Below are 204390 nucleotides of genomic sequence, written 5' to 3' on the forward strand. Positions count from 1 at the left end.
AGCAAAAAGTTATCAACCGTCCCTAGGAAGAGTGAGTTTCAAGGAAGTTCAGGTAAGGAGGTTGAATTCATTAAGAAACATCAACGTCTGCAGCAAAAGTGAATTTACAAAGCCATTCAGTATTCAATAACAGTGGATGAAGGTGCTTTGAAAAATTCCAATATTGATCCTGTGCTCAAATAATCACAATGAAACTTACCTTTGCTAAGCCACCAGACTGCTATGTGGCCAGGAAAGTTGAACTACTCAACTCCTATTGCTGACAAAAATTCACAGAATTGGCAACCATGTGAATGAAGGAAATTCACCACTGGGACCACTGGTTCAATAATACACAGCTCTAGTGTCATTGCATAATAAGTTCAAATAGATTCACATCCTTCTGCAAAATAGCTGCTGCTCCCCACATTACCATCACTTGTGTTTTTAGATTCCATTTCATTGTCCTGAATTAGTGTTTTCTCAATGTCTCTGAAAATATTCTCACCTGTAATTGTTCCATGCCAACTATTCAGAGGCTAATTCTTCCATCACTGCAAACTTGCTTGAGCATTTGGGACTGACATGTACACACTGCTATATTTAAAATAGATAATCAACAAGAACCTACTGTATAGCACAGGGAACTCTGTTCAATACTCTGTAATAGCCTACATGGGAAAATAACTTGAAAAAGAATAGCTACATGTATATGTACAACCGAGTTACCTTTCTGTACACCTGAAATTAACACAGCATTGTTAATCAACTGTACTCCAAAACAAAATAAAAGTTTAAAAAAAAAGTTGCTGTTGATGCCTCAAATAATGGTATTATCAGTAATATATGTTGACTCATCAAGAGCCAAAGAAAATGACTCAAAATCATTTGCTTTGGTTTTTAAAAATGTTCTATTGATGTTGCCTCTACACCCTCAATTCTTTGAGCTGTTGTTGTTGTTCAGTTGATCAATCATGTCACTCTTTGTGACCCCATAGACTGTAGCCTGCCAGGCTCTTCCATCCATGGAATTTTCCAGACAAGAATACTGGAGTGGGTTGCTATTTCCTTTCCCAGGGGATCTTCCCACCCCAGGGATCAAACTCACGTATCCTACATTGGCAGGCGGATTCTTTACCACTGCGCCACCAGAGAAGTCCTAATTATTTGAGTAACTTCCTCTAAAAATGAATAATCTTAAATTCATTTTGTCTGGACACATGTCTTCAGCTTAATTCACCATTGGTAAACAGTTTTCCTTGCTTAGATAACAAATGAACTCCTTGGAAACTTAGTTTGATTTATTTTCATTTTTTGTTTTTGGGAAGAAATTCTGCTATAAGGAGATATTCCATTTTAAAATTAAAAAATTTTCTGACCACAGCTTTTCTGTGATGAATGCTTATCTAATTATATCAACATGCATTGTATTCTTTCAGCACAGCCCGTGTCCTTGCATAATACAACCATGCTTTTTAAAAAATGTATTTTATTGAGGTATAGTTATTTACAATGTTGTATTAATCTCTGCTGTACAGCAGTGATTCAGTTATATATTCTTTTTAGTATTCTTTTAGATGATGGTTTATCCCAGGATATTGAATATCATTCCCTGTGGTATACAGTAGGACCTTGTTGTTCATCCATTCTATAATAGTTTGCATTGCTAACTCCAAACTCCCAGTCCCGTCTCTCCTGCAGCCCCTCCCCCTTGGCAACCACAAGTCTGTTCTCCATGTCTGTGAATCTAAAACCATGCTTTGATATCTAATTTGATAGCAAAACTCTATTGTACCTTAAGAATACAATTGTACCTTAAGAATGGCCCTTGAAATGTAGTCAAGGTGTGACTGCAGTTTGCAGCACCCAGTTATAACTGAGCAGCTGTGCAAGGTAACAAGGGTATCATATACGGCCCATTACGACTCCTCCACTCTGCCATGTTGACATGGAAGCAGTCACAGATGGTGGATAAATGAGTGAAAATGGTGGTGTCAGTGCAAAACTTAGGTTGTGGTCAGTGACATTGAATTTCATGTTAATTTTTACATGCCTCAAAATATTCTTTTGAGGGAGACCACAGTGGGGCTTGACCAGGTTTGGGGTCACCATCCCAGCTCCTAGGCTGATCCTCAAGGGATGTAACCAGCAGTCCATCATGGCAAACTCATGTTTGATCCTGTGTATAAATGATGGAAACCCAACTGCAAGTGACTAGGCAAAACTATTTGGCAACTCATGTAAGCACTGAAAAAGTCTTACCAATGTGCCCCAACAGAATAGGACGTCAACCTATAGTTGGAAATACAGGGCAAGAGGTCAACCCTACCAGGAGAAGGAGTTGGCAAGGCCTGTGTGGGTGATCAGGACCCCATACCCATGGGCAGACTCCAGTCCCCAAGGCATTTGAGTAGAAACTCCCCAATGCTATGGATAGGCTGGTGATTCTCATCCATAGCTATGTGGCAAGAAATTAGTTATAGTAAAGTATAAATGCTTGCAAATGAATTCCTTTTAAAAATGTTATTTACAGCAAATTTAAGCTTATCCCTACTGTCACTCCCACACACTTGCATTTCATTAGGTTTCTTGGAAGCAATAGAAGGGTGTAGGCTCACTGTTGGCATGAGGGGTGTGTGCTCTGTACGTGGGTGCCACCATTCCTGCTGGGCAGCGAGATGGCTTCCAAGAGGAGACCTGCTGCGGTAATCCATCCCGTGGGAGACCAGAGCCTACCCTTGCAGAGGCTGTGGTGACGAATATGCAAGAAACCATGGCCCCCACAAAGCCCTGGATCTCATGCTGCCAATGGGTTGCTGATATTGGTCAGGTTTGCTCCAGAACTCGATGGCTCTCAACCAACCAGTTGAAGTTAACCCCTTCTGCCTCTGGGTTACAAAGTATCCTTTTCATTGGGATTTGGAAGGTGTTGTCCAAAGCTCTTCTCCTGCCTGCATTTTCTCCTGGAGTTCTTCAGCAAATGTTCTGCCTGATACATTGCTGCCTGACCCTGAAAAGTGGTCAGAAATGAGGACCCTGAAGCCAGGAGATTGGGATTCACTTTCTGGAAGCTGCCTGTGCTTGTTGCCCTGCTGGGAGAACCTTCCTAGTGCACTGCAGTGAAGGAAAGTGACAAGAGTGGGGGCGATGGTACCAACGGCAGGGGTGACAGAAACAGCCTGGCACCTCTGCCCTCAATCCCTACCTTTTGCTCTGCCTACATGCAGAGGCAGAGGGGAGAGGAGGGCTGTCTCATCAAACAACCTCCTATGCAAAATCATCCCTCCAGCTCCCCAAAGCTAAGTGAATTTTCAGAAGATGAATTATGATGTTATGTAATTGGCTCCATGTAACACCTGGAAAAGAGAGGGAACTATCAATAGTATTGGCGCAGTTTGGTAGGGCGGATTCTGGAAACCTCATTTTCTTCTTTCCCCAAGTGTGTGCGTGCTCAGTCATGTCCGACTCTGTGACCTCACGAATTGTAGCCTGCCAGGCTCCTCTGTTCATGGAATTTTCCAGGCAAGAATATTGGGAGTGGGTTGCTATGACCTCTTCCAGCGGATCTTACTGACTCAGGGATTGAACCCAAGTCTCCTGCATTGGCAGGTGGATTTTTTGCCACTTGAGCCACCTGGGAAAACCTCTTTCCCCAACAGCAGGTCGCAAACACTTCATGATGTCTTTGTGCTGGCAGAGTCCTCCCTTGCGACTGTCACTGACCATAGCTAGAGAGGGTCCTCAGGAGAGGGGGTGTTCCCAGAAGCCTGCAGCCAAAGGGCTGTCCCTAAGGACCCTGTAGGGTGGCTTAATCTCCATTCCTGGTGGCTGGGTGTCCCATCTGGTCCTTGAATCTGTGGTTGTTGGGACAGGAGCCACAGCCTGCACGATGCACCCCTTGACAGGGGAGTAAGAAAGCTGTTTATCCTCCCCTTCACCTGGGAACAAACTGACATTTTCTGTCTCACAGACACAACTCCTAAGGTGAAAACTCTCATTTGAGTTGACTTAATGAAATAAACAGGCAAAAATAAAATCCCCAACAGGATTACAAAAGAACTCTCATGTCCAGGGTCTCTTTTTGCTCTTAGGTACTTACTACATTTTCACCAGTTGGGTCCCAAAACAGTGATCTGGAAATGTTTCTGGTTCTTGTTTTCAAGTTTGGAGGGCCTATATCCCCACTGCCCATGTGCATCCCAAGAGAAACACGGGTGTGGGGGAAGGCACAGAGGCCAGGTGCCCTGGTGGACCAGGCAGACTGCCCTTCTGGGATAACACAATCAATCATGCTAACAGGAGGGAGGGGGTTCTCTTACCTTTGAGTGTATAATGCTGGAACAGTTGCCATGTACATAAATAAGAATAGGGCAAGACATAAATTCGGTGATTTAATGGAAAAAATTCTTACTGGTTGCTCAGTCAGGTCAAAATTGGATGATCTCTTCCGTGGGACTGAGTATAAACATTCAGGTCTTACAGATTGCTTCCATGTCCTAACGCAGCTCAGGGCTTAGTCTCTGAAATTGATCAAGAAAGCTGCAGTCTGTATACTGGAAAGTATTTAGCGTTAAACTGGCCATTCAATATTTATGAAGGCTCAGGTCAGAGCATTCCCACAAATAGTCCCTGACAATTATCCCATCAGTTCTGAAAAATAGAGAATCTTAATTTCAAGTGACTCATTTAACATCCAAGCAGACTATTAAGCTGTCTATTTTGAAATTCCAGTGTATAAAATTTTCAAACAGCTTCTAAATGTATGTTCAGCTCTGTTACGTCATGTGAAGAGCATTATTAAAAAGAAAAAGGTTTTAAATGCATAAAGAATAATGGGCTTATTCTTCCACTCCTGAACTTTTTGAGCAGAATCTGAGGGCCTCTATCCCTTTCTCTGTGTTTTCTGCATAGGGACAGTCATGCCCTAGAACAATTCCAAAGAAATGCTCCTTCCCCATCTTCTATTGGAGATGATGCATGGACAAGGGGGGTCAGAAGCTTTATGGGCTATAGTCCAGTCCTGTCACAGCCAAGCTGTGTGCCTTTGGGCCAGTTATTTGGTTCTCCAAGCCTCTGCCACTACATGGTGAAGAGATTGCCTAATTGTTGGGAGGTGAAGATATTCTTAGGCAAGAATACTGGAGTGGGTTGCCATTTCCTTCCCCAGGGGACCTTCTCGACCCAGAGATAGAACCCACGTCTCCTGTGTCTCCTGCATTGTAGGCAGATTCTTTACCTACTGAGCTATCAGAGTAGCCCATAAAGATACTGAATAATAACTTCTGAACTGAGAAAGAATTTTGAGATGGAAAAAACCAAGCAGGCAACTCCATTAAGCACAGTATGAAGCTTATTATGGGTAACTTACAACAGGCAGGAAGGATGAGGCAGACAGATGATGCAGGCATATTAGCAGCTCACTGGGAACCACCAAAGGGGTACAGAGGAACTTAGAGGGGTCAACGCTGAAAATAGAATCTGACTATCCAGTGAGAAGCACAGCTGGCACTGACCACATCTGGGGTTTCTCTGTCTCCCTGCCCCCCCGCCCCGGGAGTCTTATCATCATTAACCATCTGTGTTAGCAAAAGGTATTCTTCCAGTTTTCATATCAGATGAAGGCAAGGGTAAAAGTAGATAGTGAACTCATCTGACTTGGGCACAATCCTTGTGACCAGACTACAATTTAGTGCTCAGAAAGGGCACAAAGGGGGTAGGACTGGGGTCCTGAGACAGAGCTGACAAAATGGAGTCAGTGTGGTTCAGCCATATACAAGTTCAACGCTGAGTCATGTCTCCCCATCAAGCTGCCATTCTGCTAGCTAGGAGACTTCAGTACTGATGCCGGAGGATCAAACACAACGACGTATAGCATTTCCAAGGTTAGAAAACTTGCAAATGCAGCTCCAAGACTCACTTGAGTTGTTCACATAATTGCTCACTTCCACAGCAATCATGGAAGCCCAACCTCCAGGCAAATGATACTCTTCCTACTGGAGATGAACAAACTGAGGTCAGGTAATTTAAACAAAATGAGTAAGGCTATTTGGAGTCAGCCCTGGTGCTGAAATGGCCTGGTGAAAGAGAAAACAGAAAGGCCAAATGGCAGGGTAGAGGCCTCCAGCCCTTAGAAACCCAGCCTGGCTGCCTCTTGGCTTATCTTATACATTTGTTGTTTAGTCACTAAGTCGCTTCCCACTCTTGGAGATTCCACAGACTGTAGCCCGCCAGGCTCCTCTGTCCATGAAATTTTCCAGGCAAGAATACTGGAGTGGGTTGTCATTCTCTTCTCCAGGGGATTTTCCTGAACCAGGGATGGAACCTGCATCTCCTGCATTGGTAGGCAGATTCTTTACTGCTGAGTCACCTGGGAAGCCCATCTTATACTTAATATCATATATAGAAAAAGACACTAGAAGAAAAGAAGTACTTTAAATATATGCTCATCTCTTAAATTATGGGTTTAAAGATGTTTTATTTATTTTAATCTTCACGGTATTTTGTGTTTTCTAAAAGTTTTTACAATGACTAGGCATGACTTTGGAGAGGAGGAAAAAATGATTGGGATTGCAAAAAAAAAAAACAACCCAAAACAACACGAGTGGAAGGAAATATGGATCGAGAGGCAAGAAAGTGGGAAATGAAAACCGAGACCCAAACCAAATACTAATCTCAGAAAACCAGAGCAGGCCCACTCAGGCTCGCTCCTCCGCAGGTATCCCGGCTTGGGGAGTCTGAAGCTCCTCCTCCGTCGCGCCCCGCACTTCGGCCCCGCCAGAGGGCGCCCTGGGGTCGGGCCGCCGCGTCCTCACCTATCGCTCGGGCGCTCTTTTCTGCTGGGTGAGGCTCGCGGTCCCGCCGCCTCCCCGCAGAGAGTGCAGGGGGAAGCCTCTCCCGGCCTAGGTGCGATCCTCGCAGCTGCGGATGGCCCTCCGTGTAGTTCCTGGCCAGGGCTGCCTTCCACCCTTCTCCGCCGGGCTCCCCGTCGCGGGCGTTCCAGCCTTGCCTAGAGGCCACCCTGGGTCACCTCTGTGCACCAGGGTACACCCAGGGGAGCACATGACAAGATCCCACTTCCCCTAAGAGTGATTGCATTACTTTTCACAATTAAAAAAAAATAGGGAAGTAATATACACATGTTAGTATGTAGTTGTGAAAAATCCAAATAACGTATGTGTATATTTTTAAAAAATCAATCGCCCTTCACCATCATCTTACCAACTCCCCTCTCCATGCTGCTAAGTCGCTTCAGTCGTGTCCGACTCTGTGCGACCCCATAGACGGCAGCCCACCAGGCTCCCCCGTCCCTGGGATGCTCCAGGCAAGAACACTGGAGTGGGTTGCCATTTCCTTCTCCAGTGCATGAAAGTGAAAAGTGAAAGTGAAGCTGCTCAGTCGTGTCTGACTCTTCACGACCCCATGGACTGCAGCCTACAAGGCTCCTCTGTCCATGGGATTTTCTAGGCAAGAGTACTGGAGTGGGTTGCCATTGCCTTCTCCGCCCCTCTCCATAAACAACAGTTATAAGTTCTTAAATGCATTCGTATACGTATAAGCGTATTATTGTGGATATTAGTGTATTTGTCCATCAGACCATCAGTTCATCCATCCACACGTTCATGCATGCATGCCTCCATCCCTAGAAGAATATTCATCAAAATATAAACGGTGGTAATTTTTAGGTGGTAGAATTAAAATGATGCTTATTTCCTGAATGTTTTACCTTGAAAATAAGGGTGCGTGTGAGTTGTTACTATTTTAAAATCCATTTTCTCTCTTAAGGCTGCCTCACCTCTACAATACATAGACTAACTCCCAGTGGCTTCTCTGAGTTTCCCCATCTTACTGAGATGAGGCTCGTCAACACCGCTGGGCTGCACCAGGCAGCGCTTGAGTCTCCTAGCAACACAACTGGAGGTTTATGTCTCAGTGATTTGTGACTCTTATGGACTTGGCTACTGTCTACATTTTTACCAGTTTCAAGAGCAGATTAACCGGAAAATGTTCTCTGCTGGCTTCTGGGAAGTAGCAATAGAATCCCGATAATATTGTTATCTGTGGATTAAGAACTTATACAAAGAGATTTTTTTTTTCTTTATGATTCGTTAAAAATGGTTTTGAAATTTTTCTTTGATTTTTGGAGGCCAGAGAACTCAAGTTCCTATTTAAAAGTTTGTTCTAACCAACCCTGGATCTTTATTGTCTTTGGGAGTTATGTAGCTTAGCCATTACAAGTCTCCTTCTTTCCTTCCCAGGGTTTGAAAAGCAGAGAAGGGTTTGGTGATCTGACCTGAAGACACACCTAACATGCATTTCCAGGATATTCATGAGGGGCAGAGACAAAGCCTGAGAGTGTCCCCTGCGTGTTGCCACATAGAGGTGGTTTTGTATGTGTAACAGAGTTATAAAAAATACATGTATTAAAAAAAAATCACAATTCCAAAAGTAAATTGAAATGTTAAACGTTTTGGTAATAAATGGAAGAAGCAAAAGTCTTGTTTAAGCCTTTGAGTCCCTGTGCATCAATCGATTCCAATAAATTATTATTGAATAAGCACCTGCCTCACCTCTAGCCAATATGATCAGGACAGGGAAAGACAGGATAGGAAACCAGACCCACTCAACCCTCAGGGAACTGACAGAAATCCGTCAATTTCCAAGCTTCTGGGAAATGCATTACTCCAAGGATCCCTAGACTTTTATATTGCACTGACAAAATTTAATTTTTCCAAGTACAGTCATTCAAAAAGAACCTGTCATCTATGGGCACTACTTTTTTTTTGTTTTTCTTTTTAACAAAAGAAAGGACACAGTGACAGCAACAAAAGGACATGATCTCAGAATAGAGGAATGTCTTTTAAAAATTGATTTTTCATAATAAAATATTGTCCCTTATCTTCCTTAACTTTTTATTTTATTTATTTTTTTGCCCATTTTCCTATCTAGTTCCAAGAACACAAGGACTATACTTTAATATTTGTTTGATGGTGGTTATTCTTCCACTGTTTTAGGACCATAGTGATGACTATTAGTGAACAACATACACTGAGGTGAGAAATATTAGACATTTGGCTGAATTTAGACTAATCCCTAATTTATACTAATCATAGGATTCTATACTAATCCCACTCCCAAGCTTTCCAGTTTAGACAAATATACCACCATTAAAAAAAAATTTTAGTTTGCTCTTGTTTCTCTTAAAAGAACAAAAGTTGTTTCAATAAAGTTTGTTTTTTTAGTATTTTCTAGATAATTGAATGTCCTTTTACTTGGATTCTTGTAAGTTGAATTCTCTGCTAGTGACCATCCAAAGAAGTGAGCACTCTGATATCATATTCTTTGGCCTAAAGTATTTTCCAAAGTATAATTGTTGAATTTCAAGAAAACAGTGCTTCAAAGGTGAGTTATAATAGCCAATTCCTTAAAATGAAATGGAGGAGGAGACAGTGGGAGGGAGGGAGATGAAAGTAAAAAGGAAAGGAGGAAAAAAAAAGAGGCAAAGAAAGAAAAAAGGGATGGAGGCAGAGGAGAAGAGGAAGAGCAATGAGGGATTAATTAAGAGGCTTCCCTGGTGGTCCAGTGGTTAAGCCTCTGTGCTTTCCACTGCATGAGTTCCATCCCTGGTCAGAGAACTAAGATCCCACATGGACCAAAAAAAAAAAAATCAATTGAAAGGAGTTCTGTACAAATTTTTAACCATTCTAGAACTGCAGCAGTTCCTGGGACCAACAGTCAGACTCCTATCTCTTGAAAGCAATCACAAAGGCATTTAATCAGCCAGAAGCTGAAACGCAGTTTGTCAGAGAAGGTTCTCTGACATCAGTGCTGACAACACAGAACTCAACCTACTGATATTGTCCAGGCCCAGGGCCTGGCGGAATAATTACAGTGAGGCTCCCTGGATAATGATGGGGTAGGAGGTTTTCTGGGCACAGGCAGAGTAGTAATGGAAACCTTAACTTTCAAAATGACATTTTTTTTTTTTCAAACTTAAAGTATGTCACCCAGGGAAATAAAAAGCCTTTAGCGATTTTAGCTTGTTTTGAAATCCAGAGATTTGCCCTAGGTTCCAAATGCCTGGAAAAAGAATGCATTTGCATCCTTGAATTTCTTGAGCTGCAATTCCCAAAGAACCTTTCATCAGAATGGACTCTACAGAGAATTCATACCACACTGGCACTTCCTCAGGCTTCATCCTTGACTTGGTTCCCCCATTCTTTTCTGGTCAAGCCATCCCAAACTTGTGTTTGCAGCTGTCACTGAGACACACACACTCCAGCCCTGGCTTCTCTCCAGAGCTCTAAACACATATTTTTGTCTGTTTGCTGAACATCTCTCATCCAAAAGGTGCCTTAGACTCAATATATTCCTAATCAAAACATCAAGTGGATCACATTCTCCCCACCACAAGCAGCACCTCCCTCATTTGCTGTACTTTTTTTTTTTTAAGATTTATTTATTTATTTGGCTGCACCAGGTCTTGGTTGCAGCATGCAACTTCTCTGACCAGGGATGGAACCCCAGCCGCCTGCACTGGGAGTGCAAGTCTTAGCCACTGGACCACTAGGGAAGTCCCAATACTCCTTTCTTTACTTTGGTTATCTGCGTTGTCATTTACCAAACTGCTGGAGCCATAAACCCTGGTGTCATCCTAAACCCCATCTTTTCCTTCACTGCCATCTCCCAGTGGTCACCAAGGTCTGTCCTCATCTACCCTACCCTGGCTCTTCCATCCTCTTTCCTCCAGGCTCTCATCCCCTCTCACCCGGACCAGGGCAGCTGCTTTCTAACTGGCTTCTGGGTCACAGTATCACCTCGCCAGAACCCATCCACACATTGAGATCTCTGTAAAAAACACCTCCATTTCCATCTCTCTCCTGCTTAAACCTAGCTGGTAGCCTCGTTGTCAGCAGGATAAAGCCCAAGGTACTAGCTGTGTCACATCAGGCCTTTCCTATCTCACTCCTGTCCATCCTAATGTCCTCCTGGGACATCCTCCACCATGCATCCCATTGGAAAGATGATAGACAACCCTCTGATTTATGTCCTCTCCTTCACCTTGATTAAAGTAACAATTGTTGATTACATTTTCAAGTCTTTTGTGTTAGGTGTGGCCCAGTGACAAGTGGAATGAAAGCAAAAGTATCATGAGAGAATTTTCAAAAACTTTTTCAGGAAGACACTGATGAGCATTCTTTGCCCCATGTCTTTTGTACCCTTCTCCACCCTGCAGCCTGGAACACAGGTGTGATGGATTCCATCCTGGACCGTGAAGACTAGGGGCATACCTCGGGGGAGGAAGAACAGCAAGTTGGACAGTGCCATGGAGCAGAACTGCCAGAGCCCTGACTACCGACCTCTAGAATTTTCTGCCAGAAATAAACTTATAACATGGTTAAGCCATTGTTATTGTCCCTTTCTGCTGAACCTAATCCTAACTGACCTAGAACTTGGTACCTGATAGGGGATGCTGTAGGTAACTCCATGCATGTCTTTTTCTTTCTTTTGCTCCAGAGGGACTCAAGAAGCCAGCCAACTCCCCAGTGTCTAAATTCTTTACTCTTGCCATAAAGGTTTATTGCTGTAGCCACTTGGCCTTCCAACATTTGGGTTTCCATAGATACTTTCTTTTCTCTAAGTGACCACAGAGATAAATTTGGAGGAAAACAAAAGTATCTATGTTCTGCCACTCTAGACTGCAGGCGGTGAGTTTTACAGGTGCATCTGGTTAGCAGAGTCACATCCAGAACCACAGCTTCAAGGCATTCTGGAAATACTGCTTTATTTCCAGTTCACTGGAGCAGGCGGTGCATTGGGAAGGCATGTAGAATGAGAGTCCAGACCATTTCTTCTGCGCATGCTCTTCCCCCCAGCTCCCACGGGACAGCTCTTCTGCAGAAGGCTTGCCAAGACCTTCACGTTATTTTTGCATTTCCTTCTGCCTTGAATCTTGTCTTTTCCTCTCCCTCACTCTTCTGCCTGTGAGTTAATGCTTAGCTCTTAGCCCCTGGCAGAGCAAATCCATCCTGACTGCCGCAGGAGCTGTGCAGGACTTGGAATAATCCACGGTCATCGTCCGTAGTGAAATGTATTCCTGGCTCACCCCTCCTTCTTCTCCGCCAAAAGGTGAGCTTCTCCAGGGCCAAATTAGAAACGACTGTCACATCTGCGCCCTCGTCTGCCTCCTACTTCTGTCTCAGTCTGGCACAGGCACTGAGGAAATGTTTGTTGAACTGGTGAGCATTGACAGTGGCTCCAAGCCAAGCCAGCTCCTCTCTCAGATCATAGGGTTAAGAGTAGAACCACCTGTGTGTGAATCTATCAGGTCCCAGCTGGAGGCATATTATGTAAGGTCTCTGTGCCTTAGTCTCCTTCTCTGTGACGTGAGTCCCAATAAAACCTGCAGCGTGTTGGGAGGATTAAATGACAGCCCCTGTGAACCATGTGGCACCATACCCAGCACACAGATGGAGCTCAGATGCCAGCTAGTATCATTTTGTGGGTGTCCTCTTGCACACTCACTTTCCCTGTTTTTCTCCTCTCTCGTACTTTGCTCATCAATAACACTTTGACTCAACGAGCATTTTCTGAGTGCCAGCACAAGCAGTCACAACCTTGTGGAGCTTGCTGGCTTTTAGGGAGGCAGACACATCCGCTGTGAGCTGCAACAAAGCATGGCACTTGAATGATAGAAGTTGTCACCAGTTTCCAGGGAGGCACAGGGGAGAGAGGCAGTCACCGTGGGCAGAGGTGGGGAGGGCTGGTTAGGGAACAAGATGCAGAAGTGGGGGTGATTCTTTAAATGACTCTTAAAGAGGAGCAGGGGGGAGAGGAGGCTTCTGAAGGCTAGAGAGAACAGTGTGTGTAAAGGCAGGGAAGTGTCCAACACACACGCTGGGGAACTGCTGGTAAAGCTAGAACAATGGTTCTCACACTTGAGGTCATATCAGGATCTCCTAGAAGCCCGGATAAACTGCAGGTTGCTGGTGCCCTCTCTCAGAGTAGGGTAGAGCCTGAGCTCTTGCATGTGTAATACGTTCCCAAGTGGTACTCATGGTGCTGATCCAGGACCACACTCTGAGAGCGCTGGGATAAGGGGGCAGAACAGAATGGGGTGGGTGTTGGGAGCAGGAAGTCATGGAAAAGAGACCTGGGCTTCACAGACTAGCTCAGAAGTTCAGATTTCATAAACAACAATGACAACAATGGGCTTCCCAGGTGGTACGAGTGGTAAAGATCCTGCCTGCTAATGCAGGTAGATATAAGAGATCCAGGTTTGATCCCTGGGTCAAGAAGAACCCCTGGAGAAGGAAATGGCAACCCACTCCAGTATTCTTGCCTGGAGAATCCCACTGACAGAGAAGCCTGGTGGGCTACAGTCCATAGGATCGCAAAGAGTCGGACACAACTGAGGCACTTAACACGCACGCATGCTCACTGAAAACAATACTTAAAGAGAAAAGCCTACAGTCAGCTCTCTGTGGTGTGAGTGGATGTAAAGGTCCCATGACTTCAGAAAGGAAGACATGTAAGAGGATGAAATGTACTTCCCTCTCACAGGTGGAATTTAGGTGGGTGGTCTGTGACCAACTGGGCACAGATCCCCATCCTGTGCTGAGTCCCCAGCCTCTAGCCCAAGCTCTCTTCCTGGGCTGCCCCTTGCTCCTGAACACAGAGAAAGAAGCGTATCTCTTATCTCCAGGGTCAAAACTTCTGCTCTTGCCTTCAGTCCCTTTACCTTCTCCACTGGATGCATCCTCTTCCAATATCTTCAGCCGTTTTCTCTGCACACCTCTTCCTGTTGGGCATAGTTTAAGCCTAACCATCAAGCATGTGGTGCTGCCAGTCACACTACCCAGCTGCTCCTTTTGACTGCTGCTATTAATGTATCTTTTTAAAATAAAAAAAAAACTTCTCAGTGAATGATCATCACCTGCCCCATTTCCTCACACCTGGTACGTGCCCTCTGAGTCTCAGTCTGCACCAGCGTAAGCCATGAGAGAGCACCTAGCTTTTCTTAATTGCTCTAATTGTATCACTCCTATTTCTACCAAAATATCCGAAGAGAACCCTACATGAAGAGCTCCAATAAAAATAGTTAATGTTGAAAATGCCACAATAGACTTTAATTTTTAAGCCCCAAGCAACTTCCACAAAGCAACTTCTGAACACTGGTGGAGGACACCAGGCACCCAGAAAGGCAGCCCATTCTCTTTGGAAAGGAGGTAGGACAAAATATAAAAGACAAAAAGACAAAAGAGTTAGGGACAGAGACCTGTCCTGGGGAGGGAGTCGTGAAGGAGGAGACGTTTCCACACAGTAGGAAACCCTCTCACAGGTGGGTCTGTGGGGAGTTTTGGAAACTCAGAAGGCAACATAATTGGGAGGAAAAAAAAAACAGAAAATATAGGCCTAACTGCAACTGCAGAAAAAGAACTTTCTGGTGAAAGGTTTTAACCTAACAACCAACGCAGCCTGGCCTGATCACAGCACAAACGATTGAGCTAATACCAAGGGGCTGCATACCAGCCCCTCCCTGCCCAGAGGCAGACAGGCAGGCTTGCAACAGCCAGAGCCAGAAGGCAAGGGGCTGCTATAATCTCAGTCCCAGAGATGGCATCTTCCACCAAACTGTGAGCAGGTTCCCAGCTGCTAACCACGTCTTCCTGAGATCCTGGATGGTTGACATACGCCAGGAGGGTTGCGCCTGCGATCAGCTCTCCAGAGGAGACATACGGCACACCTGAGACGGTGCTCTCGCCAAACACCTGGTTGCCTGAGCTGCTCAGACCTGGGAAGGGCACAAAACACATGCCCAACCCACAGAGACTGAGCTAGGACTGTGTCTGAGGGTCCCCTGTGGAGGTACGGGTTAGCAGTGGCCTGCTGCAGGGGCTCAGGGTGTAGCAGACGTGGATATGGCATAAGTCTTCTTGGAGGAGGTCGCTATTAACCCCACCACAGAACCACCAGAACTTACACAGGACTGGGGAAACAGACTCTTTAGGTCATGCACACCAGGACCCAGGAAAAAGGAGCAGTGACCCCACAAGAAACTGACCCATACATGCCCATGAGTGTCCAGGAGTCTTCGGTGGAGGCATGGGTCTGTGGTAGTCTGCTTCAGGGTTGGTGGCACTGAGTGCAGCAGTGTGTGCACAGGACCTTTGAAGGAGGTCGCCATTATCTTCATTACCTCCACCATAGTTTGGCCTCAGGTCAAGCAACAGGAAGAGAACACAGCCCCACCCATCAACAGAAAATTGTATTAAAGATTTACTGAACCTGGCCCCGCCCATTCGAACAAGACCCACTTTCCCCCTCAGTCAGTCTCTACCAGCAGGAAGCTTCCATAAGCATCTTATCCTTATCCATCAGAGGGCAGACAGAATGAAAATCACAATCACAGAAAGCTAACCAAACTAATCACATGGACCACAGCCTTGTCTAGCTCAATGAAACTATGAGCCATGCCAGGTAGGGCCACCCAAGATGGAAGAGTCATGGCAGAGAGTTCTGACAAAACCACTTCAGTATTCTTGCCTTGAGAACCCCATGAACAGTATGAAAAAGCAAAAAGGTATGACACTGAAAGATGAACTCCCCAGGTCGGTTGGTGCCCAATATGCTACTGAAGAAGAGTGGAGAAATAATTCCAGAAAGAATGAAGAGATGGAGCCAAAGCAAAACAACACTCAGTTGTGCATGTGACTGGAGATGGAAGTAAAGTCCAATGCTGTAAAGAGCAATATTGCATAGGAACATGAATCAAGGCAAATTGGAAGTGGTCAAACAGCAGGTGGCAAGAGAGAACATCAACATTTTAGGAATCAGCAAACTAAGATGGACTGAAATGGGTGAATTTGATTCAGATGACCCTTTTATCTACTACTGTGGGCAAGAATCCCTTAGAAGAAATGGAGTAGCCATGATAGTTAACAAAAGAGTCCAAAATGCAGTAGTTGGATGCAATCTCAAAAACAACAGAATGATCTCTGTTCGTTTCCAAGGCAAACCATTCAATATCACGGTAATTCAAGGCTATGCCCCAACCAGTAATGCTGAAGAAGCTGAAGTTGAACAGTTCTATGAAGACCTACAAGACCTTCTAGAACTAATACCCAAAAAATATATCCTCTTCATTATAGGGGACTGGAATACAAAAGTGGGAAATCAAGAGCTACCTGGAGTAACAGGCACATTTGACCTTGGTGTACAGAATGAAGCAAGGCAAAGGCTAACAGAGTTTTGCCAAGAGAACTGGTCATAGCAAACACCCTCTTCCAACAACACAAGGGAATACTATACACATGGACATCACCAGATGGTCAATACCAAAGTCAGACTGATTATATTCTTTGCAGCCAAAGATGAAGAAGCTCTATAGAGTCAGCAAAAACAAGACTGGGAGCTGACTGTGGCTCAGATCATGAACTCCTTATTGTTAAATTCAGATTGAAATTGAAGAAAGTAGGGGAAACCACTAGACCATTCAGGTATGACCTAAATTAAATCCCTTATGATTATACAGTGGAAGTGAGAAATAGATTCAAAGGATTAGATCTGATAGAGAGCCTGAAGAACTATGGACGGAGGATCATGACATTGTACAGGAGGCAGTGATTAAGACCATCCCCAAGAAAAAGAAATGCAAAAAGTCAAAATGGCTGTCTGAGGAGGCCTTACAAATAGCTGAGAAAAGAAGAGAAGCTAAAGGCAAAGGAAAGGAAAGATATACCCATTTGAAAGTAGAGTTCCAAAGAATAGCAAAGAGAGATAAGAAAGCCTTCCTAAGTGATCAGTGCAAAGAAATAGAGGAAAACAATAGAATGGGAAAGACTAGAGATCTCTTCAAGAAAATTAGAGATACCAAGGGAACATTTCATGCAAAGATGAGCACAATAAAGGACAGAAATGGTAGGGACCTAACAGAAGCAGAATATTAAGAAGAGGTGGCAAGAATACACAGAAGAACTATAAAAAAAGATCTTCATGACTCCCCCCTCCCACCAGATAACAATGATGGTGTGATCACTCACCTAGAGCCAGACATTCTGGAATGCAAAGTTAAGTGGTCCTTAGGAAGTATCACTATGAGCAAAGCTAGTGGGGGTGATGGAATTCCAGGTGAGCTATTTAAAATCCTAAAAGATGATGCTGTGAAAGTGCTGCACTTGATATGCCAGAAAATCTGAAAAACTCAGCAATGGCCACAGGACGGGAAAAGGTCAGTTTTCATTCCAATCCCAAAGAAAGGCAATGCCAAAAAATGCTCAAACTACCACACAATTGCACTCATCTCACACACTAGCAAAGTAATGCTCAAAATTCTCCAAGCCAGGTTTCAACAGTACATGAACCATGAACTTCCAGATGTTCAAGCTGGATTTAGAAAAGGCAGAGGAACCAGAGATCAAATTGCCAACATCTACTGGATCATCGAAAAAGCAAGAGAGCGTTCCAGAAAAACATCTATTTCTGCTTTATTGACTATGACAAAGCCTTTGACTGTGTGGATCACAACAAACTGTGGAAAATTCTTAAAGAGATGGGAATATCAGACCACCTGACCTGCCACCTGGGAAATTTGTATGCAGGTCAGGAAGCAACAGTTAGAACTGGACATGGAACAACAGACTGGTTCCAAATAGGGAAAGGAGTACATCAAGGCTGAATATTGTCACCATGCTTATTTAACTTATATGCAGAGTACATCATGAGAAATGCTGGGCTGGATGAAGTACAAGCTGGAATCAAGATTGCCGGGAGAAATATCAATAACCTCAGATATGCAGATGACACCACACTTATGGCAGAAAGTGAAGAAGAACTAAAAAGTCTCTTGATGAAAGTGAAAGAGGAGAGTGAAAAAGTTGGCTTAAAACTCAACATTCAGTGAGATCATGGCATCTGGTCCCATCACTTCATGGCAAATAGATGGGGAAACCATGGAAACAGTGAGAGACTTCATTTTGGGAAGCTTCAAAATCATTGCAGATGGTGACTGCAGGCATGAAATAAAAGATGGTTGCTCTTTGGAAGAAAAGCTATGACAAACCTAGACAATATTTTAAAAAGCAGAGACATTACTTTACCAACAGAAGTCCATCTAGTCAAAGCTATGGTTTTTCCGATAGCCATGTATGGATGTGAGAGTTGGACTATGAAGAAAGGTGAGTACTGAAGAATTGATGCTTTTGAACTGTGGTGTTGGAGAAGACTCTTGAGAGTCCCTTGGACTGCAAGGAGATCCAACTAGTCAATCCTAAAGGAAATCAGTCCTGAATATTCATTGGAAGTACTGATGCTGAAGCTGAAACTCCAATACTTTGGCTACCTGATGCGAAGAACTGACTCATTGGAAAAGACCCTGATGCTGGGAAAGGTTGAAGGCAGGAAGAGAAGGGGATGACAGAGGTTGAGATGGTTGGATGGCATCACTGACACGATGGATATGAGTTTGAGGAGGTTCTGGGAGTTGGTGATGGACAGGGAAGCCTGGCATGCTTCAGTCCATAGGGTTGCAAATAGTTGGGCACAGCTGAGGGACTGAACTGAACTGAACTGAAGCCTTTAACTTTCCTACTTCAAGACAGCTTACAGAAAATCCATGTGATAGGAATATATTGTGATTTTTCCTAAGTTAGGAACAACATAATCCAATTTGTTTATATTAATGGAGTCAAAAAAACATTGAGATTTATGTGAAGTTTAATTCCATAGAGACTTATGTCTTTTGCTCTCCTGGTCTGTCTAGAGCTATGCTCCTTAGAAACAGGATATTTCCCTACCTTTGTACTATTTACTGTAAGAAGTGTCCATGAATTGTCCATCATTTGTTTCTACCTTTTAAAATTTTTAAAGGATTGAGAAAAAAAGGGACCTAATGGGTCCTGGAACAATAAGCAAAGCCTATTCTCAAAGTTTCTTTATTTAAATGTTGTAAACAAACTTGGAACATCCACTGAACTTGGTTCGGATGTAGAAGGGGGGTTGGTTTACTTCCTGAACAGGCAGTTTTCTGAGTATTGCTTAGTGACAGAGAGCTCACACTTCTGTTTGAACTTCTCCCTTTCTCCTGGACCATTTATATATTTGCTGCAAATCCTTAATGTCATATAGTCTTTTCACAGGTACTTTCCAATGGTGAGGGAGTTGAAATAGCTCCAAAATAAATTCCTAACTCAGGCAGGGTGGCTTTTACAATGTCAATAGTCAGAAGAGCTAGGAAATTCTAGAAACAGAGAGGCCCATTTCTTTCTTTCTTTTTTTTTATTTTAATTGGAATTACAATGTCAATAGTCAGAAGAGCTAGGAAATTCTAGAAACAGAGAGGCCCATTTCTTTCTTTCTTTTTTTTTATTTTAATTGGAAGTTAATTACTTTACAATATTGTAGTGATTTTTGCCATACATTGACATGAATCAGCCATGGGTGTACATGTGTTCCCCATCCTGAACCCCTCTCCCATGTCCCTCCCCATCCCATCCCTCAGGGTCATCTCAGTATACCAGCCCTGATCACCTTGTCTCATACATCGAACCTGGACTGGTGATCTATTTTACATATGATAATATACATGTTCAATGCTATTCTTTCAAATCATCCCACCCTCACCTTCTTCCACAGAGTCCAAAAGTCTGTTCCTTACATCTGTGTCTCTTTTGCTGTCTCGCATATAGGGTCATCGTTACCATCTTTCTAAGTTGCATATATATGCATTAATATACTGTATTGGTGTTTTTCTTTCTGACTTACTTCACTCTGTATAATAGACTCCAGTTTCATCCACCTCATTAGAACTGATTCAAATGCATTCTTTTTAATGGCTGAGTAATATTCCATTGTGTATATGTACCACAGCTTTCTTATCCATTCATCTGCCGATGGACATCTAGGTTGCTTCCATGTCCTGGCTATTGTAAACAGTGCTGCGATGAACATTTGGGTACATGTGTCTCTTTCAATTCTGGTTTCCTCGGTGTGTATGTCCAGCAGTGGGATTGCTGGGTAGTATGGCAGTTCTATTTCCAGTTTTCTAAGGAATCTCCACACTGTTCTCCATAGCAGAGGGGCCTATTTCTTATCAGTAAGTTTGCTCTTTTTTAAAAGTTTCTTCTCCTATTTATTCCCACTGTGACTTTCCAAAAAAATCACAGCTTTCTCAACTTTGCTGGGAGCAAAACTTGTACCTTAATTTTTCTTATCAGTGGGAACACCAGCAATTCTTCCATCATTATCAGAATCTTCTGAGGTTAAAGTTTTCTCTCTTTTTAAAGCAAGCAACTTCTTTTAAACATAGTTCCAGGTCCATTTATTTCATTTGATTAGAGGCATAGGGCAGAAAGCCTGGAATATCAGCTCCCATGCTCCCCTTCCCCTGAATCCCCGGAGAGTGGGAGGAGACTCATCCTACGTGTGCAGGTAAAGCCAAACCAGTGTCACATTCCTGAAGGAGCCCAAGACTCCCAGTGAGATGGAGCTGGGGAGGGGCCGGGAAAGGAGAGGGAGAAGGGCAGGAAAGGCGAGGAGGAGGCCTCTCTGTCCAGTTCCAGCCCCAGGGGATGATTTCCCCAAACCACAAGAGAAATTTGGCTATGTTATTTTAGCCTGGAGGTACAACCAGTGAAATTCAGAAAGTTATCTTACCAGTTTTCTTGCTTCCTCAAGTACAAAATCTTTAGATGTCATTCAAAAACAACGAGCATATTTTTTTCCTTCACACTGATTCCTGCCAACTTGAAATTGGCTTACTCAGTTCTCTTTTGTAATCTGGGAGGAACCCTAGCTGGATTTCGGCCTGCAGACAATAAAACCCTGCCCCGTGTCCACACCGGGTCTGTTCTTCCAGTCCAGGTGGGGAGGCTGGCTCAAAGGTGACCACGGGGCATGAGGATGTTCCAAAGAGCAGTTAGGCTGCTGCCTGGGACCTGGTGGTTTTCCTGAAACTTATAGTTTTGCAGAACTGGAGTGGTAGGGAATTGCGGAGGAATCTACGGTGAGTGAAGGTCTATAATGACCTGGAAGTCTTCAGATATGATATCATGGAATTGTTCTCCAGCTCTCTGAGAGTTAGCCCAAGGTTAGCTCATTATAGGCTCTGGCACCGGACAGCTACTGGATAAACATTTATAGGATGAGTGAATAGACACACTGCTAGAATGAACTAAACATAAATACTAGGGATATTCTTTATATTTTCTTCCAAACATTTTGATCTGAAAAATGTCTTAGCTATTTCCCACAATCTTGTCTCCAGATTGTCTCCCCAAACTGAGGAACATGATGGTTACTGGCCCAAAGGCCCTTTCATACCATCAGCAAAGAGGACTGCTATGATTGACATTCAATTTCTCTGCCCCTGTAAAAGTTGAGCACACCAATTGGAAGGCTGGAAATATTTAGACCCCTGAAAATAGGTCAAACACTGTTATATTCTGAGGGCTCTCTACATGTTGCATGTAACAGCCAAGAAAACAATCTGTGAACTGCAGAGGTGGGTGTGAATGCTGCCCAGTGCTTGCTGACCTTCCTCCCAGCTGTCAGATGCAGATGATCAGATGACAAAGGGATTGTCAGAATTTCTAAAGTTTGTCCACCAGAAACGCCAACCAGGAAGACCGAACTGGAAAGTGCAACTGGGCAACTGTAAACAAGACCAAGGAACTCAGTCCTTGCCCAGAGAAGGTTGTAAAGACAGCAGGACTGTGAACACTCATGATCTCCTAGTCTACACTCGGTGGCAGGAGTTGGGGGTTGGGTCCCAGGATGAGAGTTCCCAGGCCCCTTCCCCAGATCAGTACCCTAGGGGGCATGGCACTCAGTATGCACTCTCCTTAATCAATGTCACATTGTTTTAATCAGTGGTTTTCAAACTGTGTTCTACACAGTCTGAGATGTTCTGCTCAGGAACCATGGTGAGGGATGGAGTGTGAGCAAAAAATCAAACACCCCTCTTCTAAATTGAACAGCCCTACTTTTTGTTTTTTAATTGATACTGTATGTTAGGTTTCTACTCTTCTGCATGCTAAGTCATTTCAGTTGTGTCTGACTCTGTGCGATCCTATGGACCATAGCCCACCAGGATCCTCTGTCCATGGAGATTCTCCAGGTAAGATTACTTGAATGGGTTGCCATGCCCTCATCCAAGGGATCTTCCTAACCCAAGGATCTAACCCACATCTCTTATGTCTCATGCATTGACAGGCAGGTTCTTTACCACTAACACTATTGGAAGGTATTCTCCATTCTTCAAATAACAGTGGTACCTCATGAGACCAAAGATTAGGGTTATGGTGGTTCCAACAAGGAACCCTGATTCCTTCCTATAGGCATTTAACACACACTCATTCAATTGAAGAGGCACTGCCTTCTTTAAGCTTCTTTTCCAAATTGAAATGTTCGAGACTGAGTTTCCATTCCTGTGATTCACTGCAGGAACATTGAAAAGAACCTGAAGTCAGCCCATGTCTTCCTGCTGTTGTTCACCCAAATCAGCACCTGCTGTTTATCAAACACCTAGCTCATGGTAAGCACTCTGTACGTGTTGAATGGATAAATGATTAAATGAATGACGCATGGTCCTGCACAAGTTACTTGCCCTTATCTGTAAAATGAGCCTAGATTCACTTTTTTTGCAGTGTATGGTGAAGATATAATGAAAGAAGATGGGTTGTTTATCACATAATAGGATTAACAAATATTCATTTTTATTTTCTTCTCCTTCATTTAAACAGTTGACCTTATTCTCTTTGATCCTCTTTTCCTGTGAGGAAATCACTTAATATGAAATATGACAGAAATAATTGATGGACCAACCACATCTGATTTCCATATACAGGGTAGAAGGCATACCCTGCAGCTTTCTGTCCATAGAGAACATGGCCAGATGTCAATGAAACTAATAACATATTTAAATACAAGTTTGGGCTACTTAAGATCTTTGATTACTTTAATAATGGAAAGTCATTATGTGATACCAGAGCAATAAAGAAATTTAATTACTTTTCTCTATTAAAAAATAGATGATGGAGACTTTACAACATATAGATGAGAATAACAGGCAGGAATCCACAAAGATGTTATACATAGTTACCTAGAATTGGTCCTTCTCACTCAAAGATCTACCTGAGAGACCTTAGATAATATTTAGAAACAATTTGCAGGAAGATTAAATGCAGGTAAAACTAGATTAAGGTTACATATTAATACTTGATCAAGAATTCTCGTAATGGGACATGATGAGGTAAATTAACAGAATTCTGCAGATATGGAGGCTCTTATTATCCCACATTAGAATTCTCTAAAAGATCCCCCAAATACCCATAAGTAAGACAGGGATCAAAGTTTATCTAAAATAAATGTTATAAGCTTCCTGCTAGCTCCAATATGCACTCTATTAAATATGGCTTTTCCTGTACTGATAACACTAGCTGTTAGTTAATTCTAAGGGAAAGAAACCAAGTCAGTGTTTAGGGTATGAACTGAGAGATGGATTAGTGATTCAAGTCCTTCTCCAGTCAGACGTGACGGAGTGACTAAACACACACACAAACACACTTGAAGCAGAATGAAGTCTACGTCAAACTCAGAACAGGGATATTGTATTCAAAACAGGGTTATATGTCCACCACAGTCTGTAAGGCCTTCTCATTTCCATATAAGGGAATGTTTTCGGTCCAAGGCACACTCTTTGGCAGGTGCGAGTGTCAACAAGTGTCGCAAACTGTGCATGACTGCCTTTCGCAACACTGTTTGTCTCTTGCTATTTGTGTTGCTCAAGTTATTAAACTTTGTTGAGTTCAGTTTCCTCATCTATAAAATAGGAGATAATAATGACAATAAGAATACTGACATTGTAGGATTTACAGATTAAATAAGATAATGAACATAAAAAAAAAACAACAAAATAAACCGTTCAGCTTTGTGCCTGGAACATAAGCCCTCAGCAAATATTGTCAAAAAGTCAAGGAACTGAACTTCAGTCTAACATGTTCTTCAGGTGAAAAGGAAGTATAGACAGTCATTTATCCACTCTACAGATATTTATGTATTAATATTAGTGCCTTTTATGTTTTAGACATGGCACTTCCCTGATAGCTCAGTTGGTAAAGAATCCACCTGCAATGCAGGAGACCCCGGTTCGATTCCTGGCTTGGGAAGATCTGCTCGAGAAGGGGTAGGCTACCAATTCCAGTATTCTTGGGCTTCCCTTGTGGCTCAGCTGGTAAAGAAGCTGCCTGCAATGTGGGAGACCTGGGTTCAATTCCTGGGTTGGGAAGAGATCCTAGAGAAGGGACTGGCCACCCACTCCAGTATTCTGGCCTGGAGAATTCCATGGTCTGTATAGTCCATGGGGGGGGTAGCAAAGTCGGACACGACTGAGCAACTTGCACTTCCTAAATACTAGAAATTCAGAGATGAATAAGAAAAATTGTCTCTGCTCTCATGGATTTCACATTTTGATACGAACGATGAAGCAGTAAATAAATAAACATACAATATTAGGGTTGATGAGCTCTTTGAAGAATAACAAAACGATGTAAGAAATTGAGGAAGAATAGTTTAGAGAGGCTGGTGAGGAGAGACTTGGGGAGGTGATAGATGAGCAGAGGCTTGAAACAAGTGATGAAAAAAGCCACGAGAAGCTTGCATAAGAGTGTTCCAGACAGCAAACTCAGATGTTCTGAAGCAAGAACAAGGTTGAGATGTCAAAGACTAGAAAGAAGGCCACTGGAGTTAGCAAGTGAAGATTGAAGTTCAATGACAGGCAGAAGGCAAAGTTCTAGGGCATTAGAGGCTCTGATAAGGACTTTGGATTTAACTTGGAATGGATTATATGATCTGATTTACAATTTTGAAAGATAATTTTGCCTGCTTTAGAGGGAAAAAGAACAAAAGGAGGTATATATGTATATGTTTATTATCTCATCATATATATTATATTGGCTACCTTGGTAGTTCAGTGGTAAAGAATCCACCTGCAAATACAGGAGACATGGGTTCAGTCCCTTCATCCAAAAGATCCCCTGGAGAAGGAAATGGCAACCCACTCCAGGATTCTTGCCTGGGAAATCCCATGGCTGGAGAAGCCTGGCTGGCTATAGTCCATGGGGTCACAAAAAGTTGAACACGAATTAGTAACTAAACAGTGACAACAATAAATACAATCTACATAATCTACTTATATTAAAGTTTTGTAAATAGTAACATAGCATAATAATTATTTATACTGTTGCTATGAATGATCATTATATCTTATTAATATAAATATGATAACAAATAATTATTGAAAGTGTCATTTTTAATAATCCATATCAAAGAGGCTTTTGGTTATTTGGCTATTATTCACTTGCTAGGTAATTTAAATGGGTCTTATTTCCTACCCTATAATTCTGTTAATAATCACCGTGGTAAGATAAACCTTATGAAGATAATCAATGACTCTATGAAATGAATCTGGGCTAAATGAATCTAATCATTCTGCATATGACTCCATTGCTTTGTTTTGCCCCATTCCAATGCTTTCCAGAATGACTCTGCCTGCCTTTAGAATTCTTCAAATTGCTTCCCTTTACGTTCTATTTCCAGGTGCCACTAGTAGTAAAGAACCCGCCTGACAATGCAGGAGACACAAGAGGTGCAGGTTCAATCTCTGGGTTGGGAAGATCCCCTGGAGAAGGACATGCAACCCACCCCAGTATTCATGCCTTGGAAATCCTATGGACAGAGAAGCCTGGTGGGCTACAGTCCATGGGGTCGAAAAGAGTCAGACATGACTGAAGTGACTTCACATGCACGTTCTATTTTAGCTTTTGTTCAGTTCAGTCTCTCAGTCGTGTCCAACTCTTTGCCACCCCACAGACTGCAGCACGCCAGGCCTCCCTGTCCATCACCAACTCCCGGAGTTTACTCAACTCATGTCCATTGAGTCAGTGATGCCATCCAACCATCTCAACCTCTGTCATCCCCTTCTCCTCCCGCCTTCAATCTTTCCCAGCACCAGGGGCTTTTCCAGTGAGTCAGTTCTTTGCATCAGGTGGCCAAAGTATTGGAGATTCAGCTTCAGCGTCAGTCCTTCCAATGTACATTCAGGACTGATTTCCTTTAGGATGGACTGGTTGGATGTCCTTCCATTCCAAGGGACCCTCAAGGGTCTTCTCCAACACCACAATTCAAAAGCATCAATTCTTCGGTGCTCACTTTTCTTTATAGTCCAACTCTCACATCCATACATGACCACTGGAAAAACCATAGCTTTGACTAGATGGACCTTTGTTGACAAACTAATGTCTCTGCTTTTTAATATTCTGTCTAGGTTGGTCATAACTTTTCTTCCAAGGATTAAGCGTCTTTTAATTTTATGGCTGCACTCACCGTCTGCAGTGATTTTGGAGCCCCCCAAAATAAAGTCTGCCACTGTTTCCACTGTTTCTCAGTCTATATGACATGAAGTGATGGGACTAGATGCCGTGATCTTAGTTTTCTGAATGTTGAGTTTTAAGCCAACTTTTTCACTCTCCTCTTTCACTTTCATCAAGAGGCTCTTTAGTCCTTCTTCACTTTCTGCCATAAGGGTGGTGTCATCTGCATATCTGAGGTTATTGATATTTCTCCCGGCAATCTTCATTCCAGCTTGTGCTTCCTCCAGCCCAGCGTTTCTCATGATGTACTCTGCATATAAGTTAAATAAGCAGGGTGACAATATACAGCCTTGATGTACTCTTTTCCCTATTTGAAACCAGTCTGTTGTTCCATGTCCAATTGTAACTGTTCCTTCCTGACCTGCATACAGATTTCTCAAGAGGCAGATCAAGTGGTCTGGTATTCCCATCTCTTTCAGAATTTTCCACAGTTTATTGTGATCTGCACAGTCAAAGGCTTTGGCATAGTCAATAAAGCAGAAATAGATGTTTTTCTGGAACTCTCTTGCTTTTTCAATGATCCAGTGGATGTTGGCAATTTGATCTCTGGTTTCTCTGCCTTTTCTAAATCCAACTTGAACATCTGAAGTTCACAGTTCACATACTGTTGAAGCCTGGCTTGGAGAATTTTGAGCATTACTTTGCTAGCATATGAGATGAGTGCAACTGTGTGGTAGTTCGAGCAATCTTTGGCATTGCCTTTCTTTGGGATTGGAATGAAAACTGACCTTTTCCAGTCCTGTGGCCAATGCTGAGTTTTCCAAATTTGCTGGCATATTGCATGCAGTACTTTCACAGCATCATCTTTTAGGATTTGAAGTAGCTCAACTGGAATTCCATCACCCCCACTAGCTTTGTTCGTAGTGATACTTCTTAAGGCCCACTTGACTTTACATTTCACGATGTCTGGCTCTTGGTGAGTGATCACACCATCGTGATTATCTGGGTCGTGAAGATCTTTTTTGTACAGTTCTTCTGTGTGTTCTTGCCACCTCTTCTTAATATTTTTTGCTTCTGTTAGTTTTGGTTAGATGGCATTTAATGAGGCTTCACTTTTGATTATCAACAGGGCACTAATTTAAAATTTTACTTGATCTGTGATGTGTTGGTCTCTGTTTTTCCACTTAAAATTACAGCGGTGTAGAGTTCTATTTTATTTCTTATTTATTTGCCTTACTTCCAAGATTCTACCAGAGACCTACCAATTAAAATTCACATTGTCCCCCCAAATATAAGACAGGTCTTATTCCTCAAGTGAATTCTAATTCTGAAAGGAAAACATTTTCCCCTGATGAAGAAAGCAAAACTGTGGCTGGGATCACCCAGGCAATAGACATGAGATTGAAGGAATGTAAATTAATGCCATTGCTGTCTAGTTCTTGTTCATGCCAGAAGAGCACATGGAACTTTTTTCTCATGCTGGAAAGGAATATGAAGAGGGAAAAAACAGCTGCAAGTCAGGATAGGATAAATTATTTTATTCTGAATTTTCAAGTAGTAAAAATAAGCTTAAAATTGGTTTTGAAACAAAACCAGTATGATATAACATTAGAAAATATTTTTATTGCCTAGTAAAGGGCAACTTGGCTTCTCTGGTGGCTTGGTGGTGAGAAATATGCCTGCCAGTACAGGAGACGAAGGTTCAATCCCTGGGTCAGGAAGATCCCCTGGAGAAGGAAATGGCAACCACTCCAGTATTCTTGCCTGGGAAATCCCATGGACAGAGGAGACTGGTGGGCTACAGTCCATGGGATCCCAAACGAGTCAGACACACCTTAGCAACTAAACAACAACAAACACCAACCATAAATTATAAGCTGTTTTCTTAAGGTTTGATCTTATAGCAGGTAAATTATTTTCAAGGAGTAAGTCTTCATTCAAAATAAGGTATAACACGCTCAAAGTTTTAAAAACAACCACTTCCCCAACATGTAGGTCAAGGCTGTATATTGTCAACCTGTTTACTTAATTTCTCTGTGGAGTACATCATGCAAAATGTCAGTCTGGATGAATCAAAAGCTGGAATCAAGATTGCTGGGAGAAATGTCAGCAATTCCACATATGCAGATACGTACTCTAACGGCAGAAAGTGAAGACAAACTACAGAGCCTCTTGATGAGGGTGAAAGAGGAGAGTGAAAAGTTGGCTTAAAACTCAACATTCAGAAAACTAAGATCATAGCATCTAGTCCCATCACTTCATGGCAAATATGGGGGAAAAGTGCAAATGGTGACAAGATTTTATTTTCTTGGGCTCTAAAATCACTGCAGATGTTGACTACAGCCATGAAATTAAAAAACGCTTGCTCCTTGCAAGAAAAGCTATGACAAACATAGACAGCATATTAAAAAGCAGAGACATCACTTTGCCAACAAAGGTTTAAATAGTCAAAGCTATGGTTTTTCCAGTAGTCATGTATGGATGTAAGAGTTGGACCATAAAGAAGGCTGAGTACTGAAGAATTGATGCTTTTGAACTGTGGAGAAGACTCTTGAGAGTCTCTTGGGCAGCAAGGAGATAAAACCAGTCTATTCTGAAGGAAATCACCCTGAATATTCATTGGAAGGACTGATGCTGAAGCTCCAATACTTTGGCCACCTAATGGGAAGAGCCGACTCATTAGAAAAGACCTTGATCCTGGGAAGGATCGAAGGCAAAAAGAGAAGGAGGCAACAGAGGATGAGATGGTTAGATGGCATCAATGACTCAATGGACATGAATTTGAGCAAACTCCAGAAGATAGTGGAGGACATGGAAGCCTGGCGTGCTGCAGTCCATGAGGTCGCAGAGAGTCAGACACGACTGAGTAACTAAATAACAGCTCCCACACATACACATAAACTGTGTCAGAGAAATATTTGCAGACCGTCAGAAGAACTTTTGTAAAAGATTTTGTGTCCTATCGTCTTTTTCAAATTTACCATGTTTGCTTCAGGACTCAAAAATTAAAGCCCTGGAAAGCAAGGAGAGAGGCAAAAGCAGTAGTTGCAACAGTAGCTAAAGCAGCAGCAGCTGCAGTGATACCTCAGGCAGCTCAGGAGCAGCAGTAGCCACCCTGACAGCAGCCCCCACAGCCAAGCACACACACCCACCACAGCAGTGGCCAAGCAAGCAGTGAAAACGTATCCTCCGGGGCAGCAAGGTGGGGGAAGCTGAGAGTGCACCTTTGTCCAACAATGATAGGCAGGTGGCATTTGAGGGAAAGACCCTTTAACAGTACCAAGAATTAAAAAGGTGGTTTGTCAAATTTACATTCCTACCAACATAAGGATACAAACTCGTAATGAATAATAAATAAGCCATTGAGATCTAATGCAGAGTATACTGAATATAGATAACAATATTGTACTATTATGATGTAATGTCATAAGTACTGCTTCAATGGCAATCATATTACAATATATATGTATCAAAATAACATGGTCACACCTTCAGTTTATAAAATATAACATGTCAATTGGTTTTAAAAATAAAAGATGGTTTTTCAAGGTTAAGTAGTCCAGTAGCTTTCAAATTTTATTTTTTAAACACTGAAAGAACTTTAAAATATCTACTATTTCTTAACATAATAAAGACATAACAGGGAATATTAGAATCCAATTTTTCTAGTTAAAGTATTTTTCTTCTTTATTATAGAGCCCAATGTACTGGTTGAAGCATGAGAAAAATAGTCAGGCTGAGGCATCAGCAAGGCCAAGGCCAGGGTTGGGGCAGTAGCCACTCACCTGCCCACTCTGCCTCTACATGAGAGTAAGTAGGGGTCCCTTGCTAGTACTGACCCCAAGTGTCCAGGGAGATTTTTAAAGATCACAAGTCTGAGATGCCTCAGCCTGACTTCTTCAGCTAGCCAAATTAACCGCTTCAGAGGGACCAACTCCTGCAAAGCAAATCCTGGAATGACTAAGGCATAATCTACAATATGCACTTTTTCTTTCTGTCTACCTTTCACTAACAGTGAGGATAAGAGAGTGAAGCCCCTAGGGCTACATAATTGGTAAAGACAGAGGCCTGGGAATAGAAGTTGTGGCTTTTGATGCTGTCTAAAATAAAAAGTTCTGAAAGACCAGCATTGATATCAGTGGAATCATAGTGGTGGCCAATTCTGCTAAGGACCGGAATTGTAATCAGAAGGATGCAATAACCTCCTACAAAATGAAATGTTGTTTGTCTGGTCCTGGTTATGGGAACAGATGATTCTGGCTATAGAAACATGTGGAGCATATTGAAGCATGACAGTTTTTTCAGCCACCATTATATTATTGTGTGCAGAGTACTGAAATGCAGTTTTTCTTAGTAAAATTGCCAGCACCACTACCAGCCCTACTGTGGTCACCATCGCCATCACCATCACTACAGTCTATATGACCATTAAAGTAAATTTCTAATATTTAAAAACCAACCACAATATAGGAGAGTCCCGTTCTGTATCTGGAGCTCCAGAGTAGAAATGGCCATTGTAAGGTGCATCAATATAGCTATGAGTTGAAATGTTGAATTGTGTTCCCTTGATATTCAGAGTTTGAAGTCCTAAATCCCAGTACCTCTGAAGGGGACCTTATTTGGAGAGTCCTTATCAGGTTAAAATGAAATCATTAGCCTTGGTTCTAATTCAGTGTGATTGATGTCCTTATAAAATGGGGACATTTGGAGACAGACTGGCACACAGGGGGAACCCCATTAGAATATAAAGATGACCACCTGTAAGCCAAGAAGAGAGGCCAGGAAGAGAGATTTTTCTCACAGCCCCTCAGCAGGAACCATCCTGCCAATACCTTGATTTCAGACTCCTGGCCTCTACAACTATGAGAAAAGTAATTTCTGCTGTTTAAGCCACTTGGTTTGTGGTATTTTGTTTTGGCAGCCTTAACAAATGAATACAGACACCAAGTGAAATATTGTGTGTGTCTCTCCAATATGTGGGCTGCAGCAAAAATTCATAAAGCTGAGATATCCATAGACCATGCAAAGACGGCCTTGCCTTGCTTCTCAGTGCAACCTCTGGTGTGTTGACACAAGGACACTCAGCCTCTGTTGGTCTCCATACCTGGTAGCTGGGAAGTGAACACTTTTTCAGTGGTTGTCCATGCATGCAGACAAAAGCTATGTTTACAGATTGTCAATTTGTTTTCTAAATCTCCTGAACTGGGGAACATTAGGACACATTGCCTCTGAGTTTTTGTATTCAGGATGGACTGTCTCAAATAAAATACAATTTCAAGGGATGAATATGAAGTCCTTTCTCAGTTGAACAAATTGACTGCATGGGTAAAGATAAAGGACATCTGGTTGAAAATGCTTTTTGTCAAACAGACAAAGCAAGGGGTTTTAATTGATTGTGAATTTATTATGAGTCAAGAGGGATACCACTGTCCAGAAAGTTAAGAAATCACTAACACCCAGAAAGCCTTGTCATTCCAGCTCATAGGAGGAAATATTTCTGCTCTATGCAAAACTGGCCAGATTCTGCCTGAACTGGAATATACAGATTACCTTTGTATCACATAGCTAAATCTCATAAAAAAAAAAAACCAAAAACAAACAACTATGGTGGGGTGGTGAAAAAAGATGTTATATGAACAGTTGATGGAACTTGGTTAATTTAATGTAGAAAAGGAAATTTGGAGATGCAGAGGAGGAGGAAATATTGGTTGTTAATCTTCAAATACGTAAAAGGTACCATATGAAAAAAGAATCATAGTTGTTCTGGAGGTTCCCAAGAGAAAGAACAGGGACCAATTAGGGTAATGGTAGACAATTTTCAGCTCAAGATTGAGAAACTATGTGTAATTATGTCCTTAAGATAGGATGGACTGTTTAGGGGACTGATAAGCTTGTTTTACTGGAACATCCAAGCAAAGGCTGAGCACCGCTTCCTATATGAGGGAAGATGGATGCAGTGTGGGACTTTGAGACCTGCTAACCAAAGGTGTGGTCAGAATGGCCTGTGGGTGGAAATTCAGGAAGCCATCTGGCCCAGGCTGCTAACTTTTGAGGTGGCGTCCTAGGCTATGCCACCCTAATGGTGACTGTCTTCTCCATCCCCCTAAAACCACCTACAAACTTGCTAATTTAAATTACCGTTGACCAAAATAGTATTGCTGGTGGTTGATGAAAATGACCCCCAGGATGCTGTGTTTCTACATTTAAACTGATGCATCTTGCTCAAAAGTAGTGAGGGATGGGGCTCCCAGACACCTCACCACCCTGAGCCTTGTTCTTCCCAGTTGTAAGATGGATACTGCACAACATCATTGTCTAGACTGTGGATATTGGAGCTACACTAAGTTCAAATCCTAGCTCCATGCCTTACTAGCCGTATGAATCTATTAGTTAATCTCTGATGCCCCTCTGTCTATAAACTACAAATGACAGTAGTTGAACCTATCTCATAAATTGTTGTGGGAATTAAATAAGCAAAGAGATGTTACATACTTTGAACAGGGTCCACTGCTATCTATTTTATATTTCAATTTTAACCTATCTTCCCCCAGGCTACATCTGTATTAAGATGTTTACTCCAACTAGTCTCCAAAATGATTTCAAAACATGGAAAAGACAACTATATTCAAACCTGAGGTGTCATCTCACCAAACTATAATCGATCCTTGAAAAATAAATCAGATTTTAGATGAAAAACCACCTAAGTGCTCAAGTTCCAATTAAAAGTATCTACTGAAGCAAGCTTCAAGCTAAGCTCTACAGTAGTAGTTCTCAAAGTCTGGTCCCTAGATTAGCTGCATTAGCATCTTCTGGTGCCTAAGTCCATTTGGTGTGCTATCACAAAAATTACATGGACTGGATGGCTTCCATGCATGCTAAGTTGCTTCAGTCATGTCTGACTCTGTGCAACCCTATGGACTATAGCCAACCAGGTTCCTCTGTCCGTGGGATTCTCCAGGCAAGAATATTGGAGTGGGTTGCCATTTCCTTCTCCCTGGATGGCTTAAACAACATTTATTTCTTATGGTTCTGGAGACTGGAAAATCCAAGATCAAGGCACTGACTGATGCAGTCTTGAGGACCCACTTCTTGATTCATAGAGAACTGTCTTCTCATTGTGTCCTCATATGGCAGAAGGAAAATGAGAGAGCTTTCTAGAGTCCTTTCTATAAGGGCACTAATTCCATTCACGAGGGCTCCACGCTCATGACCTAATTGCTTCCCAAAGGTCCTGACATCACATTGTGGGTTAAGATTCAACTTATGACTTTGGAGAGAGATGGAGAAGGAAATGGCAACCCACTCCAGTATTCTTGCCTGGAGAATTCCATGGACAAGGAGCCTGGTGGGCCACAGTCCATGGGGTCACAAAGAGTCAGGCATGACTGAGTGACTAACATACACTTTTGGAAAGACACAAACTTTCAGTTCATTGCACTTGGGAACCTTTTAGAAATGCAAATTTTCTGGCCCCACCTTGGACCTATGTAATCAGAGACTCTAAGTGTGGGTCCAGTAATCTTGTTAAGTCCTACAAGTGATTTGATGCCCACTAAAGTTTGAGTTTCAATTCAGTAGATCTAGGATGAGGCCCAAGAATGTCCATTTCTAACTGGTTCTCAGGTGATGTTAATGCATCAACCACACTTTGGAAACCATTGCTCTCTAAGCTCTGGCTCCCTTTTGGAAGACCTAAGACTGACACACATGAGATAATTAGAGATCACTTATGTCTCCCAAATTGTGTGCTGTTGATTGAGTGGAACAAGAGAAAAGAATGCAAAGATATGTGCAGTCGAAGTGAATGCATGCAATGCAGTGAAGCCAGGAGGCTGAATGGAGAGGGAGTCTTGTAAGCAGAGGCTCAAATGTGGGACAAGTGGTGACCACCTGGCCAGAAAGAAGGGCAGATAAAAGGGAAATATCAGCTAGTCCAGATTAGTAAGATCATGGAGAAATTTGGTAGTTAGGCAGAGACATCTGGACTTGATTCAGGAGTCCATGCTATCTCTTAAGCAGGAAAAGGACAAATGGCTTCAGGGTATTATAAAACAAAGAATGTTGTTCCACATCCAGTTCTACAGTGATTATCTCTAGCCCCTGCAGTTGCTGATCCTAAGAATTAAGAACCAAGACAGACCTCTTCCATAAATAGATATGTATCTCAGGAAGAATTTTGATAGGCCCAGGTTTTTTGCACTTTCCCATACATACATGGAAAAGCCCTGAAATCATTAACTGAGATATCTGTTCCTTGTGACTGGCAGTAATCTTTTACCAAGATGTAAGCTTGACTGTATGTCCCCCCAAGCCAAAAAGTTACATATGTACTAGCTTCGCCCCTAGGCCTTTGGGGCAATTTTCTCAGAGCTATTGATTGTCATCTGGGATATTGTCCTTGGTAAGACTCTGAACAAAACTTAAATTCACATCTCTATGTTCTGCATTTTTCTTTCAATCTACAGTATTAGAAAGGTGAGTCTAGGTGAGTTTAAGGAAGAAAAGCCTGGAATGGAGGTTGCAGCTGGTAAATTTGAAGGTAGAATGATGTGGCTGTTAGAGCTTATTGCAATCAGATGGCCAGACAGCCAGGAACTGAACCCTGGCGTTATTTCTTACAATAAATTGTTTTTTGGGCAAGTCAATCTACACGTCTTAGTTTTATCATCTGTAAAATGGGGCTGAGAATCACCCGTCTTACTTGACCATTACTATGATCTAAGAGTGAGGATTTGAATTAGCTTGGTAACACATAATAGAGAGGAAATGTGAAACAAACAGACAAATGAACTCCTCTCATAGCTTTGAGTCCACAAGAAAGAAAGAACGATTACACAGTACCAAGAATCACAAAGGGACTTCAAGATGAGGAAAATAAATCTGATTTCCTTTCAGAAACAATATTTCAAACTAAGCTTTCCAAATCCATGCAAAATAGACATATATTCATTTATTTTTGTTTCTAATTAGCTAGAGTATTGTCCTTTCTTGAGAGAGCTGGATTGGAGATAATATTTTTGATAATATTTTGTTTCTGGAAAAGGAATTTGCATGATTTTCAATTTTATTGTTATTCAGGGAGTTTGAAATAAATTTAAGTTCATATGCTTACCCCACTCCAGTACTCTTGCCTGGAAAATCCCATGGACGGAGGAGCCTGGAAAATCCTGGACGGAGGAGCCTGGAAAATCCCATGGACGGAGGAGCCTGGTAGGCTGCAGTCCATGGGGTCACTAAGAGTCGGACACGACTGAACGACTTCGCTTTCACTTTTCCCTTTCATGCACTGGAGAAGGAAATGGCAACCCACTCCACTATTCTTGCCTGGAGAATCCCAGGGACAGTGGAGCCTGGTGGGCTGCCGTCTATGGGGTCGCACAGAGTCGGACACGACTGAAGCGACTTAGCAGCAGCAGCAGCTTTAATTAGTGTTTTAATTGTTATTATAAGCTTTGTAGTATTTGACTTTCGTCATAGTCATAAAGAGAATTTGTATCCCTATTGATGTTTAAAAAAGAGAATCCCTAAGACAGAAAATATTTTTCAGAATGTTCTTTTCTTCTTATACTTATAGCATAAGGTACTTATAGCAAAGTAATCTAGACCACAAGGCTGAGGATCTGGTAGAAACTATTGATCCTTACACAGCATGTTTCTGTAGTAAAATGCAGTGCTCTACATGAAGCTCTAACCTCCAAGTTCAGATGATTGGGCCACTGACTTTAAACTTACTTCATTTTTTACTTGCTGTTGTTTAGCCACTAAGCTGCATCTGACTCTTGCAACCCCATGGACAGTAAGTACCCCTACCAGGCTCCTCTGTCCATGGGATTTCCCAGGCAAGGATACTGAAGTGTGTTGCCCTTTCCTTCTCCAGGGGATCTTCCTGACCCAGGAATCAAACCTGAGTCTGAGGGAAGACCCTAGTGGCTCAGTGGTAAATAATCCCTCTGCCAATGCAGGAGATGTGGGTCATTATAATTGCCAAAACCCATAAAACGTATAGCACCAAGAATAAACCCTAATGTAAGTTGGGTGATAATGATGTGTTAATGTAGCTTAGGTTCAGTGATTGTAACAAATGTACCAGTCTGTTATCTCTGGCATAGGATGTTGATATTTGGAGATTGTGCATGTGTAGGGGAAGGAGGTTATGCAGACCTCAGTACTTTCTGCTCAATTTTTCTGCAAACATAAACCTGCTCTAGAAGCGTTATATTCATTAAATGTTTTGGATTTTACTTTTATTTTTTAATATAAAATGAGTACTTTAGAATAAAAACTTTAGAAACAAAAATAATTTAAAAAATTAACAATGGCTTTAATCTACTTTTAAAAATATAGGCTCTTTAGTTCTTCTTCACTTTCTGCCAAGAGCGTGGTGTCATCTGCATATCTGAGGTTATTGATATTTCTCCCAGCAATCTTGATTCCAGCTTGTGCTTCATTCAGCCTGGCATTTCGCATGATGTACTCTGCATATAAGTTAAATTAGCAGGGTGACAATATACAGCCTTGACGGATTCCTTTCCCTATTTGGAACCAGTCTGTTGTTTCATGTCCAGTTCTAACTGTTGCTTCCTGACCTGCATACAGATTTCTCAAGAGACAGGTCAGGTGGTCTGGTATTTCCATCTGTTTAAGAATTTTCCAGAGTTTGTTGTGATCCACACAATCAAAGGCTTTGGCATAGTCAATAAAGCAGAAGTAGATATTTTTCTGGACTCTCTTGCTTTTTCAATGATCCAATGGATGTTGGCAATTTGATATCTGGTTTTTCTGCCTTTTCTAAATCCAGTTTGAACATCTGGAAGTTCACAGTTCACGTTCTGTTGAAGCCTGGATTGGAGAATTTTGAAGAAGAGCTAAAGAACCTCTTGATGAAAGTGAAAGAGGAGAGTGAAAAAGTTGGCTTAAAACTCAACATTCAGGAAACTAAGATAATGGCATCTCTTCCCATCACTTCATGGCAAATAGATGGGGAAACGGTGACAGACTTTATTTTCTTGGGCTCCAAAATCACTGCAGATGGTGACTACAGCCATGAAATTAAAAGATGCCTGCTTCTGGGAAGAAAAGTTATGACCAACCTAGACAATATATTAAAAAGCAGAGACATTACTTTGCCAACAAAGGTCTAATTAGTCAAAGCTACGGTTTTTCCAGTAGCCATGTATGGATGTGAGAGTTGGATTATAAAGAAAGCTGAGCACCGAAGAATTGATGCTTTTGAATTGTGGTGTTGGAGAAGACCCTTGAGGGTCCCTTGGACTGGAAGGAGATCCAACCAGTCCATCCTAAAGGAAATCAGTCCTGAATATTCATTGGATGGACTGATGCTCCAATACTTTGGCCACCTGATGTGAAGAACTGACTCACTGGAAAAGACCCTGATGCTGGGAAAGATTGAAGGTGGGAGGAGAAGGGGACGACAGAGGATGAGATGGTTGGATGGCATCACCGACTCAGTGGACATGAGTTTGAGTAAACTCCAGGAGTTGGTGATGGACAGGGAGGCCTGGTGTGCTGTAGTTCATGGGGTCGCAAAGAGTCGGACACGACTGAGGGACTGAAATGAACTGAACTGAACTGAAAAATATAGGCATGCTTGTTATGTCACTTCAGTTGTGTCCTACTCTTTGTGATCTTATGGATGGCAGCCCACTAGGCTCCTCTGTCCATGGGATTCTCCAGGCAAGAATACTGGAGTGGATTGCCATGACCTCCTCCAGGGGATCTTCCCGACCCAGGGATCAAATCCATGTCTCCTGCATGGGAGGGCAGGTTCTTTACCACTAGCACAACCTCTCTCTACATATATACACATTTGTATGTATATGTGCTAAATCGCTTCAGTTGTGTCTGACTCTGAGACTGTATGCACCGTAGCCCACCAGGCTCCTTTGTTCATGGAATTCTCCAAGAATACTGGAGTGGGTTACCATTTTCCTCCTCCAGGGATATATGTGTGTGTGCGCATATATGTTTATATATGTATATATATTTCATGTGTTCTGAATATGACTTACTACATTTATTTTTGAATCTTTAACATTATTGTTCTCAACAGAACAGAAATTATGTGAAAATCTTGATTATAACAGCATGACTCTGCTGAAATAAAGATAAGATAAATTTAATGGAATAATAAAAAAACAGAAAATCCAAACAAATCATTAGTATCTTTGTAATAATAATTAAGTGCAATTATCTCAACAGTTTCTTGATATTCAGTCATAAAAAGTACAGCTTTACACACACACACACACACACACACACTCATATACATAGATACATTTATTTAGTCACTCTGAAATGTATTTTTCAAGGTAGAGAACAGTTTGTCGACTTGGCTATAATTTTAGAATATTCAGACTTGGAGGAGGGAAAGGTCCAGAATTCAGGTCTGAGGTGGACAGGAAGGTTCAGGCCAGGCCTGGCTTCTGGGGTCTTGTCTTGGAGCTGGATGGAGGCCAGTGACAGGATTTTGCGCTGGCTGTATGTGCGGCAGGGACTGTCATTTCAGCTAGGAGTTGGTATACCATTCTGTGGGCTTAAAAATGCTGCCAGCATCTTCTTTCCCCTCCCTTCAGCTAAGGGCATTTTCACTGCATTTCTTGGCAGGTTTTCCAGAGCTTCTCCCCTGAGAACCTTCTTGGGCTCATGTGGGAGGTGGGATAGCATGGAGCTGAAGCTGATTCCAGGAACCCAACTTATAAAAGTGGGGTGTGGCACTCTGTAACAGGCGTTTGTGCTAGGGGGTGTTTTGCGCTTTATAAACTATTAGGAGTACTTTTAAAAATCTGTGCTGTGTATCAGCTCTGTGAAGTATTCAGAAGAGGTATTAAGTCCATTTAGAGACCTTTCATCACTCTTGGCCAAGAGAGCTTAATGGGCTTGCCCAAAGTCATATGGCTGGCTTGCTATAGAGCTGCATCAGGACCCATCCTTTGAAATAATACTGACATTTAGTTTCATACTTTAGGCCATTTGGAAAAAGTAAGTTGAAGTCAGATTGTTGAAAAACAGCAGATTTAGGACTGTTTGGAAGCAAAATTAGCCACTGGTTCCCCCCACCCCCTTCCTTTAACAGATTTGCCCATTAAAAAAAAAAAAAAAAAAAGAACTGTTGCATCCATTTCATAAACTATAGGAATCTCATGCCTGAGGCGTGAGGCAGGCAAAGTGAACAGGTAAAACGTTAAGTATAGGAAGGAATGGGAAATCATAGAGAACATGTAAAGAGACAATTTGAGCAGATTTTCAAATCCAGTCTGCTTTTCTCCCAGTTGAATACAGGCCCACTGTAGCCAAAGGTTCCATTTCTTAAGAGAAGCTAGAAATCTGGATTTTCTAATATGGCACTTCCCAAAGTTTTAAAATGCAGGCCAAATGAATTGTGTGTGTGTGGGACTCTAGGATGCATCTCCTGTGAAAGCAGATGGTGTGGTTCTATTCCCACCCCTGTTTCTTTATCCGGCTTTTAAATGAGATATGGGCAGAAATGTTAGAAAATCTGCTTAGGCAAAAGACTTTGAGCTTTAAATTTTCCATTTTTTTCTTCCCATCTGCTATTTCAAGAGAGCTATTTCTAGCAACATTAAAACAATGCTCTGGATTTGGGCATTTTTGTTGCACAAGCCACTGAGCTAAACTTCTTTACCCAGAGACCTGACTCTAAAGCACATTTCAGCTCAGCAGTGGAATGGGAGTCAGATTATATGTCAGATCACTGATGTGGTATGACGATAGGCGATTTTCGTTTAGAAATACACAAACTATTTTCCTTACTTGGAGGGTTCACTGTGGAGTCTCATTCTTACAATATTTGAATTGTAATTTTTTCAAGCCAAATAACTGAGAAATTTAGTCATTTCATACTATTCAAAACTGCAGTCAGCCTAACATACAAAGTTAGGGTTTTATATATCTTTACCTCTTAACAACACAAGAGTAAATGAAGTCTCTTGTGATCAGTTTGGGAGCCAGTTTACCACAATTACTGTGGTTAAAAACAAACAAACCAAAACTTCTGTGTGCCCAAATAACCTGAACAAGAGTTCCAGAAAAACATCTATTTCTGCTTTATTGACTAAACCAAAGCCTTTGACTGTGTGGATCACAATAAACTGTGGAAAATTCTGAAAGAGATGGGGATACCAGACCACCTGACCTGCCTCCTGAGAAATCTGTATGCAGGTCAGAAAGCAGCAGTTAGAACTGGACATGGAACAGCAGATTGGTACCAAATTGGGAAAGGAGTCCATCAAGGCTGTATATTGTCACCCTACTTATTTAACTTATATGCAGAACACATCATGAGAAATGCCGGGCTGGATGAAGCTGGAATCAAGATTGCTGGAAGAAATATCAATAACCTCAGATATGCAGATGACACCACCCTTGTGGCAGAAAGCGAAGAAGAACTAAAGAGCCTCTCGATGAAAGTGAAAGAACAGAGTGAAAAAGTTGGCTTAAAACTCAAAACATTCAGAAAACTAAGATCATGGCATCTGGTCCCATCACTTCATGGCAAATAGATGGGGAGACAATGGAAACAGTGGCAGGCTTTATTTTTGGGGGCTCCAAATTCACTACAGATGGTGACTACAGCCATGAAATAAAAAGACACTTACTGCTTGGAAGAAAAGTTATGACCAACCTAGACAACACATTAAAAAGCAGAGACATTACTTTGCCAATAATGGTCTATCTAGTCAAGGCCATGGTTTTTCCAGTAGTCATGTATGGATGTGAGAGTTGATCTATAAAGAAAGCTGAGCACCGAAGAATTGATGCTTTTGAACTGTGGTGTTGGAGAAGACTCTTGAGAGTCCGTTGGACTGCAAGGAGATCCAACTAGTCAATCCTAAAGGAAATCAGTCCTGAATATTCATTGGAAGGACTGATGCTGAAGTTGAAACTCCAATACTTTGGCCACCTGGTGCAAAGAACTGACTCATTGGAAGCGACCCTGATGTTGGGGAAGATTGAAGGTGGGAGGAAAAGGGGACGACAGAGGATGAGATGGTTGGATGGCATCACCGACTCAATGGACATGAGTTTGAGTAAACTCCGGGAGTTGGTGATGGACAGGGAGGCCTGGTGTGCTGCAGTTCATGGGGTTGCAAAGAGTCGGACACGACTGAGCGACTGAACTGAACTGAAATAACGTGTATTCTGATATGGAAGTTGTTAATTTAAGGCATAGGCCCCCTCTCAAAAATTATGGATAACATTAAGCAATGTGTTCTTTAATTTTTCACCAAGCACATCATAAAAATTTGAATATTCTTTGATCTTCTCAGAATGTTAACTCCACAATATTCTATGACAAATGTGTTACTAATAAGAATGCAAAAATATTGTATTACTAATAACAAGAATGCCAAGCATTTACTAACACTACCAAAAGATATTGATATGAACCGTCAGACTGTATCCTCCTAACAACTTTGTGAATTAAATTTTAGTGTTGTTAATTTTGTAGGGAAAAAATGAGATCCTGATCAGTGGAAAATCTATATCGAGAATTCTAGTCTTTTAGTTTTGCCCTCATTTCATTTGGCTTCCTGTTGGAAAATAAAATTTCTAGAAAAAGAAATCAGACTTCATGTGTGTGGATTTCCATTTGTTCCCTTGCCCTGGGGCCTGCAAATGTTAGGGGAGGCTCTGGAAATGTCAGGAGGCCTGTGGAGTTAGAGACCATCTTTCCACCATAAGGAGAAAATCTACCTTATTACTGGAGAAGGAAATGGCAACCCACTCCAGTACTCTTGCCTGGAGAATCTCATGGATAGAGAGGCCTGGTGGGATGCAGTCCATGGTGTCACAAGAGTCAGACACGACTTAGTGACTAACTCACTCCCAGCACTACCTGATAACAGAACAAACTCAGAGAAAAGCAGAGCCAAGAAATGGAGAATGAGATTTAGAACTATTGATATGATTAGCTTCTCTGGTCCTGAAGATCTCCCCAGAAACATCTAGTTCCTTGACATAATAAATTCCTACTTTGTGCTCAGGCCAAGTTTTCTGTCCTTGGTATCAAGTGACATGACTCATATGAAAGCCTTCTTGAATTTGGTTCAGGAAAATGAAATATTTTCACATATAGAGTTAGCAATGACAGTGACTAGATAGCAGTGTAAGGAGAATGGGAAGCAACTGAACTGAGGAGGTTTTGGAAAATGGGCTTGAGTGAACAGTGGCAAGAAACGAAATATTACAAATGCCATTCCAGGAATGTAAATATGAATAATCATTTCTGAGCCTTATACTCGAGAGCAACCTAGTGGTTCACAGATAAACTAAAAAAGGTTCACATAATTTGTATGAATATGTATATACTCTTTTCTGGAGAGAGAGTTCATAGCTATTCACAGATCCTCAAAAACAAGACAGAACTGTGAACTCCCATAATAAGAAATACTCCCATAATAAGTATTTCTTATTAATACCGTCTCCCTACTAAATGGAGACTGCTTCTGAAATAGTGGTGAGATGTAAAATCAAAAAGGTTTACTTTAGACTGTGATATCACTAATCATGGCAGTGACTCTCAAATTATATGCCACAACCTACATTACAATCATGTGGGGCTGTTGTTTCAAAATTCACGTTCATGGCCTCCATACAGACTCAGTGAAGCAGAATTTCTGGGTGCAGAGCCTAGGACACTCCATTTGAAGTGTATGATATGTCAGTATTTTGAAATGTTACATGACTTTTTCACTTGATTGATAATTTGGAAGAATTTTAAGCAGAAATCATATTCCTTCAGAATTTCAAATGCAGTGTTTCACTGTCTTTGAGCTGTGTGTTGCTATTGAGAAATTTGAGGACCTTCTGATTCTTGATACTTTGTGACTTTTCCTCTCTCTGGAAGTTCTTAGGATCTGTACCTTGCCCTTTCCTTCTGAAAACTCCTGTCCTTCATTCTTGGAGTTGATGATTTCTTCACATCTGGACTACTCTTTTAATATTCTTTTTTTTTTTTTTTGAAGAGTATTTTTGTACTTTGCTCAGACATTCTGATTTTTTTCCTAATTTCTGTGATTTTTCTAATTTCCACGAAGTCTACTACCATGTCCCTTTAAAAAAACAAATAGCATCCTGTTGCAGTTTTCATCTTCTCTTACCTTTCTGGGGATATTACTGAGAGGTGTCTTTTTTTTTTTTTTTTTTTTTTAGTATCCTCCGGACAATGCTTGTTTCCTCTATATTCCTTTTTCTGTCATTCGTTTTATACTATTTAATTGTTTTATTTGTTCTCAATGATTAAAAGTAAGAGATAAGAAGTAAAAAGAGAGGGAGCTCTGAGTGGGTGACTAGTATTTTTGACTTTGAATTTCAAAAGGATGATCTCAGGGCGTTTCTAATATCTTCGGTCAAGCACAAAGTTAGTTATATCCCTTTTAGATTAGGCTTAGGGTTAGTGGTACCCAAGCACCTACCAGAGAATTCACCCTCCCAGAGAATTAAACCTCCAAACTTCAGCCTGGGTGGGAGAGGGGCAGTTGCCCAGACATAAGGCTGGAGAAAGGATCTATAGATCTAACTGCTTCTCAAGCGACTCTTACCTAATCCCCTGTATTTTCTGACATCCTGACCTCTATCCCCCCTTCACCTTTAATTTCTGAGGCACCTCTTGCAGTTCCAGTGATAGGGACAGAGTGAAAGGACAAATAGATGATTAAACAGTTAATCCCACTAGGGGATTGTAAGTAGAAAAAATATAGGAGACCCTTATTAAGTTAATGATTACTCAAGAGAGTAGGTTTGCTTAACCACAAAACCAAGCGGGCTTGCTTAGCAACAAAACCATGCAACAGACATATGAGGCACACCCCAAAACAAGAAAACAATGGTGGCATGAGACCTGTGCAGTGAGCTCAGTAAATTAATGATCCCTGCACATGCTCTCTGCACACACACACAAAAATGATAATTTGGGGACTTAGCTTGACTATGTATGGATGAGAAAACTCCCCTGCTCAACCTGGAAGAGGAGCTGATGGAAGCAGGACATCTACTCAGGAAAGACAAAGAAATTCTTTTCCTCCCTACTTTTCCTTTGATTGTATAACTGTAGTCCAGTAAGTTCTTGGGAGTGTAGCACCCCCGTGACCATGCACTTGAAAACATCACAAGCATCTTATTCTAATAAATCACTTCTTATCTATCACTTTACCTCTTGATGAATTCTTTTCTGCACTGAGAATAAAGAACTATGGTACCAGAGCTCTTTGGAGCCCCAGAAACAACACCCAAATTGTTTCCCTGAGAACTTTTGAAGATTCTATGAATTAGGTTGTTTCTCAGGTTTCTGCGCTGTCGGGAGTTGGGGCACTTAGGCCTTATACTTGTGCTTTCAAGCTTCCAAAATGTTGCTGTTATCTCCCTGCCCTTTTGGGTTCAGGTTTTTACTGGAGTTTAAGCATGGAAGGAAGCAAAATTAGAGTCCATATTCAAACCACCATCTTAATTCAACAGATACCCATATCTTCAAAATCTCTGGGCCATTTCCACCAGGTACTACAGTCATCCCTTCCAAGGCACCCTACTGCTCCATTTCGAGGGCTCCCAACAGTTTTAGACTCCACAATTAAGATACATACAACTATGACACAGAGCCAAAGAGAGGCACAAAAATGGTAGGCGATATACACTTGAGCCAATGCTCTGCTGGGCACCAAGGCCCTCGCTGCCTGGGCTCGGTATGTGTTTTGCCAGAGTTTTACGTCTGTGTAAGTTTTGAAGGATTCATTAACAAAAGAAACCACTCATCACACACCATAAACACTTTCAATATTTAATAGAAGAATATTTGATGCAATCTCAACATACAGTCATTAAAAAGAGAAACAGAAAAGTAACAGCACATCCCCTGGGAAATCCCATGGACAGAGAAGCCCGGTGGGCTACAGTCCATGGTGTCCTAAAGAGCCGACAAAACTAGCAACTAAAGCAACAACTAAAACGACAACAGTACATCCATCACCAAATTGGGCTGACCAACTTCCAGATAAACAGTGCTAGGAAATCCCTCATTAACAGCAATCTGGAGGCCCAGTTGGGAAAAGGTCCTGGGCAGTGGGTCCACCCCATGGATGAGACTTAAGATTGTAGTTTTGGGGACTCCCGCTGATAACTCCAGGTCACAAACTCAAATCATTATCAGTTTACACACAAAAAATACAGCTCAAAAAATACAGCTCTGGTTTTACTTTAATGTTTGCAATGCTGGTTGTTTTTTTTTTTTTTCCACCTTTTAAGTCATAAGATTTTCCAGATACCAAGGGGTCTGACGAGGTCTCCAGGGGCTCCGAGAAAATCGAAGATCCACTCCCTCTCTTATCTAAAGCACGGTCGCTTGACTGGCTGATACGAATTCGTGTGTTTGAGACAAACACCTAGCCCAAGCAGAGTCAGAAGGCAGTCAGAAACCTCTCCTGCTTCTAAAGCCTGCCCAGACTACTTCCTTTTTAATTTCCTTCACGAGGCTCTTGTTGTTCAGTCGCTCAGTCGACCCTTTGCGATCCCATGGACTGCAGCACGCCAGGTCTCCCTGCCTCAACATCTCCCGGAGTTTGCCCAAGTTGGTCTGCAAGGCGCCAGGGGGTCGGCAACTTCTGTGCCTCCTTGAGGCAGCCCAGATCCCCAGGGCTTGGAGATCGCAGCCTCCCCACCTGCCCCTGCCCAGACTGGGAGCCCCGCCCCGCCCCGCCTCGCCCCTCCCCTGCATAAAGCAGGCCCCAGCTGGGAATCCAAAGGTACCACTAGCTGCCTGGTGAGCCGCTAGCATGGCCCGGCTGGAGCTAGTGGGGAGCCGGCGCCTCGTTCCCTTGCCCCGCCGGGCGCCGAGACTCGCTCTGCTGCTGCTGCCGCTGCTGCTGGCGCTGCCCGACGGGGCGATGGCGGACTGCCCGTGCCGGGTCCCAGCGCTGTGCCGTCCCATCACCCACCACCCCGACTTCGAGGTCAGTGGCATCCCTCTCTCCTGACCCTCTGGGTCGGGTCCTCACAGGACCCTAAAAGGACTTACAGTAGAAGAACGGAGCCGAAAAAAGAGGTGTTGGGGGTAGGGGGGCGAAACTAACTTTGACTGCTTGCGGAGGACCTTTCTGTTCACGGATTTCCTGGAGGAAATTTGGGCTCAGAGAGGTTGAGTAACTCCTCCCAGGTCTCATTGTTAAGTATTCCAACCCAGGTCTGAATCCAAGTTCAAGCCCCTTGCATTAGCCTGCTGTGTCTCTCCTGAGGTACTGTCTCTCCTGAGGAGGCCTGTAAGGAAATAACTCCCTAAGTAGCAAGACCCATTGGTTTCCAAGAGGATGAGAATGAGTTTGAAAGAATCTCAGCACTGCCGCGGTCCAGTGAAAGACTGAACGTGCTCCTTACTCTGCTTTTCTATACCTGGCACCCAAGAAGGGGGATAAAAATAGATCTTTAATTTCCTAAAATGCATACTTAAAATACGTATATTCTCTTCTTAAAACCCTTTCCCTTGGGATATTTTCTCAAAAGGGCTTCAAGTCCTTTCATGATTTAACCCTGACTACCTCTCTCTGGTTCTTCATTATTGTCTTCTTCCAAATTCTAGGTGTCAGCCCAAACTAACACTGTGCTCTCTGTGCCTCCAGGCGCTTGCCACTATTTCTTCCTAGCTTATCCTCCCCTGCTTTCCAGACCCTGCTAATTTCCTCTGCCACCAATTAATAGGGACCTATATATCTAACTCACTCTTGTACTCTCAGTGTCTACCAGTGCCTGGGATATGATTGATGATTAATTAATGTTTCTTTGGGTGGTCAGAATGGTATTCTTCCTGGTTTAAGTGAGAGTGCTTATTCCTGTTGTTTTGGCAGGTGTTTGTATTTGATGTTGGACATAAAACTTGGAAATATTATGACTGGTCACAGATTACAACTGTGGTACTTTTTTCAAATTATGACCCAGAACTTATGTGCCATGCTCATGCAAAAGGGGCCAGAGTAGTGTTAAAAGGTAAGTTACAATTTTAACCAGATGTGTTTAGCCAACTGGTAAGTTTAGTTGTGTCATCTGCTATCTCGAATTTCCAAAAATTTTCATGTTTATATGTTTAGCATCCTAAAATTAATCTTACTGTTTAATTCATTTTTCAGGTAGAGATATTTTTAAAGCATCAAGTAAACCACCATATGGTTTTGGGCAAAATATTGAGTCCTAATTAGCATGATGACCCTTAGCTAGCCATAGCCCACAGTCTCTGCTTTTAATCTGAGAATATTGCTAATTATTCATAATGGTTATTTAGGAGATCGGTGACATGGTTTTCTGTGATTTTGATGTATTATTTCTTCGTTTGGAAAACTTAAATTTGAGGCTGAGTATTCAAAAATTATGAGATGTTTAAAGACATTTGGATCTCTTTGGAATGGGTTTGTGAAATAGATTTTATTAAACTGTGGAAAGCATGTATGTACAAAAGATCTATATTTCTTCCACAGGAGATGTATCTGTAAAGGATATCATTAATGCTACTTTCAGAGCATCCTGGATAGCTCAACAAGTTAAGCTGGCCAAAACACAATATATGGATGGAATTAATCTAGACATAGAACAAGATGTTGCTCATTCATCACCTGAATATTATGCATTAACTGCTTTAGTCAAAGAAACCACAGACTCTTTCCATCGTGAAATTGAAGGATCACAGGTGAAAATTCATTTGCTATTTTTTGGAAACCGCTTGTTTTTCCTCTCAAAATTCATTAAGGTAGAATCTCAGTTTTACTGAGTAGGAAGAGTTTCAGCACATCCAAAAAATTTTCTGGAACTTTTGAGGTTCTTAACTAGAAGAGTTTTATAAAATTTTAAGGTGCCAAACCTGTTCTTTATTCACATAAGGCTACAACACTGGAACTGCCCCACCTGCTTGCCCTGCAGCATGGTTAGATATAGCAGATAGGAAGAGGAAGGACTCAGTTGGCCAGGCCCTGCTTTCATCAGTTCAGGACAGAAATAGCTTTTGCCTAAGAGTAGAGATAGTTCTGGAGAAGTGTCTCACTTGCTCTATAGACTCTAAATCACTTTGCAAAGCACCCATGGCCCAGTGAGACTCAAAGCCTAATTCTAGGAGCTGTATTTTTATCATTTTTATCAAGAGTGATAGGTGATTCTGGTATTGTTGGTCAACATGAATTTGAGAATCACTAGAAAAATAATAGACAACATAAAAATTGATATCTCTGTGACTGTATGTAAGTAGAGAAGGTTTGTCAGTGTGGTATTCAGTTTTTCAGACAAGTACAATTTAGATCAAGAATACCAAATACCTGGTATGCAGGTCACCATACTCTTACAGATTTTGGCCTCAGAAACTTTTCCTTCATTCTCTAGATTGCTTTGTTCATAGGGTAGAATTAATGCGTGGAAACTTATTTGCTAGTCCTGATTAAACTATAGTGAAAGAACAAAGAGGAAGGGACTGAGCAAAGTCTTTGCAGTATGAGTGTCTATTTCCATGGGCAAGTAGAACAATCTGGGCTACTATGTCAAGTTCATATTAGGTAAGTCAGTGGTAAGTACGGTTGCCAAGCTGAGCCATATTGTCACATTGAACATCCAGGATGTCACACTGAAGAGTATGGATTTGATTCTATATGTAATGGGTAAAGTGTGTAGAAAGTGTCTGGGGAAGATTATTTATGGTAGTATGTAAAATTGTCTGCTGCTGCTAAGTCACTTCAGTCATGTCCGACTCTGTGTGACCCCATAGACGGCAGCCCACCAGGCTCCCCCATCCCTGGGATTCTCCAGGCAAGAACACTGGAGTGGGTTGCCATTTCCTTCTCTAGTGCATGAAAGTGAAAAGTGAAAGTGAAGTCGTTCAGTCATGTCTGACTCTTAGCGACCCCATGGACTGTAGCCTACCAGGCTCCTCCATCCATGGGATTTCCCAGGCAAGAGTACTGGAGTGGGGTGCCATTGCCTTCTCCAGTAAAATTGTCTAGAGGAGACTTATAAGGACTAACCCAGTAATCCAGTAACTTGGAATTTATGGTTTGAATTGGGATGATGGCATAACCCTAACCGGAGAAGGCAATGGCACCCCACTCCAATACTCGTGCCTGGAAAATCCCATGGACGGAGGAGCCTGGTAGGCTGCAGTCCATGGGGTCGCTAAGAGTCGGACACGACTGAGCGACTTCACTTTCACTTTTCCCTTTCATGCACTGGAGAAGGAAATGGCAACCCACTCCAGTGTTCTTGCCTGGAGAATCCCAGGAATGGGGGAGCCTGGTGGGCTTCTGTCTATGGAGTCGCACAGAGTTGGACACGACTGAAGCAACTTAGCAGCAGCAGCAGCATAACCCTAACACTCAGAAAGTGTTCATTGAATTAGTGAATAAATGAAAAGGAAGGGGCAGAACAATTGTGAGAGGCTACCTGAAAGAAAATGTGAGATTAGTTATAGGATGAGAGAAAAAGAGAGTCAGAAAAAGCCCCAAAGTTCTTAAACTGGTGAGCAGGAAAAAAAAAAAAAATGAGCCCCTGGAAGGAGAAATGAATTTTTGGGAAAAGATGATAATTTAGGATTATAGAATTTGTCCTCATAGAATTAAAGAACTAGTAAAAGGGCTCTTGAAGAATTCTTTCTACACTTTCACTGTTACAGTTGGAAAACAGACCACATATTTAAAATGAAATAATCTAGTTATATGAGAGCCAAGATAAGAATCAGTCTTTTGATTTCTTTTCTAATACACTAACACTACCTGCTAAAAAATGAGATTAAGCATGGCAGGAAACCCAGTGAAAATATTCTCACTGCTCAGAAGAGAGGCAAGGACTTGCAAAATGAATTTAAAATTTACCTGCTTAGAGGCAGTCACTTTCTCTATTACCTTATTATACTTCCATTTTGTAAGAGGAGAGAGTGAAAAAATGAAGTCCAATATGTAAAAATTTCACTTTATAACCTATTTTGCTGGAGAGATTTGGGGAAAGCCTGTACTTACAAAGCAGAGCTTTCTTTAGTGTTAATAATGAGAGAGTTATAGAGAGAATTTTGAGAAAGTCCTAAGAAGAGTTAAGTAGAATAAATTGGCCAAAGTGTAAAAATTTAACTAAAATACCTCAACTTTTTGTAATATTAGTCAGTATATTTATTGAGAGCCTAATTAAGAAGGAAACTTTTAATGAAGCTTTAGAACATTTGCAGGCATACACTTTCACTTTTCCCTTTCATGCACTGGAGAAGGAAATGGCAACCCACTCCAGTATTCTTGCCTGGAGAATCCTAGGGACGGCGGAGCCTGGTGGGCTGCCGTCTATGGGGTCGCACAGAGTCGGACACGACTGAAGCAACTTAGCAGCAGCAGCAGCAGCAGTAATACTCAATTAAGGCAATAAATCTTAAGAGGCTCATCCTTACTGAGGACTGGCTCATATTCAAAATGAAAGATAATTTATCACTCAAGTTTTATTTGAATATTTCCATAAAATCAACCTTTTAAGTGACTTGTATTTTGAGTTGATTAATATATACTTGTAGCCATAAAACACCACTACTCTTTAATTATAATATTGGACTAAGCCTACCATGTAGCATAGTTTTAAATCAGGAGCTCAAACTCCCAACACAGTCCAGTCAGCTTGTGCCAAGAGATGATCTATGTAGCTTGCACGATATTTTTAAGGATTTTTTAATTTGAATTCTTTCAGTGTTTTTTTACTCTCTAGTTGCTTTTAGACCCTACCATACCCTACTGTGATTACATGAATTTTCTTTAATCAGTTGAGTTGCCAGCCCGAAGGCATTTGAGTTTAAAACTCCTCTTCTACAGCGTGCCCACTCCTGGTCATTGTATAAGTCCAGATATGTCCAGGTTTAAATATATGTCCATTATCTATCTATATATATGTCCAAAACATTGTCCAAAACACATGTCTGGGTCAGTCTATGCAGGCAAAAAATACATTTCTTAGAATTGTTCTCATTCCATACATGTCAAACTCTATGTTCATACACCTAAGTGGTTCTTTTTGGGGGATAATATGAGGCAAGAGAATATATAATCAACACAACATCTGCTGTAATATGCATATTTGATCATGTTACATAAAATAGTTTTTCTACAGGTAACCTTTGATGTACCTTGGGGTCCAAACTGCGTAGCTGCAAGGTGCTATAACTATACCGGAATTGCAGATGCCTGTGACTTTCTCTTTGTGATGTCTTATGATGAACGAAGTCTGGCCTGGTCACAATGTATTGCAGGGGCCAATTCTCCCTATATTCAGACATTGACTGGTAAGAAATCACAAAGTTATCATTTATCAGTAATAGTAATTCTGTAACCTCAAACATTAAGATATGTTTTAGTATTTCTAAGTCATTTGTATATGTTTTCCATTTGTATCACTTTCTTAAAACATAAAAACCTCTTAATTTGAGAGCTTTAAATTTTACAAAAAGTTTTAACATTTTCAATTGCTTCTTCTAAAAGTCTTGTCAGATAGGTGTAATAAATTAACCCTCCATTATAGATGAGATAAAGGATGTTAAGATCTCATGATTGCAAGGCTATTAGATAGTATATGGTTGGGATTCAAGCAGGTGTTCTAACTTCAAGTCACAACTCTTTTCAGAAAGTTACCCAAAGAAGATATTTGCTTATTTAGAATTTGACAGAATTTTTTTGTTGAAATAACAAATGCTAAATAATTTAATAGCAAAGGTAGCTATAATGTAACTATTGTACATGATTGATAGGGTTGGTTTTACCTTATTTGGCATTTACTTTTAGTACCCATGCTACACTGACAATTACATTCCTATTAAGAGTACTTCTGGTATGTCATTCATATGACATGGACTTTGCATTATCCTTTCCGAAGTTTGTGTTGGTTTGTATACCATCAACCAATTGAATAAAAGATTGCTTGTTAACTTTTGGACTTAAGTGAGATTTTTCTGGCATAGTTGGCACTGATTTAACTATTAAATAATAAATAAAAATTCCTTTATTTTTCATATAGAGGTAAAATCATAGAACCTGATCTCATTTTATCATGTCCTAATTGTCTGGATGGGTTTCCCAGGTGGCTCAGTGGTAAAGAATCCACCTGCCAATACAGGAGACCCTAGTTCAATCCCTGGGTCAGGAAGATCCCTTGGAGAAGGAAATGGCAACCCACTACAGTAGTCTTTCCTGGGAAATCTCATGGACAGAGGAGCCAGGAGGGCTATAGTCAATGGGGTCGCAAAGAGTCAGACATGACTTAGTGACTAAACAACAAATTTGCTGAATAGACTAGTTTGATCATAAGCATATCCTATTTAAAATTTGAAAAAAATGTGTTATAATACAAAATAATGATTTAATCCAGTGTTTTCAAGCTGTGTTTATGAAAGAGATGATAATTATGTGTATCAATAAAAGATTCATTATCAAGTATGTTTGGGAAATGATGCGTGCTCCACCCGTCTCTTGGATGTTGAACAGTAAATGGCAACTTTAAAGCCTCTGAAAAACAGCAAATTACTCAACTTATCCTAGCTAACCTTGCAATATGTCTTTGTGGGAAAACATATTTTGCAGCATGGGCGAGAAAGAAATTGATAGGACCATGGATTTGTTCATTTTTCTCTGTTTCCTATCTATAGATTATCTGCTACTGAGTAAGATAGGGTAGCTGTAATTCCTGTTTATAGTTGAATTCAGTTCAGTCGCTCAGTCGTGTCCGATTCTTTGCGACCCCATGAACCGTAGCACGCCAGGCCTCCCTGTCCATCACTAACTGCCAGAGTCTACCCAAACCCATGTCCATTGAATCAGTGATGCCATCCAACCATCTCATCCTCTGTCGTCCCCTTCTCCTCCTGCCCTCAATCTTTCCCAGCATCAGGGTCTTTTCCAATGAGTCAGCTCTTTGCATCAGGTGGCCAAAGTATTGGAGTTTCAGCTTCAACATCAGTGCTTCCAATGAACACCCAGGACTGATCTCCTTTAGTATACTGATAAAATGTGAAACACTTGTGCATTCAAGAAGCAGTTTTGAGACCCCTGCCAGAAAGTTTGACTTATACAAATTTTTGAAAGCTTTAGAATCTAGGATATCAAATCTGTGCCTTAGTAGTTAATAGACACAATTAGCATGCTTTCCTGAAATGTGCCATTGTTCTTAAAATAAAATTTGTGAATTTTTTGCTTCAATTTGATCTTGATTGTTTCGAATGTTTTCTATTAAATTGCATGCTGCAACTAAAAGAGCTGCATGCTGAAAATAAAAGATTCTGTATGCCACAGCTAATGATCCTGCATACCAGAATGAAGACTCAGTGCAGCCAAATAAATAAATATTTTATAAAACAAATGCCTTAGAAAGTGATACAAAATTTATAGATTTTAAGGGATGACTTTTATAGTATATTAGAGAAACACTGTAGTGTCTTGCATAAATGTACCTGTTTTTTCAAACTTGGATTCTGAGTGGTTACATAGCTTGTATGAACACATTAGTAGATATATGAAGAGAAAAATAATATGCTTTTTCTGTTCCTATTTGATCAGGATATGATGACTTCATCAAGATTGGAATTAACCCTAAGAAACTTGTAATGGGTATTCCCTGGTATGGTTATGATTACACCTGCCAAAATCTATCAGTGGTAAGAACAGATCATTTCTTATGTAATTTTTTTCTATTATATTTTTTAGAGCTTGTTTTGTTTCCTCTATATAAACTTTATTTTATTTAGAGTTTAGAAACTTCTCTGTATAGAATACATATACTTTATGGAGAACTTCTTTAATATAGTTTGAGACTAAATAAATAAATAATTAAATCCCATACAATTGTGTGAATGTTACTATATTTCTATTTAATATTAAAATTTAACTTTAATTTGTATAGTCAGATTATCTATTTATAGTTTATATGTCATGTCTAATAATTTTTTTAATTTTGGATTTGACTCTGAAGATTTGCTTAATTGATAATCTATAACATGAATATTTTTGCGTTTATAGGATCATGTTTGTACCACTGCAAAATACCCTTGTAGTGATGCTGTACATCATCAAGTGGCCTATCAAACAATTATGAAGCAAGTAAATAGCTCTACTTCTGGAAGACTGTGGGATAAAAATCAGCAGTCTCCTTATTATCACTATAAAGTAAGACTATCCACAAGTTACAAATCTTCATTAGTTTTCATAATAACATATTTGATAGTAAGATTTTCTTCTATCAGTTTTCTTATAGGATATAACATACAGACTGCTGTTTACATGAGTAGACTTGTCTTTGAATCTGTGTAATCAGGAACTTGACTTCCCTTGTGAGCAATTCAAGTTATGCTAATAGTGGAACTGCTCTGCATGGGCCACTTGTCATTTTAGATGATATAATAAAAACATGTATATCATGAACAATTTTCTTAGGAGTTGACAATTGTAAATGATCCTGTGGCTTTTGAAAGGACTTTGGACCAAAATAGGTTACTTGCTCTGAAAATCTCCATTTCAAAGTAACCTCACAATCCTTTTTTTTTTTTGACAAGTGAGATGGAAGTTTATTTCATGTCCCCATAGTAGTGTGGATATAATCAATATAATGCTGATTCCTGTAGTCCAATGACCAGAGAAGAATGAGAAAAAAGACATTGGGGTAAACTAGTGGTCTCTGCAATAGTAACTTACTAACCATCTGGCTTGTTGTTATGAGGCTGTTACATTGGGAGGAATGAGACTGAGACTAGGAGATGCAGCATCATGCACTTTACAATGGAAAATTGTATCATTCCAAATTTATCCCACAGTTCAACTGTGATATTAAATAAATTATAAACAATATTAAAAATTAGAGACTGAAAAATATTACAAACAGAAACTTAAAGAAACAGAGTAAATGACTAATAATTCTGTCAGGTAGTTTTTGATAAACAGGAATTGCCATACTGAAGGGATAAAGAAAAGTTATATTATCCATAGTTTACCTTTAGAATAATAAAAACTTTTCACACCTCAAAAATCTTTAAATACAAACCATCTTTGAATTTGCCTTAGATTATGTTAACTACTAAAGGAACCCTAAAATGATATGATGAATGTTAATTCCAGCAAGAATGTATATATATTTTTCTGATAGTCTGATACCCAGTTACAAAAAATGATTACATATACACATATTTAGTAAATTATAACTGATGTACATGTACATGCCTGTATATCATTTATGTAGAAAGTTTTAGTGCAGAGCTTTTTAAACTTTTGGGGAAGGAAATGGCAACCCACTCCAGTACTCTTGCCTGGGAAATCCCATAGATGGAGGAGCCAGTAGGCTACAGTCCATGGGGTCGCAAAGAGTCGGACACGACTGAGCAACTTCACTTCACTTTCACTTTTAAACTTTAGAATCTAGAATCTAAAGTATAAACTTATTAATTAAACTCAGGTATATTGTGATCCTGTCTTTACCAAACAGTATTTATAGAATTTTGTTATGGGAACTGTTAATAATACATAGACACACACACACACATACATACACTTGAGTGGTTACTAGTGGGAAGAGCAGGGAGAGGGCAATATAGGAGGTGGGGAAGTGGGAGGAACAAATTGTTGGGCATAAGATAGGCTCAAGGATGTATTGTACAGCACAAGGAATATAGCCAATATTGGAAAGTAACCTTCAAAATTGTATAATTTTAAATTTTAAAGGTTAAATTAAATTCAAAAGAATTTACTAAGAAAAACCACACACACACACAAATACACACACATGCCGTAGCCAAATATATCTGGTAAACACTACATACTGTAAGTCTCTCTTGAAGATTTATAATGTATAACATAATATTCAAGGATTTGAGATGTATTATAGTACATAAAGTCATTTAATTGTTTAACATAGAGCCCTGTTTCCCAACACTCTTAGAAACTTGCAGGGGAGCATGTTTTTCATGGACATCAGTTTGGTAAATGGCTTATTTCACCAATTATATATAGTTTGGAAATACATATTTTAAAATAAATAATCTACCCTATGATGTACTGTTTTTTGTAATTCCTGACTTATTTTTCTCCTTAATGCATAATAAGACATATTCTTTAAGATTTTAGAACTTAGGAAACATTTTGGTGAGCCTTAAAAACCATTCATTTAATGGCACTTCAGACAACCATCTAGCTATAACCATTTTGTTCTCCTTCATTCTTTGTAAAATTCCATAGCAACCCAAATCAAGTTTCTGTTTTAACTGAAGAGAATCATTGTGCTTTCTAATGCTGTCTCAGCCATAGCAGCTTCATCTTGCAGTCAGTATTCTTGGAGGCATATATTCCTTAACCAGGCATATGTCAAACTTACATATACCTAGTTTTTCATCCTTTGATCCTTCACTATTTGAAGTATTTGAAAATTTTAATATATCAAAAAGACTCAAAGTACTATTGGGTTGGCCAGAAATTTCATTCCGATTTTGTAAGCTGGTATGGAAAAAGCTAAACGAACTTTTTGGCCAACCCAATAGAATGATGGCAAAATTCAAAGGGATGTGTCTTCAGGGCAAAATGTCTTTGCCCCTGCCTCTAAAAAAATAAATCTTTCTATATTTAGGGACAAGTTTTGCAAGTTGCCTTTTAATATTGAACCACAATTGATACTAGAGCATGTATGCCTTTTTCTAGTTCTAAACATTTTAAATAATGGGATATAAGATATAGTATGAGATAAGCTTATATGGAACGAATCTGCTATACTTATATATCCACGGCTTATTCATTTACTGAGTGACTACTATCCTTTAAAGCAGTCATCTTAGGAGATGATTCTAATTCTCATGGTGCTAGCATAAATAAAAATATTACTGATATCCACTGAGAATTGCCTTTAAATAGTTCCCCAGGTGTATATAAAAATCAGTAAATTATTTTAAATCACAGATTGTTCTATTTTTTACTTCCTATCTTTTCCCCTTCCTTTACCCTTTTGCCTAATTCTGCTCCTTTCCTCTTTCTCTTATCCTTTATCCGTAGCTTACATACCTTCTAAAAGAGACTGTGGTTAGTGCTAGATAGAGGCAAGTGGTAGTGGGAAAAAGGACTTTTCAGGGTGGAAAGTAAGCATAAGACCAGTTTCTAGTTTGTGGTTCTTAATCAGGTGTGTACCTAGGTCACCCATGGGGTTCAGACCCACAAGCTCTTAGACTCAATTCTGTAAGACCTAGAAAAGGAGATATTTTCTTCATCCATTGCCATTACCTTTTGATCTGACTGTTTTGTCATAAACAAAGTCACCTGTTGAGCTTCTAACTAGGTACATTCCCAGGAACTGGGAAAAAAAAAAAGTGTATAAGCTGGTTTTAGAGGGCAAAAGCAGTGATCCTTCTTAATCTTGACTACATATCAGAATCACCTAATGGAACATTAAAACATAGCACAAAGAAGCAAATATATGTTACAGCACTAGCCCTGGAAGATGTTGATTCAATAGGTTTCATGTGGTGTGGGTCCTAGGAATCTGGTTTTAAAAGCCCTCACAAGTGATTCAGATGTGAACAGCACATCCTGGTTGATAATCACCAAATCAGCAAGGAAGGAATCTTAGGGCATGAGGAGGATTTTAAATAGGATATATTGGGAGGCTCATTTGTGTAATCTCGGCTGCTGCTGCTAAGTCGCTTTAGTTGTGTCTGACTCTGTGCGACCCCACAGACAGTAGCCCACCAGGCTCCGCCGTTCCTGGGATTCTCCAGGCAAGAACACTGGAGTGGGTTGCCATTTCCTTCTCCAATGCATGAAAGTGAAAAGTGAAAGTGAAGTTGCTCAGTCGTGTCCAACTCTTAACGACCCCATGGACTGCAGCCTACCAGGCTCCTCTGTCCATGGGATTTTCCAGGCAAGAGTACTGGAGTGGGTTGCCATTGCCTTCTCCCTGTGTAATCTCTATTGTTGTAAAAGTGCTACAGGCAATGATATCTAGAAAGTATCACATATAGAACGATGGACTGGATTATGCATGTCCTGAAAGTTTTATTATTTCAGTTATATCCTATTTGAATCATTGGACTTAAGAAACACTTTTTCCTCTTATTGTGCGGACTATTTTCAAGTTACATTTTAATTTATTTGTACAGGATCAGGCTGGCCATTTCCATCAAGTGTGGTATGATGACCCTCAAAGCATTTCTCTAAAAGCATCATATGTACAAAAACATGGCTTACTCGGCATTGGCATGTGGCATGCAAACTGCCTTGACTACTCTGGAGATGCTATAGCAAAACAGCAAACTGAAGAAATGTGGAAAGCCTTAAAACCAAACCTGTGACCAGAGATGAACATCTTTTGTTAAACTATGAAGATTTAGAAAAATGATCTGTTTAAATCTATCTAGTTTCTGGAGGAGATTAAAAAATTTAGACCTTTTTTCATGTTCTTATGTATTTTAGTTATTAGTATTCTCAAAAACAGATAAAGAACAAAGAAATGCTTTGATTGTTTGAAACTTAAAAATACCTACCTATGTATATCTTCTGTGTACAACAACATAAAGGTAAGAAGCAAGTCAACTTACCATGTCAAATACTCCCCTATAAGAAGTTTAATACTATAGTTGGGAACAATTGCTTTCAGAATTTTATTATGCTAAAATTTTAAATGATAATAAATGATATTGAAATATATACTTACAAATCAATGACAATTTTTAAAATATGTATAATTTGAAGTGAAAATTGTTTGCTTAGGGATAGATTTTTTAAAATTTAGTCTGGGAATCTGTTTTATACTTTTTCCAATAAATTTTAAACCTGCAATTTTGTGTCTTTAGGTTCATCAAATTGATGCAAATAATTTTTCTACTTCCTGATTCCTTATAACACTCATGTTCTCTGAGTCACTTGAATGAAACTCACTTAAGTTTCCAAAGGGGAAAAAATGAATATAAAAGATAAAAATACTTAGAAAATACAAGACAGTAACTTAATAGTAATTTTTGAATTAGTAGGTTAGATATATCTAATATTTACCAACTAAATTATTTTTTTGAGGTTATATCTGAAATGTTGACGAAAAACTTGATGTTGAACCCAGTTGTTTTGTCATTTACCCTTCCAAATTATTAATATTCCTTCACTGATGGACATCTATATATCCTGGTTAGTTTTGTTTGGATAGTTAAATTTTTTCAATTTCTATATCTGTGTTTTGATTATCTAAAGACATTAGTTTCTTAACTGTTGTTTTCTTCCTAAAAGAGAAATTTTGTGCAAAGGAATGTACAGGGGTCTGTGTTTCCTTTCTCAAGCCAGTTTAGAAGAATATTGTGTTGCATTTGTATTAATTCCTATAAATTCTTAGATTAAAAATCTGCACTCTTAAACTCTGAATGCCTTCCCTGTGCATTTTGCACTCTTCAAATTAGGATAAATGATGGTTGAGTCTTCTGTTATGAGAATAATTCATTTCCTACTTGCATAATTATTTATGGCAAAGTAAAACCAACCATCTTCCATAGTATTTGCTGATTACTATTGTCTTTGTATTTTTAAAATAAATTTAAAAGATTTAAATTCTCAGGACTAATTTCTGTCATAGCTGTGAACGCAAGTTAGACTCATATTTATTAAAATAAGTAATTTTTCATTTTACAGTCATACTAGGTATTATATTTTAAGACTATTTAAAAATGAAAATGATAAAATATAGTACTATAAAATAAAATGTAATACATTTGAAACCTTAAGCCAAATAACCACCATTTTGCTTTCTTACCCCTATATTTCCTGAAACACTGTATAATAGCCACAAGAAAAGGGAAAAGATGTAAAACTTATAATTTATATGAAACAAGGAGAACAGTGGTTAAACAAATATATTCAAGTAAGTAAAAAAAAATTTTTTTTGGCCACACCGCAATGCATGTGGGATCTAGTTCCTAGACCAGAGATTGAACCTGCACTCCCTGTAATGGAAGTGCGGAGTCTTAATCACTGGATCTTTGACCAATAAAAGTTTTAAATTAACATACCTAATTGAGATTGAAAAGTTGTATTAAGTTTCTTCTGTGCCAGTTCAGCTTTCAATGTGCGTAAATCTGAAATTGCTTGTTTCCTCATCTATAAAAAAAAATTGTCTTTCAAAAATGAACTTCCATCTTTTCTAAAATTATATAATTGTCATATAAATAAGGGTTTTTGAAATAGCTTTCATGTCTTCTCTCATTTGTCTTCAGTGCCTTTGCTTGCACTGGATTACTATGGTAAATGTATAGTTCATAAGTCCCTTTGAGTAAGCATGCTTATCTACTGCTAGGTATGCTACCAAATAATTTCATTTATTAGTATATAAACACGATAAAAATAAATGGTTCTAAAAAACCAGAGAAAGAATTTTATCTTTCATTTATTTCAATATCTTCTCAATGTATAAAGAAAATAGTAAAAGCAAAAAACCTCCGACTCCTAAAGAAATTACAAAAAAACTTAATTTCCTGACCTTAGAAACCGAGCAAGTACTTAAGAAATACAATAGTGTGGTAGGCACTCTTTTAAGTTCATTAACCCCTTAGATTCTTCCAGAAATTTAATTGAAGCAGATACTGTTATTTCTCCTCATTTTATAGCTAAGGAAACTGAAATGCCTAGAAGTTAAGTAACTTGCTAAGGTATAAAACCAGAAAGTGGCACAGCCAGAATTCAAACGTAGACCATCTGCTACCAGAACTTGCCATTCTGAGTATTGTCTGTGGACCAGCAGCATCAGCATCACCTGGGAGTCTGTTAGTGCTGAAGATTTTTCAGGCTTCCCCCAGAGATCTATTGAATCAGATCCTGCTAGTTTTAACAGGATCTCCAGGTGATATAACATTGAACTCTGAGAAGCAGATTGTGCTATATTATTTGAATATGGTTGCAACAGTCAAAATAGGTTTTCTGCTCCTTAGATCTGTATCTTATGTGTAGATACATAAATTCTTATAATGTATCTTATAATGTCTACTATGTGACAGTTAGGCACTATGGTTAATGTAGGATTTTTTTCCCCTGCAGCCTGTAAGCTGAAAACGTGGTTCTCTTTTTTACATGTCTTTCCTGTTTTTTCACTGTAATTCTAATTTGGGTTCAAGCCATTTATATGTAATATTTATAAGGCTAAAATATATAAAAAATGGTAAGAACTAATGTGTATGCTTTCCAGAAGAAAAGGGCATTGAGGAAGTTGTAATTGAAGGCCCTGATGGGTCTTCTACCCATCCAACTATCCTTAAGTGGACAAGTTTTACGCTTGATTTCTCTCCTTTTTCTGAGTACACAGGAGTTTTCATTCACTGAAGGAACTATTTTTTTTTGAGTAGATACTGTATAAAAATGTCAAATAACTCCTTTTTTGTTGTTTAAAATTGTCCTTTACCATTTTCCTTTTCTGTAGTTTTAAGCTTCTCAGTGCTGAGCCAGGGTTTAGTCTGGAGAATGCTGCTAGTGAAAAGAATCTAAAACAGTGCTGTCAAGTAGAGTAGCCACTTGCCACATGTAACTATTTAACCTGAAAGTAACTAAAATTAAATCTAAAATTCAATTCCTCAGTCACACAACAATCTGTATATCAAGTGTTCAACATCCTTATGTGGCTAGTGGCTACCTTATCAGACAGTGCAGGAATTAAACATTTCCACCATCACAGAAAGTTGTATTGGACAATGCTAATTCTTAACAGGGTTCATTATTCTCTGTCATAAAGCTATTTCTGATAAAGAGCTGAATTGAGAGCACTCATATAACATTGTACATATATCTATGAAAATAACCAGAGTAAATGAGATAATTACCCAAGAGAGGAGAAAACATTAAAATTAAATGGGAGCTCAGAGAGCTCAGTGGTTTGTCAGACTTAGGTATGAATGATGTTAATGTATGAAAATAACTTCTTTCAAAATATTTTATGGAGACTCTGTACTGATTCACGGGCTTCCCTGATGGCTCAATAGGTAAAGAATCTGCCTGCAATGTGTCCTGGTTCTGACAGGAGACATGGGTCTGATCCCTGGGTCATGAAGATCCGCTGGAGAAGGAAATGGCAACCCACTCCAGTATCCTTGCCTGGAAAATCCTATGGACAGAGGAGCCTGGCAAGCTACAGTCCATGGGGTCACAAAGAGTCAGACGGGACTGAGCACATGATGGATGGATGGGATACTGATTCTCAAGGTTCTTTTACTTTACTTCTTAGTGAAATTTTATTAAGTTTTGCTTTGGCCTTGTTACGAATCTTTTCACAGGATTTCGTTATTATTCTTGTACTTTTTTCATTCATGCTTTTTTGTTAAGGTAACAATTTTAAGGCAGTCCTTACTGCCTTTGCAGTATTGACAAACAAAGTTAAAACACCAAAGTAGTTTATTTCAGGATAAATGTTATAATCTTATTAGGGGAAATTCAAAGTACCTTAATTTCTATTAGGAGTTTCATTTTGTCAGTATCCAGTTTTCTCTTAAGTTGATCAATAGCATGTTGTACTTCAGTGATCTGGATGATAAGGTAATTCTGTATGGGACATATAAAGATGTCTTTGTTTAGTATAACATCTACCTTTTAAATTTTTAATTCTTTGTCAATATAAACAACAAAAAGATATCAAATATCAAAAGAGAAAATCATGAAAATAACCTATTCCATAAAATAAGCTTATTGCTTTGCAGTAAATTATTGAGTTGTTTAAATTATTGAGTTGTTAATTTCTTATGCTTTAGGGACGACTTTCCTTTATGTTCTACTACCATCTTCATGTATTATAAAAATAAGTAGGTATTTGTAAAACTTACCATTATTAGCACCATAGAATCCAACAACTATTACTATAAGATGAATATACTAGGTTTAAGATACTTAGCAAGACTTCAGAAATTGGCATAATGGTTTATCAGTGGAATCATAATAGAATCACATTAAAATATTTAATAATGAGTACTGTATTTTATAAGAAAATCTGTTTAATATGAGAAAACCTATTTTAAGTAAAGGTTGCTTAAGTAACCTTTTGGTTACTTTTGTTCAGAAAAGTTTATGAGTTGTTATTGTTCATTGTTCAGTTGTTAGTTGTGTCTGATTCTTTATGACCCCATGGGCTGTAGCATGCCAGGCTTCCCTGTCCTTCACCATCTCCTGGAGATTGCTCAAACTCATGTCTGTTAAGTCGGTGATGACACTCAACCATCTTGTCCTCTGTTGTCACCTTCTCCTGCTGTCAATCTTTCCCAACATAAGGGTCTTTTCCAGTGAGTTGGCTCTTCCCATCAGGTGGCCAAAGTATTGGAGCTTCAGCTTCATCATCAGTCCTTCCAGTGAATATTCAGGGTTGATTTCCTTTAGGATGGACTGGTTTGATCCGCTTGCAGTCCAAGGGACTCTCAAGAATCTTCTCCAACATGACAGTTCAGAAGCATCAATTCTTTGGCACTCAGCCTTCTTCATGGTCCAACTCTCACATCCATACATGACTACTGGAAAAACCATGAGATGGTTTAGTCACAAGTCATGTCCAACTCTTGCGACCCCATGGACTGTAGCCTGCCAGGCTCCTCTGTCCATGGGATTCTCCAGGCAAGAATACTGGAATGGGTTGCCATTTCCTTCTGCAGGGGATCTTCCTGACACATGAATAGAACCCAGGTCTCCTGTGTTGCAGGTAGATTCTTTACCAACTGAGCTACGAGGGAAAAACCATAGCTCTGATTATAAGGACCTTTGTTGGCAAAGTAATGTCTCTGCTTTTTAATATGCTCTATAGGTTTGTCATAGCTTTTCTTCCAAGGAGCAAGTGTTTTTTAATTTCATGGCTGCAGTCACAGTCTGCAGTGATTCTGAAGCCCAAGAAAATAAAGGCTGTCACTGTCCACTGTTTCTCCATCTATTGGCCATGAAATGATGGGACTGGATGCCATGATCTTTGTTTTCTGAATGTTGAGTTTTAAGCCAGCTTTTTCACTCTCCTCTTTCACCTTCATCAAAAGGCTCTTTAGTTCCCCTTTGCTTTCTGCCATAAGGGTGTTGTCATCTGCATATCTGAGGTTATTGATATTTCTCCCAGCAACCTTGATTCCAGCTTGTGCTTCATCCAGCTTGGCATTTTGCATGTTATCTGCATATAAGTTAAATAAGCACAGTGACCGTATACAGCCTTGACATACCCCTTTCCCAGTTTGGAACCAGTCCTTTGTTTGGATCTAACTTGCTTCTTGACCTGCATACAGATTTCTCAGGAGGCAGGTAAGGTGGTCTGGTATTCCCTTTTCTTTAAGAATTTTCCACTTTGTTGTGATCCACACAGTCAAAGGCTTTACCATAGTCAATAAAGCAGAAGTAGATGTTTTTCTGGAACTCTCTTGCTTTTCCTCTTATCCAGTGGATGTTGGCAATTTGATCTCTGGTTCCTCAGCCTTTTCTGAATCTAGCTTGAACTGGATTTTCAAACTGGATTTTCTGGAAGTTCTCAGTTCACATACTGTTAAAGCCTAGCTTGGAGAATTTTGAGCATTACTTTGCTAGCGTGTGAGATGAGTGCAATTGTGCAGTAGTTTGAGCATTCTTTGGCATTGCCTTTCTTTGGGATTGGAATGAAAACTGACCTTTTCCAGTCCTGTGGTCACTGCTGAGTTTTCCAAATTTGCTGGCATATTGAGTGCAGCACTTTCACAGCATCATCTTTTAGGATTTGAAATAGCTTAGCTGAAATTCCATCACTTCCTCCACTAGCTTTGCTCGTAGTGATGTTTCCTAAGGCCCAGTTGAATTCTCACTCCAGGATGTCTGGCTCTAGGTGAATGATCACACCATCATGATTATCTGGGTTAAGATCTTTTTTGTATAGTTCTTCTGTGTATTCTTGCCACCTCTTCTTAAATCTTCTACTTCTGTTGGGTCCATACCATTTCTGTCCTTTATCGAGCCCATCTTTGCATGAAATGTTCCCTTGGTATCGCTAATTTTCTTGAAGAGATCCCTAGTCTTTCCCATTCTATTGTTTTCCTCTTATTTCTTTGCACTGATCACTGAGGAAGGCTTTCTTATCTCTCCTTGCTATTCTTTATGAGGTATAACTGTCTGCAAAGAAATAATTTAAGCTGCTCTCATGAAAAGGACATTATCATATATATATTGAACTTGAGAAAACAGTAAGATAAAAAGTTTCAATGATGCTTAAAAAAAGTATCAACTAATATGGAGAAAACTTTATTTAAAACTATTTGGAAAAAAAAAAAAACTATTTGGATTTTATATTAAACTGACCTAAAATGGTAAACTTGTACTCATAGAAACAGAGTAGATTGGTGGTTGGCAAAAGCAGGAGGTGGGAGTTGGGAGAAATGGGTGACAGTGGTCAAAATTACAAACTTGTAGATATAAAATATACAAGTTCTAGGAATGTAATATACAGCACAGGGGCTTTCCTGGTGGCTCAGACAGTATAGAATCTGCCTGCAATGCAGGAGACCTGGGTTTGATCCCTGGGTTGGGAAGACCCCTGGGAGAAGGGAATGGCAACCCATTCCAGTATTCTTGCCTGCAGAATCCCCATGGACAGAGGAACCTGGCAGGCTACAGTCCATAGGGTTGCAAAGAGTCAGGCATGACTGAAGTGACTTAGCACGCACACACAACAGAATGTGAACCTATTTAATAGTACCTTAGAGTCTGTGATGTTTGCAAGATTCTTTGGTCTCATCTTGATCTCCCTGGCTTCAAGTTGCATGAGCAATTTTTTATAGTAAAGTTCCAAATCTTCTCGAAGTTTTGTTAAAACTTCCTCCAATGATGCTGTAACTTTCTTTGTTTCAAAGCACTTTTTTTTCCAAACATCACAGGCTTAAAAAAAAACCAACAACAACAACAAAAAACGCAAATGCTATAGTTTAATTAAACTTTTCAATCTGGAAAGGACCCTGGAGTTAATTCAAACCGTTCTCTCTCATATGCTGAGGAAATTAGAGTTAAGAGCAAAATGTTTATTGAATAAAAGACCTACAAATAAAATACTTTTAAATCCAGGAACCAAAATCAAGTTCTTCAAGCTTGTACTGTTTTTAGAAAATCTTTCTTCAAAATACTACCTATAACAAAATGTGTACATTTTTATTTTGATTACTTTTATCCATAATCTGATTTGAATTCAGTATTTATATAATTAAAAATATAAAACAAAAAGGCAAAATATATATTTTCAGATTTTACTTATTTTTCAGCCCCAAAATGACTTGTTTTGTGAAATCAGTTGATTCTAATTCATCATTTATCAAAAGTATTCCCTATATATCCCCAAACTTCTGTAGAGCAGAATTTCTTAAACATGACTTCTGGATGAGAAAATTAGAAATTAAACTCTTCCAGTTTAAGGAATCAGTTTGACACTAATGAGATTCTAAATATAAACTTAATTGGAACACAAACTGCATGCTAGTATACCAGAATATGCTTATATTTCCTTTTTTAAGATTATCATGAAAACATCTTAAAATTCTATAAGGTGATTTAATTAAAAATAAAAAACTACATGGAACTTTAACTCAAGATTTTAACGATTTATCTCAGCCCTGTATCTAACCCCACAGCAAGTTCTACTGGTACCACTCCCAAAATCTTTTGCACATCTCGCACATTCTCCCTTCTTCAGTGCTGCATTCCTACGCAATCACTATCATCTTTTGAAAGAAGTATTATCTTTCTAATGGCCTCTCTGCTTCCATTCTTGCCCCTTTACAGGCTATTCCATCTTTCTAAAACATTTTTAAAATACTTTAAAAATCATATAAATCCAAAGGTTAAAAATCCTCTGATGTCTTCCATATTACTTGTAACAAAATCCAACTTCTGGAACTGGCCTATCTGTTCCTTGCTGACCTTTTGGTTTTCTCCCTCTACATTCTTTCTTACTGATCACACTCCAGCCACACTGGTCTTGGTTCAAGTCCTTAATTCTGAGAGCTTATTTCTATCTCTATATCTTGACTTTTAGTGTTCCTCCTGTTTGGACTGTTTTTCCCCTATCTTTTTACATGCTTGTTGTTTAGCTGCCAAGTCATGTCCAACTCTTTTTGCGATCCCATGGACTGTAGGCCACTAGGCTCCTCTGTCCAGGGATTTCCTGAGCAAGAATACTGGAGTGGGTGGGGTTGCCATTTCCTTCTCCAGGACATCTTTCCAACCCTAGAATCGAACCTGTGTCTCCTGCATTGGTAGGTGGATTCTTTACCACTGAGCCATCAGGGAAGCTCCTTCACATGTTTGTCATTTTATTAATCAAACCTTAATGATATCTCCTCAGAGAAGCTTTCCTTGAAAAGTCTAGCTAAACCGTCTCTCCTGCCCCACCACTCTTTACTGTACTCTTTTAATTAACTTTTTAGCTCTCATCAGTAGCTGATATTATCTTACTTATTTGTTTATTGTCTGTATCCTCCTATTAGAGGCAACCCCTTGAGGGCAGGGCCATGTTTGCCTTGTTTACTGCTGTATCCTCAGCATTTAAAACAATGCTGAGAACTGAGGTGCATAGTAGGCTCAGTCAAAATATTTGATGGCTGATACATACATCTTATCTTGAAACATTCCTGTTGAAATAGAAAGTAAGTGATAATTCTCATTTTATAAATAGAGTGAAGCACAAAGAGGAGAAATAACTTGTGTAAGTAAAAGATTGTTCTGGTATCAGGTCCTGATCCTGTGATTTCTAATTCATTGCTCAAGTCTGTCTGATAAAATTGCTCTTTTATCACTATAACATGGCCAAATCATTGCCATCTCTTCCGGGGTAACACTTTAATATTATGAGGTAAAACATTCAGAAATACCTCCTGACATTGTCTGTAACCTCCAGTCAAATCTAGTACTAGAGCAATAATTTTTCTGTAAACTGATTCAAGGGATTAGATCTGATATACAAAGCACCTGAAGAACTATGAACAGAGGTTTGTTAACACTGTACAGGAGGCAGTGATCAAAACCATCCCCAAGAAAAAGAAAGGCAAAATGTTTGTCTGAGGAGGTCTTACAAATAGCTGAGAAAAGAAGAGAAGGGAAAGGCAAAGGAGAAAAGGGAAGATATATCCATCTGAATGTAGAGTTCCAAAGACTAGCAAGGGGAGATAAGAAAGCCTTCCTAAGTGATCAATGCAAAGAAATAGAAGAAAACAATAGAATGGGAAAGACTAGAGATCTCTTCAAGAAAATTATAGATACCAAGGGAACATTTCATGCAAAGATGGGCACAATAAAGGACAGAAACAGTATGGACCTAACAGAAGCAGAAGATATTAAGAAGAGGTGCCAAGAGTACACAGAAGAACTATACAAAAAAGATCTTAATGATCCAGATAACCATGATGGTGTGATCACTCACTGAGAGCCATATAGCAAATTCCAGTTGGCTATCTATTTTACATATGGTAATGTAAGTTTCCATTTTACTCTTTCCATACATCTCACCCTCTCTTCCCCTCTCCCCATGTACATAAGTCTATTCACTATTCTCTGTCTGTTTTTCCATTGCTGCCCTGTAAATAAATTCTTCAGAACCATTTTTATAGATTCCGTATATGTGCGTTACAATACAATATTTATCTTTCTCTTTCTGACTCATTTCACTCTGTATAATAGGTTCTAGGTTCATCTACCTCATCAGAACTGACTCAAATGCGTTCCTTTTTATGGCTGAGTAATATTCCACTGTGTATATGTACCACAACTTCTTTATCCATTCATCTGTCGATGGGCATCAAGGTTGCTTTGGTGTTCTAGCTATTCTAAATAGTGCTTCAATGAACAATGGGATACATGTGTCTTTTTCAACCCTGGTTTCCTCAGGGCATATGCCTAGGAGTGGGATTGCTGGGTCATATGGTGGTTTTATTCCTAGTTTTTTAAGGAATCTCCATACCACCTTCCACAGTGGCTGTATCAATCTATATTCCCACCAACAGTGCAAGAGCATTAAAAATTCAATTATTTTTAAAAACTGACATTTATTTATTCATTTTAACAGTTATGTATTAAATAAGTGTTTAAGTGCCTACTGAACTTAGTTACTGTTCTAGGGGCTGAGGAGATAGTAATAAGCCAACATAATCTTGTCCCTGCCCTCAAAGTGTTTATGATCCAGTGGAGGAATGATGATCAAGTTAAGCAGTAGTGATACATCCTGATAACTGCTATGATAAAGGAATTACAGATTCTATGCATGGGAGTACAGATGAAAAACACCTAAATTAAATGGAAGAGATCAAGACAGGCTTCCAGGAAAAGTGGTAGATGTACTCGAATCTGAGCTTCCTTGGTGGCTCAGTCAGTAAAGAATTTGCCGTTTGATCCTTGGGTCAGGAAGATCCCCTGGAGAAGGAAATGGCAACCCACTCCAGTATTCTTGCTGGAACAATCCCATGGATAGCGGAGCCTGCCAGGCTACAGTTTATGAGGTCACGAGTCAGACACGACTTAGCGGCTAAACCACCACCCACCATACTAGAATCTGAAGTGTGCCTCCTCTTGGCTCCAGGCCTTCAGTCTTTTCTCTCTGCCATCTAAATCTTATCTTCTCCTTCTACTCTTTTCTTCAGAGCTCCTGGTTATTTCCTACTAATCATTCAATCTCAGCTTAGATATCACACTCGAAGCCTTCTTTGAGTCCCTTAGTCTCCCCTAGATGCTCAATTTTTTTGGTATGTGTGTCTGTCTGCTTTGCTAAATTGAATGAATGGGTGAATGAATGAGAGAAATGAGGTAAGAAAAATAGTTTCCTTGGAATAATTAGGAACAGTGTTATTAGAACTTGTAGAAGTGAAAAAATGAGAAAGGATGGAGGAAGCAGAGGATAATGATTTGAGAGATGTTAAATAATTCTAGAGGCTTACATTTTGGGTTGTATTAGAAGACAAAAAGGGTAAAAGCTATATATGGAATTAACTGCCTTTCAGTTCAGTTCGGTCACTCAGTCATGTCCGAATGTTTGCCACCCCATGGACTGCAGCATGCCAGGCTTCCCTGTCCATCACCAACTCCTGGAGCTTGCTCAAACTCATGTCCATCGAGTTGGTGATGCCATCCAACCATCTCATACTCTGTCGTCCCCTTCTTCTCCTGCCTTCAATCTTTCCCAGCATCAGGGTCTTTTCTAATGAGTCAGTTCTTCCCATCAGGTGGTCAAAATATTGGAGCTTCAGCTTTAGCATCAGTCCTTCCAATGAATGTTCAGGATTGACTTCCTTTAGCATTCACTGGTTTGATCTCCTTGCAGTCCAAGGGACTCTCAAGAATCTTCTCCAGCACCACAGTTCAAAAACACCAATTCTTTGGCACTCAGCTTTCTTTATGGTCCAACTCTCACATCCATACATGACTACTGGAAAAACCATAGCTTTGACTATATGGACCTTTGTTGGCAAAGTGATGTCTCTGCTTTTTAATATGCTGTCTAGGTTGGACATAGCTTTTCTTCCAAGGAGCAAGCATCTTTTAATTTCATGGTCGCAGTCATCATCTGCAGTAATTTTGGAGCCCCAAAAAATAAAGTCTGTCACTGTTTCCATTGTTTCCCCATGTATTTGCCATGAAGTGATGGGACCGGATGCCATGATCTTAGTTTTCTGAATATTGAGTTTTAAGCCAGTTTTTTCACTCTCCTCTTTCACTTTCATCAAGAGGCTATTTATTCTTCTTTGCTTTCTGCCATAAGGGTTGTGTCATCTTCATATATACTGTTATTGATATTTCTCCCTGCAATCTTGATTCCACCTTGTGCTTCATCCAGCCCAGCATTTTGCATGATACACTCTGCATGTAAGTTAAATAAGCAGGGTGTCAATATACAGCCTTGACATACTCCTTTCCCAATTTGGAACCAGTCCATTGTTCCATGTACAGTTCTAACTGTTGCTTCTTGACCTGCACACAGATTTCTCAGGAGGCAGGTAAGGTGGTCTGGTATTCCCATCTCTTTCAGAATTTTCTACAGTTTGTTGTGATCCACACAGTCAAAGGCTTTGCCACAGTCAATGAACCAGAAGTAGATGTTTTTCTGGAGCTCTCTTACCTTTTCTATGATCCAATGGATGTTGGCAATTTGATCTCTGGTTTCTCTGCCTTTTCTAAATCCAGCTTGAGCATTTGGTAGTTTTTGGTTCACATACTGTTAAAGCTTAGCTTGGAGAATTTTCAGCATTACTTTGCTAGTGTGTGAGATGAGTGCAATTGTGTGGTAGTTTGAACATCTTTTGGCACTGCCTTTCTTTGGGATTGGAATGAAAACTGACCTTTTCCAGTCCTGTGGCCACTGCTGAGTTTTCCAAATTTGCTGGCAATATTGAGTGCAGCACTTTCACAGCATCATCTTTTAGGATTTGAAATAGCTCAGCTGGAATTCTATCACTTCCTCCACTAGCTTTGTTCGGAGTGATACTTTTTAAGGTCCACTTGACTTTGGACTCCAGGATGAGCTCAGGAAACTCAAGTTGGGGCTCTGTATAAACCTACAAGGGTGGGATGGGGAGGGAGATGGGAGGGAGGTTCAAAAGGAAGGTGATATAGGTATACCTGTGGCTGATTCATGTTGAGATTTGACAGAAAACAATGAAGTTCTGTAAAGCAATTATCCTTCAATAAAAACATAAATTAAAATAAAAAATTATTGAATTTTTAATAAAAGCATGTTGCATTTAGTGTATAAAATAGCCAAACAATGTTTTCATCTTTCCTATAGTGAATGTATATCAATAGTGTACCATTTAAACTATAACAGTAAAACAGTAAATATCATCATTTTGTGATTTATTCTGTAAAATAAATCACAGGCACAGAATTTACAGGCATAATTTCTGTAAACCTTGAGTTTCCTTTATAGTGATAAAAGATATGTAATAAATTTTACCATGGTAGCGCTTTAATTTGCCTTGTTCCAAGAGCTTTTCACCTTTTTTTATTAGTTCTTCTCTAATTCTTTCCAGATATCTTCTTTCTTCCTTTACTTGTTTCATTTGTTCAATAATCTTCTCCCCTAATAGATTATAAGCCATATTCATAAATACCTAAAAGCTAAAAGATGGGTCAAGTCCTAAAATATAGAATATAAAACTAAAAATGCTTAAAACAGCAAGTATAAATTTTACCCCAAACTCTGTTTTTCTACATGTAGTATAATGATTTGCCACTGTGTAAAACACTGAGGAGTCATTTCGGTATCTATAGGAGATTTATATATATGTAAACAACACAGTATGTTTCTTTTGCATTTATATACATGTATAGAAACTAGGTAAAGCTCGTGTAGTTATATCTCTTGATTTAATTCTTTAAGTAAATTTATCCTGGGTCCAAAGTTATTGTACTTAAATCTTACATAGAAAAATGTATATTTTAGAATGTATTTTTTAAAAAGTAGAAATAATACTAGTGACACACATACGTAGTAATCAACATAACAATCATATACTTTAAAATAATTTAACTTTTTGTGGTAAAATATACATAATTTACCATTTTAATCGTATTTAAATGTACAGTTTAATGGCACTGTGTGCATTCATAATATTTTGCAAGCATCACCACCCCTTCACCTCCAAAATTTTATCTTTCCAAACTAAAACTCTGTACACATTAAGCAATTAACTCCTCATTAACATTATTTAACTTTACCTCATAGAATCATCTGTACTTACAATATCATCATACTTACTCTCAATCTGTGATAAAGATATATCAGTTATTCCTGGAGAAAGAGCAGGTTGACAAGGAAGTGAAGGAAAATCAATAAGATCTGGTAGGGGGGTGTACTCTGTTTTATCTAGCTGTAAGCAAACATGAAAATCAGTAAGATCTGGTAGGGTGACACATTTTTCACCTATTTGTAAGCATCTGATAATGCCAACAGTAATGCATTTTTTTACTTATATGGTGATGAACTCCAAAATCTGTCTTTGTAACTATAGACCCTCTCTAGTGCTCTATTTTCTCCATTCCACTATTACGTGGACATTATACCACAGGAGCTTCAAACTAAAAATTTACAAAGAAGAAAAAAGAAAAGAATCCATATTCCTTTCTAAGCATGATTTCCTTCCAAGATTTCTGATTTCAATTACTTGTTATGACAACTTTTAAATGTTTCTCAGATGGCTATTGAATTTTTTCTTCTTGAGCCAATTTTGACCATTTATATTTGATTAGAAAATTGGACATCCTAGCACATTTTCAAATTTTAGCATACATTATATTCTCATAAATTTTATCACCTCTGTATTTGTGTTACATTGCCTTCATCTCACCTAATTTTTGTGTTTCTACCCTTTTTTGATAACTACCTCAAGCCTTACCGTTGTTGATGTTTCTGCCACTACCACTTTATAGGTCTTGAACTTTTCAATTCTACTAGGCTCTTTACTTCTGTAACTTATTAGGTTCTACTTTTATCTTCATTAAGAAACCCTTATCCCTACTTTGTTTTATTATTTTTTCTAGTTTATTGTATTTTATTTTATTTGGTTAACTTATAAGGTGAGATTCCCACAGGATAATGGCAATCCCACAGGATTCTAAATTAGAATCTCTCCACACATGCTCTCAACTACTATAAAAAGAACGCAAATATAATCACCCATAATTTATGTCTGCAGTGTAACTAGGACACAAAATCCTCTAATTTACATATACTTTAATTTACATGTAAGTGGAGAAATAAACACCCTAGGCCAGCAGTGTGTACTTAGGAACTCACATCTAAGCAGAGTCAGATGAGGACTATGCATTAGAGAGACAATACACAGATAACACAGTGAACATTAACCACAATTCAGTCTTAAAGGAGAGGGTCCTACATGTGGTGGAGAAATATTGAGAGATAGGATATGAACTGGTAAATCAGAGCTCTTTCTATGAGGAATCTAAAAGAAAGGGGCTTTTAAAATGTAGAGGACCAGAAGTGGTAATTATGGGAAAACATAGTTACTAGGTGAGAGGAAAACGCTTCAGAAGCAAGAGATGTTCTGTTAAGCAAGGTAGTAAGAAAAAGAAAGATGGTCAAGTTAGTTAAGAACTCTGATGAATTAAATCAGTAAGAAAGTATACAAAGAAAAAAGACCATTCCCCTCAAATGCCCCATTTATTTACAAATAAACAACTGCATTTTATTATAACAACAGAAGAGGGCACTCCTAATCTACAAGCTAAACTAAGCCACCAGAACACTACTCCCTGTTTCTCTGTCAGAACACCTGCTACTCATTCAGAAAAATCCAACACAAATAAGCAAAGACAACATCTACAAGATAATCTAACATTCATGCTAAGTTACTTTTTGAAAACCCTCAAAATTGAGAACTAAAACAAAACAAAACCAAGAGGCAGAAAAAATTAACAATATCCCAACATAGATAGTATTAAGTGAATTCAAAGTATTTTAGATATTAATGAACACCATAAATCACAAATTTAGACATTCAGAATAAAAATAGAAAAACAAAAACCCAGGAAGATGTAAAATGGAAATTGACCAAATTGAAGAAAGAAATTAAAGAAAAAAACAAACTGTCTCAGAAATGAACAACAGGTACCCAAACAGGGATATGACGAAAAAAATACAGTAAGCATAATAGAGAACAGAAATAAAAGGAGCAGAGAAAATTAAACATAAAGAAATGGTAAACTTGACCTAGAAGAAATAAAAAGGTGTCAATCAATAATGAATAATGCAATAACTGAGATAAAAAAACACTCTGGAGGGAACCAACAGTAGAATAACTGAGGCAGAAGATAGGATAAGTGAGGTGGAAGATAGAATGGTGGAAATAAGTGAAGCAGAGAGGAAAAAAGAATTAAAAGAAATGAGGACAACCTCAGAGACCTCTGGGACAATGTCAAATGCCCCAACATTTGAATCAAACGAGTCCCGGAAGAAGAAGACAAAAAGAAAGGCCATGAGAAAATACTTGAGGAGACAATAGTTGAAAAATTCCCTAAAATGGGGAAGGAAATAGCCACCCAAGTCCAAGAAACCCAGAGAGTCCCAAACAGGATAAATCCAAGACGAACCAACCCAAGACACATAGTAATCAAATCAAAGAAGATCAAACAAAAGAACAAATATTAAAAGCAGCAAGGGAAAAACAACAAAAAACACACAAGGGGATTCCCATAAGGATAACAGCTGATCTTTCAACAGAAACTCTTCAGGCCAGAAGGGAATGACAGGACATACTTAAAGTGATGAAAGAGAAAAACCTACAACCCTGATTACTGTGCCCAGCAAGGATTTCATTCAAATATGAAGGAGAAATCAAAAGCTTTATAGACAAGCAAAAGCTGAGAGAATTCAGCACCACCAAACTAGCTCTTCAACAAATGCTAAAGGATCTTCTCTAGACAGGAAACACAGAAAAGGTGTATAAACTCGAACCTAAAACAACAAAGTAAATGGCACGGGATCACACTTACCAATAATTACCTTAAATGTAAATGGGTTGAATGTCCCAACCAAAAGACAAAGACTGGCTGAATGGATACAAAAACAAGACCCCTATATATGCTATCTACAAGAGACCCACCTCAAAACAAGGGACACATACAGACTGAAAGTGAAGGGCTGGAAAAAGATATTTCACACAAATGGTGACCAAAAGAAAGCAGGAGTAACAATACTCATATCAGATAAAATAGACTTTGACATAAAGGCCATGAAAAGAGACAAAGAAGGCTAATACATAATGATCAAAGGGTCAATCCAAGAAGAAAATATAGCAATTATTAATATATATGCACCTAACATAGGAGCACCACAATATATAAGGCAAATACTAACAAGTATGAAAGGGGAAATTAACAGTAACACAATAACAGTGGGAGACGTTAATACCCCACTCACAGAGGATGAGATGGTTGGATGGCATCACTGACTCGATGGACATGAGTTTGGGTAAACTCCAGGAGTTGGTGATGGACAGGGAGGCCTGGCATGCTGCAATTCATGGGGTTGCAAAAAGTCAGACATGACTGAGCGATTGAACTGAACTGAACTGAACACATCTATGGACAGATCAACTAAAGAGAAAATTAGCAAGGAAACACAAACTTTAAATGATACAATGGACCAGTTAGACCTAACTGATATCTATAGGACATTTCACCCCAAAACAATGAATTTCACCTTTGTCTCAAGTGCACATGGCACTTTCTCCAGGATATATCACATCCTGGGCCATAAATCTAGCCGTGGTAAATTCAAAAAAATTGAAATCATTCCAAGCATCTTTTCTGATCACAATGAGGTAAAATTAGATGTCAACTACAGGAAAAAAAACTACTAAAAATACAAATATATGGAGGCTAAACAATACGCTTCTGAATACCAAACATATCACAGAAGAAATAAAAAAGAAATAAAAATATGCATAGAAACGAATGAAAATGAAAACACAACAACCCAAAACCTATGGGACTCAGTAAAAGCAGTGCTGAGGGGAAGGTTCATAGCAATACAAGCTTACCTTAAAAATAAGGGAAAAGTCAAATAAATAACCTAACTCTACACCTAAAACAACTAGAAAAGGAAGAAATGAAGAACCCCAGGGTTAGTAGAAGGAAATAAATCATAAAAATTAGGGCAGAAATAAATGAAAAAGAAACAAAGGAGACCATAGCAAAAATCAACAAAGCTAAAAGTTGGTTCTTTGAGAAGATAAATAAAATAGAAAAACCATTAGCCAGACTCATCAAGAAAAAAAGGGAGAAGAATCAAATCAACAAAATTAGAAGTGAAAATGGAGAAGTCACAACAGACAACACAGAAATACAAAGGATCATAAGAGACTACTATCAGCAACTATATGCCAATAAAATGGACAACTTAGAAGAAATGGACAAATTCTTAGAAAAGTACAACTTTCCAAAACTGAACCAAGAAGAAATAGAAAATCTTAACAGATCCATCACCATAATCAGAAATTGAAACCATAATCAGAAATCTTCCAGCAAACCAAAGCCCAGGACCAGAAGGCTTCACAGCTGAATTCTACCAAATATTTAGAGAAGAGCTAACACCTATCCTACTCAAACTCTTCCAGAAAATTCCAGAGGAAGGTAAACTGCCAAACTCATTCTATGAGGCCACCATCACCCTAATACCAAAACCAGACAAAGATGCCACAAAAAAACAAAACTACAGGCCAATATCACTGATGAACATAGATGTAAAAATCCTTAACAAAATTCTAGCAAACAGAATCCAACAACATATTAAAAAGATCATATATCATGACAAAGTGGGCTTTATCCCAGGGATGCAAGGATTGTTTAATATCCACAAATCAATCAATGTGATACACCACATTAACAAATTGAAAGATAAAAACCATATGATTATCTCAATAGATGCAGAGAAAGCCTTTGACAAAATTCAACATCCATTTATGATAAAAACCCTCCAGAAAGCAGGAATAGAAGGATCATACCTCAACATAATAAAAGCCATATATGATAAACCCACAGCAAATATTATCCTCAATGGTGAAAACTTGAAAACATTTCCCCTAAAGTCAGGAACAAGACAAGGGTGCCCATTCTCACCACTACTATTCAACATAGTTTCGGAAGTTTTAGCCACAGCAATCAGAGAAGAAAAAGAAATAAAAGGAATCTAGATTGGAAAAGAAGAAGTAAAACTCTCACTGTTTGCAGATGACATGATCTTCTACATAGAAAACCCTAAAGACACCACCAGAAAATTACTAGAGCTAATCAATGAATATAGTAAAGTTGCAGTATATAAAATTAACACACAGAAATCCCTTGCATTCCTATAGACTAACAATGAGAAAACAGAAAGAGAAATTAAGGAAACAATTCCATTCACCATTGCAGCAAAAAGAATAAAATACTTAGGAATAAATCTACCTAAAGAAACAAAAGACCTATATATAGAAAACTATAAAACATTGATGAAAGAAATCAAAGAGGACACAAATAGATGGAGAAATATGCCATGTTCATGGATCGGAAGAATCAATATAGTGAAAATGAGCATACTACCCAAAGCAATCTATAGATTCAATGCAATCCCTATCAAGCTACCAACAGTATTTTTTAGAGAACTAGAACAAATAACTTCACAATTTGTACGGCAATACAAACAACCTCGAATAGCCAAAGCAATCTTGAGAAAGAAGAATGGAACTGGAGGAATCAACCTGCCTGGCTTCAGACTGTACTACAAAGCTACAGTCATTAATACAGTATGGTACTGGCACAAAGATAGAAATATAGATCAATGGAACAAAATAGAAAGCCCAGAGATAAATCCACACACTTATGGACACCTTATCTTTGACAAACGAGGCGAGAATATACAATAGAGAAAAGACAATCTCTTTAACAAGTGGTGCTGGGAAAACTGGTCAACCACTTGTAAAAGAATGAAACTAGAACACTTTCTAACACCATACACAAAAGTAAACTCAAAATGGATGAAAGATCTAAACATAAGACCAGAAACTATAAAACTCCTAGAGGAAAACATAGGCAAAACACTCTCCGACATAAATCACAGCAGGATCCTCTATGAACCAGCTCCCAGAGTAATGGAAATAAAAGCAAAAATAAACAATGGGACCTAATTAAACTTACAAGCATTTGCACAATGAAGGAAACTATAAGCAAGGTGAAAAGACAGCCTTCAGAATGGGAGAAAATAATAGCAAACGAAGCAAAAAGAATTAATCTCAAAACTATACAAGCAGCTCATGCAGCTCAATTCCAGAAAAATAAACGACCCAATAAAAAAATGGGCCAAAGAACTAAACAGACATTTCTCCAAAGAAGACATACAGATGGCTAACAAACACATGAAAAGATGCTCAACATATGGCACCCCATTCCAGTACTCTTGCCTGGAAAATCCCATGGACGGAGGAGCCTGGTAGGCTACAGTCCATGGGGTCGCTAAGAGTTGGATACGACTGAGCGACTTCACTTTCACTTTTCCATTTCATGCACTGGAGAAGGAAATGGCAATCCACTCCAGTATTCTTGCCTGGAGGATCCCAGGGACAGCGGAGCCTGGTGGGCTGCTGTCTATGGGGTCGCACAGAGTCGGACATGACTGAAGCGACTTAGCAGCAACATCACTTATTATCAGAGAACTGCAAATCAAAACCACAATGAGGTACCATTTCATATCAGTCAGAATGGCTGCTATCAAAAAGTCTACAAACAATAAATGCTGGAGAGGGTGTGGAGAAAAAGGAACCCTCTTACCCTGCTGGTGGGAATGCAAACTAGTACAGCCACTATGGAGAACAGTGTGGAGATTCCTTAAAAAGTTGGAAATAGAACTGCCATATGACTTAGCAATCCCACTGCTGGGCATACACACCGAGGAAACCAGAATTGAAAGAGACACGTCTACCCCAATGTTCATCGCAGCACTGTTTACAATAGCCAGGACATGGAAGCAACCTAGATGTCCATTGGCAGACGAATGGATAAGAAAGTTGTGGTACATGTACACAATGGAATATTACTCACCCATTAAAAAGAATGCATTTGAATCAGTTCTAATGAGGTGGATGAAACTGGAGCCTATTATACAGAGTGAAGTAAGTCAGAAAGAAAAACACCAATATAGTATACTAACGCATATATATGGAATTTAGAAAGATGGTAATGATGACCCTATATGCGAGACAGCAAAAGAGACACAGATGTAAAGAACAGCCTTTTGGACTCTATGGGAGAAGGTGAGGGTGGGATGATTTGAGAGGGTAGCGTTGAAACGTATATATTATCATTTATGAAGTGGATCGCCAGTCCAGGTTCGATGCATGAGACAGGGTGCTCAGGGCTGGTGCACTGGGATGACCCTGACAGATGGGATGGGGATAGAGGTGGGAGGGGGGTTCTGGATGGGGAACACATGTGCGCCCGTGGCTAATTTATGTCAATGTTTGGAAAAAACCACTACGATATTGTAAAGTAGTTAGCCTCCAATTAAAATAAATACATAAATTCAAAAATTTTTTTAAAAAGAAATGGTAAACTTGATCAGAGAGAAAGTAACAGAAATAAAAGGTAAAGAAGAACTAATAAAGACAAATTGAGGTCCCTGAAAAAAAAAACATGGAATGGATCTGCTATTTATATTGTTTTCTAGAACTATAATTTGTTGAAATAAAAGAAGTCTTGATTTTTATACTGAAAGGGCCCACTAGTGAAAGTTGCTTAGTCATGTCTGACTCTTTGCGACCCCATGGACTGAATTCCCCAGTCCATGGAATTCTCCAGACCAGAATACTGGAGTGGGTAGCTGTTCCCTTCTTCAGAGGATCTTCCCAACCCAGGGATCTAATCCAGGTCTCCCGCATTGCAGGCGAATTCTTTACCAGCTGAGCCACCAGGGAAGCCCTAAAAGGACCCACTGGGTACTCATAAAAACCAGACCTAGAACGCTCAACTAAAGTATAGCCTGATAAAACTACTACACATTAAAGGAATACTCTGGCCTTCCAGAAGAAAATACCCAAACCAATTTACAAGGAAAATGAAATCAATTTGGCATCACACTTCTTAATAGTAACAAATAAAATAAAACATCAATAGGGGAACATTTAAATAAACTCAAGGAAAAATTGCATAAGCTGAGGATGTTACAGACAATCAAGCTATCCCACAAGTATCAAGGCTCTAAAGCAGGGATGAGCAAACTTCTCCTGTAAAAGGCCTCAGAATAAATAATTTAGGTTTTTCAGGCCACAAAGGGTATCTGTCATAATTCTTCTTTTTTCAACTTAAAAAAAAAATATTTTTAGGTCCCATGCTTCACTAAACTGGCTTTGAGCCTTGTTGTCTATTCCTGCTCTAGACAGATTTAAATGTGGAAGAAGTAAGGGAATATTGTATGTAGGAGCTTTTATTTAAATACGTGGAGCTTAACCCAGCCAGGAAATGATTGAAAAATCTTGTGCAAAAGAACTGGCAGTAAGTGTTGAACGTATTTAATTATAGATCTGAGACTAAAACAAGGGTGAGGAGAAGACAAGAAGCACAGCTCATAAATGTTCTGTTCTTTGACAAAGGAGAAATGATACAACTAAAAGTATATGAGGGAACAAAAGAGAGAGGGATGACTTTTTAATCACCTTGAATGTAAAGGTAGGAGTCAGAGGATAATTTTAGAGGTAACGAATCAAAAACTTCAAATTTTTGAAGAAGCATAAATTTTAAAAAAGGAAAAAGGAGGGCGAGGAGTACTAACAAAAATTTGTATTAGTATAAAGGTAAACACTAGAATAAGATTCAACCTTCTTACATACAGGGAAGGGGGAAAGTGCAAATAAGCCACATAGTAACTATAGCAAAGTAAAATGACAAATTTGAGGTCAAATATATCAATCCCATCATAACATAAGAGGACATAACTCATCTACTAAATGAAAATGACTTTCAGACTGTTTACAAAATGAAACCCAACTTTATGATGTCTATAAAAACATACCTAAAACAATGCCATCCAGAAAAGTTGGGGGAAAAAGTAGAGGAGAAAGATGGAGTATACCAAATAAATGTAAACAAGCAGAAATGAGAAGTTAGTATCTTGATTTGCAATAAGAGAAAAATACTTCAACTACTTGAAAAGGTATTTCTTCAAAAAAGTTATCAAAATGGAGCCCATAAAATATATTAACAGGATCAAACCAACTGTATGGATAACTTGGGAAATTAAAATTCAGGCCATAGTGAAATAGCATTCAGTACCAACCAGGTGGGAAAAATTTATTTTTAAGCGTGAAGATAGCATGTTTTAGTAATATCTAGCAACAACAATGGAGAAGGCAATGGCACCCCACTCCAGTACTCTTGCCTGGAAAATCCCATGGACGGAGGAGCCTGGTAGGCTGCAGTCCATGGGGTCGCTAAGAGTCAGACATGACTGAGCGACTTCACTTTCACTTTTCACTTTCATGCATTGGAGAAGGAAATGGCAACCCACTCCAGTGTTCTTGCCTGGAGAATCCCAGGGACGGGAGAGCCTGGTGGGCTGCCGTCTATGGGGTCGCACAGAGTCGGACAAGACTGAAGTGACTTAGCAGCAGCAGCAGCAACAACAAAATAATTATTTGCTTCAGATGGCATGCCTTTACTCCAAACTCAAAGGTTCTGAGCTGTGCTTCTTCTACCAGGACTTGTCTCAGACTCCATTCAGCATTCCAACCTATTACATATCAAGTATCGTTGGACTAGATGAATGTTAGCACACAACTGGCAGCACTGCTTGCTGTGTCTCTTGGATCGCTTTGTGAGCTGTTTCTGCCCAAAGTTGACAGTCTTTTAGATTGCTTGATTAAAAAAAAAAAAAAAAAAGGAAAGATTGGAGCCACACATCTGAATGCGATAAATCTCCAAATTCGAAAGAGGTCTATCGGTGACTCATTTTCAATGGTAGCTGGGGCAAGGTTCAAATATTTGGTTTTTCACTTTAAAGGGCATATCTCCCAGACCATAAAACTCCCAGAAATTTCAATGAATTGGCAGGCTCCTGAATTTTCTTGAGGTTTATCTCCCCTGTCTCTAATGTATAAGGTAGAAAACTTGGGCATTTTAATCTGCAGTTTCATTTCAATTTCAGTATAAATATGGTACAATATCATATTTAATAAAAATTTAGAAATCATACCTGATTATCCTCTCTTCTAATGATATTAGCTCTATCATCTTCATTTTTCCAAAGAAACTGACTTAAAAGGGAATGATAAATTTGAAAGTCATATTAAAAATGATTCCATGAATATTAGCTTTTCATGTTTTTAATTGTTTAACATTCTACAAATACAAATATAACATCAAAAAATTTTAAAGTCACCTCGAAACTATTATGTTATCTTTCAAACTCATTAATGATTAACATAAACTGCATTCAGCATGAATTATAAGATAATATTTCATTATGTTGTTGTTCAGTCACTAAGTTGTGTCTGGATCCTTGTGACCCCATGGGCTGCAGTGCACCAGGTTTCCCTGTCCTCTATCTATGGAGTTTGCTCAAACTTGTCCATTATAACTAAATTCAAATCACAGTCCAATGTTGATAGCGAGGTAAACTAACTGGAAATTTATAAATGTACTTTGTTTATAGTTATTTTGAGAATACTTATTTATAAAATTCCTTACCTTAATTCAAAAGGCTATATGCAAAGCTGTGGTTTAAGTACTATAATTTTGACTGAAATTATGCCAATGTGAAATTCAAGCATAATGATTAGTTTACCATAACCAGGAATGAAAAAGAGCCAGAAAAATTAATTCTAGGAAAAAAAATGAGGACAGAAACTTTTCTGCCATTTAGGTTGCCCTTGATGATGAAAGAATTACAATAGAATAAATTTAAGCAATACATTATCCCCCATTATGTTGGAGGGAAATACTAATATACAACAGTAAACATCAGAATCAAGGTGGTTTTAGTTTAAAATGTCATTAACTTCACTTGGTCCTTGTTTTAATTAGAAGATTTTAAGACAGTATCCTGGCTATCTCATTCTTATAGATTATGACATGTAGAATCAACATTCATACTAATTACCTTTTACTGTCGCTAAAATAATCATTATCTGAATCTTCCTGTGATCCTGGCAATTCAGGATTTCCAGTTTGATTATTTCCAGTCTGATTCTCATTTGGAGTAGCTTTTCCCCCAGCTGATGCTGATATCCATCCATAGCAAAGAAAGTTTACAATATTAAGAAAATACTAAAATAATAAAATTTTATATGTACGTACTATATATTCTTATCCATGTTTCAATATCTCCATGAACTTTACTATTTCCAAACTGAATTTCATGAAACCTTTAGTTTATTCAAAAGGAGAATTCTTTGGTAAATTCAGTTTGGGGAAAATTGGATTAAAGCAATCCTAACAGGAACACAAATCCCATGAACACACACACCTATTGTAGGATTTCTCTGTTTTTATGTACAATATGTACAAGGCAAGGTAAGTTGGGTTTTATTCAAATCTAGTTGTCTCTAAAAAGCTTTTGCCAAAAGTATCTTTTAAAATAGTATTCTGAGGATCCTCCTCTGGAAAGCACTGGGTACAAATACAGAGCACATGTCATTTGTTATTTTACATACACAAACATGTAAGTGTTCCTGTCCGGGCATTATCACAGCATGTATGACCTCAGGTAAGTTATTTCTCACTTCAGTTTCCTTAGCTCTAAAATGGCAATAGTGCATATAAAACACTTTCTGCACAGTATGCAAACCTTAGAAGCCTTTAGACTTCAAGTTCTGATTTCCATTCCATAGCATTCCCTAGTTCAGGTCTTTATCACCTCAGTCTAGTCTCCATATTGTCTCCCACATTGTTTTTCTGGAACTGAAATCCAATTACACCATTCCTGTTAAAAACTTCAAATGGCTTCCCATTAACTGCAAAACTTTTTAGCTTTGCAAACAAGGATCTTGTAGCTAAATCCCTACCTACCTCCAGTTGTACTACATGGTACTTCTTCCTCCCTTTCCTACCACCAAACTATAATAATAATAGTGTGTGTGTGTACTCAGTTGCTTAGTTGTGTTCAACTCTTTGCCACCCCCTGGACTATATATAGCCTGCCAGGCTCCTCTTTTCCATGGAATTTTCCAGGCAATAATAATAGTACTATTACTAATACCAGATAAAAATTATTGAACCAACTACCACGTTAAAAAAATCCTGAAAGCTCCATTCATATCATAATCTATGTGAAGAACGCCTTCTGGAATTGGGCTGCATGGCCCAACATTTGTAACCCGGATTTGAAGTCAAGAGTATGAATAGTTCTCTATGCCATTTTAAGGGGGCTTAATCAGTGACTCTTTCAAGGGTTTTTACATAGGAAGATAAATAATCCAACTTGTAACAAGAAGAATGATGCTGATGGCAGTCTAGAAGATAGACTAGAAAGGAGATATAAGCAAAAAGCCACTCAAAATGGTTTTTAAGTTTCCTTTAAACTAAGAGTCTATCATCTTACAATAAGAAAATTTTCAAAGCTTTAAGTCTGAACAAATGGAAGAATGATGGAACGAAAGAAATAAGAAAGTGTACTGGCTTGGGGGCAACAATAATCAAGGATTAAAAATGATAAAGTTGAGGCATGTCAAAAAATATAGAGATGTGTAGTTCTGGAAAAGAATAAAAGATAACTAAATGGAAACGACTATCCATTTTAATATGTAAAAATAAGTAAAGAAATACATCTTTTCTCCTTCATTAAAGGACCAATGAAATATACTGTGCATATTTTCACCAGTTATATTTTGATAATATCACAATGTTAGAGCTCAGATATTTTGTACTCTCAAGCACCACTAAAGAGCAATCTGACAATTTTAAGACACTGTACAACTATCATCAATAAATGATAGTGTACATATGATAAAAATTAAGAAAAAAAAAATTAAGGAACTTCATCTCACATCACACATAAAAATAAATTCCTGGTATATTGATGAAATAAATGTGAAAAGCTAACCATAAAATATTTGTAATATAATACAGGGCCATATCTTCATGCTCTCAGGGTAGAAGAGGGATTTTTTAAAGAAGACATCTTGATACAGAGCAAGCACTAACCATGAAAGAAAATGCTGACAAACTTGACTAAAGAACTGCAGCTCCACTTTTGCTGAGGATATAGAAAGACAAAACTGCTCCCACCCGAACAAGGAGAAAAACACAATCTATAAAATAATAACTGAACTCATCAGAGTTAAGTTTATAAGAAATCAGATTCCAATTTCCTCCAAGGAGAAAATAAGATGTTTCATTTTTGGCAGAGCATTGGAGGACGTAATTGTCATTGTTTGAAGAAATAAAAAGGAGGCTTTCTTGATGGCTCATTGGTAAAGAATCCATCTGCCAATGCAGGAGACATGAGTTTAATCCCTGATCCAGGAGGATCCCTCATACTGTGGAGCAACTAAGCCTATACACCACAACTATTGAACATGTCTGTGCTCTAGAGCCCGTGCTCCACAAGAGAATCCACCGCAATGAGAAACCCACACACCACAATTAGAGAGTAGCTCCTGCTTGCCATAACTAGAGAAAAGTCCACAGAGCAATGAAGACCTAGCATGACCAAAAATAAATAAATTTTTTTTTTAAAAAAAAGAGAAATAAAAACAAAAGAGATAAAATTTCAAGGAATTCTAAAGGCTAATGTGGGCTACCAAGATAGTCTGGAATTTCTAGGATCCCCAGACACAAAAGGCAGTCAATATTCATAGCAAGCTCCTTTCCATGTACCTGTATCACACGCTCATAAGAAAGACTGGGGGCAGGGCAGGAGACTTTTCCAAAAGAGTCATCAGTGACACACAGGTATGAATGTGTGTGAATAAGAAACCCTATCTTTCTTAACACTCTTTTCTCACAAAAAGCAAGAGCCTTAAGCCAATGGGAAAGGAGCACAAAACTCTCCCATCATAGGGATTGGACAAAAATCCACTGCTCTGGAGGAAGAATACTAGCAAAAGCCATATACCCTAGGGGAAAAAAATAGGTAATTCCTCTTCCACCAATTTCAACCTTGTAAATTTTTATTATTGAGGAGGGTATAGAAAACCTTCCCACCCCTAGTGTTAGATAAAGCCTAAAGGAAGAATAGAAGCAAAAGCTGGCAGGATCATCTTGGGCCCAGGATCACAAACATACAAAGCATTGGTTTACTACTACTAGGTTAGGGGAAAGAAATTCTCTCCTAAATTTAAAAAAGTCATTTCCCCCTTACTTTTAATTTCTTTAAAAGATAATGCACAGTAAAAGCAAAAACAATAAAAATGTATTATGGAGTTTGTAACATATATAGGGGTAAGATGTATAACAACAATAGCACAAAAGATTTGAGGGAGGGAATAGAAGTATATTACTGTAAGGTTCTTATACTATATATGAAGTTGTATATAATTGAGAGTATACTTCAAATTAAAGGTGTATATAATATATATTCTGGAGACACTTCTTCTTAAAGATACAGACAGCAAATATTTCAGACTAGTAGACCATAGTCTTTGTCACAACTACTCAACTCTATCATTGCAGTGCCAAAACAGTCATTGACAATATATAAATGAAAGCACATGGCTGTGTTCAAGTAAAAGTTCATTTATAAAAAAAAAAATAAGCCATAGGGCATGGATTTAAATAAAATTTTTTTTAAAAAGGCGTTTTCTGAACATCAACCTATAGTAACCACTAAATGCTTTTTAAAATGAGGAATAACTAATGAGCCAATGGTGGAGATAAAATTGAATCATAAAAAAACTACTCAATCGAAAAAAAAAAGCCAAGGAAAAAACAGAAAACAGATGATACAAATAGAAAATAAATAATAAAATGGTACATTTAAAACCAACCACATCAGTAATTACATTAAATGTGAATGGTCTAAACACATCTAATATTAATAAAAGGCATAAATGGTCAAACTGGATTAAAAGGTAAGATATAAATATATGCTGTTTATAGGAAACCCATTTTGAATATAAAGTCAGATAAAAGTGAAATAGGAAAAGATGTATCATCCAAAAGCTAATCAAAAGAAAGCTAGAGTGATTATATTAAAAACAGACTAAGTGAATTTCAAATTGAATACCATTACCAGAGATAAAGAGAAACATTACATAATAATATAGAAGTCAATTTTTTTCGAGAAAACATAACAATCCTAAACTGTGCATACATCTCATAACAGAGCTTCAAAATGCATAAAACAAAACAGAGCTGAAAATGTCAACACTCATCTCTATCATTGTTAAAGCATGCTGACGAAATTTAAGAATTCCTTTCCTCAAAAGAATGTAAAGAGAATAAAAAGACAAGCCACAAACAAAATCTAGAGTGAATTATATAGCACTATACACACATGCATATACACACACATACAAATGCTAGAAAAATATCCGTACATATTGTCACCCTGCTTATATAACATATGCAAAGTACATCATGAGAAATGCTGGGCTGGATGAAGCACAAGCTGGAATCAAGATTGCAGGGAGAAATATCAATAACCTTAGATATGCAGATGACACTACCCTTATGGCAGAAAGCAAAGAGGAACTAAAAAGCCTCTTCATGAAAGTGAAAGAGGAGAGTGAAAAAGCTGGTTTAAAACTCAACATTCAAAAAACTAAGATCATGGCATGTGGTCCCATCACTTCATGGCAAATAGATGGGGAAACAATGGAAACAGTGAGAGACTTTATTTTCTTGAGCTCCAAAGTCACTGCAGATGGTGACTGCAGCCATGAAATTAAAAGACACTTGCTCCTTGGAAGAAAAGCTATGACCAATCTAGAGAGCATATTAAAAAGCAGAGACATTATTTTGCCAACAAAGGTCCATCTAGTCAAAGCTATGGTTTTTCCAGTAGTCATGTATGGATGTGAGAGTTGGACCATAAAGAAAGCTGAGTGCCAAAGAATTGATGCTTTTGAACTGTGGTGTTGAAGAAGATTCTTGAGAGTCCCTTAGACTGCAAGGAGATCAAACCAGTCAATCCTAAAGGAAATCAGTCCTGAATATTCATTGGAAGGACTGATGCTGAAGCTGAAACTCCAATACTTTGGTCACCTGATGTGAAGAACTGACCCATTAGAAAAGACCCTGCTGCTGGGAAAGACTGAAGGCAGGAGAAGGGGATGACAGAGGATGAGATGGTTGGATGGCATCACTGACTTAATGGACATGAGTTTGAGCAGGCTGTGGGTGATGGTGAAGGACAGAGAGGCCTGGTGTGCTGCAGTCCATGGAGTTGTAAAGAGTCAGATATGACTCAGCAACTGACTGAGCAACAACAACAAAATGAGTCAATATTTAAGAGAACATACAATAGGCAAAACACTTGAATGAAGACAAATCCAAATGGCCATGAAACATATGAAGAAATGTTTAAGCAAAGAGAATGACTAGAAAAGAGAAATAGAATATTTGGAATTAAAAATTCAGTGCAAGGGTTTAATAGCAGATTATACATAGCTAAAAAGAGAATTGGTAAGGTAGATTTGGAAGAAAGAGCTGAACAAATTATCCAGAATGTAGTCTGACAGCGAGATTATGGGTCAACAGGAACTTTTAGATATTGTTTTTGGGTACAGTCACTTTGGAAAACACATGGAAATTATTTAGTAAAGTTGAACATGTACATACAATGCTAATTCTAGGTATACTTTTTGAGATCCTTTTGCACATGTGCATTTAGGACTCATGTACAAGAATGTACAAAATAGCATATTTGTAATAGCCCCAAATTGGAAACCAACTGTCTGTCAGCAGAATAGGTAAGTAAATCACAATATGATCATACAATAAAATGTTACACAACAGTAAAAATAAATGAAATAGTATTATACATGACAACACTGTTGAATCTTTCAGTTTTAATGTCAAGTAAAAGAAAAAAGTTCCAAATAAAATGCTTTCAATATGATTCTGTCTAAATAAAATTCAAAAGAGACAAAACTAAATTATTATTAAGGAATACACATTCAGGTTGTAATAAAACTATTAAAAAAGTAAGAAAATAATTATCTCAAAAAATCAAGTAGGACTTCCCTGGTGGTCACTGGTTTGGAATCCACCAGCCAATGCAGGGGACATGGGCTTGATCCCTGGTCTGGGAAGATTCACATTCCACGAGGCATCTAAGCCTGTGCACCACAACTACTGAAGCCCACATACCCTAGAGCCAGTGCTCTGCAACAAGAGAAGCCACTACAATAAGAAGACCGTGCACTGTGACTGGAGAGTAACCCCTGCTAACTGCAACTAGAGAAAGCCTGCACACAGCAACAAAGACTCAGCACTGCAAAAAATACATAATTTTAAAAAAATCAGAGTACTCTTTTTACTGGGGAACAAGGAAGATGTGACCAGAAAGAGGCACACAAGGTTGGAAAGCTCTTATAAGATGCATAGTGAAATATGCCAGCCAGAGAAAGACAAATACTGTATGTTATCATTTATACATGGAATCTAAAAAATAAAACAGATGAATATAAGAATAACAAACAAACAAAACACATTCCCTGAGAAACAGCCATTAAACTTCTAAGAAGATAATAGGATAAATACATGATATTGTATTTAGAAAAATGCTGCTTATAGCACTATTCATAATAGCAAGAATATTAAATCAAGGTTATACAAATATACCACAAGAGAATTCCATAATGATGTAGATCTATATTTATTGGCATGAAATGTCTGTGACATTTTCTAAAAGAAGAGGATTTAAAAGAGTTTGTATGTGTCCTCATTTTTCAAAAGTTAAAAAATATTTATATGAATAAGAACTAAAAAAAAATTGGAAGAATATACACCAAAATACTAACAGATACTAATGGCTATGGGCTTCCTTTGTGGCTGAGCTGGTAAAGAATCTACCTGCAGTGTGGGAGACCTGGGTTCGATCCCTGGGTGGGAAGATCCCCTGGAGAAGGGAAAGGCTACCCACTCCAGTATTCTGGCTGGGAGAATTTCATGGACTATATAGTTCATGGGGTTGCAAAGAGTCGGACACAACTGAGCAATTTTCACTTTCACTTTACAACAGCTATCTCTGGATGGTGAAATTATTGTTAATCCTTATTTTCTTCTTAATAGTTATTGATGTTTCTAGAACTTTTAAAAATGAGCATATACTAGGCTCTCAGTTAAATTATAGTTAATTTTTTTGATGTGGAGCACCAAGAAATTAATACTATTTAAAAATTACCATTACACAAAATTCATAAGATTAAATATTTTCAATCAAATACTTTTTTTGGGTTTTGTGCAGGTAGCATAGTTCAGGGACTTGGCCAGTAGCCTAGGGTATAAAATATGATACTACTCATAACTTTATGTAGGGTAATTGCCTATTTCATTAGTTACTTGATCTTGTACTTTTCAGGACTACTGGAATTCCACAATTAACTTTTTTCCCAGGTGTTTTTTCATTTAACCTCTAATTGATACCATGACTGGAAAGCTATGTATAAAACTGAAGGGATATACCTAGATAAAAAAATAAGGTAAAGACTCTCACTGATCACATTAAATGTGTGTATGCTCTGTCGTTGCTGATTCTTTTGAGACCCCATGGACTGTAGCCTCAGGCTCCTCTGTTCATGGGATTTTCCAGGCAAGAATACTAGAGCAGGTTGCCATTTCCTCCTCCAGGGGCCTTCCCAATCCAGGGATAGAACCCATGTCGCTTGTGTCTTCTGAATTGGCAGGAGATTCTTTATCATTGTGCTACTTGGGAAGCCCATATTAAATGTACCTAAGGATAAGCACACACACACACACAAACACACATACACACACAAGAAGGGGCCAAGTTTGGAATATCACTAGGCATAGTATAAGCTTAGAATGCAGAATGCAATAATTGTTATAACTGAAGATGAAGAAAAATGCAACTAATTAAGAATAAGTGTATTTTGCAGCTGTAAAGAGTGTTGTCATTAATTGAGGGGGGATTCATTTAATTCATAAATTTTTACTATATTTGGTTTTCCATCACAATTTATTTGCTGTATGCAGCCAGGTAAAAAAAATCCAACTGACTTATTTCAATAGATTCTTAGAGTGTAGTACCAGCTTAATTTATATGTTTATAAGTTTAATTTTGATTTTTAAAAAACCTACCACTTTCTGAGAACTACATTACCAGTAAATTGGTATGTGTAATCATATAAAAATTTTTAGTCTTTGAAATACAAATGTCTCCCAATATTAAAGCTATTTTGCTTTGGCCTGATACTGTTTGCCTGGATAAGATACTTCTGAACTTATAACAATAAGGTTTATGTAACAATCACTTCCCTTCTCTTCTCCTTTAGCCTTAACTTTATCTGAAACTATTATAAAAGGTGGTAGACTTTGTGTTGTGTTTTGATTTTATTTTTATTTTAGCATAGTATTTAGATTAGTCTTTTTTTTCCCTCCCAACTCATAAAACTATTTTAAAAAATCCCCAAATTGAATTGGAGCTTTCCTTTTATATTGCCTTTTTTTTGTAAGGCTAGATTTGCCCAGAGTTTGCCCAGACTTGACTATTAAAATGTACTATAACAACTTCATTCCAGTTGAAATCACCTTCTTCCTGATTCTTGTCAAGAAGTTCTTTCAAAGCATTTTCTAAAAAACTGGGATCTGTTCCAGGTTCTTCCTTTGACGGAGTTACACTAAGTGGTCTGTGTTTTATTCCATCAGGCTCAGCAACACCATTATTAGTCTGCTGTTCATCTAAAGAAACTGCTGCTGATGCTGAATAAATATTTCCTAAATGATCCATTATAGGAAGCAAATATAATTCTGGTTGAAGAGCCTAAAACATACAGGAAATTTAGAAATTAGTTTATACTTTAAAAAGCAATAAGTTAAAAAATTAGCATAAGTTTAAAATGTCAAATTACACACATATGGAGGAACAAATGATTTGAGTTTCAGTTCTGATTCTTGCTTTGTCTTCACCTACAAACAAATGAAAAAATAATTAAAGCTTTTGTAGCATTTTCCAGTTACTTTTAACCTCACTTTTTTGCAGAAGGCATCTATCTGTGATATAAAAATCACATCAAACAGTTGGTACTAAAGCTGGTAACTAAGCTAGATTCTATAAAAGGTAGAATATATCCTACTTCTATTCAGTGTACTTAACATAATAGAAACTCAATGTTATTTAACAACAGTAATTATGGCTCTCACTTGCATGGACTTACTATGTGCCAGGTCCTATTCTAAATGCTTTACACTTACATATAAAACTCAGTTATTCCTCACAGTTCCATGTGATAGGCATACATATTATCTGTAGTTCACAGATAAGAATCTTGCTTCTATCACCGGTCCCATTCACAAATGGGTGTTTTTGCTTTGGCTCCATCCCTTCATTTTTTCTGGAGTTATTTCTCTACTGATCTCCAGTAACATATTGGGCACCTACTGACTTGGGGAGTTCATCTTTCAGTGTCCTATATTTTTGCCTTTTCATACTGTTCATGGGGTTCTCAAGGAAAGAATACTGAAGTGGTTTGCCATTCCCTTCTCCAGTGGACACTCATTTGTGAATGGGACTGGTGACAGAAGCAAGATTCAATGCTGCAAAGAGCAACACTGCATAGGAACCGGAATGTTAGGTCCATGAATCAAGGCAAATTGGAAGTGGTCAAACAGGAGACGACAAGAGTGAACATTGACATTCTAGGAATCAGTGAACTTAGATGGACTGGAATGGGTGAATGTAACTCACATGACCATTTTATCTACTACTGTGGGCAGGAATCCCTTAGAAGAAATGGAGTAGCCATTATAGTCAACAAAAGAATCCGAACTGCAGTACTTGGATGCAATCTCAAAAATGACAGAATGATCTCTGTTTGTTTCCAGGGAAAACCATTCAATATCACGGTAATTCAAGTCTATGCCCCGACCAGTAATGCTGAAGAAGCTGAAGTTGAACAGTTCTATGAAGGCCTACAAGACCTAGAACTAACACCCCAAAAAGATGTCCTTTTCATTATAGGGGACTGGAATGCAAAAGTAGGAAGTCAAGAAACACTGAGAGTAACAGGCAGATTTGGCCTTGGAGTACAGAATGAAGCAGGGCAAAAGCTAATAGAGTTCTTCCAAGAGAATGCACTGGTCATAGCAAACACCCTCTTCCAACAACACAAGAGAAGACTCTACACATGGACATCACCAGATGGTCAACACTGAAATCAGACTGATTATATTCTTTGAAGCTAAAGATGGAGAAGCTCTACACAGTCAGTAAAAACAAGACTGGGAGCTGACTATGGCTCAGATTATGAACTCCGTATTGCCAAATTCAGACTGAAATTGAAGAAAGTGGAGAAAACCACTAAACCATTCAGGTATGACCTAAATCAAATCCCTTATGACTACACAATGGAGGAGAAGGCAATGGCAACCCACTCCAGTCCTCATGCCTGGAAAATCCCATGGATGGAGGAGCCTGGTGGGCTGCAGTCCATGGGGTCGCTAGGATTCGGACACGACTGAGCGACTTCACCTTCACTTTTCACTTTCATGCCTTGGAGAAGGAAGTGGCAACCCACTCCAGTACTCTTGCCTGGAGAATCCCAGGGACAGGGGAGCCTGGTGGGCGGCCGTCTCTGGGGTCGCACAGAGTCGGACACGACTGAAGCGACTTAGCAGCAGCAGCAGCACACAATGGAAGTGAGAAATAGATTTAAGGGACTAGATCTGATAGACAGAGTGCCTGAAGAACTATGGATGGAGGTTCATGACACTGTACAGGAGACAGGAATCAAGACCATCCCCAAGAAAAAGAAATGCAAAAAAGGAAAATGGCCGTCTGAGGAGGTCTTACAAATAGCTGTGAAAAGAAGGGACTCGAAAAGCAAAGGAGAAAAGGAAAGATATACCCATTTGAATGCAGAGTTCCAAAGAATAGCAAGGAGAGATAAGAAAGCCTTCCTCAGCGATCAATGCAAAGAAATAGAGGAAAACAACAGAATGGGAAAGCCTAGAGATCTCTTCAAGAAAATTAGAGATACCAAGGGAACATTTCATGCAAAGTTGGGCTCAATAAAGGACAGAGATGGTAGGGACCTAACAGAAGCAGAAGATATTAAGAAGAAGTGGCAAAAATACACAGAAGAACTGTACAAAAAAGATCTTCATGACCCAGATAATCAGGATGGTGTGATCACTCACCTAGAGACAGACATCCTGGAGTGTGAAGTCAAGTGGGCCTTAGGGTATTATGGACTCTACGGGAGAGGGTGAGGGCGGGATGATATGAGAGAATGGCATTGAAGCATGTAAATTATCATATGTGAAACGAATCGCCAGTCCAAGTTTGATGCATGATACAGGGTGCTCGGGGCTGGTGCACCGGGATGACCCGGAGGGATGGGATGGGGAGGGAGGTGGGAGGGGGGTTTCGGAAGGGGAACACATGTACACCCATGGTGGATTCGTGTCAATGTATGGCAAAACAAATACAATATTGTAAAGTTAAAAAATAGATAAACTAATTTTTAAAAAAAAGTGGGCCTTAGGAAGCATCACTATGAACAAAGCGAGTGGAGGTGATGGAATTCCAATTGAGCTATTTCAAATCCTGAAAGATGATGCTGTGAAAGTGCTGCACTCAATATCCAAGCAAATATGGAAAACTCAGCAGTGGCCACAGGACTGGAAATGGTCAGTTTTCATTCCAATCCCAAAGAAAGAAAATGCCAAAGAATGCTCGAACTACTGCACAATTGCACTCATCTCACATGCTAGTAAAGTAGTGCTTAAAATTCTCCAAGCCAGGCTTCAGCAATACATGAACCATAAACTTCCAGGTGTTCAAGCTGGTTTTATAAAAGGCAGAGGAACCAGAGATCAAATTGCCAACATCTGCTGGATCATCGAAAAAGCAAGAGAGTTCCAGAAAAACATCTATTTCTGCTTTATTGACTATGCCAAAGCCTTTGGCAGTGTGGATCACTATAAACTGTGGAAAATTCTGAAAGAGATGGGAATACCAGACCATCTGACCTGCCTCTTGAGAAACCTGTATGCAGGTCAGGAAGCAACAGTTAGAACTGGACATGAAACAACAGACTGGTTCCAAATAGGAAAAGGAGTACGTCAAGGCTGTATATTGTCACCCTGCTTATTTAACTTATATGCAGAGTACATCATGAGAAATGCTGGGCTGGAGGAACCAAAAGCTGGAATCAAGATTGCTGGGAGAAATATCAATAACCTCAGATATGTAGATGACACCACCCTTATGGCAGAAAGTGAAGAAGAACTAAAGAGCCTCTTGATGAAAGTGAAAGAGGAGAGTGACAAAGTTGGCTTAAAGCTCAACATTCAGAAAACTAAGATCATGGCATCTGGCACTTCATGGCAGGTAGATGGGGAAACAGTGGAAACAGTGGCTCACTTTATTTTGGGGGGCTTCAAAATCACTGGAGATGGTGATTGCAACCATGAAATTAAAAGACACTTACTCCTTGGAAGGAAAGTTATGACCAACCTAGTTGCTAGTATGTGAGATGAGTGCAACCGTGTGGTAGTTTGAACATTCTTTGGCATTGCCTTTCTTTGGGATTGGAATGAAAACTGACTTTTCCAGTCATGTGGCTAGTGCTGAATTTTCCAAATTTGCTGGTATATTGAGTGCAGCACTTTCACAGTATCATCTTTTAGGATTTGAAATAACTCAGCTGAAATTCCATCACCTCCATTAACTTTGTTCCTAGTAATGCTTCTTAAGGCCCACTTGACTTTATACTCCAGGATATCTGGTGCTGGGTGACTGATCACACCATCATGGTTATCTGGGTCATTAAGATCTTTTTTTTGTATAGTTATTTTGTGTAATCTTGCCACCTCTTTTTAGTATCTTCTGCTCCTGTTAGGTCTGTACCATTTCTGTCCTTTATTGTGCCCATCTTTGCATGAAATGTTCCCTTGGTATCTCTAATTTTTTTCAAGAGACCTCTAGTCTTTCCCATCCTATTGTTTTCCTCTATTTTTTTGCATTGATCACTTAGGAGGGCTTTCTTATCTCTCCTTGCTATTCTTTGGAACTCTGAATTCAGATGGGTATATCTTTCCTTTTATCCTTTCCTTTCCCTTCTTTTCTCAGCTATTTTTAAGGCCTACTCAGACAACTCTTACCTTTTTGTATTTCTTTTTCTTGGAGATGGTTTTGATCACCACCTTCTTACAGTGTTATGAACCTCTGTTCGTAGTTCTTCAGGCACTCTATCAGATCTAATCCCTTTAATCCATTTGTCACTTCCACTGTATAATCATAAGGGATTTGATTCAGGTCATACCTGAATGGTCTAGTGGTTTTCCCTACTTTCTTCAATTTCAGTCTGAATTTGGTTAATAAGGAGTTCATGATCTGAGCCATAGTCGGCTCCTGGTCTTATTTTTGCTGACTGTGTAGAGCTTCTCCATCTTTGGCTGCAGAGAGCATAATCAATCTGATTTCGGTATTGACTGTTTAGGGATGTCCATGTGTAGTATTGTCTCTTGTGTTGTTTGACGATGATGTTTGCTATGACCAGTGCGTTCTCTTGGCAAGACTTTGTCCGCCTTTGCCCTGCTTCATTTTGTACTCCAAAGCCAAACTTGCCTGTTACTCCATGTACCTCTTGACTTCCTACTTTTTCACTCCAGTCACCTATGATGAAAAAGACATCTTTTTTTTGTTGTTAGTTCAATAAGGTCTTATAGGTCATCATAGAACCATCCAACTTCAGCTCCTTCAGCATTAGTGGTTGGGGCATAGACTTGGATTGCTGTGATATTGAATGGTTTTCCTTCAAAATGAAAAGAGATCATTCTTTCGTTTTTGAGACTGCACCCAAGTACTGCATTTCTGACTCTTCTGTTGACTGTGAGGCCTACTCCATTTCTTCTAAGGGGTTTTTGCCCCCTTAGAGTTTAAATACAGAAAATCTTGATTAGTGAAATAAACCTTATGTAAATATGAGAAACCAGAAACTTTGAGATCTAATGGTTTGCTGGATTGAGATTTCAGCTGGGAAAACTCTCTGTTTAGAAAATCCTGCCACTGAAGCTACAAATAGGAGTGTTCAATTGAGAATAGCTGATTCCTACCCCATCAAATACAGTATATTGGAGTCATTCCACATCAAACAAGGCTAGCTGTGGCCTAACAAGTGAGAATCCATTTTTTCCCCACAAGTGCTCATTTAAAAAGCTTTTAAATGCTATTAAATTTAAAAATATATGATCACATTTAAAATTTGTCTTTCTTTTCTCCCCAAGGAAATTTACACACCAAAACTCCCCATATTTTAGTGCACAATAATATACCAGAAAGGCCCATCTTTTCTTGATGACCTGTGTGCTAAATGATATTTCCATTTTGTTATGATTGAGATTACATATTGCATAGTATACTAAGGAGTTGAGTTGATAAAGCATTTAAGAAAGAAAATTTGTTAAGGTATGCTTTTCTTTAATCAAAAGGAAAAATTAAGAAAACTTACTACAGCTAGATTATTTCCAATGCATTTGAGAAATAAAAATTTTTCTGCAACAGCTTCTTCACCAAGGAACTCACCGAGACACTCCCTCAGGTCTTGTAAAGTTAGGTGAGGAGATACTCTGAAATATCATGACATTGCCTTATAATGTAAAATGAAATAGGTTTCAGCTATAATAAAGATTCATTAGCTTTAGTTATTTATTGCAAGTCCAAATACTAATTTAGTATATCATATATAACTTAATATATTGTGTTTCTACATTGCTTGGAACTTTGTAGGCTTGAAAACTGTAAATATTTTTTACAAAATGGTTAAAAGTCACTTAATAAAATCATTAAAATTTTAAATTATTCAAATGTACAGTTTATAAAAGTCCTTTCTGTACTAAAAAGGACTTGTTTTCTTTTCTCATCTACCTTCAGTTTCACTTTTCTCATCTACCTTCAGTTTTTTTATTAAAATAAAACCGTGCAATGATATTTATATAATGTTATATGTATCTTAAAGGATTTACCCACAGATATTTATTTTGGAAGTTTGACAGTGTTAGCTAGTGCTTAAAACTTTATTTGATGATCAAATGTCATCAGACTATACACCTTTGCTTATTGGGAACAGTTCATTCCTCAACATCTAAAATTTAAATCTCTTGTTCTGAGTTCTTATTTTTCTAGACTTTTAGGGGGATATTATATAATTAACTCATTCAATTAACAAATATATATTGAGCTCCTGTTTGTGTCAGACATTGTTGTAGGGTTGAGAATAAGGCAATCAACAAAACAAATATTTTGCCCTTACAGACCTTACAACCTAATGGTGGAAGTGAAAAATTAACAAAATAAGTAAGAAAAAATTTAATTCATAATATACTGCTAAGTACTATTTGTTATTGTTGTTTAGTTGCTCAGTCCTATCTGATTCTTTGTGACAGCATGGACTGTAGTCTGCCAGGCTCCTCTGTCCATGGGATTCTCCAGGCAAGAACACTAGAGTGGGTTGCCACTTATTTCTCCAGGGAATCTTTCCAACACAGGGATCAAACCCACATCTCCCGCATTGGCAGGCAGATTCTTTATCACTGAGCTACCAGGGAAGCCCAGTACTATAGAGAAACACAAAGCAGGTAAGGATGAGTATTCTGATGAGACAAAATATAAACAAAAAAGTAATATTGGAGAAAAGACATGAAGGAGATGAGATAGCATATGTAAAGGCACAAAGAGCATTTTAGACAATAGAAACAGCAAGTACAAGAGTTCTGAGGTAGGACTATGTCTAATGTGTTCCAGAACAGAAAGGAAGTTCGTGCGCATGAAAAAAATGATGGGGAAGATTAGGAAGACTGAGGTGTCCTCAAGAGAAATAACAACAGGCAGTTAGAACACATAGTATCATGTGTGTTTCTGTGAATGTGAAAATATATGTATGTTATGTGCGTGCTCAGTCGCTTCAGTCGTATCCAACTATTTAGGTCCCAGTGGACAACAGCCCATCAGGCTCCTCTGTCCATGCAATTCTCTAGGCATGAATACTGGAGGGGGCTGCCCTGCCCTCTTCCAGGGCATCTTCCCCACCGAGGAATGAAATCCACATGCCTTACGTCTACTGCATTGGCAGGCGGGTTCTTTACCACTAGCCCACCTGGGAAGCCCAGATATGTGCTATATGTATATATATATATATGTGTGTGTGTGTGTGTGTGTGTGTGTGTTTCTATTTTTAAATAGTTCAGTGAAAAAGTCATTGTAGATATACTGGTTTAACCACTATTCACAGCTCTTCAGTAGGTTTCTAATTTCAGGTAAATACTGTCTTAATTCTCTTTGTGTATAGCCTGGTTACTACACAGGTTAGTTATACTGTTTTCTAGGTGGCAGTGCTATGGCTAAGTGACATCTGTTCCTATGGCACTTTTTAACAGTTAAATAGTACTATTTGTTGATAGTATTCATTACGGAAGGGACTGGATCCATCACACAAACAAGATATTTTTCACTTACAATTTTTGAATTTCCACAAAGCATTTTTCTCTGCAGAAAAAAAAGATCATTTTTTCAGACACATTGTAATGTGACTACAAAATACTTGCCTTATAAATCCAGCTGAAATGAATTTGTTAACAACTTCTATTGAAATGGTATTTAACTTATAATTCCATGATCCTTCAGGGACATAAAAAACATGAAGTTCCACCAACTGAATAAATTGAGAATTAAGTCAGTTAGAATAATTTTTAAGTGAGAAAAATCAATTAATGCCCTCTACAATTTGAGTTTAATAAACATCATTGAAATAAACAAGGTATATATGTATCATTCTGAATAAATACATACAAAAAAAACAAAACAAAGAGCCTGAAATACGTTAAGTTGGCTACTTGGCACTGGAGCACATTTTCCCTTGGAAACAATGTCCTAGATGTGGTGCTAGATTTCCTTAACATATATGACACACAAAACATTTGTGGCTTGCAGTGAGGACACTAGATTGCCAAGATCAGATTTCCTATTACCAATCAATGCCCCTTTCCTGACCCCTACCAACACAGTTTAATTTGTGTGACTTTGTGGAATCCTTTTTCTTTATATATATTGTCTCCCTAACACAGCTGTAATGATTGCTAGTTCTAACCTGCTGAAGTGTGAATACAGGGGTTTGGGGAATATTTTTGTTTACCAGAATTTGAGGAAGAACCTATTCTTGACCAGTGATGGAAAATGAATGGTTGTTTCCACATAGGGTAGGTCTGTAAGCTTAGATTGTCTGTGTTTATATGTTGTCTGTGCTTATATGTACTATCATCTTTTCTATTAATGCTTTATGAACTCAATTAGAATTCATCCACTGAGAAGAATATTTAGATTCCTACAAAACAGTTATAGCAAATAAAGACTTTATTGCAGTGAAAGTTTGCTACTCATCCATATTAAAAGTCAAAGCATTTAAATGATTATACACTACAGTATAGTGTATCTGAAAAAAATGTTTTTTAAATTTGAAGTAAATACGACATCATATTAATATTAGTAAATCTTATAGGAAATGAAAATGGCTCTTGCATGAGTAATTTGCTCAAGTTGTTTTTCTACACCAAGCATATTAATGTATATTTTGATGTCAGAATATTAACTAACAGTTTAAGATGTCTGCATAGATTGAATAGTGAAGTTTCCTATATGATGCATTTTCAATATACGGGCATTTAAAAGATTACTCTCTGGCTATACCATCCTAGACCATTCAGGTATGACTTAAATCCCTTATGACTATACAGTGGAAGTGAGAAATAGATTTAAGGGACTAGATCTGATAGACAGAGTGCCTGATGAACTACAGATGGAGGTTCGTGACATTGTACAGGAGACAGGAATCAAGACCATCCCCAAGAAAAAGAAATGCAAAAAAGCAAAATGGCTGTCTGAGGAGGCCTTACAAATAGCTGTGAAAAGAAGGGACGTGAAAAGCAAAGGAGAAAAGGAAAGATATACCCATTTGAAAGCAGAGTTCCAAAGAATAGCAAGGATAGAGAAGACAGCCTTCCTCAGCGATCAATGCAAAGAAATAGAGGAAAACAATAGAATGGGAAAGACTAGAGGTCTCTTCAAGAAAATTAGAGATACCAGGGGAACATTTCATGCAAAGATGGGCTCGATAAAGGACAGAAATGGTAGGGACCTAACAGAAGTAGAAGATATTAATAAGAGGTGGCGAGAATACACAGAACTGTACAAAAAAGATCTTCATGACCCAGATAACAAGGATGGTGTCATCACTCACCTAGAGCCAGACATCCTGGAATGTGAAGTCAAGTGGGCCTTAGGAAGCAGCACTATGAACAAAGCGAGTGGAGGTGATGAATTCCAGTTGAGCTATTTCATATCCTGAAAGATGATGCTGTGATAGTGCTGCACTCAATATGCCAGCAAATATGGAAAACTCAGCAGTGGCCACAGGATTGGAAATGGTCAGTTTTCATTCCAGTCCCAAAGAAAGGCAATCCCAAAGAATGCTCGAACTACCGCACAATTGCACTCATCTCACACACTAGTAAAGTAGTGCTTAAAATTCTCCAAGCCAGGCTTCAGCAATACATGAACCATAAACTTCCAGGTGTTCAAGCTGGTTTTATAAAAGGCAGAGGAACCAGAGATCAAATTGCCAACATCTGCTGGATCATCGAAAAAGCAAGAGAGTTCCAGAAAAACATCTATTTCTGCTTTATTGACTATGCCAAAGCCTTTGACTGTGTGGATCACAATAAACTGTGGAAAATTCTGAAAGAGATGGGAATACCAGACTACCTGACCTGCCTCTTGAGAAACCTGTATGCAGGTCAGGAAGCAACAGTTAGAACTGGACATGGAACAACAGACTGGTTCCAAATGGGAAAAGGAGTACATCAAGGCTGTATATTGTCACCCTGCTTATTTAACTTATATGCAGAGTACATTATGAGAAACGCTGGGCTGAAGGAAGCACAAGCTGGAATCAAGATTGCCAGGAGAAATATCAATAACCTCAGATATGCAGATAACACCACCCTTAAGGCAGAAAGTGAAGATGAACTAAAAAGCCTCTTGATGAAAGTGAAAGAGGAGAGTGAAAAAGTTGGCTTAAAGCTCAACATTCAGAAAACTAAGATCATAACATCCGGTCCCGTCACTTCATGTCAGATAGATGTGGAAACAGTGGCTGACTTTATTTTGGGAGGCTCCAAAATCACTGCAGATGGTGATTGCAACCATGAAATTAAAAGACGCTTACTCCTTGGAAGGAAAGCTATGACCAACCTAGACAGCATACTACAAAGCAGAGACATTACTTTGCCAACAAAGGTCCATCTCTAGTCAAGGCTATGGTTTTTCTAGTGGTCATGTATGGATGTGAGAGTCGGACGGTGAAGAAAGCTGAGCACCGCAGAATTGATGCTTTTGAACTGTGGTGTTGGAGAAGACTCTTGAGAATCCCTTGGACTGCAAGGAGATCCAATCAATCCATCCCAAAGGAGATCAATCCTGGGTGTTCATTGGAAGGACTGATGTTGAAGCTGAAACTCCAATACTTTGGCCACCTCATGCGAAGAGTTGACTCATTGGAAAAGACCCTAATGCTGGGTAGGATTGGGGGCGGGAGGAGAAGGGGACGACAGAGGATGAGATGGTTAGATGGCATCACTGACTCGATGGACATGGGTTTGGGTGGACTCCGGGAGTTGGTGATGGACAGAGAGGCCTGGCGTGCTGCAATTCATGGGGTCGCAAAGAGTCGGACACGACTCAGTGACTGAACTGAACTGATTATTTATTTTAATTGCTTAATTTTGGGGGTGCCTCCTTAAGTTTTGCACCAAAGACAACTGACTCCTTTACTTCAGCCTTGTGAAGGACATCGAAAATAAATGTTAAATATAAAACACTGGTAAGTGATACAGAAAATTAGAAAGTGAACAGCCCCCGCAAAGAAGAATAAGTAGAGCAGGGCAAAAAAAAAAAAAAAAAAGGTAAGATAAAAGAGGGAGTGATTTTCAGTTTTAAACGGAATAATCCAAATACCCATCTAAGAAAATTAACAATTCCTTAATGTCAACTGATATCTAGTCCATATTCAAATTTCCCCTATTGTCCACCTGTCCTCAGAATGTTCTCAAAATCTAGAATCCAATCAAGGATAACATATACATTGGGTTGTCATATCTTTTTTATTTTAATTGAAGTACAGTTGATTTATAATTTTGTGTTAGTTTCAGGTGTACAACAAAGTGATTCAGCTATTTTTTCTCAGATTAAATTCATCTCATACGCTAGCAAATTAATGCTCAAAATTCTCCAAGCCAGGCTTCAACAGTATGTGAACCATGAAATTCCAGATGTTCAAGTTGGATTTAGAAAAGGCAGAGGAACCAGAGATCAAATTGCCAACATCCGCTGGATCATCGAAAAAGCAAGAGAGTTCCAGAAAAACATCTATTTCTGCTTTATGGATTACGCCAAAGCCTTTTACTGTGTGGATCACAACAAAGTATGGAAAATTCTTAAAGAGATGGGAATACCAGACCACCTGACTTGCCCCTTGAGAAATCTGTATGCAGGTCAAGAAGCAACAGTTAGAACTGAACATGGAACAGACTGGTTCCAATTCGGGAAAGGAGTACGTCAAGGCTGTATATTGTCACCCTGCTTATTTAACTTATATGCAGAGTACATCATGAGAAATGCTGGGCTGGAGGAAGCACAAGCTGGAATCAAGATTGCCGGGAGAAATATCAGTAAACTCAGATATACACATGACACCACTCTTATGGCAGAAAGCAAAGAAGAACTTTCTTCTTGAAAAAAGAAGAAACTCTTTTTGAAAAAAGAAGATAAAAAAAGAACTGTCTTCATAAAAAGCCTCTTGATGAAAGTGAAAGAGGAGAGTGAAAAAGTTGGCTTAAAACTCAACATTCAGAAAACAAAGATCATGGCATCTGGTCCCATCACTTCATGGGAAATAGATGGGGAAACAATGGAAACATTGAGAGACTTTATTTTTTGGGGCTCCAAAACCATTGCAGATGGTGACGGCAGCCATGAAATTAAAAGCCACTTGCTCCCTGGAAGAAAAGCTACAACCAAACTAGACAACATATTAAAAAGCAGAGACATTAGTTTACCAACAAGGGTCTGGCTAGTCAAAGCTGAACTGTGGTGTTGGAGAAGACTCTTGAGAGTCCCTTGGACTGCAAGGAGATCTAACCAGTCCATCCTAAAGGAAATCAGTCCTGAATATTTATTGGAAGGATTGATGCTGAAGCTGAAACTCCAGTACTTTGGCCACCTGATGCTAAGAACCGACTCATTGGAAAAGACTGATGCTGGGAAAGATTGAAGGTGCGAGGAGAAGGGGACAACAGAGGATGAGATGGTTGGATGGCATCACCAGTGGGATGGACATGAGTTTGAGTAGGCTCTGGAAGTTGGTGATGGACAAGGAGGCCTGGCGTGCTGCAGTCCATGGGGTTACAAAGAATTGGACACGACTGAGCGACTCAACTGATTGAAATTTCATTACAGATAGGTTAAGACATTGAAAAGAATTCCCTGTGCTATACAGCAAATCCTTATTATCTATATGAGTTTGCATCTAATTAATCCCATATTCCTAATTTGTCCTTCCCTCCCTCCCTTTCCCCCTTGTCACAACTTTAAGAAACCTTAATTTGGAAAAGTTTTCCAGACCTGCTTTTTTTCTTTTCATGGCCCTGACTTTTTAAAGAGACTTGATCAATTTTTTTATATGATGTTTTGCATTCTGAATTTACCTTAATTACATTTAACTTATTTCTTCAATCCTTCTATCTCCTGTAAACTGTTAAGTATAGCTTTCAATTGACACATTAATAAACTGCAGTAAAAACACTTCATAATACCCTGTATTATATAGTTCTTCACATCTGGACATACACAATGCTCTACTTCCAAATATTTCTATATTTAATAACTATTAAAGGGATAATAGAACAGGTCATAAGGGACAAGAAAATGGAATCTGTTATAAAGTTATTTGATTAATTAATTAAAGTGTTAGGTGATAGTGGCTCAGATGAACATGCTAGCCATATAGGTGACGGGAAGTGGTCAGATTTCACATATAATATGAAGCTAGTGTCCAAGATCGTGGTGTTGGAGAAGACTCTTGAGAGTCACTTGGACTGCAAGGAGATCCAACCAGTCCATCCTAAAGGAAATCAGTCCTGAATATTCATTGGAAGGACTGATGTTGAAGATGAAACTCCAATATTTTGGCCACCTGATGCGAAGAGCTGGCTCATTGGAAAAGACCCTGATGCTGGGAAAGATTGAAGGCGGGAGGAGAAGGGGATGACAGAGGACAAGATGGTTGGATGGCATCAGTGACTCAATGGACATGAGTTTGAGTAAACTCTGGGAGTTGGTGATGGACAGGGAAGCCTGGCGTGCTGCAGTCCATGGGGTTGCAAAGAGTCAGACACGACCAAGTGACTGAACTGATGTGAGCATCCAAGAAGTGAAGTTTGCTGCTACTGCTGCTGCTAAGTCGCTTCAGTCGTGTCCGACTCTGTGCGACCCCATAGACCGCAGCCCACCAGGCTCCGCCATCCCTGGGATTCTCCAGGCAAGGATACTGGAGTAGGTTGCCATTTCCTTCTCCAGTGCATGAAAGGGAAAAGTGAAAGTGAAGTCGCTCAGTTGTGTCCGACTCTTAGCGACCCCATGGACTGTAGTCTATCAGGCTTCTCTATCCATGGGATTTTCCAGGCAAGAGTACTGGAGTGGGGTGCCATTGCCTTCTCCGATGAGTCTGAGTGAACTCCGGCAGTTGGTGATGGACAGGGAAGCCTGGGGTGCTGCAGTCCATGGGGTTGCAAAGAGTCAGACACAACCAAGTGACTGAACTGATCTGAGCGTCCAAGAAGTGAAGTTTGAGTAAGGCATTAAGTATGACTCCAAGGTGTTTGGCCTCAGATATTAAAAGGATGGATTTGCCATAAACTGAAATGGGTAAGGTCATGGTTAGTACGGGTTTGGGTTGCAGGGAGAAGTATAGTTCAGTTTCAAACATGTTGAGTTTCTGTTATCTATTGGTCATCCAAGTGGAGATTTCAAGTAGGCAGTTGACAACATCAGTCTGGAGTTTGGGAAAGAGGGTTGGGATGGAGATACAAATTTGTGAATACTTAGCATAATGTTGGTATTTAAAACTACTATTGGATGAGATCACAATGAGTGCAAACAGAGAAGAGAACAAAGAGCTGACCCCTGAAATTCCCCAGTATCAAGAGATCAGGAAGAAGAAAAGCACCTAAAAGAGAAGACAGAATGGGGACTTCCTTGATAGTGCTACCAATGCAGGGAGCCCAGGTTCAATCTCTAGTCAGGGAAATAGATCCCATATGTTGCAACTGAAGATCCTGCATGCCTAAACTACAGATCCCATGTGCTGGAACTAAGACCTGATACAGCTAAATATATAAATATTTTTTAAAAGAAGAAGACTGAGAATGAATAACAAGGAATTATGTCAAGGAAGAGAGTGATCAATGGTTTCAACTATTGTGCACATACAGATCAAGCATACGTGGGATAAGAATTAAACAATAGCTTTAGTAATGTAAAGGTTAACAAGACAGTTGGTTTTGGTGGAGTAGAGGAGTGAAAACTTGTTTAGAGTTAAAGAAAAAAATGGGAAGAAGGTACTGGGGTTTGAGAAGGTATGAAATAGTTGTCTAAAATAGTGGAACAGAGATTAAGTGGGAGGTAGTCTTGTTGCCTCCTAGCAAAAAGTTCCACTTGAGATTCATGCTCATTAATTTAAAGTGAGAATAGTCGTTATGCTGGTATATTTTTCTCCAGCCATGTGCCAGTGTAGGTATACATGAGGAACAAATGAAGATTAACCAGGGTTTTTGTTTTGCCAAGGAGTATAATGAAATGAGAGGGGGTAAGGAGTCAAAATTATGTGCAAGAGAGTGATCAAGAATGCTCCATAATATTTAAGACAGCCATAGAGGGTATCCTGAGAAGAGAAACAAATAAACAAAAAAAGATTATAGGGTCAACGCACTGGAGGTACCAGTATAATTGGGGTCCTTAGAGATACAAGATCTGTAATCAAATAATGGGATACAGAAAATTGGGTTCACAGTGGAGTTAGTATCTAAAACTTTATATAATCCATATTTTTGCTTTATCAAAACTTTTAAAAGCCAATGGTAGGTAGGTGTTTCTTATATTTTAGTACAAAAAGATTCTCTTACCTCTGATGAAGAAGGTCGACTTGGATTGAGGGACATATTCACCAATGTCTGAATAGGGTAATTATCAGTTGGAATTTTGTAGGGTTTTTTTTTAATCTTTCTTCATTTAGTATTTAATAAAGGTTATAACAGATTTTTGGTTTGGCTTGCTTAAGTTATAGCGTTCCACTCATTTCTGGTCTTTGATTTGTTCAAAAAAGTAAATAGAAAAAAACCAAAGGCTTTAAAATAGAGTCAAAATGAAAACTTAGATAAGTATGCAATCTTATAATAATAATTTTAAAAGATATACTACTGATAATTAGGGCTGGTAAATGCAAAGAAAATCATATATCCCATACAACTAAGTGGTAAATTATTAACATAGTAGACTTGTGACTAGAATTCTTTTTACTAAATAATTCATTTTCTCTTGGTCAAAAATTAAGGTTAAATATATATAACTTTTAACATAAAGTAGAAATACACTTTTGGAAGTAGAAGGACTAAAACTATAAAAATGGCTGCTGCTGTTCAGTCGCTCAGTTGTGTCTAACTCTTTGCAACCCCATGGACTGCAGCACACTAGGCTTCCATGTCCAACACCAACTCCCAGAGCTTTCTCAAACTCATGTCCATCGAGTCAGTGATGACATCTAACCATCTCATCCTCTGTTATCCCCTTCTCCTCCTGCCTTCAATCCTTCCCAGCATCAGGGTCTTTTCCAATGAATCAGTTCTTTGCATCAGGTGGCCAAAGTATTGGAGCTTCAGCTTCAGCATCAGTCCTTCCAATGAATGTTCAGGACTGATTTCCCTGAGGATTGACTGGTTTGATCTCCTTTCAGTCCAAGGGACTCTGAAGAGTCTTCTCTAACACCACAGTTCAAACCATCCATTCTTTGGTCCTCAGCTTTCTTCATGGTCCAACTCTCACATCCATACATGACTACTGGAAAAACCATAGCTTTGACTAGATGGACCTTTGTTGGCAAAATAATGTCTCTGCTTTTTAATATGCTCTCTAGATTGGTCATAGCTTTTCTTCCAAGGAGCAAGTGTCTTTTAATTTCATGGCTGCAGTCACCATCTGCAGTGATTCTGGAGCCCCCCAAAATAAAGTCTGTCACTGTTTCCATTGTTTCCCCATCTATTTGCCATGAAGTGATGGGAACGGATGCCATGATCTCAGTTTTTTGAATTCTGAGTTTTAAGCCAGCTTTTTCACTCTCCTCTTTCACTTTCATCAAGAGGCTATTTAGTTCCTCTTCACTTTCTGCCATAAGGGTTGTGACACTTGCATATCTGAGGTTATTAATATTTCTCTGGGCAATCTTGATTCCAGCTTTTGCTTCATCCAGCCCAGCATTTCACGTGATGTACTCTGCATATAGGGGCTTCCTTTGTGGCTCAGTTAGTAAAGAATCTGCCTGCAGTGCGGGAGACCTAGGTTCGATCCCTGGGTTGGGAAGATCCCCTGGAGAAGGAAAAGGCTACCCATTCCAGTATTCAGGCCTGGAGAATTCCATGAACTACATACTCCATGGGGTCACAAAGAGTTGGACACAACTGAGCGACTTTCAGTTTCATTTTCACTCTGCATATAAGTTAAATAAGCAGGGTGGCAATATACAGCCTTTACGTACTCCTTTCCCAATTTGGAACCAATCTGTTGTTCCATGTATGGTTCTAACTTGCTTCTTGACCTGCACACAGAGTTCTCAGGAGGCAGGTAAGGTGGTCTGGTATTGTCATCTCTTTAAGAATTTTCCACACTTTGTTGTGATCCACACAGTCAAAGGCTTTAGCGTAATCAATAAAGCAGAAGTAGATGTTTTTCTGGAATTCTCTTGCTTTTTCGGTGATCCAATGGATGTTGGCAATTTGATCTCTGGTTCCTCTGCCTTTTCTAAATCCAACTTGAACAACTGGAAGTTCGCGATTCACGTACTGTTGAAGCTTAGCTTGGAACATTTTCAGCATTACTTTGCTAGTGTGTGAGATGAGTGCAACTGTGTGGTAGTTTGAACATTCTTTGGCATTGCCTTTCTTTGGGATTGGAATGAAAACTGACCATTTCCAGTCCTGTGGCCACTGTTGAATTTTCCAAATTTGCTGGTATATTGAGTGCAGCACTTTCACAGTATCATCTTTTAGGATTTGAAATAACTCAGCTGGAATTCCATCACCTCCACTAACTTTGTTTGTAGTGATGCTTCCTAAGGTCCCCTTAACTTCACATTCCAGGATGTCTGGCTCTCAGTGAGTGATCACACCATCATGGTTATCTGGTTCATTAAGATCTTTTTTGTATGGTCCTTCTGTGTATTGTTGCCACCTTTTCTTAGTATCTTCTCCTTCTGTTAGGTCCGTACCATTTATAGGTGTATGAGGCTTCCCCTGTGGCTCAGCAATAAAGAATCCACCTGCAATGCAGGAGACACTGGTTCAATCTCTGGGTTGGGAAGATCCCCTGCAGAAGGAAATGGCAACCTGGTACTCCAGTATTCTTGCCTGGGAAAGCACATGGACAGAGGAGCCTGGCGGGTTACAGTCTATAGGATTGCAAAAGAGTGGGACACAACTTAGTGACTAAACAATATATCTATATATATATACGCACACATGTGGCAATTTATCAGTTAAGAATTAATGGTAATAATCTATAATCAATACAGTATACGGGCATTCATTAACTAGTATGTCAATTGGGAGACTAGAACTTTCATTTTTAGTGGATGCATTAAAAATTTGATATTTTAATTCAGACCTAATTTTTGATTAATTGAACTCAAGACAGAGCAATCAAGACCTGCTTTACTATTAATATTATCCTAAGGTAAACTGCCCTACTACAATATCCCTTCTAAAGGAACAGCAAACGAGTCATGTGTTGAGCTACAATTTCCTCTGTCATTTCTGACTGGATCAATACTAAACACAAATCTTGGCTCCAAAGACAAAGTGACCTGATATGAAATGATGAGCCCTTTAGGAATTAGAACTGGGAGAAGAGCTCGATTCAAGTATACAGTTAGTAGATATTGAAGCAAAAAGAATGTAGAAAGGGAAGTCCTGAAGTAGTATCATATCCATGGGGCAAGCCTATGTTATGAGAAAGCTGTAATTATTTGTAAAGCACAAATAGAAAGAGATCAAGACTAGAGACAATGACTAATTGAACTGGTAGTGAGATGCCAATGAAGAGATACATAGGTGATTCATGTTTATTGCTAAGTTCTAGAGAAGAGTCAAAAATTTTTTTGCCTTTGAGGTCCCTAACTTGTATCCGCTCCCAGGTTGGCTTATCAGTGCAACAGTTCGTTGTTTTTTTTTTTTAATTTTTATTTCTATGGGATAACTTTCTCCACTACTCCATGTTGATCTTTACAGTAATCTCTTCATTGCTTGAGGTAACTTGAGTAAATGTTTTCTATCAAAAGCTTCATTAGCTTCTTTAGGTATGCTTAGAATTTGCAGTTGATCTTAACCAAATCACATTTCACATAGTAACTCCTAACATAGTCTGTGGGGTTTTCAAATTATTTACCTATTATTAATTAGCTAATGAACAAAATAATGTCAATCCAATAAAAAAAAGACAGTGGATAACCAAATGATAATAGAATACTAATCTTTCATTTACTGCATCCTTTTGCTTTATGATCCCTCCCGACCCCTGCCAGGAATGGAAAATTTGCTTTATCTTACATATTAAATCCCATCAATAGGTTTTGGGTGCACAACAGTGAATTACTGAAAAGGATCCCAAGGTCACAATGGGCCTCAGTAGGAAAGAGTACATAAGTGAACTGTGAGTTCGACAGATTTCTTGGTTGTGCTTTCTTGTCACACATTATTATAAGGATTCTTTGGTTTATCAAACTGTTTTTACAACAAGCCTGTCTTTAACTATCTGAAAAATGAACTTCTATGTCTGTAAGGTTGGTAAGGTCTTTGAAACATTTTAAATTGTTGTGGAAGTTCAAAGAACATGGCTTGTTTAGGAGAGACTAGTGAGAAGGCAATGGCAACCCACTCTAGTACTCTTGCCTGGAAAATCCCATGGATGGAGGAGCCTGGTAGGCTGCAGTCCATGGGGTTGCTAAGAGTCGGACACGACTGAGCGACTTCACTTTCACTTTTATGCATTGGAGAAGGAAATGGCAACCCACTCCAGTGTTCTTGCCTGGAGAATCCCAGGGACGGGGGGAGCCTGGTGGGCTGCCGTCTATGGAGTTGCACAGAGTCGGACACGACTGAAATGACTTAGCAGCAGCAGCAGTGACTCATAAGCTGTATTTATCGGTAATCACTTCAGATGGTAATGAACTTCAAATGAACTTTTTTTTCTTCTCTCCTATACTGAATTAAGTTATTAGACAGATACTAGATAAAAACTAAGAAGAAAGGATTGGACTACATCTTCCCTGAAATCCCTTCTGGCACTGACATTTCATGGTTCTTAAGAGTTTAGAGGTGTATTCTGTAACTACTGTGAAAATGGAACCTTCGAGTAAATATATTTGTTTAATTGTACAAACCTATAAAGTATGAATGAGATTAGTTAACAAGGCATAAAGGTCAAATAATTTGAAATACTACTTGGGAAGAGGGAAAAGAGACATTTATTAAGATACTTGTCATAATCTTTACATATAAAATTTTATTCAGAAGACAATTCTGCGAAGTAAGCTTTATTATTTCATTTTGAAATGAGGAAACAAAAGCTCAGCAAAGTGGCCTGCCCAGGGATACCAAGGTAGGAGGCAGAGACAGAATTCAAACTCTGGTTTATAGTTCCAGTCAAGTAAACTGTACATTCCTGTGAAGTGATTTAAACTGTTCTACAAGTTAGGTTTTGTTGAGAATAGAGCACATGACATACGGATTTTCTCACTATACAAAATAACTGAAATGCATTAATGATAAAATTATCCATGTTTCTAGAAAATATTAGTGTATTTATTATATAATTATATAATATTATATATATTATATATGTATATAATTATATAATATTACTGACTATACCAGCAGAACAAGAAACATTTGTCCTAAGTGCGTGACATATGATCCCATGGGTGAAACATGCAGTGGCTGAGCCTCCTTTGCTTAGCTCCATCCTACTATTTCTCCTAAAAGCTCCTCTGAAAGTCAATTTCAAGCATCAGGTAATAAGCTACAACTGAAACATAAAACACGCTTACTCCTTGGAAGGAAGGTTATGGCCAACCTAGACAGCACATTAAAAAGCTGAGACATTACTTTGCCAACAAAAGTCCGTCTAGTCAAGGCTACGGTTTTTCCATTGGTCATGTATGGATGTGAGAGTTGGACGGTGAAGAAAGCTGAGCGCCGCAGAATTGATACTTTTGAACTATGGTGTTGGAGAAGACTCTTGCGAGTCCCTTGGACTGCAAGGAGATCCAATCAATCCATCCTAAAGGAGATCAATCCTGGGTGTTCATTGGAAGGACTGATGTTGAAGCTGAAACTCCAATACTTTGGCCACCTCATGCGAAGAGTTGACTCACTGGAAAAGACCCTAATGCTGGGTAGGACTGGGGGCAGGAGGAGAAGGGGACGACAGAGGATGAGATGGTTGGATGGCATCACCGACTCGATGGACATGGGTTTGTGTAGACTCCGGGAGTTGGTGATGGACAGAGAGGCCTAGAGTGCTGCAATTCATGGGGTCGCAAAGAGTCGGACACGACTGAGCGACTGAACTGAACTGAAACATAAAAGAGCAAACTTTCTCAAAACAGAAAGATTTTATTTCTTAAAGTTCAATAAACGTTTATCCACCAAATGAAATGGACAAGAAGAGATAAATATTATTTTTAGTCAGCACCTTGGCTTCTTCACAATCGTTTCTAGAAAAACGAGAGATCTAAAAGGCGCCAGAAGCCACACCTTGTTAAGATCCCCTTTTCTCTACAGCGAACCAGCGCCCTCGCTGCCCGCCGCCCGGCTCCTCTCGGTCGGTTACAGAGACCTCGCGCCCTCCTTCGGCCTCGGGGGTCCGTCGGTGGGAAGCCATCTGAGGAAGGGCTGCCCGTTGGACAAAAACAGGTCATTTAGGGACGCGTCCCTAAGGGGACAAGGTGTCAGCGACTCAAGCCCATACTTCTAGCTCCTACGCCTCGGTGGGGCTCTCCCTTCCCTTTCCTCCATCTCTGCCGCCAACTCCGCCAAGGACACTGGAGCCGCCTCGTCGTCCCGCCACCAGGACTGTTACAAAGTCAACAACTGACTTCCCTCACCGACCCTCTTCGGAGTTCCTTTCGGGTCTCGCAGGATAACTACGACCTCTTTCCTTACCTCTCCCAACTCTGCCTCTCGGGACAGGAAGGACGAAGAGGAGCGCCGTCGGTTCCAGTCGGCGTCCCGTAGCTGCCGCGCCCACCGTACGCCCCGCCCCTTCTCCCTCCCAACTCTCCCCTCACCCTCCGAGGCTCGCGCTCCCTTTCGGGTGTGGAGCCAAAACGGCGGGCGGAGGAGAGCGCGCATGCGCGTTGAGGGTGGAGCCGCTGGGTAAAGGACCGGAAACTTAAGAGACAAAGTTCCGAGCCTCACCCCCAGCTCCGCCGACCGGCCCAGCAGACCCACCGCAGACCTGCTGACGGCCCGCGGATCTGCCATCCTTTCGAGTGCGCCATGTCTGGTTCATCCAGCGTCGCGGCTATGAAAAAAGTGGTTCAGCAGCTCCGGCTGGAGGCCGGGCTCAATCGGGTGAAGGTGAGCGGGGGCGGGTGGCCGAGGGGGAGGGGAAGGTGGGGAGGTGGCGGGTGGGATACGGCGGGCGAGCTGACGCGGCGTCCGCGACTCGCCCTAGGGGAGGACGCTGGCTCGGCGGCCGCGATCTCGGCCAGCTTTAGAGAAGTAGCGGCACGGGTCGGCGCTGTGGTTTGGGGGCCGGTTAGTGCACCCTTACGCCCCAAGACGGTCCCAGGCGGGCTGGCCCTGGGTTGAACAGCCGCTTTCCGCATTTCGGCCCTCGTCTCTGTCTCTCTCCCTCCCTCGGCAGTGACTCCGCGGCTGGGCTCCCCAAGAGCTGCGCCTCCGCCCGCGCCCTTCCCAGCCCTCGCGAACGTTTCCCCCGTTTCTTGTCATCGGACAGAGTTTTATCCGCCTTTTGATTCAGAACTGAAGTATTTTTTCATGTCAGAACTTTCCCAAATCCACTCCCTTTCGTAGTCGAGTCTTACTTCCAGCTCCTCTTATTCACCGAACACACACTTGAAAACGAATTCTTGCATAACTTTAATTGTAGGTTAAAGAAGCCTGTTTTGGAAACGTTTACAGTTTCTAAGATTACCACTGGTGCCCTGCGCAACCTCGGACAAAGCGTGCATTTCATATCTGTTTGGCACTTTGCTGTGATCCATCTGACCTTGGGCATATCTCCTGGTCTGCATACCCGAAAAAGTAATTATGGTGGACCAGTGTTATTTATTTTGGCGTCTGGTTAGCATTGACCTTCTCCTGGGGTATTTACTTTGGGGAAAAAGTCGTGTGTGTGTGTTGATATGACAAGCTGACGTTAAATGGTATTCCAAGTTTCTTGATTTTCTAAATCCTGCGTGGATTGGCTTCTTTCTGGTGCAGTCAGTTTACATGTGAAACATTTACTGTAATTAGAAAAGAAACAGGAAAGAATATGAACCATGCACTCTCTTGAAAGCAACAGCCAGTTTCCAAGATGATTTGATTCTTTACTCATCACACTAGTTTTTACTTCCCCCTGAAGTGTTTTGTATTGTAAGACGTTCTCCCTTTACCTATTTCCTTAAGTAGAAATGCCAGGAACCTAGTTTACCCAGTTGTAGTCATCTCAGGAGAGAAGGGAAATTCCCATTAGTCTTAGGATGGGATTCCCCTCCCTTCCTGTCCTTTAAGTGCTATAAACTCCATTGCTGTGTGGAATCCATTTCTCTAATTTCCAGATTCTTACCTCATCTCAGTGATTTATGGTTAGCCTTGACTGGATTTAACTCTCAAGTCGTTGTTATTATTCAGGTGTGCCTTGATCTTAGGTTGGAGTGGCCCAGGAAAGAAAAAAATTGGAACGGGGGCAAAAAAAGGCTGAGTGAAAGCAGTAAGTGTTAAGTAGGGGTATTTAGTCCCCGTCTCCAAAAAAAATGAGTGTACTCTGAGGGCTTTTCCTTAAAAACTCTAGTCCCTGCAGTAACTCTCCAGCAGGGTGCCTTCCTCCAGAACTAAAGAGGGTTTTGGTCGGAATCATTAAAGCCATCACAAGGGTTTGGTTATAGAAATCTCAAGTCTAAATGCCAGGGCTGTGTGTAGCAAGGAGGAAAGCATCTCACCTTGGGGGAACTTAAATGAGCTTTTCTTTGGACCTGTTGCAAAATGTGGTGAGTTAGATTTCATTTTGTGCTTCTGTTTTACCCATGACTTTGCTTGATGCTTTTGTAGTGACTTTTTACTTTTGAATTAGCACGAGTTTATTTTTTAAAAGCCTTTGTTTGAGTAGTTGATAGAAATTATCACAAATGCTTGACAAACTTCCCCAGTGTTGGTGACCATACACTTTGTTCCCAACCCAGGGCACTTTTGAGAGTGAAAGAGGTCACTGATAATTATGCCAGGATTATAGGGTTTCATCCTCTCTAATGGTTTTTATTATAGTGCCTTAGGGGCTAGCAGCTTGTTTTAGTTTTAAGCCTTAGTCTCCACTCTTCCCATTGGTTGGCATTCTCACTGGTTGTTTTCTCAATGATGGTTCCTTGGCTGGATCTCTTGTCAATGAGATCGCAATTTAAATGTCACCTCCTTGAAAACACTTTGCCACAGGTCCTGATCTAACAAACTCCTTTTTTTCCTGCAGATCATCTTGTCTCTTTTCATCTGAAGTGTTAGCTCTGTAACAGGGACCTGTTTGTTCTTACATATTCTCAGGGCTTAGCATTATATTTGGCACATAGAGGTGATGAGAAGGTTGTGAAAGGGAGTTTAAAGTTGGAGTCTGCCTACATTTTCGGCAGAAAATTAACAGATTCTTTCTCATGTTTATGCTCAGTCATGTCCTGAGCATAAAGTCACAACTCTTTGTGACCCTATGGGCTATAGCCCACAAAGCTCCTCTGTCCGTGGGATTTTCCCAGCAAGAATATTGAGTGGGTTGCCATGCCCTTCTCCGGGGGATCTTTCCAGACTCAGGGATCGAACCCACATCTCTCATATATCTCCTGCATTGACATGCGGGTTCTTTACCGCTGAGCCACAGGGGAAGTGCAATAGATTCTTTACTGCTGGTTAATGTGAATGAATGAAACCATGTTATAAGATGGTGAAAAATGATACCACCCTTCCCCCACTGTAGCTACACCCTTGAGGGGAGCAGGGTGCCCATTTGTTGTAGTACTTGGAACCTAAAACTACTTACACAGTTGCTAAATAAATTCATGAAACTCTATCCTGGGCTGGTGGAGAAGGCAATGGCATCCCACTCCATTACTCTTGCCTGGAGAATCCCATGGACAGAGGAACCTGGTAGGCTGCAGTCCATGGGGTCGCTAAGAGTTGGACACGACTGAGCGACTTCACTTTCACTTTTCACTTTCATGCATTGGAGAAGGAAATGGCAACCCACTCCATTACTCTTGCCTGGAGAGTCCCAGGGACGGGGGAACCTGGTAGGCTGCCGTCTATGGGGTCGCATAGAGTCGGACACGACTGAAGCGACTTAGCAGCAGCAGCAGTAGCATCCTGGGCTGGTGTATAAACCAAACATATAAGTAGATTCCAAGAACAGTGTAGATTCATCTCATGGTGATGGATCTGTTTATCAGAAGCTGTCATCTGCAGAAATTCTTTGTATAGAGAGCACTTGTGATCCCCTTAGCTCCCTTTCAGAGGCTAAATATTACCCAGCCAGATCGGACACTTGTTCTTATCCTTCTTGTGGATAGTTAAAACAGAATAAAATAAATGATTGCCTTCCCCATCTTAGTAAACCACACTTCAAGAGTTAGGATACTATATTTATTTGAGGCATCGTTTAGTCATTCATGTTATATATCTGAACTATTCAGTTTATTGTTTTGGTGTCCTGCACCATGCCTTACCAGAATATATACATAGTAGATGTTGAAGTTGGTATAAAGTTGTTTTAACTGTGAAACCACAGAAGTTCTGTAAGTCCTGTTTGAATGGCTTTGTATATATATGAAAATTATTAAGTCACATTTAAGGCAAACAGTTTCTTAAAGGTAGGCTGCTCAGTAAAGTCTTAAACTGAAGTTTGCTGATAATCAGCCTTTCAGTCACATGTCACTGAGCAGAAATTGTCATTGTCCAATTTTGTAACATAGAACAGCTGATGGTACATAATATTAAGACACTCAGCATTTTCTCAGTATATTGCTTTCAAGACAGAGTGATAGTTTACTAGCATTTTAATTTATCTTTATCCTATAATATCCTGTGTACTGCTTTTAATAAAAAAAATGTTGAGTACCTTCATGGTTACACTAGAACATCCTGTTTATTAGTAAACTAGCAAGATGTACTATGCTTTGCAGCTAATGGAATTGTACTGTTCATGCTTGCTTTATTTACATGGAGTGTTTTGACTGTATATCAAGCATATGTACATGTTTGACAGTATATAACTGTTGATGAGCTTCCTGGTGGCTCAGTGGCAAAGAATCCACCTGCCAAGCAGGAGATGCAGGTTTGATCCCTGGGTCGGGAAGATCCCTTGGACAGGGAAATGGCAACCCAGTCCAATATTTTGCCTGGACATGGACAGAGGAGCCTGGTGGGCTACAATTGATGGGGTCGCAAAAGTCCAGACTTGATTTAGTCAGACACAATTTAGCCACTAAACAACAACAGTATGACTGTTGACCTTCAATTAGCGTATATATTTTTTGAGTTAAGTGTTTATTGGCAGATATTTTTATTAAAGATTTGAAACTTTCATTAAAAGTATTTAAAACTTCCATTAAAACATTGTCATCACCTCCCACCCTCTTCCCCTACCACTTGTTATATACAGGTTTCCCAGGCAGCTGCAGATTTGAAACAGTTCTGTCTGCAGAATGCGCAACATGACCCTCTGCTGACTGGAGTATCTTCAAGTACAAATCCCTTCAGGCCCCAGAAAGTCTGTTCCTTTTTGTAGTAAGACGAATCTTGACAAGGTAAGTTTCCTTAAATTAAAACAAAACTCCATATAGTAGGGATAGCTAGTCAAGTTTCTTTCTTTGTAGCACTTTATAAGTTGAGCAGGATCTTACCATACTTTTGTTTTGCACTTGGATTTTCCAGTCTTTTTTGTTTTGTGAAGATTGATGAAATTCGCTGATTTAGTAATCACGAAGACTAGTTGTTTTATTTTACCAGAGGGTTAAGTAGAGGATTTAATAACCATAAAGAGGATATAGGGGTTACTAGAAAATTTCACTATTGTGACAAGCCATGTTACCTTTTATAGTATTGGCCTAATGGTGTACTCTAGTGTCCCCAAATACTATTTTTTTTGTAACAAGAAAATATTTAGACATTTAAACAAATCTGCTGTGTTCATGGTGGTGACTTTTAAAGTACTGTCAATGGATTTGGATTAATTATGATCTACTAGAATAGCGTAGAAAAGAATTGAAGTAGTGAATGCAAACTGAGGAGTTTGCATAAGCTGACATAGTGCAGGCATTTTGAGTTGGGGACAAAAGGTTTTAACTTTATTCTTTTTAGGTAAAGATGACATGAGAGGGAAATGAAGTATATAAGTTTATGGTGGGAGACAGTGTGTTGGTTTTCAGAGGATTAAGAAACTAAAATTTGGGTGGGTTTAAAGCATACTTCTATATGTTAACCTGTACCTTGCAGAACAGATGTCAATGTGTGCAAAAATGTATAATGTTAATCCATAAGAGAGATGGCCAGACATGATGTGTGGATAATTGAAAATGTAATCTGGCCAGACAGCATGATGTGTGGATAATTGAAAATGGAATCTAACGGTACTGCCTTCATGAAGCCATAGGACTTTAGTCGGAGCATGTACTTGTCATCAAGACAACTCTGTGTATAGTACACACCCTCTGCAAATACTCGTGACTCCTCACAATGCAGGAAGCTGCTTCCTAAAATACCATGTTACATAGTTGTGCCCTCCCTAATTAAATTTAGTAGACTTGGGAGTGTCCAGGAAGTCTGTATAAGTAACAACATGTCTCTAGTAAAGACCATGATTGGTTGAATTGGTTAAGGTTTCCAAACACAGAGGGAAAAAAAACCACCTTTAAGGAAGTAATTCTTTTCAACATTCTAGCACCTTTATATTTAAAAAGTTTTTTTGCTTCTGGCAATTTTGAGAAATTCCATATTGTTATGGTTCCTCTTGTATTTTCTTCACAAGTTTATTTAAAATACTGCTAAGTGTGGCTTCTTAACTGGCTGTTCATAATTTCATTTCATAGAATACAGATCAGTGCCTAATTAACTTGGCTCTGGTTGGGATAAGAATCCAGATTTCAAAGTAAAATAATGACTATTAATCCTGGCAGTATAATAAAACCCACAGGTTTATGAATATTATGATTTGAAGCACTTCTGGCTAGGAAAAGTATTTGGATGTAAAAGCATTTCTTCTCAAACATGAGTGTGGCTACAAATCACTTTGTTAAAACAGAGATTCTAAAACAATAGGTTTGAGATATTATACTGATGGTGGTCCTTGGCACACTGAGTGGCATGGATGCAAAACATCTATATTTAAATCTGTATTTAAGTCTTTACACTCATAACTTTTAAAAATATATATGTAATTTAAAGCATAGATATTTTAGCAATAAATAGTCCAAAGTATTAAAATAGAAGTTACTATGATTTGCACACCTAGAAATAACCACCGTTAACAGATGTTTCCTTTTAAGACAAAAAAATAAAAATCATTGAAAAATGATTATAGTAAGCAGTTTTGTTTTCTTGAAGTTGAATTTTCTTGTTTAATAGTCTTTGTAAATTCCCTGGTGGTCTAGTGCTTAGGCTTTGGTGCTCTCATTTAATAGTTTTTGTAAATGAGATTTTTCTGTGGTTGTACTGTAACTTAAATTATACTTCAATACTGAGGTTTCCAAATTTGAGGCTACACTGAGGTGAACATCTGGGTACCTATAAGCATACTCTACCCATTTCTTTAAACTTCTGGAAATAAAGTTATTCAGTAAGGAATGACATTTGAAATTTAATAACCTTGATAATATTGCCAAATTAAACTTGGCTGTTCCACCTGGAGCTTAGGAGTACTTTTGGCTGAGCCCCTGCCAAACAGATCAGATTGTTTGCTATTTCCTATTTCAGTTTTGTAATTTGCAAAACTTGAGGCTAAACATTTTCACCACTGATTCTGTTTATGCTTCTTATAAAACCTTTTGTAATGAAGTAACAGAAAATTTTAAATCAGTATAAAAATCCAGTTATCTACTATCCTGAATTAAGTGGTTTACCCTGTTAGTTCTGAGCTGTGCAGCTTATGGGATCTTAGTTCCCCAGCCAGGGAGTGACCCTGGTCCCTTGGCAGTGAAAGACTAGAGTCCTAACTATTGGACCACAAAGGAATTACCAACTTTGTTAATTTTTATAAAGAAATAAAAGATACTTTTTCTACCTTTCCATATAAGTAACTTACCCTGGAGTTGTTATGCCCATGTATTTATTGTTTTATAGTTCTAAAACCCAGCTGTTATTTTTTAAGGAGTAACTATATTAGTGCATTATTTTTGAGATTTGTGTTAATCCATAGATTGTTTAGTCATTTTAATTGTTGTATCGTATTCCATCATGTTTATAAACCTTGGTTTATTTATCCATTGTCCTATTGAGTTGCATTTAGGCTATTTGCAGTTCTTTGGTATTAAAACACTACTATAGTCAATATCTTTGTGTATATTTTTGTGTATAGATTTATGTGGGTAAATAGAAGTGACTGCATCTTGCTCATTTTCTAGAGGTGCTGAGATATCTCCCATTGTAAGAGATTTTTATATTAACCTTTTTAAAAATTAGAATCCCCAGAGTGTGGTTTTTTTTTTTTTTTAAGTATTGGCAAGTTACGGTCCTTTCATTCAGGCATTTTCTATCTGGTTTCTCATTCCTATCTGCTGGCGCCCCCCCCCCCCCCCCCCCGCAAAACAACTGGGATGTCTTTTTTTTAAAAAAAAAAGCGGCTTAGTTTAATTGAAAGCACTTTATAAGCTGACATTCAAATAAATACCCTAAAAGTGAGGTACTGTAAGATGCACTGCTATTCATAAAAAAAGCTATTGTTCTTATGATATTTTACCCTAATTCACTTTTTTTCCCTTTTTCCATTTCAGGTTTTCCAAACCACTTTTCATAAACCAGTGAATATTCAAAGGAAAGCTAAATTTGAAGCCTGTACAAAAGCCTCTCTGTAACGTGCCATACTATACAAACTTCTACTTTTGTCAGTCCTTAATGTCTACCTCTCTGAATATTCATAATTTTCTGTTTCACAAGGGTAATTATTTTATATACACTGATGGCAGCATACAATAAAATACTTAGTATAAAAGTTTTATGTATTAATTTGTTTTGAACACTTAAAAGATGAAGATTTCCCCACCGTACTTTAAGTGGTTCAATTCTTAGTGTTCTAACAACTCATCTCACATAACTTTATGCCATGTGTTTACAAGATTATTAGAGAATTAAAGATTGCAAAGTTATTCTTTTAAGGTCAGAAGGCTGCTAATACTACTAGTTTCTATTCTTGACTTATTTACATGGTTAACTTTGTTTTCTAATAAACTCCTTTGTTGGGTGTTACTTCATATTAGGTGGCTCTCCTAATAAGGATAGTAAAGACTAGACATAATTCCATTTTAAGATGTGAGAAAAATTTCAGAGCCTGAGTTAATTCCTGAATGGAGCCCTACAGTACAATGTAATAAGCTAAAGAAGTACCAAGGAAAAAAGGAACCAAAAGCATCAATAATTTGCAACTTTTGCTCTAAGTCCTTGGCAAACCGTCTTGCTTTAAAACTTTTTACCCTTCTTGAAAGGCTTAAAGAAATGTTAAAACATCATAGAAACTTGGCCCCAAATACATGTGTTTTCAGGAAACAGAATTGAAACTATGAATACTAGTCTGATAGAAAACCAGTAGGTTACACAGTATTTCCAAGCACTCTATTTCTCAGCAGCCCACATGTTCCATGAAAGTACAAATGGGAATGTTAGTTTGAATCTTGACTCCAGTTTATTCAGTTACCTAAAAATAAGAGCATTAGGTTTTAGGAAACTTAAACACTCTTAACAAAATGACCTTTTTATTTGCTACATTAATAGTGGTAATTCATGGCGCTTGATACTTTGTTCAGATATGAAAGAAGGTTTATGAAATCAGTAACTGCCATTTTGAAGAGTCTTGTTTCATAAACTCAAGACAGGCCTGTTCAGCACAGTTTAAGACTATCCTCTCAGTCCTTTATAAATGGAATTTTCTTCTACTTGTATCCATTTCCCGGGGCTGGGGAAAAAAAAAGAAAGTTAACATTGTGTAGGTTAATAGTGCAAAACATCTTGGTTTGTCTCTGAGACTGAATTTAAGTCTTCAGGTCTGTGTGTGTGTTTGTGTGTGTGTGTGTATATATATATATAAAATTTTAAAGTCACGCTTATGTATTTCAAAGTATTATTTTCATTTATGATTTAAAATGATCTCCAAACTTCTCTGTAGCAACAATTCTCAAGCCTGCAGCAGAATCATAACACAGGTTTATAAACAGACTGCTGGCCCACTCCCTAAGCTAGTGATTGAGCAGGTCTGTGGCCCAACAGTTTGCCTTTGTAACAAGTTCTTAGGTGATGCTATTGGTCCACCTTTCAAACCACTGGTCTTTAGGGATGTTTCAAGTGAACCAAGATTAATCTCTAGACCAGAATGCTGTATCAGAGATTAGTTCTAACCCATGGGAATAAATTCACAAGCATAACTTGAGGTATAAACACTCAAAGCTTAAAGTGCTTGGTTTTATTCTCATTCCATCCTTTTTAAAATTGCCTAAATGGCTTTTCATAGAGTAAGCACATACCTTATGGACCCATTCATATTCTCCATATTTAGAATCAAAGGTTCCTTTCTGAAGAGATCTTAATTTTAAGGTAAAACGTGGTCCAAGTTCCTGAATTCCCACTTTCTTTTCGTTCTTGAATATGTATCTTAAAGAAAAAAACAGTTAAGGAAATTAGTCTGAATGAACCCACTATTCTTGAATGTCAGTTTTAATTTCTCATCTACAATACTTGTCAGAATACATTGGGAAACAGGTTTATGTAGAAAACATGTTTCATAATTGAAGTCAAAGTCCAAGGAGTTAAAGTACTTGCCTCACCTGTGAAATCTGAAGAAAATATAATCCCGTTGATTGTGGAATGTGGCAACCTGCCTTCCAATAAACTGAGGATTATGGGGAAAGAGAGATGCAAACATACGTCCAATAGAATGACCCAGTCGTGTTGTAAAATTGTTCAAAATTATTTCTGGTATGTGTTCTGTTGGGTCTTTGCCTCTTCTCTAGAAAAATGATGAAAAATCACAACAAAGTCGCAAAAATACATCTCATTGCAGTTTCAAGTTTTGGAATTTACATGACATTGAAACATTTTAGTTAATCTTAATAACAAATTACTATAGTTAGCTAAATCAAACCCAAGAAATAAGACGTATCTAAAATTATGTAATATGCAGTGAACACCAAAAAGAAAGTGCTACTAAAAAGTGACATGTTTCATAGTCATGGAGGCTATTGCTTGTCTCCTATAACTAATATAATCTCACAAGAACACCGTAGATAAAATATCAGTTTTAATCAGAAGAGCAAACATCATTATTAAAAATCAATTAGATCAGGCTTCCCTGGTGGTCCAGTGGTTAAGAATCTGCCTTGCAATGCAGGGGACACCAGTTCAGTCTCTGATCCATCATGCCTTGGAGTGGCTAAGCCCATGCGCAATTAAAGAGCCTTTGCTCTAGAGCCCTTGAATCACAACTACTGAAGCCTGTGTGCCTAGAGCCCATGCTCCACAAGGAGAGAAGCCACCGCAAGAAGCCAGTGCACCACAACTAGAGAGAAGCCCCCGCTCACCACACAGCATCACAAAACCAACCAGCACCACCCCCCCCAATTAAATCAATTAATCTAAAGGTTATAGCATTTGTTAATCAGATACTGTGAGGAGGCCAGTGTCAGTCAAGGAGTGCATAAAACTCACCTTAATTTCTTTACGCAGACGAACACTGCTCATTTTAAAGTGAGCAGTTGGGCCACTGGGCAGGTGACTCAGAATTAATCCATCTGTTCACAAAGCTAAGGACACACTGAACTCTGTAATCTAAACCTTAAGTTGTTTAAATACCTAGTCCTTTATATGCCCGAAGGCTCCTAAAATCTGTAGGTAATTCACCTATTAGGTGAATAGCTGGGTGCATGTATTCCTTTGACTTGATTTTCACACCACACCCAAAACTCAAAAGACACATAAATCAACCTGAATCTTTCAGAAAGACAGATTTCTTTGAACTGAAGTAAGTGAAAGAGCTAAAATCCACTACTCTAATACAGGAATAAGGATAAGATTCTAGCATAACTGTAGCACCACAAATGGAATGTGAGTTTCCCTCCATATTCAGATGCTTTCAGTTCAGTCGCTCAGTCGTGTCTGACTCGGCGACCCCATGAACCGCAGCATGCCAGGCCTCCCTGTCCACCACCAACTCTCTGAGTCTACCCTACCCAAACCCACGTCCATCGAGTTGGTGATGCCATCCAGCCATGTCCGCCTCTGTTGTCCCCTTCTCCTACTACCCTCAATCTTTCCCAGCATCAGGGTCTTTTCCAATGAGTCAGCTCTTCGCATCAGGTGGCCATAATACTGGAGTTTCAGCTTCAACATCAGTCCTTCCAATGAACACCCAGGACTGATCTCCTTTAGGATGGACTGGTTGGATCTCCTTGCAGTCCAAGGGACTCTCAAGAGTCTTCTCCAACACCACAGTTCAAAAGCATCAATTCTTCTGTGCTCAGCTTTCTTCTCCATCCAACTCTCACATCCATACATGACCACTGGAAAAACCATAGCCTTGACTAGATGGACCTTTGTTGGCAAAGTAATGTCTCTGCTTTGTAATATGCTGTCTAGGTTGGTAATAACCTTCCTTCCAAGGAGTAAGCGTCTTGTAATTTCATGGCTGCATTCACCATCTGCAGTGATTTTGGAGCCCCCCAAAATAAAGTCAGCCACTGTTTCCACTGTTTCCCCATCTATCTGCCATGAAGTGATGGACCAGATGCTATGACCTTAGTTTTCTGAATGTTGAGCTTGAAGCCAACTGTTTCACTCTCCTCTTTCACTTTCATCAAGAGGCTCTTTAGTTTTTCTTCACTTTCTGCCATCAGGGTGGTGTCATCTGCATATCTGAGGTTATTGATATTTCTCCTGGCAATCTTGATTCCAGCTTGTGCTTCCTCCAGCCCAGCGTTTCTCATGATGTACTCTGCATATAAGTTAAATAAGCAGGGTGACAATATACAGCCTTGACGTACTCCTTTTCCTATTTGGAACCAGTCTGTTGTTCCATGTCCAGTTCTAACTGTTGCTTCCTGACCTGCATACAGGTTTCTCAAGAGACAGGTCAGATGGTTTGATATTCCCATCTCTTTCAGAATTTTCCACAGTTTATTGTGATCCACACAAAGGCTTTGGCATAGTCAATAAAGCAGAAATAGATGTTTTTCTGGAACTCTCTTGCTTTTTTGGTGATCCAGCAGATGTTGGCAATTTCATCTCTGGTTCCTCTGGCTTTTCTAAAACCAGCTTGAACATCTGGAAGTTCACGGTTCACGTATTGCTGAAGCCGGGCTTGGAGAATTTTAAGCATTACTTTACTAGCATGTGCGATGAGTGCAATTGTGCGGTAGTTTGAGCATTCTTTGGCATTGCCTTTCTTTGGGATTGGAATGAAAACTGACCTTTTCCAGTCCTGCGGCCACTGCTGAGTTTTCCATATTTGCTGGCATATTGAGTGCAGCACTTTCACAGTGTCATCTTTCAGGATTTGAAATAGCTCACCTGGAATTCCATCACCTCCACTAGCTTGGTTTGTAGTGATGCTTTCTAAGGCCCACTTGACTTCACATTCCAGGATGTCTGGCTCTAGGTGAGTGATCACACCATCCTTGTTATCTGGGTCATGAAGATCTTTTTTGTACAATTCTTCTGTGTATTCTTACCACTTCTTCTTAATATCTTCTGCTTCTGTTATGTCCCTACCATTTCTGTCCTTTATTGAGCCCATCTTTGCTTAAAATGTTCTCTTGGTATCTCTAATTTTCTTGAAGAGATCTCTAGTCTTTCCCATTCTATTGTTTTCCTCTATTTCTTTGCATTGATCGCTGAGGAAGGCTTTCTTATCTCTCCTTGCTATTCTTTGAAACTCTGCATTCAAATGGGTATATCTTTCCTTTTCTCATTTGCTTTTCGCTTCCCTTCTTTTCACAGCTATTTGTAAGGCCTCCTCAAACAGCCCTTTTGCTTTTTTGCATTTCTTTTTCTTGGGGATGGTCGTGATTCCTGTCTCCTGTACAATGTCACGAACCTCCATCCATAGTTCATCAGGCATTCTATCAGATCTAGTCCTTTAAATCTATTTCTCACTTCTACTGTATAGTCATAAGGGATTTGATTTAGGTCATACCTGAATGATCTAGTGGTTTTTTCCACTTTCTTCAATTTCAGTCTGAATTTGGCAATAAGGAGTTCATGATCTGAGCTACAGTCAGCTCCCGGTCTTGTTTTTGCTGACCGTATAGAGCTCCATCTTTGGCTGCAAAGTACATAATCAATCTGATTTCAGTGTTGACCATCTGGTGATGCCCATGTGCAGAGTCTTCTCTTGTGTTGTTGGAAGCTGGTGTTTGCTTGGCAGAACTCTATTAGCCTTTGCCCTGCTTCATTCTGTACTCCAAGCCCAAGTTTTCCTGTTACTCCAGGTGTTTCTTGACTTCCTACTTTTGCATTCTAGTCCCCTATAATGAAAAGGACATCTTTTTTGGGTGTTAGTTCTAGAAGGTCTTGTAGGTCTTCATGATGCTTTATAACCCTTGAAAGCACACTTTCATACATCTGTATATATATTTCATACATTTGTAAGGCCAGGATATGCAGTTTTGAATATCACCCCATAAGAGCAGATACTCAATCTGTCTTCTGGATATCAAGGTTATTAGTGTTCTCAAGAGACAAGGTCTTAATTCTTGGGATTACTGTACTACAGTTTAAAATCAACCAATTAATTAACCACTTACTGACCCTACCACAAACAGAATTAGGCTATACACTCTAAATTACAAATGAAATTACAATCAAGGCTAGCCCCCCAAGAGCTTTAAAAGTTTGGAATGCAGCTCAAGTCTTTGTAGCACAACTTGATTCTTTCACATACTAAACCTTAAAAGGAGGTCAGAACTAGACTTTTAAGTATCTGCACACAATGTAAGTTCTATAAAACAGATGTTGCCATCTTTAAAAGACATCAACATTCTCCCATTCGTCTATTAAATTAGAAACTATGGTGGTTATCATCTTCAACTTCCTCCTCTCCCACCACCAGATCCTGTTTATTGGTTTTACCTTCATAAATTCCTCACTTCTATAGCTGCCTCTTTTACCCCAGGTGTTACTGTCCTATTTGAGGTCCTTGAGATTTTTCCACCCAGATTAGGAAAACAGTATCCTGCTTGGTCTGACTTCTCTTTCAACACTTCAAGTACATCTGTCTCCTAATATAGACTAATCAAGGTGGATTTAGGCCTTGGTTCTGTAAGTAATAAGCTATGGGACTCGGCTGTGCCATTGTATTTGTAGTTTCTCATAGCGTCTTAGGTGCTAAGTGAAAAACTAGATGCCTTGAGAGTTTTGCCAGCTATAGGTTATTTCAAACTACTCTCATCACAGACTCTTCTACAGATTAAAAACATCAGCATAGCACTCATACTGTGGCTCCACACTACCCTTTTATTAATAACCTCCTATCTCTACATCTTGTTTCATAACTGGTAGACACTGACAGCCTAATACACCATAAACATTAATCCTATCATGTGCTTTTTGCTTATGCTATTTCAAGTATCTACAATATTTTACTCATCCATTAAGGCCTGCTTCAAATGCCATCTATTTTTACAGTCAAAATTAAGCTCTAAATATTCTCAGCTCTCACTGTTACTATTGCACTTGTCATCTGAGTTAGTTACGCAAATGCCTTTCTTTCCAATGAATCCATTAACTCTAAGATCTACTTCTGACAGATACTATGCCTACTACACAGCAGATTATCAGTAACTGTTTGAATTTTTTCCTTCTCTTCAAGGTTTGGCTATACTCATAAGGTACAGCCAAAAGTATTTCTGTATCATTTGCACTATAAAAAAAAAATCATAAAATCTTAAGGAGATTAAGAGAAGTAGAAGTCATTTAACCTAAATCAAGGCTTGAATCTTTTCTAGAAATTTCCACTAAATTGTGGTTTGTATCAAAAGAAATTACAAAATCCAAATGTATCAATTCCTAAGTACCTGCACTGTACCAAAGGCATTACTTATGTTATTGCTAATCTCTAACACAAACCATGCCACATAGGACTCATCCCGATTTTTAGTAATGATTTTAGCAACAAGGAGTTTGAGAAGGGTCAGGAAGATTCATCCAAGCGCTACATGGCATATCTAAACTGGGGTGGGATTACACCTGAGTCCTAGACCTTAGCTGGTAATTTGCAGTCAGAAATACAGAGGCATTTTGTTACCACTGATGTGAAAGTTACTTTGTTATGACAGACTCAAAGGCCAGGAATGTAAAACACCCTAATAAGCTGCAGAGAGCACAAAGACTTATCCTACCCTCAAATTTCCATTTAGAAATAAGGAAGAGGAAAAAAGTGAAAGTGAGGAAGTACTGCCCGAAACAGAGGAACAAAGGTCTTGAAACCTCATTTGGGGGGGTGGGGGTTGGGATGACATGTTTTAAAAAGGCAGGGACTACTATCTTCAAAGCAGATTTCTTCTGGAATAGATTAAGTATTCAAGAGACTTTTTTTTCTAAACTCACAATCCAGCCAAATTATAAAATGACTAACAATACAAAGCTAGTTTAGTCTTAAAAGTCTCTGAAAAGCAACTGGTGCAAGGGGATACTGGGAGAAGGAAATGGCTACCCACTCCAATATTCTTGCCTGAGAAGCCCCGTGGACAGAGAAGCCTGATGGGCTACAGTCCATGGGGTCGCAACGAGTCAGAGACGACTGAGCAAGTGGATGTCTTTAATTAACTTATACTGAAAACAATAAACACCATAAAAGTTATTTAGATGGAAAAAAAATAGCTTGTAAACCATTATTTTTTAAAAAGCAGTGTTCATTGATTTTTTTAAATATGTTATCCTGGCAGCACAGAAGTACTATCCCCATTGTTTATAAATCCTTAGTAATTTTGTTTTAATAATTTTGACATTCAGTTGGCCATCTTTAAAGTTACTGAGTTCACAGGCAATGAGTGAGTAAAACAACATCAATGACAAAAACAAATCTAGGCATCCTTTATGTGATCTCTTATCTCAAAACAGGAAGAAATACCTAGAGTTGAGGTAACACATTCACCTTGGATCTGAGACTCATAGTAAAAGGACAGATTATTCTTGGTATCTGAAACACTAGTTGATACATAATATGGGCCCAAATATCTACTTCAAAAATGCAATCTCGTGACACCACTTCTGGCAACACAAAATCTAGCCATATCAAATTAGGTGCAGATCCCCAACTGGGAGAGCACCTTCATGCCTCTATCTTTTCAAATGGTTATATTTTTGCAATAGGTATTCTTCCTCTGCCTTACTCACCGCATTCACCCATATCCACCTAGACAGGGTTTAGGCATCTTTTTCTGTCAAGTACTTCTTTCCTAATGTCCCCAGGGCAGATTTTTACCAGAGTTTGTATTGTATCCTGTATTTCCCTCTGTGATTGTACTATCTACACAGAATTTATGTTTGCATATCTATTTTATCCTACTAGATTATGAATTCCCTGAAGCTGACTTTCTCTTGTTTATCTTTTACTAACAATTAAATAATGTCTTGCTTATAGGATGTGCTTAACAAATGCTTGCAGAGTGAAAAGGAAAAATCAGTTCAGAGTCTTGAACAGAGATATGTAATTCTCTGGTTGAAAAAATTATGTTCTAAAAGTTACTGGAAACATTTTCTTATTCTTTTAAATATATCTTAAAAGGGGGTGAAGGGGAGAAAAGAAAACTCCTTAAAAAGAACAAAGGATACTTGGTATTTTACGATCTTCATTAATAACAATCAGGTCTGTGAAATCTCTTGAGATGCACTGTGGAGTAATTTTTTTCAGAGCCAGTCCTCTTCTGTAATAAACATGCGAATTTGGTATAACTGTAGAGAGCTGTTCACAGAGTCGCACTGTTCTCTATAAAACAAAATAACAAAATCCTCAAAAATGAAAAATAATAAAAATCTAAGTGGCATATATTTATAAGGAAAGAGGTAATCATTATAGTGTTATTAATAGAGAGCAAGGCTAGGGAAGAATGAAATCTAAACAGTTTCATCCTCCATCAAAGGCTGATCTATCCAAAGCACTCATTCTCAACTAGGGACAATTTTGTCATCAAAGGATGTTTGGAAATATCTGGAAACATTTTTGGTGGTCATGACTGATGGTAGCAGTAGAAGTTGGCTGTTATGGGTATCTAGTGGATAGGGGCCAGAGATGCTGCTAAATATCCTATAATGAACAGGACAATCTGAACAATAAAAAAATCCAGCCCAAAATGTTTAAACAGTGCTGAGGCTGAGAAAGCCTATCATGAAGAATCACACTTGGTGAACCTACATCACATCACTGATACATTTTATTTAGCTTATTTACAGGCATTACCTAAGGCAATTACTAAAAATTTAACTCTTCTGAAGGAAGTTATTTTAAATAACCTATGTAAGAAAATGAAGAATTCAAGAACTATAGTAATTGATATGTTTACCCCATGAGGTCTATCTGATGTAGTGATGAGAATCTTGGGAGAAGTTTGTCTATTGAAGTAAGAAGCAAATTCATCTGTAGCTTCATCATAAGCAACCTGAAAACAGAAAGAGAGGTAACTTTACATCAAACACACTACTGGGCCAGCATTTTACAAGCAATTCTAGTAGGATTCTGTAACAGAGTATCTAGCTGACTTGTGATTTAAAGAGGGCCCAGGAGGGTCAGGGGAATGGAAACATGAAGAGGTTGGATAATTTTCTAGCTGAAGAAAACTAATATAAAACTGGAAAAAAAAACTGTCAAAAATAATTTCAAGAAATAGAGATGCATTCGTTCTTGAAAAATGGATCCATTTGTGGGCAAGAACATCAAGAATCTTGCCTAGAGCTATTCCATTTCCCATATCAACCTGGGTGGTGAAAACAGTAACTTTATCAACTTCAGGACTAATAGTAAGCGAGAACCAGCAATCCTGGATCCAGAGGTGGTAGAGCAGATTCGAGGAGGGGCAGGTGGCCTCGGAGGTTACAGGCCTAGTTCAGGGTAGGTGTGGACCAGCCAAAAATTTAAATGGGAGCTCTGGAAGTGAAAAATCATAGATGAACTGACATAATGTCTCCCCAGATCCTTGACTGACAGCTAAGCTACACATAAGAGAGACCTGAGAATCCAGTGCACGTGAAAGACAAGGGAGACTTGAGAAATGGCTGCAACTTTGAATGCATTCCTCAATCCACACACACCTCAGTTGGCAGAGGGTATGTATGTCTCGGGGGCCCAAGGTTTCACGATGCAATCTCTACCCAAATCACTAGCTGACCATTAAGTCATACAAACACAGGGAAAAATCTCTAAGGAGGAAGGTTAAAAATAACACAAACTGAGTAGTAGTGTAATGCTACTGTCAGAGAGATTCCAGTTTAAGTCCAGACAAGTTACTAAAATAACAACAAAAAAATCAATAACCTGTAAAAAAAACCAAAACCAATCCAGAGTTACTGTAATGTTTTCTAAAAGTGTCCAATTTTCAACCAAGATATTAGATATACAAAGAAACAGAAAAGTATGATGTATAATCAGGAAAAGAGAAGTCAATAAAAACTGACTGAATGGGTCCAGATGGTGAATTTAGTGACAATTTCAAAGCCGTCATAATAAATATATTCAAGGAATTAAGGAAAAATACAGGCTTTACAGTAGATCTAAGATGAAGAAGAATCAATAATCTTGAAAACAGATTACTAACGATTCAATCTGAAGGATGGAGAACACAATCATAGCAAAAAGCGCAAAGCTGCAGAAAATTTTAGGATAATATTAACCATCTCAACAATGTGTTAGGAAGGAAGTCCTTGAGGAGAGAAGAGGGCAGAAAAAAAGAATTTCAAGAAATAATGGATGAAAAACTTAACTGACAGGTCCAAACTCAACAAACATCAACGAAACTGTTAATGGTTTGAAAGAAACAAAAACATATTTGCAGAAATGATTATCTAAACATGAAATGAAAACATTCAGAAAAATTATTAGAAGAGAATTCTACTGATTAAAAGATCATGATTCAAAAATCAATCTCATTTTTGTAAATCAGCAAATCAATAGTTTTCAGAGAGATGTGATTTATACTAACAAGAAAAAAATCTAAGATACCCAGGAATAGTTCTAACAAGATTTATGTGTAAAAATTGTATGAAGAAAACAATGATATTCACTGAAATACATTTTCAGTATTTAAAGGTCCAGTGAAGCAAAATTAGAGATACCAAGGGAACATTTCATGCAAAGATGGGCAGAATAAAGAACAGAAATAGCATGGACCTAATAGATGCAGAAGATATTAAGAAGAGGTGGCAAGAATACACAGAACTATACAAAAAAGATCTTCACAACCCAGATAATCACGATGGTGTGATCACTCACCTAGAGCCAGACATCCTGGAATGCAAAGTGAAGTGGGCATTAGCAAGCATCACTACGAACAAAACTACTGGAGGTGATGGAATTCCAGTTGAGCTATTTCAAATCCTAAAAGATAATGCTGTGAAAGTGCTGCACTCAATGTGTCAGCAAATTTAGAAAACTCAGCAGTGGCCACAGGACTGGAAAAGGTCAGTTTTCATTCCACTCCCAAAGAAAGGCAATGCCAGAGAATGCTCAAACTACCGCAACCGCACAATTGCACTTATCTCATACACTCTAGCAAAGTAATGCTCAAAATTCTCCAAGCCAGGCTTCAACAGTACGTGAACCATGAACTTCCAGATGGATTTAGGAAAGGCAGAGGAGCCAGAGATCAGATGGCCAACATCTGTTGGATCATCGAAAAAACAAGAGTTCCAGAAAAACATCTACTTCTGCTTCATTGACTGTGGCAAAGCCTTTGACTGTGTGGATCACAACAAAGTGTGGAAAATTCTGAAAGAGATGGGAATATCAGACCACCTGACCTGCCTCTTGAGAAATCTGTATGCAGGTTAAGAAGCAACAGTTAGAACTCGACATGGAACAACAGACTGGTTCCAAATAGGAAAAGGAGTACGTCAAGCCTGTATATTGTCATCCTGCTAATTTGACTTATACGCAGAGTGCTGGGCTGGATGAAGCACAAGCTGGAATCAAGATTGCCAGGAGAAATATCAATAACCTCAGACTGCAGATGACACCACCCTTATAACAGAAAGTGAAGAAGAACTAAAGAGCCTCTTGATAAAAGTCAAAGAGGAGAGTGAAAAAGTTGGCTTAAAACTCAGCATTCAGAAAATTAAGACCACGGCATCTGGTCCCATCACTTCATGGCAAATAGATGGGGAAACAGTGGAAACAGTGACAGACTCTATTTTGGGGGGCTCCAAAATCATTGCAGATGGTGACGGCAGCCATGAAATTAAAAGATGCTTGCTCCTTGGAAGAAAAGCTATGACCAACCTAGACAGCATATTAAAAAGCAGAGACATTACAGTATTGCCAACAAAGGTCTGTCTAGTCAAAGCTATGGTTTTTCCAGTAGTCATGTATGGATCTGAGAGTTGGGACTATAAAGAAAGCTGAGCACCAAAGAATTGATGCTTTTGAACTGTGGTGTTAGAGAAGATTCTTGAGAGTCCCTTGGACAGAAAGGAGATTCAACCAGTCCATCCAAAGGAAATCAGTCCTGAATATTCATTCGAAGGACTGATGCTGAAGCTGAAACTCCAATACTTTGGTCACCTGATGTAAAGAACTGACTCATCTGAAAAGACCCTGATGCTGGGAAAGACTGAAGGAGAGAGGAGAAGGGGACAACAGAGGATGAAATGGTTGGATGGCATTACAGACTTAATGGACATGATTGAGTAAACTCCGGGAGCTGGTGATGGACAGACAGGCCTGGTGTGCTGCAATCCATGGGGTCGCAAAGAGTCCGACACAACTGAGTGACTGAACTGAACCAAAACAACATATATATACATACATACATATATACTAAGACTTCCTGGTGGCCGGAGAAGGCAATGGCACCCCACTCCAGTACTCTTGCCTGGAAAATCCCATGGATGGAGGAGCCTGGTAGGCTGCAGTCCATGGGGTCGCTAAGAGTCGGACATGACTGAGCGACTTCACTTTCACTTTCATGCATTGGAGAAGGAAATGGCAACCCACTCCAGTGTTCTTGCCTGGAGAATCCCAGGGACGGTGGAGCCTGCTGGGCTACCATCTGTGGGGTCGCACAGAGTCGGGCACGACTAAGGTGACTTAGCAGTTAGCAGTCCCTGGTGGCTCAGACGTTAAAGCGTCTTTCTACAATGTGGGAGACCCGGGTTCAATCCCTGAGTTGGGAAAATCCCCTGCAGAAGGAAATGGCAACCCTCTCCAGTGACTCTAGCCAGGAAAATCCCACGGACGGAGGAGCCTGGTAGGCTACAGTCCATGGGTTCACAAAGAGTCGGACACAACTTAGCGACTTCACTACTTACATACCTACATATATACTATACGTATATATATATATATATATATAGTGGATACACACAGACACACACAGGGTTGGCCAAGAAGTTCGTTCTGTAAAACATTCCGTAAGATGACACAGAAAAAACCGCATGAACTTTCTGGCCAACCCAATACTACCTAGATTCTGACACTGATCTGATTTAGTATGATTCATATTTTTATATGGAAGATGAAAGATCCAGGAAGATAACACTCCTGAAGAGAGGGATTTGAGGACGGGAATGGTGAGGGGCATCTCGCCCTCACAACTATCAAAACTTACCATGAAGCTAAATAATCAAGACAGTAAAGAACTGATCCAGTGACAAGCTACCAAAAAAAATAAAAACACTCAGCACATATGGACAACTAATATATCACACAGCACTACAATTTACTATGAGAAAGACTGTACTACTTCAAAAATGGTGCTGGGAAACTGGTTATGTAAGAGGGAGAAAGAGGGAAAAGTGGAAGAAAGAAACTGATTTCCTTTTCACTCTAATAAGAGAAATCCATTTCTGATAATTAAGTACATGAATGTGTTTTAAAACCTTGACTCATTCACTGTACTGTTGCAAACTAAAGGGAAAAGTGAAAGATTATCTTGAAACCAAGAGCTTTATATGGACACACAAAAAAATAGCATCAGATTACCCTTAGTTGTCAAAATGTCTAACAAATACTACAAAAATCTGTAGTAAAAATTTATAAAACAAGGACTGCTTTTCAAATGACATTAAAAAACACTGGAAGTATTATTGATTAAATGACAAATAAGTTTATCTAAGCATAAAATACAATACCTTTTGAGAAAATAAATAATTATTGCCTTTTTCTACAGCATTGTTGGAAAACCCAATTATGAAATAATCTTCAACAAATAATAAGATAATATGCCAGCATTATAGCTAAATCAATCCATTATACAACTTCACCAGCTAGTACTTTAAATTAAACACTGGCATAAGAACAGATAATTTATCAAATGTGATTATCCAAATTTATTTAACACTTCTAACATTTACCTCTTCATCATTAGGATCTACTATGGTTTCATCATACACTCGCTGGTTGTCAATAGTTTTGGGTACAGGCTTTGGTGGAGCCTAAATAAAAGAAAAAAATGTTAAGTCTGGGAAGCATTTTACATTAATAATTTTGCATTATGCTTGGGGAAGAATAATGAAAATCTGCAAATAATGCAAAAACTCAATCTGTTCCTCATTTCAACCCACTGCTACATCAGTCCTAGTAACAATATTGAGTAAGAGGCTTTTTAACTCTCTGAGCACACACATGCACTTACTGGAAGAATTGCTGACAGGATAAAATGGCTTAAAACCAGGCAAAAGTAGCAGAAAGAGAAAACGGAATTCAAAATGATTATTCACAAGGATGAAAAATATCAAACATAACAGAAGAATTACAAAGGTACATATTTAGGTAGCTTTAGTTAAAATACTTTCAGACAGCTATTCAGAAATATCCAACAAAGGCTACAAATCTGTCTCTATCTGCTGAACTAGTAATTCTAGTTTAGATAATTTATGGTAAGGAATGAAAAGGGGAGCAATTTATACAAAGAAATATGTATAATCACTATGGTTAGTGGAAATGAACAGTAAATAGGGCAAATGTCCAACAACAAGATAATGACTGTGGCATTTCCAACTTAATGGAATACCATTAGCATCAGCAATCACATACATTCAGCTTAGATCAAGAAATTTTGTAAATGAAATTTTTAAGAGCAAGAACACAAAACCATAACCATACACTGATTAAAACTAATCTAAAATGTATGTACACTAACAGAGATGAATATAACCTGACAGACTATTTAGGAATTTCTTTTTATTATTTTATGAAATGAATTTATTTTTTTAAAAGAGGCAGTTCTAGATCATCTATCAATCTAAAAACAAGAATGGTGATATTTTCAAATGGTGATCAGCATATTAATTTGATGTAACTGATTATTGAGTAAAAAAGAGACTAACACTGCTTGATAAGATTTTGCAGGTGAAAACAGTCTTAATATTGGAATTTCCTGTGATTTAATCTAATACTATTCAAGAGAATTCATGAAAAAGTAGTGTTTAGTTTGTATACAGTATATGTATATAGTCTGTATTTTTCCCTTCCTCAAAAATGCTTATTATTACTTGGTACTCCATCTTAAGTAAGAGATGGGAGGAGGAGGGAGTTGAACATTTTTAAAATTTTTCAAGTATAAATGCAACCTTAAACTTAAATAAAATGAAAATAACTTAGCTGTGCAATAATGCAGAAGCATTCAATAGTTCTTTTAAAATTTTTCAAGAGAAAGGTTTCACTTTTTGTCAGTATCGCAAACATAGCTAAATCCTTTCTTGATGCTCTCTTTTTTGCCACAATCCACTCAGGTGTCTCACCTTCCTCCTACTCCCCATTCTCACTCTTCACAGGTTTATATACTCTCTGTCAGCTCTCATTCTCACACATCCCAACCCTACAACAGAAGAGGCTCTACCATGCCTGTCTTCAGCCTAGCGTAACAAAATGCTTTTGCTTCAAGTCTGAAGAACTCCAGTTACAGGGTTAAGGTGGGGATCTTCTCCATTCCTAGTCAGGGATATGTGCCTCTGCCTCTCAAACACATGAAGTTAAGTAAAATAAGCAAGCTGGAAGTATATACACCATTTTGAAATTTTGAAAACATGCAAAATACCACTACTACTGTATTTACTGTTTATGCACACAAACATAATGAAGGAAACAAAGAAAGTGCATGGGAATAATAAAAAGCAATTTCATGAGTTATTGTCTTTTTTTTTTGACCCTGCTTCGAGACAAAAGGGATCTTAGTTCCCCAATCAATCCAGGATCAAACCCTTGCCTCCTGCAGGGGAAGCGTGGAATCTTAAACACTGGACTGCCAGGGAAGTCCCAATGAGTGGTCATCTTTGGAGGGGAAAGCAATCAGAAAATACCACACAAGACACTTGAACACTATTTAGTAATGCATAACTTCTTGAGTAAAGGATAGAAAAGGGTGTGCTGTATTGTTTTTATATCATTTTAAACAGTCAAAATATTTCATAATAAATTTTAAAATAAAGTGATTCAATGTTAATATCAGGGAATATTCCTTAATACAAGATATAAAGCAGAGGACTAAAAATTTTATTTACCTTATCACCAAGAGCCTCTCTCTCTTTTTTAAGTTTTTTCTTAGCTGCCAACTTTTCCTAAAGGATTTAAAAAAGAAAAGAACAATATTGAGAAACTACCAGTTACATAGCAAACACATAATGAAATTACTAATGCTATGAATATTTAAATTGACCAGTCTTAGAATTGTATTAAAATAAACATCCAGACTTAAGATTTTCACACCTAAGTTATTGTAAACCAGATGATCTTGCTCCCTCAAAATAATCTAAATTGACAAGTTTGAATATTTAAAATTTCATTAGCTTTATCTTTTACTCTAAAGCCTCAAATAAAGTGAAAGTGCAAAATGTATACTAAACAAGTTAACAAGCTTTTCTTATTTTGCATTCCTAACAAGTTGCAACCTAAAGAAAACTATGGCTATTCTGGTCGCTTCTCTTGAAAGTGCTAGAAATAATGATAATGAGAGTTTTCACATGTTTACAATAAATTCATTACTAGTTGCGCTTTCCCCTGGTAACAATGGTCTTAACGATAGAATTAACTTCTACTCTAGTGTGGGACTGGAGAAGGCAATGGCACCCCACTCCAGTACTCTTGCCTGGAAAAACCCCATGGATGGAGGAGCCTGGTAGGCTGCAGTCCATGGGGTCGCTAAGAGTCGGAAACGACTGAGCGATTTCACTTTCACTTTTCACTTTCATGCGTTGGAGAAGGCATGAAAGTGGCAACCCACTCCACTGTTCTTGCCTGGAGAATCCCAGGGACGGCGGAGCCTGGTGGGCTGCCATCTATGGGGTTGCACAGAGTCGGACACGACTGAGGTGACTTAGCATTTAGCATTACTAGTTATTCAAACATTTTATAATCAAAATATGCTTTTATTATTCGGAATCTGCAGGATGTACTGTAAATCTGTAACTTCTGGGGACTTCTGAACAGGATGCTTGACACACAATATAAAATAAAAATTTTCTTTTCCCTAGCGCCTGTTGATCCTCAATCCACCAGGTCTCCGATTAGAAATTACAGATCCAAGAAATCTGGGACACCCTTCCCCCATACGTGAGCACCAAAATGGGTTTTTTGTCCCTTCCAGGTACTCCAATAGCACTTTGTCACCTACGACAAATAAGACACTGTGCTGGGGCTCAACAAGTCTAGCAAGAGGCAGCAGGCAAGTAAAAAGAATATTGTGTATGAATTTTCGCGATATGCAATAAGCAACTTGCTTCCAAGCGTAATTTAACCACAAATGAGCACTGTGATTTTAGGCTTTATCTCTTTCTATGTGTTTACCTTCTAGATTGGTATAAGGACAATGCAGGAAAGAGTAAATCCAATTTCTAGAAACTTGACAGTCTAACTTCGGTAAGAGGGGCTACAGCAATCAGACAAGGATCATTTTGGATGTTTGTACTGCCGGTATTGCAGATTTTAGGCATGAACCAACTTTAGGTTGACGGGGTAAATCGGAGACGGAGACTTTTGCTTGTTAAGTCTGGCAGGGGCGGAGGCAGAGGAGCCGGGCAGGAAAGTAATTTTTAATACTAGTAGAGCAAGACTTCTTGCTTTCATTCGCAACGGAGGACAACAGAGCTGATAAGGAAAGGAATCCTTGCTGCTCAGACGGAAAGCTGAGCTGAGAGTGTGGTAAAAATGAGGGTGCAGGAACCAGGGCAGGGTTGCTTGTCCCCTACCCCTTCCGGATTAATAAGCGCCGCCTGCGACCTGGGCAGGGATGACCACGCATGTGCATCATCCAGCCCGCCCCCACCCCACTGGCTCTAGGGCGACACCGCGCACGCGCCCTGGCGACTCCGCCGCGTCGTACCTTCCGCTGTTGCTGTTTCCACCGCGTGAACATTAAGTGTCGCCGCTGTTTGTTCTTAATTTCCGAAATGCTGAATCCTGGAGGAAAGGCAGCCGTCTTTGGGGGTTGGACCCCGCTTTCCGTCGCCCCATCCTCAACAACTGCAGCCTCCTGAGCTTCTTCAGTAGCGGCTTTGCGTTTCAGGCCTTTCTTTCCGCTACCGCCGCTCTTATCTCCGGCCTTCGCCATGGTATTTTTGCTCCTTGTGGTCTGTACGGAAACGGAAGTAGCTTCCTCTTCCCACCCCCGTCCTTAAGCTTTTATTTCCGGGGTCGGGAAGTTCTTAAAGGAACTTAGCAGTTTAAGGAGGTGCTGAAATTTAGGCTTGAGGAGAGTTAGGGAGCTTGCCCAGGCGTGTGTACTGTGAAATGAGTTGCTGAAATCCATTATTGACTGTTATCCATGTGAGATCCCTTCAAACCTAAGTGTTAGTTGCTCAGTCGTGTCGGACTCTTTGCGACCTCATGGACTGTATGTAGCCTGCCAGGCTCCCCTATCCATGGAATTCTCCAGGGAAGAATACCGGAGTGCATTGCCATTTCCTTCTCCAGGAGATCTTCCCCACCCAGGGATAGAATCTGGGTCTCCTGCATTGCAGGCGGTTTCTTTACCACTGAGCCACTATGGCCTAAGTACAAAACAATCTATAGAGTTTACATCTACTAGAAACTAAAATGATCTCCCAAATAATTACTGTGGTAAGCTATTAAATATGCATGGTGTTGTAAAAATAGAACAGGATAAAAGAAGATGAGGGGATAAAGGGACGGGTTACAGCTCTTAAATAGGATTCTGAGAGTGGTCTTAATTATTGAGCAGAGATTTGAAGGGCATATGGGTTTCCCTGGTGGTTTAGGGATAAGGAACCTGGCTGCAATGCAGGAGACCCGGGTTGCATCCGTGAGTCCGGAAGATACCCTGGAGAAGGAAATGGCAACCCACTCCAGTATTCTTGCCCCAGAATTCGGATGGACAGAGGAGCCTGGTGCGTTACAGTCCGTGCACTCGGAAAAGAGTGGAACACCACTTAGTGACTGAACAATAACAACAAATGGAGCATACAGTGCAGTTATCTGGGGGGAAGAGCTGTTAATCTGAGAAAAGCAAAGCTTTTTATCTAGGAGAAAAGCTGTCCAGACCAAGGAAACGTTTAGCTCCAAGGCTTCAGTCAGTAGTGAGCCTGGCTTGTTCAGAAAACATTGAAGCCAGAGGTCAACGAGAGAGGAGAGTAAAGGTGGGCGGGAGTGAGTGTGGGAGGTTGGGGTGAGAGATTGTGTAAGATTTTGTAAGGACTTTGGCTTTTATGTGAGATGCAGATTTCTTGGAAGATTTTGAGTAAAGGAATGGTGTGATGACATATTTTAAAAGCATCACTCAGACTCTTCTGAGAGTAGACTGTAGAGGAGGGAAAGTGACAGGAGGGGAGAAATGAATGTCTTGGACTGGTGGTACTAGTGGAGGTGGTAAGAAGTGAACAGATTGTTTGGGGAGGTAGAATTCCTGACAATTGAATGAAAGGCATAAGAGAAAGAGAAGAGTCAGAGATGACTCCAAGATTTTTGACTGAATGACTGGAAGGTTGGAGAGAGAGGTATGGGCAGGAGATGAGAGCTGGGGAGTCATCAACTAATGGATAGTAATTCAAACTGTTATAGGGAGTGTAGATAAAGACCTGAAATAGAGAAGAGAATGATGGACTGAACCCTGAAGCAGTCTCACATGAAGAGCTGGAAAGAAAAGGAGGACCTAGTAAAGGAGAATGAGAAAGGAAAATCAAGAGAGTAGAGTGTCATGAAAGCGAAAATGTTTTCCCAGTGATTAAATTTTGTTATATTCCTCATTCTAATTTTAGGAAAATGATCTCCAAACAGTTCTTTTTGGTTTACTGTCAGCAGTTGATTTTCCAGAAATTACCTTAATTTCAAGTTATATGTTTCAATATTGACATGGGGTGTTTTGATAGTCTAATATTTTGGTTTCCATCATGCATTTTCACCTTTTCAAGTTCTCTTAAACAGGATATTAAAGACATCAAAACTGTATTTTAGAATACAAACGCCACCAAAACCTTCTACCAAGCTACAAGTCTAGAATTGTGATTAGAAAACAAAACCTGTCTGTTTAGATCCAAAACTGGATTTGAATTATACAATACAATAAAAAGGAAAAAATCGTGCGGAACAAAAAAGTCACTAGCCTACAGGTTTGGCTTCAAGCAGTCATAAAAATATTACTTGTCTTATTTAAAGAGGAATAATCAGATTGTAACTGAGGAAGTGGCGGGGGGGCGGCAGCAGGAGGAGACAGACCAACCTTTATCTAAAAAACAGACTGAAATACTTTGGAAGTCTCTTCTAGTCTTAATATTTTCTGTCTCTCTACATATAGTGCATTCGTTCCTTGTAAAAATAAAATAATCCTGAAATGGATAACTGTCTTATATTTATTTAGAGGTGCCATACAAATGAGACCAAGAGCTGTTTATAGAGGCTGCCTTCATTGCTTGTTGCCTTCCTTGCTTGTTGGTAATGATAGTTGTATGAGTTGAATAAAATGATTTCTATGATCAGAATAGAATTCTTACCTGGAAGAAATCAAAAGTGTTGACTCGTTCAGCAAAAGTGTGTTTAATACTACTCAAATGAATAGGGAGAGCAAGTACGATGGAAACAGTGGGCTCTGTGTTCAGATCTGTGTTTAGATTTTGATTCAGTCACCTAGATGCTATAAAATCTCAGTTAAATTGATAATCTCTCTGAGCCTCAGTTTCTTCATCTGTTAACTAGGCTAATATTCCCACATAGTTTCTTCAGATAACATACATTAAAGAAACATACACATGCAATAAATGCTAACTAGTTATTTTTATTACTTCTAGATCTAGAGGCTAAACTGAACATTGTTGAGGAAAAAAGACATCATGCTTGCCCTCAAGTAGCTTACAGTTTGGAAGAAGATAAAACAGAATTCTAGTGTAAGTATTCAGTAGTGTTCGATGTAGCTGCTGCTGCTGCTGCTGCTAAGTCACTTCAGTCGTGTCCAACTCTGTGTGACCCTATAGATGGCAGCCCACCAGGCTTCCCCATCCTTGGGATTCTCCAGGCAAGAACACTGGAGTGGGTTGCCATTTCCTTCTCCAATGTTTGAGGTAGAGTGCTCCTTAATTTGAGGTCCATTTCTTCCATGCACTTCTTTTCAGTAACTGCTTTATTGTTTATTATTTGCAGGGCCTACTCCTAATAGAGTGTACATTATTTTACAATAACACATTTAATTTTGATAGTTAATAACTTTTTTTACTTGATATTTGAGAATACAAATATACATCATATTCCAGAATACCCTAGAATACAACACATGGACACCAGATGAGTTCAGTGATCCAAACAAATATAACCTAAGATTCTGCTGAGAAAATTTGATCTGTGTTTACAATATGACTTAAGCTCTTTACAGAAACCATTCGAAAAGTACAAAATATTAGTCTATTGCATGAGGAAAAAGAAATACCAGGTTTAAGGATAAAAATTTTTTTGTTTACAATGTGCTATAACTCTTTAAGAAACACAAAATAATAAATTAATGCTCTCTGAGCTTGAATTATGCCATTCAGTTTGTTAATGGTTAAAGAAAAACCAAAATAGAGGCCTCATTTGGAATATACTTTTAGACCAAACATTCATAGTTACATAACTAAAACTTTTAAACTATCCAGATTTGCCCAAAGTCTGACTCTGATCTAAAACAAAAACAGCTTTTTTCAGGTCAGTATGACCTTATAGCTTCCCAGCGAATTGCTATAGACAGTTAAGCTTACACAGAGCTGCTACCATAAAAAGACTGTAAGTTTCTAGTAACCAGTCACACACACACACAAATGTGCTCCCTCATTCATGCTTTATAAACTCAGCTGTCACTGCTGCATGCTTAGCTTCTAACCATGTTTCAGCTCAAATTCGCCCTGTTTTTGAGCAGTGTTTCTTGCTCAATAAAATGCTTATATCAAGGAAAGCTCTCCAAATTTTCTTTTGACAGGACAATAGAGCTATTACAGAGCTAGTGTCTCATCTGTGAGTATTTCCCTGGTATCCAAGACTTGTTTTTGGAAGTTAAATTACTTATCTCATGGAAGTTTGAGAAGCTTCTTTTTTGTTTATTGTATACCTTAAAATGTCTTAGTGACTAATGAAGATGGTAGAGAAGTTATTACAAGAATTCACAGTGTCGATACAACTCTCAGGATGTCAGCTCTCCTTTGAAAGAAGTTAAAAAAGTCAGTGAGTAGAATGAATACAATTTTGTGAGGCGATATTAGAGCCACACACACTCCTACCCAAAACTGAATTAGAATGACTCAAATATGAGAACTTCTCAAATACTGAAATCCTGGAGATTAATTATATGGTTAATACTGTCATCTCTATGTACTCCACACTATGAAATAGACATAATGCATATCCTGGCCTTTCCAGAAACCAGAAATATATTAGGAAACCAACAATTTTCTTCCAGAAGTAAGTCTTTATAGATTGTAATAATTTCCTTGAGACTTTTAACCTTTTTTCAGTAGACACTAAACTTGGCCATGATGGTGTTGGATGGAAGGACAGTCCTCACTTTATTTTCTGAGTAGCCTCATCCTTAGCATTAAGGTGGGGTGTTTGCATAAACAGGGTTTTTTTTTCTTCTTTTTTTCTGCCTGCTAATATTTGCAGAGTGCATATAGTTCCACCATATCAGAAGTGGTGATACATATTTCTGATTCTTACCAGGAAAAGTAACACCACAATAAAAATCCAGTTTCACTAAAATATCGTCTCCTAAAGTGATTTCTTGTTGTTTGAGTTCATCACAAAAGCTTTTATTTATATTTTTGTAAGGTATTCAGTGCCTCTGGATGATGTTTCTGACTATGGAGCAAGCATAAATATAATTTAAAAATCAGCCTGGCATGACTTTTGTATATCTAAGTATTTAGTATTCTCTTGATTCATTCATTCAACAAATATTTATTAAGTCATACTTTATGCCAGATCCTCTGGCTTTTTAATATATATATTTATAGAATTAAAAAACAAAAAACAATTCCCTGCCCTCAAAGAGTTCCAGTGGGGAGAGCCCAAGTACAAAATCAAATCCCCAGAGTATGAGAGGTTCTATGACCATTACCATGTTTTATAATCAAGACCAAATTTCTTCTCACATCTTCTTCAAAGAACCAGATTAGGTGTATTTGCAAGTCAGTTGTGGTAGCTCAGAATATATTTTCCATAGATGTTAACCCACGTGTTGTGATTAGATCACCCAGACCACAGATACAAATATCAATTGTTTACAACCAATACTGTTTATTTCCCCCCACGTTTATGTTCTAATTTTCCATTATCATAGAATTACAATGTGATGTAAAATATTTTGTACTGTAAACATTTCACAAACAAAATACAGCAAGCATTCTGTATAATTATCAGACACTATTAAAAATGAAAGCTGATGGAAGCATAGTCCTTAGCTTAGACTGAAGTGAAGTGAAGTGAAAATCACACAGTTGTGTCCGACTCCTTGTGACCCCAAGGACTATACAGTCCATGAAATTTTTCAGGCCAGAATACTGAAGTGGTTAGCCTTTCCTTTCTCCAGGGGATCTTTCCAACCCAGGAATCAAACCCAAGTCTCCTGCATTGTGGGTGGATTCTTTATCAGCTGAGCCACAAGGGAAGCCCATAGCTTAGGCTAGCAGTTTTCACGCTTTTTTCCTTAAAAATTATTGGGAAAAATTTTTTTAATAAATAAAAAGCTTAAAAAGAATTATTGAGGATTCCAGAGAACATTTGTTTATATGCTTTATATCTATAAATATTTACCATGTTTAAATTTTTAATTTCTTCAGTTTTCTTAGAAAAAATTTATTTAAAAATAATAACAATAAAAAAATAATAATAATAACAATAAACCAATTATGTGATAATATGCACACTTTATAAAAATAACTATTATTCCAAACAAAAAGGCCAATGAGAAGTGACATTTTTACATGCTTTGCAAATCTCTTTTATGTCTGACTTAATGGAAGATACTGGATTTGTATCTAAGTCTGTGTTTAACATATTGTGACATACCATTTTGGTTAAAGAATATAATGAAAAATCTGGCCTCAGGTCTGTGGTTGGAAAAGGGAAGAGTGTTTAAGAACTTAGCAGATAGCCAAGGATGTTCTTTTTGATATTACATTAGTATTTGACTAGTAAGTTTTTTAAAGATTGAAAGTGAATGAAAGTCGCTCAGTCGTGTCCAACTCTTTGCGACCCCATGGACTATGTAGTCCATGGAATTCTCCAGGCCAGAGTATTGGAGTGGGTAGCCTTTCCCTTCTCCAGGGGATCTTCCCAACCCAAGGATCAAACCCAGGTCTCCCTCATTACAGGTGGATTCTGTACCAGCTGAGCCACAGGGAAGCCCAAGAATACCAAAGTGGGTATTCTTGGTACCCACTCTCTTCTCCAGCGATCTTCCCAACCCAGGAATGGAAACAGGGTCTCCTGCATTGCAGGAGGATTCTTTACCAACTGAACTATCAGGAAAACCCTTTTAAAGATTAATTGCACTGTATAATCTAAAATCATATCAACAAGCTTTTTATACTCTTACCTTAAAATCTATTGGTCTGTTTTGCATTTTGAATGGATCTTTTATTGATGCATGATTTTGTAACATCATGCATTCATCGGTCATCTGAAAAATATTGGTTCACTGAGTTATGCATTTCTTCTATAAGTTGACACACTCTTTATACAGTATCAAAAAAAATCACATTGTTAAAATAACTGCTAGTCTCATCAGAGAAGTCTTCTGGTACTAGTAAGTTGTCAAGCTTACAGTAGTGAACAGTTTTCTGAAGTTCTGCTTTTTTTGAATAAGGGTTTCTTTTGACTCCAGGTTACTGATGGTAGTGCCCATAATGCAATGCAGGGATAGAAGCAGGGAATTAGGAGACTTGTGAGTAGTGAGGGCCTTTTGTTGATGTATACTACCCAGGGCTATTTCTCAGGTTAGGCCATCTCACTGTTACCTTTTCTCGTCTGTGGACCCCTGAAGATTGCCTGACTTTTCCATTGCCACCATTAGTTAGCTAGAGACACCTTTTCATTCACCTGAATATATTCTGGGAGTCTACTTATACAGGCAGTCTGAGGGGGGCTTGGTGGGGGTCCTTCTACCCTATTCATTTGTTCAGGATGCATGCTACCATCCCAGCTGTGATGGATCCTCAGGCAGCATCTTGGGAGAGCCACAGTTTATACTGTTAGTTGATTCTGACGAAGGTTTCTCTTCCAACCCACTATGTAAAAGAATGCATTCCCATAGCCAGCCAGTCCTCCTCTTCTTGAGGCAATCAGCAAACCTTTTCTTTTTTTTTTTTTTATAAATTTATTTATTTTAGTTGGGGGCTAATTACTTTACAATATTGTAATAGTTTTTGCCATACATTGACATGAATCAGCCATGGGTTTACATGTGTTCCCCTTCCTGGACCCCCCACCCACCTCCCTCCCCATCCCATCCCTCTGGGTCATCCCATTGCCCCGGCCCTGAGCCCTTGTCTCATGCATTGAACATGGAATGGTGTTCTGTTTCACATATGATGATATACATGTTTCAATGCTATTCTCCCAGAACGTCCCACCCTCACCTTCTCCCTCAGAGTCCATAAAATTGTTCTATGCATCTGTGTCTCTTATTCTGTCTTGCATATAGGGTTATCGTTACCATCTTTCAAATTCCATATATATGCATTAGTATACTGTATTGTTGTTTTTCTTTCTGGCTTACTTCACTCTGTATAATGGGCTCCAGTTTCATCCATCTCAGTAGAACTGATTCAAATGTATTTTTTTTAATGGCTGAGTAATATTCCATTGTGTATATGTACCACAGCTTCCTTATCCATCCGTCTGCTGATGGACATCTAGGTTGCTTCCATGTCCTGGCTATTGTAAACAGTGCTGCGATGTCAGCAAACCTTTTCAATTTTTCTGAAGCTTCCTTTTTTTTTTCTCGGTAGCAACCAGATGAAATAGATATAAAAAACTCCTTATCCTTTATCCCTTTACATTCTAACAGGGATGATAAGGTCTGATAAGGTCTTATATATTGTTGAACATTGGCTAAAACTTCATTTAGGGGGAATAACAAAAGTCAGTAGTTTTCCTGGAAATTGCATCATAGGCACCAGGAGGACCTCTGAGACAGAGAGAGTTAAGGAGATGGAAGAACAGTCTCAGGAACTGAAGACCTGTTCATGAGATGAGCATTCATGGCAGTGACCTGGGCAGAAACCGTAGAACTGGATTATACTCGTCTGTATTTTTTCCCTAGGTCACTCCTACTTACTAGGTTAGGGTAAAAAAGTAGAGATTAGAGATAAAGGACCCCTCAGTAAGTGACCAGATTCAAGAAGTTTCCACCGTGTATCAGTGTACTCCAGGGAGATTTTGTTGACTTAGTTCCCCTACAATTATCCCTTTATTCTAAAGACTTGGGTTCAGGATGCAGATTTGTATATTCCAAAACTTACCTTAGTCAAAGGCATTGTTCCTTTTTTTGTTTGTTTGTTTTTTATTTCTTTCTTTTTAAATTGGAGTATAGGCGCTTTACATTGTTGTGTTACTTTCTGCTGTACAGCAAAGTGCATCAGGCACCCAAAGAACTATTTCTATGACAGAGCATTGCTAGGAAGTTCCAAGATCCTCCAGGGAGTTCTAGATGCTAGAACATCTTGTATTTGCTAAAACCATCAAAAGGCATATACCTAACCTGAAGTATGACCCAGCAGCAATGCATCATCTGGAAGCTTGATAGAAATGCAGAATCTCAGGGTCCACACCTAGACCACCTGAAAGATCGTTGGATGATCCATAAACACAGCAAAGTTTCAGAAACACTGCTGAAGATGTGTGTTTCATCCCCAAACCCTATTAAGTTTCATTGATCAATCAGAGGCCTTGTTTCAGGCCAAAAATTTATGGTTGGTTTATAATAATATTTTATTATTGTCAAAAAATATTTTAAAAATGATTGAATTGATTGAAGGGAAGATAGACTTGTGAGAACTACTATGGAAAGCTCATATCTTTTCTAACTTAGTCCTCGCACAGACTTGAAATGAGATTTAACAGATCCCTTATCAAACTGGTAGGCAACAAATAAATCCAGGGACCTATGATTATACTTACCTCATCAGAACAAAATGGCTTTATTTTTCTTTCATGTGACTATCAACAAAAGTAATTCCCAAAGCGTAGTACCAGGACCAGCAGCATCCACATCACCTGTGAACTTGTTAGTATGCAAATGCCTGGGCTAGCCCAGACCCTCTGAGTTGGATGCTCTGGGGATGGCACTCAGAAATCTGTATTTTAATAAGCCCTCCGGTAATCCTTGTGCATGCCCAAGTTGGAGACCCGTTGGTCTTGACTCATAATTATCCTCTAATACATGTTCTGTTTTTGTTCAGTTGCTAAGTTGTGTACAACTCTTTGAGGCTTCCTGGACTGTAGCCCGCTAGGCTCCTGTGTCTATGGGATTCTCCCAGGGAAGAATAGTGAAGTGGGTGGCAACCACCTCCAGGGGATCCTCCTCCGGGGGATCTTCCCCAACCAGGGATCAAACCCATGTCTCTTGGATTGGCAAGAGGATTCTTTACCACTGAGCCATCAGGGAAGCCCCCTGATAACATATTTAGCAGACTACTTAAGATTTTGTTTCTCTAGTATCTAAGGTAAGTTTCCCTAACTGGGACCCAAGTCAGCCTCTTCTCATGTCTTCGTCTGGAAAATCTAGGTGTCTGCACTAGGTGATAGCAAAAGAATAATCTTATCAAAACGTTCTTGTGGATATACAAAAAAAACAAGCCCCCCAAAACAAAAACCAGACAAAGACCAAGAGCCCTCTAGAAATGATGGTAGAGCTTGTCTTGATACAATCATCTTTAGGTAAATAAAAGAGGTTAATGACTACCTACAAAATCATATGTACTTTTTGCTAAGGTTAAGAATCTGACACTATGGTATGCCCAGGTGGCTCTTGAACACTCAATTTATTTTTATTACTGCTCCACATTAATATTTTGACTGATTAGCCTCATTGCCCAGAAACAGTTGATTTTTTTAATCTCAGCAGTAAGACATTAGACACTCCTATTAAATGCAATGTAGGGTATAAGGACTGAATCCTGAAACAGAAAAAGGTATTAGTGTAAATGAATGAAATTAGAATAAATTCCACAGTTTAGTCAATAGTAACATTCCAATGTTGGTTCTTAGTTTTGAAAAATGTACTATAGCAATGTAAAATATTAACGTTAAGGGAAACTGGGTAATGGTATACTAGAACACTCTGTATTATTTGTTTGTTTGTTTTTTTTAAAATCTCTCTCTGACCCTTCACTTAATAAAGCTGTAGCAGTATTACCAGGTAAAATAAATTAAAGAACTGCTCTCCACCAACCCAGACTGCCCATTTGTTAAGTAGACCAACGTTTAATTTATTTTGTTGGGATGCCAGCAAAGCTACTAGCAGTCACAAAACACATTTACTAAATATATAGGACAGGCAGTTAAAGCCAGAAAGGTGTTTCTTTTATTCTCCATTTCTTGAGCTTTTGTGTATAGGGTTTCCACTTGAGTACTTTGTGCTTGGTGATCTGTTGTGTTAATAATAATCCTTAAATCATTTCATGATGACTGTTCCTATCCACCCCCTCCCTCCTCCAGAGCACTTAATGCAGTGTGGTGCAGGAAGTAGGCATTCAGAGCTCAGATTTCTGTGACTAACTGACTGACTCAGTGTGCTACCTGCAATTATATTTTAAAATTTAATCAGGGCAGTTCTAGGAACTCAAGGGGATAAAGTCAAAATCAGCTATTCAAGTTAGGTTTGCATAAATTGTCTAGAGTGAATAGACTTCATCAAAACTTGTCAAAATGGAGAATTCATCAGTGGGAACCAGAATATCAGAAATTTAAATCATCCCTATGAAATACGCTTAAGACTGAAGGTGAATAGTTCGTTGTGAAGTTATCATTTCTAAAATAAATTTTGAGCTGACCAGAAAGTTACCAGTCTTAACTTTTGTGCTTTTTAAGTGGTTTGTTTTTTAAAGTAATCAAGGATCACAAATATTATCTTGTTCTGGTCGTTGATATGTGTTAAGAAATTCTAAAAAAGGCTTGTAATAGAAGGAACCATTATCTCCCCGGTCTTCCTTACTAGTATCTTTGTAAAATAAAAACCAAAGCTGTCTAAAAATACTAGGAATTATGACACAACTAACCTTAGATAGTCTCAAAGTATTTCTGATATAGCATCTCAGTCCTCCTAAAATTCCTGTAAGTAGATGCAAGGCAGGCATTTTCACCATTTTTCCAGTGGGAAAATGGAAATTCAGAGAGATTTAAAACAGCATCCATATTAAGCTATGAATTATTTCTTAGTCCATTGCTCTTTTAACTTACCATGGGTCATGCCTTTAGGTCCATATGACTTGAGTAAATGATTAACTGGACACAACCCCAAACAGCTGCATATAACTCATTTTCTTTTCTTGACTCTGCAGTGAATGCTCAGGAACAAAGCCCTTGATGAAGTCAGATGTGGATTCTGTAAAAGAGGCAGATGCATGAAGTTTGAGACAGTGAATGTGAGAGCAATATTTGTTTTTCATTTAATTATTTCAAACCATGTTTTCTCTTATGGAGATGATAGAGCTTGATAGAATTTTGGCAAAATGAATTTAAGCAAGATTTTATGTATATATATGTATATATGTATTTATATTTGATGTATTGTTTCCCATATTTATAACTAAAAAGAGATTTAACCTCAGGGGTTCCCAGTTGTAAAAAGTGGGAAAGAATTATCTTTATGATTTCCTGACATAATAAATTGAAAATTATTTGGTTGACACAGTAACAAAATTGCTGGTCAGAAGCCAGGAGAATTTCTCTTCCAGATTTCTTTCTCAGGAACAAAATAGTTTTCAAATACCTGAATAAGGGGCTTCTCTGGTGGCTCAGTGGTAAAGAATCTGCCTGCCAGTGGAGGAGACACAGGTTCGATTTCTGGTCTGGGAAGATCCCACATGGCAGTAGAGCGACTAAGCCCCTGCACCACAGCTGTGGGACCCGGGATACACACCTGCTGAGTTAATGTGCGGCACCTGCTGAAACCCGAGTGCCCTAGAGCCCGTGCTGCACAACAGGAGAAGCCACCACAAAGAGAAGCCCGTGGAGTAGCACAGCTAGAGAGTAGTTCCCACACTTCGCAACTAGAAAAAAGTCCGTGCAGCATCGAAGACCCAGCATAGCCAGAAACTAAACAAATAAATAAAATTATTTTTAAAAATGCCTGAATAAGATTTTACTTTCACACCATTCATGGGGAGATTTAGTGCCTTCTTGCATTGTACAAAATGAAGATGCACCTGATGTACTGTACATAGCTAATAAAAGATATCATCTATTTAATATTTTATTTCAAATTAACATGGCTTTCCTGGTGGTAAAGAATCTGTCTGCCAGTGTTGCCGCTGCTGCTAAGTTGCTTCAGTCGTGTCCGACTCTGTGCGACCCCATAGACGGCAGCCCACCAGGCTCCGCCATCCCTGGGATTCTCCAGGCAAGAACACTGGAGTGGGTTGCCATTTCCTTCTCCAGTGCATGAAAGGGAAAAGTGAAAGTGAAGTCGCTCAGTCGTGTCCGACTCTTAGCGACCCCATGGACTGCAGCCTACCAGGCTCTTCCATCCATGGGATTTTCAAGGCAAGAGTACTGGAGTGGGGTGCCATTGCCTTCTCCGTCTGCCAGTGTAGGAGATGCATGTTTGATCCCTGGGCCAGGAAGATCCCCTGGAGGAAGAAATGGCAACCCACTCCAGTATTCTTGCCTGGAGAATTCTATGGACAGAGGAGCCTGGCAGGCTACAATCCATGGGATTGCAAAGAATTGGATATGACTGATTGACTAACACTTTCACTTTCAAATTTAACAGAAACATTGTTATAATTGTTTTGAAACTAACATCTAACATAGATTGCTCAGGTTTGATGTTCTAGATAAGAAAATACGGTGTGTTATCTGTTCCAGAGAATGATTGTATTGTCATATCAAACACTTAAATAGGAATCATGGCGTTGATTCTTAGGCATCTTTTTTAAAAATGGAAGTCTTCCTAAACTTGGAAATGTGTTTAATGAATATAGCACATTTAGTCCATATAAACTATTAAGTAAGATTGTTCTAGTACTCATTTATTCATTCATTCTATAAATATTATAGAATACTGTAGATATACTATAGAATACTATAGAATACTATTCATTCTATACTGTACTTTCCAGGGTAAGGTATCTTACTCACCAAGTAAGGCATCCTCACATGTTATTCCAGACATGCTAAAATAGCACAGTTATTTTTCCCTAGCCAGTAATCTGATTTTACTCATTAATACACATCCCATCAAAAGATAAACTCTAAGAGATTAGGGAGGAGGGAAGGCATTTTAGTGATTTAAGTTGTCTTAAAGCTTGACTGTCATTAAGATCAATTGGCTTTAATCCTGGACATTAGGGCCAATGCTTATTTTCATGACTACAAAAACATACAGTGTCCTTAATCAATTTGTAGTAAGCACAAACTACAGAAATGTTTGGCTTTCCAAGCATCTTGTCGTATAAATAGTGTGACAATTTGGAAACTCCTAAACAAGATTATAACATATTTCGTCACATAAATCTTACTGAGTGACCAGTATGTTTAGAAAACTAGAAAAGCCAGTTTTATATGGTACCAACTTCATTTCAACTGGACTTACAGTGAGTAGATAAGTTATTTAAATTTCCTTTAACAAAGGTCAGTTTCATAGTAAATTCTCCCAACTAGAGGCAATCCCCTTCCTCTCTTAGCCACTTCAGATTAAGTAATCTCATTGGACTCTGATTTGGTTATTTCCCAATCACGAAGCTCTTGTGTGAGGAAGCATCCCTGAGTGGGTCTGGATTTCTGTTTACCCTATTTTGGGCTTCCCAGATGGCGCTAGTGGTAAAGAACCTGCCTGCCAATGCAAGAGTCACAGGAGATGCGGGTTCAATTCCTGGGTCGAGAAGATCCCCTGAAAGAGGGCATGGTAATTCACTGCAGTATTCTTGCCTGGAGAATCCCATGGACAGAGGAGCCTGGCAGGCTACAACTCATGTGATCACAAAGAGTCAGACACGGCTGAGGTGAATTAGCACGTCGGCATATTACCCTATTTCCCCCATTCATTCATCAGCTCCTTAAGGATCATTCTCTGTTGCAGTGGTTTTGAACTGTTTCTTGTGTCCTGATGATGACACCAAATAACCTGAATCCTACTGTGATAGAAACAAATTTATGTTTTCTGAATGCTTTCTGTAATTATACTTCTCATGTACTGTATTATTTAAATGACAAAAAATTGTAATACTATGGTAGGGTATACATTTTATTTCAATAAGAATGTTGGCTAACGTTTATTTAGCACTTTTTACCTGCCAACCTATGTTCTAAGTGCTTTACATCTGTGACCCATTTAATCCTCTCAATGATTCAATGCGTTGGGTACTATTATGGACCTTACTTTTATCGATTAGATGCCTGAGACACAGAGTTCGAATATTCTGGCCCAGAGTCACCTGACCAGTGCCAGGATGTACACCCAGGCAATCTGGTTCCTGCACGCATGCTCTTAGGAGATAGTGCTGTCCAGTGGTCCACCATATAGAACCAGTATTTCATTAGTAATTTATAAATAATTTGGAGTATGAACTTTACCATTACAGAAATGAAATGAAGACAAATAAAATTTGCAAAAGTAATATCAGCAAATGAAATAAGCAGGAAATGGTGCGTTGTGCTTGCAAGTAGACATGGAACTTAAGGAACAGTGAATATTCAGAGATTCTAATGAAAACCTGTGTCTTGCCTAGAACACTTTTCCTTCCCCACTGATAGTCTGCATACCCCTAACAGGGAATTAATGTGGTAGTAAACATTCTGTATGAATCCCTACTACATCTCCTGTTATATAACTCCTAGCAGAGTGAGCCCTGGGTGAATATTGGCATATGATTGGAAAATTCACTAATATATTCAACATTTTTTTTTTTAAAGATTTTTTTTGTGTGTGGATCATTTTTTTTAAAGTCTTTGTTGAATTTGTTACAATATTGCTTCTGTTTTTATGTTTTGTTTTTTTGACCCTGAAGCATGTGGGATTTTAGCTCCCCAGCCAGGTATTGAACCTGAGTCCCCTGCATTGGAAGGCGAAGTCTAACCACTGGACCACCAAGGAAGTCCCAATTCAACAACTATTTATTCAGAATCTACTCCTAAAAGCTCATGTATCTATAGGTGAGGCAAATATATGAGCAAATAATTGCAATAGAAAAATGAATTTATTTGGGGATACCATGATAAAGAGAAGTGATGGGGAAAGGATATTAGGGAGAAAAAGATATCCCTAGAGAGAAAATGTTTGATTTGGGTGAGTGGATTCTGCAGGCAGACAAGGAATAGAGAAGGTCATTCCAAGCAATGGGAGTACCATGAGTACCATGTGTAAAAACTTCTGGATATGAAATAAGGTAATGTGTTCAAGGAACTGCATGTCCCTTAGCATTATGGGAACGTACAGTGCTGAAGGAAAGGGACTGAGGATAAAGCTGGAGGGATAGGCAAGGACTGGAAGAATATAAAGGAATTGGAGAGAATGAAGGGTCAGTGAATAGTTGTAAACAGGAAAGTGACATAATGAATACTCAAAAAAATTGAACCTCAACTTCTTCCAGTTGATTGTTACACATGAACAGGGTATCAAAAAGTAATCAACCAGGGGACTTCGCTGGTGGTCAAGTGGCTGAGACTCCACACTCCCAACGCAGGGGGCCCAGGTTCCATCCCTGGTCAGGGAACTAGATCCCTCATGCCCTGCCTAAAACCCAGTACAATCAAATAAATAAATACTTTTTTTTAAAAAAGTGATCAACCATATGAGATTTATGTATATATGAAGTTGGCACCTATAGTTGGCATATATTATTTATGCCTGCCCAGCATCCATTCTTTCTGTCATTTTTTGTAATAGCAGTTAAACTTTCCTTTCAAGAGTTAACCCTTCCAATACCTACCATCTCCTGCAAGTATCAGACAAGTTATTCTACTCTCCTTAGCTGAAAAGGGATCTGAGTAAGTTTCATCCAGCTCTTCCTGGAATTTAAATTTTGTGAGGAGTGACTCAGGATGGGAAAAAATTGTAGCTGATGAACTTGGTATCAGCACCCTGAAGGAAGCCCATACTTCCTGTTACTCAGGTCATCAGAATTTCTTCAGTCTTCCCCTTCTGAAGCTAGATCTTCCCAAATTGCTTTTGGTTCCTTGAACTTCCTTCTGTGCATGCGTGCATGCTAAGTCGGTTCAGTCATGTCAGACTGTTTGTGACCCTATGGACTATAGCCTGCCAGACTCCTCTGTCCATGGGATTCTCCAGACAAGAACACTGAAGTGGGTTGCCATGCCCTCCTCCAGATCTTCCCAACCCAGAAATTGAACCCACATCTCTCATTCTCCTGCATTTGCTGGCAGGTTCTTTACCACTAGCACCATCTGGAAAGCCTGAACTTCCTATAACCTTCCAATAAATTCCACTTTTAAGGTAATACATTCTTTTCCTGCTCAAACCAGGTGCAATATGCTGCCAAGCTAAAAACCTTAATTTATACATCACCTGTGGGAATGATCTGCTTTACCTTTACCTGCGGACTTTAGCTGAAAATTTTGTACTTAGGTTGTTGTGCTCTCCCAGCCAAAGCACAGCAAGCAGCCTTTTCTCTCTGGTCTTGCTGTTGCATTAGTATTCTGGTAGGACATAGGTTCACGTCTACCTTGCTCTCAGAATCTGCAAGCCTCCCCCTCTCTCTCTTCTCCCCTCAGCCGCCAACCTAGATCAGAGGGAATCTATTTATGACAGTCTTCTTCCCTTTTTATTTTTAGCCAAGACACTTTTTCGATGTTCAGCACAGAAACATACGTCCCCTTCACAAAACCACTGTGTTCTTTTAAGATCCTGGAAGAATGATGAAAATGATTTGCTGCCATTTTCTACTTTCTGTCTTGTCCCAAAGCTACTTGGAGGCAATAAATGTATCATTCCTATGTGCCTGAGTTGGGAAGCAGGTTGAAGGTGGAAGAAAAATAAAAAGACACAGAGGAGGAAAAGAAAGGCAATTAACACTTCAAAATATTCCAGTAGCTTAATACTAAAAATAATGGTGTGTATACTGTTGCTTCAGTTGTGTCCAACTCTTTGCGACACTATCGACTGTAGCCCACCAGGCTCCTCTGTCCATGGGATTCTCCAAACAAGAATACTGGAGTGAGTTGCCATGCCCTCCTCCAGGGCATCTTCCCAACCCAGGGATCGAACCCATGTCTCATGTCTCCTGCATTAGCAAGTGGGTTTACCAGTAGCCCTACCTGGGAAGCCCCTGGTGGTTACCTTTCAAGATATTAGCATTCTTTATTTTTTCTGTTTGTGTATTTTGTTTCATTTTATACTTTACTCATGGGTGGAGGGTGTACATTTATCATTAGATGTATTGGGTTGTTTTTGTGGTTACATAGTGGCCCTTTTAAGTCCCTGTAATGCCAGCAATGATTATGCCTGTTTCACAAGATGAACAATTTTCATGCATTTTGAAATGTGAAATCATTTGAAACAGCTCTGGAAAGCCACACTTCTTGGCTTTCCAAGAATGTATGGACAACAGCCCATCCATCTTAAACACTGGATTTTGGGTCACTGGTGAGGTGCTCTTCTTAGTCATCTCTTCCATGCACACCTTCTGGTATTCAACGCTTCCTATTATGCTTTTATGTAATATCAAATCCAGATGTGGAATATATGGAGGTGCAGCAAATGACTGTGCATGTTTGAACATGTTTCATGACTGGACTTTGTAAAGGTGCACTTTCTTTCCTAAGTCTTCATTTCTGCCATGTTCTGTGATCATTTTTACCAGGTTATATAGACATCCTTATAGAACTAGGGCTTAAGGGAGGTAAATGTTTCAGGCTCTTAATTCTGGTCACACTCTCATTCACTCTTCTCATATCATCCCTTTCTTAACCACAGAACCTCGGAGCTTAGCAGGATGGAGAAGATGGAGACAAAGAAAAAGGAAAAGGCCCCAGAGGGAGAAAAAGTCATTAAAAGAAACTGGAGAAAAGAATGAGAACTTGAAAGAGAAGAAGAAGAGAACCAATACTCAAAATATTTTGAAAATTTTGAAAAGCAAAAGATTAAAATTAGTTAACAACCATTTTTACAAGTGTTGCTTATGCTTCCTCTCCTCATTTTACATCTGCTTCCTGTCCCTGCCCCCACCGCATCTATCTCCCCCTTCCCAAGTCTTTCTGATACAAGACACTTCACAAAAATAATACTGGTTTTGTACATGTTCTTTCAATGTATGTATTCTATCTATTGCTCATCATTACTTGTGTTCCTCTAATTAAATAAGAACTGCTTCTAATTGCTTTATCATTACTGGTAATGAAGTTGTCCTTCTTGTGGGGGACTGCCTGAGAGGATGACCCAAGGAGCAAATCAGAATTTGAACCTACCTCTTAATTCTCTCCTCAGGATGGAAGCAGCTTGTACTCTGGACCTCATCAAGTTGTTTTATATTCTTGTTCATGTTTATATTTTGGGTTTTTTTAAGGATTTTTTTTTTTTTACCTGCATATCCTTGGTATTATTTGAAAACTGTTGTTTGACTTCAGCTCTTTTCTTGGATATGAATATAGCCAGCAGTAATATTTATGGTACTTTGTACAAGAGTGAGGGCAAATAAAACCTAGTTCATTCCTTTTATTATAGATTTGCCTTCTAAGGGGAAACTACCCTGAGATGAAGGTAGCATTATTTTTGGTAGCAAATATTATGTGCTTTGGTATTTTTTTTTTTTAACTTTTCCTGATGTAATAATAAACTTCTTTCATTCGGTGAGCTTAGGAGGTTGAGTGAGAGGTAGCTTCATCCAGTAATGGCCTTTCTTTGGAGATTTGTTTTAATAATTACCTAGGCTTTGTTGTCTATGTTGCCCTGTTTGTTAACATTCCTTGATGCTAGAAGTGATTCCCGTCATAAGCTTTTATCCTCATAACATTACTTCCCAGAGGCAAAGGACATGCTCTGTGCCTGACTACATTATGAAACACTTGAGTTTCTCTGACCCATCCCTCCACTGGCTGCACCACCCAGGACACTATTAAAATTAAGATGCCACCGACTGGAGGTCAGCAGTAATCCACTGGTTCAGATGAACTTAACCAACATGGAACCACAAAGTCCAGGCTGTGGAAGGTCATCTCTGAACCTCCTTGAAGTAAGTTTTCAACCAGGTTGTTACTTTTATTGCTGGTCTTTGAGATTCACTGGATTTTAAAAAAACTGATGCTTGTAGAAGCGTGTAGGACTTCACTGGATGAGGGTGATCATTACCAGGTTTTATTTTCTTTTCTGTTTATAAGGACTGCTTTTTCCTTTGTTGCTATTTTACGCTCCGTGTCTTGGGAGAAATACTTTTAAGGAATTGCTTTTATTTGATTTTATAGCAGTCTAGCCAAACCTAAAGAGAGAGTTGAACGGGAATGAGATGAAATTCAAGGATCAATTTATGAAATATATATGTTTATATTTTTTAATCTTAGGTTTTATATAGCTCACAACCCATCCCTATACTGGGCTTCCTAGGTGGCACAGTGGCAAAAAATCTGCCTGCCAATGCAGGAGACGAGGGTTCGATCCCTGGGTCTGGAAGATCCCCTGGAGGACGAAATGGCAACCCACTCCAGTATTCTTGCATGAAAAATCCCATGGACAGAGGAGCCTGGTGGGGTACAGTCCATGGGGTTTCAAAGAGTTGGACACGACTGAGCAACTTAGCACATCTTTACGCTCTAATTCACCTAATTTTCACAGGCTACCCCCAGTATTATATATCATTCATTGATTCAACAAACATCTAGGGAGAGATTTCAAACAAAATATAAGTTCCATGACAGGAATTTAATTTATTCACTGCATAGTACCAGAAATAGTGCCTGGCACATCAGAGACATTCATAAATATTTGTTGATGAATGAATAAATAAATGAATATTAGTGTAACTTTTTTTTAAAAAGTTCGTTTTAGAGTAAGAGATATACTAAGTATATTGGATCTGGGGTTATAAACAGCATAAAGCCCATCATCAAGAAAAGAACCCCTTGGAAGACTTGAAGCACGCAAGTATCAGAGGAGATATGTTCCTTTATGTTCAGAGTGGGCAGTTATTTTATTTTCCAGATTGTTTTTACCCCAAAAGGGGGAAGCAGTTAATTTCATTTTTTCATTTTCACTCTTGTCTAGAAGGTAAAAAGATTCTGATCTATAAAAACAATGAATTAGCTTTATAAGTCTTTTCTGTGTTCATTTAGTGCCTATCTCTGTGGAATTCCAAGGTGTCCACCAGATGGTTGTATTAAGCGTTACAGCTCACCACAGAGATTGTGAGCAGAGCCAGCCCCTGGTGCAGGCAGCATGTACTTCTGCACACAGCTTCTTCACCGGTGCCAGCTGACTCTCACTAGAGTTTCCATTTTTGAGTTTTCTATTTACAACAGTATTTCTGTATCCTTCTAAAGGTCAGCAGTAAAGAAAAAGAGAATTGAAGATGGGGACCTGGGATGTTGCTGGAGGACTTGGCTGGCACCCTCTGTCACCCAATTTCTTTCCTGTATGCCTAGTTCAGAACCTTGTCTTTTTTTTTTTTTCCTTTGCTTTTCTAGCCACAAAGTCAAAGTGGGAACCAACTGTAGATTTTGTTGTGGACACTCCCAGGTAGAAAGGGTACCATCTCTTTCCTTTTGTAGTCGCAGGAGCTGAGACTTCAGAGCAGGTTTTCTGAGGGTATTCTGTGTCTGCTGCGGTGAGACCAGAGATTCTGTCTGAAGACTTTGCTATTATACTGTGCTATAAAAAAACACATAACACAGTTTTTTTATGTCTCAGGTGAAGTGTTACGAGATTTCATTTTATAAGAACCTTAAGTCCTACACATAAATCTCTCTCCAGTCAGTGAGGCCTTGTATTTTTTGTTTGTTGTTTGTTTTTTTCCCTGTGACTCACTCTGAGTTCATCCAAGGTGAGTATTTTTTTTTTTTTTTTGGTCGTGTTACACAGCGTGTGGGATCTTTGTTCGCTGGCCAGGGATTGAACCCATGTCCCCTGCTTTGAAAGCATGGTGTGTTAATCACTGAACCACCAGGGAAGTCCCAAGGTGAATATTTCTAAACCAGCTGGTTAGAAAAGACACAGTGGTGCAGCGGGAAAAGCCCCAAATTGTGAATCAGTAGCTCATTTCTAGAGTGGACTTTATTGCTGACCAGCTGAATCAAGACCCTGTACCTAATTTTTTTTTGTTTATAAACTGAAGGAATTGCACAAAATAAACTGTAGCAGTACTTTCAGCTTTAATATTCTTTGGTCTCTCCTCTCCACCTTTTTGAATAATGGAATATAAAACACTGGACAGAACTGTAGCATCAGTTCAGTCAGAGTGAAGACTGAGCTAAATAAAATCTAAACAACCTACCAAGTCTGTCGACGAGGGAACTAGGTAAGCACAGAAAAGTCAAGTTACTTGCCTAAGTCAACAACTAATTAAAAGCAGAAACCTGACATTTTTTATCAATCATGAATTTTTTTTCTCAGAAAAATTTCCCCTTGTGATGGTGGTGGTGGTGGTCATGGTGGTGGCTGTGGAAGAAACAGAAGTTTTCACACAAAGTGGAACTTCTGCTTCTGCTGAGATGGCACTGCCCATTTTGACATTCCCTGTATAGCTCTTGCCAAAATATTGGTGGCTGTTGTGCAGAAGGATGTGTTCATTGCTTTAACTCCTAGAGAAAAAGACTACTCATTCCTTAAGAAATTATCACCTTTCTTTAATTTCTTTTTCTTCTGACCACTTTTAAAATCATGCTTATTGTTCGAATAGTAAAGGAGAATCGAAAAATCTGTTCAGACTGTCAGCAAGTAGGAGTTCCAGTCTAGCCTCTGCCTAGGCTTTTGGAAAATCTGATGGATGAGTAGCATAAACTAAAGTGAAAATAGTAACACTCTGCTCTACACACTGTTTCCTGCTCTGGAAGGAGTGCTATCTAAGTATGAACTCATCACGCTGCCAGAAGCCAGCTCTTCTTGACTTCTCTCTTTGAACACTGTCCCTATTCTCACACTTCAAACTTGAGTCATCTTTAACTCCCTCCCTTTCTCTAATACATTGGAACAGTTGCTGAACTCCATGGATTCCTTCTTTGCAATATGTCTTACATCAGTTTTCTTTTCTTCATTCCTATTTTTCATGTATGTCACATAAAGCCATGTTTTGTCAGCAGTTTAGAACACAGGTTTGGAGTCAGGTAAAACTGGTTTGAGTCCTAACTCAGATACTTACTACCTGTGTGTCATGGCTTAATCTCTCTGACTCTTAATTACCTTATCTGTAAAATGGGAATCATAATTTTATTGGCTCCAAAGATTTGTTGTGAAAACTAAGTGACAGAATATGTGTAAAATATTCAATAGAGTACCTGGTACATAGGTGTTCAACACATTTTGTTGTTGGTCAGTCGCCAATTCTGTCTGTCTCTTTGTGACTCCAAAGACGTCAGCATGCTAGGCTTCCCTGTCCTTCAGGATCTCTCAGAATTTGCTCAAACTCATGTCCATTGAGTTGGTGATGCCATCCAACCATCTCATCCTCTGTTGCCCCCTTCTTCTCTTGCCCTCAATCTTTCCCAGCATCGGGGTATTTTTTTAATGAATTGGCTCTTCACATCAGATGGCCAAAGTATTGGAGCTTCAGCTTCAGCACCTGTCCTTCTAATGAATATTTGGGATTGATTTCCTTTAGGACTGACTGGTTTGATCTCCTTGCTGTCCAAGGGACTCTCAAGGTCTTCCCCAGCATCACAATTCGAAAGCATTAATTCTTCAGCAGTCAGCCTTTTTTATGGTCCAACTCTCACATCCATACATGACTACTGGAAAAACCATACTTTGACTATACAGACCTTTGTTGGCAAAGTAATATCTGTGCTTTTTAATGTGCTGTCTAGGTTTGTCATTGCTTTTCTTTCAAGAAGCAAGCGTCTTTTAATTTCTTGGCTGCAGTCAACATCTGGAGTGATTTTGGAGCCCAAGAAAATAAAGTCTGTCACTGTTTCCATTGTTTCCCCATCTACTATTATGAAGTTTATATTAGTTAATATTAATATTTTACATTAATGACACATAATAAGTTAATATGAATTTTTGATAAATAAAAACCTATGCTATTTTCTTATATTTACTATTTTATAAACATGCTCTGTATTCATTTCTTTGGTCTTGTGGTTCCTTCAGCCTAGAATGCAGGGTGGTGTAATGGAAAGAGTACTTGTAGCCCAAGGAGAGTAATAGGTTTTATATACTTACGTGGCAGCTTTGACCTAGTAGTAGTTACATGGATTACTTTTAAAATACTCTGGGGCTTTGTATGGTTTCAGTGAGAAGTCACCTAATTTTTCTCCCATGGGCCTTAGAGGGAGAAGTGGAGACATATCTTCGTATTTTGCCACAATGAAGTATTCATTTATAAGAATCACAGTGCTTTCATAACAAAAATATGCATTTTTGGGGTGGAAGAAATTTTCTTAATACTGAGGCTACAGAAAAGAATTTTCTGCCTGTTCATTTTATTACATTTTATAGCATTCTTCTGATTGCTTTATAAACTAGAATTCATTTATTTCTCATTTATATATAGCATGTTAATACAGTGTTTTCTGAGTTAGATAGTATTACTGTCCTCATCTCTTTTTTACAGATGAGGAAGCAAAGGCATAGGGAAGTCAAGTAACTTGCTTGAGGTCATGTGGTTAATAAATGGAAAGAATAGGATTTGAAATGTGGTCAATCTAGTTCCAAAGTCTATGCTTTTGGCCGTTATTCTAAATATAACTCTTGACCCTTGGGTTACTTTTTTTAAGTAAATCTATTTTAATTAAAAAATAGGGTAACAATGCAATTTGAATAAATTTAATTTTATACTTTCAGACAATTCTGTGTATGTGTGCTCAGTCATGTCTGACTCTTTGTGACCCAATGGACTGTAGCCTGCCAGGCTCCTCTGTCCATGGAATTTTCCAGGCAAGAGTACTGGAGTGGGTTGTCATTTCCATTTCTAGGGATTCTTTCTGACCCAGGGATCGAATCTGTGTCTCTTGTGTCTCCTACCTTGCCAGGCGGATTCTTTACCACTAGTTCTACCTGGGAAGTCTGACAATTCTATGAAGGCCCAAATCACTTTTCAAATATGTATCTCTCTGAAGATTGGCTTGATCCAATAATAAAATTAAGAGTATATTGAGCAATGGAACAAACCACTGCTTACAGAACCCTAGGGTTGCACAGAAGTTTTTCTGGGATCTGCAGGTTGCTAAGTGATGAGCATAAAAGTGGCTCTGAGCCTCCACTCTCATTTCAACCATGGTAGCCTTGTTTTATCTGTTTAAAAAGTGGGATCCTAAATAAGATTTTTTGAAGAAAGAGCTTTGGGTTTTAAAAAGTGAAAAAAAATCACTAATCAAGTGAAATAAATGGATAGCATATTTGGGGGCAACTGCCCTAGTTTCCTTGTCTTTATTGTTAGTCAAGAACACATGTTTAAACTCTCTTCACTCATACGTAATAGAAAAAAAATCGTATCTGGCCTCAGTGGATTTTATAGTATTTTGAATGTTCAACTTTTTAAAAATCCTAGTTTTTATCCTGAGATTGGAAGTGTTTCCTGTAATTTACTTTTTATTAAGTTAAAACACATATCAAATGTCAAATGATAATCAGTATCAAGGCTGCAAAGAATAAAGAACCTTATTTGGGGTGTTAAGATTTGCAGTTCAGGAGACACAGATTTGGTAAAACAAGAGTGTTCCTGGAAAGATAGTCAGGGGCTTATAAGGCAAAAGCCACAAAGTTGTTAAAATTGTCTGGCAGGAATTATGATTAACTATGACACAAGAAAGGAAGTATTTATCCTTAATGGATAAGCTGTCATGAGTTATTTTAGGGTAAGGGTCAAATAAGTATTTTGAGTTTCTGGATCATTGGGAAGATGTTCTGGATGCCTATGTTAAGACAAGTGATTGAAGTTCAGATTTCATCTGGACTGTGTGTGCATGCGTGCTAAATCACTTCAGTCGTGTCTGACTCTGGCACTCTATGGACTGTAGCATGCCAGGCTCCTCTGTCCATGGGATTCTCCAGGCAAAAATACTGGAGTGGATTGGTATGCCCTTCTCCAGGGGATCTTCCCGACAGCAATCGAACCTGTGTCTCCTGCAACTCCTGCATTGCAGGATGATTCTTTACTGCTGAGCCACTGGGGAAGCCCCATCTGGGCTGAGACATACGTCAATCACTCTTCCTTGATGGCCTCCCACCTCTATTTTATACAGCTTGGTTGGCAATACCGATGCCATTTTGATTTTCCTGTTATACAATGTTGGTTTGGAAGGGAGGGGGAACTGAAAAAAAGATAAGCAACAACTGGAAGAATGCTCTTGGATCTACTTCTTAGAATACAATGAAGGCCCTAAACATGCCTTGTTATTCTCTAGGACCCACTTGTGAAAATGCAGGTTATTGGGTCACCCAGAGTTCTAGATTAGACTCTTAGAGTGTTAAGGAAAGGTACAATTCTACCGGCAATCAGTTTTTCCCTGCTTCCAAAATATCATCTGTCTTAAAGAAAGGCACAATTCTACCAGCAAAGCAAGACTCTGGTACTAATGATTCAAATTTTGAGTGAATAGTTTATTTGGCCTGGGATGCACTGCATTCCTAACCTAATTTCCCTTCCTAATTATGATTTGCTTTAGGTGAGTGGCATTTAAAATGACTTTCCCTTGAGAGGCACTCACCAAGGGGGGACAGGCTGTTGGTTTGAGAGAATGCTGATAGCATGAGAAAGTCAACCTGGTATTAACATTCCTCGTGGAAAATCTACCAAATAGTAACCCATACAGGGAATAATTGAGAGTTGATTTTACAAGCAAAACTCATGACTCTAGTTGACTTGTTATTTAATTCAGCTGAACTCTAATCTCCATGGCATACCTCATCGGTGCCCTTATCTCTAAAAGTGAATTAATAAGACACCGATAGAGCAGGAGAAGAGAAATCCTCAGTCCTTACCACTGGCACAGCCCGCAAAGCCCTGGATGCCTGCAGGCTTAATTTAAATGAAGTAAGATTTCAATTCCTGCTGAAACAAGTTACAGAATTCTAAAGCTATAGAATTTAAATGGTTACCTATTTCATTTAAAGTTACCTTTTAAAATCATTCTTGGGCTTCCCTGGTGACTCAGTGGTAAAGAATCCGCTTGCCAATGCACGAGACACGGATTCCATCCCTGATCCGAGTGGATCCCACATGCCACAGAGCAACTAAGCCTGTGAACCACAACTACTGAGCCTATGCTCTAGAGCCAGGAGCTGCAACTACTGTAGCCCATGGGCCATAGAACCTGTGCTCCACAACAAGAGAAGCCACCACAATGAGAAGCCTGTGAATCACAAATAGAGAGTAGTCCCTGCTTGCTGCAACTAGAGAAAAGGCAGCGCAGCAACAAAGACCCAGCACAGCCAAATATAAATAAATAATAAAAAATAAAATAGATAAGCAACAAGGATTTATTGTATACCCCAGATGGTCAATACCGAAATCAGATTGATTATATTCTTTGTAGCCAAAGATGGAGAAGCTCTATGCAGTCAGCCAAAACAAGACTGGGAGCTGACTGGCTCAGATCATGAACTCCTTATTGTCAAATTCAGAATTAAATTGAAGAAAGTAGGGAAAGCCACTAGACCATTCAGTTCAGTTCAGTTGCTCAGTTGTCTCTGACTCTTTGCGACCCCATGAACTACAGCACGCCAGGCCTCCCTGTCCATGACCAACTCCCAGAGACTACCCAAATTCATGTCGATTGAGTCGGTGATGCCATCCAACCATCTCATCCTCTGTCGTCCCCTTCTCTTGCCCTCAATCTTTCCCAGCATCAGGGTCTTTTCAAATGAGTCAGCTCTTAGCATCAGCTAGCCAAAGTATTGGAGTTTGAGCTTCAACATCAGTCCTTCCAATGAACACCCAGGACTGATCTCCTTTAGGACGAACTAGTTGGATCTCTTTGCAGTCCAAGGGACTCTCAAGAGTCTTCTTCAACACCACAGTTCAAAAGCATCAATTCTTCTGCACTCAGCTTCCTTTATAGTCCAACTCTCACATCCATACATGACCACTGGAGAAACCATAGCCTTGACTAGACGGACCTTTGTTGGCAAAGTAGTGTCTCTGCTTTTAAATATGCTATCTAGGTTGGTCATAGCTTTTCTCCCAAGGAGCAAGTGTCTGTTAATTTCATGGCTGCAGTCACCATCTCCAGTGATTTTGGAGCCCCCCAAAATAAAGTCTGCAACTGTTTCCACTGTTTCCCCATCTATTTGCCATGAAGTGGTAGGACCGGATGCCACGATCTTAGTTTTCTAAATGTTGAGTTTTAAGCCAACTTTTTCACTCTCCTCTTTCACTTTCATCAAGAGGCTCTTTAGTTCTTCTTCGCTTTCTGCCATAAGGGTGGTGTCATCTGCATATCTGAGTTTATTGATATTTCTCCCGGCAATCTTGATTCCAGCTTGTGTTTCTTCCAGCCCAGCATTTCTCGTGATATATTCTGCATATAAGTTAAATAAGCAGGGTGACAATATACAGCCTTGACATACTCCTTTTCCTATTTGGAACCAGTCTGTTGTTCCATGTCCAGTTCTAACTGTTGCTTCCTGACTTCCATACAGGTTTCTCAAGAGGCAGGTCAGGTGATCTGGTATTCCCATGAACTGTACAAGAAATATCTTCACGACTCAGATAATCACGATGATGTTATCACTCACCTAGAGTCAGACATCCTGGAATGTGAAGTCAAGTGGGTCTTAGGAAGCATCACAATGAACAAAGCTAGTGGAGGGGATGGAATTCCAGTTGACCTATTTTAAACCCTAAAGGATGATACTGTGAAAGTGCTGCACTCAATATTTCAGCCAATTTGCAAAACTCAGCAGTGACCACAGGACTGGAAATGGTCAGTTTTCATTCCAATCCCAAAGAAAGGAAATGCCAAAGAATGTTCAAACTATCTCACAATTGCACTCATCTCACACGCTAGTAAAGTAATGCTCAAAATTCTCCAAGCCAGGCTTCAGCAATACGTGAACCGTGAACTTCCAGATGTTCAAGCTGGTTTTAGAAAAGGCAGAGGAACCAGATATCAAATTGCCAACATCCGCTGGATCATCAAAAAAGCAAGAGAGTTTCAGAAAAACGCCTATTTCTGCTTTATTGACTATGCCAAAGCCTTTGACTGTGTGGATCACAATAAACTGTGGAAAATTCTAAAAGAGATGGGAATACCAGACCACCTGACCTGCCTCTTGAGAGACCTGTATGCAGGTTGGAAAGCAACATTAGAACCTGACGTGGAACAACAGACTGGTTCCAAATAGGGAAAGGAGTACGTCAAGGCTGTATATTGTCACCCTGCTTATTTAACTTATATGTAGAGTACATCATGAGAAATGCCGGGCTGGGTGAAGCACAAGCTGGAATCAAGATTGCTGGGAGAAATATCAATAACCTCAGATATGCAGATAACACCACCCTTATGGCAGAAAGTGAAGAAGAACTAAAGAACCTCTTGATGAAAGTGAAAGAGGAGAGTGAAAAAGTTGGCTTAAAACTCAACATTCAGAAAACTAATATCATGACATCTGGTCCCATCACTTCATGGCAAACAGGTGGGGAAACAATGGAAACAGTGACAGACTCTATTTTTTGGGGCTCCAAAATCACTGGAGATGGTGACTGCAGCCATGAAATTAAAAGACGCTTACTCCTTGGAAGGAAAGTTATGGCCAACCTAGACAGCATGTTAATAAGCAGAGACATTACTTTGCCAACAAAGGTCCATCTAGTCAAAGCTATGATTTTTCCAGTAGTCATGTATGGATGTGAGAGTTGGACTATAAAGGAAGCTGAGCACTGAAGAACTGATGCTTTTGAACTGTGGTGTTGGAGAAGATTCTTGAGAATCCCTTGGACTGCAAGGAGATCCAACCAGTCTATCCTAAAGGAAATTAGTCCTGAATATTCATTGGAAGGACTGATGTTGAAGCTGAAACTCCAATATTTTGGTCACCTGATGGGAAGAACTGACTCATTTGAAAAGACCCTGATGCTGGGAAAGATTGAAGGCAGGAGAAGGGGTTGACAGAGGATGAGATGATTGTATGGCATCACTGACTCAATGAACATGAATTTGAGTAAGCTGGCGTGCTGCAGCCCATGGGGTTGCAAAGAGTCGGACACGACTGAGCGACTGAACTGAGAAATAGTATGTATTGTATAACACAGAGAACTATGTTATAATATCTTGTAATAACCTATAGTGGAAAATTATCTGAAAATCTATACATACATAGCTAACTCATTTTGCCTTACACCTGAAACTAACACAATATTGTAAATCAACTAAACTTCAATAAAAATTTTTTTAATTAATTAATTTTTAACTGAAGGATAATTGTTTTACACAATTTTGGTTTTTTTTAAATTAAATAATTTTTAAAAAATTTAAAAAGCATTTTTGAAAGAAAGTCTTCCTACAGAAGGCAAAGTCCTGGTCTGAAACAAGGTTGTATTTGAAAGAATATTCAAACAGAGCACCTTCCAGTGGAGTTTTGTAAATGTATCTGTGCTGGGTTTCTTGCAACTTTAGTTCAAATGTAGTGAGTTTTGGATAAATTGGACCAGTAGTCAAGTGGAAAATTATGCTGGCTCTTTCCATAGTAGTTTTGGGTATATGATGATGATTCACAGCCATGACTTTAGCTAATGATGTGGCATCTTTAGTCTTTCTGAGCAATACTGCCTCCTTGTGTAATGAGAATGACCTTCTAACCCATTAATCTGTATAATTTTAAATATATTTTTTCATTTGAATTTATTTATTTTTCTTTTTTTGGCTGTACCATTTGGAACCTGTGTCCCCTGTGTTGGGAGTATGCAGTCTTAACCACTGGACTGCCAGGGAAGCCTCTTGTTTGAATTTAGGCTCTTAAGCAACCTCAACCAGATAGTGTGCCTCACTGAAGAAATATCTTTGTGCCCACATTTGATAATTTCCACTGATAAGGCCAAGTGTCTTGTTTTCAGGGACTGTTTGCCCAATTTGATATTATCTTGGTCTTTTATATTTTTTGCTCTTACTTCTCATCCCTCTCATTATCACTTTAAAGTGGTAGAAAGCAATAGAAAAGTGAATGAAATAGAAAACAGTAGTTTTGCTACTTATTACATCATCTTGCAAAGTTTTTGTTGGAGGAAAGATAGAAAAGGTAAAATAATCCACTAATCAGAGATTCAATTATACAGATACTCTAACTTTATCAAAAACAGTTGATCCAAAGTAGTAAAGCCTGATGCATTTAAGTTACATATTTTCTCACCATTTCCTATTTACTCTTGGTTTAGGAGATTGGTGCTATTTGGCTCCATGCAATTCATCCAACAAATATCTTGATGCATCTGTTGCTGCTGCTGCTGCTAAGTCGTTTCAGTCGTGTCCAACTCTGTGCGACCCCATAGATGGCAGCCCACCAGGCTCCTCTCTCCCTGGGATTCTCCAGGCAAGAATACTGGAGTGGGTTGCCACTTCCTTCTCCAATGCATGAAAGTGAAAAGTGAAAGTGAAGTCGCTCAGTCGTGCCCAACTCTCAGCGACCCCATGGACTGTAGCTTACCAGGGTCCTCCGTCCATGGGATTTTCCAGGCAAGAGTACTGGAGTGAGGTGCCAGTTCCTTCTCTGGTGCATCTGTTAGGTACACTCTTTTTCAGATGCTGGAGAACAAAACAGAGAAAAACCCTGCCCTCAAGGAGCTTATCTTCTAGTGAAGAAACAGATAAGAGAGATACTAATAAAATATACACTTAACCCTTGAACAACATGGGTTTGAACTGCATGGATCCACTCTTATTTGGATTTTTTTCATTAGTAAATACTATTGTACTACATTATTCATGGTTGGTGAATCTGCAGATATAGAGGTTGTATGTGTTACATATAGAGAAATATGTGTTACACACTGATTTTCGACTGCACAGAAGGTTGGTGCCCCAACCCCTTTGTTTTTTGAGGGGCTCACAGTCTATTATTTTAGATGGTGATAAGTGCTAAGGAGAAAAAATAAAACAGAGAAAAGGGGTAGTGAACATCCAGAGTGAGGAGTGATATTACAGTGTTAGCTAGGGTGTCAGGGGAGGCCTTACTAAGGAAGTGGTATTAGCGTGAGGTGAGGGGAAGAGCAGACCATACCACGAGGATATTTGGGAGAGGAATGTTGCATGCACAGCTAACAGCAAGTACAAAGGTCCTGAGAAGGGAATGTGTGCCTGGCTTATTTGAGTGACAGCAAGAAGGCCAGCGTGGCTGGAGCTGAGTGAACAAGCAGTAGAGTCATAGAAGATGAGACCAGACAGAATCTTACAGCTTTTGTAAGGATTTGGGATTTTAAGCCATTGTGGGGTTTTGAACAGAGAAGTGAGATGTTTTGACTTATTTTTTAATAGAATAGAATGAAAACAGATTAGAGTGAAAGTAGAATATATATGACTAGAAGACTGGAATTTGACTTTGTAATCCCTCCCATTTTGGGCACCAAAATCTGTTACCAAAAGGGAGTGTGTGTAGGGGGGATCCAGCTGCTTGCCGCTCAGAAGCCAATAAACAGGTCAGGTTGGTGGAAAGGAAAGTTTGCTTTATTTCAGATGCCAGCAACTGGGAAGGGGAGGGTGGCAGACATCTGTCCAAAGGCCAACTACCCCCACTAACAAGCAGGGGGTGAGAGCTTTTAAAGACAAGAGTGGGGTGGGGTGGGGTTACATGCAGAAACAACATAGTCATCTCTAACAGTCATCTTCAACTGGTCATCAGTGGTCTGACTAGCATTATCTTGTTTGTTTTAGGTACAGTTAATCTTTACTTCCGGGGTGCACTTGTTCCCATTTCTTTGTGGTCAGTTCTTGGAATTGTGGCAGCTCAAGTCCAGGGTACAGTCTGGTCATCATGTAGTTAACTTCTCCACCTGATGTTTTGGTATTTATAAGACAGCTCACAGGATATGGCTCAGAATATTATATCCATAGCCCTTGAGAAAGAACTAAAGGTCCTTGACTATGCTTAATGACTACATTATTATCATTATTTAGTCTCTTTTGAGTGTTTTTCTTTGTTTCAGCATTTCTCACTTCTCTGATTAAACTTATTCTTTGACTAAAATTTTCCACAGTCTAAGGCATCCAGAGGACATGGTGGAAGGGGCAAGGACCATATGGTCTTGCTCTGTTTCAATTCCGTCATTTATTCTGGAGTATGCATACATTCATGAACCAAGAATTCGTTAGTAATGAACAGAGTACTGGTCACGATCAAGGGTTTGTTATTAATAATGAGTTACCATATAATAAAGTTGAATACTGAGTGGGAATAATTTTTAGAATTCTCAACAGTAATCAATAAGGAAATTTTTGTTTAAACAAGCAAATGAATAGATTTGGGAATAGAAATGCAAATATGATTTTAATTAGTATTCTATGTTTATAGAAACCTACCCCATTTTATAAAATTGTGACTTATGTAGAAAGAAACTTAGGATACTTAGGGATAGTTCATCTTCTAAGAGCAACCCTTTCCTGAATGTGTTAATCTAGTCTAAACATTTTTGCTAGGAAGATCTTTTGACAAGAAACGGAATAAAAACTTGTTCTCTTTTCCTTTTTATATATAAGTACTCAGCCTTCACAGGAGTTCTACTTCCCAGCAGTCTTGTTTACATTGCAACCATTTGTGTTTTCCTAGAACTACTTTAAATGCACAGCATCACCATTGTACTAAATTCACGTTTTTTAAAATTAATGTTTGGAAAACTTTAGCATTATTACCCAAATGCTAGTCCCTGAAAGCAGACTGTGGTTTCTGTATATACTCTGGTAGCTCAGACAATAAAGAGTCTACTTGCAATCAGGAGACCTGGGTTTGATCCCTGGGTCAGGAAGATCCCCTGGAGAAGGAAATGGCAACCCACTCAGGTATCCTTGCCTGGAAAATCACATGGATGGAGGAGCCTGGTGGGCTAAAGAGGTGCACACGACTGAGTGTCTAACACACACACACACAGAGTAAGAGCTTAACACATTTTTGAATTTGCAGAGTTCCCTTACATTACCCTTCTCTTCAGAAATCATTAATTTGAGCATTAAAGGCTTTAATAGTGTTGATGGTGTTCAGCTAACACTGATGTGGCAGCTCTCAAGGATATACCTCACATCCTTGAAAAGATTCTGTCAGTGGCCTGAGGTAAGAAAAGCTGTCAATGATCCCATGACTAATGCTCATGAAAATCTTTTATTATTTGTTCACTCAGCATATAATTATTGGACACCTATTATGCGAAAGCTGCTGTGAGGGGATTTAGATACTCAAGAATCAAAAGAAATGGCCTAGGGGAAGGGGGGCGGGGAGGGAGGAACATCCCTGATGTACCGGTAGTATGTACCATAGCTATGACTAGTGTCAGATTGCCCAGCAGCATTTTAAGAAAGTGAGATGCCTGGATTGGACTCTGCAGAGTACAACGAGGGACACCGTCACATAAAGGCTGTGTTTCCTGGAATCGGTACTTGTATTTGTCTAGTGCCAAGTTAAATGCATCAATTTATAAAACACTCCTCCATAACACTTTCTCACTGAGACTCCCAGGGCTTTTAATATCTCCAGAATATATTTTGCCGTTTTCCATAAGACTCAAAAGTAATATAAGCTCTAAAAAATCCACTAAAAAGACTGCAAAAAGTAGAAGATGAAGGGGACTCTGATGAAGAGAGGGACCATAATGACATGAATGAGCTGGAAGAGGAGCCCAAGGATGACCATAGTGAGGTCAACGGCTATAAAGACCTGGACAGAATAGTACAGTCTTTACAGTTTGATGTTATCCTGAAGACAGCCTAGATATTGGAAAAGGTTAAAGTGGGAGATACATTGGATCTTCTCATTGGAGAGGATAAAGAAGTGGAAACAGAGAAAGTGATGTGGATTCTCGAAAAAAGTGCTGGAGGAGAAGATCAGCAATGAGAAGTAAAGAGTGGTGTTACGTCGGTGGAAAAAGTTAGAACTGCCTAAAAAGAGTATGCGCAAATAAATGGATTGCTTTTCTGCTATAAAGCCGCTTTCTAGTGGTGCAGGAAGGGGCCAGGTTCTAAAGAAGATGTTTTTATTAAAATAAAGTTCTCCTACCATTCGTGGAAGATGCTGAGACGTTTTGTGGAAGTCAGGATCTACACGGTAGCTTTTGAAGATGCTTCCCTTGGCCTGGATTTCCCTCCCGGGCTTGATTTGTTCTCATTTTGACCTCATGAGCAAGAGTGAAATGTGTGCTGAATGAGCTAAACTCAGACGATTTACATGATCAGCCTGCTGTTTCCCAGGTAAACTGTTTCGGGAGGCAGTATAAAATAAACTGGCCTTGTTCTTAGAAAAAAAAAGAAATAGCCTAGAAAATGTATGCGTTATCTTCAACTAATACTTTTCTACTATTAACAAATTTACCTCTGTCCCTAGGCATTACTGTTCATAAACTGAAAATAAATCTTAATCACATAAAATGTACAGATACAGAATGTTACATATTCTATCTTGACCCTGGATTTGAGAATTAACTGTCTTTTTTCCTCAGGCTTAGAATAGAGAAGGATCTATTGTCCCTTATCGTTCCACTTCCCACCCATACTCAAAGTTGTTGTTTTTATAATTGCATTTATTTATTTTGGCTGTGCTGGTTCTTCATTGCTGCATGGGCTTTTTCTCTAGCTGTGACAAATGGGGGCTACTCTCCAGTTAGAGTGTACGGGCTTCTCATTGCGGGGATTTCTCTTGTTGTGGAGTGCAGTCTGTAGGGTGCGTGGGCTTCAGTAGTTGTGGCATGCGGCTTTAATGGTTGCCGCTCACGGGCTCTAGAGCAGAGAATCAGTAGTTGTGGTTCATGAACTTAGTTGCTCTACAGCATGTGAGATCTTCCCAATTTAGGGATCGAACCCTTGTCTCCTGCACTGGGAGGCAGATTCTTTACCACTGAGCCACCAGGGAAGCCCACGCCCAAAGTTCTTAAACATTTATTTTGTCTTCTCTGATCATAGTTGCTGATTCTCTCTGATTAGCCAAGCTTGTTTGTTTGACACAGACTCAGTATTCATGCCTTTGAGGAATTTCCCTGTCAATTCTAGGATGGATTACCACCTGTGCTCCCTCAATTACGTTTCCCTGGATACCAGAAAAAAACCTTCAAGCTCTTTGCTGAAGCTGTATTTGGGGCCAGTCTTGTTAAAGCGTGGACTTTACTAGGTGCTCAAAGCCTTGTTTGAGGCCCTTCTCCACTGCAGGCCCTCGGAGCCCCGTGATGTCCCTTGGCTACTGGTGGTGCCTCAGGGTCTCCTTCCTCCCGAGAGCAATCTGAACCTCTCCTAACCGCCTTTCCTTCTTCAGTCCTTCATCTAGAATTTTATAGGAACACTTTTTGAGCAAACAAATAAATCCTCATGTATCTCGTCAAACCACAGTAAATCACAACATTCCACCTTTGGGGTAGCTGCTCTGTAGATTTATAACCAGAGTATATTTTTAGAATGAGAAAGAAACTTAGGTCTTTTCTGGTTTTGTTTGTTTGCTTTTTTAATACTCAGGATCTTTGCTTAAAAGAAACCTTATTTAGAAATCCAGCATATAAAACAAATGAGAGCAGAGCTGTGCTAGATGGAGGTGTAAGGGTTCCCACATGTTCTAACTTCTCACTCTCCACAGCCCCAGAGCCCCCCGAGACACAGTAGAAACCCTCTCCCACGGAGACCTCTGAAAACCGCCTGATTTGCTAGATGCAGATTGCCCAAGAGCTTCATTTTGTGTACTTCCTCCTGCCTTTTGGAGCTCTGATCTCTGCTCTCATAAACTTGAGGCTGTTATTTACCTGCCCCCAACCTGCCTGGAGGGAGAGTTGCTGGCCCCCTGGCATCACAGTCTTAACAACACTGTGGTGAATGTCACGAGGATAAGGGTCGTGGAAACTATTCCAAGAGCCAGCATACAAGGGCTAAATTTTCTTTTATTACAGCCTTACACTCTTAAAAATATTGTAACAAAAATAGAGACTTGTGAAAATGTTCTCCTTTCTAGTGACTGTGGTGAGAAAGCACTCGAGTCTGCAAAGACACAGAACAATTCTCATTCTCCCTTCAGCTTTTGACGGGCAAAATCCAGTTGAATTGCCCTTCGTATCAATAGTCTGTGTCCCCAGAGAAATCTAAGCCCATTTCCATTACTTTAATGAAAGTGGAGGGAGGCTTGGCACCAGACTGACAGCAGTGATCATGTTTTGGAAAAGTCCATGTTAGAGAACAGATTGTTTTCTTTACTTGGCCCACAGGACAATTTAGGACAGATAGAAGATAATCAGGAAGCTTGATGTAGGCAACTTAATTTAGTTTAGGCTTCTGATTTAAAAATAAAACCCCATGTTTAACGGTGAGGGAAGTGCAGGGGAGTAAATAGAAGGCTCCTTTATTTTTTTATTCCTGGTAATTAAATTTTGCCATCACAATAGACCACACCCTTCTGCAGAGGCAATGGGATATAGAGGAAAGTATGGGAGCTTTCAAATTCTTTCATTTTTTTTTTCGTCATTCCCCATTCCCTCCCTCCTCTCCTTCTCTTCTTCCTTCCCTTCCTTCTTCTCTTGACAGTACTTTTTGTCTCCTAAAATGTGCTTGGTGTTGCTAGCTGCTGGGGTCACAACACTAAATTACACAGTATGGTGCTTTGGGAGAATTCCTGTTCCATCTTTGCCATTTACTGACTAAATGACCTTTACCAAATCACTTAATATCGCTGAGCCTCAGTTTCCTCTTTAATAAAATGGGAGTGATAGTAGCTCCATACAGAGTAGCAACAATGAAATAATTAAATGAGAAAGCATGTGTAAGTTACCTCCACAGAGTGCCTGGCACAGAATAGGGGCTTAAAAAATGGGAACCTGTTATAGATTCCCATCTTTATAGTCATTACAATCTGATTCATTCATCCTTCCACGTTTTATGAGGAATTCTCTGAGGGTTTTGGCATCTGGCTCTTGACTTCATTCTGCCTCAGTCAGCAATTCATAGGCCAGCGATGGCTCCATCTCAGAGATTCTGAATTCTCAAAACCCCTTCCATACTCCTGCTTCTGTCCTTCAAACTCTCTCTCCAAGTTCACTCTCCTACTAAATGGGATTTTCAGTTCTTTTGACATCCCTGGTTTCTGGATCTCATCTCAGCTTCCTAGACTGTCAACTTTCCACACTCCATCCCATCCCTTCTGCCCGCAGCTTCATTTCCTTCCACATTCTTCCTGCACACCACAGCCAAACTCATTGCTGCAGGCTCACCAGGATATTACTTATTGCATTGCATGGTAATCTATCACTTAATCAGCCCAATTACAGATTTTTTTTTCCTTCTCATACCTTTGGTTTACCTGTTGCTGCTGTAGAAGAGTATTCAACCGTGCCAACACTCATCTCCTTTGGTTTACATTTCCAGTCTCACTGTCCTCTCAATACTGCCCAGGGATTCTTTTACAAACCTTTAGTTGGTTTGATTTTCCTTTCCTGCCACAGAACTGCTCTAGCATAAAACCTTTACTGTTCTCCTTAAGCCCTCATCTCAGTGCTGTCCTCCTGAAATCACCATCCCCACCACAATCTAAAAGTCCTTTGTACATCCTTTCTTAACTGCCCAGGTGTCCAAGAAGAACATGTACTCTTATTCTTTTTGAAGACTCAACCTGGGCTCTTGATCCTTTCCCCTCCCAACTAGCCTGTCTGAGCCAATCATTTCTTTTCTCATCTGTCTCTCTCTTCATTGGCTGTTCATTAACCTTCAGACATGTTCAAGTCAAATCAGTCTTAGGAAGTTTCCCTGCCCCACTCTCTCCTCTGGACAACACTGTCTTTCTCTCTCTTCTTCTTCAGTGCCAGATGTCTCAGTAGTGTTGTTTATCTTCATTACTTTTACTTTCTAATCTACCATTTAAACTGTCACTAAAATTGAGTTTGGCCTCCACCACTGTGCTCTCTTGGGGTCACCAGAGTTCTTCTAAATAGCGAAGCCAATGGTTTCTTTAAGTTCTCATCCTTCTTGGCCTCTCTGGGTTTTGACATCATTGACATCTTCCCTCTTGACATGTTCTCCTACTTTGGTGAATCTTATAATCATTTCTTTAGTTTTCCTCCAAAATCTCTGAAGATTCTGTTTCTACTAATGGTTCCTTTTCTGCCCATTCTTTAAATGTTGGTGATGTTCTACAAGTTTTCATATTCAGCTCTTTTCTTTTCTTTTTCTTTATTTTCCCTGTGGATGATCTCACCCATACATGTGACTTTAACTGTGATATATAAGTTGATTTTTAAATCTATAACTCCATTTCCAAATCCTTCCCCTAAACTCTACTCTCTATGGTAATATTAATAGCTAACCGGATAGGCTGTACACCCTTCAAATTCAGTGGAGCTTACCTGCCCCTCCATAATTTGATCACCCAATCCCTGCCACTTTTCAGCTCAATGTTAGATGCTTTCAGTAATTTCCATGGTGAAAAAATCAGAATCTTTGTAGAATTCTCTTTCTTTCCCTCTCTTCTCCATTACAAGTAACTAGTAATTTTCAAAAATCACTAGCTAATATTACAAGCAATTTCTTACCCCTAGACATTTCAAAAGTTCAAATTGAACTCAGAGTTTAAATTATAAAGGTGAGAAAAGTCTTAATCTCCAGGTTCACTCTGAGTTAAAGAGACCAAACAAAGAAATAGCCCAAAGATGTGAGAAACCTGGCACCTAGTCAGAATTTGCCTTATGTTTCATCATATGGAACAGGAAAGGAAATTTCCAGTGTCTTTTAAATAAATTTAAATATCCTTGGAATACAGTTTTGCAGGTAAAGTCTACAGCTATTTATTAACAATGTCTAATTGCCCTATTTTTTTGTTTTAAAACAAAACAAAAAATAACCTGGGCTTCTTGGTCAGCAGGGGGAGCACTGCCGCTTTGCTCTGGGAAGCTTTTCACCAGGGTAACCGCTATCTTTAATATAGACCACATCCTAGCAACGAGGAGGAAAAAAACGATACGATCGATACATTTGCTGCTTTGTGGTTGCAATTTTTAAAAATAGCTTTTTTTTTTTTTTTTTTTGCTTTTGTAATTCAATAGTGTTTGCTTAGGAAGGTGTCATCGTTTGTCTTTTCATCTTCTCTGTCCTGCCTTTCAGTCACATTCTAATTAGAGAGGTGTTTATTAAGGAGCCAGGGTCGAAAATGGGTCACGGAGGCCAGTGTAAGAGCACTGAGTCAGTATTTAGACTATGTCTGTGTGACACAGAAACAAACACCCTAGTTTGCTCATTTTATTTAAATTGGTCAACCCGGTGAAATAAATCAGTCAAACCAGTTTTCTGTCTAAAATGACCTTTTGCTTGAGTGAACTGATTCAAGGATATCAGTGGGACATAGTGTCCTTCTCAGACTGAGCTGGAGTGAAGCCTATCAAGCAAGGGTGGCAGCATTGTGAAAAGAATCAGGAGACCAGGCTCTCATCTGGATTCTTCTCTGTGACTGTGGACAAAACATTTAACTTAACTCTTTGTACCTCGATTTCTTCTTTTATTAACTTCACACACTATAATGAAGGGGAAATGATGTGATAGGTTTGAAAATACCTTGAAAGACCAGGAAATATCTATATAATAATTTACACAAAGATCTAGTTTGACACATATGTATCTGTATGTAGTTTATAGATGCATACATAGTGCATATATACCCTATGTGCACATATATATGTGTGTGTGTATGTATAATAGATATATATATATAGATATAGGTAGATGTGTCTGTATAAGATACATATATATATATATATATATATGAATGTATATAGATTTCTGTATGTATGTATATATGTAAGTATGAAGTCTATACACATACAGGAGATAAGGAGATAATGACAATTCTTTCTGAAAATATTGTACTGTTTATAATAATTATTCCACTCACTGAGAATAATAATAGCTTACAGGCTGAATAAAGAATCTAGGTCTCTATTGATAATCATTTACTTACTAAAATTCTTACTTGGTGATGAGAAGTTTGTATCTCTTATTTCCCATGCACATTTTATAAGGAAAAAATTATAGATGATGCTTTAACTAAAGCTTATAATGTACATTTATCCTTATTTAATAATATATCTGATGTGTGCTGAGTCGTTCAGTTATGTCCGATTCTTTGCGACCCCATGGACTGTAGCCCACTAGGCCCCTCTGTCCATGGGGATTCTCCAGGCAAGAATACCAGAGTGGGTTGCCATGGCCTCAAAATAAACCTGATAAGACCTAATAAAACACTTTGCCACTTTTATTCCCTTTCCCCTTGTCTGTGCCCTGAATAGAAGCACAGAATAAAAATATTTTTGTAGGCATTTTGAGAGAAATAATGATTAAAAAATATACATGATTCCTAATAAAGAGAAATCTAGTTCAGTATGATGAAAAGTGTGCATTTTATCCACTTAATTTATAAAATGGCTGATTTTTTTCAGTAAATCTTTTTTTCCAAATGACAACAAATAATTTAACAAGTGACATTAGGATTGTTAAGTACTGAATTTTAAAGAAGCAAATGGAATAGCTTTCAGTTTTAGCAATATATTCCTCCATTTTAAATGCAATTGGAACTAATCTGATCTGTGGCTAGTTAACTCAGTGATTCAAACTGAAGTGCTAATGAAGTCAAAGAATAAATTTAATTCCTATGAGGTTAGGTTTATGCATTACTATTGCATAAACAGACACACACACATCCTTAATCCTAACTAGTCATTTGTCCTACAAATAATTATTACTGTCCAGAACTGAGACCAGACAATGAAATATCATCTATATAAGGCAAAACTATCGTTATCAATAAGAGGAGAGAGACTAAACTCCCTTACCCTACTTCTGAATGTTTCTGGTATAATCTTGGGACAGTTCATTCACAATTATATTTTGTGTTTATGTAGTTTTAGGAAGGGCTTCCCTGGTAGCTCAGCTGGTAAAGAATCCTCCTGCAATGCAGGAGACCCTAGTTTGATTCCTGGGTTAGGAAGATCCCCTGGAGAAGGGATAGGCTACCCACTCCAGTATTCTTTGGCTGCCCTGGTGGCTCAGACAGTAAAGAATCCGCCTGCAATGCAGGAGACCTGGGTTCAATTCCTGAGTTTTGAAGATCCCCTGGAGGAGGGCATGGCAACCCACTCCAGTATTCTTGCCTGGAGAGTCCCTATGGACAGAGGAGCATGGCATGCTACAGTCCATGGGGTTGCAAAGAGTCGGACACGACCGAGTGATTAAGCACAGCACAGTGCTTAGGAAAGGTTATAGATTAAAGAATTTCAGGTATTTTAGTTGAACCTTGTAGGAAAACTGATAGCATCTCAGGCAAAAAGCTGAAATGCAATGAAAAATTTCTTGGACTGGGAACCAGACATACTGTATTTGAATCCCAGCTCTTCCACTGAGCACTTAGACAAGTCACTTAGCATTTTTTAGCCTCAATTTTCTCAGGGAAGAAGGGAGAGAACTATATTCCAACTTTATTGCAGGGATTAAATAAGATAATATATGTAAAGTACTTAGCATAACACTAGGCACAGAATAAGTATTCAGTAAATAGTAGCCATTTTTATCCTACTGATCATTATTATAACTCCTACTGAAGAGGTATTACAAGAGTTAAATGAATTATTTCCTGAATTGAAAATATTTTATATACCATTAAGCATTAAATTCATGTGAAATATTATACTCTCACTAGGAGAAAATGATGCTAAGAAAACTGAGATGATTTCTTTGTTCAAGAATTAAAAATTCATGGCACATTACTGTGTATTATGCACAAAATATTGAGATAGGGATCAAAAAGTCTCATATAAGATTTTCTCCTCTGGGTAAGACATAGTACACCATGGCAAGCCAACACTCCTCCGAGTACAACTAGGTTAACCTGGATAAATGATAAAAACTGTATTTTAAAGGCAACAAGTTGCTATGGAAGCAGTAAGGATTAGATCAACTAAAATTTCAGAGAGAGAGTAGAGTACTTTCCAAAGTGAGTTGACACTGTTACTTGTTCCCAAAGACACTTGCTGATTCTGAGTGTGGTCAAGAGATTTGCTTAGGCAGAAAACTTCTGCTGGGGCAAGGAAAAACCGGTGAGGTTCTTAGCAAGTATAATGCAATGATGGGAAAAGTAGGAAAGAGGAGACTCAAACATATGGCCGAGTTCCCCCATAACACGTTTGCTGAATTCAGGTACTGCACAGGAGGCTACAAAGCTAGGGGAAAAAATTTCAAAAGACAAAGTGAAATCTACCTCCTTTAGTCTGGAAATGCTTAGGAAACAAAAGCCCTCTGAGGAAGACTTTGCCTCCAGTATCTCCTCAAGATACTTGCCAGATATTTAAGTGCTGTGAGACAGGAGGCTGAAGAGCTGGGCTAGAATTTCTGAAGGGTAGACCTAAATCTCTTGTAGTCTCCCAGGGCTAAGGAGCTGAAGACCTTTAGGCTCACAATCACAAGCCCAGGAGAGCCATATGCTCAAAACAGGGTCAGATCCAAGGTAGAGCAAGTCTTGGTAAAACTACAATCAGGCCCAATGCACATCATATTCTCATGTAATGAAAGTGACCAACTCCTTATGCTCTTAGCCTAACAGAAGAAAGGGTGAGCTCTCTTTGGTAGAAGGGAACATTAGGAAACTTTATGACATCTTTATGCCTAATGTCTGGCATATAATATAAAAATAATGGACATTCAATAAGGCAATAAAATGTGGCTAATAATCAAGAGAAAAGACAGATCGTAGAAGTGGATCCATTGATGATCTAAACATTGAAATCAGCAGCCAAGAACTATAAAATAATTCAGAGCATAATGGGAGGCCAACAAAGGCACCATGAATGCAGAATGACAATCATGTATGACTGATCTATGGTTTATGGGGAAGTATCCTCAATCAAGAGCATTTATCCTGTTTCTCTCCACCTTATAAAGGTGGTGGTAAGATAAAAGGAAGAATGATCTTTGAACTCTGTAACCAGACAGGGGCCTCATGTCCTGGATTGTGAGTGAGAAGAAACCTAGATTAGCAAGTACAAAATTCCAAAGAAGAGTCAAAGATTACCAGCAAAAAGTCCAGGAAACAATAACTGAAGTATTAAGGTGAGAACTGAAGACTTACCTTGATCCAAAATGAAACTAAAGCAGCACACAGGAGCCAGTCTGGAGGCTGGCTTTGAGAGTTACTAAAGGATTTGAGAGATACTAAAGAAGCATAATCAAAAGGAGATGGTGGTTGTTTGGATGAGTGAATGAAAGAAATGGAAGAATCTATAGTGTCTCCAAATTTGGATTATTGATGAGTGGTTCTTAGATAGGGAAAACCCAAGGAAGAGGAGATATGAAGAGCAAGACTTGAATATGGGACATTTTAAGTGCCATCCAGGTGGAGATGGTCACTCACTTTGGTTTACACAGTCACATGCAAATAATGGACACAAGTAAGAACTTTGCAGAAATATAGATGAAGGTGTCATCAAATAAAGAGTGGAGGAGATTGCCCAGGGAGGATGTTTACAATGAGACGATATCCAGAGAAAGAACCCTAAGAGATACTGACATTGAGGATTCAGACGGGAAAGGTAAAGTTGAAAGGGGACCTGGTAGGACAGAGATAGGAAGAAAATGTAGCAAAGGAGTATCACAGGGGCCTGGAGGAAAGCTTGGCTTAAGAAGGGGGGTGCTGTCAACTGTGCAAATGCAAATATGCAGAAGATAAGATTTAAACTTAATAAAAATAAAGAATTGGAAAATGGCAAAGAATTTCTTAGAGAAGTGGCCACAAGATTCAGAGCTATTCTTAAAAGTTTGATTATGAAGGAAAGGAAAGGCAAAGGTCAGTGCTGGGAGAGGGTGGGTGCAGTAGGACCTAGGGAGGCTTTCTTATGTTGTTTTGTTTAGGGGAGACTTGAACATGCTTATATGTTGGAGAGAAACACCTAGTAGAGAGCAAGGAGCTGGAAGTAATTAATGACATCAGTTTCTGGAAGAAATGGACAGATTTTATTTGATTTAAAAATAGGTGTCTAATGTCTGTATATATATTTATATATCAGTAAGACTACATAGATAAATATCAATTCTCTGGATGGGATTTTAGCATAGTAATATTGAATATACCTAATATATGTTTAAAGTTTTTTTATTGTTGTATATTTGGTTTACAATGTTGTGTTACCTTCAAGTGTACAGCAAAGTGAATCAGTTATACATATACACATATCTACTCTTTTTTTTTTTAAATTCTTTCCTCATAGAGGCCATTACAGAGTATTGAGTCGAGTTCCCCATGATATACAGTAGATTTTTATTAGGTATCTATTTTATATATAGTAGTATGTCTATGTCTCAATTCCCCAGTTTATCCCTCTCTCCCCAACCCTCATCCCCTGGGAGTGTAAGTTTGTTTTCTAATACAGCTGTGACTCTAATTCTATTTTGTAACTAAGTTCATTTTTTAAAAATTTGCCAATTTTAAAAAAAATTCCACATATAAGCTATATCATGTGATATTTGTCTGTGTCTGACAATTCATTCAGTATGACAATCTCTAGGTCCATGCACGTTGCTGTAAATGGCATTATTTTGTTCTTTTTTTGGCTGAGTAATTTTCCATTGTATATATGTACCACATCTTTATCCATTCCTCATTGATGGACATTTAGGTTGCTTCCATGTCCTGGCTCTTATACTAATGCTCCAATGAACATTGGGCTACCTGTGTCTTTTAAATTATGATTTTCTCTGGGTATATGCCCAGGAGTAGAATTGCTGGGTCATATTGTAGTTCTACTTTTAGTTTTTTAAGGAACCTTCATACTGTCCTCCATAGTGGCTATACCAATTTACATTCCCACCAACAGTGTAGGAGAGTTCCCTTTTCTCCAAACCCTCTCCAGCATTTATTGTTTGTAGATTTTTTTATGATGGCTATTCTGACCATGTGAGGTGATACTTCACTGTAGCGTTTATTTGTATTTCTCTAATAATTAGTGGATGGAGCCAAAGCAAAACTAACATCCAGTTGTGGATGGGACTGGTGATAGAAGCAAGGTTCGATGCTCTAAAGAACAATATTGCATAGGAACCTGGAATGTTAGGTCCATGAATCAAGGCAAATTGGAAGTGGTCAAACAGGAGATGGCAAGAGTGAACATTGACATTCTAGGAATCAGTGAACTAAGATTGACTGGAATGGGTGAATTTAACTCAGATGACCATTATATCTACTACTGTGGGCAGGAATCCCTTAGAAGAAATGGAGTAGCCATCATAGTCAACAAAAGAGTCCAAAATGCAGTACTTGGAGGCAATCTCAAAAACGACAGAATGATCTCTGTTCATTTCCAAGGCAAGCCATTCAATATCACGGTAATCCAAGTCTATGCCCCGACCACTAATGCTGAAGAAGCTGAAGTTGAACAGTTCTATGAAGACCTATAAGACCTTCTAGAACTAACACCCAAAACAGATGTGTCCTTTTCATTATAGGGGACTGGATGCAAAAGTAGGAAGTCAAGAAAGACCTGGAGTAAGAGGCAGATTAGGTCTTGGAGTATAGAATGAAGCAGGGCAAAGGCTAATAGAGTTCTGCCAAGAGAACACACTGGTCATAGCAAAAACCCTCTTCCAACAACACAAGAGAAGATTCTACACATGGACATCACCAGAGGGTCGACACCGAAATTAGATTGGTTATATTCTTTGCAGCCGAAGATGGAGAAGCTCTATACAGTCAGCAAAAGCAAGACCGGTAGCAGACTGTGGCTCAGATCATGAACTCCTTATTGCCAAATTCAGACTTAAATTGAAGAAAGTAGGGAAAACCACTAGTCCATTCAGGTATGACCTAGATCAAATCCCTTATGAATATACAGTAGAAGTGACAAATAGATTAAAGGGACTAGATCTGATAGACAGAGTGCCTGATGAACTACGGATGGAGGTTCGTGACATTGTACAGGAGACAGGAATCAAGACCATTCCCAAGAAAAAGAAATGCAAAAAGGCAAAATGGCTGTCTGAGGAGGCCTTACAAATAGCTGAGAAAAGAAGAGAAGCTAAAGGCAAAGGAGAAAAGGAAAGATATACCCATTTGAATGCAGACTTCCAAAGAATAGCAAGGAGAGATAAGAAAGCCTTCCTCAGCAATCAATGCAAAGAAATAGAGGAAAAAAACAGATTGGGAAAGACTAGAGATCTCTTCAAGAAAGTTAGAGATACCAAGGGAACATTTCATGCAAAGATGGGCTCAATAAAGGACAGAAATGGTAGGGACCTAACAGAAGCAGAAGATATTAAGAAGAGGTGGCAAGAAGACACAGAAGAACTGTACAAAAAAGATCTTCATGACCCAGATAACCACGATGGTATGATCACTCACCTAGAGCCAGACATCCTGGAATGTGAAGTCAAGTGGGCCTTAGGAAGCATCACTACGAACAAAGCTAGTGGAGGTGATGGAATTCCAGTTGAGCTATTTCAAATCCTGAAAGATGATGCTGTGAAAGTGCTGCACTCAATATGCCAGTAAGTCTGGAAAACTCAGCATGGCCACAAGACTGGAAATGGTCAGTTTTCATTCCAATCCTAAAGAAATGCAGTGCCAAAGAATGCTCAAACTATTGCACAATTGCAGTCATTTCACATGCTAGTAAAGTAATGCTTAAAATTCTCCAAGCCGGGCTTCAGCAATATGTGAACCGTGAACTTCCAGACATTCAAGCTGATTTTAGAAAAGGCAGAGGAACCAGAGATCAAATTGCCAACACCCACTGGATCACCAAAAAAGCAACAGAGTTCCAGAAAAACATCTATTTCTGCTTTATTGACTATGCCAAAGCTTTTGACTGTGTGGATCACTATAAACTGTGGAAAATTCTGAAAGAGGATGACCTGACCTGCCTCTTGAGAAACCTGTATGCAGGTCAGGAAGCAACAGTTAGAACTGGACATGGAACAACAGACTGATTCCAAATAGAAAAAGGAGTACATCAAGGCTGTATATTGTCATCCTGCTTATTTAACTTATATGCAGAGTACGTCATGAGAAACGCTGGGTTGGAAGAAACACAAGCTGGAATCAAGATTGCCGGAAGAAATATCAATAACCTCAGATATGCAGATGACACCACACTTATGACAGAAAGTGAAGAAGAACTAAAGAGCCTCTTGATGAAAGTGAAAGAGGAGAGTGAAAAAGTTGGCTTAAAGCTCAACGTTCAGAAAACTAAGATCGTGGCATCTGGTCCCATCATGTCATGGGAAATAGATGGGGAAACAGTGGCAGACTTAATTTTTTTGGGCTCCAAAATCACTGCTGATGGTGATTGCAGCCATGAAATTAAAAGATGCTTACTCCTTGGAAGGAAGGTTATGACCAACCTAGATAGCATATTTAAAAGCAGAGACATTACTTTGCCAACAAAAGTCCATCTAGTCAAGGCTGTGGTTTTTCCAGTGGTCATGTATGGATGTGAGAGTTGGACGGTGAAGAAAGCTGAGCGCAGAAGAATTGATGCTTTTGAACTGTGGTGTTGGAGAAGACGAGAGTCCCTTGGACTGCAAGGAGATCCAACCAGTCCATCCTAAAGGAGATCAGTCCTGGGTGTTCATTGGAAGGACTGATGTTGAAGCTGAAACTCTGATACTTTGGCCACCTCATGCGAAGAGTTGACTCATTGGAAAAGCCCCTAATGTTGGGAAGGATTGGGGGCAGGAGGAGAAGGGGACGATAGAGGATGAGATGGTTGGATGGCATCACCGACTCGATGGACATGGGTTTGGGTAAACTCCGAGAGTTGGTGATGGACAGGGAGGCCTGGCGTGCTGCGATTCATGGGGTTGCAAAGAGTCAGACACAACTGAGCAACTGAAATGAACTGAAATGCCAACTTCAAAACTTTATTTTGGAAAGTGATTTTTCCCAAATGCTCTACTTTGCCTTCTTAAACAAAATGTTCTGAATATAATTTGACCTTATCCTGATGGCTTGCTTTGAACATTAATCATTGTCCAATGCTACAATGCTGCCATGACCTAAGGAACATTTGAGGTCCTCAGGGCTCTTAGCCCAGTGCTAAATGGCTCCAGACAGCTGTGCATTTGCAGTTTTTCTGTCCTCCACCCTGTCATTAGTCACTTCTCTGCTGTTTTCAGTGTGTCCTGACTCCCTGCTTCTTATATATTGCCCTCACTTTGTACATACTTGCTGAGTGAGGGCCCAAGAGCAGTTCCAGCCATACAATGTGCAGACACAGATGTGGGGAACAGCTTGTTCAGCCACTCAGGTGCCCTTATGCAGAACCCTGGCCCAAAGGGATTCAGGCCTTCCTGTCTCCAGGTCTCTTCCCTGTGTTCAGGTGGGAGCTGAGGGAGCAGAAGTCCGATTTCTTGGATATAGAGATACAACTGGCAAACCTCCAGCTTGGCTTAGCCTCTCCTTGGTCACTAGGCACTCTTCTATTTTGGAGGTGTGTACACCTGAGTCATCAGGAAGCCCTGATTAAACCCTCATTTGCATATGGTACTGCTCTAAATGAGTCATGAAATCTCACTAGTGTTCTGTTCTTGTTTTTCTGTCAATGAGGCCAGATTATTTTGCCTCTAGTAAAAGTGGCTAGAGTTTAATAGCTTCCTTTTCTGTTCTTTAGGAACCATGTATCCCAGAGACAGATTACCTCACAGTTAGAATCTTTGTTTAATACCCCTGGTAGGAGGTATACTTCTCTCTCTTGGGCTGAGTAGCCCACCTACACACACAGATATCCACAAATGCAGAGGCAGAAGCCAAGTGGTAATTGCTGCTGCTTTTCCTGCAATTGAATCTGTACACTAACATCTATGTTAACTGCCGGGATGATTTTGACTTTAATTCTTCCAGCTCTTTCTCTATTCCCAAATTCTCACACAGATAAGAGAGTTGGTTCTTGTGGGTTCAGAATTATAAAGGAAACTAGAATATTACTCCAAAATATGCCACTGTTGCAGAAGGATTATTTTAAGTTAAAGGCACTTGAAAAACAGCAAGTGTAAGAAGGGTGCTCTGATCTCCCCTTTTCTTCCTAAAAGCAGGAGATAAAATTTCCATGTGAAAGATGTCATCTCTGTACCAAGACGAAAGAAACATTCTGATCGCCTGAGGTGAGGAGTTGAAGCTAAGAGAATTCTGTGCAAACAGACCTGGTTAAAATGATTCCTTTCTTCCATTAGCCTCCCCCTTTATTTTAGTTGCTTTTCTACAATTGCCTCTAGTTGCTTAACCTAGCATAAAAGCATTTAGGTTTTGCCACTTCTTTGGGTCTTCATTTCCTTGTGAAGGTCCCCATAAACTTAGAAATTTTGTTATGTAAAACTTGTATTACATAAAACTTGTATTATTTTTCCCCTGTTAACTTTCTTGTATCAGTTTAATTCTTAGTCCTGGCTGGAAACTCTAAGAGGGTAGAGGTAAAGTTTATCTACCTTACAATTAGCTCTGGAAAATGATAGCTTTGCCTCTGAAAGAAGTGGTCAGCATTTTCTGTTGTCCTCTCTTTTAAAATGTCTAGTAAATCTCTAGAAGCAGAGGGTTGTACGGGTGTACACCAGGCATTAACCTACAGGTGAACTCACTTTTTCACAGGCAGATATAATGTAGTCAAGGGTATTGGCAGGAGCTGTCAGTGGGCTTCTTAGCATTCAGTTACCATGACATTACTAATGGCAGGTGTTGCTATCCAACATTTATACAGTGCCTATTAGGTGTACAGTGATTGTTGAATCAGCAATAATGAGATCCTGGAGGCTGTAAAAGTCAGAATAGCTTCCCCTGTTTCTCTTTCTCCAAAGCAATTTTTTCTCTTCAGTGTTACATAATATGCTTTGTGATTTTGGTGGTAAAATCTACTTCCAAGTAAGAGAATAAAAAATTGAAATCGATAGAAAGCTGTTACATTTGATAAAAATGATACCTTTTTTGTATAAACAAATAAATATGCATATTCATAGATACATAGATAAATCATTTGAAAATATGTACATAAGGATATTAACAACAGTTTTGTATGGGTAATGACAGAAGTACTTTGAAAAATATGAATTGGCTTTATAGAGGTATAATTTGCATACAATAAATCACATCCAGGTTGAGTATACAGTTTGATGAATTTTGACAGTATATAAGAATTTGTAATCATTACCACCAAAAAAAGTTTCTCTATGTCTCCTTTAATCAATTCTATCTCCCCCACCCTCCAGGCCCAGGCAACCACTGATCTGCTTTTTTGCAGATGTACTTTGAATTATTTTCCTTTTGCTTGTCTGTGTAATAGTCTTCAGTGAACAAGTATCTTTTTTTAATAACAAAAGCTATTTTAAAATTTAGAAATTATGTTAAAAACAGGAAAGGAATACAAAAAATTAGTCTATGAAATAGTTATTTCAAATTGATCCATATATTTCTCTCCCATAAAATATGCTCCAAAGAGTAGGATTTTCATTTTCCTGTTTTGCCCCTGATTCTGAAGGACCTCCCCATCCATCTCCCAACCCACAATCCAGTCATTTAGCTGACCCAGAGTCACTCAGCCCAAACCTGCCCCAAGTTGGGAGCTCCCCACCCCTTTCAGATTCAATAGTCTCTAGGGCTTATAACAATCTTCTCATCCAAAATGTAAAAAAGAGAGATAGCCCCCTTTTCAGATGTTTGTAGATACATGACATTGATATAATTTATTGTACAGGACAATCATTCAAATTATTCTTCCTTCAATTCTCTTTGAAATACCTCCTGACCACAGAGTGATAATTAAATATAGTGGAATCGTAACACAGTCCAAACACGTTAAAAAGATTGCCTTCCGTGGATAGCTCTTCTGCCAAACCACTGGAAACATTCTGAGACTACAGGAAATGAAGAAATTGTGGTGAATGAAATAGACAGGATCTTGGGATTAGGTAAGGATGCTACAGACCTAGGAAGCTGGTAGCTTCTCTACCTACAAAGGTTATGAAGCAGATACGAGATTAGCTGTTGGGGTATGCAAAGTAATTTCATTAAAGCCAAAAAAATGATCAAATATTTGTTGAAGACCTGCCTGCCTAATATCCAGATACAAAATCCTCTTTGTACCATGTACACTTTGAGTGATGTAGCCCAGTAGCCCTGATCAAAACAATTTTATTTAGTTTACATTGTCCTAGAGGAGTAGGGATACAATAAACACTGATGCTTATCTTGTATAAGAACTTTACATATATTATTTTTCTTAATTGTCTCCATTTCACAGATGAAAAAATTAAGGCTTTGAAGGCTTAAGCAAACTGGCTGAGGCTGCATGGAAAGCAGCAGAATTGGAATTTAAACCTTCAAAGTCCTGATCTCATGAAGGGCCTCATGCCTGTTTGCTCTGCAAATATGGCTGCAGCGCCCTTTAGTCTACTTATTAATCGTGTATTGAAAGCACTTGCAAAAAATTCTCATGGATATTTGTAAGGCTCATGCCTGCACTTTTCTCTTCTCTGAGAATATTTCTTATATTCATTTCCTCTTGACTCCTCAAGTGTGAGATAAAGTAAAAAATTACTGGCTTTTATTTATTCATCTGTTTGTTACTGAGAAAACATTATCACCATGGAGAAAGAGTACAATTCAAATAAATGGCATTCTCAGCTCCTTCACTGTATTTACACCTGTGTCTGTTAGACCAATTTCTTCATGGGATTGAGTAGTTGTTAGAATGTGGTACAGACAGAGCAGTTGATTTTCCTTCAATCTCTGAATTATTAAGATTAATGAATATAGTTAATCTTTATTGTTGTTCTGATAGTTTTAAATGGATCGGGGGGACATTTTTTATGTGCTAAGAACTAAGTATTTTACAAAGATTATCTTATTCCTTTTATTAACATTCTTGTTTTTCAGTTTAAGAAAGTAGCTTAGAGAGGTTAAATAATTTGTAGAAGGTCAAACAGCTGATCACTGCTCAAGTTCAACAGAGCCAGCTTTCAAACCCAGGCTGCGTGACTCCAGAGCTGTTACCCTGTGTTGTTGTCGTTTGGCCGATAAGTCAGTCATGTCTGACTTGGCACGCCCATGGATGGCAGCACGCCAAGCTCCTCTGTCCTCTACAATCTCCTGGAGTCTGTTACACTGTGCTACACCTCTTCCCAAATTCAACTGGGCTCTTTTCGGGTGGCATACTGAATTCATTCACATAACAAATACATTTGACATTTCTTTGGCAAAAAAATGTGGGGGAAAAACAGCAACAAAAATCAAGCAATATTAGAAATAAATGAATCAAATGGATAGAGAAGAAGAAGAAAGGCCAGTTAACAAGGGAGAAGAAGTGAAAGGGGGTGGGGGTCAATTGGGATCTTGGTCTCTAACCAGCACTGCCTGAAGCAGGGAGTTGTGTTGATGCTTTTAAGGAGATCTGGCAGAGAGTTACATGGCATGAACCAATGCCTATAGAGTGATGAGTTATTTTAATTGTTTGGCTGGGGTGTGGCTTCTAAAAGTCTTTTGTAAAGAGAAGTATCAGGAAGGCTGGGAAGAAAGAGACAAAAGGGATTGGCTTTTAAAGCGATTAATTGGAAAGGACTGTATTCTTTGTATAAGTGCTGGCAAGATGGATAAGACATCATTCTGATCCCTTTATGGTGCTGCCTCACAGAGGCCCGGTCACATGAGGTTGTAACAACTGTTCTGAATGGAGCATGGTTCTAATAAGGTCACAGTCATATAAGTCATAGGGACATTTTACAATAGAGGACATTGTTTTCACCTGAGCATGCTCACCCAGCCACCTCCAGGACACTGGTGACAATGGATTCTGAGTGAGAGAAATATGTGCAAATTCATTGCCATTGTTACACAAAGGATTCTAGATATCTTGCCAGTGTTCAGTAATAGAATCTTTTTATGGTACATAAGCAAATATTTATTGAGCACCTACTATATTTTGGGTTCCATTATGGAAATAACTATAGTTATTATTAATTTAGGCATGAAATCCTGATAGCTTTTTTAAAATAATAAAAAATCTCTTGCATTAATCTTTTTGTTTCACTTGTTACTATCTTAGGTCAGGACCTCATATTTTACATCAGGATTACTGTTAGAGCCTCCTAAAATGGAATAGATTAGAAAATAATAAATTGTTTTATAGTTGAAGGGATATCATTTAGTTCAAATCAATTACAAGGCTCAGATTCTACCAGAGATTAACATCTCTTAAATCATTGCCTTTATCATGGTGTTCACCTCTCTTCTCAAGGATACTCAGGATTTTCCCACAGAGTATAATTCATAGTTTTGCTTTAAGGTCCCACCTTGTATTGTGGCCCTAATCTATCTGTCTAGTCTCATTTTTCTCAAGTTCCCAAAGCATATCCTCTCCTTTAGATGACCCTAACTTCTTACAGTTGTCTCTCACTCATATGGTACTCAGGTCTGCCTCTGAGACTTTGTTCCTGATATTTCTTTCTCCTAAAACATCTTTTCTCCCATTCCTCCTGTTTAAATTCCACCATCGACATGAGTTTGAGCAAACTCTGGGAGGACAGGGTCAAAGAGTCAGACACAACTTAGGAACTGAACAACAACAACTACATCTTTGATGAAGCCTTCTTGGCTGTTCCAGTCTCCATTTATCATCTCTCTCGAACCACTAGTGAAATTATAATGCATTCCATAAATTAAGGATTAATTGTAGAACTTCAGGATTGGAAAGGTCTTTAAGATCACCCAGTTATACTTTTTAATCTGTATGCTAATCTCCCCTACTATAGCCTTCCCAATGAGCTTTTGCTCTTCACTCAAACACATGTTCTGGCAGATCTCGCCAACTTTACATTCATTCATACATTCAACCAATATTCACTGAGGACCCAATGTTCCAGGCATTGTACAAGGGGCTGCGAATTCGACAGTGAATAGGAAGCAAAAGTCCATGTACCACCATGAAGATAATATCCTATAGGAATGAATGCTAAAATAAAATAGTGTTGCATTGCAAAGTGACTGGAGATGCTAATTTAGATAGGGTGACCAGAAAAGCCTTCTCATTAGAATTTACCTTAATGCTAAGGGCCTTAATGATAGAAGGCCAACCATGTGCACATCTGGGGGAAAAGCTTTTCAGACAGCAGGACTAGCAAGTACATGATGCTGAGGTCAGGTTGCTGCGTTTGAGGAATAGGAAGAATGCCAGTAGGTGACCTGTAATGAGTGGGTGGGAGAGCAGTTGGACAGTGGCTAGAGAGAAGCCTAGATCCCATAGAGCTCATTAGCCATGGGTAAACGTTTGGACAACATGGTTTGTACTTCATTTGAGCTGAATGTGATTCACTCTATTTTTCATTGCTTTATCCTACCTCAGCCTCTAGATGTCATACAGAACAAGTATAGACCCTCCACCACAGAATAGTCTTTTATATATTTGACGATTTGTATCTTGTTCCCAGTGACCCTTTTGGGGGATAGACATTTCTGTTTCTTTCTACTGTTTCCTCTTCTGTCACAGAAGCCATCTTTATTCTGGCTCATTTCTTCTACACATCCTCCACTGTTTGTGTATTTCTGATGATACCTGGGCCACCGCCTATTTACTTGCTCTTTCTAATATATGTTCGATGCATACATCTCAGTATTATAGTATCTTCATTTTTTCTTTTTCTCAGCCAGTCACATGGTATAGTCATATTGTGTTTTCTACCAAAGTCCTTGAATCATTTTCTGTCATCTGCTGTTAAATTATATGTTCCTTCAACCTGTTACCTCTCTGATGGTCATTGTGGGTTTTTGTCATTGTTAATTTTGGATTCAAGGGAAGAGACTTATATTTATCTTTATTATATTTAGTATTATTTAATTTAATCTATTACACCAGCCTTTCCAGATTCCTTGGGAATAAATTTCATCATCTGCAGGATCTACTATTTTTTTTTACCTGCTTGTCATAAAAATGTAATTAATGTGTTTTCTGGATACTCAATGAAGTCATCTAAAAATGTTTATAGAACAGACCTAAGGAAAGGTTCAAATTTAAGATCTTTAAGGGCAGAAACTGTCTGTCTTGTTCCTTGTTGTTCCTTTTACTCATCACAGTGTTTAGTACAGACTATGTTTGATGGATTAAATTGGAAAAAGTGCTCAGTTTCTTTGGCATGACACCAAGAACCTCCTTTTAAATGGACATAAATTCACCTTGACTACCCTTTGAATAATGTATAAATTCATCAGTCAGTATTCACATTTACCCAATATTATCATCTTGACCACAGGATATTGAGTGATATCTATTTTTTTGCTATTCAAGGATTTTCTACCTACTATAATTTTGCTGTTGCTGCTGTTTAGTCACTAAGTCATGTCCTACTCTTTGTGACCCCATAGATTGTAACCTGCCAGGCTCCTCTGTCCATGGGATTTCCCAGGCAAGACTACTTGGAGTAGGTTGCCATTTCCTTCTCCAGTCGTCTTCCCCATCCAGAGATCAAACTCACATCTCCTTCATTGGTGGGCAGATTCTTTACCACTGATCACCTGTAACTCTTGTCCAAATGGAAATGAGGTAGTCAGAGATGCTTGACTCTTAGAGGGCCTGGTTCATTCTCACACCTGCAGATTGTCTAGCTGATCATTTTCTAAGTGCTTACAATCTGGCCCTTTAAAGATTCACTGCAGGATCATTCTGGTGATTACATTTCAGACCATACCTTTCATCCCGTTTTGGAAATTAAGATGATATTTGCCTGTCCTCCATGTTCCTGCAAAGATCTCTGGTCTTTCAGTAGTTTTAAGCTATAATTTATTGGGCCTGAAAATGTGAACTCAAGATAGGGAACCATGTGCTTTCTTAAAATTACTTTCCGGAAGTCTTGATTTAGTCATCCCTGTCCATTTTTTCCCATACCTTCTCAGTTTGAATACCATTCACCTTTACTGAAAAGACAGAAATAAAAGAAACAAAGATTTTTTTTTTGGCATTCACAAACTACTATTTGTTCCAGTGTATCCTGATCATATAAAAGCAAAAAACTTTTTTTTGTTAAACTTAGCATTTTTTGCAACAAGTAGCCTTTTTTCTTTCCTGTAATTCTGTATATAGATTGATGCCATTCTTTTACTCTTTTTTCATTGGTCTTTTTCTCTTATGCTTTGTATGCAACTGTTATATATAAACTTGTGAGAAAACTGTATGATTACATTGCTTTTCCATTTCTTTCTCATAGAGAAACCACATAGTCAGAATTTCATTTTTGATAACTTCTTAACCACTTGAACTATATCCCCTTAAAGAATCTTCTGCCGTGGAATCATATTTTCTTCTGTACCTCAATCTCAGGCTTTCTAACCTTAGGCTATATTCAACTTCTGTTTTCTTGATGATCATCCAGAGAAGTTTTCTCCTGGGACACCATTACTTTCCTTTCACCAACAAACTCCTCCTTTCTGGCAAGTTTTGGCTCAGAGTTGAAATTCCTCTAGGCACTTCATCTGGTCTTTGGGAGATGAAATTGTCTGTGTATTAAACTAAAAGTTAACCAAGAATTAACTTTAGCTAGATGAAACCCTTAGTAAATGTCTGAATATTTGAAGCTACGTCGTAACTCTTTCTTATTCTATCCCACCAAGTGCTTCCTGTGAAAGCATATTTAGCATGCCATGCTACAATATCAAATGTATCTCATTTATAACCTATATTCTGTCTTAGTATGTAAAACACCTGATGTTATGAGACTGTGAGACTTGTTTAGGACACAATTCTCTATTATTTTTATTGAAATGATTTGCAACACACTCATAGTCATGCTTTTTTCTACATAATTTAGATAAGAATTGTTTGCAAGAATTAGGTACCTACTCAAATTCAACCAAACTAAAAATGGGGGCCTTAATGACAGAATACAGGAGTATGTTATAGAATATGTGACCATGGAGGATAGTTGAGCTCCACAAGGAACTTAACTGACATCTGACAGTTAGGAATTGCTCTCTCTGCGCTTCTTTGATTTTGAGGTTCGTCTGTACCATTCTCCAGCTTTTGTATCCTAGCATTTGTTAGTTATGTGTGTACAAGGTAAAAAATGGTGATGTTATCTGCAATGGACATGACCCTCCAGATCAAGTGTCCAATCCCCAAACTCAGTCTTGGTACCCCTACTGTATCTCCCATATCTAATTGCCTTGTAATGGCCTATAACTTATGTTCTTTGGTGTTACAAAGAACACCACTTGCTTCAACCATTTGGATCTAGAGAAGAAAGATCTTCTTGACACCAACAAACTGGGGAAAATAGCTTTTCTAAGAAGGGGGCACAGCAGAAAAATGTCTTGGAGTTTCCACGTTAGAACTGCCATCTTTTACTCTAATTGTTATTGCTATAGGTTTATTTCTAACTTTTCTTCATAATTACATTAAGTAGTTTAGAGACAAACAGTCTTACACTTCTTGGAAAGATACAGTCCCATCTTAGACATGGCTCTTTAATTTCATTGTTTTAAGTCATGGTTTAGAAAATTTCATTCACTAATATCTCCCATATTTTCCTCTTTCTCCCAAAGGGAATCAGTTTAAAATACCTCATGTTCTCAAATATTTGTTTCATTCCAATAATGTTATTACCCTAAAGATATGTCCCGATTGTCTCTATGGGAATCAGCCTGACTAGGTAACAGTCCTGGGCACATGCTTGAGAAAGATAGCAATACTAGCTCTCCTTTGGTTTATTATAGCTGCCTCTAAGTTCCACCATAGGGAGCTACCAACACCAACATATATTCCTTCATCCCAGGGTTAGTATTTAATAGCCTTGAACTACCAGGACTATTTAGTTCTGGCATTTTCTTTCCTTCCTCAAGGGAGGTCTGGTCACATCCCATCTCTACTTCAATGAGAAACACATCCTTTCTGTGCGTTTCCAATGAACCAGCATCTTCTATTTCTTCTCTCTGTCACATTCCTATACATTTTATTCTATACATTCTTATTTTGATTCTCTTCTCTGATAGACTGTTCTGTTGAAATTGGTATGAAACCACTTTTCTAGGAGGTCTGGATTTACTTTTGAGAGTAAATCTCATACTTACTGTGTATGTTTAATTCATTTGAATTTCTTCACCTTTGCTATCTCTTTTTCCTTTTATTCATTACTCTTTATTCACTACTCCTTTTATTCATTCATACTGTTGGATCAAGTTTTTCTTACCAAGTCCAAGCTCTCTCTGCTCACTGCAGGACAGGCCAATAAATTGCGAGACAAGTTGTTGGGGCAAAAAATAGCAACTTTAATCGGAAAGCTAGCAGACTGAGATGATGGCAGATTAGCATCTCAAAAAAAAAAAAGAGCCCCATCTTTTCTCAGCCCAAATTCCAGGATCCCTTTATACAGAGTAGGGGGAGGGGCCCTCTGTTGTGCTGACCAATGGCCAAGAGGGGCTGCTATAGGTAGCGCCTGCCCCACCCCTATTACAATTCCCCACTGTCAGTGTTCATTCCACAGTCTTGTAGGAAAATGAGTAATGATCTTTCTGGTTACTTTCCACTGAACAGAGGTGATGAGGGTGTGATCATGAAATGGAAGTGATTGACTTGGGGTCTGGAATATTCCTAAAATTTTTAGTAAGCAATACAATTCTCTGTCCTTATTTACAACTATTTAAATCTAATGAAATTCCTTCTGTAAGGAAATTTTAATCTCATCACATCATCTCTGTGATGAAATTTTACTCTTTTTGAAGAGCAGTCTTAACCCTTCTAAGAATTCACAAATCTATTGTTCTCTAGGCCTCTCAGGAGTTGGGTCATTTTCTGATGTCAGTGGGGCTACTTTAACCCAAGTGTGATGAATCCATGGATTTACTCTAGCTAGTTTGATGGATGAGTGTGTGATGAGTAGTATCACATGTGGTCGTACCCACCTTGCAGTCAGCTGGTGTTCAGGCCCTTGTTTTCTACAGGATTTAAGGAGGATTCAGTCTCCAGGCCAGAAAGGATGTAAGACTAACTCAGTTGGATAAACAGATCTGCTGGAAACAAACTCATGAATAGAGGTCAGTATAGTGCCCAGAGTTTAACATAATTGGCAACTATTAGATTGTTCAGAGCATTTACAGATTCTCACACCCAGGCAGACACCTGGAAAGGCCTACCATACAATATTTCAAAGGAGCTTAATTTAAGCCTGCTTCTGGGAGCCACTCTGATCCATATCAAGACAACTGGCAAGGCCTTGTCCCAAGTTAAATTCATCTCTTGACATATTTTAGCAATGCTCCTTTTTAATGTATAATTCATTTTCTCATTTTTTCCTGTTGATTGTGGTCTCCATGATGAATGTAGCTTTCGATTAATTTGCAGTACTTTAGACATTTGTTGGGTTATTCTAGAAACAAACACAGGCCCATCACCTCTTTGATGGGAGTTAGGCAGTCCAAATTAGGGGATAATTTCCTTAAGGAGGACTTTAACACCTTCAGAAGCTTTTCCTGACCTGGTGGGATATGCTTCTACCTATCCTGAAAAAGTGTCCATAAATGCTAGCAGGATCTGAAATTTCCTGTGGCTCAAGGCATTTAAGTAAAGTCTATATGCCAGTCCTCGGTGCACAGGTTCCTCTGTGTTGGGTCCCCATCTGGGGAGGTCTGACAGCAGTCTTTGGGTTGTTTTTAGCACAAATTCTATAATTTTGAGTGACTTGTTGGATGGTCCTTTGTAGGTTAGGCCCCATTACATATTTTTGTGTCCACTGTAAGGTTACATCTCTCCTAGAAAGGGTACCATTATGAATGTGCTGCAGCACAGTGTCCAAGAGGGCCTCAGGAAGCAAAACATTTCTGTGTACATGACACTCCCAACCAGGAGAGGTGTGATGAAGAGTGAATCTCCACTCTTTGACCCCCTCCTTGCCTTTTCTGAATACACAGGCTGGTATTTTGACAGGTCAGTCTGTGGGAAAAGTCATGGCTTGACCATCCGCCTCCTTTGCTACTTTCTTTATAGCTTGGTCAGATAACCAGTTGCCTTTTATTAACTAAGCCTTGCCCTTTTGGTGGCCCGGGAAGTGCATTATGGCCACTTGTGGGGTTTTATGGACTGCTTCAAAGAGTGACAGGATTTCAGAAGCATGTTTTAAGTCTTCATTGTTTGAAACAAGGAGCCCCTTTTCTTTCCAGATTACCCTGTGAGCATGCACCACACAGAATGCACAGAGAGAGTCTGTGTATGTATTTACTTGCTTGCCTTCAGTGAGTAGTAGGGCTCTTGTCAGAGGAATGACTTCTGCCTTCTGAGATGAGCTCCCTGGCACAGGGCTTTTGCCCCAACAGTCTTTTTAAGGGTTACCACCACATACCCAGTGCACCACCTACCTTGACCCATGAAGCTGTTTCCATTGGTGAACAGGTCTGATAAGTGTGGTCTGCTGGAATATACTAGCTGGATGACATGTAGGCAGTCATGCTCTGGGGTTTGTGCAGCATTAACTGGGAGCAGTGGGGCTGGATTTAGGACTGCAGTGACCTGAAGTCCTACATTGGGATTGTCCAAAAGGATTACTTGGTGCTTTCCCATTTTTCCAGAAGTCAGCCAATAGCTCCTTTTTTGTTCCAGTAAAGAAAGGACATGGTGAGGGGCATACATAGTGGTGGGTTGTCCCAGGGTAAACTCCTCAGCTTCCTGAAGTAACTGCTTCAGTTCAAAGGAAAGGTGGCTCCCAAACTGTCAGTTTCTTGCTCCAACTGCCAAGTGCTGGGGCAGCTGGTGCCACTTCAGGGAATTTTGAAGGGAAGGTCCTCAGGACAAGTGGTCCTGGCAGCTGCTAGGGCCTTACATGAAAATTCCCTAATTGGGGTCAGCTGGCTTCAAGCAGCAATGATCCTGGCTGACTTTACCAAAATTTGTTACCAAGCTGGGGCTCAGTAACATTTTCACCCTCTTTTTTTTTAAAGTCAAGATTTTGTACTTTAAAATTCCTCTTCCAATCTGATTTTGTTGGAATTATTTATGTTCAGATGCTCTCTGCAAAGCCAAAATATATTTTTCAAGTCTCCTTATATTTTTAAGTATGTAAGTTAGCTAGCAAGTACTCAAAATTCCCATAACTTATGCTTGCTTCTAACAGGAAGACAAACTTTGTTTTTTCCTCTGCATTCCACTGAGCTAGTGCCATTATGTCCCGTGAATGTTGGTTAATTAAGACATCAAGATATGTATTATCCTATATCACATCATTGTTTAAAACTCATCTCTTGAAATAGAAGTTAACACCATAATAGTCTTAGAGGTCAGCTGGACCTCTGTGATACTGGACAAGTTACTAAAACTCTGTAGGACTCACTTTCCTTGTCAGTAAAATAAGGATTATAATACTTCCTACAGCATAGCATAGTTATAAAGATCAAATAAGAAAAAGTGGGTTGGCTATTTACTGCATAGTAGATGCAATCCCTGGGACAGCAAGGAGATCAAACCAGTCAATCCTAAAGGAAATCAACCCTGAATATTCATTGGAAGGACTAATGCTGAAGCTAAAGCTCCAGTACTTTGGCCACCTGATGGGAAAAGCTGACTCATTGGAAAAGACCCTGATGCTGGGAAAGATTGAGGGAAGGAGAAGAAGGGGATGACAGAGGACAAGATGGCTGGATGGCATCAACGACTCAATGAACATGAGTTTGAGCAAACTCTGGGAGATAGTGAAGGACAGAGAAGCCTAGCATGCTGCAGTCCATGGGGTCGCAAAGAGTCAGACATGACTGAGTGGCTGAATAACAACAACAAAATGCTCAATAACTGCTAGCTTTTGTTATTCTTATGATTACTTTTGTTAGATTGTAAGCTTCTTGAAATTAGGAACCATGTTCCAAATGTTATTAAACAGTGAATACCTAATACAAATGTATTATTTATTATTCATTTATATAACAGTTATATTTAGTGATAAGAATTCCAGAAAATGAAACACACTGGAATTAAGATTACTAGATTTGATTCTAGTTTATGTTCCACTTCTTTATTTCCTCCAAGTTGGTGGGTTGTTTTATTTCTTCCTCTTAATCTGACAATTTTTTCTTTTTGAAAAATAGTAATCATTCCTAAACTTCCTTTTATCTCTTCTCACTGCAGGGTGATTCATATTCAAATTCCACTTGTATTTTTAAGTGTCAGCTGCGCCAGGCTCTGTGCTAGGTACTTGAGCATACCTGGATATTATTTCCATTTCACAGAGAAGAAAACCAAGCTTAGAGAGTTCAGCTGAATGGCCCAAGATCATACAATTAATGGGCTTCCATGGTGGCTCAGATGATATAGAATCTGCCTGTAATTCAGAAGACCTGAGTTCAATCCCTGGGTTGGGAAGATCCCCTGGAGAGGAGAATGGCAACCCACTCTGGTATTCTTGCCTGGAGAATTCCATGGACTGAGGAGACTGGAAGGCTACAATCCATGGGGTCACAAAGAGTTGAACATGACTGAGCAACTAACACATACTAGCTCAAGAATGACCAATTAGACTTAACCATAAACCACTGAAAAGAACTTTAGGAGGAAAATGACTAAGTAGTTTGATGTACAGAGAGCTAGAA

The 204390-nt window shown here is 39.1% G+C and overlaps 4 protein-coding genes, 1 long non-coding RNA gene and 1 pseudogene across 6 annotated transcripts; 4 read left to right on the plus strand and 2 right to left on the minus strand.

Moving 5' to 3' along the window:
• Nucleotides 1–43319: 43319 nt before the first annotated feature.
• On the plus strand, nucleotides 43320–58766 carry CTBS (chitobiase). Its single transcript, XM_081490120.1, has 7 exons — nucleotides 43320–46324; nucleotides 47213–47351; nucleotides 47837–48045; nucleotides 51474–51645; nucleotides 53909–54006; nucleotides 54368–54514; nucleotides 58477–58766. Exons 1-7 carry the CDS (start codon nucleotides 46148–46150, stop codon nucleotides 58666–58668), a joined length of 1134 nt encoding a protein of 377 aa, XP_081346246.1. The 5' UTR covers nucleotides 43320–46147; the 3' UTR covers nucleotides 58669–58766.
• A 1603-nt stretch (nucleotides 58767–60369) lies between these two features.
• Nucleotides 60370–114632, minus strand: SPATA1 (spermatogenesis associated 1). Its single transcript, XM_081490118.1, is given in 14 exon segments — nucleotides 60370–60397; nucleotides 60399–60457; nucleotides 62783–62881; nucleotides 66021–66199; nucleotides 72249–72374; nucleotides 73053–73164; nucleotides 83034–83094; nucleotides 83940–84054; nucleotides 92495–92726; nucleotides 92819–92872; nucleotides 98419–98536; nucleotides 100511–100617; nucleotides 108197–108376; nucleotides 114503–114632. Coding segments are annotated over 13 exon segments (1326 nt in total). The 5' UTR covers nucleotides 108233–108376; nucleotides 114503–114632.
• A 57-nt stretch (nucleotides 114633–114689) lies between these two features.
• Nucleotides 114690–122747, plus strand: GNG5 (G protein subunit gamma 5). Of its 2 annotated transcripts, XM_081490123.1 has the most exons (3): nucleotides 114690–114919; nucleotides 119205–119349; nucleotides 122530–122747. In XM_081490123.1, exons 1-2 carry the CDS (start codon nucleotides 114839–114841, stop codon nucleotides 119328–119330), a joined length of 207 nt encoding a protein of 68 aa, XP_081346249.1. In that variant the 5' UTR covers nucleotides 114690–114838; the 3' UTR covers nucleotides 119331–119349; nucleotides 122530–122747. The 2 variants fall into 2 exon arrangements, with proteins under 2 accessions (XP_081346249.1, XP_081346248.1); XM_081490122.1 differs by having other exon boundaries at nucleotides 119205–122747.
• Nucleotides 122748–123411: 664 nt separating this feature from the next.
• RPF1 (ribosome production factor 1 homolog) lies at nucleotides 123412–141512 on the minus strand. Its single transcript, XM_081490121.1, has 9 exons — nucleotides 141262–141512; nucleotides 139445–139501; nucleotides 137297–137377; nucleotides 132298–132393; nucleotides 131570–131723; nucleotides 125450–125532; nucleotides 124570–124751; nucleotides 124270–124396; nucleotides 123412–123704 (listed from the first exon to the last, which is right to left on the minus strand). Exons 1-9 carry the CDS (start codon nucleotides 141487–141489, stop codon nucleotides 123663–123665), a joined length of 1050 nt encoding a protein of 349 aa, XP_081346247.1. The 5' UTR covers nucleotides 141490–141512; the 3' UTR covers nucleotides 123412–123662.
• On the plus strand, nucleotides 141244–159918 carry LOC145506149 (uncharacterized). The gene is made up of 4 exons (XR_014053573.1): nucleotides 141244–141490; nucleotides 144179–144274; nucleotides 152915–152998; nucleotides 159508–159918. It is a non-coding gene; the product is annotated as an uncharacterized LOC145506149 (long non-coding RNA).
• A 14062-nt stretch (nucleotides 159919–173980) lies between these two features.
• On the plus strand, nucleotides 173981–175601 carry LOC145505272 (mitochondrial transcription rescue factor 1 pseudogene; annotated as a pseudogene).
• Nucleotides 175602–204390: the final 28789 nt, after the last annotated feature.

The sequence above is a fragment of the Giraffa tippelskirchi genome, chromosome 5 (assembly GCF_054371585.1).
Source record: "Giraffa tippelskirchi isolate mGirTip1 chromosome 5, T2T-mGirTip1v1.2.pri, whole genome shotgun sequence".
NCBI classification, from domain to species: Eukaryota; Metazoa; Chordata; class Mammalia; order Artiodactyla; family Giraffidae; genus Giraffa; species Giraffa tippelskirchi.

Bases quoted from the DNA above. Each gene is read 5' to 3' on its own strand.
- CTBS (XM_081490120.1), top strand. From the start codon at position 46,148: ATGGCCCGGCTGGAGCTAGTGGGGAGCCGGCGCCTCGTTCCCTTGCCC. The intron at 54,007-54,367 runs GTAAGAACAGAT...TTGCGTTTATAG, and splicing joins CCTGCCAAAATCTATCAGTG to GATCATGTTTGTACCACTGC. The intron at 54,515-58,476 runs GTAAGACTATCC...TTATTTGTACAG, and splicing joins CTCCTTATTATCACTATAAA to GATCAGGCTGGCCATTTCCA.
- GNG5 (XM_081490122.1), top strand. From the start codon at position 114,839: ATGTCTGGTTCATCCAGCGTCGCGGCTATGAAAAAAGTGGTTCAGCAG. The intron at 114,920-119,204 runs GTGAGCGGGGGC...TGTTATATACAG, and splicing joins CCGGGCTCAATCGGGTGAAG to GTTTCCCAGGCAGCTGCAGA.
- RPF1 (XM_081490121.1), bottom strand. From the start codon at position 141,489: ATGGCGAAGGCCGGAGATAAGAGCGGCGGTAGCGGAAAGAAAGGCCTG. The intron at 125,533-131,569 runs GTATCCTTTGTT...CTTTGTGAACAG, and splicing joins TGAAGATCGTAAAATACCAA to ATGGATTAATTCTGAGTCAC. The intron at 124,752-125,449 runs GTGAGTTTTATG...TCATTTTTCTAG, and splicing joins GTCTGCGTAAAGAAATTAAG to AGAAGAGGCAAAGACCCAAC.